A 244,997-nucleotide genomic window follows, 5' to 3' on the forward strand; every position below is an offset into this window, starting at 1 on the left:
ATCATATTTCTTTTTTGTGCTGTTCCTGGTGTTTGAACTCAGGGCCTGGGTACTCACTGTCCCTGAGCTTTTTTTGACCAAGGTTAGTCTTGTACCATTTGTGCTACAGCTCCATTTCTGGCTTTTTTGTGGTTAATTAAAGATCAGATACTGAAAGGGTTTCCTGCATGGGTTGGCATTAAACTACAATCATCAGATTTCAGCCTCCTGAGTAGCTAGGATTATAGATGCTTCCCTCCTTCAGCCTCCTGAGTTCTGGGATCACCACCATACTACTATACCTAATCATCACCATCACACACACCACACACATTTCTCTTTTTTCTTTATTTTTCTTTTCTTTTATTTGTTTTTGTGAGTGCCAGTACGAGGGCTTGAACTCAGGGTCTCCAGCTCTTGCTCAGCCTCTTTGATCATGGCTGGTTTTCTGTCACTTCAGCCACACCTCCAGTGCAACATTTTTACTGGTTAACTGAGTTTCACAAACTTTTCTGCTTCAAACCAATCAGCCTCCTAAGTAGCTAGGATTATCATGAGCCACAGGCACCAGGCTATTTATCTATCTTTATTTATTTATTTTCTGGGATTTAAACTCAGGGCTATGAGTTTGTGCCATTTGATCCAGGCCTGTAAGCCTGGTTTTTGATTGGTTATTTATTTATTTATTTATTTTTGGAGATGGAGTCTCAGGACTTTTCTTCCCAGGACTGGCTTTGTACAACTAGTCTCTATAGCTCAGCTTTCAAAGTATCTAGGATTGCAGACATGAGTCAGGTCAAAATCTGCTTAGTGAATGTTTTCAGGATTGTCATGATTTATGCTTTTTACATCCTGAAGTTGAACTTGACCTGCCTTTGGATTTCACTTCATCGGGGGGGAGTAGAGGGGGTCCGGTTGTGGGACCTGAGCTCTGGGCCTGGGCACTGTCCCTCAGCTCTTCAAATCAAGGCTAGCACTATACCACTTGAGCCACAACGCCACTTCTGGCTTTTTTCTTTTTGCTTATGTGGTGCTGAGGAATCGAACCTAGGGCGTCATGCATGCAAGGCAAGTGCTCTACCACTGAGCCACCTTCCCAGCCCCGCACTCTTATTTTTAACTCTTGCCTTTCCCATTGCATTACTCATTAAATGGTTCATTTTAAAGTGCTTTGCATGTGTCCAGTTAGTATATTAGTGTTCACAACCCCAAAGCATGTTGCATTGATAATTTGTTTTCTGAAAAAGTACTGAAAATTCTTACTTAAAATTCATTAGAAAGTCTCAACCTTTTTTTCCCAACAGTAGACAATATTATACTAAGCTTTAACTTTAGCTTTCAACATTGTCTCCCACTATAATAGTCTAAATTGATCATCACACACCAGAAATAAAAATATCAAATCCTACCCAATTCATAAATTTCACAATTTTTCTCTATCCTCACTCATTTCAATGAAACAGAAGATAGGCAGATTATGCATAATTTTTACTAAATATCCTTAAGATGAACTCATGTTTTATCTTTCATTCTATTCCAGTATATTCAGTTTGATTTATGTGTGTGTATATGTGTGTGTGAGAGAGAGCGAGAGAGAATGAGCGAGCGAGCAAGCGAGCAAGAGAGAGAAAGAAAGACAGAGAGAGAGAGAGAGAGAGAGAGAGAGAGAGCATGTGTGACCGGGCTTGAACTCAGGGCCTAAGTCTTGTCCCTGAGTTTCTTTTCTCAAGGCTAGTGTTCTAGCACTTGAGTCTTGTCTTCACTTCCAGTTTTTTGGTGATTAATTGGAGATTTGGTGGGATAGAGTCTCACCAACTTTCCTGCTTGGGCTGGTTTCATACCAGGACCCTCCTCAGATCTCAGTTTCCTGAGTAGCTAGGATTACAAACAAGAGTCACCAGTGCTTGGCTTCAATTTCATTTTTTTAAAATATAGAGAGCCCTAATTTAATTCCATAACCCACTAGTCGATTGTGGCCTGCATTTTGAAAAATATCTTCCCCAGGCTGGATTATATTTACAATATTAAATTCTTTCCTTTGTTAATGTTTAAATTCACTTATTTCTGTATATCCATATCCTCGTTTTTATTCCCATCTTTGTGCTCCCCGGTTTTCTCTGCTCCTTATAGAGTGGTCTTTATATTCCAGAGATATGCTGGGAATTCTGGGTATGTGTAATTTTGTAGATTATGACATGGTTTTCTTCTGCCTTCAAAGAAAAAAAAAGTCATTTTGATGAGGCAATAGCTTAGTGTTCTTTGATTTCTTCTTCAGTCTTCCTCTTATACCACATTCTAGGGACAAGTTTCACCATCATTCTTTTTTTTTTTTTTTTTTGGTCAGTCGTAGGGCTTGAATTCTGGGCTTGGGCGCTGTCCCTGTGCTCTTCAGCTCAAGGTGAGCGCTCTACCGCTTGAGCCACAGCACCACTTCTGGTGTTCTAGTGGTTTATTAGAGATAAGAGTCTCACGGACTTTCCTGATCTGGCTGGCTTTGAACCACAATCCTCATATCTCAGCCTCCTGAGTAGCTAGGATTACAGGCGTGAGCCACGGGCACCCGGCTTCACCATCATTCTTATCTTTAGATTGTAACTTTGAATCTCTAAAAGTTCCTTTTCCATTTGTAACTCATAAAAATCTTGACTTTTTAAAACACTTAACCATGTGAAAAAGAGGTATAGTTGGAATGGTGGACAGCACAGTTTTGGATATTCTGCCCAAATTCGATGGCATTATTCAACAGCCATTGTGTTATGGTTCCTGTGGGCCAGTATGGTTCCTTTGGGTAAGAGACTGATGGAGCAGGAAGATGAATCATTGGAGTTTCTTGTCAGTCCCATGTCTGACCCTGGATGCTGTGCTTGGAAGGATCTATTATCTGGAGTGCTTTAATGGGCTTTTCAAATGGCCGTTGGTCCTGTAACAGGTTAATGACTGGGCTCTGCTTTTTTTTTTAATTTAACAAAATATTGATTGAGCCTTTAGCTTATGTGATACACACAGTTAAGCACTGAAGAAAAAATGATAGGAGAGCTATAGTTTTCCTTCCTTCCTTCCTTTCTTATTATTTTTTTTCCTTTTTGTGCCCATCTTGACAATTGAACTCAGGGCCTGGGTACGTGCTTGAACATTTTTGCTCAAGGCTATGGCTCTAACACTTTGAACCACAGCACGACTTTCAGCTGTTTTTGGTAGTTTAGTGGAGATAAAAGTCTCACAGACTGTCTTGCCCAGGTTGGCTTTGAACTGCAATTCTCAGAACTCAACCTCCTGCATAGGTAGGATTACAGGCGTGAGCCACCAGTGCCTGGCTCAGTCAAATCTTTCTAATCTGTGCTCTCAGTCTTTTCATTTCTCTTGAACTGTTTTGTGGCATTTTTGGCTTTGTTCTGAATTTTTTGTTGTTTTAATAAGTTTTTTATTATAAAAATACTGTACAGAGGGGTTACAGTTACATGAGCAAGGTAATGAGTACATTTCCTATCAAGCATTGTTACCTCCTCCTGTTCTGAATTTGTCTATGCAAATGCCTTGAAATTTGGGTTTCTGCTTTGATATTCCCTTTCTCCTCCTCTTGCTTCCTTTTTTTTTGTCAGTCATGGGGCTTGAACTCAGGGCCTGGGCACTGTCCCTGAGGTGTTGTGCTCTAACCTAGAGTGCTACTACTTTGAGCCATAGTGCCATTTGTGTTTTTCTGGTGGTTAATTGGAGATAAGAGTGTCAGGCTTTTTGGCCTGGGATGACTTTGAACTGTGATCCTCAGATCTCAGCCTCCTGAGTAGCTAGGATTACAGACGTGAGCTTATTCTTCTTACTTGTTTAGCCATCTCTGTTCAGACATTTTTGTTGTTGCTTTTCTTGAGCATCACCATTCACTTGGGGAGCTTTGCTTGATGAGTTACATATCTCTTTGTCCTCTTTTTCCTCTTGGGGATGGTGGTCCTACCTCACACACAATTGTACAACTAGTATAGTGCTTGCAACATGGTAGTGCTATATACAAGATGCTACCTTTCGTTTCCATTAAGAACTCATGGGAAATTAATAATAAAGTCAATACTTCTGAAACAGCACAAAAGTATTCATAAGAAAGTGTGTACATAAGGTGCTTTAGGAATAGAGATAGCAATTAACCTGGTCTGGCATTTGGAAGAGTTTCCTGTGGAATAGCATCTCACCTTAGGTGTTTAGCGAGGAAGGATTACAGAGCTACTAGGGGGAATTTTAAATTGAAGAAGAGAGAGACCAAAACATATTCCAGACTATGAGACCATTTTTCATTTGGAGGAGTGGGGAAAAAATTGTGGATTTCCTAATCTATAATTAATAATTTATGAAAAAAATACAAAATCATCCAGATGGTAGAGATTCAGAAGACTGATTATATATACTATGAATTAGCAGTTGTCTAAGGGAAGGTTGGTATGAGATATGGTTTGAAAAAGGAATGGTTTGAAAAAGATCCAGAAACTTTACTGTAATAGAAATGACTAGCCTGACACTGATGGCTCATGCCTGTAATCCTAGCTACTCAGAGGCTGAGATCTCATGATTGGTTTGAAGCCAGCCTAGGCAGGAAAGTCCATGAGACTCTTATCTCCAGTTAACCACCAGAAAACTGGAAGTGGTACTGTAACTCAAAGTGGTAGAACACTAATCTTGAGTAAAAAGAGCCTAACGACAGGGCCCATGCCCTGAGTTCAAATCCTACGACTGACGGGGGGGGGGGGGGGGGGGGAGCTGAATCTTGAATAGTAGTAAGTAGGATTTCCATAGGTGGAGTAGAGAAGCAAAAGGAATTCCAGGAATTTCCCTTACAAGGCCTCAGAGGTATGACAGAAATGGGGAATGGGCACCAGTGGCTCCTACCTGTAGTCTAGCTACTCAGGAAGCTAAGATCTGAGGATCATGGTTCAAAGCCATCCTGGGCAGGAAAATGTGAGACTCTTATCTTCAATTGAGCACACACAAAAAGCCAAAAGTGGAGCTGTGGCCCAAATGGTAGAGCACTAGCCTTGAACCAAGCTCAGAAACACCCCCCAGGACACATACACACACATACACTCGCACACGCATGCACACAACCTACACACACAAAGCAAGTAAACAAGCAGAGCAAATAGTTTTATATAGCTTTGATATGTGGTAGAAGATGAACACAGAGAAGTTGGAAGATGCTGAATTTTAAAGCACCGAAATGCTCTACTAGTGAGATTATACTGAAGGCAAAATGGAGCTATTGGATTTGCAAAGGCAAATTTGCTTCTCTAAACGCATTGATAAATTGTCTTCCATAATCATGACTTTGTTATTCACTTGGAAAGTGGTTAATGTGGTCGTATTCTGTCCAGAATCTTCAGTGGTATTGGTGCCTCTGACATAGAGATGCCCTCTTGCCCTCATACCCTCTAACAGATTTTAGTACTTACTGATTGCATGATTAGATCTAGATAGTCATGGAATACTGTTACTTTTCAATGTCACCCTTTTGCTTTGTTGATGGACCCACATAGGAAGTTCCCAGTACTGAGTTTACTCAAGATAAAAGGGAAAATCTTACGGTTGTAGACTAAATAACATATTAATTTTGTACCTTGCCCTGCATGACTTTGGGACATCATAATTTCTCTGAAATTCAGTTTATTCAGTAATAATGCTCACCGCGTAAAATTGTTGTAGGGAGTCAGGCACCGCTGGCTCATATCTGTAATCCTAGCTACTTAGGAGGCTGATGTCTGAGGATCACATTTTGAAGCCAGCCCAGGCAGGAAAATCTGTGAGACTCATCTCCAATTAAGCACCAAAACAAGTTGGAAACGGAGCTGTGGCTCAAGTACTAGAACTCTAGCCTTGAGCAAAAACTCTGGGATGGTGCCCAGGCCCTGAGTTCAAGTCCCTGGACTTGCACGCACACACACACACACACACACACACACACACACACACACACACACACACACACACATTAGAGGAAATGTTCATCAAGTATCAAAACCACAGCAGCTGTTCAGTAATAGTAACTTGTACAGATTTTGCCAGGGCCCTGCCCCATCCCTCAGCACTCACTGTTCCCACACACCCAACTCCTCTCACTGAAGCACCTGTGACTCTGCCTAAGGGCCTAAACCCAGCCATTGGGGGGGGGGGCAGGCTGGAAATGCAAAGAAGGTAATGGCGTAGGAGCAGTTCTTTCAACCAATGATAAATAGGTACTTCATCCTCTCAGTGACACAAGCCTGAGGCTCATTCCACACATTTTTCTCACAGGGCCCCAGTACATTATGACTCAGTCCTCTGTGGTGGCCCTCTCATTAAAGCATCCCACACAGGTTTGTTGCCTTTCCCATCCTCATTCCCCAACTCCCCTACTAGTGATCACTTCCTAGACTCCTTGTACTCAACCTTTTTGTGTAACAGTCTGCTTGGCAGGAACTAATCTGAAAGCAGTAGCAATCACTCCTTCCCGCAGTAGATATTCTGTGTAGATGATGTATCAGCACTGTTATCACTGCTCCCTGCTCCTAGAATTTCTGGATTCTTCCATTTGAATTAGATTATTAAAAAAAAATTAGGACTAGGAATGTGGCTTAGTAGTAGAGCGCTTGCCTAGCATGCATGAAGTCCTGGGTTCAGTACCTCAGTACCACATAAACAGAAAAGGCCAGAAATGGCACTGTGGCACAAGTGGTAGAGTGCTAGCCTTGAGCAAAAGGAGCTCAGGAACAGGGCCCAGGCCCTGAGTTCAAACCCCAGGACTGGAAAAAAAAAATGGAGTTGGGCACTGGTGTCTCATATCTGGAATTCTAGCTACTTAGAAGCTGAGATCTGAGGATTGAGTTCAAAGCAAGCTTAGGCAGACAAATCCAGAGAGACTCTTACCTTCAATTAGCCAGAAACATGCAGGAACTGGACGAGTTGCTAAAGTGGTAGAGTGCTATCCCTGCACAAAAAAGCTAAGGGAGAGCTAGAGGTCTTGAGTTCAGGCCCTAGTTCTGGCACGCACACACACACACACATACACACACACACACACACACACAAAATTCTCTCCCATGATCTTACTATTTTTGTTTCCTCCTACTTCTTTTTTTTGGGGGGGGGGGTCCAGTCGTGGGGCCTGAACTCTGGGCCTGGGCACTGTCCCTCAGCTCTTCAGCTCTACCACTTGAGCCACAGCACCACTCCAGCTTTTTTCTTTTTGCTTATGTGGTGCTGAGGAATCGAACCCCGGGCCTCAGGCATGCAAGGCAAGCGCTCTACCACTGAGCCATCTTCCCAGCCCCCCTCCTACTTCTTTCTAATCTTTATGACTATCTAATCTCAGTATAACCATAAGTAAAATCAGGATTTTCATGATTCATTTTTCCATCCAGCTCCTTACTATATTCACTATATATTCCCTAGTCCTTAAAATTACCATATTAGGGCTGGGCATCATGGAGTATATCTGTAATCATATCACTTGAGAGGCTCAGGCAGTGGGATACAGAGCAAGATCATGTTTCAAACCCAGACATACATGTACACATATATGCATATGCAATCCAATGGCTGCACTATTACTTCTATTAGAAAGCACTATAATGATTAATTTTATTTGTCAATTTGATGAAGCCACAGGATGCCCAGATATATGGCTATGCATCATTCTTAGTGTTCCTGAATAAGATTAACAGTAGAATGAGGATATCAGAATTGTCCTCTCTAATGTAGATAGGTGCCATTCAATCCACTGAAGACCTAAATAAAAGAAAAAGGGTGATGGTGCCCCGAATAAGATAGAATTCCTCTGCCTGTACTTCCTTCAAATAGGTAAACTGGCTTTTTGCTGCCCTCAGGCTGGAACTGACATATCAGTCCTGGGTTTTGAGTTGTAGGCTTTCAGGCTCCAACTGCACCGTCAGCTCTCCTGGGGCTCAGCTTACTCATCACTCTGCAGATCTTGGGCTGGCCAACCTCTATAACCACATAAGCTTATTCCCTTTAATAAATCTCTTCATTCGTACATGTACACACATACATTCTGTTTCTCGGGACAACTTTAACTGATATAGATATATAGGTTGTCTAGGATTGTGGATAAATATTTTTCCTTCCTTCCTTCCTTCCTTCCTTCCTTCCTTCCTTCCTTCCTTCCTTTCTTCCTTCCTTCCTTCCTCTCTCTCTCTCTTTCTTTCTTTTGTTCTTTCTTTCATTTGTGCGTTCTATCTTTTGTTGGTCATGGGGCTTGAACTCAGGACCTGTCTCTGAGCTCTTTTGCTCAAGGCTATTTGTCTACCATTTTGAGCCACAGTGCCACTTCAGGTTTTCTGGCAGTTAATTAGAGATAAAAATCTCATGGACTTTCCTACTTGGGCTGGATTCAAACCTTGATCCTTGGATCTCAGCCTTCTGAGTAGCTAAGATTAAAGGCATGAGCCACTGGTGCCTGGCTTCTTATTTAATTTTATTATTCAATTTATATTTATATATAGTTATATAATTTATATTTATTATCTAGTTTATATTTAATTATATAATTTAATTATTTTATTATACAATTTTTATTAAATGAGCAATAGTGGGATATTATACAGATTACAGATATTTTCCTCCCTCTGCAATGATAACTACAGTTAGTACTCTCTTGTTCATCCTTCAAGAGGCAGATCAGACCTACCTACATGCCACATGCATATTATCACACTAACCAAGATGTCCAGTATTCTATCATTTAGTGACATATCTTCACATGTATCACTTTTTTTGTCAGTCATGGAGCTTGAACCCAGGTCCTGGATGCTGTCCTTGAGCTCTTTTGCTTAAGGCTAGTGCTCTACCTCTTTGAGCCACAGCATCACTTCTGGTTTTCTGGAGGTTAACTGGGGATAAGAGTTTCACAGGGCTAGGAATGTGGCTTAGTGGTAGAGTGCTTGTCTAGCATGCATGAAACCCTGGGCTAGATTCCTCAGTACCACATAAACACAAAAGGCTGGAAGTAGCACTGTGGCTCAAGTGGTAGAGTGCTAGTCTTTGATCCAAAAAGCTCAGAGACAGTGCCCAGGCTCTGAGTTCAAGCTCCAGGATTGGCACAATAAATAAATGACAAAAGAATAGTCTTAGGGCTAGGAATGAGGCTCAGTGGTAGAGTGCCTGCCTAGCATGTATGAGGCCCCCAGGTTCAATTGTTCAGTACCACATAAACAGAAAAAGCCAGAAGTAGCACTATGGCTCAAGTGGTAGAGTGCTAGTCTTGAGCAAAAAGAAGCTCAGGGACAGTGCCCAGGCCCTGAGTTTAAGCCCAAGACCGGCTAAAAATAAAATGGTCTTAGTTTTCTTAATCTGAAAAGATCATTCTTCCATTTTTTTTTTTTTTTTTTTGGTCGTCTGGCTTGAACTCTGGGCTTGGGCACTGTCCCTCTGCTCTTCAGCTCAAGGCGAGCACTCTACCGCTTGAGCCATACTACCACTTCCGGTTTTCTAGTGTTTTTTTGCAGATAAGAGTATCAGGGACTTTCCTGCTCAGGCTGGCTTTGATCTCAGCCTCCTGAGTAGCTAGGATTACAGGTGTGAGCCACCAGCGCCCGGCCATTCTTCCACTTTTATTATTGAAAGATCATTGTGCTGGATATAAAATCCTGGGTTGACTTCCTCTCTCCTCTAGCATTTAACAAATGTCCTTTAACTGTCTCCATAAGTTTCTTATAAAAGTTAGTCACTCACATGTTCTGAGTGCTTCAGATTTTCCCTGTAAGCAGTATTTTTATGATTTTCTTTTTGTAATATTTTTGGCAGTTTGATGTTTCTAGGCGTACTTTTTTTCATTTTGATAATTATTATTTTGTATGATCAGATGTACAAAGCATGCACCTTTGGTTCCTCTCTTAAGGCTAGCCTCCTTTGCTCTTGCTGTGTGTGAATTTCTAGTGTCTTCTATAATTTACCATGTTCCCATGTATATTAGATCTAGCTTCTGCATATCTAGGCATACATTTTCTTTGTTACTCTGCTTAGATTTCACTGACATTCTTTAACTTTATGTTTTTGACTAAACACAGATGTTCTTCTACCTATGTTGGAATTACATTCTGATAAATCTGTTGTAAATTGAGAATAGTGTAAGTTGAAAGTGAATTTAATGCACCAAATATACCTGACATGAGAATTTAACACCAGCCATGGAGTATTAGTTGTTTACCTGTGTGATTGCCTGAGTAATTGCTGCCAAATCATCTCAGGAGGGTGAGAGAGTATCATACAGCATGTTACTAATCCAGGAAAAGAACCAAAACTTGAAATTCAAAGTATGTCTTCTCAAACAAAGGTATATGGATTTCATAACATCATAAAAATTTTTAAATGTAAGTCAGTGGGCAGGAGCGAAAGGGGTAACTGGGGTAGAGTGAAGGAAGGGGTGATAATGTTCAAAAAGAATTGTCCTCATATCTAACTTATGAAGTGGTAACCCCTCTGAACAACACCTTAATAATAACAATAAAATTATATTAAAAATTGTAAGTCAGACCATTGTAAATTGGAGACCTCCTGTACAGAAACTTTTTGGGGTTTGTCTTAGTCCCTTTATCTTAGTCTCTCTCTTGATAACATATATGTCTAATTTTTTTTTTTTTTTTGTCTGTTGTGGGGCCTGAACTCTGGGCCTGGGCACTGTCCCTCAGCTCTTCAGCTGAAGGTGAGCACTCTACCACTTGAGCCACAGTGCCACTTCCAGCTTTTTCTGCTTATGTGGTGCTGAGGAATCAAACCCAAGGCCTCGTGCATGCAAGGCAAGCATTCTACCACTGAGCCACCTTCCCAGCCCATCTAATTTTTTATATTTTTCCTCATGTTCTTGGAGCTCTGTTCCTGTTTTCAGTATTTTTTCCCTTTATTACTTAGACTAGATACTTTTCAAACATTCTAGGTTGTTTCTCTGTCATCTAGACGCTGCAATTAAGTCTGTACAATGAAGTTGTATATTTCTTTCATTTCTAGTATTGTGTTTCAGCTCAAGAACTTCTATTTGGTTCCATTTTGTAGTTTCTTTATGTCTCCTAAGATGCCCTTCTTTTCCTTTTCATTTTTCTTTTCTTTTCTTTTTTGGTCGGTCATGGTGCCTGAACTCTGGGCCTGGGTGCTGTCCCTCAGCTCTTCAGCTCAAGGCTAGTGCTCTACCACTTGAACCACAGTGCCACTTCCAGCTTTTTTATTTTTATTTTTTGCTTATGTGGGGCTGAGGAATCGAACTCAGGGCCTCAGGCATGCAAGGCAAGCGCTCTACCACTGAGCCACCTTCCCAGCCCCAGGATGCCCTTTTCATTCATCATAAACATACTTTCCTTTTCCTCTTTGAGAATGAGTGTAGATGTTTCTACCTCTTACTCAGCTAATTTCAAATTTTGAGTCTATTCTCTGTTAGTTTCTATTGATTTTCTCTTATCTTGAATATGGGTCACATTTTCATGAATGTTCAGACTGTATCAGACCTTATAAATGCTATGTTGTAGAGATTATGTATTTTATTACATTCTCTAAAGAATGAGTTATTTTACTCAGACAATTAAGTTGATTGGACTTGGACTATAATCTCTGTCTCTTTGATAACGGCTCAGTGATCAGTCCTTTCTCTTTCTTTCTTTCTTTCTTTCCTTCCTTCCTTCCTTCCTTTCATTGTTTGTCAGTTATGGGGCCTGAACTCAGGGCCTGGGCACTGTCTCTGAGCTCTTTTGCTCAAGGCTAGTGCTCTACCACTTTAAGCCACAAATCCACTTCTGGTTTTCTGGTGGTTAGTTGGAGATAAGAGTCTCACAGACTTTCCTGCCTGGGCTGGCTTTGAATTGTGATCCTTAGAGCTCAGCCTCCTGAGTAGCTGAGATTATAGGCATGAGCCACTGGCTCCTGGATGACCAATTTTTTTATTGATAGCTGAAATCAGTCTCATACTTGTGTGGTTCAGAGATCAACTAGACTTTTAGACACAATTTATACATAGAAATTTTGGGCCCTCCCTGTAATATCTCTCCTTTCTAAGAGGGCTTCTTGCTTGAAAATAGAACTGTAGTTTAAGTGGTAGAACATTATCATGGGGCAAAAATTAAAAGGATAATGCCTAGGCCCTGAATTCAAGCCCTAATACCAGCACACACACAAAAATGAAAAAACAAAAAAACACCAGAACTACTCCTGCTTTCCATTCTTGAAGTCACTTAGACGGTTTACCCAGATACTTTAGACAAGAAACTACATTCAAGGAAAAGCATAGCTTTTAACTGCTGCATCATTTTATTTATTTATCTATCTGTATCTGGCTAGATATCTACGTTTTGTAGTTTGAGGGATTGAACCAAAGACCTTGAGCAAGCTGAAGAAGTAGCCCCTTCCATTTGAGCCATGCCCCCAGCTCTGCCATATCATTATCATTTGATTATGAAATTTTATTTTCCTTTTGCTGGACATTGATTTGTATCCATTTGCCACACAAATAATGTTGTAAAAAATATATTGTTGTATTTGACCACCTTTCTCATTGTAGTCATACATCACTTATTGATGGAGATATAGTCTGAGACCTGTGGTGTTAGGTGATATTGACATTATGCGAACCTCATCCAGTAGACTTATGCAAAGTGAGATGGTTATAACATCACAAGGCTGACTCATCTTAGGGGGACCACTATCCATACATAGCCCATTGTTGGCTGCACCTGACTGTATTTCTAGTGGAAAGATTCTTAACAGTGATTCTCTTTTTTTTTTGGTTGGTCATGGGGCTTGAACTCTAGGTTTGGGTGCTATCTCTCAGCTCTTCAGCTCAAGGCGAGTGCTCAACTGCTTACCACAGCACCACTTCCTGTTTTCTAGTGGTTTATTGGAGATAGTCTCACGGACTTTCCTTGCCTGGGCTGGATTTGAATCGTGATCCTCAGCTCTCACCCTCCTGAGTAGCTAGGATTACAGGTGTGAGCCACCGTCGCCCAGCTCTTAACAGTGATTCTTAAAAGTGAGTTCAGACAAAAATCGTTCTTGGTAAGTGCTACATTGCCAAATTGCTTGACTAAAAGGCTGTACCAATTTATTACTTCTCCATTGTAATCTTTGGATTCCTATTAACTCCTTCACTGGGATCTCCAAAATGATCATTTGAAGGCAATAACGTGAAAACTTATACAGAATAAGACAGAGTGGAGAATGCTTATATATAAATTTCTTTGAAAAACATAAGTTGGATGTGAAAGATGATTTAATATTTTATTAAGAATCTAAAAATTGATGTCTTAACATTTATAGAAAGCAAACTGCAAGTGTCTGCTATGAAATCCTTATAAGTAATATTTAGAGTTCCAGGTAAATGCAAATCTGAATGGCAAGTGGGAAAAATAAGAATAGGAATAGCCAAGATTTCTGCCAATTCACTTCTGGAGGGAGGGGTGAGGGCAGGAAAGAAACAAAAATGACAAAACAAGATAAAGGTAGAAAATGATACAAGGGCAGTAGGAAGTGGTTAAGAGACCAATTGAAGGGGAGAGTCATATTTGGGCATAGATAAAAATATCTTCTTGCCGGGCACCGGTGGCACCCACCTGTAATCCTAGCTATTCAGGAAGCTGAGATCTGAGGATCACGGTTCAAAGCCAGCCCAGGCAGGAAAGTCTGTGAGACTCATCTCCAGTAAACCACCAGAAAACCTGAAGTGGCAGTGTGGCTCAAGTGGTAGAGTGCTCAGCTTGAGCTGAAGACCTGAGGGACAGCGCCCAGGCCCAGAGTTCAAGCCCCATGATGGACAACAAAATAAATAAATAAAATCTTATCAAAAGATAGTGGAGCTAGCCACAGGTGACCCTTCAAGACTAAAAATCATCCTGTCAATGTTCCTTGGTGCTTACACCTACAATACTAAAACCAGGTTTTTAGAGCCCATGTCCAAAGTCCAAGAGTACCAAGTTAGACCCAGACACTTGTCCCCAAATGCCAAATAAAGATACCTGGTGGAGGATAGAGAAAGGAAATGGATCACATGGTAGCCATGCAAAGATGGCGCTTCAGTACATTTAGCTCAATCTTTAGTCCTTGGAGGACTTTCCCATTGGAAGGGGAGCGGGAACAGGTTATCTGGTGGGCAGTGCCCTGATTTTTTGGGTGTTTCTTTTAAGATGGTAAGAAGAAGGCATTGCCTATTCTAGGGGCAGTTTGCCTTCAAGATCAGATATTTATCTGTAAATCTTCTGTCTTGGAACTCAAGATGAGCATAAAGTCGACTGCAAACAGAATAGCTCAGATCAAAGGTTACAGATACAAAGTTAGGGAACTTTTAGGTAATTCACAGGGCTCAGCAAAGCATCTTTTAGGTTGCTTCCTTTTTTGGGGGTGGGGGTGGGGGGTCCGGTCGTGAGGCCTGAACTCTGGGCCTGGGCACTGTCCCTCAGCTCTTCAGCTCAAGGCTAGCGCTCTACCACTTGAGCCACAGTGCCACTTCCAGCTTTTTTTTTCTTTTTGCTTATGTAGTGCTGGGGAATCGAACCCAGCGCCTCATGCATGCAAGGCAAGCACTCTACCACTGAGCTACTTTCCCAGCCCCTTAGGTTGCTTCTTAACAATACCAGCTACTTGAGAGGCAAAAATCTGGGGAATCATGGTTAGAGGCCAGTCTGGGAGGTGGGGGAAGCTCATCTCAACAAATAAGCCAGGTGTAGGGGCCTGAACCTGTGCTTCTAAGGGAAACACTTAAGTAGGATTGAGGTCTGAGGTGGACTCCAGGCAAAAAGTATGAAACCTCCTTGAAAAAATAAAGCAACAAAAAAGGCTGGGGAGTGAGGTTCAAGTGGTAGAGAACCTGCTTACCCAACACAAGGCTCTAGTTCAAATCCCTGTACTGAAAAGAAAATGTGACTAATATGAAGAGAAAATACGGAAAAGTAAGCTTGCAAAGGTATTCAGTGTTCAGCATATCCTCAGGGTGAGCTTTGGGTGGCCACTGGGGGCTACTCTTTCAGCCTCTTCAAGCCTGGTTGGAAGGCTAGGCCAAGCTCTTCATGGAGTGGTTCAAGAGGTTGTGAGTTTCTGAAGAGGCTAAGCTTCCCAGTTCCAGCCATTCTGAGGCTGGCTCTGTTCTTCAATATATCCTTACAGTCCCTACTTTTTCAACAACCCTCCGGCTCCCACAGAAAGTGAGTGTGTTCAAATCTGCTAAGATGTAAGAAGTCACTGCGCACACGCACACACACACTCACACACACGTTTACTTTTTGTCATCATCAGTGTGCAAATGCAAAAGGTGTGACAGGATGGGTGAAGGATGGACTTTGATTTATGGTGGGAAATTAAAGAAATTCTGCCACTGTAAGAACGGATGGAAATTATTGAAATGTGAAGAGGAGAGCTGGGAATGGGGCTTAGCGGTAGAGTGCTTGCCTAGCATGCATTAACCCTGGGTTCAATTTCTCAGTACCACATGAACAGAAAAAGTTAGAAGTGGCACTGTGGCTCAAGTGGTAGAGTGCTAGTCTTGAGCAAAAGAAGCTCAGGGACAGAGTCCAGGCTCTGAGTTTAAACCCCGGGACTAACAACAAAGACAAAAAAAACCCACTACCTAAAATTATATTTCAAGGTTTCTTCATCTTTTGATTGTTTGAAGTTTCTCACTGGCCTTTCCTTCATGAATGATTAACTTTAATATCTCTCAGCTTCCCTGCTTCTCCCTCATTTCTCCACTTTATAGGAAATACCTCTCCCGCCTGAGGCCCCCCCCCCCACCCCCTTACACCTTGTAATTTCCTACTTCTGCAAGGACTCTTTTTGGTTGCTGGAGTCCTAGACACCCCACATGCCCTCATGCTAGGGGTTTATCATGACATTGAAACTGGAGTTTTTAGACCCCACGCCCCACAGTCCAGGAGTTGCAAGTTAGGTCTGGCCATTAGCAAAGACACATATGCAAAGACACATGGTAAGTGATAGAGAAAGGACATTTATTACATGGCAGCCATTGGGAGACAGCATTTCGGTACATGTGTTTCCAGAGGTACTGACACTGGCTTCAGTTTAAATAGGGAGAATTGGGGCAGGAGGTGAGAAAGGTCTGCAGAGTTTTAATTCTGCTTTAGCAGTCACAGGTCACAGGTGTGTAACTTGGTTGACCATTAGCTCAGTCTTTGTTCTTGGAGGAGTTTCGGAGAAGTTATTACTTTACTACTGAAACAGAACAGGAACAGGGTGGTCTCCTGAATTTTTGGCTGTTTGCTTTAAGATAAGAAAGAAGACACTGACTGTTTGAGGAGCAGTTTGTCTTCCATACAAGATGGTTATCAGTAAATCTGGTCTTTCTTGGAGCCCATGGTTGATTGCTACCTGCTCAGACTAGAGCGTTCTGTGATGAACGCTCATAGTTTCATAGTGCCCTGCTCAACCTTTCTGAGTTACTCTGAGAATCTTCTGCAATGTTCTGGAGGGAGAGGGCTCATCTTTACTTGCTTGGCCTATTGGGGGCTGTTATTATTTATCATGGTACTGTGGCTTGAACTCAGGGCCTTACACTCTTACTTGCTTTTATGCTTATTTAGCACTCTACCACTTGAGATATGCCTTCATTTCAGCTTTTTGCTGGCTAGTTGGAGATAAGAGTTTAGTGATTTGTCTGCCAGAGCCAACTTTGAAACTTGATCCTCAGATCTCAGCCTCATACTCTACCTAGCATTATAGGCATGAGTCATCAGTACCCAACAATTTTGTTCTTTTTAAAACAGCAACAATCTAGTGGGAGAACAAGGGAGGGGGTAACAATGCTCAAGAAGAAATGTACTTATTGTCTTACACATGTAACTGTAACCCCTCTGTACAGCATCTTTACAATAAATTAAATTTTAAAAAAGTAGAAAAAAATAAAGGTAATTTTGCCTCTTCAACAACAACAACAAAAAAGCAACAACCACCAAAAAAATACCTGTAACTGTGGTTTATACATTATTTTAAAATACAGTATAAGGATGTTTTGGCATACATTAGTCATATGTTATTTTAAATAACCTATTTGAATAATCACAAACTTTTCACAAAGACAGTTCTAGTTTTGTTGTGGTACTTATTTGGCTGTTTATTTTGATAATAATATCTAGTCAAATCAGCTGCTTCTGAGACTACTTCTGGCATACTTGCTAAAAATGTGTTTCATATAAAGGGAAGTAGTTTTTAGAAACTATTATCCAAGAGGGTGTGTATTCACTTAGGGTAAAATTGTTTTAAAAATTACAGATACAAGGAAAAACTAAAACAACCTATAAGAGATATCTAGTATATAAACATAAATAACTCTTAATAAAAGTAGAACTTAGTTTATATATATTTAGTACTATGAATTGAGAAAAGAAAAGTCTCATAAACCAAAACTTAGATAGTACTATGAATTGAGAAAAGAAAAATCTCATAAACCAAAACTTAGATAGGGTATTGATCTTAAAATAAATCTCTTGAGCTGCGGTATGGCTCAAGTGATGGTGTTTGCTTGGCAAGTACGAGGCCCTAAGCTCAGCCTCCAGAACTCTCCTGAGGACTGGTCAGGTGAATGCAGTAAGTTTTCCAACCACCCCTTGTCTTCCTACTCTTAGAAACTGTGAGAACTGGGGCTGGGAAGGTGGCTCAGTGGTAGAGTGCTTGCTTTGCATGCATGAGGCCCTGGGTTCGATTCCTCAGCACCACGTAAGCAGAAAAAGCTAGAAGTGACACTATGGCTTCAGTGGTGGAGTGCTAGCCTTGAGCTGAAGAGCCGAGGGACAGCACCCAGGCCCAGAGTTCAAACCCCACAACTGACAAAAAAAAAAAAAGAAAAGGAAAGAAATTATAAGTACTGAGATTGTTTCTCTGAATGGCTTTGAACAAAAAAGGTTCCATTATTTCTGTTGTATCTTATGCTAGGCAATGTTTTTCCCTTTGCTTTTGTGCTGGTATTGTGACTTAAACTCAGTGCCTCACATTCTCATTTGGCTTGTTTGCTCACTTGTAGTGCTTGAGCCACCCCTTCAGCTTGGCTTTTGGCTGGCTAATTAGAGATGGACCTGAGGACTTTCCTCCCCAAGCTGGCTTCAAACTGGATCCTCCAGATCTGAGCCTCCTGAGCCTAACTTGCATTACAAGTGAGATTTTTCACAGGTGCTTAGACAGATCATTCTTTCTTGTGTCTTCTATACCAACACTTCCAGAAAAGGTTAGACTTCCAGTAAGGTTAGAGTTCTAGAAATATTGCTTGCTTTAACTGTAAAGTTATGTGGTACATCCAACTCATTTTTCTCCTCTTCCTCCCCCTTCTCCTCCTCTCCCCCCTCCTCTTCCTGCTATACGGGGAATGAACACAGAGCCTTATGCATGCTAGGCAAGATCTAGCACCTAGTGACACTTCCAGGCCCAGTCCAACTTTTTATTTGGGCAAAAAGACTATTAACACTAATTCTCTCTCTCTCTCTCTCTCTCTCTCTCAGTTTACACAGTGCTGAGGAATCGAACCCAAGGCTTCATGCATGCTAGGCAAGCCCTCTACCACAGCGCCACATTCCCAGCCCAAACACTAGTTTTGAGACACTGAGATAATAGGTCAACTTATTCCTTTGACATTACTCCCTTTCTCCATTCTGCCTTTGGTTTTTGTGGTGTATACTGGGGGGAATGAGTTTTTTAAAAAATATGATGCACAATTATCTAGCAAGCATCACCAAGCACCTTCTTTTTATTTTTATTTATTTATTTAATTGTGAAAATACCATACAGAGGGGTTACAATTACATGGGCAAGGTAGTGAGTAAAGTTTCCTCTTCCATCCCTTCCTATCCCCGCCCCCCCCCCCCCCCCAGTGCCAAAGTTCTAAACCAAGCACCTTCTTTGTGGCTAGTACAAATGTTTCAGAAGTGTCTAAGTGTCCACTGCAGAGGTCCTGAACAAACCTGAAATCATGACCACTCACATCTCTACAAATCACCGCATGTTTTGCCTAGCTCAAATTCTTATCCTTTCCAGGTCTCACGATCACATTTTGCTCCAGATCTGATTCCCAAATAGTCTCATCTCGCTTTGTGAGGGCCAGCTCTCAATCAGAACCATGTGCACAACTGGGTGCAGATGGCTCACACCTGTAACCCTAGCGAATCAGAAGGCTGAAGTCTGAAGATTGTGGTTTGAAGTCAGCCTGTGCAGGAAAGCCCATGAGATTCTTATCTCCAATTAAATGTGGAGGTTGTAGCTCTAGTGGTAGAGCACCAGCCTTGAGCAAAAATCTCAAGGACAGTGTCCAGGCCCAGAGTGCAAGCCCCAGCCTTGGGTGTGCACACGCACAGACACGCACACACGTTTACTTCTGGGCGTCATCAGTTTACATATGTAAAAGGTATAATGGGATGGGTGTTGGACTCTAATTTTTAGTGGGAAATTAAAGAAATACTGCCACTGTAAGAACTGGCTGATGGGTATTGGTGAAAGGTGAAGAGTAGGGGCTGGGAATGTGGCTTCGTGGTAGAGTGCTTGCCTAGCATGATGAAGCCCTGGGTTCAACTCCTCAGTACCACTTAAACAAAAAAAGCCAGAAGTGGCACTGTGGCTCAAGTGATAAGAGTACTAGCCTTGAGTAAAAGAAACTCAGGGACAGTACCCAGGCCCTGAGTTCAAGCCCCAGAACTAGCAAGAAAAGAAAAAAAAGAAAGGTGAAGAGGGGACTGTTCTATGTAGCTCTGCAAAAAACAGCAGCAGCAGCTAGACATAGTAGTGTCCAATTTGTTTGTTTGTTTAATTCCAGTTATTTAGGAGGTGGAAGCAGAAGAACTGAGTTGAAGGCCAGTCAATTATAAACTGAAGGGCTGAGGCCATAGCTCAAGTTGTGGGGAGCTTTGCCTCGCATGTGCCAGGCCCCGGGTTCAATCTTCAGTACCATACAGAAACAGTATTCATTCTACTTTATGGCCTGAGTCTAGATGATGCGTCCACAAAATAAGTTGATACACTTGAGTATTTTGAAGATGTCTCTTAGCTCCAAATGGTTGTGACTCTGTAATTAGGGGGGAAACTGATTTTAGCTTACTTCAACCTTTTTTTTATTGTTTTGTCCTTTGTGGGGCTTTAACTCAGGCCTTCAACACTGTCCCTGAGCTCTTTTGCTCAAGGCTAGCTCTCTACCACTTTGTTTTTTTGTTGTTTTTTTTTTAAATTTTTTTTATCACTTTGGGTCACAGCACCACGTTCAGTTTTTGAGTAGTTAACTAGAGATAAGAGTCTCACAGGGACTTTTCTGCCAGAGCTGGCTTTGAACCGTGATCCTCAGATCTCAGCCTCCTGAGTAGCAAGGATTACAGGCGTGAGCCACTGATGCCCAGCTCATAATGTATATTTTAAACACATATATACCTATATGTATTGGCCTAGCAATCTCAGTACTAAGAATTTACCCTGAAGACAAGCCTCCAACAATATAAAACAAGCAAGACATACATACAAAGTTGTCCAGAACATCATTATTTATAAAATTACATTTTATACCATTACATTGTCATGCCAACATACCTGGCTTGTGAGTACCATAAAGTTGCTTTTTTGTTTGGTTTGTGTGTGAGTGTATATGCATGTTCATGTGTGAATATGCCAGTCTTGGGGCTTGAACTCAGGTCCTGGGTGCTGTCCCTGAGCTTTTTTTGCTCAAGGCTAGCACTCTACCACTTGATCTTTGCTCTACACCTGGCTATTTGGTGGTTAATTGGAGGTAAGAGTCTTTCCATCCCAGGCTCACTTCTAATTGTGATCCTCAGATCTCAGTCACCTGAGTAGCTAGGATTACAAGGTGTGAGCCACCCGTGCCTGACTCTTCTGTGATTTTTTTAAAAAAAATATTTTAAGTAATTGCACAAAGGAGTTTCCATTCTTGTTTGATTTTTTTTGACACATAGTCTTGCTGTCTCTTGATATTTTTTTTGTCTTAGCCACCTACAAAGCTAGGAATCAACTAAACGTCACCATGCCTGGCTGCAGTTTTTAAAAAAGAAAAGACAATGAACCTATAATAAAATGACTTTCAGAAACTACTGTTAAGTGAAGAAAAGTATGAAAGTGTATCTATAGTACTATATGCTATTTTTAAAGAGAAATAAGTAAATATGCATGTATATATTTATTTGTGCAAAAAAGAAACAAAGGAAAGATAATCCAGGTTAATAAGATTGGTTACGTTCAGGGATTTGGTGGAAATGGGCAGAATAGAAAAATGAGAAGAGGATGGAGTTTTGACTATATTTGCAACCACATTAATATTTTAGCAACAATAAAAAGAAAAATCAACAAAAATGGGAGAAACTAAAGTGGAAAGTATGAATAAATCAACCACACTTAAATAAGGTAATCAACACTGTAGTAGATAATAGAACTCAAGTACTGGGGTTCATAAGCAGTACTCTACCATTTGAGCCATGGCTCCAACCTGACTTTTTTTAAGTGGAGATGCGATTCTGCAGGGTTTTTTGTTTTTGTTTTTGACTGGGCTGGTCTCAAACCTAAATCTTCCAGGGCTCAGTGTACTGAGAGTCAGTGAGTACAGATATGATCCACCAGTGCCTGATTCAACCGCTTGAGCCAAATCTCCACTCTAGTTTTTTTGATCATTAATTGGAGGAGATAAGAGACTCAGCCTGCACAGGCTGGCTTCGAACAGTGATCCTCAGATTTCCACCTCCTGAGTAGCTATAATTACAGGCATGAGGTGTCTGGCTGGTTCAACTTTTAAACAGAGTAGATTCTTAGGCTAACGACAAGGAGCTCTCATCAACAAATATTAGCTAACAGAAGGCTAGACAATAAACTTTTTCAAAGAAGTTGAGTAATTCTGGATATTCTAACATTAAGCACATAACTATATCGCTGATAATGGGAGGCAAGTTTCTTACAAATATAAAAAGTAGGAATGTGGGAATGAATCACATAATATTTTATTGACCTCAGAAGTATTACTGAGAACTTGTGATTTTTAGTATAGCACTAAATAAATAGATGGGCATAGATGGACGTGTATTTTTACATGTATCATCTATTTCCTAGCTCCCCCAAATAAGAGGGATTAAAACCAATGATATTCTAATAGCAGTGACCACACCTAGCCTGAGGATCTTGTTTTCTGCATACTCTTCTCTGCTAAAAAAAGTATTAGGACTTCTTGGTTAAGTGGTTGGTGATAGGATTGAGATGGAAAAAGCATTACTGGGAATAACATGTTAAGCTTACTTGCGTCAGTTTGAAGAGGATTTTACTGCCCAAATCTAGGGCAAATTAAGCATCTGAATATTTAAGAATAGTAAACATTTACAGCACTTAGAATAAAATAAGAATACATTAATCTACATTGTTATAATGAATGGTGAAGTTTTTCCTTAATAGTGGAAAGCCAATTAATAAATATAAAAGGAATAACAAAATTAGTGTTCCTACTCATTATTATAACCATGATTAATCCAGGCATGAATCCACAATATATATTAAACTTGGTGTTTAAAATTTTTAAGGAGTAACATGGTTTCTAAGTCTCCCCAAAAGATACTTTATAAAATTGTGATAGATACAACACCTTAACCAAGTGCACAAAGCTACTGTTACCAATATGAACAAATCAATATCAGTACCTCCTGACACAAAATTACAGGAGCGCAGTGCTACCTTTGTGTGTTGCTGTAGAGAACTCTATAACCTAAACTTAATTGTGAGGTTTGTCAGACAAGCCCACATCATGGAGCACTCTACAAAGCAAATACCTGCATCCAGCAAGATGTTAACATCCAGAAAACCAAAAAAGCATTGTGCAACTGTGCCAACTAAAGGAGAATAAAGAAACAAACAAATGCAAAAATTACTTGGAAATTTCTTTTTTTTTTTTTTTTTTGGGTCCGGTTGTAGAGCCTGAAGTCTGGGCCTGGGCGCTGTCCCTCAGCTCTTTAGTTCAAGGCTAGCGCTCTACCACTTGAGCCACAGCGCCACTTCCGGCTTTTTTCTTTTTGCTTATGTGGTGCTGAGGAATCGAACCCAGGGCTTCATGCATGCAAGGCAAGTGCTCTACCACTGAGCCACCTTCCCAGCCCTACTTGGAAATTTCTATAGATATAATAAACATTATTGGCACATTGGAAAGACCTGAATGCAGCTTGCTGATTATCTTGTTCATGCTTAATTCATTCACTATACTAGAGCTATGTATTTCTAAAAGATCCTTCTTTAGTAGCTATAAATGGAAAAAAATATATGCATAAGGAAGTATCCTATTTGTGGTTTATTCTCAAATGTCTGAAAAATAAAGAATAAAACAAACATAAAACATGGACATTTGAGGAATGCGAGTAAACAATATTAAAACTTACTCATAGGTCTGACATATATGTGTATACATATTATATACATAAAATATATTATATATGTACATATTCTATACAGGTACACAGACATGTGTAAATACACATATATAAACATCTATAATGTTTTATAAAATAGGAAATTGTTGATTCAGAAGTTCCAGTGGTGTGTTTAGAGAATCTATATTTTTAAGTTCTGTTAATGGTTATGATGCATAATAGAGCTTAAAAATCATCCTGTCTCATAGTGTGGATTTTGCTACTGAAGAGGAAAAAATATAAACACATACCTAACAATTAAAAGACCAAAAAAGGCCAGATAAAACAAATATCATGTGCTCCCTCCATCCTCTATTCCTTTTTCTCTGTTCCTAGAGGTAATAAGATAAAAAAAACCCTGATTTTGCTGTTCCAATGTATACTGTATATCTTCTATATCATACATACCATAGTAATAGAAGAAGGAGCAGTATCTATGGGCATAGATGCAAGAATGTGGACAGATAGGTTAGAATGTTCTTTTGGTTGCTTCTATTTTCTGTGAAAGAAAAAACAAGGGTACCAGGGAAGACCTAGGGCAGAAGAACAATTGGAGGTGTAAAAGAGATAAGACATTATAGTCACCTAAAAGCATGCTGCAGTACTCAAAGCCTGTCTCTTCAGTTCTACTTGATATTGACAAATTACTCTTCAGAGTAACTGTACCTGTATATATTCTTGTAAGCAGTTGATGCCCCAATCAATACCTGGTATTCATCAATACCTGGTATCATTTCAAAGGAATTGTTAGTTTGGTAGTTTTAATTTTTTGATTATTAAAGAGTGAATTTATTTGTAATTTAGTCCATATAATTTTAATTTAGTTAATATAATTCTATATATTCTATTCACACCTTTTGCTCATTTTTTCAAATGCCTTTTTCTGGTTGATATAATTTCTCTTGATGCAATTTGGATAATATGTCGGTGTTTACATTAAGACTGTACAAATATTTTCACTGTTGAGTCTATGAACATTGCTCCTTTCTTGTAAGATCATGTGTTTCTCCTAGTTAATGATTTCCTTGTTTTTCCAAATGCTCCGTGTTTGCTATCCTCTCAGAAGTTAATATCCACTCATTTAAAAAAGTTTCTGTTCTTTTTTCTTTCTCATTCCTGTGTTTGGGGGGGGGGGGGGTTGTCCCAGAAGTGTCTACTCCAAACCACCTATCCTCTTGTTCTATTCTGCCTTGGTTGCTTTCTGAATGGCCGAATTTCTAGCCTCTGGATTTTCCTTGCCTACCATCCTGAATAGGATTTCCTGTTTTCCAAATCACTTGTCTTCTTCCATGGTATGGTTGATATTTATCTTTCAGTCGTTTTCTCCAAATGGGAGTATACTTGAATCCTTGCATGATTTTTAATTGATCTCACTAGGTTTAGAATTCTAGATTGAAAATAATTTCTAGCTTTAAAGAATCTGCTTGGTTGCCTTCTAGTTCATCTTTTAGAAAAATTCAATTGCTACTCCTTTTTCCAAACTCTTTGCATATAACCTGCCAGCACCCCTACCCATGCTTTTATAATTTGAGCTGGAGGTTTCACAGCAATGGATTATTTGTCATTCACTATGCTTGACCTTCTGTAAACCACTCTGGAGATTCTGGGAAAACACACACACACACACACACACATACACACACACACACATTCATACACATTTAGTGGTCCTGGGATTTGAACTCAGGGTCTTGTGCTTGCTAGGTAAGTGTTCTATCACCTAAACCATGCCCATAGCCTGATCCTGTAAAATTTTTTATTTTGCATTATCTCTCAGTTCATTATTTCTAAGTGCTACTTCTAAATATATACTTGGATTTGGCTTCAGGTGAAGAGCAGGTTCATTTTTATGCCTTTGTGCCTTTAACATGCTATCCTTCCTAGGATGTATTTCCTCTTTCATGCCTTCTCCTATCCTAGTGAATCCCTACTCACTCTTCAAAACCCATTTCACCACCATGCTTGGCTTCTTATCATGGGGGGCGGGCAGGGGCGTCTTGCTAATTTTGTGTCTGGGCTGTGTTAGTTATGATTCTTCCATTCTCTGCTTCCTGAATAGCTGGGACTGCAGGTGTGAGCCACTGTGTCCAGCTAAGAAATCTCTTTTATGTCACTATGCCCACAGTCTACCATGGCAGTTATAATGTCACTCCATAAAAGTTTGCTTCCTCCACTTACCAGAAGCTCAGGATGTTTATTCACTCTGTACTTACTGTGTGACATCATATAATACCCTAAGTAGATGAATGAATTCAACATGAAAAAAAGATTGTGCAAAATAGATACTCTCATCTGAGGTTTCAGATGGGCATTCTTTATTCAACAAATACTACCTGAGCCTTTATTATGGACCAGGTTCACAAAGACCGAAGGAGAGGAGCTGGGAATGTGGCTTAGTGGTAGAGTGTTGCCTAGCATGCATGAAGCCCTGGGTTTGTTTCCTCAGTACTACATAAACAAAAAAAGCCAGAAGTAGTGCTGTGGTAGAGTGCTAGCTCTGAGCAAAAGAAGCTCAGGGACAGTGTCCAGGCCCTGTGGTCAAGCCCCAAGACTGGCAAAAAAAGAAAAAAAAAGACCAAAGGAGATTCAAAGAGGAAAGAGATTTCTTTCGAAACTCTCTATGTAATGGAGGTTGTCATATAATTTGTAGACAAATGATATACAATTCACATTCCATAGTTCAGTAGTATAACACCTGTCTGAGATTGAGCCCCAGAATCACTAAAGAATCAAAGAATAAACAAACAAAAAATGTGCTCCTGAGATTTTTAGCACATTCACAGTGTCATTCAACTATTACTACTTTATAAAGAACATTTGCTATCTGTATGAAGTTCTGTACATATACTAGTCCCAAGCAGGGCAGAGGGAATCTCTCCCAGGGAAGAAACACATTCCAGGGAAAAGAGCCGAGTTCCGTGATGGCCCAGCATCTGGAAATTATGAAAAGTGAAGGGTTTTGGTGGTGGCTCATCTCTAAAATCCTAGCTGTTCAGGAGGCTAAGATTTGAGGATTGTGATTCAAAGCCACCTTAGACAGGAAAGTCCTGTTAACCACCAGAAAGTTGGAAGCAGAGTTGTGGCTCAAGTGGCAGAATGCCATCCTGGAGCAAAAAAGCTCAAGGTCACTGTCCAGGCCCTGAATTTAAGCCCCAGGACTGGCACAAAAAAAGATGTAGGGATAGTGGAGGTGTTGAAATCATCACCTCAAAATTACTTCACTGCTGTTTTTGCCCCCACCTTCCAGTAAACAGGCTTTTTTATTTTCTTATCCAACTGCTCAGGTTATGTAGAAACACTGTCTGTATTGACACCCATCAAGTTCAGCAAGAATCATTTCTTGAAGATTTTGTAGATCCCAGAAGTTAAGGCCACTATAGCAACACCATTAAGGTACTCTGACAATGAACAGACATACTTCGGTTATGAAAAGCCAAGATGAAGATTTAATAAATTCATGGACTCTCAAAATAAAATACTTTATTTTTAAAGTTTATTTTATTCTAAGGGTGATGCCAGACAGGTTAAACAGTTACATAAGTAAGGTAATAAGATACATTTCTTGTTACCCCCTCCCTTGTTATCTTCTATTTTCCCTCCCCCAAGTTTTAAAGTTCAAAGATGAAAGATTTTCTAGGTGAATTTTCTGCTCATGAAGAAGTTCTGCTTTCTTGGACTTCAGTTTTCCAGCTTATAGATACTTCAGAAATCTGGTCCCACCTACCTTATCAACATGCGGTTCTGTACCTTTGAAACTTTTCAAAAGACATGCTTTAAAAATTATTATTTTACATATTACTACTAGAACGTCGACCACATCTCTAGCTTTAAATATTCAAAACTATTGGCTCCATTAGGTTTCAACTGAATCCAGATCATTGAAGAATTCTAAATGGGAGAGCTGAGGTGGGCAAACTTCAGACAAAGAAGGTAGAAAGCACGTTTTGTCAGGCACAAGCAATGGCAAACCTTTGGTTTCCTGATTTTTCACTTTGGGTCTGTCCATGCTGTCTTCCCTAAGTAAAGAACTGTATCTTAGGGTGTAATTCTGAACCTTAAGAGGAAGAACTGGGGGGTTCTGCAAATCAGAGGTTTGGAGAAATTGTTCACCCACGCTCAACATTCAACCTTCACTTCTGCATCAACACTTACAAAATGTCAGATCAGAAAGCACCGAGTACTTTTTCCAGAAGAAAAAGTTTGAAAACAACTTTCTTAACAGAGAAAGAAAACTCTTCCAGAAGTCACTTCTGCTAAGAATACTTAAACTCATGTTTAAAAACTAACGGTCTTATAATAGGATCAAGTTAATTGTAATGTCTGAAAATATTATACAACGTAAGTCTCACTGGCTTTCAGACATGAATGAGACCACCTATCTCTGTCACTCTCGTTTCTCTTTTATAATATGTAGCTTTTACTGTAAATAAGGAAGCAAACCTGCCTATTTACATCCTATCACATAACGAGACCATACTGAATTGGGGGGGGGGGGGACATGTGTGCAAATAACCAGAAGACGGTCGGCTCCTATTATGCTGTGGCATATACACACGAGTGGCTTCATTTGTGATTTTTTTCCCTCCACATTTTAGTAAGGGAACATCCATAACTAGTTGATCTAGTACTTTTGGGAACGGCGGCAAAGTTCATTTCCAACCCCAGGCGCAGAAAAATCTAATTCATTTTCCGGAGAGAAGGAAGTATGAGAACGTTTCTGACAAAAGCCAGAATCAAAATAACTGCCAATGTCTAGATGAAAATGGACTCGTGATTCCCCCCCCCCCCCCCACACACACACTAATTTTTTAAGCCTCAAAAAAAGTATTTTAAAACTCCTAGGTAAGTTTCTGGGGCAAAGAACGAAACAGTCCTTCAGTGTGGGTCCCATAGCGCTTCAACTGTGTTTCATGCAGCCCTCCCAAGAACTCCCCAAGGGTGGGTTACTAGCTCTCCTCTTTAGAGATGAAACAGGCTGGTGGATGCTGGAACGTCTCAGGCTATGCCGCAGGAGCAGAGGAAGCGGTCTGAATCCCGGGGAGACAGGCTACCCACTTGAAGGACAATCAACAGGCAGCATTTGAAAAAGATACACACACACACACACACACACACATCTATCTATCTATCTATCTATCTATCTATCTATCTATCTATCTATCTATCTATCTATCTATCTATCTATCTATCTATAATGCAACAAGCTACATTCAATCTGCCTCGGGAACAGGAAAACTACACGACTTCATAACTCAGCCAGTTCCCCCGAACTCACTCCATTCCAGAAACCAGGTCCCATCGCCGCCTCTTCCCCTCCACTCCGCCCCCTTCAGTGTATTTAAAGCCCTCAGCTGTGCGGAGCTGGGGAGGATGAACTCCTTTACCTCTAGATCCTGCCATTTTCCTCTTTCCGTAGTCTTTTAGTGTCTGGCTGCGACAATGACTCTAACCACCAGGCTTCCCTCCCCAGACCTTGCAGTCCGGGGTGTCCAGTGTCTGTCCAGTCTGGCGTAACAGATTCCTCTCCCGGCCGAGGGGCTTGGACGGCTCTCAGTGCAACCACGCTGCCCCTTCCGTCGGTCACGCCGTTTCCTCCGCCGGGAAGGGCTCCTTTCCTCTCCCGGCCCTCTCAAGGCTCAACGAACTCCTACACAGCCCGTATACGCCCTCGCTTCCCGCACCCGCGCCACCCTACCCTGCCCCTGGCCCTGGGAATGAACCTGGTGGCCGAGCCTGGTAGCGCGCACCCGTTCCCCGGGCCGCCGACCCGCCCGCTCCGCACCCGCGGTCACCTGGCTGGGCGGGGGGAAGGGAGTGCGCCCGGGAAGCCTCCACACTCCCCAGAATGGAGCAGCCGCCCACTTCAGCACGGGGTCCCGAGCGCGCGGGGTCCTGGCGGAGAAGAGCGTGACTTCTCCGGCCTTCTCCGCTTCCACTTACGGGGCGGGAAACTGAGGCCCGGGGTCAAGAGCAACTCCCCCCCGGGATGCGGGGGGAGGGGGTGCGGGGAAGGGCTGTCCCCGAAGGACTCGCGTGGTTCTGAGTGTCCAATTCTGGTTCCGTCCTTTGACCACGCGCCGCCGTCCGCGCTCGGGGAGGAGCCGCGCGGGGAGCGGGTCTCGGGACGAGCGCACCGCCCGGGCACGCGCAGGGAGCGAGTCTCCGCCAACTCGCCTCCAAAGTTGTCTCCCAGCCTGCCCCCGCCGCTCACCTCCCCAACACACCTTCCCGCGGGCGCGGGCCGCGCGCACCACATCCGGTCCACCTGGCGCACACCCCTCTCCACGCCCGCTCGCGGCCCCTCTCCCTCCCACGCCGCCCGCGCCTCGCCGCGGCCCCGCACCCTCTCGCGCGCGCTCCCACCCGCGTTCCGCCGCTCGCCCGGCCTCACCGCCGCGCCCGCTGTGGGGTTACGGGGCCCCGAGCCCTAACCCAGGGCCGAGACCCGCTTCCGCCCGCCGAGTGCGGGGCCGGAGCCCGGGTAGGCGCGCCGCGCGTCCGGAGCGCCCGGGGGGCGCGGGGCGGGGAGGGGGCGCTCGCTCACTCTCGGCGGCGCACACGCCCGTACAAACTCTCAACAGACAAACGCGGGGTGCGCGGCCGCCGCCCGCCGCTGCTCCTCCTCCCGCCACCGCCTGGAGAGGGAGAAAGAGAGGGAGGCAGAGAGAGCGCTTTGTCCGCGCGCCGCCGCCGCCGCCCGGCCCGGGACTCTGCCCCGAGGAGGCAGCCGCGCCGAGTCCCCGCCTCCGCCTCTGCCCCCGGGCGGGCCGGGCCGGCCGCGGTGGGGGGAGCCAGGCTGAGGGTGAGGGTGGGGGTGGGTGGCGGGCGGGCGGAGGGCGGGGAGGGGGGGCGGAGGAGGAGGAGGAGAGACGAGGGCCGCGGAGGAGGCGAGGAGCGCCGGGTACCGGGCCGGGGGAGCCGCGGGCTCTCGGGGAAGAGACCGATGATGAACAAGCTTTACATCGGGAACCTGAGCCCCGCCGTCACCGCTGACGACCTCCGGCAGCTCTTCGGGGACAGGAAGCTGCCCCTGGCGGGACAGGTCCTGCTCAAGTCTGGCTACGCCTTCGTGGACTACCCCGACCAGAACTGGGCCATCCGCGCCATCGAGACCCTCTCGGGTGAGTGCTCAGCGCTGCCCCTTCCCCCCTGCTCCGTCCCGTTCCAGCCGGGACGGAGCCCGCACGGAGGGCCGAGCCCTGCGGGCGGCGCCCGGCGGGGGCTCCCGTGCCCGCACGCTCACTTCCACGCACCGGCTCAACTCTCGTCTCCAGCCCGCTCCCGGGACGGCCCGCTCCCCTCCCCCCGCAGCCCGGGGCTCACCCCTCGCCCTCCGGGCCGCACCTCTGGGGCACCTCCCGGGTCCCTCCGGGGGGTCCCCGGGGCTCGCTTGCTCTTTGGGCGCACCCATAGGGCCCCGTACGGCTCTTCAGAGGCCCCCACCCCCACCCTTGTACCGTCCGGTGCCCCCCCACCCCAGGTTCACTGACCTTCCCGTCACCCCCTTTGCAAGAGACCCCCCTCCCCAAATCCGGCATCTCCTCCTTCCCTGGCCGGACTTTCCTTCTTCCCATGCCGCGTGCCCAGAACCTCCCTGAGCCGCACTCCGGTTTCGAGCCCCCTCCTCACCTGTCTTCCCCCCCCCACTTTCGTCACCCCTCGGTTTCACCTGGATGGACCCCTCGAAGTCTCGGGGCTCCCCCCGACCCAGCCCCGCACGCCCGCACATCTCCCTCGCTCCTCTCCCGAAGCTCAGTCCCCTCGCTGGTCTCGCAAGCGCTCCTATTTTTCCCTGAATTTTTTGTCCGATTTTATTGAGAGGAACTCGGGGCTGGGGGCTTTCCGCCGCCCGTCCCCCTGCCTCCCGCTCGGCCAGAAGCACCTTTTTACGAGGTGCCCTGTCTCAACTCGGTGGGGGCCCGGGCTGAGAACCGGGAAAGAGGAGACCGGGGGGCCCGCGAGCGCGCCGGAGCCCAGACGGGAGTCGGAGAGCGACACACACTTACACACACACACACACACACTCGCGCGCGCGCGCTCTCCCCAGCCCTCCCTCCCGCACACGCTGCGCGCGGAGCCGCGCTCGGACCCGGGCCCCGGCCCCCCGGGCCCCGCGGCCCCGCTCCGCCAGAGCCCCTTCCCCAAGAGCGCGTGGGGTGGGGGCGGGGCGGCGGCCAGGCCAAGGTGACACCCAGAAGCGGGCCGGGCCGGGGCTGGTCGCTGCTGCACACCCAGGGGGGGCTTCAGTGCGTCTGTTCGGGGCCACCGGGAAGGTGGGTGGTGGGGGGGTCGCACGTGGTGGAGCCTTTGCGGTCCCGGGTTTTCGGAATGGAGAGGTGGGGGCCGGCTCGGGAACGGGGCCGCGCCAGCCTTGCAGCTTGAGTTTCAAATGAGCTCATCCTTTCAAATTGGCGCCGCTCTTTATTAAATTTGTTTTTCCGGTAATGCCACCCACAGCTCTACCTGGGGTCGGAGCCGACCTCGCACCCTTCCTTTCGGGGCCCGAGAGCCGAGAAGCCCACCTTGAATTACTCTGGGTACTAAGTTCGCTGGGCTGGCGCGGGGTGGGAGACCCCTGGAGGGCGCCCGAAGGCGGTGCCCAAACTTAAGAGTTGTGTGTCTGCCCTTCCTAGACCCCCGCGCGTTTGGTCTCGGGAAGGTTCTGAGTGCTTTAAATTTCTGTTTTTAAAGGTAAAGTGGAATTGCATGGGAAAATCATGGAAGTTGATTACTCAGTCTCTAAAAAGCTAAGGTAAATATATTTTGTTTAGATTTTTTTTTTTTTTTTTGCTGTTGGGATTACGTGTAAGTAAAAAAAAAAAAAAAAAAAATACAAAACCACCCAGCTTTTAAAAACATGCCCTTAGTTTTGAAAAGGATTTTCGTGGAGATACATAGCATAGAAAGTTACATTGATTTACTTTTTTTTTTTTTTTACTTTCATTATATAAGGTGCTTTCTGTGCTTGGAAAATATCTGGTATCTAATGGGGGGGAGAGGGTCGGGTGGATAACTGGGTTCAGTTCTCTGGGACCAGTTAACTTGTTTATTAGAAGTTGCCTCCCCCCCACCCCCTCTGCTTCCCACTCCCATCACTACCCCAGCACAATGGCAACAAATGCTTGTCAAGACTTCCTGTGAGATGTTAAGTGTAAATATTTACTGTGTCAGCTGAATTGCTTAACCAAACTTCGCGATTAATTTTTTTTTGATATTTTAATGTGGAATGATAAAATCAATTAAGGGCTCCATATATTTCTGAGGCATTCTTAAATCGTTTTTGTGGATGAACAATCACTGAGACAAACAGAATTGTTTCTGAGCAGTTTGTTATTGTTGTTGCTTTTAAGAAAACCTTGGTGGCACAATAGGCAACAAGGGGAGATCTATAGCCAAATTTAAGTGTACTAGCTTAATGAGGGAGTAACAAGTTTTGTGGGGATGGGATTTCTCCACAGTGATTTGCTAACATTGAGAGTTATCTAAGGAAAGAGGGAGGTCGAGCATCTTTGTTTAAAGTTTAATGTGGACTTTAAATTTGGGCCCTTTATTACTCATTCTGAACTTTTTCTTCCTTGTGTCCCAGCTTAGTTTATGTCTCATTCACATACATTTCTTCATTATTACTCATTAAACAGCTGATGGTGAGGAGCCAAAATGAAGTTACTACCTTGATGGTCTATGGGTAGCCACTTCCTTGGTTTTTCAGGATTGAATATATTTTAAAACAAGGTACTTTTGATAAATGCTGGGATGTGTTGGGGAGACTTAAAAAAAAAAGTTCCACATTTCTACATACATCTTAAATAACAACATCTTTTGTTTGTAAATGAGTCTGTGCCCTATCAGAAAATTAGTATCTCTTATTTGAAAAAAAAAGATGGGAGTTAGGATTTGCAGTTTCCTGTGTCCCATGAAGCTAGTTCTTCCTTATGTTGTAAAAGATACAATATGTAACTAACTGGGTTTTAGTAAGTATTCCAAATTTTTTTATTTTCCTTTATTAGTTTTCAAAAAGTGTCCTAAATTTGTATGCTTTCCTAGTATTATTTCTTACTTGAGAAGTCCAAGTGGCAGTTTTTTGCTACACTGAATACTTATTTAAGGTTAAGTTACTTATCCCACAGTATGTGAAAGTTTGATGAACATATTGAATAATGTTTGAAAGAACTATCCCATGTATTTAGTGCATTGTATTTCTAAATCAACTTCTATTGACTTTCTAGCTGTTGTGAATTCTTCGATGGTTACAATTAGTAAAAATCACTAGACTTTTAACTTTGGATAGTTTATATCCCATTATTTTATGATGCATTGTACATTATTTTCAACATAAGTGAAAAACTAGTTTAAAGTCATTAACCTCAACTAGAACTCAGCAAACACTATTTTTTTTAGCTTTTTTTTTTTTTTTTTTTCAAAATGCAGACATTAATTGTTGTCTGGCATGTCAATGAAAGAATTTTGTTCTGCTCATATGGGTTCAGAATTAGAGTCATGTCCCAAGTTCTTAGTATAGATTAAAGAAAGAACGATCTAGGACTTACCCAGTGCTCTTAGCACATGATTTCTTTGAACATGTTGGTGATATGAAATACCCAGGAAGCAGCTGAAAATGCACTGTGTATGATTCACTGCATTTGAAGATGGCTAACATACCAAGTGTATGCATAAGCTGCTACTGTATGGGGGTTGCGTCATTTCTGATTGGATGGTTTTAATCTTTTTTTCCTTTATTAGTTTGAAATGCAGAAGTTTGCTAGTTGTACTGCGGGCTAGGGGAGAGGTAGCTATGAGTGATTTGTGAACTGGTTCAGATTCCTGGGATGAGGCTGAAGTACTAGGCTGGTGGCTTTCAAAAACCAGGCCACTGTGACACTTCAAGCCAAAGCTTTTATATATATTTTATTGTTCTCTTGGTGCATTTCTATGCAAATTAACAAGTTATAAGTAAATTTGTAAGCATTAAGTCAGTTCTATATGTGGTTTTTGTGTTAGTTGAAGTGCAAATGCGAAGAACACAATTCATCCTTATTGCCTGCTTACTTAAAAATGATTCAACAATTGAGTGCTAATTTTCTTAATATTATACTTGTTTCTTTGATTTTTCAAGAAACAGCATTAATACCTCAAATAGAATTTTAAAGCCAATGATAGTTTGAAGGGAGGTAGTTTTAATCTTAATTTATGAAATTATTGGCATACTATTTGTTTACCAATAGGGTCTTTTGTTACATATAATTTCTTATTTCCCAGCAGATAGACAAGCTACCACTGTTTTCTCAGTTACTCAGAAAATTCTTTTTACCACATGTACTTCATTCTTAAATGCAAATCATTGTAATGTAAACCATGCACAAAGCATCAATTTCTCTTTCTAAATTGTATTCAGTCTACTGAATAAAAATCTTTGTTTTTTCCCCTTTATTTATATATCTTGGTAATACAGATGGACCAAAGATTTATTAATAAAAGAACAATTTGATAACTTTAAAAATACTGATAAAAGTTGTCACAGCTTCCTTGATAGAAATTCATTTTGTGTGTTGAAGTTTAAAAAGCCATGTATACACACATATACATGTGCACACACATATTGCATCAGTTGTTTTTGAACTAAGACATGCCAACTTGAATGTGCTTTTGAAAGTAAAGTTGAGTGATTCTGTGAAAAACAAAACTTTGAAAAATGCAATTTCTGCCCACTTGTAGGAAGTAACTAAGCAATGTAGGGTATGTTTCCATGGTGTGAATACTAGGAGATAGTGTATGGAAAAGCTATGAATTTGTCTTTCATGAGTTAAAAATCAGTAATTGTGCTGTCTCTAATGCAAATGAATTTCATCTCCTATAGGAATGTTAAAGAAAACAGTATCTCAATTGTATTTTGCTTGTATGTACTACATTGTGTATAGATGAATTAAATACCAAAAAGAAAAAAGAAAAAAAAAACCCACCCAACCTCAAGCCCTCCCTACAACAAAGGCTTTTGCTGAATCAAGTTTTAATGTTTTAGAAACAGAAAAGACTTTATTATGTTAAAGTCATATGGTAGTCTCCTATCTCAAGAATTTGTTGAAATAAGACTTAATTCCTAGATTTAATTTTATAGCTGTAATGAGTGAATATAATATATATTAGTATAGTACATTTATTAAAGAGGAAATATAAATACTCATCATTAAGGTTACTTTTTATTTTGCTTTAAGGTTGAATGTTTTCTATTTTTAAAAAGGTTAATTTTTCATATTCTAGAGAGTACACACTTTTGTCACTTCTAAGTATTAAGTATTACGATTAAATGGAAAAGAAAAAGAAAAAAAACTTGGTAGTTTAGGTAATGATGAAGGTTTAAAATTCTAGCTTTGTTTTCAAAAGACTAATCACTTTTAGCCTTGTTTAGTTAAACATTAAAAAGTAATAAGATCTACAGATCAAAATAGATGTTATTTGCTTGATTTTTCAGTTCACCTAATGGATATCAATTTTAAATTGTAAATGGACAATTTAAGGAGGGATATAATTGCCAAGCACCTAAATTTCAATTCTAGAAGATAGTTCTTGATATATAGTATATTTCCTAAATTGTACTTTTCAACAATAATCATAATTGATAATTATCTTTCCTTGTGGTTATAGTTAATATGACCAGTAAGAGATGGTCTAAGAGTTTTATGTTAAAGCAACATTAGCTTTTAATAGATGAGGCAAGATCAGTAATATTTAAAATAAGCCTTTCATACATAATATTCTAAAGTACAATGCTGTATATTTTAAGAAATACTTTTAACTTAAATTTTTTTAAGTGAGATTAGAAGATTGAGAGCTAATGACATGTCAGAATTTGCATTTTAGCATTACTTTGCATAAACAAGTTTGTGTTTAGTGAGTTAGGGAATAATATTGGTATTTAATTGGGCATAAAAAAGGATGGTAACCTGGACACATTTATTGAAAGTTACAAGATCTGTGAAATACACATTTCTCTAAGAATTATTTATACATTTTTGACACTTTTAAACTTTTAAAATATTTGCTGTCTGCCGTTGAATCACTCTTGCAAATTTGGTAATGAAACCCTGAAAAGTAGATGAGCAATTTGTCAGAGTTGTTAGGGGATATTATTGAGCTAAGTGTGTCATCTCTGATTCAGTGGGGAGTGTACAAGCATGTATTTTGTGAGGGACAGTAGTTCAGACAGATAGTACCAAGAGAGAACAGAAGGAGATCTTTAATTGAGCAACAGTTTCTCTGAATTTCAGTCCAGACCAGGGTAATGAAAACTGCTAGGCAATTGAAGCATTGAAGCCTGCAAAGGAATTAGATGTCATGGTATTTTCCCAGAGTGATGCCCTTTTTTTTTTTTTTTTTTTTGTCAGTCGTAGGGCTTGAACTCTGGGCTTGGGCGCTGTCCCTGCGCTCTTCAGCTCAAGGCGAGCGCTCTACCGCTTGAGCCACAGTACTACTTCTGGTTTTCTAGTGGTTTATTGGAGATAAGAGTCTCATGGACTTTCCTGCCTTGGCTGGCTTTGAACCGTGATCCTCAGGTCTCAGCCTCCTGAGTAGCTAGGATTACAGGCGTGAGCCACCAGCGCCTGGCTGAGTGATGCTCTTGTAGATTGTTGATCTTATTATGAAAGTTAAAGCATGGGCATATGTAGTGTTTTTGTTTTTGCTTATTTGTTTTGCTGTACATGGCATTGCAAGAACTATCCAATGTAAAATCTATTTTCTTTCCTAATTACCTTGGTATTCTTTCCCAAGAGTGATTTTGTGAAAGATTTAGGATCTCCTCCCCTCCCCTCCCCTCCCTTCCCCTCCCCTCCCCTCCTCTCTCCTCCCCTCCCCTCTTTTCTCTCTCCTCTTGTCTTCTCTTTGCTTCTTTTTTTCTTTTTCAACAAGGTCTTTCTCTGTTGCCCAGGCTGTCCTCAAACTCTTTATTCTTCTGCCTTAGCTTCTCACTCACCATGCACATTTTACAAACCATTTTTTAAAATTTTCTGAAATTTTAGTTTTATGCATTTTTATTTAGAAATGATATACTTTGAAAGTCAGTTATTTTGTATAACACAAATACTCTGACTCAATCTTATTAGAAGCAACATAGCTTTGATATTTATTTGGAAGCTATTAAAAAGTTGTATTATAAATTTCAAAAAATACATTTAAAGTTATGTTTAAACAATATAGAAATACCTCTAGTGTTTTTTTCTTTTTCTTTTTGATGTTAGAGACTAGTAGGCTTGGCTAAAAAGAACTTATTATTATTTTTGTGTGTATGCTGGTCCCTGTGATCTTTTGTGCTTAAAGGTAGTGCTCTACTAGTTGAAACACAGGTCTTCTTCTGGCTTTTTTGGTGGTGAGTTGGAGATGAAAGTCTCATAGACTTTCCTGCTTGGGCTTGCTTTGAACTGTGATCCTTCCATCTCCTCCTCCTAAATAGTTAGGATTACAGGCATGTGCTTAGCACATGTAAATTACTGTCTAAAACTTTTAGTCAGAAGCGTATCTCAAAAGCTATGTCTAAATTCTCTATTTGAGAGATGGGAGGTTATGTTTAACATGCCCAAATAATTGATTAGTCAAGTTTTATCCTTTCTACATTCAACCTCCAGTTCAAATTAGTTTGAGGACTCATTCATAATAATGCCACTAAACAAAATAAGTAAACAAGTACTTATAAATGAGAGATAAGATTTTGCTCCCATTTATTACCATTAAAACATTTAAAATCTTACTTTATAACTTGACTTGATGCTTACAAGCTTATAATTTTCATTTGGTGGCATGGACTGTATGGGTTCTATTTTGGGCAGCAAAATTGCAGAGTGCTCACAGCATTATTTTTAAGGTTTTACTTTTCCTGTTTTGATTATAGATTTTAGTCTGGTCTCACCATAAAATAGTGAAGAGAAATTATTTTCTTTTTCATAAAATTTTACATTCTATCGCTTTGGGTGCAAGGAAGGAAGGGCAGTATATTGTAACTGTCTGTTTTTGGTTCAGAGTTTTTGTTGTTGTTTTTTTTTGTCGGTTGTGGGGCTTGAACTCTGGGCCTGGGCGCTGTCCCTCAGCTCTTCAGCTCAAGGATAGTACTCTACCAGTTGAGCTACAACTCCACTTCCAGTTTTCTGGTGGTTTATTGGAGATAAGAGTCTCATGGACTTTCCTGCCCAGGCTGGCTTTGAGCTGTGATTCTCAGATCTCAGCCTCCTGAGTAGCTAGGATTACAGATGTGAGCCACCTGTGCCTGGCCTTGGTTCAGAGTTTGATAGCATATTCAGACTGAATAAGTAGACCAGTGAAAATGGACACGTTTGCATTAATGGGAGGTGATCAAGTCCAAAAGCTACTGAATAATAGGTTTGCCTTCTTTTTCTCTAGTTTTTTTCTTTTCTCCCCCCCCCCTTCCTTTCCCCCCAACCCCCCTCACTATCTTTCTTTTTTTTAATCTCAGGTTTTGTTTCTTAGCCCAGGCTGGTCTCACACTTGTGACTATCCTCTTGCCTCAGCCTCCTGAGTGCTGGGATTGCAGATACACAACACCAGTCCTGGCTAAGCATGCATTCTTGAGATCTATTTTGTTTATTTCTAGGTTTTCTAATTATTTCTCTCTTCATTTCTTAAAATGTGAACACGTAATTAATTTTTACAATCTATTAAAGTAGGTTTTAAATCAACCCAATAAATAAAAATTAAGCGTTGAGATACATATTTTAGATAGTCTATAGTCACGTGTATCATAATGTTGCAACTAGTTATCAGAAAAGAAATTATATGGATCTGTTGTAATTTAGAATGTTATATGCAGTTTTTATTGTTGTCCATGTAAATTTTATGTCCTAAAGCATGAATTTACCTTGAGGGAAGCTTAAGTTTTAAAAATGATTTTGTTTTATATGTTCAAAAAGGCTGTTTTGTGATTCCATGTGTTATTATGTAAACAATACTAGCAGTATTGTAGAAAAATGTATTTTTATGTTCCTGTGTCTTATAATCATCCTAGTAAGGCTCTTCCAGTTGCTTCCATGTATTATTTATTTCAAACAATAATTTTGTAGAAAAGTTAGGAAAATTGGTATTATTGTTTTCTCATATGAGGAAATTTAGCTTGAGAGCAATTGAGAGCAGTTTGCCTAATGCAAGTTAAAATCATAGAGCTAGAACCTAGGTCTTCTAGATAAGAGCTCTACTGTTCAGCTATACCTCAAGCCCAGAGCCCAGGTCTTCTGATTGTCACTCCACTGTACTTCACTTACATTTAATTTTTTTATTTTATTTTATTATTTTTTATTATTGTGATAATACCATACAGAGGGTTACAATTACATGGACAAGATAGTGAGTTCATTTCTTATCAAGCATTGTTGCCTCCTCCTTTTTTTTCCCCACTTAATTTTTTAATTAAAAAAAAATCCACTAAATGGGCTGTAAGCCTTGAATGTTGGTCAAGAGTGACGGACTGGCTGGAGGATTAGCTCAAGTGGTAAAGAATTATTTAGGTGGCTGGGAAGGTGGCTCAGTGGTAGAGCGCTTGCCTTGCATGCCTGAGGCCCTGGGTTCGATTCCTCAGCACCACATAAGCAAAAAGAAAAAAGCCGGAAGTGGCGCTGTGGCTCAAGTGGTAGAGTGCTAGCCTTGAGCTGAAGAGCTGAGGGACAGCGCCCAGGCCCAGAGTTCAGGCCCCATGACCGGACCCAAAAAAAAAAAAAAAAAAGAATTATTTAGAAAGAACAAGGCCCTGAGTTCAAACCCCAGTATGGAAAAAAGCAAAACAAAACAACAACAAAAAAAGAGTGATGGAATATGTGAAATGGGCTTTTTTTTTTTTTTTTTTGTCGGTCATGGGGCTTGCACTCTGGGCCTGGGCGCTGTCCCTCAACTCTTCAGCTCAAAGCTAGCACCACTTGAGCCACAATGCCACTTCGGGCTTTTTTCTGCTTATGTGGTGCTGAGGAATCAAACCCAGGGCCTCATGCATGCCAGGCAAGCACTCTACCACTGAGCCAACTTTCCAGCCCTGAAATGGGTTTCTAAATGGACTTTTTGCAATAATCTTATTCTTAACTCACTGTGAATGATCTCTGTTTTGTTTTATGTAAGTATATATTAAAAACAAAAACAGCATTACTCTCTGCTGTCTTCATGCTTACCATAAACAGAAGTGGGGACTATAACCAAGGAAGTATTTTTTTGTCTTCTTCACACTGCTTTTTTCCCTCCAATGATTGTATTCTTTGTGCTACGAAAGAGCATTGCTAGGACTAGCATTTCTCTCAACACCTGAGACAGAGTAGGCATAGCCCTGGTCAAGACTGTGAGCCATGTGGTGAATGATAAACCAGCTGGAGGCTGCCTTACCTCTCTGCTCTCAGCCCACTACAATGAGGTCAGCTCTGTGATTGGGTTTAATTGTTTCCTTGGAAGGAGCTGCCTGGTCTTTCCCCAGTTCTGCCTCAGAGGTTGCATCTCTGCTTTATTTCTCTGCTTCATTTTCTGTAGAGAATAACATCTTTTCCCTCTGCTGTGGAGATGGTATGAAGATAAGGGAGAGAACCACAGACCTAAGGGTTCTTCACTTGTGATAGAAGCAGTCAATAACATATACTAAATCACTAGCCATGTGCATTTGAAGTACCTATCATTGCCACCTAATTTATCCTCCTTTTCCTTTGATTTTGGTGGGCTATCATGTGGATGGTGGTGAGAAGGCAGGAGGGATTACCAAGAAAAAAAGGTTATTTCTAACTCCTACTATATCTCTTTGAGTTAGTTCAGTCCAGAGTGGGTATGACTTTTTTTTTTTCCCATGAAATTCTGACTCAGAATATGGAGAAGAGGAAGAATGAAACTAAATACTTAGTGAGTAGTTGCTATGTGCTAGGTACTGGACTAGGCCTTTAATTTCATTCGCCCAACAGCCTGGAGAGATCTTTATTTTTAATTCCTTTTGCAGATAGAGCTGTAAAGCTTGAAACTCCAAAACAACTCTTCCTTCCATTGGACCAAAACTAAGCTGTGATGACATTATCTTTATTGTCTATCTACTTTGAATCCAGTAACAGCACCTTAGCAGTAAAGTAGAAAATTGTGATAGTTTGTACCTAGATTGTAGAGAAATTTTGTGTTTTACTTCTAACTCAGAATAACAGAAAATTCCTATGAATACAGTAGGATATGTTGAGAAAGATGAGGAAGTGGAATTCAGATAGTGTCCTTTCAATGTAATTGAAAATAATTGTAATGCTGATCGTAATTTGAAGGAACTCTTTTAAGCAGTTCTGTAATAGAGTTATTTGTAATTATATAAAAGGAAAATGGTGTTTAAAAATGATAGTGGTTAAAAGGACAAAAAGGATCCACATGTCTAACATGAGAGGAAGGTCTGTATTTCATACCTTTAATGCAAAAAAATCTTTTTTTTTTTAATTCTGAAAAACACCTAAGGCTTTTTTTGGTTAGCACCTGCAATGTTACACAAAGTTTGCTATGCTTCCCGTTTTTTCCCCCCCTCTTCTTCTTTAAATGTCAGTAATTTGGAGAGGAAATTAAAGTTTATAAACCAGATCATCTTAAACATTAGAAAAAATTAAACCTTACAAATGAAGCACAGGATTATTTTTTTAAGCACAACACTTGAAGCATCTTTGCATTCATCACTTTTTTTTTTTTGTAACAAGGGACTTTATTTACCAATGAAATGAGATATATACGAAGAGGTAGTGCTTGAGCAGAATATAATATGAAATTTATTGTGAGGTTAAAAATGACTTCTCAGTTGATGACTTAATAGAGATTTAAATCCCAGAAGGTACATTTTTGAATAGTCTGTCTTGTGTTTATACTTTTTCTTTGAAAAATGAAGTAAAAACGCTGAGTGTTGGTTCTGTGGGCAGAACCTGTTGGTTTACAAAGTAGAGGATATTTTGAAAAGAACTCTTTTGTCTAATATAAAGACTTAAACTTTATCTTTCTGATTTTAACACTGCATAATTTGGAAAAATGAATGCCTTGCTTCATCTTCTATGCACATATTTTGTAGTAAAGTGTGTTGTGTTTCTTTGAAAGTCAGATGTAGAGGTGATGAAAGAAGATTTATACAGAAAAAGTACAGTTTACCCTCTTCAATTAGTAAGAAAGCAAGGAGGAAAGGAGAGAGGAGGATGTCAGGGAGATGGGAGCCGCCACGGAGGCATCAGAGACTTCATCTCTGAAGCCTTGGGTGCAGCTCACGGGGTTCTTTGTACTTCCAGAGCACGTGGAAAGGACTGGTCTTCACTGATAGGCTGGGGAAGACTGAAAGTCTGACTCAGGACCCCAGCAACTTGTTCTGTCCTTTGTCATTTAAAAATTATGGTCTGCCCCACAAAAGGTTTTACCTCCCACCATCCCCCAAGACTGTGAACTGGCTACTTCTTCCCTGTGTACTTCATTGAGATGCTGGGAAAGTTGGAGTGTTTAACCTTGCCTGTAGGCCTGACTTCAGCCCTGGTGCCCCCTTGTTAGCTGAGGTCTGGGGCAGCCCAGGAGGCGTGTGTGTGCTTGCTCAGTGTGTTGGAATGTATGGGTTGTGTGGCACACGCTTCCTTGGAATGCATAGCAGACACAGGAGCTTCAGTGGGTGTGGGGTCACACATTATAGACCTTTGTGAGTAGTTGAAAAATTTGGGAAGAAATTTCCACTGGTGTTGAAAGTTTAGGTTATTCTTTTTCTCCAAAGTGCAGTTGTATTTTCCTTTGTTAAAAAAAAACACACACACATCTTAAAACAAAACAAAACATTGAGAGATAGAAAACAATTCTGTGGATGTGTAAGTCATCTGACCTCTCTCCTGGATCCAGCTGGCCTCTTTTCTCTTCTAACTGATAGCGATGTCTGAAAGTCAGGGACACTGAGTTTGTAAACTAAGCCTTTTAAAGCTCCCTGTATTGTGCCACTACCAAAGATGATGAAATCATCTTTAGAAACCAATTTTTAAGCTCAGATATTTCAAAATATAGGGTTTATTCTCCCTTTTAAGGAATGAAGAACCAGCATACTACTTGCTTAATATTTTTAAAAGTTAACTGTTATTCTTACATTTTTTGCATATTTAGTTTGTTGTTTCTTTTCTTTTTGGTACCAGCACTGGAACTTGAGAACTCAAGCCCTCGGTGTTGTCCCTTAGCTTTTATGCTCAAGATTAGTGCTCTCCCACTTGACCCAGAGCTCCACTTTGGGCTTTTTGGTGGTTAACTGAAAATAAAAAGATAAAAAGCACTTTCCTGCTGAGGCTGGCTTTGAACCTTTATCCTCAGATCTCAGCCTCCTGAGCATATAAGATTACAAGTGTGAGTGAGCTACTGGTGCCTGACTGATTTTTTTGTTTCAATTTTTTAATGTGTCTATTTCAATAATGACTTCACAGTAATAATTTAGATACTAAAATTGATATGTGAGTTAGGAGCTGGTGGTTCTTGCCTATAATCTAAGCTACTCAGGAGATTTAGATCTGAGGATTGCAATTTCAAGCCAGCTCAGGCAGGAAAATCTGTGAGACTCTGACATCCAATTACCACTTAAAAAAAAAAAAAAAAGCTGGAAGTTGAGTTGTGGCTCAAGTGGTAGAGTGCTATCCTGGAGCACAGAGGCATAGCGGGGTTAGAAGCGTGGCTCAATTGGTAGGGTACTAGCCAAGGAGGGAAAGAGCCAGTGTTGGAATTCGAGTCCAGGTCTCTGAACTAAAAAAAGAAGAAGAAAAGAAGAAGAAATTATGAGGACAGCTCCTAAACCTGTTCGAGTTCCAGGACTAGTACAGAAAAAAGATTGATTTGTGGCTTTAGTATACATGTTAATGATGGTGATCAAGGTGTAAATACCTTAAAATTTTCTAGGCCTAGTCCATCACTGGTGGCTCACTCCTGTAATCTTAGCTACTCAGGTGGCTGAGATCTGGGGTTCATGGTTGGAAGCCAGCCCTGTAGAAAGGTCCTTGAGACTCTTATCTCCAATGACCCAAAAAACCTAGAAGTGGTGCTGTGGCTCAAAGTGGTAGAACACTAGCTTTGAATGAAAAAGCTCAGGGGACAGTGCTCAGGCCCTGAGTGCAAGCCCCACAACCTTAAAAAAAAAAAAATCTAAGCCAAAGTTACAACTTTTTTTTTTTCCCCATGGCTTGCTTTTAAAACAACATCGCCTTCTGAAGAGATGCTGAATAATGGGAAGGAGTGGCTGATGTGCTGGGGAATCTTGCTCTTTCACACCCACCGTAGAACTTGAAAACAGCTGCATTCACTGCTGGTTTATATATTGGAGTTCAGTTTAGAACTTGGTTTAGAAAAGTATGCTACTTTAAAAAAAAGTTTGTGAATGTCTGTCCTACACTGTGATTCTGGGTGAGTTCATTCCTTGATTAGGCCCTGCAATAATAGATCTGTGCTTCCCTCTTGAGACAAGTGTAGCCCTGCTTCTGTTACTTTTGCATCTACTTCCTGTGCAGTGGCCTATCATCTGTAACTTTCACTTTAGAAACAAATGAACATAGAACCCAGTGACATAGAGCTGGCTCACTAATGTAAGGGACAAATTTCTGTTTTAGGAGATCCATGCTGGTTAGCCTTCCTATCTTGTAGGCCTTTTTAAGAAGAGCAGCCCTCTTTTATATCTTATAACTCCTGGGGGATTAGGATGATCTTTAAAACATTTTAAACTGGTTAGATTTAATAATATCCATGCTAGGCACCAGTGACTATAATTCTAGCTACTTAGGAGGCTGAGATCCCAAGTATCACTGTTCAAAGCCAGTATGGGCAGGAAAGCCCAAGAGACTTAAAGTAATAATATTTTTTTTTTCTTTTTTCTTATCTGGTCATGGGACCTGAACTCTGGGCCTGGGCACTGTCCCTCAGCTCTTCAGCTCAAGGCTAGCGCTCTACCACTTGAGCCACAGCGCCACTTCCGGTTTTTTTCTTTTTGCTTATGTGGTGCTGAGGAATTGAACCCAGGGCCTCATGCATGCAAGGCAAGCACTCTACCACTGAGCCACCTTCCCAGCCCCTAAAGTAATAATATTACTATCATGCCAGGTGCTGGTGGCTCATACTTGTACCCTAGTTACTCAACAGGCTGACATCTGAGGATAGTTGTTTGAAGCCAGTGTGGGCAGGAAAGTCCAAGAGACTCGTCTCCAATAAACTACTCAGAAAAAGACAGAAGTGGAGCTGTGGCTTAAGTGGTAGAGTAGTAGCCTTGAGCACAAAGAGAGGCTCAGGGACAGCACTAGGCCCTGAATTCTAGCTACCGGACAGAAAAAAAAAAGGTATATATTACTATCATCCAGATTCCTTACCTAATGGCCAAGAACTTTTGGGGAGCCCCAAAAGACCTTGAAATTTGGCTTCTGAGTCCATGGGCGATGCTCAGCTGTGGAGTGAGCCTACCAGAGCTCTGCTTCCACCTTTCTCACAGACTAAGATCAATGACTTCTAATCACTCACACAACTTTTGCAGCAAGGTGGTTTAAAGGATCACAGCATTGTCTGCATGGGCCAGTGCATGTGGGTGAAATGAAGACATGATGGCTAGAAGGTTTCTGGGAAGTCCATGGGAGGCATCTGCTACTCAGCATAGCCAACTACTACCCATAGAGAATGTAGGATCAATGTTCCCAAATCTAATTTTTCAAGAGAAACCAGAAGTTAGAGCTTTTATGTTAGATCTCCAAACTTTCAAATGGTATCAACATCTTAGGAATTTTTTAGCCACTGTGAGGATCCAAAGAGACAAACCTAAGAGTAATAAAGTCTGACCTCAGGGGTTGTCAGTTCACATTCTCTGCCACATAAAATCTGTATTAGCTACAAAATGATGGAGACACTGCCCACTGTTAAAGACACTGTTTTTAACATCTCTCACGTGTACATTTGTGAGTGAGGCAGGGAAAAGTCTCAATAAACTGGATGAACTCATACATCTCTTGTCTACTGATGATAGTTGTTTGGAAGATCAAAATAAAATTAGATCTTCATTGAACCAACTATCTTCCATCTAGAATTGTAGAATTATAAAGTACCCTACATTTTTATCTTTTTTATTTTTTGTACCAGTACTGGCAAATTGGAACTCTGGGCCAGGGTGCCTCATTTTTTTTTTCCCGTCAAGAACTGTACCTTTTTTTTTTTTTTTTTGCCAGTTCTGAGGCTTGACTCAGGGCCTGGACACTGTCCCTGAGCTTCTTTTGCTCAAGGCTAGCACTCTACCACTTGAGCCTCAGTGCCACTTCTGGCTTTTTCTATGTAGGTGGTGCTGAGGAATTAAACCCAGGGCTTCATGCATGCGAGGCAAGCGCTCTACCACTAAGCCACATTCCCAGTCCAAGAGCCATACTTCTGGCATTTTGGTAGTTAATTGGAGATGAGAGTCTCATGGACTCTTCTGTTCAGGCTTGCTTTAAACAATGATCTTCATATCTCAGCCTCTTGAATAGCTAGGATTACAGGCAATACTCCTAGCTGGATTACCAATGCCTAGCTACATTATTACCTTTATGTAATGATTTTAACCACCTTTGTGTGTGTGTATGTGTATGTGTATGTGTATGTGCATGTGTATGTGCATGTGTATGTTCATGTGTATGTGTATGTGTATGTGTATGTGCTGGTACTGGGGCTTGAACTTAAGGCCTGTGCTTTTGCCTGTTCTTTCCCCCTCTCCTTGTTCAAGGCTGGTGCTCTGCCACTTGAACCACATCTCCAGTTCTGGCCTATTGCTGATTAATTGGAGATGAGCGTCTTGGGAATTTGTCTGCCCTGGCTTACAAATCCTCAGATATCAGCCTCCTGAGTAGCTAGGATTATAAGCATGAGTCACTGGTGCCCAGCTCTAACATCCTTTTGTAAATACAGACAGCACATATACTCAATGTATGACAGTCTTCTGTTTATGTATATAGTATTTCATAATACAGGTTTATGAGAACAATTTTTTTAAATAATTGGAGGAACATATTTCCAATTTAATCTAAATTGTTCCCCTTCTAATTAACACCAAACCAAGTATAGAGAATGTTTTAAGCCATTTCCTAAGAAAGTATGATTCTCATATGTCTGGCAAACACGTTTTAAAAGAAGAACTTGAGTTATTCTGAAAATGTCTAGTATAGGGTAAATGGTTTTAAAAGCAGAAGGTACCAGTAGGAAAATTCATTGGTGAAAAATGATGCTTTGAAAAATATTTGAAAAATGTTTTGGTTACTGTTGCACTTTCTTGCTTCTAAGTAGAGGACACTGGAGGCCATATGGATTCTACTTTTCCAGTAAATACTCATTAAAGCCAAGTTAAAGAAAATTGCCAGTTGCCTAAGGAAGGGGGGTGGAGGGACTAGTGGCAGTAACTCACGCCTGTAATCCTAGCTACTTAGGAGTCTGAAATCTGAGGATCTTCATTCAAAGCCAGCCAGGGCAGGAAAGTCTGTGACTCTCTTATCTCTAATTAACTACCAAAAAGCTAGAAGTGGAGCTGTAACTCAAATGGTAGAGCACTAGCCTTGAGCAGTAAAGCCAGGAGCAGAGCCCAGGTCCTGAGTTGAAGCCCCAGATCTAGCACAAAACAAACCAACCAACCCTAAATTAAAGATGGCTCTACAGTTAAAAATTACATTTAAAATGTATCTTTTTGTGTGTGTGTGTGTGTTAATGCATAACAAAATACCTTATTGATAGTCACTTCATAATGGTAAGACAAAGTCTTGGAGAACTTAAGTTAGTGAAACACCCATGGGAAGTGATAGATGGTAGTGTGGAAGACTGGAAGTTTGGCCTTGTTTGTGATAGGTTCAAAGGATACCACAAAAATTATCTCCATTTTTTTTTTTTTTTTTGGCTTGTCTTTTGAACTTTAAAAACTTGAAGTTCCTTGAGAGCTGGGTTTTCTTTTTTATTTCCATAGCTACTTTTTCAGTACCCTGAAAGAGGTGTTCATTAAAGAATTTCTGAAGCCATCATAACTTATCATTTTAATTTACCTATTTTTCTTCCCTTCTTGGACTTTTCTTTCTTCTTTCTTTTCAAACTTTAAGGAGAAAAATAGCAGCTGAAAGATTTTGTTCTTTTTTGGGGGGGAGGGTCTGGTTGTGGGGTCTGAACTCTGGGCCTGAGCACTGTCCCTCAGCTCTTTAGCACAAGGCTAGCTAGCGCTCTACCACTTGAGCCACAGCGCCACTTCCGGCTTTTTTCTTTTCTTTCTTTTTTTTTTATTGTAAAGATACTATACAGAGGGTTACAGTTACATGAGTGAGGTAATGAATACACTCGGCTTTTTTCTTTTTGCTTATGTGGTGCTGAGGAATCGGACCCAGGGCCTCAGGCATGTAAGGCAAGCGCTCTACCACTGAGCCAACTTCCCAGCCCAAGATTTTGTTCTTTTATGAATAGTTTTTCCTAATTTTTGACTGGATCTTTGGCCTGTGGAATAAAATCTCTATGGGCATTTTAAGTATGAAGTCTATTTAAACCTTAAGATGGGCTGAAGAGTCATGGGATAGAGCTACAAAATAAGCCTTGGAAAGCAGAGGATTCGATTTGGTAGAAACAGAATAGGTCTTTAAAATCAGCCTAAAGTGCCCGATGCCGGTGGCTCGTGCTCATAATCCTAGCTACTCAGGAGGCTGAGATCCGAGAACTGTGATGCAGGAAAGTCCATGAGAATGTTATCTCCAATTATCCACCAAAATTCAGAAGTGTAGCTATGGCTCAAGTGGTAGAGCACTGGCCTTGAGCAAAAAAGCTCAGGTACAGCACCCAAGTCCTGAGGTTAAGCCTGGCATCAAAAAAGAAAAAAAAATTTAGTCTACAAAATAAATCAGTGATACGTTAATTCTTAGATTCTTAGATTTACAAAATTCTATATGATTATTACATAAGGATTTTAATTGTACTAAAATCTGGGAATTATAGAAGGAAAACCTATTTGAAGATCGTACATTCATAATAGAGTGAGTGGATACAAGAGTCAAGGTATGAATGAATGTATGGATTGAATATACCTTATCTGAAATGTTTTTTACAATTTTGGCATGTTGTTGCCTATACACAGTGAGGTATCTTGGGATTAGGACCCAAAATGGAACACAGAATTCCTTTAGGTGTCATATACATAACCAGAAGGAAGTTTTATACAATATTTTCATTAATCTCATACATGAAATAAAGTTTCATGGTGTAAAAATTTCTACTTGTGGTTTCATGTTGCTGCTCAAAATTTCTTATCTTCAAACGTCCATGTTTGAATTAGGGATGCTAAGTATGATGTTGTCAAGTGACCTGTGTTGTGTTCTGTTGTATACAGACTAACCCATTAGTTAGTGATTCAAAACAACAGGCATTTATTAAATCACAGTGTCTGAGAGTCAAATATGGTATCAGTTTAGCTAGGTGTTTCAGGACATCATAGTCAATTGTGGCCGGAAGATCCCTCTCTAGGCTCATTCCTGTTGTTGAGGTAGGCCTAAGCTCCTTACAATGTAAGCTTCTCAGGTATGCTCACAGCATGATATCATGCTTTCCCCAAAGTGAGACATCCAGGAAAGCAAGAGAGAATACCACATTGCCTCTTATGACTCAGTCACTGGGTTACATGTCTTCAGTTTGTTAGACATGAAACAGTCTTCTCTTTGGGAAGGATTAGTTGAGAAGACCATTCTTGGGGGAACTATATCAGTGTTTCAGCCAATCAGAAGTCAACAAATAAAGAGATACTTAAAGTAATAGTATTCATAATGTTGTCTAGAGCCAGAATTCCATATGAAACAACTATAATATCTACAGATTATTGTATTCTTTTATAACTCTTACTGAGTTTTCACAATGTCTGTAAGCAAGGAAGGTTTTCCTACTTTTATAAACTAGAAAATCAAGAGTACCTGAGAAAGGGATACATGGTTACTTTCTGTTCTCAGCCTTTTGCTTTTTTCTTTCTATTCTTCCTCTGGTAGAATGATTTCAGTTATTTCACCTTTTATAAAAACACAGTTTAAAAAACAACACAGTTTCATTATTTCTCTGCTGACTTTTAAGTGCCTAACTGAAAGTTTTCAAACACTACTTTTTCAGTATCAATAAAGATGCTTGTCACTCTTCTGCCAGTAGCAAGAATCCTTCTTGCTATTTTTGTAACTGGGTGAGGTCTGATTTCTCCAGAATTATGCCATACTGTGGTTAGCCATGGTCTACATGAGGAAAATATATTTACTCCTCTTTAAAATCATTGGTTTTCTAAGAAATATGCCATTTAGTATCCCAAATATGAGTAAGTCTTTCTCCAGCAGAATGTAGTGGTCACTTTGATGTCAGACAGTACTAGTTCTCTCCTCTACTAAAACCCCAAAGCATCAGGCTCTTAGATCTTTGGCACTTACCTTTTTAAAAACTACATTAGGAAAACAGCACAAACATTTCTAGTGGTACTTGAACTTCATAAGAGATTTAATAGTGTTTCTTATTGTATTTCATGTCAAGCAAATCCATACTGATGGAATAATCTGTTCTGTGTGAGTTTTTTTTTCAAATTCATGCAAACCTTTCAACTTTATCTGTAAGCATGTCCTATTACTTGATGTATGTCAAATATAGTATCTTTTTTTTTTTTTTTTTTTTGGTCTGGTCGTGGGGCCTGAACTCTGGGCCTGAGCACTGTCCCTCAGCTCTTCAGCTCAAGGCTAGCGCTCTACCACTTGAGCCACAGCGCCACTTCCGGCTTTTTTCTTTTTGCTTATGTGGTGCTGAGGAATTGAACCCAGGGCCTCATGCATGCAAGGCAAGCACTCTACCACTGAGCCACCTTCTCAGTCCCAAATATAGTAGCTTAATAGTCTTTTTTTTTTTTTTGGTTGGTCGTGGGGCTTGAACTCTGGGCCTAGGTGCTGTCTAGCTCAAGGTGAGCGCTTTACCACTTGAGCTATAGCGCCAGTTCCGGTTTTTGAGTGGTTTATTGGAGATAAGAATCTCACAGAAAAAAAAAAAAAAGAGTCTCACAGACTTTCCTGCCCAGGCTGGCTTTGAACCATGATCCTCAGATCTCAGCTTCCAGAGTAGCAAGTATTACAGTTGGGAGCCACCAGCGCCTGGCTTAGTATCTTAATAGTCTTTTTATGTTATGTCATTTTTTGGTTTTATTTTCTTGCGAGAGGATCTCACTGTTTACCCTAAGCTGGTTTTGAACTCACAGTCTTCTGACCTCCTCCTCCTCCCATGTGTGGATAATAGTGATGTTTTAAAATTTTCATTGAAATTCAGTGCCTGATTTATTTGCATTATGCATATTCCCATAGCTCTTTTAACCTTTTTTTTTTTTCTTAAGATCTAGATAACATGAATTATGTGAAGTGGAAAATTATTTTAGTTGTTTCTTTTTGAACATGTAGAGATGGAGGCTTGGAGAATGTTAGACTCTCTTTGGGTTGTCTCTGCTCTTTAGGAAGGAGAGATGACTTTTTTATTGCTTAAAAAAAAAGTTGAGGGGCTGGGAAGGTGGCTCAGTGGTAGAGTGCTTGTCTTGCATGTATGAGGCCCTGGGTTCAATTCCTCATCACCATATATGTCGAAAAAGCCGAAAGTGGCGCTGTGGCTCAAGTGGTAGAGGGCTAGCCTTGAGCTGAAGAGCTGAGGGACAGCACCCAGGCCCAGAGTTTAGGCCCCACGACCAAAAAATAAATAAAAATAAAAAAAATCAAGACACAGGTAATCCTCGATATTTGGGATTCTGAGACTGGGAGGGTCACATTTTGAGCCAAGTAGGCATACCTGTGAGACACTCTTTCCTGCAGTGACTATGTGCAGTTATGGAGGGCTGAGATCAGGATTGTAGTTCCAGGCCATCCTAGGCAGAGAAGTCCACTGAGACTCCATCTCAGTTGAAGAATCTGGGCATGGTGCTCACATCTAACATTTCAGCTACAATGGGAAGCCTAAGATAGATGGATCACTGCTCAAGGGAACACTCAGGAAGATAGTAGACCTTATTACAAAAGTAACCAGTGCAACTGGGCACTGGTGGCTCATGGCTATAATCCTAGCTACTCCAGGGACTGAGATCTGAGGATCGCGATTCAAAGTTTTCTGTCCAGTTGATATATCCTGGTTAACTAGAGTACATTCTGAATAATCCCTCTCTTACTCTTTTTGTATGATTTGTCTTCCTCATCCTTATAGTTTTAAATCTTGATGCATCTTTTTTTAAAATTTGAATTTTGTGTTCAAGGCTAGCACTCTACTACTTGAGCCGCAGCTCTACATCTGGCTTTTTCTGGTGGTTAATTGGACTTTCCTGCCTGGACTGGCTTTGAACTGCAATCCTTAGATTTCTGCCTCCTAAGTAGTTAGGATTACACGTTTGAGCCACTGGTACCTGAAAATTCAATTATATTTTAATACTTTTTTTCTTAAGTTGAGAAAGGCTTCTCAAGTTCCAAGCAGAGATACTGACTTTATGATTTACTTCAGATTTTTATAATCTTCCCCAGCTAAGAGGTTAAGGGAGAATCAGGAGCAAGGGAATTCAGTGAGCTCCAAGAACCAAATGTAACATATGCCTCTATACCCTTTTAAAATTATTTTTGTTTTTTAATATTTTGACTGCTTGTAGATATGCACCCCCAAAATTGCTCTGCCCTCCCTCTCTCCATCCCTCCCTCCCTTCCTTCCACCCTTTCTTTCTTCCCTCTCTCCCTTCCTTCCTCTCTCCCTTCTTCCTCCCCTCTCTCCTCCCCTCCCTTCCATCCCCTCCTTTCCCTTCTATCTCTCCCTTCCTCTCCTTCCCATTTCTTTCCCCCTCCCCTCTCCTCCCCTCCCCTCCCCTCCCCTCCCCTCCCCTCCCCCCCTCCCCTCTCCTCTCCTCCCCTCCCCTCCCATCTCCTCTCCTCCCCTCCCCTCCCCTCCCCTCTCCTCTCCTCCCCTCCCCTCCCCTCCCCTCCTCCCCTCTGCTCCCCTCTCCTCCCCTCCCAACTTTTCTTCTTGGTATAATCCCAGCCTAGGAGAAAGGGAGCTGAGGAAGTCAGACCTATCTGGGGGGTTGAGCCATTTTCTAAATACCTGGTCAAGTTTCAGATAGTCTCAGTTTTTCTTCCTTGAGATACTCCTGTTTATTTATTTTTCAAATCAAGAAAAACAGCATTTTGGGTAGAAGAGAACATTTCTTACTTGGTAGCTAGCCAGACCCTGTTTCCCAGGCTTCCTGACAGGGCAGGAAAACCCCATAACGGGTTTTCCACAGAGCTCTTATGGGTGTCAGACTCCTGAATGTCCTTAGGTGTTTGGAAAGGCTGTCATGCTCTATGTTGCCTAGACTTTCAGAAATGCTTCTGAGCTAGTGCAACTGATGTTTGCGATTGAGACATTGACAGTGTGTGCCCAAGATCCCAGGAGCCACACAAAGCAGAGTGCAAATGATCAGGCATGCTTCAGCATTGACTGCGTAGAGCCCGACTGCTGAGAACACAAGCAGTATTAATTTCTCAGAGATTGATGGTGGTGGGTGTTTCATTCTTGATGTGAGGTTATAATGAGAGTTAAATACACTGAGGCTTTTTTTTGTTTGGAATTAGTTGTTGTAAGAGGAAGAGCAGATCCTAATTACTGTGATGTTTGGGTACATTTAAAAGTTTCATGTGAGCCGGGTGCTGGTGGCTCACACCTGTAATCCTAGCTGAGGGACCAGTAGCTAAGCCCACAGTTCAAGCCTCATGACAAAAAAAAAGTTTCAGGTGGCAGCCTAGTATTGTTGGCTTCCTTCTGTAACTAGCTACTCAGGAAGCTGAGACTTGAGGATCTTAGTTTGAAGCCATCATGGGCAGGAAAGTTGGTAAGACTTCAGGCAAAAAGCATGAAGTAGAGCTTGGTGCAAGTGGTAGACAGCTAGCCTTGAGAGAAAAAGCTGTAAGGGTCAGCTACCAGGCTCTTGAGTTCAGGCCTTAGTACTGGCACATGCATGCAAATGTTTTTATATTGCTTTCAATTCAGTATTGTAACCTGAGGAAATTGACAAAATTTTGCAAAAATGTCCTGCCAGGTCTCAATGAATAGAGAAAATGATCTATATTCCTCATGTAAGTTGTATATGAATACCTCTGAATTGTGTTTAAATAGCTTGTTCTATGGAGTAGCATAAACTTCTCTCCTTGTACTGATTTCTTCAGTGAGTAAACACCTCTCCCTTCCGTTTAAAGACAAGGTGGACTACATTCCAGTTCTGTCTTATTACAAGTAAACTTAACATTTACCATTCAGTGAATTACAATATTGATTCATTTTAGGTTTTTGTTAATATATGGAAACTGTTCTATTATAGGAAAAGTTAGGATGACACTGTGTGTATACAACTTTTTGTGTATGTGTGTATATATGTATATGTGTAGATATATATGTTATCCATGCATATAGTACTGGTTTGAACCCAGGACCTTGTGCTTGCTATGTAGGCACTCTACCACTTGGGCTATGTACTGGTCTTTTTTTGTGCTTTACTTTTTAGTTAAGAGTCTTGTAGTTTTGCCCAGGGCTGGCCTCAGGCTTTAGTTCTTCTACTTATTTCTCTCCTGTAGCTGGTATTACATATGTGAAGGAACACACTAAAATTGTTAGTTGAGGGGTTCTCCCTAACTTTTTGCTTAGGATGGTTACAAACTGTAAATCTTCCTGATTTCTACCTCAAAAGTAGCTGGAATTACAGGCATGAGAATAGTATTTTCACATTTTAGAAAGTGGCTAAAAATTCAAAAGAAAGAGTTCAATTTAAATCATGTCAATGCATTATGATTGAATTGACAGAAAATGAGAACAACTTTGATCCCAATATTCACAGTTAAGTAAAGTGAAATACATTGCTATTTTTCTTTTTTTTTTTTTTCTTTTTCTTTTTTGAGTACATTTACTTGGGAAGTATTCACAAAGAAGAATGTAATAGCCAGTGGTACTTTAATTTCAAATTTGGGGTTATTTAACATGTGATTCTATACTTGCTTTCCCCTCCCTTTCCTCCCCCCCACCGATTGTGGGGCTTGAACTCTGGGCTTGGGTGCCATCCCTCAGCTTGTAAGCTCCAGGCTAGTACTCTGCCACTTGAGCCACAATACCACTTCCGGTTTCCTGACCAGACTGCTTTGAACGGTGATCCTCAGATCTCAGCCTCCTGAGTAGCTAGGATTATAGGCGTAAGCCACTGGCGCTGGCTTTTTTCCCCAGTTGTGAGGCTTGAACTAAGGGCCTGGGCACTCTCCCTGAGATTCTTTGTGCTCAAGACTAGTGCTTTACTACTTGAGGCACAGTGCTACTTCAGTGTTTGAGTGGTTAATTGGAGAGACCAGTCTTATGGGGACTTTTCTGCCCAGGCTGGCTTTGAACCATGATCCTCAGATCTCAGCCTTCTGAGTAGCTAGGATTACAGGCGTGAACCACTAGCACTTGGCTCTATACTTGTATCTTTTTTTTTTTTTTTGGTCTGTTGTGGGGCTTTAACTGGAGGCTTAGGCACTTACTGTTTCTGAGCTCTTCAGCTCAAGGCTAGCGCTCTACCACTTGAGCCATAGTGCCATTTCTGGTTTTCTGGTGTTTAATTGGAGATAAGGGTAGTTAGGAGTAGCTAGGATTACAGGTGTGAGCTCCCGGTGCCTAGCTTATACTTGCGTCTTAAAGGTACAATTTAAGTTCCTTTTAGTTGTAAAAGAAGCATTGTTGATAACATCTGAGATTGAGTCTGGCCAACTTCATTTGTGAGAAATAGATCCAGGGAGGCAGTGCTCAGAGTAAGGTGCAGAGGCCAGCTCTCTGTCTCTGCATTGACGAATGAGCTACACTCTGAAAGTCTCCTGGTAGGTACTGTTTCCAGGTACACACACACACACACACACACACACACACACACGCGCACGCACGCACGCACGCACGCACGCACACGCGCAGTCATAGAAAATATGCTGCTTCTTATTCTTGCCATCCCAACACCAGCTTAATAATATATTACCATTCTGGTTAGTCAAAAGCACTTCTTAAATGACTGGGGTGTGTTAAGGCTGTAATGGAGTTGTTTCTTAGATCTGTATGCACCCGTGGAACACATAACTTTTCACATTTACTCCCAAGTATTCAGCAAGTACCCCCAAATGAGAAGCACTGGATTGTTAGGAGAAAAAAAAGTACAAAAGTAGGGGCTGGGAAGGTGGCTCAGTGGTAGAGTGCTTGCCTTGCATGCATGAGGCCCTGGGTTCGATTCCTCAGCACCACATAAGTAGAAAAAAAAAGCCAGAAGTGGCGCTGTGGCTCAAGTGGTAGATCGCTATCCTTTAGCTGAAGAGCTGAGGGACAGCGCCCAGGCCCAGAGTTCAGGCCCCACGACTGACCCCCCCCCCCAAAAAAAAAAAATTACAAAGGTAGATAAACTACAGAGGCTGTTTTAAGCCTAGAAGTCAAATTAGCTAGTAGTTCCTGATCACCTCTATTATGTCTGGGGACAAGATCCAGAAATGCACCAATGGGACAGCTGGTAAGTGGCATTTGTTTTGTAAAATGTTTGGGGACAGTGGAAAACTGGCACCTGGGTGTAGACCCCTTGAAAACACTCAGCTAAAATTCCTTGTCCTCTGTAGAGACTTTGCCAGAGCCTTCTGAACTGCTCCTGTTCCAGATCTGCGTTTACCTCTTTGGTCACCACCTTACTGGACAGCAATCTTTGGTGACAGCAATCTTTTGTCTGAGAGTCTGTGTATTCTTCCAGGAAGCAAAGAATGATTTACTCACTATGATGTGTGCTCAACTAATGCCTGCACAGGGGAGGTGTTTACTCTAAGGGGTTGAACTGAATTGTACATGCTTTATTCTGTTTTAACTTGTGTAACTAAAAGCAACTATTGTAACTAAAAGTAAACTAAGTTAACTATTTCTTTCCCCTCCTCTTGTCCTGGGGCTTGAAGTCAGGGCCTGGACACATCTCCCTGAGCTATTTTGCTCAAGGCTAGCATTCTACTAGTTGAGTCATAGCTCCACTTCCAGCTTTTTGGTGGTTAAGTGGAAATAAGAGTCTCATGGACTTTCTTGCCTGGGCTAGCTTCAAACTGTGATCTTTAGACCTCAGCCTCCAGAGTAGCTAGGATTACAGATGTGAGCCATCAGTGCCCTGCTAAGTTAACTGTTTTAATTGATGGTTAAACAGAAAATTATTTTCTTTGTCTTATACTACTGAAAACCTTTCTGAAATCTTATTAGTCTTTTGCAAGAAATGAACTAGTTTTAAAAAAATTAATTTAGAACTGGGCACTAGTGGCTCATGCCTTTAATTCTAGCTCTTCAGAAGGCTGAAATCTGAGTAACATAGTTCAAAGCTGTCCTGGGTAGGGAAATCCTTGAGACTTATCTCCAGTTAACCAGCAAAAGCTGGAAGTGGAGGTATGGCTCAAGTGGTAGAACACCACCCTTGAGCCAGAAAGCCAAGTGAGAGTATAAAGCCCTGAGTTCAAGCTCCAGTATCAGGATAATAAGGAAATAGATAGGCAAAGAAATTAGAATAACCATTGTATGTTTTTCAGCTGGGGAAAGTATAGAGCAGAGGTTGTCCATATGGCCCTTGGACCAGCAGCATGCACATTACATGATCCTACTCCACATCAACTGAATCAGAAATGAATAGATATGATCAGTAGTCTTTGTTTTAGCTAGGTAGGTAGGTGAACCTGAGGCACCTTCAGGCTTGGGGGTCATTGGAGAGCCACAGGGAGAATGTTCTTAACTCTGGAATCAGATCATCAATACTTGGGGAGCTCATAAAAACATACACTACCACCGCGCACGCCGGTGGCTCATGCCTATAATCCTAGCTGCTCAGGAGGCTGAGGTCGGAGGATCATGGTTTTAAAGCCAGCCTGGGCAGGAAAGTCCGTGAGACTCTTATCTCCAATAAACCGCTCAGAAAACTGGAAGTGGCACAGTGGCTCATGTGGTAGAGCACTTACTTTGAGCTGAAGAGCTGAGGGCCAGTGCCTAGCCCCAGAGTTCAAGCCCCACTGCCAACAAAACAAAACAAAACAAAAACATACACACCAGGGTCTGCCTCCAGAAAGTCTGAATCTATTGATTTGGAGTAGGTTCTTCCATTACACTTTTTTTTTTTTTGGTTGGTTGTGGGACCTGAACTTGGCCTGGGTACTGCCCCTCAGCTCTTCTTCAGCTCAAGGCTAGCACTCTACCACTTGAGCCACAGTTCCACTTCCGGCTTTTTCTGCTTATATGGTGCAGAGGAATCGAACCCAGGGCCTCATGCATACAAGGCAAGCGCTCTACTACTAAGGCACCATAGCACTTTTTTGATGATAGTAGGACTTGAACCAGGGCCTTGTACTTGATAAGCATAAACCCTACCACTTGAGCCATACCTCCAGCCCAAGCATAGCTGTTTATAAGGGCTCCCATTTGATATTGAGAACCACTTATGTAAGGGAAAAACAGAACTGTGGAATATACCACACGTTATCCTTTTTCCTCTTAAAAAATAAAGAAAAACTTAGTTATAATTTGGCTTAATATTGAACAGGCAGCCCCTGTTTTCCTTGTATTGCATTGCATTAGTAACAAAAACAGTAACAAAAAATACTCCCCCCCCCCCCCATAGAAACAAGTGTTTTAAAGACAGAGGTATTTTCTTACAGGAACAATATCATATTTGGGTGTTAACTTCCTGATCAAGGCCTTGGCATCAAATAAATCATAGATGGGACCAATAACATGTTATAAAATCAACAATAAAATAATTATAAATCTCCATGGTCATTTAAAAGAATAAAGTTGTGCTCCAAGTCCAATAAACTCTGTGTGAGTGTATTATATACCCTAGATTATCCCCAGAGGTCTCAGAGTCAAGGAAAAAGGCATGTGGTCCTAGGAACACAGTTTCTCAAAATTAGTGTGTAATAAATATTCATTATACAATGTACTTTGAGAATTTGGACAGGAACAATTAGGAGAGCCTAAGTTTCTCAGAATGTCTGAGGAAGTCTGGCTGTCATCATTCTCAGTATACTTTCAGAGAATAAGCCTGGAAGTAGAACCCAGTGTCTCCCTGTCATTACTGGAGTTAGGGAAAAGGAGAGTATTTCTATTTTGCAAGCAGTTTAAATGAAGGTATAGATCTTGATTTCTCCTCCTGGCCTTGGTTCCTATAGCGTTCTGCCTGTGTCCATGGATTAAAGGCCAGATTTGAAAGCCCCCCCCCCCCATTCGTTAAGTTGTTAGATGGCTTTTTAAGAGAGGACCCTTACATGCTCTTCTAGGGTGGCCAAGTTGGCACCAGCTTGTGAGTACGGGCAAATGGTGTGGCAAAAGAGCACTGGACTTGGGCCAGAAGAACTGGTCCAATCTGGCTGTGTGCCTTACAGCTCGTGTGGTCCTGGAGAGGACGCTTCTCTGAGTTCCTGCCTTCTTTCTAGAAGTGTGGGCATGAACATTCCTCTGTCAGGGGCTATAGAGACTGGGGAGGTTGCTGTCACCATACCCAGACTAGGAAGCTTTTGGTGAAATTACATTTAAGTAGTTGAACTATTGGTTGGTGAGACTAACACAAGGAATTCTATCTGCCTTTCTTGCTCTTGAGGTAGAAAGCAGATACCTAAGCAAAAGGACTTCCAAAGTAGCTGGGAAAAACAAGGTAGGTGGGGAGTGTGTTTGCTCCTCAGCAAATCCTTTCTGGGAAGAGAGTAATGTCACTGCTCTGGGTGTTAGAAAAGGATGCAGCAGTGGTGCTCACTAAACACTAGGTGGAAAATGAACTATACAGGGGCTGGGAAGGTGGCTCAGTGGTAGAGTGCTTGCCTTGCATGCATGAGGCCCTGGGTTCGATTCCCCAGCACCACATAAGCAAAAAGAAAAAAAGCCGGAAGTGGTGCTGTGGCTCAAGTGGTAGAGTACTAGCCTTGAGCTGAAGAGCTGAGGGACAGCGCCCAGGCCCAGAGTTCAGGCCCCACGACCGGACCCCCCCCCAAAAAAAAAAAAAAAGAAAATGAACTATACAATTTGTGGGTGGAGGTGGGAGGGAGAAGCTGGGAGAGAGCAAGGGACATTGTCCAAAAAAAAATGTGCTCATTATCTGATTTATGTAACTGTAACCCCTCTGTACATCACCTTCATAATAACAATAAAAATTAAATTGGGAAAAGAGAAAGGTCTAGTGGATGATGTTTAGAGTGTGCTCTTACTGTCCTACCTGGAACCCAATCTGCATTTTAATCCAGAATTCATTGTCAGGAATGCTAATAACAATGCTATGTTGCTCAGTAACCAAGTATTGTTTGGACCAAACCATTTTAGCAAACTTTACTTGGCTGGTATACCTTGTTGGTGCTGAGCTTGGTATGCATTAGTAGTTTTATACCAATTGCTACAAAGTAACCACAAATTTATTGTGACTCAGATGAAGCTGTGGCTCAGATTATGCAGGTATTGTACTCTAGAAATTCTAAAGGCAATTATCAAATAAATGTACTGCTTATAAAGGGTAGTTTTCTAGCTCTGGAGTTCTTATTGTTTCTGGAATTCTTGTTTAAAGAATGCATGAAGTTCTTTAGTATGTTGGGTAATTCAAACAGGATTGAAGGAAAAGGGGAAGTAATAGAAGAACACAGTAGCCCTCAAAATAAGTTTTTTTTTTGTTTTTAAATAGAAATCAGAGAACCTAATGAACCATAGACTTTGTGCTGCATCTCCTGCCTATGGAAATTCACAGGTCAAAAAGCAAGTCTGCTTTATATTGGACATTAATACAAATTCATACAAATTCTTTTTTTTTTTTTCCGGTCGTGGGGCTTGAACTTAGGGCCTGAGCATCAGTTCAAGGCTAGTGCTCTACCACTTTTAGCCACAGGCTACTTCTGGTTTTCTGGTGGTTAATTGGAGATAAGAGTCTCATGGTTTTCCTGCCAGGGCTGGCTTTGAACTGCTATCTCAGATCTCAGACCTCGGAGTAGCTAGGATTACAGGCATGAGCCACTGGTGCCCACCTTACAAATTCTTTTTTTTTTTTTTTTAAATTCTTATTATAAAAGTGATATACAGAGCAATTACAGTTACATAAATCAGGTAAAGGGTACATTTCTTTTTAGACAATGTCATCCCTTTCTTTACTCTCTACAAGTTTTTCTCTCCTGTCTCCACCCACAAGTTGTATAGTTAATTTACAATGTAATGTCTAGTGAATTACACTGTGGCATTTGTTCACCCTTTGTCCCTCCATTTCTGTGCCCCTCCCCCCATACCCTTGCAAGGATACATAAAGGAACAAACAAGACAAAAAGAAAAGAAAAAACAGCAACAAAGAACAAAACCTCTTTTTCCATTTCCTGGAGTTCATTTTGAAAAACATTATTTTATATGATGAGATGCACATAGACATTGCAATCTTGTGTTCCTCTCCTAAGAGTGTCGCCCTATGGTCTCTATGTGTGTGAATGCCGAGAGTCCAGTATAATTTACTGTGTCGCAGTGTAATACAAATTCTTCCTCCTATCATTGTTACACTTTTCCCTCTACATCATACTAAACTTCTAAAAGATTCTCAGTTTGTTGTGTTGAAGAAAAGTTCAATTCAAGAATGAAAAAAAAAACAAACCTAGGAGCTTTCATTTTCCTAAGGAGTCCATTAACCATTTAGTCTTCTTCGTCTCTTTTGGGAGCTATTTCAAAATAGCACTGACACATTATATGATCCAATAATTCTACTCCTGAATAGATAACTAAAAGAATTGAAAGCAAGAACTGGAACACACACACACACACACACACACACACACACACATGTATGTACATCCATGTTTATAGCCTAATTCTTTGCATTAGCTAAAAAGTAGAAGGAATCTCAAATCTCATCAACATATGAGTGGATAAACAAAATTGGTGTTTTACATACAGTGGGATATTCAGCTTTAATATGGAAGGGAATTTAGACACAGGTAAAGCTATAGCATGCATGAATAGACCTCAAAGACATTATGCTGAGTAAAAGAAGCCTTATCAAAGGAGGACAAGTATTGTGTGATTCCAGTTTTACTAAGTACCAAGAATAGTCAAACACATAGAGACATGAAATGAAATGGGGGTTTCCCAGGGCTCCTGGAGGGGAGGATAGGGAAAGCATTTCAGGGAACAAAGTTGCTATTTGGACAAATGAAAACGATGATTCCACAGAAATGTGAATATATTTAATGCTATTGAGCTGCTTACCTAAAAAGTGTCAAAAATTGTAGATTTTATGTTCTAATGCAATTAAAAAAGAGATGAGCTCTAAATAAAACCAAACTTTGAAAATCTTTAAAAAACAAAAACAACCAAAAAAGCATTGATAGGAAGGAGACTTGGGCTGTTCACGGATACCTGAATGAGATGGTAAAGCCTGGTAGAAGGAATGATAGCTCTAGCCTTTTCTGATTCTGAGTCTGTCACTAACCAGTTTCATGATATATCCATATGGCCATTAGTCTTTCTTCAGTGAAGTACATTCCTGCCTGCTTTAAATTCTGTCTGTCCATGACAAATTCTTAGATAGATAGATAAATAAATAAATAAATAACCTGTTTAGGAACTATGTGAGTGCAAAGAGTAAGGCATATCTGATATGAGGGTAGCCCAGGTCTCTAGAAGCTGGTCTCTCTGTGATATTTGTGAAAACAGTAATCTACCAGGCACAGATAGCTCATGCCTTTAATCCTAGCTACTCAGCAGGTTGAGATCTGAGGAATTGAGGTTCAAAGCCATCCTGAGCAGGAAAGGCTGTGAAATTCTTATCTTCAGCTAACCAGTAAAAAGCCAGAAATGGAGCTGTGGCACAGATGGTTCAGTGCTATAACCTTGAGCAAAAAAGCTCTGGGACAAAACCAGGCCCTGAGTTCAAGCTTCAGGACTAGCACAAAAAAAGAAAAAAAGAAAATACAGTAAGCTTCTTGGATCTGCCCAAAGATCAGACTACATAGAGCTGTCAAATTCCAGAACTCCAGTGCCTGCTTGGACACTAGGCCCAGAGACAGAGTTGTTTCTCTCAGAGATTTTTACTGAGCAATTGTAGTATGAGAAGGAAATCAGTTTATCACTTCTTCAAGGATGGGGTCCGTACCCGTAATCCCTTGTTCTTAGTTTCAGTAACCCATGGAAATAAGTCTCCTTTGCCTGGTCTAATGTGTCAGTTATATAAAAGTTGTTTCCTGGGGCTGGGAAGGTGGCTCAGTGGTAGAGTGCTTGCCTTGCATGCATGAGGCTCTGGGTTCGATTCCTCAGCACCACATAATCAGAAAGAGCCAGAAGTGGCTCTGTGGCGCAAGTGGTAGAGTGCCAGCCTTGATCTGGGACAGTGCCCAGGCCCAGAGTTCAGGCCCTATGACTGACAAAAACAAAACAAAACCCTAAAAGTTGTTTCCTTTTTGTTTTGGACTGTAGAATTTGGATGAGCCTTATCCTATAAAACTTGGATTTCACTAGATTGATGGGCAATAGAACATTGCCTTTTTTTTTTTTTTTTTGGTCAGATGTGGGGCTTGATCTCAGAACCTGGGCACTGCCCCTGAGCTTTTGTTTTTTTTTATATTTTGCCTCATGCATGCTAGACAAGCGCTCTTACCACTAAGCCACATTCCCTGCTCCAAGGAATGTTGCCTTTTTGAAGCATATGCAGACTGATTGACAGGCTGGAGCTTACCTTGAACACTCACTGAGTGCTATGTGTATTCAGCATGTGCATGTGTTGGCTGAGAGGGGATATTTTTCATGCCAGATATGAAAAATAAAGGCCATTTACTGGGCCAGTTACTTTATGTGGATTATTGCTTATCTCTTAACAGCTCTGCAGTGGGAGTCCTAATTCCTCAGAACACAGACTAAAGTTCAGACAGATTTCCAGTCTTCAAGGCCACCATCAAGAAAGAAAAAAAACCTTAGATGTGAATTCAATCTGATGGCAAAGCCTGCATTGTTATACCATACTTCTAAATTTAGGAGGCACAGAATTATGCAGTTGGATAATTTAGAATAGCAAGTTTATCTTCAGTTCAAGAAAGCTGCAGTAAAAATCAGGAGGTCCTATTTGTAATTTTTCCCTTGTAATGCTGAGATCTGAATAATTCTGCAACTGTCGAGCAGTGTTTGAGATCACTGTGACTAAAGTGTTGAACAGCTTCTCTGTGCTTCTGTGTTCAGGGACAGTAAGATAACCTAGCTGAGATAGAGGAAGAGGAGCTGTGGCTACCTACATAGGAGAGGGTCTCACATGGGGGACATTACGGTGGAATTGAATGCTACTAGATTTGTAGGTCTTTTTATGGCGTTTTCTAGGAATGATGATGGGGTACGACTAGATACTCTTCTCATTTTGTTCACACTTGTGCATTTCTAAGTGACAGTGGCTCATAATCTGTTTTTTTTTTTTTTGGTGTTGTTGTTTTTATTTTGGTGTCGGTATTGGAGCTTGAACTCGATGGCTGGACACTGTTACTTGGCGTTTTTGCTCAGGGCTGGCTCTCTATCACTTGAGCCACAACTTCACTTCTGGCTTTTTTGTTGGTTAGCTGGAGATAAGAGTCTCAGGACTTTCCTGTTGGGGCTAGTTTTGAACTGCAGTCCTCAGATCTCAGCCTCTTCAATAGCTAGGATTACAGGTATAAACTATCCAGCTCTTCATTTGTTTTTTTGACCTCTACTCCAAGACAGGTCTTGGATTTTATGTTTTTTTTTTCTATTCTATTCAGTTATTCTGTAAAGAAGCAAAAAATGCTACTTGAAGTTACTAATTGAGGGTATGTCTTCTTTAATAAGATGATTGAATTTTTATTGTAGAAAGAGCCCTAGAAATTCACTATGCTTGATGAATGTATAGTGAATGATATTCTTAAGAACAAGACAAACAAGAAAGGGTTAGGATATCTGTTAGGTAAAGCCCAGCATTGGATGGCTAACCTGCCTTAGAATTAATAAAATATATCAAGGCAAGGGATCTTGTTCAGTGGCAAAAGACTTGTCCAAAAATAAGTGAGGCCTTGAGTTGTATCCTTAGCACTGCAAAATAAAAAGAATACACATGGTTAGCCTGAAGGAAGATCTCCACTTTTGCCCTATGGGACATTGTGCTTGTTTTGATCTTGTTATCGTTGTGTGTGTGTGTGTGTGTGTGTGTCTGTGCGTGCGTGTGTGTGCACGTGCGCGTGCAAGCGAGCGCGTGGAGAGAGGTGGGTAAAAATACATACAATCTATCCATATTAAATATACAGATCAGAAATTTTAAATGTTTTGGAACCAATGTCCAGAAGTTTTTCATTTGAACAGAACATGTTGGGGGACTGGCACCAGTAGGTGGGAGGAGGCAGTGGTCATTGAGGTTCAACTAGTGTGAAGATGATTGAAGTGTACTGTATATGCTTGTATGAAAATGTAACAGTGAAACCTGCGCAAACTGTTTTAATAAGTAGAAGGGGTTGCAAGGGACAGAGATGAAAGGGTGAATTTGGTTGGTGTCCATTATATAGAAATAACACTGAGACCTTTAAAAATACTTTAAAAATAAATAAGATAGGGGAGGTAGCCCAGTGGTAGACTGTTGTCCTATCCTAGATGAAGGTTTAGGTTCGATCTCCAATAATTCAAGAAAAAAAGGGCAAAAATAGAATTTCCATGTGATCTAAAAATCCCGCTTCTGAAATATAAAAAATAGCCGTTTATGTTTAAAATTTCTTGTGATGAGGTCTGCGCAGAAGAAAGGAGTGGAGGTAGGGAACATGCAGGGGACGCAGGGACATGATGACATGGCCAGGGCCACAGCTTCGGTCATGGGGGACAGGGATGAAAAGGAAAGACCAGGGCTGGAGCTGGGGTGGAAGAGGGAAGGGGGGAGACACTGGCTGCATCCCCCACCTCCAGGAAGCACCTCTAGTCCCTGGTTTCTCTCTTTTAAAATTTTTTTTAAATTATTATTTTTAAGTAGTTGTACAAAGAAGTTCCCATTCTACAAAACAGTATATGAATACGAGGTGTCTGACAACATTGTCACCCATCCCTTCTCTCACTTCCTGGTTTTACCTTGGTCCCCTCAGATTCCATCTCCTGCCGTGGCCTTAGTGGCTCCTTTTGCTCCGCTTGATTTGTTTCCCCTGATGGACTCTGACATAGAAAGATGTTTAGGGCCTAACTTCAACAACCCTACCTTAGTGAAAGTGCAATTTTTGCCTGGCCTGCTTCTGCTCATTCTCAGACTTTCCTTTATTGCTCTCAGGGACAGAACCTTTTGATTTCCCTCCTCCTTCACATCCCTCCCCTGGGGGGGGGGGGGGACAACAAAAAGTAAGTACCAACTCCCCAGGGAGGGGCAGCAGAGGGAAAAGGCTAAAGGGAGGAGAGCAAGGAGTGTGAGGGAAAAAGGCTCACAGATTCCTGGGAGGAAAGGGCAGAGGGTTGCCGAGAAGAGAAGGTAAGGGTAGTGGCTATTCCTGTTCTCTGCTACACCTAAGCACTGTCCTTGGGACTTCAACAAAACCAGGGGGACAGGTGTGTGTAGGGTCAGGAGAGCAGAGTTTTTTTTGGCGGGGGGGGGGGGGGGGGGGGGCGGAGGAGTCTGGTCGTGGGGCCTGAACTCTGGGCCTGGGTGCTGTCCCTCAGCTCTTCAGCTCAAGGCTAGCGCTCTACCACTTGAGCCACAGCACCACTTCCAGCTTTTTTCTTATGTGGTGCTGAGGAATCAAACACTTGAGCCACAGCACCACTTCCAGCTTTTTTCTTATGTAGTGCTGAGGAATCGAACCCAGGGCCTCAGGCATGCAAGGCAAGCGCTCTACCACTGAGCCAACTTCCCAGCCCCAGGAGAGCAGAGCTTTGAAGAGCTATTTGTCTACCATGTTTGCAGAAACATTATTCACAGGAGCTAAGACATAGGAACAATCCAAATGTTCTTACATACAGTGAATGAACAAAAATGTGGTGGTTTTGCTAGGCACCTGTGGCTCACACCTGTAATCCTAACTACTCTGGAGGCTGAGATCTGAGGATCGTGGTTTGAAGCAAGCCCATGCAGAAAAGTCTGTGAGACACTCTTTTTTTTGGTCATGGGGCCTGAACTCTGGGTCTGGGTACTGTCCCTGTTCTCTTCAGCTCAAGGCTAGCCCTCTACCACTTGAGCTATAACGCCACTTCTGGCTTTTTCTGCTTATGTGATGCTGAAGAATCGAACCCAGGGCCTCATGCATGCAAGGCAAGCACTCTACCACTGAGCCACCTTCCTAGCCTGTGAGACTCTTATCTCCAATAAACTACATAGAAAAAGCCGGAAGCGACATTGTGGCTCAATTGGTAGAGCATTAGCCTTGAGCACAAAGAGGCTCAGGAACAGCGCCTAGGCCCTGAGTTCAAGCCCTAGGTCTGACAGAAAAAATGTAATTGTTACATACAATGGAATATTATTGAGTCTTAAAAAGGAAAGGAATTTTGACAAGTGCTCCAATATATGTTCTTAAGGATATCAATATAAATTAAATAAGCTAGTCAGAGAAAGACAAACATATAGTATGTGTTCACTTAGAGGAGATCCTAGGGTAGTTAAATTCATAGAAACAATATACAATGATGGTTACCAGGATTGAGAAAAAGGGAAAAGAAGGAGCTTTTTAGGAGACAGGGTCTCAGACTTACCTATTAGAGTCTCAGATTTATCTATCTGTTCTTTTTGTGTGGGCCCTCCTCCTCACTAATTTTTTGCTAAGGCTTATGTGGGCATATGATATATATGGGCGCTGTCCCTGTGCTTTTGTGCTCAAGGCTAGTGTTCTAATACTCCCAGCTTTTTTGGTGCTTACTTAGAGAGAAGTCTCATGGACTTTTCCTGCCTGAGCTGGCTTCAAACTGTGAGCCACTGGCATCTAGCAAGAGTTTTTTTTTTTTTTTTAATTGTGAAAATACCATACAGAGGGGTTACAATTACATGGGCAAGGTAATGAGTACCTTTCTTATCAAGCATTGTTGCCTCATCCTTTGTTTTCCCTTCCCATCCCTTCCCATCTCCCCCACCCCCACCAAAGTTGTAAAGTTCTTTTTTGACATAACATCTTGTACATCTCATTGTTGCAATGGGTCCACCTTCCTCTCCACAAATTATACCAACATCAAATACAGTAAAAACGGGTTATATCATGGGGGAGGGACCTACAAAGCAACAAAGAAATATTTTATAAATACATTAGAAACAATAGCAAGAGTGGCGCTGTAGCTCAAGTGGTAGAGCGCTCGCCTTGAGCTGAAGAGCTGAGGGATAGCGCCCAGGCCCAGAGTTCAAGCCCCACGACCGACAAAAAAAAAAAAGAGAAACAATAGCAAGAAAGAAAAAACATTTGAGTCCTTATCTTGGGGTTCATTTCGCCTAACATCAACTTATCTGACTGTTTCTGCTTGTCTCAGACATATACTAGTTATTGCAAATAAGGGAAACCATTTTTATGCTTAATTTCCCCCCTCTTCGGTGGGGACCAAATGCTAGGTAACTGCTTTACCACTGAGTCATACCTACCACCCTTGTATCACTGATTATATCCTTGATAACATCCATGCTAAAAATGATAAATTTTATAATGGTTTTTTGTTTGTTTTTAAACTTGAGTCATTGAGGAGAAAGGCAAAACTTAATTTCAAAATTAGACTTTTATTTTGTATAGCTACTATGTTTAGAGGGGGGTTATAACTTGATGGTATCTGAGTCTATTAAACAAGTGACCTGGCTTTTTGTAACAAGAATTTCTATAAGTTGATGAGTAATTTGTTTGTGATCACACACTGAAGCAGATGGAAGTAATATCTGTAGAGTAAAATGGAATTCAATATATGAAATGCATCTGGATTTGATGAGGCTCTGAAATGAAGATATAGTCCCTCCTGTCTTAAAATTCTCAAAGGGACCTATATCATGTTCAGTAATATTATACCTCCCATTTTTCCTTCATATTTTTTCCAATCCCAGATGAGTTTTATTCCTTTTTCTTTCTTCCATTTCTGATAGAGCTAAGCTCTCAAAAGAGAAGAGGAATTAGGAATGTAGAGTATGTCCCTGGAGCCATAGCACATCTCCTTTACAATGTACCTTTTTGTAGACATGAAATTATGGGAATAAAAAAGTCATATGAGGGCTGGGAAGGTGGCTCAGTGGTAGAGTGCTTGCCTTGCATGCATCAGGCCCTGGGTTTGATTCCTCAGCACCACATAAGCAGAAAAAGCTGGAAGTGGTGGTAAAGTGCTAGCTTTGAGCTGAAGAAGAGTTGAGGGACAGTGCCTAGGCCCAGAGTTCAAGCCCCACAACCCCCTCCCCACAAAAAAGTCAGATGATACCATAAGCTTTTAATGGGAGTTAGGATACTTAAGTACATTTGTGTTATTTTAATTTTTTTGTTTCATGGTCTGTTCTTTTTTCCTCTATTTTCATAGCTCTATGCTACTACACCTTCCTAAAACATTCTCATACATGTAAACAAACTATATCCACCATATTCATCTTCTTTCCCCCTTCTGTTGCCCTCCCCTTCCTAATGGTACACACCATCCTTGATAGAGCTTGTCCCACTTTCCTGATTTTCACTTTTCCTTTTTTTTTTCTTTGTGTGTGTTAATTGCACAAAGAGACTCCATGGGATGCTTCAGATATCAGGTGTGCATATGCTAAATCTTGCTCAGAGCAACCATCTAGAAGAAAAAATTACAGTAACTTGAGGGTGTGTGTGTGTGTGTGTGTGTGGTATTAGGAAGAAAAAATTATAGAAACTTGAGGGTGTGTGTGTGTGTGTGTGTGTGTGTGTGTGTGTGTGTGTGTGTGTGTGTGTTGGTATCAGGTATTGGGGCTTGAACTTAGAGCCGGGGAGCTGTCCTTTAGCTTTTTTGCTTAAAGCTAGTGCTTTACTTCTTGAGCCAGAAATCCACTTATGCCTTTTTGGTAGTTAATTGGAGATAAAAGTCTCATGGACTTTCCCTGCCTTGAAAACACAATCCACAGTCCTCAAATCTCTCCTGATTAGTTAGCATCAGGCATGAGCCACTGGTGCCTGGCCTGAGATATTTTTAGAAGGTAACCCTTTTCAAGTATTCTGTATACTTCAAGTATACTTAATTATTAATTTTCGGGTTTTCTACTAAGGCAAACTGGTTTCTTGTGGTTGGTAACATTTTTTATTCAAAACAGGCAGTGTGTAATGGATTTAGCATGAATAACTTTCATCCAGTTTCATAGAGAAGAAAAAAATGTTAAGAAGAAAAGAGATGAAAATAATATAAAATCTGCAAGGTAAATTGAGATTGGATGGTCGCTGAGGTTGGAACTAAGATTTTTTTCCCCATTCTTTTTGTGATGCAGAGCTTTTCCTCATTGATCATTAGAATTTATGGGCTTGTTGATATAATATTCTTATAGCTCCCTCAAAGTTTTTTGTTACATACAACCTGAAGTCAGCCTGTTTTTGAGAGTTGTTGCTCTATAAAACGTGAAGTGCTAAAAGTGACTATATTTAGGGATTTGGGGAGCTCACTTCTGCTTACAAACAAAAGCGATTAACCAATGCATGATTCAGACCTGCCTGTTTAAGGGATTTGGGCACACCTGGTAGCAAAGCGGTTTAACCTAGTTTTTCAGATGAAAACTAGAGAGGAGGAAGGGCCAAGAACCAGCCAGGGTGAGCGGGGAGCTGCTTACCTTTGGCCTACTTTCTCAGGCATGACGCACTTTATCCTTCCAGGTCAAGCAGCCTTCTCAGCCCATGCATTAAGACTCCTGGTTGAGGGTTACAGGAACTCCCCACTCCTTTTTCTTAACCTAGCCGCAGCTGGAATGAAATAGGCTTCAGGCATATTCAGAAACCAGAACTTGACACCTTGACACACAGCTATGCTTGGCTCCCTCCTTTTTGGCCTTCCTACACTTTTTGTCTATGTTAGTGCTGGTGTGTGAGTGTGTGTGTGTGTGTGTGTGTGTGTGTGTATGTGTGTATAATTTTTTTCCCCCTTACTGAAGGTGGGTTTCCAGTAAGTAGAAGGGGATTTGATTATGGTCAGTGTTAATCTATAGAGAAAATTGATTCTTTTCTCCAGATTAAGTTTGAAAAAAAAAATACAGGGAAGAATTTTGATTGGTCCAGTCTGGGCTATAGACAGACAGCTTGTGGCACCTATCTGGGAAGGAATTGTTAAAAGCAGGTAAATACAGTATTGTTTTCTTTTTTCTTTCTTTTTTTTTTTTTTAAGCTTCATATGAGATCTGTTTCAGACAGCTAGTTAGGATTCTTCCCCTAATTCACTGAAAACCTTTTAGCCTTTTGTTGTTTTTGTCCATTTTTTGGTCTAGAGGTAATTAGTAGTATTTTATGCTGTGTTTCTACAGGAACACAGACTAGCACCCTATGTTGTAGGGTGTTCTTAAGAATTAAGTGGATGCTATTTGGGGACCAAGCCTCTAACCAAGAATTCTCCTCTGTGAAGGTCCTACCCTTCCATCTTATGTTCCATACATTATGGTCACTGCATGATACAATGTTGTTAGTCATGCAGCTATTTTCAGACAAGATCATGGTAGTTGTGCCCATTAATTTACCTTATGAATTCTTGGTAATGGAATAAAATTACTAGGAATAACCACTTTTTTGATTACTACCTTGTAAGTGCCATGGTGTAGGGAAACACCTTTTCAAGGCTTTCCAAAATTAACGGGTGTTACTGTAACTTTCAATATAAATAAGCTTCCTAAACACAGTGCGTTGGAGAAAGTGACCATCAAAAGGCTAATTCCAAGCAGAGATGGTCAGAAAAACTTACCTCAGAACCTTCTGTAGCAAACATGTGGTACGTCAGGCCTGGATGTTATTGCAATACAGAAGAAAGGGCAGGAATCACTAAGTCTGATGCTGGGGGATCCTAAGCAGGTCTGAAAGTACCTGCACCCTGTTGGTTTCTCATTCAAGGCAGGGGTAGAGAGGGGTGGTAATTGTCTGCAGTATTAAATAGTTCCTGCCATATTAGTCCCTGCTATATAGAGGGTGTTTGCACCAGTAGTCTCCACAGGGCTTCTGTTGCCAAAAGAAGGAAGAAACCTGGAGCCCATGGCTCACGCCTATAATCCTAGCTACTCAGGAATCTGAGATCTGAGATCGAGGTTCAAAGCCAGCCCGAGCAGGAAAGTCAATGAGACTCTTATCTCCAATAAACCATTCACCAAACCGAAGTGGTGCTGTGGCTCAAGTAGTAGAGCTCTCGCCTTGAGCTTAAGAACTCAGGGACAGCACCCAGGCCCAGAGTTCAAGCCCCATGACCAACCAAAAAAAAAAGGAAGAACTTGTCTTCCTCTACTGAGTCGGGGTTTAAATTTAGCAGGATCTCAGAGGGAGAGTTTAATGTTTTAATGGGTTATGGCAAATATATCTTCCATTTCAAACAAACTAATCTTGATTCATATTTTCTAACAATATATACATTTTGTCCAATTCTTAAAAAAAAAAGAAGCAAATTCATTTCTTAATCATACTATGAATTCCCAGGACCTGATCCTACAAACATCCTTATCTAAAAAGCCTTGGTTAGAGCTCTTCACAGAACCTTTAATGCTTCAGACCCCCTGAGCTCATTTTTCATATTTCTCAAAAGCAAGCAAGTACACACACACACACACACACACACACACACACACACACACACACACACACACACACACACACGTTATGATGCCACTTTTTGGAACAATGTGAAAACAATTCTTAGAAAGTTGTAAAATGTTTGAAGTTTTTTCCAGTGATAAAGTTTTGCTATAAGCCTTGGTAGTTGTAGTTTTGTCCTAAATCTTGAACTTAGACTGAGCTTTTTGCTCAAGGCTAATGCTTGAGCCACAAACAAATCCACTTCTCACTTTTTTTGGTGGTTAATTGAAGATAAGTGTCTTACAGACTTTTCTGTCTGAGCTGCCTTTCAATGTTGATCTCAGATCTCAGCCTCCTGAGTAGCTATGAGCCACCAGCACATGCTGTGAACACAATTGTTTATTTTGAGATATTAGGAGCCCAGACCAGGGCCTGTGCATGCTAAGCAAGCACACTACCATTGAGCCACATTCCTAGCCTTGGAAGATGTTTTTCAAATTATGCACAATATACCTAGTGTCAATTGAATGCATGCATTGAAGAAAATCACAAGAAAATATAATTGTAGAGATTCACCCTAGGATACCTAATTTCCAAATACTTCTAATTGCCAGACTTTCTATCTATCTCTAGCCGTATCCTGGTAGAGTTTTTCTCTATGTGAATATTTTGGGAATAGAACTATATAAAAATTCTATAAAAAATATATATATATCCCAAATACTATATCCCCAAACAATGCATAATCTGTTTTCCTTTCAATTAGTAAAGCAAATAGATAAGACACTGTAACTCTTCTTTTACCTCCCCGCCCCCATTCTTCATCCTGGTTCCCTTTATCCCTTCCCAAGTATAACCACCATTCCTTTTGGCATTTTTTTCTTTCTTCATACATGAATCTGAGAACCTACAGAGAATACATAATGAAACATTTGTGGTTTTTTTTTCTTTTGTTTTAAATAAAACTTGTCAAGTTAAAAGGAATGTTGTCGTGCTAAGAGGAACATTCTTCAACTTGCTTTTTTCACCTTACAGCGCTCTCAGAAGTTCCCATGATCCAGCTCATTCATCTAAACCTCTGTTAACCACTCTGCACTAATTTGTATCTCCCTGTCCTATTAGTGGGCAGTTAGGTTATTTTCAGTTCCAAACAGTATTGTAATAAACATCCCTGCAATATTCTATTTAAGCATACATGAATATTTGTTTAGGGAAGATATTGATAAGACAGATTACTAGGTTATAAATTACACTGGTTAACTGAAGATCACTCTGGGAAGTAAAAAGGACACTGTCACACTTGAGTTTCTTTCTGGGCAACATATAATTATAAGAAGCTTTGCAGAAGAGACTAAGACAGAAGACAGACAATAGGAGTACTCTGGAGTAGACCTGAGATATTTTGCATTTCTAGCAAGCTCCTAGGTGATGTAGCTGCTGCTGATCGGGGACCACACTTTGAGTAAAGGAATCTAGAAGACAGCTCTTGATCCATCTTGCTTTTGGATTTTGCTTGGAAGGTACAGTGTTTACAGGCACATGTGAACATGCATTAACTCATGGGCGTGAGCACGTTTTCTTAGGAGCCGTATTTTTCCAGAAGCATTTGAACTAGCTCCAGAATTCTTGGCCTTTAAAGTTAGATGCTGGAAGCATGTATAGCAAACCATTGATGGTTTTTGAAAGTGGGTTATGATCCATGATGTCAACTTTTGTGTAGAGCATTTTGTGACAATGCTCATGGTACATATGTGAAAATAAAACAAAGTTAGAGTTGTTCCTAAATATTTTCAGTGTGGTATATGCTGCTGTGTTTTTCCTAGATTTCTTCTAGTAGATGATTTGAAAGTGTTTTTAAAATTATTGTTATTGCTGTTGCTGTTGTCATTATTTTGGCCATAACAAGGGCCTCGTACTTGCCAGTCAGGCACTCTGCCACTTGAACTACGCTCCTAGCCTTTTGCTTTCATTATTTTTTAAATAGGGCCTCGCATTTCCACTAGGCTAGACTTGACCATGGTCTGCCTATTTGCATTTCCTGAGTAGCTAGGATGACAGGTGTGTAACCTCCACGCCCAGCTTTTTGTTAGTTGATATCTCTTAACTTTTTGCTCCCACTGGCCTTACATCATAATTTTCTGTATTTTAGACTTCTGAGTAGTTAGGATTATATAGCTATGAGCCACTGCACCCAGGTGAAAATGTTTTATTTTAATTAGTATATTTTGACTCATATGAATTTTCACTTTAACATTGCCACAAAATACTTCTAGAAGTTAAAATAATAACTGCAAGAAGTCTGTCATCTTAGCTACTCAAGGGGCTCAGATCTGAGGATTACCATCAAAGCCTGCCCAGGCAGGAAAATCCCTGAGACTCTTCTCTCCAGTTGACCACTAAAAAGACAAGTCGTAGAGTGCTAACTTTGAGCAGAAAGCTCAGGGACAGCAGGCTCTGGCTTTAAGCTCCAGACATTCCCCCTCCCAAACCAAACAAAAAACAAAAACCCTGCAAGAAAAGAGCTTTGTTGCATGCCTGTATACCTTAGTAGCTTCAGTGAAATCACCTCAGCTTTTCCCATTCAAGAGAGGATTCCATGAAGTATTACATGCACCATACCCACAACATGATGATGTGTTAACCCAGAGCCCTTTGGAGAATCTCCTGGGCCAGGGTGATTGATTGGTGATTACCTGGAACATTCTTGAGTAGGATTTTGAGGTCATTAGTAGAGAGTTGCCAATGTCTGTCAATATGTGCTAGATTGTGGAATTACAGCATGAGAAATCTATTGGTTAACATGAGTTCAGTGTAAGCAGTTATGTTCTAGTTAAGCAAACAAGACTCAAAGAGTTTTACATGATCTGCTATACAGTCTGTGATTAGTAGAAGAGCTAGTACTAGAACCTGATTCTTTGCCTAGTTCCTCCTCTACTCTACCCTGATGGTAATCTTAACTAGCTTGACTACATGTTGAAGCAGCTTGGGAGAGGGAAGGGAGTTACTTACCTTTTACCTTGATGATCTTGGGAAAATCAGTTAACTTTGAGGAAGAGAGTAAATGACTAGCTTTCTTTTCACTTGATCACTAGTAAGCCAAAAGCCAAACTTGAATTTTTACTGTAGCAACTCTGTAGTCTTGCTTGACCTTCATAATTATATTTGAACTCTCTCTTCCCCCACTTGGCTTCTTTATTGCTTTCTGCATCTTCATTCCATATATTCTTAGTCTGATTTATTCATTTCACTTTTAATATTACTGCTGTATGGTGTGTCTTTACCATAAGCTGTCTTAAATATTTGTGGAACAGATGGTATATAAATAAAGAATATCTGAGTGTTTGAGAAAGTTGTTGACAAAACTGATGAGGATGAAAATAGTGTCATAGTTTTGAGAACTGCTGATGGTTATAGCGTCTGCTTTTTTCCCTCTCTGGCCTTGTTCTTTCCCTGACCTATCCATTCTGCTCACCTCCCGCACCCCAGCTCTTCCTGTTGCTTGAGCCAAGCCCACTCAGGATTCACAATGCAGATCCACGTTTCCTACTTCAGCTTCCTTGGAATGTCCCAAAGCTGCTACAGTTCATGTTGGAAGCTAAGCATTCTGTGCTTTCATAGATCCTCTCTTTCTTGATCTCAGTTGTATCATAATCAGCCTCATTTCTCCAATCACTAGCCTGGTACTCATTTTTCTGTTTTCTAATCCTTCACATTTAACCAACAACTAAGGCTTACCACCTTAAATTGTAAACTTTTATTTTTAGTCTATTTGTTATCTCCTTTCTGAAAGGAGTTTATTACATGGTAAGCTCTATTTAGTCTCCTTTCCTCTTAAAAATTTTAATCCCAGACGATTCTTTTCCCTAAAGTTGCTGGTCCCTATTTATCTTTAAGCTAAAGTTCAAATGACCTAGACTTTTTTATTTGATGCCGGTCGTGGGGCTTGAACTTAGGGCCTCCCTGAGCTACTTTGCTCAAGACTAGTATTCCAGCTACTTGAGCCACAGCTCCACTTTTGACTTTTTGCTGGTTAATTGGAAATACGAGTCTCATAGTCTCACTTTCTTGCCCAGGGTGGTGTTGAATCTAAAACCTCAGATCTTAGCCTCCTGAGTAGCTAGGATTCCAAGTATGAGTCCAGCAGCTTAGACCTTTTATACATTTGCTTTGCTGAATAAGCTTATTGATCTTTATGTTTTGACATTCCCAGCCTTGTCCAGAATGAGTTTCCTTCTCCTCTTCCTTTGGCATGCTCTAGTCTGCCTTTTAAGAGTGGGTCATTCTCTTTGCTTGGATCTCTCCAGGCTTCTTTTTTTTTTTTTTTTTTAATTTTATTTTATTTTATTTGAGAACATACTGTACAGAGGGGTTACAATTACATGGGCAGGATAATGCATACATTTCTTACCAAGCATTGCAGCCTCCTCCTTTGTTTACCCTTCACCTCCCTTCCCAGCCTCCCCCCTTCCCCCACCCAATCATACCCACCCCCCCCCCCCCCCCGACATTGTAAAGCTGGTTCTCCAGGCTTCTTACTTATGAAAATTCTCTGTCTCTGCTAGAGCTCTTACCACTCTATAATACACAATTTGAGACAGCCTCCCTGGATTGGATATTGTTTGGAGGGTTCTGAATACATTCTAAATATGTATTTCTGGTGATTACCTCCATCTGAGACATAATGTGTTCAATAAAATGTTTATTGACATTATGTTCAATATATATATATATATATATATATATATATATATATATATATATATGTGAAAATGGAACCGTGTAACTTGAGGGTATGTATGAGATTGGGAAGGATGGGATAGAAAGATGGAAGGGATCACATTAAGATGAACTGTAGTTATAACTCTTTTTGTACAACTACTTAAAGATAGTAAAAATATTTCAATAAATGTTTTCTGAATAGAGGTGTTACACTATATAGCAATTATATGGGTAGCTATTACACAACCACTTATTGAGCTCTTATTACTGTCCCAAATACATGTTTATTTCCTAAAACTTCTGTATATTTCTTCCAAGTCACCGTTGTTATCCTTATTGTACAAATGAAAAAAACTGAGGCATAGAACTGCAGTAACCTGCCAGATTTTACCCAGACAGAAGTGGTAGAGATAAGATTTGAACCCAGATTCCCCTTAAGTACCACACACACTACTTCTGGGAATTATTTGTCTTTGGGCTTGGCCCAGTTGTTGAAGTTGTTTTCACTTTCTTAGTTGTAGTCCTACAACAGTGGAGGAAAACAAGGAGACATTTAAATTTAGTGAATGGTATCCAAATCATGCAAACTTGTGTTTGCGTGCCTCTGCCTGGACCTCCTCACACTCCTCCTCTCCATGGACTGGAACAAAGATGATGTCACAATTCTTGTCCTTCAAGGAGGCACACACGCGGAGATTCTCCAGAATTTGTTGAGTGCTGTGCTGAGGAAAGATGGAAAGCCCTCACTCCAGCAAATCAAAAGAGATTTGCTTCTCTCCTTAAGCAGCAATATCAGGACTTCCTGGAAGGAAGGGGTAGAAGTGAGAAGAATTCTCCATGAATGGAGCTTGGGAGAGTATTTGCTTTTGTCAGATCAGTGGCCTGAGTTTGCTCCACGTTAAAAGTATGGTACAAGGGCTTTTAGGGTACTTGTGGTTGCAGTACTTAGCCTGAAAGACTTGACCTGAATGAATGGTCACAATATGGGCGAAAACCAGTAAGCATTCAGTCAAGCTCAAGATATTACATTGAGTAGTTTCAACAAGGGGAAAACTTGGCATGAGAAGATGAGACAAAGAAGCTGTAAAAAACTGTAAGAATAGGCCAGTTGTTCTTGTACCATTTGTGGAAATATGTCCTTTTATAAATAAGTCTATCCTTGGAATTTAAATTTTCATAAAGCCTGTTTATTTGTGTTTTTTATTTTGAAATGAATGATATATGAACATGAACAATGAATTGTCAAGTACATGTCTTTGGGCAAATTCTCTAGTTCTAAAGATATACTTCTCTGTAGGTCTCCATTTGAATACATAATATGGATTTGAACTGTGTATAGGTATAACAGTTATTTAGCCTTGTAAGTTACTTAGAGGACTTTTGCCAAAAGCTCAGTAACACCAGCATTACAATTATTATAATATTGCTGTTGGTGTTACAGTTATTCCTCCTTAACAGAGAAAGATAAATGATCTGTTTTTTTTCTGATGAACACACAGAGCAATTAAAAGTGATTTAGTTATAAGAGCTAAGTCAGTGTCCAGGAATTTTAAAGATGTGGCCTAATGGTTTGCAGTGTGTGCACTCCCGGTCCTTAGTGAAAGGATTGAGAGGTATGATGTTGGTGATGTTTGGCCTCCAGGATAGGAACAAATGCTTTGTGATGCATGGGAACCTGATTGGTGTTCAGCACTTCCTTAGTCTCCTGGGCATCAATTATCTTGGAATGAGCTATTGAGACAGGAATGAAATCTTCTACCCATTAGTAGGTGGCACAGCCTGAGATTTTATCGAGAAATATATGGAAGGGGAGAAAAGGGAGATATAAGGATTATCCCATTAAAGAGATAGGAATGCAATACACTGAGTACAAGAAATATAGTAGTCAAGCACTCTCATATGAAGAAAAGGACAGGAAGAGAATTGGACTTAGAAGGAGGAGGAAGATAGTTGGAAACAATGACTTTGAAAATCTTTCAGAAGCAATGTGGACAGATAATAAAGACCAAATTGCAGGACTAAACTTTCTTTCTTCAGTAAATGGGAAGTATACACTGAATAAAACTTGGCATGGAAAATACTGTTAAGAAAGGCTAGTATTTGTTATTCAGTAAACATTTTTGAGCATCAGTGATGGGCAGGCATTATTTTATAAACACTTAGATTATCACACGTGAACAAAACAGACAAAAAATTTCTTCCCAGCCGGTGCCTATGGCTCATGCCTGTAATCCTAGTTACTCAGGAGGCTGAGATCTGAGGATCACAGTTCAAAGCCAGCTTGGGCAGGAAAGTCCATGGAACTCTTATCTCCAATAAACCACTCAGAAAACTGGAAGTGGCATTGTGGCTCAAGTGGTAGAGTGCTTGCCTTGAGCTGAAGAGCCGAGGGACAGCGCCCAGGCCCAGAGTTCAAGCCCCATGACTAACCCCCCCCCCCCCCCTCAAAAAATTATTCTCCCTTGTAGAGCCAACATTTTCATGGAAAAGCAAAAGACAAACATTAAAACAGTATTTAGAGGCTTTTGGTAATGAATACTAGAAACTTAAGGAAAAGGAATTCTTTTTTTATTTTTTTTGGGGGGGGGGGTCCGGTCGTGGGGCCTGACCTCTGGGCCTGGGCGCTGTCCCTCGGCTCTTCAGCTCAAGGCTAGCGCTCTACCACTTGAGCTACAGCGCCACTTCCGGGTTTTTTCTTTTTGCTTATGTGGTGCTGAGGAATCGAACCCAGGGCCTCAGGCATACAAGGCAAGCTCTCTACCACTGAGCCAACTTTCCAGCTCAGGAAAAAGAATTCTTGTGACACAGTTCAGTGGCTGTGTTGGGAATACCTCCCAGAGATGGTTGCAGGAACAGTTTGGTATATAAGCAGGCCTCCTAGAACCCAGCCCTGGTGATGATGAGTCAGTGTGAGCTGTAGAATCTCAAAATCGTGTCTGTTACAGAACTTACACCTTTCCAGTTCTACTTTTTTTCCTTATGAAGAAGAGTTTTTCTTTGTAAGTAAGCTCTTCAGATTTGAGGGTGGTACATCTCAAAATATCACAGTACCAACTAGACACTGTTGGGTCACACCTATAATCAGACTGAAGTCTGAGGATCGATGTTTGAAGCCAGCCCTGGCAGACAAATCTGAGCGACTCTTATCTACAATTAACCAGCAAAAAGGTGGAACTAGATGTATGGCTCAAGTGGTAGAGTGCCAGTTGTGAGAGAAAAGCCATGTAAGAGGTAAGGCCTTGAGTTTAAGCCCTAGTACTAGCACACTTATGAAAACTCACACACACAAATAAATGCTATGCTGACATAACACATTACTGTTCCTTATACCAGCATGATGGGGTTGTGAGCTCTGGTTTTTGCCTTTCCTTCACATTCTATTTTCTCTGAGAGAAGTAGAACTCCCTGTTGCTTCCTTGGGTTGGTTGTTTCTGCTTGACCAATCTGATTCTTTACTCTGGTAGAACAAGGGTAGAGGTTTCATGTTCTGATGTGAATTTCATACCCATCAAAACTTCCCTTCTTATGAGACATGTATTATTGTCCAGAGGAATCTAAAATGAAGACTGTCGGATATCATACCTTGGATCTCACACATGTGTGGAGTTCAGGGACTGAACTTTATTCATTTTTATTCTTTTTTAGGTGGTACTAGGGTTGGAACTTAGGCCTTTGTACTTATCAGAGAGGTGCTATGCTTCTAGCCCTTTGTTGTACTACCTGTTAATACTAACATTAATGAACATTATTTAGCTAATATTAATTCATATTTTGTATTAGTTTTTTTTTTTTGAGGGGGGATTAGAATCGTACATTTATGCCCCGGCCAGCCTAGACAGTGACCCTTCCTGTTTATGCTAAAAAATTAGCTGGGATGACAGGTGCATGCCACCATATGAGTTTTTATTATTTGAGGTGAGGTCTCATTAACTTTGGGCTGTCCTTAACCTTTGAGCCTCCTAACCACTGCCTTCTGCATATCTAGAATTACAAGTGTGAACCACTGTGCTTAGTTACAGGGGCTGAAGAATGTGGTGTCTCCAGCAAAGTTGTTGGAGATAAATATCAGGAGATAGCTCATTTAGTCATAATTTGTGGTTAATACCAAGTAAGTATGACAGAGACACATGTTGTTGGTTCACATGAATTTTGTGACCAAAAAGAAATAGTTTCTTATCCTCTTTTTTTTTTTTTGGGGGGGGGGTCGATTGTGGGGCTTGAACTCTGGGCCTGGGTGCTGTCCCTCAGCTCTTCAGCTCAGGGTGACCACTTGAACCACAGCGCCACTTCTGGTTTTCTGGTGGTTTATTGGAGATAAGAGTCTCATGGATTTTCCTGCCCGGGCTGGCTTTAAACCACAATCCTCAGATCTCAGACTCCTGAGTAGTTTAGATATAGTAGTAGGTGTGAGCCACTGGTGCCTGGATCTTACCAAAGGTTTTTGTTGTTGTTGTTTGCTGGTCCTGGGGCTTGAACACAGGGCCTGGACATTGTCCCTGAGCCTCTTTGAGCTCACAGCTGGGGCTCTACCACTTGAACTTCAACGCCACTTCCGAATTTCTTTCCTTTTAACAACTCAGTTTGTCTATAAAATTATAGAGATCAAATGAAGGAGTGGCCTTCAAACTGAATACTTTTATTTGGTCATTTGACATTAGCCATTGAAGAACTACAGAGTCTTAGAAATCCTTGCTACCTCCTCCTTTATGTGGATTGTCTTTTTTTTTTTTTTTGCCAGTCCTGGGACTGAACTCAAGGTGTGGGCACTACCCCTGAACTTCTTTTGCTCAATGCTAGCACTCTACCACTTCAGCCCCACAGAACCACTTTTAGCTTTTTCTGTGTATGTGGTACTGAGGAATCAAACCCAGGGCTTCATGCATGCTAGGCAAGCACTCTACCAATAAGCCACATTTCTCCGCCCTGGATTGGATTCAGTCTTTTAAAGTTGTGTAATGATCTGCCAAGAGCCTCATTGTAAAAGTGTTGATACTATGTCACTAGAGGGCGTGGCTGCTTTAGTCACATGATGGAAACCTACAAATGGCAGAATTGAAGCTTCCTGAAATCCTCCAGACTGCTGTTTATTCTTATATCTTTATATGTGTTAAATATATAGATCTCTCTAAAATTTAATTTAAATGCATACATTTGAGTGATATTAGGTGACATTTTACAATACTTTATTTAGAAAAGGTTTAACAATAGTTATGTTCATTTACTATACCAAGTTAATTTGAATCCTGGATTAAAAGCTCCGGTCTCTCATCACTCTTCAGATTGAGTAGCATCCAACACCTCTCAACTCTGTCTTTATGTCACTCAGGTGTCTTCTCACTGCTTCCTTAGGAGATGCTTAATTAACAGTAAAAATACTTTGGGGAAAGTTTTCAATTCCTCCCCTTCCCTCCTTTCTCTCCCTTCTCTCCCTTCCCTCCCTTCCCTTCTTGCGCTCTCTCTCTCTCTCTCTCTCTCTCTCTCTCTCTCTCTCTCTCTCTCTCTCTCTTTCTCCCCCCTCCCTCCCTTCCTCCTCCTCCTCCTGCACATGAATACTGGGGCTTGAACTCATAGCTTCAAGTTCTTGCTTAGCTTTTCCTTTCTTTTTTTTTTTTTTTGGGGGGGGGGTGTCCAGTTGTGGGGCTTGAACTCTAGGCCTGGGCGCTGTCCCTCAGCTCTTCAGCTCAAGGCTAGCACTCTACCACTTGAGCCACAGCGCCACTTCTGGCTTTTTTTTTTCTGCTTATGTGGTGCTGAGGAATCGAACCCAGGGCCTCAGGTATGCCAGGCAAGCGCTCTACCACTGAGCCACCTTCCAGCCCTTGCTTAGCTTTTTCTACTCAAGGCTGGTGCTGTAACACTTGAGCTACAACTCCAGTTCTGGCTTTTGGTTCATTAATTGGAGATTAGAGCCTCACAGACTTTCTGCCTGGGTTGGCTTTGAACTGCTGTCCTCAGCCTCTGGAGTAGCCAAGATTATAGGTATGAGCTTCCGGATTAGAGCCCTTTTTTTGAGAGTGACATCTGATCATAGCTGATGGAAATGGGATTGTATTTTTGAAAATAGTGGTGATAGAAGGTGAAGAGTGTTCCCATTTTTAGGAAATTCTCTAGTATGATAAGGATTTCTCTGAACTTAAATTTGTCTTGGCCTTTGATCTCAGTTGTGGGAACAGATGGCATAGTAGAAAGATTATTCAGAAAAGAATATGTGGAAGTATGTAGAAGTTCTGTGGATAGATCACAGAACTGTTAGGAAAGTTGAAGAAACAGACCCCAGGTTGAATTTCTAGGAACTCTACAGAACTAGTATGCCAGAGCTGCTGCTACCTCTGTCACCATCTAGAAGCTTCCGCCAGAATTGCCTCTGCCAAGATAGGAAACCACTGAGTCCACAATCGTGTGTCTACCCTACAGGAAATAGGGCTGGGAGTTTGTTTTCAGTCCTATTTTAGGAAGGATGAATTTTACACTATGGTGAACTATCAAATAAGGAGAGATTGTTTAAAAGACTTTGGGCAGCCACAGTTGGCAGATGTCCAAGAAGAAAGAGTTTTGTAATGTGAACGCTTCGGGATGTAGGTCAGAAAACTGGGATACAGCTCTAGCCTTGCCACTCAGCAGCAACATGACCTTGGGTCAATCCATTTTCAAGTTTCTGTGTTCTCTTCTCTAAAGACAATACAATGAATAATAATGTGGACCTAATTTCCTTTTAATAGGTGTGAATGCCAGGTGTCACTGGCTCAATTCTGTCTACTGTAATTCTGTCTACTCAGGAGGCTAAGATCTGCAGATTGTGGTTCAAAGCTTGGTGAGGCAGAGAAGTCCATGAGACTCCTGTGTCCAGTTAACTACCAAAAAGCCAGATGTGGAGCAGTGGCTTAAGTCTTTGAGTGCTAACGTTGAGCAACAATGCTAATGGACAGTGCCCAGGCCCTGACTTCAAGCTTGAGTGCTGTTCTCTTTCTCTCCCTCTCTCTCTCTCTCTCTCTCTCTCTTTTTCTTTCTCTCTCTCTCTCTCTCCTTCTTCCCCCCACCTGTCTGTCTGTCTCTGTCTCTCTCTCTGTCTCTCTCTCTGTCTCTCTGTCTCTCTCTCACATACACACATACACACACACACACACACACCTAATAGGTGTGAATATACCTAGAAAACTATGAAGTATAGAATGAAGTAAACAAAATATATTTTCACACCCTAGGTTTGTCTCTGGACTAGAGGTTGGCAAACTTCCTATAAATAGCCTGTTTAATAAATAATTTGGCTTTGTAGACCATCCAGTCTCTTTCCTACCAATTCACTCTACGAAAAGTAGCCATAGACAGTGTTAAAAAAGCAAGTGGAGCTGTGTTCCAATACAACTTTATGGACACTAAAATTGAATTTCATAAAACATTTCTCATCATGGCATATTATTATTTTTATCTCTTCAGCCATTTAAAAAATATATTCTTGGCGTTTGTACTGTAAAAAACAAGACAGATGGCTGACTGAATTTGGCAAATCAGCCAAATATGGTCAGTTTGCTGACCATATTTTATCCTGTTAGAATATTTTAAACCATAAGGGCCAGATGTGTTTTATACCTGTACTATCAGCACTTGGGAAGCTGAGGCAGGAAAATCACAAATTCGCTGCCTTCTTAGACTATATCATAAAATCCTGCTTCAAAGCTCTGATGTAGTGGTGGGCTTCTGAGTTTTGTCTTAATGTAGTACAAAATAAATGTGAAGCTCTGATAATATCGTTTAAATAGGGTGTGTGTATCCCTGCCTGCCTGCCTGCCTGCCTGCCTTCCTTCCTTCCTTCCTTCCTTCCTTCCTTCCTTCCTTCCTTCTTTCCTTCCTTCCTTCCTTCCTTCCTTCCTTCCTTCCTTCCTTCCTTCCTTCCTTCCTTCCTTCCTTCCTTCCTTCCTTCCCTCCCTCTCTCTCTCCCTCTCTTTCTCCCTCCCTCACTCCTTTTCCTTCCCTTCTTTCTTCTTTCCCTTCCCTCCCTCCTTTCTTCTCTCTCCCTCCCTTTCTTCCTCTCTCCCTCTTTCCTTCTCCCTCTCTCCCACTCTCCTTTCCTTTCCCTCCCTTTCTCTGTCCCTCCCTCTCTTCTTCTTTCCTTCTTTTCCCTCCCTCTTCCTTCTTTCTCTCCTCCCTTCTTTCTTCCCTTCCTCCCTTTCTTCCTTTCTCCCTCCCTCTTTTAGCAGATACTGAGGCTTGATCTCAGTGCCTCACATTCTCCCTTAGCTTCTTTACTCAAGGCTGAGGCTCTACCAGTTGAGTCGCATCTCAGTTCCAGCTTTTTGCTGGTTAATTGGAGATAGGGATCTCTCATATTTGTCTGCCCTAGATGGTTTCAAACTTTGATTGTCAGATCTCAGCCTCATGAGTTCGATGATAACAGAGATGAGCCACTAGTATGCTGAGCTTCCTGAATGTATGATCCTTGCTGCTATTTGGATTGCACTTGATTACTGTAGCATTCTCTTTGATAGTAGAATTAAATTAGTGATCACTTGTGGCAACATATGCTCCATGAAGATGAAAGCATTCAGTGAAGGATGATCTTGCTATCTAGCCATTTGCTTCTTACAATTTCTGTGTTTCTTGCCAACATTCTTGCCCTTGGTTTGAGGACATATGTAAGGCAATCATGTTTCTTTTACAAGAAAGCTAAAGTCTTGTTACCACTTTCATAGCCAGACCTACAGCTTTTGTTCCTCATACCCACTGAATTCTCTCCTTTATAACATTCTGTATTTAGGTTTAGGAACAATCCCTCCCCCCCCCCCAAAAAAAACCAACCAAACAAAAAAAAAAACCTTGATGCCACTGTAATCTTATCAGCCCTAGTAGAAAACCAGAACCAGAGTGTCTTGTCCTCAGTCCTATAGAATTACCTCCAGCCAACAAATGCCTAAAACCATGAAAGTGTGAGATATAAAAGTGCTGGTGGCTCACCCCTATAATCCTAGTTACTCAGGAGGCTGAGATGTGAGGATTATTGTTCAAAGCCAGCCTGGGCAGGAAAAGTCTGTGAGACTCTTATCTCCAATTAACAAGCAGAAAAACAGAAGTGGTGCTGTGGCTCAAGAAGTAGAGTGATTGCCTTGAGCTGAAGAGCTCCAGGGACAGTGCGTAGGCCCAAAGTTCAAGCACCATGACCGACAAAAATAAATAAAAGCAGAGCTAGAAGCGTGTGCTGTGGCTGGGCTCTGGTGGCTCATGCTTGTAATCTGGCTACTCAGGAGGCTGAAATCTGAGGATCAATGTTCAAAGCCAGCCCAGGCAGGAAAGCCCGTGAGACTCTTCTCTGCAATTAAACACCAGAAAACCAGAAGTGGTGTTGTGACTCAAGTGTTAGAGCATTGACCTTGAGCTGAAAAGCTGAGGGACGGCACCCAGGTCCAGGGTTCAAGCCCCACTGCAGAAAAAAAAAAAAAGGGTGTGGTATGAAGCTGTGCAGTGGAGTGCTTCTGAGGAGGCTCGGGTTGAACTTCTCAGTCTTCTAGCGTCCATCCATCCCATCCTTATTGATTGACTGATTGATGGCAGTTACTGAGGTTGGAACTCAGGTCCTTGTACTTCCTACGTGGGCACTCTTACCACTAAGCTCTGACTTGTGCTCCTTAGTTGTGGGATAGGTTCTTACTTCTTGTCTGGGTGCATATATGTAATCCGTCTGTGTTAGCGTTTCCAGTGGCTAGGATAACAGGCAATCATCACTGTATCCAGCTCTTTATTCAGAAGGTGCCTCCCCCCTTTTTGTAATGGTATAATAATTTTACTTAAGCTACTTCTATCCATATTAGAATTTTTTCAGTGACTTGATAGAGGTTTTGTGGACTTTCTTTCTGCCTTGGCTGGTCTTGAACCATGAACCCAACAACTTTACCCTAACCAAGTAAGTAGGATTACAGGTGTGAGCCACTGATACCCAGCTTCCTTCCTTTAAGCTATGTCTTTCTCAGTTTGTCTCTTTGCCTTCAGCGTGCTGACAGAGTGTAGAGTATGATGTGGTGACTTTGGCTTGTAGCATTAATAGAAAGCAGAGAGGTGGGTGGCGCTGAAAGGGGGCCAGTGTGGAAACTCAGGGAGTGGAGGTGGTGTGTTTTTACCTGTCTAGGTGTACCTGCCACTTACTGAAAAGGTAAGGCTGGACCCATCTTTAGAGGACAGTGCTTCTCATTAGTTATTCCAACATTTACATGAGCTTTGCTTTTTTTAGCTGGGGTTTACTGATACATTTTGCTTTGTATGTATCCCTTTTATTTGGACTTTACTAGGTAAAGCTGAATGGGAGGGAGGAAGAGGAAACTGTATAGAGCAGAAAGTTAAGACAGACAGTGCTTTGGCAGCTTTGGGACAGAAAAATAAAACTTTAAACTTGTTTTCTATTTTGAGGCCATCACAAGATGTTTTGTGCTTACATTCATTCCTCAGTCATAAACGGGTGGGAAGAGCTGGGAGTTGAAAATATTAATTTGGAATTGAGTTAAAATTAGCAAAGGAAAGAAGGGGACGAAATAACGCATTAGACTCAAGCCTTTTTGGAAGCAAAATAGTAAACACCTCGTAAGCGTGGAAGAGACATGCAAATGTCCTCCCAGTTTTTGGCCTCTGCTCTTTGACAGAGGCCCTTTGTCTCAAGAGTAGGGGGCAAGGCTGTTAGAACTTGGCAAAATGAGCCCGTTAGTGGGTTGTGACACAGGTCAAGCTCTTCTTGAGGCTGTGATCTGAGTCAACACGGCTTGTGACTAAGAGGCAGGAGCTGTCATACTATGAGCTGTTTTATTGTGACATAATTATCACATACAAAAGATGTGCAGTCATTGCCTATTTTTAGGAGTCTCCCTCCTGGGAATCATGGTGAGGATGGTCTCCAAGAAAACTCTGGTCCTATGAAACAAACTCAAGTCCCAAGATAGGATCCCTTGCTTGACAACCTGTTGCTGCCTGATAGGACATTTACCCTACCTCCTCCCTCAAAGTCTCCCCTGCTGAAGTGTAGGCACATTTCCCCCTGTCAGCCCTGTGTTTCCTCCCCAGGTTCCACTGTCCCGCAGGGCTTATTTGTGGATCTGCATGAAGTAGTTATCATCTCTTGTGATTTGTACAGGTGAAGACATTACATCACAGAAGAAGCTGTGACTGTGTTTGTAGCAGCTTCACCTGGTCACTTCCATTCCCAGAAAGTCTTAGGTTGTCCCTGAGACATCTTGTAACCCAGCCTTCCTGATGATATCACATTGCTGTTCAAAAGCCTTCTAGAACCTTGTATATGCAGAAATGACTAAAATGAAAGCTGCCAAAATATTAACAATGGTTTTTTTTTGTTTTGTTTTGTTTTTCTTTGCGAGAGATAACCTACTTTAAGGGTTTTTTTTTTTCCAATTATACAATGAATATAGTATACTATTTTAAAGACAAGTGGGGTTTTTTTTTTTGTTTTGTTTTGTTTTTTGGTTGGTCCCGGGGCTTGAACTCTGGGCTTGGGTGCTGTCCCTCTACTGCTTGAGCCACAGCACCACTTCCAGTTTTCTAGTGGTTTATTGGAGATAAGAGTCTCACGGACATTCCTGCCTGGGCTGGCTTTGAACTGTGATCCTCAGATCTGAGTAGCTAGGATCCTCAGCCTCCTGAGTAGCTAGGATTACAGGTGTGAGCCACTGGCACCAGGCTAGAAAAGTGTTATTTTTTATAAGAACAAAAAGTACCACTTAGAAACTTTCAGTGACTCTCAATGGTTCATGATTTGTCTTCTTACTGTGGGTTTTCAGTTTTCTTTTTGTGTTTTTTTTTTGTTGTTGTTGTTGTTGGTCATGGGGCTTGAACTCTGGGCCTGGGTGCTGTCCCTCAGCTCTTCAGCTCATGGCTAGCACTCTACCACCTGAGCCACAGCGCCACTTCCAGTTTTCTGATTGGTTTATTGGAGATAAGAGTCTCTGGGCTGAGTTTGAATCATGATCCTCAGAACTGAGCCTCCTGAGTAGCTAGGATTACAGGCGTGAGCCACTGGCACCTGGCCTCAGTCTGGTTTTAGAGTAGTGAGATGTCATCTCCCTATGCTGACAAAGCTGGTCTGGATCCCCAACTTTTTTCTGAAGGTTCCGCTATGAGAGTGATTTTTTGTCTTTGCATCCTCCACAGGCTTTGGGAATAGTGAAGTCCCATAATACCTATTCAGAAGACTGTTAATCAAAGGAGGAAAGACAAACCTGTACACACAGCATAGCAGTGAACGTAGATAAGATCACATTGTGAATGTGATGCTGAATATCTCTGTAAACACTGAGTCGCTGTAGAAATACAAAAGCTTTAATACTAGAAGTATGTCTGAACTGGTTAAAGGACTAGAGACCTCCCAGGGAAGGGAATTTTGGTATATTACATGCAGGAGGCTCAACCTTGAAGAAAGAAAAGCTCATTTTTTGTGTGTGTGCTGGTACTTGGGTTTGAACTCAGGGCCTCATGTTCTTGTTCGGCTTTTTTGCTCAAGGCTGATACTCAACCATTTGAGGGACATGTCCAGTTGCAGCTGAAAGACTGGAAGGAGACAGCTATGACTAGATGCAAGAGTCAGAAGTATCTGTGTATGACCATTGATTTTCAACTCTAGCTCATGTTTGAGTCACTGGAATTTTTTATGTGATTATTAAGTATTTGTACCAAGAAGCTACAATTCCATAAATCAGGTCATGAGGTTATAAGTAGGCTTCCTGGTCAGTGCTACCCCTTCCTTCATTCTTCCCCATTTCCCCTCTCCTGCCCCTACTCTCAAGTTACACTGGGGAGTTTTTTAAGAATATGAGTGCCTGGTCTCAGTCTCAGAAAAGTTGAATTAGAATCTATGACATGTATTTAACTTTTTTTTGAAAATCACTATCCAGAGTTGGGAGCTTGTGACTCATGCTTGTAATCTTAGCTACTCAGGATCCTGAAATTTGAGGATCATGGTTTGAAGCCAGCCCAGGCAGGAAAATCTGTGAGACTCTTATTTCCAATTAACAATCAAAAAGCTCAGGGATAGTGCCAGGCCCTGAGTTCAAGCCCCAGGGCTGGTAGGTATGCACGTGCATACACATGCATGCACACACACACACACACACGCACACACACTTTCTCTCTTTCACACACACACTCCCCACCCATGGTTGAAGCTGTAGTTCAGGTACAGCATTTGAGAGTTCTATCTTCAAGGTCCTAAATTCAAGCTCTAACCCTGAAAAAAAAAATAATCCATATTGTTCTAACGTGCACAAGTAGGAAAAACACACAATAAAAGGCAGATAAAGCATTTTAGCAGTGACAAGTGAATAGCTGAAAACCCAGCTCTTGAGAGGCTGAGGAAGGAGGGTTATAAAATCATGGCTAGCCTGGCCTACGTAGTGAGACCTTATCTCAGACAAATGGACAAGTAAAGAATAAACCCCTCTGCAATCTTCAGTAGGAGTTCTAGAACCAGACTTTTGGGAATATCAGCCTACCATCCATCACATGCAAGAAAGAAAACCATCATATCCAAATGAGAAGGATTCTCTAGGCATCAAGACCACAATAAGACAGTACCACAATATCTAGGGAGAAATGTTATGTAGCCAAATCTTAGGTAGTTACAAAAGCAATATTTGAGTAAAGACACAGTGATACTTGAAATAGGCCAGGCACACACCTTAATGCTCTGTATAACATAGTTGGAGAATCCAGGGTGGGAGGTTTTAGTATAGGTGAGAACACCTTTTGGAGATGGTTCTCTTGTGTATATTTACATTACATACTTAGGATGAATCTGTTAGCTATTATTAAGAAAATGGCCTTTATGTATCTTACACTGCTCACACTTTCCCCCCATCTCAAAGCCTGCTTTCTCCTAGAGTAGTAGTGGACACAGAAAACAGCTAGTATAAGGTATGCTGTCATGCTCACTACTTTTTTTTTTTTTGTATTTTTGCTTGTCTTGGGGCTTGAACTCAGGGCCTGGGTCTTGTCCCTGGGCTTTTAAAGGCTAGAGCTTGCTAAAGGCTAAAGCTTTACCATTTGAACCATGGCTCCATTTCTGGCTTTTTCTGAGTAGCTTATTTGAGATAAAAGTCTTCCCTGGCTGACTTCAAACTGCAATCCTCAGATCTCAGCCTCCAGAGTAGCTAGGATTACAGGCGTGAATCACTAGTGTGCAGCTATATTATAGCATAACCAGTTTTGTTTCACACAAGCTTTTCTTGTACCTCAGAGTAAAGCTTCCACTGAGGTTGATCACTTGGAAAAGATAGGTCCTTGTCTCTTTGTAGCTGTCAGGTAGCCATGTCTTCTACAATGACGTTTCTCATTTGTGCCTCCTGGGTTTAATGCAGGAAATGTTACTTTGCTGTTGAGCTTTGCTTTTCGGAAACACACTTGCATGTTGTCATACAGTAGTGCTTAAATCCAAACTAAAATGTTTTGCTGCAATGGAAAAGATTTCAATGAATGTTTAGGATTGGAACATATAAACAAAACTTAGATCCAGAATAGTTGATTGATCATCACATTCCCTGCTGCAGGAAGAGTTTTGTGAAGGGAGGAAGGAATGTTCTCTGCCTGTGGGGCCCTTCCTTGGGAAAGACTGGATTGTCATGTTATTTGTTACAGGATATTTTCGTTTGGCAAGAGCAAAGCAACCAATACCATCAGTAGCCAGCACTGAGACTGGAAGTGAATATTTCACACTTCTAGCAGCAAACTTGTAGTTTTTGTTCTCTGCAGTTGTCACATACACCCTCAATGTAGCAATATTGTTATTGTTAGCCTCTGATCTCAGGAAAATAGCTGCTATGTCTCTTTTCTTCTTCTTTCTCTGTATTTCCTTTTAGCCGTGTTAGGTTTAGTTCTCTAACCCATAAATCACTCTTTGCAGATCTTGCTCTACTCATACATTTCTATTTTTGTGGGTTTGGAAGTAAATTTCACGCATTGTTCCTTTAGTCACCTTTTATGTATTTCTTCTGCTTCTTCATCCTTTAGTGGAGCCCTAGAAGCAGACTTGTTGGGACTACCACCTATCAACATACATACAATCATACCTAATGGGAGAGATTTTTCTAGGATTTATGACATGGGTAGCATAGTATCAGACTATCTGGAAAGAAATGTGCAGTTAAATCTTAAGCAGTTCCAAAAGCAGTGTTTGAAAAGTGTAAAAATAGTAGAAGTAAGCAAAGCATATTAGTATATGCCGATAATGCCAGTACTTGGGAGGCAGGAGGAGGATGAATTCTAGGTCAGCATAGGCGATGTAATGAGACCCTGTCTTAATACAAAAACAACCAACTGGGCTGGGAAGGTGGCTCAGTGGTAGAGCGCTTGCCTTGCATGCATGAGGCCCTGGGTTTGATTCCTCAGCACCATATAAGCAGAAAAAAAAATCAGAAGTGGTGCTGTGGCTCAAGTGGTAGAGTGCTAGCCTTGAGCTAAAGAGCTGAGGGACAGCGCCCAGGCCCAGACTTCAGGCCCCACGACCGGACACCCCCCCCCCAAAAAAAAAAAACAAAAAACAAGCAACCAAACAAACAAACAAGAAACCCTTGTAATATAATCAATATGTGATCTAACAAAAGGCATATTAAGGTAGAAGTGAAGAAAGGGGTGGAAGTTTGGTTGGAAACATGTATCTGATACTGGGATATACTATAATAAGAATTTAGTGGCTAAACTCTGGGCTTTATAATAGCTAAAATAAAATAAAGTGGTTGCTACTCAGCTCCCACATTAGAATAAAGCAGGGACTGTCTGCTGGAGAATATTGTTCTGTGAGTGCCTGTCAGATAATGTTAAATTCGTCCCTTAGTGGGGAAGGAGCAGATCTCTAAACAGGTTGTACTTGTGTAAGAGGAAAGATGAATAAAAATGGCTAGTTAAGGCAAAATCCATAGACTCAGAAAACTACCTAGTAGCTGGCAGGGGGTAAGGTAGATGAATTTATCATGTGCAAGCTTTACCTAAATAAAGCTGTTACTTAATTTTTTAAAAGAATATAAGAAGATGAGTACCTTGAAATAGTTGGGGAAATTTGAGGCATATTTGCTGATATAAAGACATTGCTTTTCTTTGTTAATGCATGATAGTGCTACTGTAGTTACCTAAAAAAAATCCTTATCTTTTATTTATGCAGATTGATGTATTTATAAGTTAAAGATTACACTATCTGGGTTTAGCTTTTACATTAATCTTATGGGTTAGGGGAGATGAAACAAAATTACCTGTTAAAGCTGGAGTAGTTCTCTCTCTCTCCACTTCTGTATAAGTTCCAAGATTGTTATGACAAATGTTATGACAGTTTTTGCCATTATCTGCTTGCTCACTGCAAAAAATAAAAGTCTAGCAACACAGACATTATCTTTGCTCATGAGGAATTACACTATTCACAGCACGTGTCTCATTTGCTGATTTATGAGTGACTTTTGAGAGCTTGGAAGCCTGGGTGCTGGCCCTAAGTCACATGTGTAAGCAAGCATGAAATTCTAGTAAGGTCATCTGTGGCTTTTTCAGCTCTCCCCATGTGGCTCAGATACTGCCACCTTTGGGTTACAGGAGGAGAACTTTCCACTCTTAGGAATGGTAGAGGACAAAACAGCCCTTCCCTCACCCCCCCCCCCCCTCGTATATCAACTTTATTCTCAGAGCAACCTGTGTGAGTTAACAAACCCTCCCATTGCCAACTGTTGTGGGAGTCATATTCCTTCTTACATGTACCAAAATCTTATATCAGCATTGAGTTCTGGGTTGCAAAAGAGGATTTTCTATTTGCACCTGTCTATAAGTCTTTGTTACAAATTAAACAAAGACACACACACAAATGTTTCAGCTCTTCATCTCTTAAAGTGCCCCTCCCCACACACTTGAGAGTAGATATATATAGATTTTAAGCATAATGGTAAAGAATGGCATTTATTCTTGACTTCCTTTACTAACTTGAAAGCCACTCATATATCGAATGCAGCACAGATCCCTGAGTGTGTGGAGGAGCCAGGACCAAAATCAGTGTGGTACATGTTTGATTAAGAGTTGTTTGATTAAGAGTAGATGCCAGCTTTTTTCTGGTTGTTTTTAGGGGAGATTGAAATAGTTGCCCTATATCCTTCTCTGATTCTGACTGGAATGGTTATTCATAGTAATATTTATTACATTGATATCCTAGGTATTGCATTACATTCAGTATACAGGTTAGTTGTAACCAGAGGTGACTCTTCTATTCAGCAAATATTTGTGTGCCTCTCATATACCAGGTAGGTCCTCTCACAGTAACCTACAAGACACTGACTTCTTATACTAGTTTTGGGTTCCTAGTTCTAAAGAATCAACACCAGTTCTAGGAATGGTAGTGGCTGCTAGGAGTTGACAGACTATTCATCTTAAAGTACAACAGGTAAAAAAATACTTTAAATGTGGTTAAATGCCATTCCCTTGAACTATATCCCCCAAAACATTTGAATTGTTGAAAATACCAAATGTTCCAGACAAGAGGATTGGACACACCTATTGTATTTAATGAATGTTTCCAGATAATGTTGCTTTTGATGTCAATGAAAGATCTAGGTTTCCACATTACTTGGACTTTAATGGATTCCTGAAGTTGCAAGGCTTCATGATAAGATGGCTTTTATATATTTATCTTTTTTTTTTCTTCCACTGAGTCAAAGTCTCTTTTGAAATTGTCTTGTTGGCTATAAAGCAAATACCACCACTGCCCTGTGAATCTTACCCTTCAGCCATAGCAACAGCTTACCACTTCCTGAACATCTGCTCTATGCCAAGCACTTTATTTACATTCATTATCTCACTTAATCCTCAGAGCAAATCCCATGAGGCAGGTGGCCCTGTCCTTGTTTTACAGAGGAGAAAACCAAAGTTGAGTGTCTTTCCAATTTGGACATCAAACCCAGGTTTTCTTAATTCCAAAGCCCACTCATGCTTTTCTTGTGTGTGTTGCCTCTTTTGAGCGTTTGGTAAATAGCTGAATTGATGCTTAATTTGGATGCTTGAGAGATCTTTTGCATGCTAAGTTTATATGAGATGAAAAGGTTATGAATATATAGAGAATATTGAAGCATTAATTGAATGGAATCTTCATCAAACGTCTGTTGTGTTGCCATAAAAAGGAAGACACCTCCCCGCACATTGCCTCCTATTCTGATCAGGGTTTCATAAACATTCTCAGTGCCTAAGGCAAAACTGTTCACAATCTCTGTGGGAAAGACAATGACTGTTCCTGGTCAGGTGGCCAGTGAGCCTGATTGATTTTAGAACATACTGTTACTAACAGCTAGTCTCTTCAGGTGGGAGCCAAATATGTAAATAGCTGTGGTCACAGGCTGGTGGGGGTAGATGTGTGGACATAAAATAGATCTTTAATAACCAACCAAAACTCAATCAGCAAACATTTACTAAGCATTTGCTATGTGCCTGATACCATGCTAGTAATTGAAAAAAAAAGTTTGTGATACAGCAGCTCCTCACAGATTTATATTATATTTAATTGAGGTAAGTAAGACTCAGACAGCTGGCACCAGTGGCTCATATCTGTAATCCTAGCTAGTTAGGAGGCTGAGTTTTATGGATCTCCATTTGAAGCCAGCTTGGATAAACAAATCTTAGAGATACTTCAGTTAATCAGCAAAAGCTGGAAAGTAGAGGTTGCTTGTGATGTGGTAAAGTGCCAGTCTTGAGCAAAAGAGCAAAAGCAAGCGGCTCTGAGTTCAAGCTCCAGTACAGGCACAAAGAAAACAAAGACTTATAGAGAGAGAAGAATGTAAAAACAGGAGCTTTGTCTGTATTTTTGTTTTGTTCTCCCAATCACCTTATTTTGGTAACTAGCTTATTGCCAAGGAACTCAAAAATAGTTTTTGAATGGGTAAAAGAACAGAGACAAGAATGTAATAGATTTTCTGATAGCACTACAAGGGGAGTAGGATTTGAACCGGTTTATTTGAGTAAGTAGAATTCAATGCAGGGAAAACATCAAAAGTAGTCTGTGTAGTTGTGCAAACCTCTGTGCTTGGGAGGCTGAGGAATAGGGATAATGAATTTTCTGTCAGCCTCAGCTAGACAGCAAGACTGTGTCTTGGGAAGAAAAAAAAATAGTCTAGAAACACAGGTGTGTATAATGTGTCATGCGAGGCAGTTGGTTTTGCGAGGCTAGAGATAGGACTGTAACAATGGAGGATTTTGAGTGCTGGACAAGACATTCAGATTCTATGCTGTATTTGTCTGAGTTTCTGATTAGCTGAGAGATATTAAGCAGGTGGTGCTGGATGGAATGAACTAACTGAGCTGGAAGGCCAGATAGGAAGCTATGGATATGATGAAGGTAAGAAGGTCTGAAATAATAATATTGAGTGAGGAAGCTCAAAGAAAGAGGCAGGCTGATGTGAAAAGAAGAAACAAAACTTGATTGAGAATTGGTGGCTCATGTCTGTAACTCTAGCTACTCAGGAGGCTGAAATTTGAGGATCTGATTCAAAGCCAGCATGGGCAGAAAAGTCTTTGAGAATCCATCTCTTTATTTATTTATTTTTTTTTTTTGGGTCCAGTCGTGGGGCCTGAACTCTGGGCCTGGGCACTGTCCCTCAGCTCTTCAGCTCAAGGCTAGCGCTCTACCACTTGAGCCACAACACTGCTTCTAGTTTTTGGTGTTTAATTGGAGATGAGTCTCATGGACTTTCCTGTCTGGGCTGGCTTTTTTTGTTTTTTGTTTTTTTTTGGTTTGTAGGGCCTGAACTCCCCAATAATATGTATATCTCTCTTTCCTAGTAATGCTGACTATCCTAACATGAGAAGGTAAATACAGGTTTAGATAGGAAAAGCAGGAGCTGAGCGCTGGTGGTTCATACTTGTCTGTAATCCTAAAGTCCATGAGATTCTTATCTCCAATTAACCACCAGAAAACCAGAAGTGGAAATGTGGCTTAAAGTGATAGAGCACTACCTTTTGGGCAAACAAGCTCAGGAACAGTGCCCAGGCCCTGAGTTCAAGCCTCATGGCCTACCTAAAATGGAGGGAGAGAGGAAGAGAGGGAGAAAGGGAGAGCGAGGGGGAGGGAGAGGGAGAGAGAGGGAGGGGAGAATCAGGGACAAAGTTGAAGAGGCTGGGTGGTATGCCACAGGCAGGCACCTGGCCATATTCAGGAATTATATCAGTCACGCTTAGTACCAGGGAAAGCTGGACATATTGGAGTTCATGGCCTTTGTGAATGCCTGGTGTTGGGAAGGTAATTTCTCTATTCATAGTTGCCAGTTCTATGAGAACCCTTGGAAAGGCACAGTGTAAACAGAAAGAGTTGTACTTTATCTCACACAAGGCCTTTGATTCTTTAGTAATATTCACTAATAAAATGAACAGTGTAGCACTTAGGTTTGTTTCCTCTATGCTCTCAGATCCCTGAGTTGTCCCTGTAGTGAACTAGAAATTAGAACAATGTAGGTTTAGAGGTATGTGTAGATAGTGTCTGCCTAGCAAGCATGAAACCCTGAATTCAGTTGTCAGTACCAGACACAAAACAGTGTTAAATAGTTGTGTCTTAATTCTCATTTTACTTATTTGAAAGAAAAGTTTTAAACTATGGCTTAGCTTCTGGCCTTGAGGGATGTATGTATGTTCTGATTTTATTCAATTTCACTGACAACATTGGAAAGTGGGACAGATGCTTTATTTTCATTGGAGTACAAAAGGAAAGGGTTTTATAGACTACTACTAGCAGAAGATGAATGGAGGTGCTATTTTATTTTATTTTTTGCCTGGGGCTTGAACTCAGGGCCTAGGCATGCCTGTGCCTCTCCTTGCCCAAGGCTAGCATTCTACCACTTGAGTCACAGCACCACTTCTGGCTTTTTCTGTTTATGTGGTACTGAGGAATGCTTCATGCATGTTAGGCAAGCACTCCACCACTAAGCCACATTCCCAGCCCATGCTTTTTAATTAACATATTTTTGGGGGAGTTGGTTTGTTAGTCTACAAGTTAATTCAGTCATCATTTCTTTAGCTTTATCATCCAACATTTATGTCCTGGTGTATGCTTAGTGATGGAGGCCAACAGTTGCAAATATACATCTTCATTCTGTTGGGTCTTGAAAATATAAAACATGTGAGAGAGGAAAGACTCCGAGGGGCTAAGTAATTTTTGCCCAACTATGACATCACACCCTTTTAGCCATTAAATTAGTGTGTTTTCAAAAACCATTTAAAGATTTGTGCAGTATATTAAGTGAAAAGGATTGCGGGAAATAATAGCACAATTCTATATTTGTAAAAGTGCACTTTGCCTATAATAACATTAATCAGATTATTACTAATAGTTCTCTTTGGGTGATTCTATCTTTAGTTATCTTAATTTGTGTGCATGCATGTGTGTATGTATGTGTATGTGCATGTATGCGTGTGTGCATGCGCTTGCACATGCTGGTACTGAAGCTTAAACTCAGGGCCTACGTGTTGTACTGTCCCTTAGCTTTTTCACTCAAGGCTAGCCCTCTACCATTTGTGCCACAGCTCTACTTCCTGCTTTTTGCTGGTTTAATGACATAAGTATCTTACAGACTTTCCTGCCCAGGTTGACCCCAAACCTTGATCTTGAGAGCTCAGCCTCCTGAGTAGGTAGGATTATAGATATGAACTACTCCTGTCTTAATCTCAATTTCTTTCTTTTCTTTTCTTTTTTGTTGGTCATGGGCCTGAACTCTGGGCCTGGGTGCTGTCCCTTAGCTCTTCAGCTCAAGGCTAGCACTCTACCACTTGAGCCACAGTGCCACTTCTGGTTTTTTCTGTTTATGTGGTGCTGAGGAATCGAACCCAGGGCCTCATGCATGCAAGGCAAGCACTCTACCACTGAGCCACCTTCCTAACCCTTAATCTTAATTTCTTTATGCATCAGTTTTGTAATAATTTTGTGGAAGTGAAACAAGTTTTTCAAAAGGAGAGAATGTACACTGACATATAAATTTCAAAGGGAATACTTATGTATAGGTAATGCCTATCTTTGGTTGTCTGGGTGAATGAATGATGGTCAGACCTTCTCCATATTTGCTTTTTTTAGGAATCATGATAGAAAAATTGGGGATCACAGGGGGTGTTAGGTGAAAATGCACCAGGTGGAAGGGGTGTGACATTTGAGGGCGTTTGTATTGGAGCCTAAAATCAGGAATAGCAAGAGAACTAGGAAATCCAAGAGGACTATGAATGATATTTTCTCAGGAGAATACTATTTTATCTTGAAATCTTGTTGGAAATTCAGAGCAGCTGGAAATTTTGTGGAAATGGATGTCCTGGATTACAAGTGACCTGGGTAGAGAAATATAGAAATCTTCAGCAAAAATAACTAGTATATGTCTGAGTCAAGCAGAAACGGTCAGATAAGTTGATGTTAGGGGAATGAACCCCAAGATAAGTATTCAAATTTTTTTTGTTTTTGTTTTTTCCTTTCATGCAATTGTTTCTAACATATTTATAAGATGATCTCTTTGTTGCTTTGTATGTCCCTCCCCCATGGTATAACCCATGCTTTCACTGTATTTGATGTTGGTATAATTTGTGGAGGGGAAGGGAAAAAACAAATCATTTAACTAGGGATACAGGTGGACCCATTGCAACAATGAGATGTACAAGTCGTTATGTTGAAAAACGAACTTTACAACTTTGGTGGGGGGTAGGGGGAAGATGGGAAGGGATGGGAAGGGGAAACAAAGAGGAGGCAACAATGCTTGATAAGAAATGTACTCATGGGGCTGGGAAGGTGGCTCAGTGGTAGAGTGCTTGCCTTGCATGCCTGAGACCCTGGGTTCGATTCCTCAGCACTACATAAGCAAAAAGAAAAAAGCTGGAAGTGGCGCTGTGGCTCAAGTGGTAGAGTGCTAGCCTTGAGCTGAAGAGCTGAGGGACAGCGCCCAGGCCCAGAGTTCAGGCCCCACGACCGGACCCCTCCCCCCCCCCCCAAAAAAAAAGAAATGTACTCATTATCTTGCCCACGTAATTTTAACTCCTCTGTTTGGTATTCTCACAATTAAAAAAAAAAAAAGAAATCTTCAGCAAAGACCAGGCATGACAGTGTTGGTAGTTTGGGGTTTTCTATGAATTAGTTTTTGGGCTAAAGCTAAAGATGTATTATTTCACTGAATGCTGTCATAGGTACACTATGAGCTGTAAAGTTTTAAGTATTGTTATGCTTGTTTTACAAGAAGCTGTAGCTCAAGAGACTGCCCAAGAGTTTAACAGCTTAGTAAATGAAACAGCCAGGATTTGAACCCCAGGTACATCTCTAGAACTCATGTGTAGCTCAGGGTGATAGAATAAATATGTTACCAGGTGAGATAGGTTTGGGATTAAGGGAATTTCCTTTGCTTTGGAAATTTTCAAATGCCCCAGAGGATTATCTAACAAGATCAACAAGGTATTATCCAGCATTAAGGGCAAAGTATGGGCATTCATTGAAGAATTTCACTATGCAGCTTTCCATTGTTGTTAACAGAATATTTTCCACAAAGAGTAAGCTTCCTCTTACCTTTATACATGCCTTGCAGTAGGAAAGCCAGGAGTTATCCTCAAAGTATGGCCACCTTACCACCAACTGGAATTAAATTCTTGGGTTTCATCCAGAGACTAGAACTGGGGAGAAGGGATCCTGCAGAGTGTGTGTGTATTAACAAGTCTTTGAGGGAATTCTGGTACATGCTAGAATTTGAGATAACTGAGCCAGGAGCTCTTACCTTTGAAGAGTTTCTAGTCACATATTAAATCAGTAAGGGGGATAAATGCCGAGAAGCTATTGTGTTGTGGGTGTACTTTTAATTTTTGTTGGATATGTGTGCTTGCCTGATTTATCACAGGAACAGGCTCTTTTCTCTCTGAACAGGCTAATTTATGTTCTTGGCTTGATGTCAGGGACCTTTTGAACACACTGTAACTTTGTTAAATTGTAATAGTGCCTTTCTTTGCCTTTTAATGAGAGACTGTATCTTGGCTAATTCTAAATCCAATTGTAGATTTGATTTTACTTTTCATACTGGGTAGGAAAACAACTTGAGTTTTTTTTTTTTTTTTCAAAATTACCCAGAGGAGAAAGTGGTGTTCATAAATAATAAGCATGTATTAGTGCCACTGCACCTGGGAGAAAGTATCTGGGGAGTTACTATAGAGATTTGATAATGGATTGCTACAGTGCAAGAACTCCAGGGCAATATCTATTCAGAGGGCAATTAGCCCTTTCGTTAATTGTTTACACCTCTTCTAATGATGCTAATTGCTTGTTTCAACCATAGACTACAGAATTCATTATCATTATTAGTGTCTAATCAGTAATTGATTATGCATTTTAATTTCTCTAATGGGTTGAATCCCAACTTCACAATGATTTTCCCTTCCTGACATTTGTTTTTAAGGCCAACGACTCATAAACTAAAGAGGTAATTATCCTTTTATAGCACAGCCTTGGCATATAAATGTTTAGGTTAAATTATTGTTCTCAATAAACTCAATACCTGGAAAATGGAAAAGTTCTTAGATTACTATGCTTATCTACAGATTATTTCAATAGCTAGTCAGAGGACCACGTGAAAATTCTGATGTTATCAGTGACTGGAGTTCTTTGTGTTAAGAACCTGGGGAATGGGTTTCCCAAAAATGACCACAGTGAGGGCTGCACGGGGCAGGGGAAGTGGCAGTGGAATAGTCTCAATCTAGAGTCAAGTACTTTAATCTCTAATAGTGTTACATAACATTCATTGCCAGATCTACTGGTCTAGAGTTTGTTGGTTATCAATTTTTAGAAATAAACAAATTCTATAACACAAAGGTTTTTATATAAGCACTTACTGGGTGGAAAGGGAATTGGTATTTGAAAGATTTAATTTCTCACTATAGTAAGGGCAGAAGGCTTTGTGGTGTATTTTCCTAGGTGCCACTTGCTACTACTGGTGTTAGACTCAGTGATTCTTGTTTACTGATACACTGAGCTCAGGCATTGATACCTCATATTATACTAAGAGTGTATCCTTTATACCAATAGTAATTTCTTCCTCTGCATTTTTGTCCCTTGATGCTGAGGGCAGTATGACTAGAGGATTCCTTTAAAAAAAAAAAAGATTGGCATGTAGTGGTGGTGGTACAGGCCAGGAGGCATGGCTCAAATAGTAGGATGCCTGCCTAGTAAATGCTATTCTTTGCGTCCAAACACCAGTACCACAAAAAGAAAGAATGAGAAAGAGAAACAAAGTCAAAAGAAAAGAGAACACTTCTGTGTATGCTGGTATTGGGGCTTGAATTCAAGGCCAGGGCACTCTCCCTTACCTTGTGTCACTCAAGGCTGGCATTCTACCACTTAATCCCTGCCTTTCACTTCTTACCTTTTTTTTTTGGCAGGCGGGGCAGGGGTGGGGGTTGTGGGGGTGGCGGGGGTTGGGAGGTGGTTGGGAGGTGGTGGTTTTTCACAGGTCTTGGGGCTTGAACTCTGGGCCTGGGTGCTGTTCCTGAGCTTTTGTGCTCAAGGCTAATAATGTTCTACATTGGAGCCACAACTCTACTTTCAGCTTTTGGTGGTTTGAAGATTCTCAGCGACTTTCCTACCAATGCTAGCTTTGAACTGTGACCTTCAGATCTCAGCCTCCTGAATAGCTAAGATTACAAAGGTGAACCACCAGCACCCAGCCAGCTCAGGCTGGTTTCAAACTAAGATTCTCAGATCTCAACCTCCTGAGTAGCTAGGATTTTAGGCCTCATGTACCAGCACTTGGTGGTGGTGGTGGTGGTAGGGAGAACTTTTTATTACATTTTGGACATTCCCAATCTATGGAAGAAATCTAGCTAGCTACTGTGCATACACACACATACATACACACACATACATACACACACATTAAACCTCTAATGACCATCTATAATCCTCAATGACCAAATCTTCAAGTCCACGGTTGGTGACAGTATTCTATAAAGTTAGGAAGAAATGAGGAATCTGAAAGTTATCAGTTTTTGCACTTTTTACATATATAACTTCTTTAAAATCTGAATTTCTTTTTTCTTTCTTTTCGGCAGTACTGGGGATTGAACTCAGTGCCTCACGCTTGTTTAACAGGTACTCTGTTACTTGATCCTCACCCTAAGCACTAAAATTTAAATTTCCTAAGGCAATAAGAGTACTTGTTTAAAAAATCAAGTTAGAAACTAAAAGTAATTAATTTTAAAAGAATGAAGCTCTTAGAAAGTCAAAACGTAATTCCATTGCCAATTGTTTGGATAATTGTCTTCGGCTTGTAGTGATGTGGAAGGTGTTTTGATTTTGACTTTTTTTAGGTCTCTGATTTAGTTTTCTGTTTTGCATGGTTTTTGCTTTTATTGGTTGATTGACTGATCGATGATTGATTGTTTTTGCTTTTGTCACACTTTGAGGTGGCAAAAATGAAAAAAAAAGTGCTCATGTTCATTGCATGGTTATAGCTGGATACCTAGATTTTTTTATAGGCCTGAGTTTCTAACTTAAAGCAACAGGAAATCCTTTTTTGATCCTGGTTCCAAACATAGAATATTTTTTCTTCTGCTGTGGAGTTCAATTAATGTCTATAGAAAGACCTAGCTCACAAATCTTATCAATTAAACAAAAGTTTAAATAACAGTTATAGTTCCCTTGCTCGCATAATGCTTCCTGTTACCTTCATCCCCATTTCTAGTCTACCTCCACATATAATCTGCCTTGTGAGGGCTCACAAAAATCAAGGTAGGTCTTACAAGTTTGTGAGAGAGAGCTAGCTTTATTTTGTTGTTGTTTTAATTTAACTTTTTTGCTTTTTTGAGGCAGGGTCTTACCATGTAGCCCAAGCTGGCCTCAAACTCACAATCCTTTGGGATTACAGATATGTGCTACCACACCCACCTAGTAGACAGCTGGATTTTTTTTTTTAATCCAGAAGGAAGAGACATTCAGTTTGAACTCTAGTGTCCAAGTGCTTAGAAAGGCTATTCCTGAATTGCGGTTTCTCTGGTTTGTCTCCCAGTGTTGCTGAGGAAAATAATAATCAAGTGGCTCAACCTCTGTCTTTACTCAGAGGACATGTTTTACTCAAGCCGGGTGAGTGGCCCTGCCATCAGAGCATCTGCCATTAAAAACGCAGATGTTCGGACTCAGCTGGTTTCATATCCACAGCTGCTGGGAGTGGTCAGGTGGCCCATCAATTGTAGCAGCACTGGAAGATGGCTTCCCTACCCACTGAGGATATCCCCAACTAAAATGTGTCAAGCCTTGTAGACTATATTTTAAGTTGTATGAATAATGGCTTTATTGTTTCAGAACTAAGGATTAGCTTAGAATTGAATTTTCATGTGTGTGGTGGGGGCAGGTTCTGATTAAATGATAGTTAAACACTTCCATGTTTTCCAGTAGGTTGTGTAATCACCACCTTGGGAGTCCTTTATATAATAGGGTAGATTCTCTTCAGTCTGGAATGGTCCAGTTGTGGTTCTACCTGAGGGAAAGTTGTCTTCCCAAACCTTGCTTCTGTTAGCAAGCAACACTTTAAAACTGAACATGGCTTTGCTTAAAAGAAAGCTTTCAGACCACCCACCAAAAGTTTGGACTTTGTATTTTTCCTCTGTGTACAGCCTCCTACCAGTCAAGATTTTTATTTCTGTGTAGCAGTATCTACAGTATTAAATGTGATATTTCAACCTGTTGGGAAGAGCTAGATTGTGGACTGTGACCAGAACTGTTTATTTGGCCAGCTACCCCAGCCTCTGGTTTTGTGGCCAGTTTTTTTTGTGTGTGTGAACATCCCCTCTTTGCCTTCCTGCTCCAGTGAACGGAAGTGGGAGTTGTGAGGGCGGAATGGGGAGAGGACGATCAGAAGATGGTTGGACTCATTTCTGAGTCATCCCAGGCATTCCTAAATTCTCTTGCTTCCATCTTGGCTAGGCAGTGTTTCCCACTGGATGGTCAGACCAACTTTCCCAGCCATCTCTGGGGGTGGAAAGAAAACCACACCTTGCTGTTTCAACCAGTTAACAGGCAGTTCTTTTCAGTAAATATTTATAGAACTTCCCTCCTAACCTCAAACCCTGTAACCTTGTACCTCTAAAAAATGTATTCTCTTTCCCTGGGTCTGGCAGTACATCTCATGAGGAACTGATGATGCCTTCATCTGTAGGGCAAGTCCTGATCTTAACTCTATAAACTTGGTGCACTGTCTCTTTTCAGGATAACAGGAGTTTGTGGTGGGTTGTCTTTTACTATTTTCCTTATTAATTTGTCAAGTTTAATCCTTGTGGTAAGAGTAGGTTCAAAGCATTGTATGGAGATGCCCAAACCTCAGACTCTGTGCCATGGCTTCCCCAGCTGCTGAGTATAGGGCAGGGTCTTGAACCTCTACAGGCTATTACCTTTTCCATGAAACAGAAAGAAAGGCACTCTGGTCGTTTTGGAAGTGAATTAGAGATAACCTAAATATTCCCACAAAAGAAACAACATTGAATTCGATGAAAACAAAGAAAGGAAAAGAAGTTGTTAATAGTAGTTTCCTCTGATGGGGTCATAGGAAATTTTAACTTTCCTACAATGGACATTCATTAACTTTCCTTCTTTTTCTTTTTCCTTTTCTTTGCAGACTAGATTATACACAAAACTTCATGAAACACATACATACATAGTTTTTTGTTTTTGTTTGACGCTGGGTGCTCTGCCACTGGCTTGAGCCACAGCTGCACTTCCAGAGTTTTGGTAGTTAATTGAAGATAAGAGTCTCATGAACTTTCCTGCCTGGGCTGCCTTTGAACCATGATCCTCAGCCTTGCAAGTAGCTAAGATCTCCAAGAACCATTGGTACCCAGTCATAAACATAGTTTAACAAATAAGTATAAAGTTAATACCCATGTATACACTACTGAGATTGAGAACATTAAAAGTAACATTACTTTTTAATCATTGGAATACTAACAGCAAAAACTATATTTAAAAGTATTTTTCCTTAATCTGTCAAATTATTATGGCAGGATGTGAAAGTACTCATGCTCTTTAAACCTTAAAACATCTATCAAATGTTAGAAGTTGTATCTTGCCTTTGAAGTGCCAAAATGACAGGTGCACATAAACAGTAAGTCATTGCCAAAGCTCAGGCTGCTGCTTGCGTCCTACAGAGCTTTGCACTGAAAAAATGTATCAACCATATCACAGGGTCTGTCTGCACATTTGCCCTTTACAGGCAACCCCTCTAGGTATAGTTTTAGACACTTGAAACCTGTTGGACTAACTTGATGTTTAAAGATTATTGATATATATTGTAAAAACAATTTTTTTCCTTCTACTATCTGTCTGTTCACTTACCATACTATGCTTTTTTATTTGCTATTTAATGGCATCCTAAATGAAGAAAAATGTATTTATTACTATTTTTACTTTTCACCTTTATATATAATACAATGCAGCTTAAAATGCAAATACAAAGGTATTTAGCATGCGTACAGAGTCAACAGAATCATACAGTTCACATTTTGAAAATCATGTTGTTCTTACCAAAACAGCAGATATTCTGCATCATGCTGACTCAGTTGTGTTGACTGTATCTCTAAATATGTGCACATTTTCCCAACACTGTTCATTTTCAGCTTACCAGGGAGCAAGGACTATTGCAAAATGGACTGGGGGTTTTCCCTCTTTTCCTTCTCACCTTCATCATACCTCACCATTTTTCAGTGGAAGGGAGTGGCTAATGTGAGGCGGTAACATGAGTAAGGAAGGATAGTGTAGAGTTTTGTGGTTGCTCACATGTTTTGGGGCACTCCTGCCTCTTGCTATGTTCAAACAAGTTCTAGTTCCAGAGGAAAGCATGGCTTCTTGGTACTGCACTTCTACTTAATCAGAGACATCACATGCTTACCTTAAACTTGCCCTGCATCTTGCTGAATGAATCCTGCAGTTATGTAGCACCACTGGGGCCCGATGTAAAACAGTACCAAGGAATGGCAACATGGTAGTGCACCTACATATGTTCCCTTGCTCCATTGGACTTAGCTACATACAAATTCGAAGAGAAATTAGTAAATTCCTATTTGGTGACAACAGTACATTAAAACCAAGTGTGTGGTTCTTTGAGTGCAGGGTCCTGTGTGCCTATGTAGATCACACACCATAATACTCATTACTACCTCCTGTTGCTGTCTCCCTTTCTACACTTCTGTTCTGGTTATGAGTTCTCCTTATCTGTTATCCCATGGGGTCCAGGGTTCTTCTGTGTTCATGGTGAATTCCTGTTTGGTTTTATTTTGACAATGACAAATAGCAGTTAATTCATGGATAAGGTATGGCTCCACGGTTGATAACCAGTTTATTCTTTCATCAAATGTCCCATGAATCCTGAAAAGGTAAGAAACAAAGGTGAATCTGAAAAGTCAGGCTCAAGATTTAAGGAAGTTTAAGAATATCAAAATTTATAACCAGTAACTTGAAGATTATACTTCTGCTAGCCTCAAGATGGTCTCTATATGGTACTGCCAACAGTACCATATAGTTGGTAAGATGCCTGCAAAACTTGCTGAGCTTATCTTCAAGAGAAGTTTGTATCCTTCTGAGATACTTTGCACTATGCTTTGGATAGGAGCAGTTCCTCAAGGAGAAAAAAGCCAGACATTTGCAAGGAATTTTGACAGTCTTTTAAGTGAGTGTAGACTTAAGAGTGTAACTCTCTGTGGTGCTGTGTAATCAGTTACTCAGGAGGTGGCAATTGGGAGGATTAAAGTTCTACACGAACACAATAAAAAAAAAAATGAGCAAGCCAGGAGCCATGGGGATCACAGTTTAAAGTCAGTCTGCATAGCAGGAAAGTCTGTGAAACTTCCAATTGACCACTAAAAAGGCTGGAAGTAGAGCCGTGGCTCAAATGGTAGAGCACTAGGCTTGAGCATAAAAGTTCAGGGACTGTGCTCAGGCCCTGAGTTTGAGCCTCAGGATCAAAACACACACACACACACACACACACACACACACACACACACACACACACACACACACACACACACACACACACACACACACACACACGTTAGCAAGACCCCTATCTCAGCCAGTGGCTCACTATTGCTTTGTGCCTGTTATCCTCACTGGACAGGAAGCATAAAATAGGATTGTAGACTGTGCTCAGGCCCTGAGTTTGAGCCTCAGGATCAAAACACACACACACACACACACACACACACACACACACACACACACACACACACAGAGTTTGAGCCTCAGGATCAAAACACACACACACACACACACACACACACAGATTAGCAAGACCCCTATCTCAGCCAGTGGCTCACTATTGTTTTGTGCCTGTTATCCTCACTGGACAGGAAACATAAAATAGGATTGTAGTCCAGGCTAGCCATGGATAGAGATCCAAGACCTTGTCCCCAAATAACTAAAGCAAAAAGGGCTTGGAGTCTGGCTGCCTAGCTAGCACTAGGTCCTGAGTTCAACACGCATTACTATCACCAAAAACAACAACAATGAAAGTGGAGCTGTGACTCAGTGGTAGAGTGCTAACCTTGAGAAAAAGAAGCTTAAGGAAGTGCCCAGCCCCTGAGTTCAAGTCCCAGGACTAGCACACACACACAAAGACACACACAGCATGAGTCCCATTGAGTAGACCCAGATTTACATCTCTGCTGTAACCCTTATCAGGTGTATAACTTCAGGCAAGTCACCAGTAAATACGTAGGGACACTGGTAATAAGCTCAAATGATTATGCTTGATAATATACAGAAAATGGGTCAGTTTGATGCTTGACAGAAAAGGGGTTCACCAGTTTTAACTATTACCATTATTAGCTTACATCTATCATCCTAGCTACTCATGAGGATGACACCTGGGGGATTGAGCATCATAGCCATAATGGACAGAAAAGTTTGTGAGAGTCTTTCTCTTTAACCAACAAGAAAAGCTGGACTGGAGGCATGGCTAAAGTGGTAGAGTGCTGGCAGTGAGCAAACAAACTTAAGCTAGTACAAGGCCCTGAGTTTAAGCCCCAATACTGTTTCAAAAAATTATTTAAGTTGGAAGATGAGTAAATCTGTCTACAGATAGAAATTAAATCCACAGGAGAAAATATTCTGAGTTGATAGTGTTCGAGTGTTGTAAACCATATGTCACTCCTTTCAGGGTCTTTAGCCCCGCACTGCTTAGTACATAATAATTGCTGTCAATTACATGATAGATACATGTTATATTATACTTCACTTGGTAAGACATGTATCTTGCTAAGTTTGCCAAGGAATTTTTCAAGCTGGTCAAAATTGTGCTTTGTGTTTTTAGGATCCCTTTGCTTTTGACAATTGAAAAGGAAAAAAGGGGCAAGAAAACAGTCAAAATCTGGAATACCTTATCTTTAATAAATAGGAAGATGTACAACCATTTTCTCCCAGTGTCCTGGGCACATTGACAGATGGTGTTGGAGCCTCAACTGGGCTGTGGGCTGCACCTTTCCTTCAGTTGCTGCCTGAGCTCCCGTGCCACAGCCTTCCCTCAGAGTTCTGTGACCAGAGCTCCTCCCATCCTGCGAATAGTGTCAGCACTAAGCTCTCCTGGCCAGGAAGCTGCATTGGGGCAGGTGGTGATTCTGTGGAGCCAGGAGAAAGACATATTCCATTAGCTTCAAAGGAAGATCTATTTGCCGTTCAGTTCTTGTGTGTGAGACAACTGGACACAGTTTGAAGGATTTCAGTTTAAAAGAAACAGAATTAACAAGCAATTGGAAAGGCATCTTTTCATAACATATTAAAAAAAGACAAGAGACCTTTGTATATGTGATTTTCTGCAAATTGGCTTAAATGCTCCATAATTTAAACACCTGAAGATTAGTGACCTGGGAGGTAGTTGGGCTCAAGAATTCTGGGATAGGAAGTGGTGTTGTGGCTCTAGTGGTAGAGAACTAGCCTTGAGCTGAAGAGCTGAGGGACAGTGCCCAGGCCCAGAGTTCAGGCCCCAGGACTGACCAAAACAACAACAACAACAACAACAAAAACAAAACAACAAGAATTCTGGGATAGCAAGGCACCCGTGGCTCACGCTTGTAATCCTAGCTACTCAGGAGGCTGAGATCTGAGGATCGCAGTTCAAAGTCGGCCAAGGCAAGAAAGGCCGTGAGACTCTTATCTCCAATTAACCAACAGAAAATCGGAAGTGGCGCTGTGGCTCAAGTGGTAGAGGGCTAGCCTTGAGCTGAAGAGCTCAGGGATAGGGTCCAGGCCCAGAGTTCAAGCTCCATGACCAAAAAAAAAAAAAAAAAAGAATTCTGGGATAGGCTCAAGGATTTTAACCTGGGAGGTTGTAATTGCTTTTTTAAAAAGGTCTACTAAAATATTACAAACAGTATGTTCTTCAGAACTCTGTTAAATCCCAGACACAGGTATTTCTTGTTTGTTTGTTGTTTTTTTTTTTTTGGTCCGGTCGTGGGGCCTGAACTCTGGGCCTGGGCGCTGTCCCTCAGCTCTTCAGCTCAAGGCTAGTAGTTCTCTACCACTTGAGCCACAGCGCCACTTCTAGCTTTTTTCTTTTTGCGTATGTGGTGCTGAGGAATCGAACCCAGGGCCTCAGGTATGCAAGGCAAGCACTCTACCAGTGAGCCACCTTCCCAGCCCACAGACACAGGTATTTCTATATATCACCAATAATATGTAAAAAGCCTTGAAAAGGATAATTTTTAGGGATTTTTTATTATTTGAAAATCATCTGATGCCACTGATACATCCTAATTCTATTTATTTTCTTGCCATTTTTGGAATAAATAATATATTTATAGCTATCAGAAAGAATTCAGTTCATTTCACACACATTCCCACCTCACCTGAAGAGGTATAGCGTGACACCAGTCGTTTCCTATTCATTTCTATGGAAAAACTTCAGTGAAGGAAGCTGAAGTGATCTTATATACTTTGTTGAGAGGAGCAAGAATGTTTGCAGATTGCTTTTGTTTTGTGTGTATGTAGACAGAAATGCAACTGCAAATGTTACGGAGATGCTGAGAGTAAAACTGTGCATGAGGTTCATTTATAGCCTTGAATGACTACAACTTTAGATTGTCTACACCTTTAGATTGTCCTAAAACATGTTCTGGGAGAGGATGGCACTGGCTTCAAGGACTGGCTTTCTCTACCCGGATCAATCGCATTCATCCTCCCTTCTCTAGTTAAGACCTGCTCATCCTTCATTCCTCCAGATTCCATCTCCTTGAAGCTGCTTCTTCCTCTCTTGAGTTGCTTTTGCACTCTGCTCGTATTTCCCCTGGAAAGAGGGATGCCAACAAAACGGTATTAGTATTTTGTCTCTGGAACTGGATCATAAAGTCGAGGACTATTTTATCTTTGTTATCTAGCCCCCTGCTTTATGATTAGAAAATAATAAGCACCAGGTTAATATCTTTTGGAAGACAAAAGATCCTGTGGAATACATTCACCACCAAAATAGGTACCGAGTGGGAAGCGCAATCTGCGTAGTTTGTGGATATTTTGTATTGGTAGAAATAAATTTATTTTGGATTTTCCTAGTGCTTTTATTTATAATTTTGCAAAGCAATCAGATAGAGGAACAAGATAATACCAATGTTGGCATCAGTGGGGGTAAGGAAAACTCCAAACATTGGTGATAAGGGTATAAATTTGCATCTGAAATTTGATGCCTAGACATGGGCACACTCTTCAGTCTTCTGGTTCTTAGATTTTGTTCCAGAGAGATAACAAACTGGGCACTGGTAGCTACGACTGTAATCCTCGCTACTCAGGAGGCTGAGATCTGAGGATTCTGGTTTGAAGCCAGCCCAGGCAGATAAATTAGAAGAGTCTAACCTCCACTTACTGAGTAGAATGCCTGAAGCAACTCAAGTGGTACAGCTCCAGATATAGGCAAAATGAGACAATCAATAATGTAAAGCACTGAGTTGAAGCTCCAGTTCTGGCACACAAAGCAATCACCTCTAGCGGGGCACTGGTGGCTCATGCCTATAATCTTAGCTACTCAGGAGGCTGAGATCCAAGGCTTCCATTTCAAAGCCAGCCAGGGCAGGAAAGTCAGTGACTCTTACCTCCAGTAAGCTACTAAAAAAAACAAAAACAAAACAATAAAACAAAAAACCAACCCACAAGTGGCACTGTGGGTGAAGTGGTAGAGTGCTAGCCTTGAGCACAGAGAGGCTCAGGGACAGAGTGCAGGCCCTGAGTTTAATCCCCAGGACTGGGCTAAATAAATAAATAAAATCACCTTATTGTTTTGGCATAAAGCATGATCTAAGGGACATTAGCAGCAGCAACCTTCATCTGTTACATGATCCATACTAGCTAGTGGGATAGAAACGATAACTTCTTGAGATCCTCATTTCATGTTCTTGCACATTATTTGATGCCATTAACAAATCTGATGTCTCCAAACTGTATTTTGTGTGAATCTAGTTGATTGATTGATTTTCAGTTCAGGCCTGGAGTCCTGTCCCCGAGCTCTTTTGCTCAAAGTTAGCACTCTACCTCTTGAGCCACAGCTCCACTTCCAGTTTTTTGAGTGGTTAATTGGAGATAAGAGTCTCGCTCTGACTTTTCTGCCCAGGCTGGCTTTGAACTGCATTCCTCAGAGCTCAGCCTCCTGCGTAGCTAGGATTATAGGTGTGGTTGATGTAGTTTTTAGGAGTTGAAAAGAAAGTTACCTCACTCATGTGCATTCCCATCTTACCTGCTTGACTCCGACTTTCAAAGCCCATTGCCTTGTCCATAGTAGAGATTCTGTAAATACATTTAGTGAATGGATAAATGAACAAATCTTTGAAATAGAAACAAAAAGCACTGTATATATACAATAGCATAGCCATTACATCCATCGTCACTACCAGATGGCATTTTTATTACTCAACATGCTTATTTCCAATCTTTTTATTTTAATTATATAAATGACATATACATAGTACTCTGTTATCTACAAAGTGATTTGGTATTTTGTTCTCATTTGATCAGATCAGAAGTACGACTTCCATTTTTATAGCAGGGATCGCTGAGGCTTTTGGAGCAGATCTAGGATATAAGCCATCTCTGACTCCTGGTCTCATTTCTTTTCACTATAGGAGTCTTTGGAGAACTGTTAGGAAACAGGACTACCTAGAGTGTTTATTAAGTGTATCAGTTCTAGAAAAGATGTTGACAGATTGGAAGGAATCAAAAGAGGAGCCAGCCCTGCTGGAAGGAAGGACATAGGAGCGATGAAAGGAGCTAAATATGTATAGCTTGGCCAAGGCTGATGAAAGGGGATATGATAACAGCCTCTAAGAATGCACAGGATGTAAACATCATGGAAAGAGAAAATGTATTTGGGACTGATCAAAGCAGCATATAAAAAGAATTAAACATTAATACTGTACATCAAAAAAGAGAGCTATTTTTATGCCAAGACTTGCAAATTGGGTCCCAAGAGAACTATTAAAAGCCCTATATAGGAGACATTTAGAACTAAGCTACCCTGCCTAGGTTGGAAAGGGTTTTTCTAGTTCTAATTTTGAAGGCTGAGATCATGCTCCTTCTTAGTGTGGATTTGCCAACCCAGTTCTGATGGCACAGTTTTACATATCAGGGTCAAAAGGAGGAGTCTTGTTACAATCTTGTGGAAGCCAAACTAACTCAGGCATTTCCCCAACATCATGCAGTCTGATGTTGCAGAGCCTGACCGTGAAACCTAAACTGAAACTAGGCATTTAGCTGCGAACTCTGCCATCAGATTTCTCCTTGCAGGGTGCCCCCTACTGGGGTCTCAAGTTGTGAGCAAGATGCAGTGTGAACTGTATTGATGGGGAAGCTTGGGGAACTGTGAGGCCAGGTCCAGTGCCATCTTAAACTCAGAAGTACTAGTGCCCAAGTCCTGAGGGAGAGAGAGGGAAGAAGTTTTAAATGGACTTACTGAACTAGCCCAGCATTGTCCAGAGCTGAGCTGTGTATGCACAGGATGTGTAATACGTTTCTGTTTTTGCCCTATGTTTTGTTTTGTTTTGTTTTTCTTTTTAATCAGCACCATTTCTGCCTCTCTTTAGTCACTCATTCAAAAAAGTTCACGAGCCCTGCCCTCTGGCCAAGTTGGAGTCCCTGTTGATGGGGTGTGAATTAAGGCCGTGGTGTAGTAATAGAGAAGGAGAAGTGGATTTTAAGAGAGATGTAGGAGCTATGGAGGTGAGCTTGGGAGGATGCCATTTAAGAAAGGTGACTAGAACATACCTTCAGGTTTCCAGGCAGGGAGCTGGCTCCTCTGCTGTATAACACACCCCTCAGCCTGAGTCAGTCAGCTCTTCTCGCCTGACATCAAACTGACCATAGATAGGACAGGGTCATAAAACTGAAGATGGAACCATACTTCTTAATGATTTATATGTATGGTCTAAACCTTTTAAAATAATTACAATTCATTATGTACATAAAAAGACATTTTAATGCATTTTAAAGTTTACATAAAATGCACATTTGACATAAAGGACAATGTGTGTGTGTGTGTGTGTGTGTGTTAGAGAGAGAGAGAGAGAGAGAGAGAAAGAGAGAGAGAGAATGAGAATATGTACTAGGGCTTAAACTCAGGGCCTGAGTACTATCCAGTACTCAGTACTAAGTACTGGTGTTTCACCACTTGAGCCACTGCTCACTTTAGGCCTTTTGGTTGTTAATTGAAGGTTAGAGTCTCATGGTCTTTCTTTCTGAGGCTGGCTTTGAACTTCAGTCCTCAGATCTCCACCTCCTGAGTAGCTAGGATTACAGGTGTGAGCCACTAGGGTGTGGCCATGTGTTTCCTATAGTAATCAGTAACATGAGTAACAACCCTTTTAGAGTAATGACTGCCTTATATAGTTAGTGTTCACTATGTGCTTTTTCGTCTGGTAACAGTCCTGTCCCAGTGAGTCCCTGTCATACTTTGAGATATAGACAGCCATATTGCTCCTCTGTGACAGAAAGAGATGAACACACACTAGACCTGAGTAATTGGCCAAGATCACAGGGCAAGTGGTAAAACCTGGACCTGAATTCAGCAAATCCTTTACTATTATGTTCTGTTCTTATGCACAGGTGAAACTCTTAAACTTAGGTTTTAGCCTGAACTTACAGTTAACTTTCCTGGTATAAGTAACAATCTTGTTCTTGTACATGTTATTATGGGCACCTTAGAATATTGTAGGCAAGAGTCATCACACTTCTCACTTTATTGGAAACATATAAAAATAATTGCCAGGTGTTATCACACACTTTAAAAGACAAAAACCACTTTAGCATTGCAAAAGCAAGCAATCTGATCTGATTGTACGATTCTTTACTCAAAAACTCTAGTTTTTGAGTCTTTGAGTACCAGTGGTTCATGCCTGAAATCCTAGCTACTCAGAAAGCTGAGATTTGAGGATCATAGTTCAAAGCCAGCCTGGACAGGAAAGTCCATGAGACTCTTATCTCCAATAAACCACCAGAAAGCCGGAAGTGGTGCTGTGCTCAAGTAGTAGAGCTCTAACCTTGACCTGAAGAGCGCAGCGACAGTGCCCAAGCCCAGAGTTCAAGCCCCACAACTGACCAAAAAAAAAAAAATTGGTGGATAGTAGTGTGCGGCATGAGAGTGGTATAGATGTTGATAATGTACTGATAGGGAGATAAAGGAAATAAGGAAAATGTTTATAGAATTTGGGGCTCAGAAAATATGCTTGAGTTTGGGCTTTAGTATTATGATGCTTTTGACCTTGGCAAATGGGTTCTATATTTTCTTCATTCAAATGGAGTTGAAACTTTTGGCCCCACCTAGCCTCACAAATAACTTATTAAAATTAAAGGAGCTAGAGATTGTGGGGAAGTGATTTAACTTGCTTCACTGCACAGGTGCAGGTTACTGTCACAATTATGGATGGAGTGGCGCAACCGTGGGCTGGAAGAGAGCTGTCCCAGCAGAGGACACTTGGAGGAACTTGAGGATTTCCCTTGACTATTTGTAAGGATATGTGTGCCCTCTTGTGGTGAAGTAAGGGGATTAAGGGAGTTTTTGAAAAATACCTGTTATTGTCACCAGAAATTTGTTCCCATTACTTGTAAACAAATTTGCAAATTATAATATATGTAAATTATTTAGTTTTACACCTTTTTTCATTTTCCTCCATTTTGTGTATTCATAGAAAGCTTTTTATTTTCCTAGATTACTAGATTTATTTGATATGTGTGTGTTTTTGCATTGACTTCATTTATTTTGCTCTGTTTTAACCGATGATTTAATACACAGAGAGCTTTCTTTCCTTCCTTCCTTCCTTCCTTCCTTCCTTCCTTCCTTCCTTCCTTCCTTCCTTCCTTCCTTCCTTCCTTCCTTCCTTCCTTCCTTCCTTCCTTCCTTCTTTCTTTTCTTTTTCTTTTTCTTTTTCTTTTTTTTTTGTCAGTGGAACTCTGGGCTTGGGCTCTGTCCCTGCTCTCTTTGGCTCAAGGCAAGCTCTCCACCGCTTGACCCACAGCACCACTTTCGGTTTTTTAGTGGTTTATTGGAGATAAGAGACTCCCAGACTTTCCTCCCGGGCTGGCTTTGAACCATGATCCTCAGATTTCAGCCTTCTGAGTAGCTAGGATTACAGTTGTGAGCTACCGGCTCCCGGCTACAGAGAGCTTTCTTTGTCTGCCTATGTTTTGAATTTTATCAGAGCCAAAACAAACCCCTAAAGCCCTTCAAACCTGTATCTCCCAACGAGTGGTAGAGGCTCACATAGTAAATGATGTCCAGTAGATATTGACAATCTTCTAGCCACTCCTTAGTGTCTTTGACTTTGGGTCTCTTTTCCTGAAACATACAGGAATGAGCCGAAGACAATAAGGTTTCTCAGTCACTTACCACTTTCTGCTTCAACTTTAGCAAAATAAGAAGATGAGCATAGGTGATTTTTCCATATGGATAAGGAAATATAAAGGTCACATTCTTTGGCAGACTCAGAGAAGGTTCCAGAGTGTCTTTTGTTTGTTTTTGTTGGTCATGGGGCTTGAACTCAGGGCCTGGGTGCTGTCCCTGAGCTCTTTTGCTAAAGGCTGGCACTCTACAACTTTAAGCCACAGTGCCACTTTGTTTTTGAGTGGACTTTCGTGCCCTGTCTGGCTTCAAACCACAGTCCTCAGATCTCAGCTTCCTGAGTAGGTAGGATTGCAGGCGTGAGCCACCCGCGCCCGGCACCAGTGTGTCTTATGCCTACCAGTTTCATCATAGGCTCTTCAGGTTCCTCAATGAATGTTGAGAGAGCAACAGAGACAGTTGTGGTGTAAGGGAATAGAAGAGACAGGATGAGAAACGTAATAGGAGGACATTGTGGGAGAGAGAGAGAGAGAGAGAGAGAATCAGCATCCTAAAAAGAAGTGTTTCTCATGACACATTGCATTACCTGTGATGATCTCACAGAGATCATTGACTCAACATCCTTTATTTTCACGCATCCCTTTCATTAAATTAGGGAAGAAAATATTTCTTCCTCCAGGAGTTATAAAGTCCCTGGTGCAGCAAGTTACAGTAACGATTTCATAATTGGATTTATATACTTTTTGTTTTATTAAAATAATTTTCAGGGCTGGGATGTACCTTAGTGGCAAAGCACTTGCCTAGTAAGTGCAACATCCTGGGTTTGATACTCAGTACCAAAAAAAAGAAAAGAAAAGAAAATTTTTTTTCAAACCTTGCTGCTTTAAAGTATTTCTGGTTGGTGTGGGTGTCAGCTTTACAGTATCAAGATCAATATCAATCTAACAAGACTTAATAGTCAAAATGCCAATTGAATAATATACTGAGAGAGACTAAAATTCCTACTGTGGTTCTCTTAGCTGGTCAACTTAGTCTTCTTCTGAAGAAGCCAAATTTCTATTGGAAAATAGTTCAGGGCATGTTAAGGAGTTAATTGGTTTCATTAACTGAGCACATCTTTTCTGCATTTCATTCTGTGCCAAGTATTGAGCAAAGTACTAGCATTAAGACAGAATTATAGCTGGGCAATAGTAGTACACTGGCCTATAATCCCAGGTACTTCAGAAGGGGAGGTTGAGGGGACCATGGATCATAGTCAGCCTGAACAAAAGTTGCAAGACACTGTCTCAATCAATAGCTTAGTGTGGTGGTGCATACCTGACACCCCAGCCATACAGGAAGCGTAACTGTGATCCCAGCTATATCAGGATTGTGGTTCCAGGTCAGCCTGAGCATAAATGCAGGAGACTATGGCTGAGGGAGCATGGCTGAAGTAGCAGAGCACCTGCTCAGCAAATGTAAGGCTTTGAATTCAAACCCGAGTACAAGAGAGGGGGGAGCAGGAAGGGAGAGATTTTTCTACTTTTCAAGAGTTATGTAAACCATTAGTAGTAGACTAGTAGAACCAGGTGCTTAGTGCTACAGAAAATGGATAAACAGTACTGGCAGGGAGGAGAATGGTATAACTTATAGGAGAGTAGACTGACGTGGACAAGAGAGAGAAAACAGTGAGTGCTAGTGGGAGCTGTCAGGATATGATGTGAGATGACCTTTTTTTTTTTTTGGTCAGTCGTGGGGCCTGAACTCTGGGTCTGGGCACTGTCCCTCAGCTCTTCAGCTCAAGGCTAGCACTCTACCACTTGAGCCACAGCACCACTTCCAGCCTTTTCTGTTTACGTGGTGCTGAGGAATCGAACCCAGGGCCTCATGCATGCAAGGCAAGCACTCTACCACTGAGCCACCTTCCCAGCCCAATGAGATGACTTTTAATGATTACCGTTCTTAAGCCAAAAAGACTGACAAGAAATTGGTTCGTGAAATGCACCCATTGAGAAGACTAGAAAATTTGTGGTGACCAGGCATGGCAGCCCCCTGACCAAATAAGTCCTCTAGGTGTGTAGCCTGTTGTGTTTATGTATTCTTCTAGATTCTGTGGTATGCAGCTGCGAATTTCAAACATCTGGTCTATGAATGTTGAGGACTCCAAAAAGCAAGTGTGTGTGTGTGTGTGTGTGTGTGTGTGTGTGTGTGTGTGTGTGTATGTGTGTGTGTGTGTTCATGCGTGTGTGTGAGTGAGTGTGTGTGTGTGTGTGTATGTGTGTGTGTATGTATGTGTGTGTGTTCGTGCGTGCGTGTGTGTGTGAGTGAGTGTGTGTGTGTGTGTGTGTGTGTGTATGTGTATGTAGGATAGTACTGATGTTTGAACTGAGCAAGTGCTCTACCATTTCTATACCTCTAGTCCTTTCTTTGTATTTCATTTTGGGGCAGGGTCTTGCTAACTTTGCCAAGTCCGGTTGTAGGTGGTACTGTAGGCATTTGCCTCTATGCCTTACGTAGTAGTTTGCTAAAGATTAGCTACCATTTAGTATCTGGAACCATGAGTAACTTTCATATACTTTTTTTTTTTTTTTGCTAGTTCCAGGGCTTGAACTCAGGGCTTGGGTGCTGTCCCTGGAGCTTTTATGCACAAGGCTAGTGCTCTGCCACTTGAGTTACAGCTCCACTTCCAGCTTTTTGGTGGCTAATTGGAGATAAGAGTCTCATGGACTTTCCACTGGGGCTGGCTTTGAATTGCAACCCTCAGATCTCAGGTTTCTTGAGTAGTTAGGATTACTGGCACTTGGGTTTAATATACTTTTACATCAAAGTCTTTTACTAAAGCAGAATTTTGTAACATTATACTTGAGTCATTTGGAAAACATTGGCTCACTGTGTTATTTTATTCAGATCATCCAAATGTTGACACGCTGATTGTCTCAGACACACACATTGCTGTCATGACTAGTTTCACCCCAAAAGTCCAAATTTGAGGAAATTACAAGCTAATGTGAAATTTTTAAATTTTGTTTGAGAGGGTCAGATTTCATCATTGGAAACAAACAGTGGAGCTTGTTTTCCTTGAAGTAACAGGCTCACTTCATTCATTTTCAAGAAAATACCTGTCACATACCCAATTCTGAATCAGCATAGCTGTCAGTCTTAGTAATGATTTCCCTGAAGAAAATAGCTATTTCAGCTCACAGTTCCATCAACCACTTATCTTTCCTTGAAACATGGTAACTTCAGCAGATAGCAGACATGTTTTATGCATACTTTCTCCATTTTTTTTTTACCCTGTGTTTAAAAAAATCTGGATTCCAGGGCAAAGATACCTCCAACTCAAGTTTCAGCAGACAGTTTTAAGAGAAAGTGGCCATTTCTCCCTTTAGCAAGAGTACACCACAGGAGAATGTAAGGCCCCATGGTTCAGTGCCATGCCTCGCACCGTAACTGTAGTTTCACCCTCCATGTCTTTTGCATCATCTGTGCAAATAGCATAACAGTGGAAAGGTGCTTAACATCTTAGCTATAACTAAAACTGTTGTTTTACCTTTGAGGACCCCTCAGGGTCTTCATATCCTGTTTTGAGAATGGCATGTGTCAGTAGCTAAGAGAGTGAATGAGTAGACAGTGAGTATGAGCCTAGCTTCTGCCACCTACTGGCTGTGAGAAATAGGTTACTGAACCTCTCAGTGACTGTTTCCCCTCTGTAAAATGAGTATAATAACAGTTCTTGCTTCAATAAATTACTTCAATCTACCCAGCAGTTAACTCATAAATGAGTATTTGTGGGATTCAATAGCTATTAATTGCATGAGTAGCTGACAGATTGGCTGGAGAAATGCCCACAGATCTACTTGTCCTGAAGTTGTCTCCTGTCTTCTAGATGTCTGAGACATCTGCCATTGTAATTATTCCTTTGTTACCCTTATAGTGGTAAAGTGGGAAATAACAGTTTAATGGGGGTTAATCTTTTGCTACCTATGTCGTGGCAAGAAATAGCGTGGAGTAATGAGGGTTCCCTGGTCATCTGGCATATAGGTGAGAGGGCTGAGTGAAGTTTCCTGGGGATAAAAGGGGAGGCAGTAGTCTTGCTCTCATTCACCCAGGTTTCTCTGACTACTGCTTTGTTGTGTATGAGCTGCGCCCATGATTCTGGCATAAGTAATGGGGGTGCCCCCCCCAAATCTCCAGTCCTAGGGGCAGTCTCCTCTGGGGTACTACAACAATATCATTAGTTCAGACTTTTCCTGATGTTGAATTTTTGACTATTAAGAGGTAGGCAGTGCCTACCTATGACAGGGCTCTGGAGTCAGGCCTGTCACAATCACAGCATTTACCCTTTCTAAGCACCTGTTTAGGTTTCTGTAAAATAGGAATGCTAATATTTTATGAGGGGTTTGTAAGTATTAAACAAAATGGCATACCTCAGGCACCCAATAAATGCCTCTTGTCTTCTTTGTGATAGCTTTATTTATTTTAAACTCCATCTCTTAATTTATAACAAGACTCTACCTCCTATTCAAACAGTATCATCATTGCTTTTATTAAGAAGTTTTTAAGTGTTTAGGGGGAAAAAAGTAACTAACCTGTAATCTCTATAGTCATTGACAGTGGCTCCCATTTGTAACCCTAGCTTCTCAGGAAGCTAAGATCTGAGGATCAAGGTTCAAAACCAGCTAGGCAGACAAATCTAAGAGATCCTGATCTCTGCTTAACCAGTAGCACACCAGAAGTAGAGATGTGGCTACAGTGGGAGAGCTCTAGCCTTGAATTAAAAACTCTCTTAAGAGAGAGTGTCCTGGACCTTAGTTCAAGACTCAGTCCCAGCACAGAAACACCAAACAATAAAAGATGTATCCTCTCCTTTCACAGTGTTTGGGAACCCCTGAGGGACAGGCTCTGATCTGCCCTACTGCCCTTTTTGTTCACAAGCTCTGCCTGTGAGTAATCCAATTAGTGTTCTGTCTTTGGAGCAGAGTCCCAGTGCAACCCAGCCATTTCATGCCGTGTCTGCCCAGTGAAAGCAGGAGGGAACCAAGCTCCAAGCCACTGCTGGCACACAGCCAAGCCTCTACCCCAGCCCCAGTGCCTGCACTCTCCTGGCTGACACTCTTGCCCCAGGGTTCCATCTACCTTGCAGTTTAATAAACAAATCCTCATTGTTCCTGGAATTTCTTTTTATTATTCCTATAATCCAGGTGGCTACACCTTTTTTTTTCTTTTTTCATATTCCTCTCGAGTTTCAGAGATCCTTATGATCTTTAAGGAATCTGTATTCACAGCCTCCCTAGAAACAAGCTTCTGTATGTTAGAGATCAAAGTGCTTCCTACTGACACAGAAGGAATCCTGCCAATTGGACTTCCCTGTATGACATGCAGGTCTTGTTCTAATCTTGCTTTGGCCTTTGACTTGCTGTGTGGCCTTTGTTTCCTCTTTCAGCGATAATATCTACCTCCCATGAATGTTGTTGAGTTCCACAAATGCGTAGAGTTGCTCCTCTTAAAGGCTGAAAGACAGGAATCAGATCTGCTGCAGTACTGGAGAACTCCAAGCACTTTATTGGAACCTGATCTGCACTTTTATCTTTGTGAGATAGATAAGTGGCTGAAGTTCATACACCTGCTTTATACCTTTAGAAACATGCCTGTCACCACCTCATTTGAACAGTTCCTGCTCACTTTACCTTTGCAGATGCACAGGAAACTTCCTGAACGGAGACTGAGGAACAGTCCAAGGTACTAAGCAGGCTTTATGACAAGTCATGAATTCAGTTTGTGTGTCTTATTTTCTTCTGTGGTCAGGGGCAGACCAGGCCTCCTCTAATTCTGGCTCTCTTTCCTGACTGGTAGAGTCCTATCTCTTGTGTCAGTCATTTGTCTCCTTGACAAATGCCTTGTCTGGCATTTGGCACTAATAATGGTATCACACCCTTCCAAAAGTTGGCTGCGACATTGTACTCCTAGAATTCTGCCTCAGCCTCTTCGACTAGCCTCTCTCTTTCAGTTTTCCCTAAATAAAGCCATTTGTGAATCTGAGACCTTTTCTCAGCACAGTCTTATCTTTTTTCAAAGTGACAGCCCAAACCAGTGTTTCTAACTTCTTTTTGGACACTTCTTAGATTGTCTGGACTTGGTGCACATTTACCATATATAGAATGAAATTTACTTTCTCTCCTCTATCCCCACTATCCACTAGGGAAAAAAAATGATTCTCCTGCTGGATGAAACTAATTTTGTCAGAGGTTTTGCCATTAGTTCAGACCTTGGAGTCATTTGAATGTTTCTTTTCCTCAACCTCCACATCCAGTCTGTGCCCTGTAATCCGATACTACACCCCCATCCACTGGACCCCTGCCCCCACTGGAGTCCAAACATTCACTGTCTGCAATTCATGAGACCATTGGTCTTCTGTGAGTCTGCCTGTGTCTAGTCTCAGGTCACCCCACTTGGACTGGCCTTTTGGAATCCTTTGTTTTGTTTTCTCTTCACTCCCAAACCGTCTCAGGGCCTTTGTTACCTTTGTGTAAATGATCTGTTACAACATCATAGCAAGCCCAGGCTAAGTGGCATAAAATGGACCCCACAGAGTCTTAGATTCTGTGGGTCAGGAATTGGGAAAGGGCATAGTGGGATGGTTTGTCTCTGCTCTGTGATATCTTAGGCCTTGGCTGGGAAGATAGAAAGGCCACAGTGATTCAGCAGCTACAGGCTCGCTCACTCACAGGTTTGGCAATTGGCTGCTGTCAGCTAGAACCTTCTCAGCTATTGGCTAGGACCACTGCCTCTCCCTATAGTTCCTTTTTCTTCCTCCCTGCATGGTGGGTGGGGTCGGAGAGCAAGCATTCCTAAGAGAAGCTATGGTTTAGCTTTAGAAGTTAGAGGCCACTTTCCCTATGGTCACACACCTGACTGGATTTCAGGAGAGTGACCATAGAACATCATCTCTCAATGGGAAAAATGTCAGAGTCACACCAATGAGAAGAGCTATGGATGTAATTTTGATGCAGTCATCTAAGGGAAACCCAGCCCATTCTGAAATTCAGACTCTCCTAGGTCATCCTGTGGCTTCCTGTGAAACATGACTCAGCTTACCTTTTAGATGGAACACTTTAATACCTACCCTTCACAGAGAACACTACTTGTGTGGTCTTTGAACCAAGTACCCATTATAAGAACCTGAAATACATTCTTGTCCCATCTAATAATTCTGAGACAGTGAAGTTAAAGCAACTCTGCCAAAGGTCACTCAAACAGCTGGGTGGGCTTCAAACTTGGACCTTTGACTCTAGCCTCAATCTCCACGCTGTGTTGTGTCTACCTCTATCAGGGCTACAGAGGGAAGGGCTGATAACCATTATCCCTTCATTTCGTTCAGACTCTCACTTCTCACCTGTCTACTTGCAGTCCTGAGGACTCACAACTCAAGGGAAACACTCCTGCTGGCTGATAGCATGAGCCAGTTTAGTTACCTGGCCCCAGAGGGTAAGAAGTCACAGGATGACCTCAGAGACTATCTCTGTGTCTGCCTCTGTGTCAAACCTCAGCTGACTGACTGCTTTTGTTCCTGAGCTCTCTGGAAGACTCTCTTTCTCTTTCGGTTCTTTCCTGATCTGTGTCTTGGTGCTTCACTTAGGACTCCTTAGCTCTGGCATGCGCTTGCTCTCATCCCCTGCTTATCAGAGCCCCACGTTGCAATGCAGTGATTTAGCTAGTTGTGGTTTGGTTTTTCACTGGTGTAGGCTCTTCCGGCTTCCCTAAGTTTGCCCATACTAAACCAGCATAGCCCTCCTGGGGTTACCTCCTAATCTTACTTGTCCGGTTGCTTTTGCAAGCAGAATATTATTTGTTTGCCCCTACTTATTGGTTGTTTGATCAGTCTGTCAGTCGGTTGGTTGGTTTGGGAGTGCCAGGGTTAAACCTTGGACCTTATGCATGTCAGGTAAGCAGTCCATCATGGAGCTACATGTTTCCCTTATATCCCCTTTTCTACCTGGATAATGTCCATTCTTTCTTTTAAGATTTAGGTCAGAGCTGGGCATGGTTGCTCTCACCTGTAATCCCAGCTATTCAGGTGGCTGAGATCAGTTCAGTGCTAGTTCAGGGAAAAAAGAAAAAGTTTGCAAAACTCCATCTTAATCAATCAGGTCATCCCAATTACTCAGGAAGTATCAATAAGAGAAATGTGGTGCAGGCCAGTCCAGGCAAAAAGCAAGACCCTACTTAAAAGCAAAAGAGTACTGGAGGTATAGCTCAACTGGTAGAATGCCTGCCAAACATGTGTAAGATCCCAAGTTCAAACCCTCAGCACCCTCGTCCATCCCTCCCCCCCCTCCAAAAGATACAGGTCTGATTCCCACTCAGATCCCTGAAGACTGTTTTCTAGTTCAAGGAACCCTCAGAGAAGAAGCTGCATGCCTGCTTAGAGCTGAATGTCAGCCTCTGAGAGGCTGACACGCAGCCTGGAACATAATACCCAAGTGTCAGGAGTTTCCCTGGGCTGATTGCACCAATAGAGACATTGGGGTACGAAGAAGCTTTCAAGATCTTGAGACTAACAGATATGGCTTCTTACCCTAAACACTGTTATTATGTGTCTTTGGGAAATCACTCCTCTGGATGCCATGTCCTTACATATGAAATGAAGGTTTCCTGAGAGCCTTCCCAGCCCTAATACACCATGAAAATGACTTTTCTGATAAGCTTTTTGACTGCAGGCTGCCATGAAACCAAGTGGTGAATTCCAAGTGTTAAAAATATCCAGTGTCATCATTTCCAAGGAATAGAAACTTAGTTGTTTTGGTAAGTTTGGTTATGCCCCTGGTGTAGCTGACTATATTTGATGGAATCATAAACATGTCTGCAGTTCACAGATGTTTTCCACATAAACCCAAGTGGATCCTGATTAACAAGACTTAACAGTTTTCATTAGATTTTATTCTTTGGTCTCTAGCCAGTAAGAACCATTTCAACAGTTTTCAACTCTTGGTCAGCAAAGGCAGGACAAAAATGACATAGCCCTTTGAAGATGAAACAAAATAATGTTTTATGGTTGACAGTTTTACCTTTGTTAGTATCAAGTCTGATCTTGGAAACACCTTATTGTAGGAGATTAAAATGACTCAGTTATAGCTATGTAATTATGCAAAACTATTTATTTGCATATGGACATGTGTACATTTCTGTGTATATACATATAATGCATACATATTATATATATATTAATAGTTACATAGCATGAGGCCAGAATTCTCCACCTACCAACCCTCTTGTGAAGAGACCATTCCTACTGCTTTCCAATGTGAGCACAGATTCTGTGAAACCACCACTAGATTGGTCCTGCCCCGCCCTGCCCCACCCCTTTGCTGGTACTAGGGCTTTAACTTGGTCTCATGCTCTTGCTTGTTCTTTTTGCTCAAAGTTGGCACTTTACCACTTGAGTCATAACTCCATGTCTGGCTTTTTGCTGTTTAATTGGAATAAAAGTCTTATAAACCTTTCTGCCTTGACTGGCTTTGACTCATAATTCTCAGAGCTTAGCCTCCTGATTACCTAGGATTACAGATGTGAGCCACCAGCACCCATCTTGGTTTTTCCTAGTTCAATTAGGTTTGGATCTTATAGGTCTTTTGATTTACCTTTTCTGTCTCCAACCTCCCATCATAGAGCTTATTTCCAAGACAATTGTACTTCCTTCAGAAAGCACAGAATGACATAAAATTCCATATCTTAGCTATGGTAAATAATGCTGCAATAAACATAGTTGTGCTGGTAGCTTTAGTGTGGTCTTGTTTGTGAACATTTGGGTAAATGCCCAAAAGCGGGATTGCTGGGTCATGGGGAGCTCTATGTGGAGTCTTTTGAGGAACCTCCATACTACTTTCCAAAGTGGTTGAACAAGTTTACACTCCCACCAACAATGCAGTAGGGTTCCCTTCTGTCCACATCCCCTCCAGCATCTGTTGTTATTAGAGTTCTTGCTTTTGCCATTCTAACTGGGGTGAGGTGGTATCTTAATGTTGTTTTAATTTGCATTTCTTTTATGGCTAGGGAGGTTGAGCATTTCTTCATGTGTCTATTGGCCATCCTTCTTTCCTCTTCAGAGAAGTTTCTCTTTAAATCTTTAGCCCACTTATTTATTGGGCAGTTGTTTCTTTGAGGATTTGTTGTTGGAGGATTTAAATTTTTGAGTTCCAGGTATATTTTAGATATGAGACACTTGTCCATTGTATGGCTAATGAAGATCTTCTCCCAGTCTGTGGGCTTTCTATTGATCTTGCTAGCTTTGTCCTTTACCATGCAGAAGCTCTGCAATTTCATGCAATCCCATTTGTCCAACCTTTCTTTGGAATTCTATGCCTCCATCAGAAAGAATGTCATTGCCCCATTTGTTAGGAAATGGAAAGACTTGGAAAAAATTATATTAAGTGAAGCCAGGCCCAAATAAACATAGGTCCCATGGTTTCCCTTATTTGCAATAACTAATGTATGTCTGAGACAGGCAGAAAAGGTCAGATAAGTTGATGTAGGTGAAATGAAACTCAAGATAATGTTTTTTCTTTCTTGCAATTGTTTCTAACATATTTATAAGATGATTTCTTTGTTGCTTTGTATGTCCATCCCCCACGGTATAACCCCTGCTTTCATTGAATTTGATGTTGGTATAATTTGTGGAGGGGAAGGGAAAAAACAAATCATTTAAATAGGGGTACAGGTGGACCCATTGCAACAATGAGATGTACAAGTCGTTATGTCGAAAAAATGAACTTTACAACTTTGGCTGGGAGTGGGGGGTGGGAGGAGGTGGGAGATGGGAAGGGATGTGAAGGGGAAACAAAGGAGGAGGCAACAATGCTTGATAAGAAATGTACTCATATTATTTACCATAGCTAAGATACGGAACCAACCCAGATGCCCCTCAGTAGATGAATGGATCAAGAAAATGTGGTATATATACACAATGGAATTTTATGCCTCCATCAGAAAGAATGACATTGCTCCATTTGTTAGAAAATGGAAAGACTTGGAAAAAATTATATTAAGTGTAGTAAGCCAGGCCCAAAGAAACATAGGTCCCATGGTTTTCCTTATTTGCAATAACTAATATGTGTCTGAGTCAAGCAGAAAAGGTCAGATAAGTTGATGTTCAGGAAATGAACCCTAAGATATGTATTCAAATGTTTTTTTTCTTTCATTCGATTGTTTCTAACACATTTATAAGATTATTTCTTTGTTGCTTTGTATGTCCCTCCCCCATGGTATAACCCCTGCTTTCACTGTATTTAATGTTGGTATAATTTGTGGAGGGGAAGGGAAAAAGCAAATCATTTAAATAGGGATACAGGTGGAACCATTGCAACAATGAGCTGTACAAGTCGTTATGTCGAAAATGAACTTTACAACTTTGGTAGAGGGGGTGGAGGAGTGGGGGGGGATGGGAAGGGATGGGAAGGGGAAACAAAGGAGGAAGCTACAATGCTTGATAAAAATGTACTCATTATCTTGCCCATGTAATTGTAACCCCTCTGTACGGTATTTTCACAATTAAAAAAATGACATAAAATTGAAAACTTAAATCTATCACTGTTGCTTCTCTTAGGTTCATTTCACAATTCACGGGGAGAAGAAAGAAGCAATGCTGTGTTAAGAAATGCTTCAGTTTTCATTGTAGTCTCCTCCTTATTTTTGAAAATAATTTAGGAAGTTGAGTTGCTCTCCTATCTTGCTCCTATGGCATGTATTGACAGTGATTTCTTCCTCTTTATTTTTTAATTTATTTTTTGTGCTGGGATTTGAACTCTGAACCAGGGCACTGTTCTGTCATCTTTTTTATTTTGCCCAAGGCTGGTGCTCTACCATTTCAATCACAGCTCCACTTCTGGCATTTTGCTCATTAATTGGAGATAAGAATCTCATGGACTTTTCTGCCTGAGTTGGCTTTGAACCGAGGGCCTCAGATTTTACCTAGTATTTATTATATGTGTGAGCCACCAATGCCCAGTGATTTCCTTTTCCTGTACTTCAGGTTTTTTTGTTTTTTTTTCTCATGCCTCAAGCTTGCTAGGCAAGTGCTCTACCACTGAGACACATATTTCCTAGTCTTTCTATCTACAAAATACGTTGTTGTTGTTTTTTTTTTTTGACTAGATTTTTTTTTTTATTATGAAAATACCATAGAGAGGGGTTACAATTACATGGGCAAGATAATGAGTACATTTCTTATCAAGCATTGTTGCCTCCTCCTTTGTTTACCCTTCCCATCCCTTCCCATCTCCTACCCTGCCCCACCCCTGTACTTCAGTTTTACTCCTTGCAAAATGGGAATAAACAAGCACTTACCTCTTGGACATCGGTGAGCCTGTCATAGAAGCCAGCTCTTGGGGGGAGGGGGGAGGCTGGGAAGGGAGGTGAAGGGTAAACAAAGGAGGAGGCTGCAATGCTTGGTAAGAAATGTACGCATTATCCTGCCCATGTAACTAACTCCTCTGTACAGTATGTTCACAAAATTAAATTAAATTAAAAAAAAAAAAAAAGAAGCCAGCTCTTGTTGAGTGAATATTGATAAGTAGAAGGCATATCTTCTACCTGATGAAAAATGTCTCACACACAGGAGCAAAGCTTTCTGACTTGCAAAGAGAGCCTTCTTTGTCATCAGGGAGAGCTAAGAGAAAGACTGACATGGGAGCCAGGAATGTTGGTCCCAGGGACAGAGGAAGTCACTAGGTGGGAGTTTTTGACTTCTCAGATGGAGATGATAGATAGCATACAATTAGTCTAGAGGAATGCAAAGTGAAAATAGGTGGTTTTTATTTTCTCTAAACTTTCCTTTTATTTATTTTTATTGTAAAGATGATATACAGAGGGACATGACAGTTACATAAGTCAGGTAATGAATACATTTCTTCTTGAATAGTGCCACCTCTTCCTTAGTTTCTTTTTCCCAGTTTTTTCCCTCCTGACCCCCCTCTTCCTCACAGGTCGTATAATTCATTTTCAACATCATGTCTAGTGTGTACCACTGTTGGATTTGTTCACCTTTTGTCCTACCATTTCTGTGTTCCCCTTTATCCTCCTCCAAACAGATAAACTTACATATAAGACAAAAGGTACAGAAATAAAAAACAGTGACAAAGGAGAAAAACAAAACAAAACACCAGAAAGCAAAATAACAAAAAACCTCATTTCTGTTTCATGGAGTTCATTTTGATAAACATTCTATATGGTCATATGCACAAAGCTATTGAACCTTTGTGATCCTCTACTAAGAATATCCTCCTTTGGTCTTACTGTGTGAATGATTAGAGTCCTGTTTAGTTTATCGTGTCCAAGTATAACTTTTTTGTCTTTTACCACCCATTGTGTTTACTTGTAGATTTTTGTAGCACATTCTAATTACTACAAATAAGGGAGACCATACAACCTATGTTTCTTTGGGTCTGGCTTACTTTGCTTAAGCAATATGGAGGCTCCTCAAAAGACTAAACATAATAGAGCTTCCCTGTGACCCAGCAATTCCACTCGTGAGCATTTATCCAGTAGACTACAAACAAGGCCATACTAAAGCTACCAGCACAACCATGTTCATTACAGCATTGTTTATCATAACCAAAATGGAATCAACTCAGATGCCCCTCAGTGGATGAATGGATCAAGAAATTGTGGTATATATTCTATGCTTCTATCAGAAAGAAGGATATTGCACCACTTGTAAGGAAACAGAAAGACTTGGAAAACAGGTTTTATTTTTTACTTACTTATTTATTTATTTATTTATTTTTTTGGTTGTTCGTGGGTCTTGAACTCTGGGCTTGTGCCTGCACTCTTCAGATCAAGGCGAGTGCTCTACTACTTGAGCCACAGCGCCACTTTCGGTTTTCGAGTGGCTTATTGGAGATAAGAGTCTCATGGACTTTCCTGCCTGGGCTGGCTTTGAACCATGATCCTCAGATTTCAGCCTCCTGAGTAGTTAGGATTACAGGCATGAGCCACTGGCACCTGGCTTATTTTATTTTTAATGTATTTGCCAGTCCTGGGACTTGAACTCAGGGCCTAGGCACTGTCCCTGAGCTTCCTTTGCTCAAAGCTGGCACTCAAGCCACAGTATCACTTCCAGCTGAGGAGTTAAACCCAGGGCTTTATGCATGCTAGGCAAACACTCTACCACTAAGTTACATTCTCAGCCCCAGAAAATAAGTCTTAGAAAAAGCATTAAGCTGAACCCTGTTGGCTTACACACACCTGCAATCTGAGATCTGAGGGTCATGGTTCAAAGCTAGTCATGGCAAGAAAGTCTACGAGATTCTTATCTCTCCGAATTAACTACCAAGAAGCCAGAAGTGGAGCTGTGGTTCAACTGGTAGAGTACTAACCTTGTGCAGAAAAGCTCAGAGACAGTGACTAGGCTGAGTTCAAGCCCCAGGACCAATACACACATACATATACATGCAAAGAATTTCCAGTGAAATTTGAAATTCATTTGCTTAGAGAGCATATTAAATTTTTTGGGGGAGGGTCCGGTTGTGGGGCCTGAACTCTGAGCCTAGGCACTGTCCCTCAGCTCTTCAGCTCAAGGCTAGCACTCTACCACTTGAGCCACAACACCACTTCCGGCTTTTTTCTTTTTCTTTTTGCTTATGTGGTGCTGAAGAATCGAACCCAGGGCCTCAGGCATGCAAGGCAAGTGCTCTACCACTGAGCCACCTTCCCAGCCCCGCATATTAAAATTTTTAACCAATTAATAAACTAATAAAAGAAAAATCCACTTGGAAGAAGGAAGTAGGAACCTCACCTTTTACATACGGGATAACTAATTTATATAGTAATTTTTTATTTCAAATGTGATGTTTGGGGCTTCTTAGAGGTACACACACCCTTCTAAGCATCCCAGGGGTCCATCCTTTCTCAATTTTGATGAGTCTGCCATTGAAGTACATTTGCCAGGCTACATCAACCACAATGTGGCTTGACTGTTCAAGAACTGTTTTATCAGTATACTGTGATTCCCTCTTTGGTTTGAGACCCTGTTTTTGCTTATGCAACGTATAATGATCTAGCCTTGCTGTGGAGCCAAAGTTGAGCAGTGCAGCAACACAAGAGCTCAGTTCCTAATGAAGTTATTCTGAGGTCCCAAACTGAGGTTCATTGGAAGCTGTTGAAAGTCAGCTGGGAGGAGGACCATGGTTAAGCAGCATGGCTTTCTAGTGACCTGTCTCTCAAACGCAGTGACCTACTGCTATGAGCCACATACTCAATTTCCTGTGGAGGGCTGGAAGAAGCTTTCCCCCATGGCTCACTAGAGCTAGTTGAGTGCATCTCTTCCGGCTTCCCTTTTGTTATATTACATTATCAGTTATAAATAGGCTATAGTTAGCTGGGCGCTGGTGGCTCAGGCCTGTAATCCTAGCTACTCAGGAGGCTAGATCTGAGGATCACAATTCAAAGCCAGCCTGGGCATGAAAGTCTGTGAGACTCTTTTCTCCAATAAACCACCAGAAAACTGGAAGTGGCACTGTGGCTCAAGTGGCTCTCACCTTGAGCTGAAGAGCTGAGGGACAGTGCTCAGGCCCAGAGTTCAAGCCCTATGACCAACCAAAATAAAACCAAACAAACACAAAGCAACAAAAAATAAATAGGCTGTAGTGAGACTACCTGTATTCATTTCTTGTCCTCAAATTCTCAAACCTGAAAAGTGGAAAATTGTTAACACCTACCTGCTTCATGCAGCAAGTGAGAGATAGGTTGCAACTCTCGTCTGGACCAGCCCAGTGCCAGTGTGAGCGCTCTTTCAAGCATTAGTGCTGATATACATAAAGCATTTATTACCTCGTCTGTTCTGAGCATGGATGCTCATTTGTATGTTATCGTTGTCCTTGGAACCCTTGAAAGTCTCTTACCATTCTTTTTTTTTTGGGGGGTCCAGTCGTGGGGCCTGAACTCTGGGCCTGGGCGCTGTCCCTCAGATCTTCAGCTCAAGGCTAGCGCTCTACCACTTGAGCCACAGCGCCACTTCTGGCTTTTTTTTTTTCTTTTTGCTTATGTGGTGTTGAGAAATCGAACCCAGGGCCTCAGGCATGAAAGGCAAGCGCTCTACCACTGAGCCACCTTCCCAGCCCCATCTCTTACCATTCTTACAGTAGTACATGTGACATGTCTGTAATCAATCTGGCTGCATTGGAGCTAAAGGAACATGGGCAAGTTACTTAAAATCTCTTCTGATCCTCTTAACTGCGATGAGGATTAAATGAGATGATGTGTGCAGAAATGCCTTGTAAGGGCCAACTCCTCCATTACCATCTTATTGATATTTTAGCCCTCCAGGGATGGATTTCCTCTTAGAGTTCCACAGCCTTCAAGAGCTTGTAGAAAACCTGGTTAGACATGGACATCAGGCCTTTTACATCCCAATGACCTGATTTACAATGGTGGATTGAGTTAAGAGGCATAGTGACATGAGTTAATAATGCAGCATTGCTGCTATCTGAAATTTAGATGTTGACTACCTAAAGTATAGATATTGAGATAAACAGAGACTGGCTTGGCAGCAGAGAAGCAAACAGAGGGTTACAGCTGGATGTGATAAATGTTCCAAAGAAGGCACCAGCTGAGAGAGGATCCTGCCAGGGTTACAGCTGGATGTGATAAACGTTCCAAAGAAGGCACCAGCTGAGAGCGGATCCTGCCAGGATGTGCTTCTTCCTCTCAGTCCTCACTTAAAGGGAAATTGTAGTTGTGGTGGTACCTAGCACGACCTGGAAGTGAAGAGTATGCCCACATTCCATTCTGACAACGAGCCGACACAGATGGGGCTGGCTTCCCCTGAGCAACACGAAGGCCACAAGTGAATGCCATCTTCCTAACCAGGCCATGGAGCTCAAGACAGCTGGGGGTGGGATCTTTCCCGTGCTGCTGCTTCTCTACCAGCCCTTGAAAGAAAGTCAGAGTCACATCCCTTGTGGCATGAGTGTGGTGACCAGCCCAGCAATTCTGCCTTCCAAGAATGGCTGGAGAATAAGGCAGTCCATTCCCCAGAGGATGGCTGTCCACTGTTAGCAGTCTAAGATCCATGGGGGGATACCCCTCTTCCTATTTCTTACCTTCTCTTTGTAGCAGTTTTACTACCAAAATGAGAGGTCAGTCAGATTTGGAAAGAATCTTACCTAACTGCCCGTCGTCTTGTCTCACTGCTTTGTGTCTGAGATATTACTTAGAGCCAGCATCTAACACCTAGTCAGCGGAGGAGGTGGGATTTAAACTCTCTACTCTCCACTTGTCTGTTGTACTGAGGCAATAGTAATCTTTGGTAATAAAGAAACATGTTATCAGATATGGGGAGAATTACTGAGTTTATATTTGCTATTTTTTTCATTATAGTCTTTTGCTTTATTTACGGACTTTAGTATAAAGTAAAATGTTTGCATTTCTACAAGAATCGATTTGGCAACTACTGTTTAAAAATCAAACAGTCTCATACATACCCTTTACAAGTATCCATGGCTGGAAATTGTGCATTTTTCATTTTACAGCAAGAAATAAAGTACTCTCATTAATAATCAGAATAATCAAAGTGCAAGTAGATGAAAGAAAGACAATAATAGCACTTCTTAACTTCCGAAATTGCCTGGAAACTCTTTAGCTTGACTCCATAGTGACTATATAATATATAACATTAGTAGTTTTTCTTTCTTGTTCAATGATGTGTCCAGCCTGATAGTTACGTGATTACTTAATTAGGGCTTCTCAGATGAAGTTCATTCACATTTCCTAGGAAAACTAGCAAATGCTATCATGGATGTATCAGGACTAAAGCAGGGAATGAGAGGGGGCAAGGTGGGAAGGTATATCATGCTTCTGTTGAATAGCACTAATGCACACATTTATAAGGGTACATTACCGTTTGTATTTTCTCATACTTGTATGGGTTTGATAAAAGGCAAATAAGAGTGCAGGAGCTCATGATAGTACCAGGAGACCTAACCTTGTGAAGACCCAGGAGAGGGACTTCCTTATCCTCAATCATCGGCTAAGTCCCCGGGAAAGAAAAGGAAAGTACCCGGGCTGTATCCAGGGAAGGTAAAAGATGTCGGAAAAGAAATTAGAAGCAGTGGTAACAAGAGCCTCCTGCTACGACCAGTAGGTTGTTCACTACTGTCATATTCAGGTGTGCAGGTTCCTGTTGTTGGGTCCTGCGAGAGAGCCTGCCAGCTGATGGTACTAGCTTGAGAGGAGGTGCTGAAAACTCAAGAACCAAATGAAACAGATGACTGTCTTTGCAAGACAAGGAACATAGAAAAGGGTGTGAATTGGCAGCTGGCAGGAATCCTGTGTTTAAGTACCAGAAATGTTAACTCTGGCGTGAACATTCATTCATGCATCAGATTTACTAGAGAACTGTAATCAGAGATCGGAATCGGATGTGAATAGTTCAGGAAGGGTACTGCCTAGGAGCCTTGAGGTTCTCTTAGCACCACTGGAAAAATGTACTTGTGCAAAAGTCAAATTTCCCCAAAAAGTGGTCATAAATCAAATGTGTACGTTGGAAGTTATCTCCCAGTAATTTCCCTCAGTTTAGAATTCATTTTTTAAAGAATCTTAAAATATATCCTCAATAATATGGTATGTCCTTTCTTAAAATAAGACTGTTTTACTCTGTATTTGCGTGGTAAATTTGTTTTAAAATGGTTGATTTAAAAGGTAGATTTCTTTGTATTCACACCTCGAAACTTTTGCTCTAAGAGCTAATAATTTTATCAACACCTAATGGGTTGATTTTGTTGTTGTTGCTACAGTGCAATACCCAGGACAGCTAGCTTTATATGAGCTAAGGGTTCACTTAGCTCAAAGTTTGGAGTTTCATGGGCATGGCCTATACATTAATTTACTTTTTGGTGAGAACACTATTACATCACAGGAAGAGCAGTAGAGAGAGAGAGAGAGAGAGCACGTGCACAAGCAAGCAAGGAATTTCATGAGAATACCCAAGGATGCAGCCAGAAATAGCCTCATGTCCCGAATGACCTAAGGGCCTTCTAGTAAGCCTGGAAGACTGCCCAAGGCTCCACCACTTCCCAACAGCACTTTCAACATCACAATGGACTCACCCAAGCTAGAAGCTTTCTGAGGTGCCAAGAATATTCATTTGTTTGTTTTCTCTGCTTTCTGTGAAACACTCTTGCCTTCAATGAGGTCTCACTATGTATCCTCAGCTGGTCTCACATGTGCTTTGTGGACCAAAACTGGTCTCAAACTTGGTGATCTTTCTACCTCATCTTCTAAGTTCTGGAATGACAGGTAGGCACCACCACACCTGTCCACATTTAATTGTTTAATGCGAGAAGTTATTTTTTTCTGCTCCCTTCACCTTTTGATAAATAACTTTGTGGCATTAAAAAAAAATCCTTGCCCTTCTCTGTATGGAGTAAGTAAGCAGAAATCACTGTGGATTTTTGTTTGTTTTCTCCAGAGCAATCCTTCGTGTAGTAAAGGAAAGTCAAGCAGTTAAGTGCCAAAGGGCAGACCCTGAGTGTGGAGGAAAGCTTTCTGAACACAGTATAGGGAGCTGCTGTTCTACAGAGTCCTACTTGGCATTAACTCCCCATTGTGTTAGCAGCAGTGACTATCATATTGTAGAGTCTACAGGCTACCACATTATAAAGATATTTACTGCTCAGATATAGGTGTTTAGCTGGGCACCAGTGGCTCACACCTGTGATCCTAGCTACTCAGGAGGCTGAGATCTGAGAATTGTGGTTTGATGCCAGTCCAGGCAGGAAAGTCTGTGAGACTCTTACCTCTACAAAAAGAGCCAGAAGTGGAACTGTGGCTCAAGTGGTAGAGTACTGGCCTTGAGCACAAAAGCTCAGGGACAGTACCCAGGCCCCTGAGTTCAAGCCTCAAGACTAGAAAAGAGAAAAAGAAACAGGTCCTGTTTTACGACATTTGGCTTATTTCTGGTATCCCTTCCCCAAAATAAAAATTCCAAAAATAAGGCTGGAAAGGTGGCTCAGTGGTAGAGTGCTTGCCTTGCATGCATGAGGCCCTGGGTTCGATTCCTCGGCACCACATAAGCAGAAAAAGCCGGAAGTGGTGCTATGGCTCAAGTGGTAGAGTGCTAGCCTTGAGCTGAAGAGCTGAGGTACAGTGCCCAGGCCCAGAGTTCAGGCCCCACAACTGATTCCCCTCACCCCCCCCCAAAAAAAAATCCAAACGTAGGAAATAGGAAAAGGTAGAGCTATGGATCAAGCAAAATAGTGTAAAATACGTTCTACGGTTTTAGTAAAATTAAGTAGGAAGTTCTAATGACTGCTGAGGTCAATGTACCTCTCTTTTATACCATAGAATGTAGGCTACTGGTATGCAGCTTTGATTTGTTCAGTATTACATCTCAGTACCTAAAACAAATCCCTGGCTTGCAATAGATGCTTAGTGAATATTTATTAAATGAATCTAGAAAAGCTTATAGTTTAATCTTACAAGTCATCTTATTCTCCAAAATCAGTTAAAACATCAGTCAGCCTCTAGTCAAAGCATTTGGTATGGGTGGTTTGATTGTTTGAGCTGCTGGCCCGGAGGAGTGATGGGAATACTGTTTGATTTACCTGGTGAGAAGAAGCTCCTTTGTGAGGAAGGAGCATAGATGATTTGGCTAATCGGTGCCTGCTTTTCCTTGCGGCCTTGGCATTTGGGGATTTATTAGGGATGAATTTAGCCTCCCTTAGTCATCATGATGACTATAATGAAAAGGATCCATCTGGTGGGAAAGATCATAAAAGATCTGGTGGGAATAGTTCCTACTTTTCAAAAGTTAAATTGGTGTTGGCTTATCACTCAAAAACTAGAATGAAGGAAATCGGTTTGTTTGAAGGCCAGTCAGCATCTTCAATAAGCACATGTTCTTAGAGTTAGAAATCAGAGGGTGATACAGAATAGGCCAGGTAAAAAAAGAGGTAGCTGTCTATAGCAGATGCTCCTGCAGATGGTTGATGGCTAAGCACTGCTGTGTTACTGGTCCTGCTGGGGCTGAAGATGAAGAAAAAGGAAAAAGACACAGGTGGGGGTGGAGAGACAGGTCTGAGTATGGCTTGGAGAACTGAAGAGTGCTTTGAACACCAGTTGGCACAATGCTGAAAGGAGGGTATTGCACTGGCTATTTTTGACAAAGCATCTCACGTTTTTCTATACCTGTGTCAGCCTAAGCTGAAATCCTTGTGCTATCACTTGATGATAGTCAAGTGTCACTGCACCCCACCATTATGCTTCCCTCATGTTTGGGATATCAAACATGTATCACAGATCCCACACATGAAGAGATGGATTCCCCTAAACCTTATGCTCAAACAACAACAACAAAACAACATAAACCCTTGAACCCATGGTATCTCAGTCTCTGCCACTCAAGTAGTTAGGTACCTTGGCTAATCTTGAGATAATGAATTGAGAATCATAAATATAATTTGGTTTTGTTAACCAGGAGCTTGTTCACAGCAAAAATAAAAACATTAAAATTCTTTCATTTATTAAGTCTGCTTAGACCTTGAAAAGTAGAAGCAGGCATGCAGAGTTTTGGCTCACAAAGGCACAGCCTTAGTCTCAAAAATCTCACTTTCCTAGATGCAATGTGTCATGTATATTCAGCTGTACAAGGACTTCTGAGGGATTTGTATAGCTGTCTAGGATTCCACCCTTCCCTGTGACAATAGTCCTATTCCGGGAGAGCTCCCAAATTTGGTCTTGTCCCATAAGGCTTGACATTATCCAGTTGGGGCAGTGGAACAAATCCATGAATAGATGATTTCTTATATCCTTTCCCCCATGACGTTTGCCAGGTACCCCTTCTTGGAGGAGATATTTATGGTCAGAGTCTCCAGTGAGGTTGATACTGAGTGGAAAAATGAACATCCTTTCCTAAAATCCATTTCCTAGGATTTATCTATGGGGGCACATCTTCAAAACTCACTGAAATGAAATACATACTTGAAAGGTAAACTTTTGTTGGTGAATTAGAAAATCCAGACAGATATTTTAAGACCAAAGATTTAAATATATAAACTGTAAGTCAGAAATATCACTCCTTAGCTTTGGGACTCAGATAGGGGACTTCTTAAATTGCTTGGTTTATTTACCTGAAAAATATGGTTAATCAACCTATTTCATAAGGGAGTGATCAGGCCTAAATGAGATCCATATCCATATAAAAAATCCTAGTGATGGCTTAGGGACTTTCCTGTTTAAAACACTGAAGATCTGGGTATTGGTGGTTCATGCCTGTAATCCTGTACTCTAAAGGCTGAGACCTGAGGACTGACACTTGAAGCTAGCCCAGGCAGAAAAGTTCATGAGACTCATTATCACCAACTAATCAGCAAATTCTGGAAGTGGAGGTATGGCTCAAGTGGTAAAGCACCAGCCTTGAATGTAAATGGCTAAGGAACAGCACCCAGGCCCTGAGTTCAAGTCCCAGTACCAATACAAAACAAAAATCTATGAAGAATATTTTGAATCTATCTTGAAACTTCATTAAACTTCATCCAAAATATAAACTTATGGGAATGGGAAGAGGCAGCATTCAGCAAAGTCCATAGAAATGTTCTGGTGAAATTAGAGGCAAAACTGTGTTTTTTCATATTATCAAAAAAAAAAATAGTTGAGAAGCAAAGATAGTGGATAGGAGAGATTTTAAGTAGGGAATTGTACACAAACTTTCATAAAAGTGTCAAAATTTTCTTGTGCCAGGATTTTCTGACAATTTTCCTGAAGAGGTCTTTGACAAAAGAACAATATTTGCTGGGAAGGTGGCTCAGTGGTAGAGCGCTTGTCTTGCATGCCTGAGGCCCTGGGTTCGATTCCTCAGCACCACATAAGCAAAAAGAAAAAAAAAAGCCAGAAGTGGCGCTGTGTCTCAAGTGGTAGAGCACTAGCCTTGAGCTGAAGAGCTGAGAGACAGCGCCCAGGCCCAGAGTTCAGGCCCCACAATGGGACCCCCCCCCAAAAAAACCAATATTTATTTCTCCTTGAATAATGATTTATTTAGATTTTTAGTCTTTCAGTTCAAATAGTTGTGTTGCTTATCGTTATTCTAATAGTAGGGGCCCTTAGCTAGGTGCTAGTGGCTCATGCCTGTAATCCTAGCTCTCAAGAGGTTGAGATCTGAGGATTGTGGTTCAGAGCCAGCCTAACAAGAAAATTCCACGAGACTCTAATCACCAATTAATCCTCTTTCCCCCCACCTTTTTTTTTTTTTTTTGCCAGTCCTGGGTCTTGAACTCTAAGGGCCTGGGGGACTGTCCCTGAGCTTCTTTTGCTCAAGACTAGCACTCTACCACTTGAGCTACAGCACCACTAACACCCTTATCTGTTTATGTTGTCCTGAGGAATGGAATCCAGGGCTTCATGCATGCTAGGCAAGCACTCTACCACTAAGCCACATTTCCAGCCTGAAAAATAGCCTTAATACACTTTCTCCAAAAGATTTGTAGAATCTAGTTTGGGAATAAAGTAAGTACCTTAGTTGTCATTGAATGCAAATTGTACCTATTGTTCTTTAAACCAATAGAGGAATTCCTTTGCAGTATTGCCCAGGATTAAGCATCCAGCCTATCTTCTCACTTCTGATTGTCTAATCATCTTATTGACTTTACTCCTTTTCCTTTCTACTTCTTTCAACAGCAGTTAGGAATCTCTGAGGTTCCCTTCAAAAGGAAAACTGAAATTGTGTTACTCCTCCAAGAGTTAGGGTATTTTTATGAGCCAGTGGGCCCTTTGAGAGGGAAGGAGGAGATGAATGAATTACGAGGTCTTAGACTATTGCTTATTTTTTAATTCGAGATTTGTGTTTCCCCATCCCCAATGCATAGGTTGAAATCCTAATCCCCAAAGTGATGATCGATAAGAGGTAGGGCCTTTCTGTGTCTTGCTCTCCCTCACCCTCTTGCCCTCCACTATGGGATGATGCTCACTAGATGCTGCCACCTTCAGAACTCTAAGAAACAAATGTTGATTATTTATAAGCCACTCAGTTTACAGTGTTCGGTTATATCAGTACAAGTCCACTAAGGCATTTATTCACTCCTAGCTGTTCCCTTTGAATAGTAATCCTGACCCTGAACACTCAGAAGCATGAATTGTGAGGACTGCTTGGAGCTGTGGGTGTTTTGTAAGCATGAGTTAGAAAACAAAGGAAGCTACTAAATTCATTACTGTAATTCCCCTTTACCGGGGTCACTGTGATGTCTGACTTGTTTTATGTTTTGGTTCATAATACAGTTCCCAGTGTGTGAGCCTGTGTGTGATAGAGGGAGAGGGAGGAGGACTTCAATAGGTAGGTCGAGAATTGGACTTGGCTACCACCTGGGATTTATTTTCTTCCCCTTAGTAGCCCCAGGTCATAGTTGAATTCAGCACAAAATGTCCAGAACTTTCAAAGGGGAACTTTCAAACTAATAGGGATTGGGAAACATAAAATACCTCAACCATTCTGAACGTGAGGGGTATGGTAAAATCTGACTATTGAACTTGAAGGGAGTGAGGCTGGGAGCTCTTGTGGTTTCAGCTCTTGGAGTCAGTATTCCTACAGACAACACACTTTTCTGAGACACAGTAGTTTCCCTCCAAGATGAAGACCCTGTGTCACCTAATAAAGCTCAGAGTTTCTATGGGGGAAAAAATGGAAGTAGTTGGATCTAATCTCTCATTAAACCCCAAAGGACTTTCTCATAGAACCCTTCTGCCTCGGTTTCCCTTCTTGCCCACCATTTCCCTTGAAATGCTTAGATCTTTAGCCATTCTCATTTTCAAATGGAACCTAGGATCCTTATTAGCTGAGTTTCTACAATTCCTTTTAACTTGTTTTCTATGCATGCTCTTCCTGTTATTGTCAAGACTTAGGTTAAGGTTCTCAAGGCAGCAGATCAAACCTGTGCTTAATTAACCTTATGCCTGAAAACCAAGGTATTAATATTCTCACATGCAAGGGGATGTTTTGCTTTAAGAAAAAATAATGCAGTTTAAGTTTTTCATTTTCACAAAGATTGATCAAATTGGTAAATACGATTGTGTTTCCTCAGCTGGTTGCCCAGTTACTTTAGCAACAAATTCTATGATAACCAAAGTTTCTGTAGGCCCTTGAAATTAGTAATTATAGATATCATATTTCTCTCAGATTCACTCAGAACCTTTCTATTACATCTGAGCATCTACAGTGCAAATACAATAGCACTCACAGAGAGTAACTTGAAGCATTTGTATATGGAAAGGCCTTGAAAACTTGCAAGCTAATTACTGGCAGTCTAGAGGCCGGGCTTCTTGCCCTGTCCCACCTCATTTCAATATGAGAGCAGAAATTCTCTGAGTCTCATATAAACAAGGAAAATGCCAGAATATTTGTTCTGTTAAAGAGCATCTTTTGGCCAGGTGTCCATGGTTCATGCCTAACCACTCAGGAGGCCCAAATAGAAAAGACTATAGCAGCTTATCTCCAAAATAACCAATAAAAAACTAGGCTGAAGGTATGGTTCAAGTGATAGAGCACCAGCCTATCAAGCAAGCTGAGCAAGTACAAGGCCCTGAATTCAAATCACAATACTGGCAAAAAATGGTGTAGAATAGCTCACCCTTACCTAATTTTAGATGTTGATCTTTCAGTTAGAATGAGAGAAAAAAAAAATCCGAGCTATGCTCCTGTTGCCCTCTCTAAATGCCTAAGGTGTCTTGTCCTCTTTTTCCAGGATTTAGCATGTTCTTAAAAGATAAACATTTCTTTATTTTTATTTTTCAATCTAATTTGAATGCTTACATAAAATAGAAACAATGGAAATTACTCAGAGGCATTGGCCCAACAGTATGTGATAATGAGTACCTTTGAATGAAAATGTCCATACATAGGGAATGGTGAAATGGATACCAGGACAGTCATTGACACAAAATAGGAGTAAGTTCTCTGCCTACCCAGAGAAAGAGCTCCAGAACATTCCCACTCCAGAGGAAAATTAAAATGCAGAGATTGTGGAGAATATGCAAATGTTTCTATAGAGTATCTCTTTTTTGCGAGGGTAGGCGTGGTGTTAGGGTTTGAACTCAGGACCTTGTGCTTGCTCAGCTGGTGCTCTACCACTTGAGCCACCACTTCAGCCCTATAAATATTACTGTAGGAAACATTTTCATGAAGAAAACTGAAGTGTACACAAAAATAAAAAGGTTATTGTTGGTGTGTGTGTGTGTGAGAGAGAGGGAGATTTTCATGATCTTTGGAATGTGTTATAATTTTTTAACCTAATTTCATTAAAGCTAATGATAAGTGTTACTTGGCTTATGTTTGAACCTAGGTACCCTTTGGGCTATATGATAATTTAAATTCTAACCATTTTGGTCAGAAATCGAAAAGAAATCTGTATTTAATTATTGTTTCTTTAGCTTGTTAGAACTTCTTGAAATTTTTCCTCCAAGTAATTGAAAATCTTAGAACACAATGCTTGTGATCCATTGTAGGTAGTCTTCTGTAGGTGCCTGGAGAAAGCACAGTAAGAAAATGCACTCAGTTATGGTCTTTAGCCTATTTGGTTGAAGTTGGTGTCCTGCGTTAAGTGTTACTGATGGTGGTTTTGTTTTTACAGGAGCAGGAAAATTCAGATTCGAAACATCCCTCCTCACCTGCAGTGGGAGGTAAGCCCATGTCACTTTCTAAGAGATTTCCAAGACATTTTCTTCCTGTTCAGTTCACCTTCCTGGGTAGGAATTAGAGGCTTCTCAAAGCCTGGGCCACACCTACCCTCAGTGCATATATATATATATATATATATATATATATATATATATATATATATATGTCATGAGTTTGGGGCCTTATTTGTTCTTTCCATTGTACTGAATGTACTTAGATCTCTTCTAATCTGCTTTCTTAAATACCAGGCCACCAAGCACCAACAAACAAGTTGGGAAGCAAAATTTGTACCTGGTTGGTGGCTTTTATCACATGATTTGGCAAGAGATTTTATCTTTTCCAATTCTGATGGGGGATGGGGGATGGGAGACCAACAGCATAGAAAGTTCTTTGTTAGTCTGAGCAGGTTTATATGTTTTGATTTAGTTGCTATGACAGTTAAGATATATTTTCAGAGCTCTAAAACATCTTCTAAGATCACTATCTTAATGTAAAATAAGATAGACTGTGGGGAGAGGCCTTATTGCTTATTTAAGAACAGATTGCCCCATGTTTTATTCCCCAACTCAGAGGAAATCAAAATAGCCTTAAAGGAAACAAAATGTTTTATCTAATGTTTTCATTACTTTAAAAAAGAAACTTTTTTTTTTAATCATGGAAAGTTTCAAACATACCCATACCACTACTTTGTGAAACAAGCAGATCCCTGGAGGAAAGTTGAAGGAAGAACTGTTAAATCTCCCAAGGAGAAGTGAGCCTTGTACTCCATGGTGCTTTTCAAGAGTAGTTCCAACCATCACCATGAATGTGAATGTTCCCAGTTCCCAGTTCCAGTTCTGTGCTCTCACCTTAGTGAGTAGATTACTTAGGAGCCAATGAACAATGTCCTTGCACGTTCATGTTTATTCAGTTCTGTTGTCAGTGAAAACTTGAAATATCAATGATTAAATTGGCTGACCTTGTTTTACTTTATTTGCTGGAGGGAAATCACTGTGTCATTTTTTTGTGAGTATGATCTGTTCTTCCCTTCTGACACTGAAGCTTTCTTTAACAGGTATTGGATGGACTGTTGGCCCAGTATGGGACAGTGGAGAATGTGGAACAAGGTAATAAATGAGATCATCCTTAGTTTTAGAGGAATGTTACCTGTTATTTCTTATGGGCTAGGGTCCGCTCCAGGCAAAATAGTAAATTCATGTTCTTTTCTATGTGCTTCATGAGGAGGAGATCTCTCTCTCCCTCTCTTTCTCCCTCTCCCTCCCCCCTCATCCTCCTCTTCTCCCCTCTCTCCCTTCCCCTTCTCTTCTCTCCCCCTCTCCCCCTATCTCTTTCTTCCTCTCTCCCTCTTCCCCCTTTCCCTCTCCCTCATTACACACACACACACACACACACACACACACACACACACACACACACACGGAAAGAGAGAGAGAGATCTGTATACATCTGTATAGTTTGTCAAGGAATGTCATTTTCAGGTCATTTTTCTTACACTTTGCAATGTGCTGAAGCGTTGGGAAACTGTATGAGAAAGCTAGATTTCTAGTGTGTTTACCGATGAGTAGGACTCTTACGCTAAGACTCTCTTATAGTACTTTTGGAAATGCAGACCCTTAAATTTTTTTTTCTTTTGTGCTGGTCCTGGGGCTTAAACTCAAGTCCTAGGAGTTGTCCCTGAGCTTTTATGTGCAAGACTAGTGCTCTGCCACTTAAGCAACAGCTCTAGATAGGATTACAGGTGTGAGCCACTGGTGGAAAAGAGCTTAGGAATCAAACACTCCAAATGATTTTTGTGTGCTCTCAGGTTTGAGAAGTACCAGCATAGAAATAGTGCTATACATGCACAGAAAGCACTGTATTTCTTCCTGTTGTCCTATTTATTCCTCTAAAACACGGAGTACTATGATTTTTAGCAGGATGGAAAAATATGCCTAATGCTGATAGCTTGTATAGCTCCTTAAGAATCACAGAAAAACTGATCCCAAGATCTTGATATTAAAGACAATGTGATCAAGATTATTGTTGCCTTGACCTAAAAAAATCAAAGTGCAAATTCAGTCACTTGTTGTTGGCCCTTGGAAAAGTTATTCAACCTCACTGATGTAGTTTCCACATGTGCAAAATGGGGAGGATTATTTTTGCCCTTCTCTATCACTAAATAGTTGTGATACCTAAAGAGAACATGAGTAAGATATTTTAGATAGTAGAGTCTCACATAATCTTAGGGATTTTAAAGGTTCTCTTAGGAAAATTCATATGCAGTGTGTTTTATTTACCAGTATAATTAATACATTTTTTTTCTTTGTGCCAGAACTGGGGCTTGAACTCAGGGCTTCAAGCTCTCAGTCTTATCATTTAAGCCATGCCTGAACTTCCAACTCTTTTTTTGCTGGCAATATGGAGATTAAAGTCTCCTGGATTTGTTTGCTCCGGCTTGTTTGGATCCTTGATTGTCAGATCTCACTCAGCTTTCTAGTAGCTAGGATTATAGGTATGAACTACTTGCACCTGGCTATATAATAGTTTAAAAATAGTAATTATTCGGATGTTCTCTACTCCATGAACATTAAAATTATTATTATTTAGTTGCATGTTCTTGATTGCTCCTGGCCAAAGGAAAAAGAGGAAAGAGTTCAGAATGAAGATATAATTTACAAGGATTCAATCTATTAGTTCTTCTTTTCCTCAGCATGGAAAAGACACTATGATAATTGACCGTAGTAGACAAGGTGGCCTTCTAAACATGAGCCTATAAAAATTACTAATTTATGCCTTAACACTAGCTACTTAGAGACTGAGATCTGAGGATTGCAATTCGAAACCAGCCTAGTTAGGAAAGTCTGTGAGACTCTTACCTCCAATTAACCAGCAAAATGCAGGAAGTATAGGTGTGAGTCACTGTTATACATATTCATTAACTTACTTTTCAACTGACATTTCAAAATGCACATACTTAAGATAAAAATTATAGTTCACAGATGATATTAATATGGCTGCACAGATACAGAGAAAAAAGAAAAAGCTGTGGGTCAAGTATTAGAGCACTAGCTTTTTTTTTTTTTTTTGGTCTGGTCATGGGGCTTGAACTCTGGGCCTGGGCGCTGTCCCTCAGCTCTTTAGCTCAAGGCTAGTGCTCTACCACTTGAGCCACAGCACCACTTCCGGCTTTTTTCTTTTTTCTTATATGGTGCTGAGGAATCGTACCCAGGGCCTCAGGCATGCAAGGCAAGCGCTCTACCACTGAGCCACCTTCCCAGCCCCTAGACCACTAGCTTTGAGCAAGAAAAAGCTTAGGACAGTGCCCACTCCCTGAGATCAAGCTCCAGGACTGGCACCAAAAAAAGTTACTAGTTGAGCCCAGCATGGTGGTACATTCCTTTAATCTCAATAAATCAAGTGGTTCAGGCAAGCCGGGCACTGGTGACTCCTGCCTATAATCCTAGCTACTCAAGAGACTGAGATCTGAGGATCATGGTTTAAAGCCAGACCAGGCAGGAAAGGCAATGAGACTCTTAATCTGCAATAACTACCAGAAAACTAGAAGCAGTGATGTAGCTCAAAGTGGTAGAGTGCTAGTCTTGAGCAAAAGAGCTCGGGGACAGCGCCCAAGTTCAAGCTCCATGACTGACCAAAGAACAAACAAAAGAGTTTAAGGCAGGAGAATCACAAGTTCCAGGCTAGCTTGGGCTGTGTAGTATCTCCAACACCCCCCCCCCCAAATTACCTAGCTAAAAACATGTTACATATTTAGCACAGTACACTACACAAGGAAGACATATCCCAGATCCCAGTTCATAGCTCCTTGGTTCCCTGGGCCCTGGAAATTGCCTAATTAGTTTCTAGCGGCGTCACAGTTGTGAGGATAGAACTGTTGGACTATTTTGTTCTTTCTTTTTTTATTATTTTATTTTCTTTTATTTTTTTGTCAGTCATGGGATATGAACTCTGGGCCTGGGCGCTGTCCCTCAGCTCTTCAGTTCAAGGCTAGCACTCTCCATTTGAGCCACAGCACTACTTCCTGCTTTTTCTGCTTATGTGGTGCTGAGGAATTGAACCCAAGGCCTCATGCATACAAGTCAAGCACTCTACCACTGAGTCACATTCCCAGCTCTTACTTTGTTCTTTCATGAGTGATTCCTGATCATGCAGAATATTTTTCGACAGTGGTAGAAATACCATAGTTTTCATGTCCATTGAAATAAATTATGTGAATAAAGCTCAACTCATTCCTGAATCAAAACACTGCCTCATTTCCTGGAGATAAACATCACCGAAGAATAGGAAATATGACTATAAAGTGAGACCAAACCTTGAGAATCTGGGAGTTGTGGAAGATAACTTTATTCAGGAGGCTCAAGCACAGCCCTTCCTGGGAGCCAGAATCTGTAGCCTAGGGGCATCAAAAACAAAGGCTCTGCAATGTTCTGTGTGTCTTCACACGCAGAACACGGATTATTATGGGATAGACTTCCCCTGTTTTGGCCTGTGAGAGTGTCTGTGGATTAGAGAGCAGTGTGAAAGTTCCCTGGCAGTGGTTGGGGCTGGGCTGAGCATGGATAACATGGTAGCTTTTAGAGGCAGCTCCCGTCCCCTCTAAGGCAGATGCCATTTTGCAATTATTAGACAAATAGTATTTTTATCCCAAAACTTTTATTGTTTTGGTTGTCCCAAACCTGTTTGAGGTTTAAGACTTACAAAAATGATAACTAGTTTACCCAGGTGCCAATGGTTCTCATACCTGTAATCCTAGCTACTAGGGAGGCTGAGATCTGAGGCTTGCACTCCAAAGCCACCCCAAGCAGGAAAGTCCGTGAGACTCCTGTGCTCATTTGAGCTGAAGAACTCAGGGACAGTGCCCAGGCCCAGAGTTCAAGCCCTGTGACCAGCCAAAAAAAAAAAAAAAAAGCTCAAGGACAAAGCCTAGGACTGTCCTTCACCCCTCACCAAAAAAACAAGAAAAGTTTAAATTTCAGTTTTGAATTATGTGGAAGGTAGAGGCAATGGAATCCCTGAAGCTCAGGCATAGATAGAAGTTAAGAACCATTAGATTATTATTAAGGCTTTATTGCTATCTTGAAATGTAGCTTTCTTATGATTTTCTTAAATTATACTTAATAAATCTCTCAACAGTTTTGAAAAGAGAATTTGATCTAGTGCTTTCTCTTAGGGAAAAAATGATACTTTTAAAAGTTATATTTCCTGGTTTGAAAAGAAATAAATATTAATCTGGCTTTTTGAATTTACTTGAAATATCTGACTGTGAAAGAAATAGCAAGCAATTATCAACCAGGATAATCCAGCTCAAAAGAGTGATTCCTTATTGGCCAATCCTAGAGTCCGTGTGTTCTTTCATTTAGCCAAGTAATTGGAATTGTTAATTTTTATTGTTACAGTTACTAGATTTAGTTCATCCAGTCCATAAGGGAAAAAAATAGTTATATGCCTTTCCAACTTTGTCAAGGAATGTAACATTAAACTCTTTGTAAAAAGATGGACTCATTTCAAGAGAGAGCAATGTGGTGACTCTAGTTAATAGCAATATATCTACACTTGAAAATTGCTCAAAGTAATCTTTCAGTGTTCTTTTATAGACACACACTAAAAAGTAGTATGTGAGAAAATGCATATATATGCAAAATAACTTGAAGTAGCCATTCTGCAATGTGTATAATACCAAAACAAGTCATATTTATGTGCCATAAGTATATGCAATTTTTACTTGTCAGTCAAATTCTAATAACATTATATGTGTATATATACACAGTTGCTTTAAATGTAAATCATAACAATTAAAATTTATACTTATTAGAAGCCGAGTAAATTGAACCAAACTTTTATATAAGGCAGCAATTTGAAAATATACATTTAAAAACATCATGTTCTTTTTCCCAATTTTTGTCTTATATGATTTTATTTTTTTTTAATTTTTTATTGTAAAAATACTGTACAGAGGGGTTACAATTACATGGGCAAGACAATGAGTACATTTCTTAGCAAGCATTGTAGCCTCCTCCTTTGTTTCCCCTTCCCATCCCTTCCCATTGTCTCATATGATTTTAAACTATAAAAGTAATTCTACTGGGTGCCCATGGCTCATACCTAGCTACTCAGAAGGCTGAGATCTGAGGATCTTGGTTTGAAGCCAGTCCCAGCAGGAAAGTCTGTGAGACTCTTAGCTCCAATTAACCACCAGAAAACCAGAAATGACACTGTGAGTCCAAGTGGTAGAGTGCTAGCCTTGAGCAAAAAAGCTCAGGGCAGTGCCCAGGCCTTGAGTTCAAAACTCATGACAGAGGAGCACAAAATCAAATGTTTTTTGCAACAAAGATGATTTATAGCCACACTATTTAGTAGAATAGCAAATATTAGGAATAATACATTTGCTAGCTGCATAACAATTAGGTATTTTGCTCACTACAAATTTATGTAGACATTAAAATGAAAAATATAAAGAAAATGTGCATATACTTATGCTCATGTGAAATGTTTGTGAAAATACAGCTTTATAGTATATACAGTTGACTTGCAAATTACTATTAATAGAAGTGCAAAACAACTACAGAATTAGGGCAGTGTGATTTTTTTAGTGTGTTTTTCTCTTAAGGTTGCTATGTCTACCTAGAAACAGAGAAGATAGTTGTTTTTAAATGATAATGTCGTTTAAAAAATATTTTATTATCTTCAAGTAGTTATACAAAGGAGTTTCCATTCAACAAAGCAGTTTATAAATGCAGTGCATTTTGATCAATGTCACGCCTTTTAACGCTCTCACCCACCTCTCCTAACCTTATCCCTTCCCTCACTTTTCTAAATTTTTTAGGATACATATTGAATTTGTTTTGCCATTTTAACAAAGAGTTTATGTATATAATGCATCTTAATCTGTCATCCTTTCAACATTTTTACTTCCCTTTGACTTGCCCCTTCCCTTATTTTTCTTAATTTTGTATATACAATGAATTATTGACCATCCTTCCCCCTTTTGTTCTTCTACCCCTCTTTCTTAGCCCTTCCCCCTTGTAAGTACCCATTTTCTGGTACTTATTTTGTTGGGTTTTGCCTTAGTCTTCCTAAAAAATTATACTATTTGGGATTTCCAAAGAGTCTATTATACTTCAGTTTATTTACTTGTATCCACTAGCATACCATTCAGCATGTTTACTTATAGATTTATAGGCACATTTTAGCTACTACAAATGAAGGAAACCCTGCAGCCTGTTTCTAGTCTTTCCATTTCCTTATGAACGGTACAATATGATTTCTTCTGATGGATGAGTAGAGTCCCATTGTACATATGCCACATACACCATGGGTATATGAGGTCACAATGGGTCTGTGAGGTCACAGTGTGACATACATCATAACTGTCATGAGGTCATAATGGGTGGTGTCACATTGGCAATGTGAGGTTATAATCACTACGAGACCACAATGGATCAGTGATGTCACAGTGGGGGTCAGTAATATCTGAATGGCAATGAGACTTCACAATAGTCATAAAAATCCCAGTGAGAATAAATGTCACAATGGGTCTGCCTCAATAGGGATAGGAAGGAGCAGTGGTCATGAGGTCACAATGAGAGACTAGTGACATCACAATGGCAGTATGAGGGAGCAATGCTCACAATGTATATATGAGGTCACAATGGGTCTGTGATATCACAATGCCAATGTAAAGTCACACTCATGAGATCACACCATGTCTGTGATGTCACAATGCAATGAGAGTGCACGATGGTCATGATGTCACAATAGCAGTATGAGGTCACATTTGGTCTGTCACCATGGCAATGTAAGATCTCAGCGTTCATCAGGTCACAATGGGAATGTGAGGTCACAATGCCTATTCGGTGTCACAATGGTGATGTGAGAGCACAGTGAGTCAGTGATGTCACCTTGGGTCTGTGAATGAACAGTGGTGGAGGTCACAGTAGATGGCACACTGGAGATACGGCGATACCAGAGCTCTTGTCTGCTCACTCAGATGCAAAGCTCTAATCTGGAAATCCAGCTGGAGAGTGGACAACCGGGAAAGGCAAGCATTCAGAGCCTAGCACCAATCAAGAAACACCAAAACTTGTGTCTCAGAAAGAAGAGAAAAATGACAGAACGATAATGTAGTTTTTGCTTCTCCCCTAGTCAATACAGACACAGAAACTGCAGTCGTCAATGTCACCTATGCAACACGAGAAGAAGCAAAAATGTAAGTGGTTTGTGTTTGTTTCCTTGTGAATTTATTTTGATTTGTTTTTAGATTCCGTTGAATCCTGCATTTGTAAACCTTTTTGAAAAGACTATTAGTGATCCATGCCAACTTTGACATAGCCAAAGAGCACTATTGCATCTGAGCTGGCGTATCTCCAGGTATTCCTGCCACCTTTGACACATCAATGATGCTCCAAGGCATTCATACTAGTCGGTTTGGTGGTCATACAGAGCCACCGTCTTAAATAGTGCTGAGCTGTAACATCAAAAGAAGGCAAGAAGAGCCATGGGATACCATGGCCAAGAATAGAAGACAGTAGCTCTGAAACACTGTGTCTCCTAGATCCTCCTAAACCCCTTTTACCTTGACCTTCCTCAGCCTTCTTCTGTCCATCCTCACTGAATGGGTTCTGAAACAATAATTCTTCCCCCATGCAATATTAAAATGAATGTCCACCTCAATGACAACAGTAGGCAGAATTGTCTGGGAGCTGCACTGGTTTGTTTTCTTTATTCCTCCCTCTTCCCCTCCTCCCTCTTCCCAATCTGCATTCATTGTGTTAATCTTCAGTGATGGTTTTAACTTCAGCAATGGTTAATTTTGAGTATTGTGGTTCTTGGGGAGTATTGGAGATTGAATTCAGGATCTTACTGAATTCAAGGCCTTGCTCTTGCTAGTTAGGCATTCTCCACTTGAGCCATACCTCCAGTCCCATTTTGCCTTCAGTATTTTCTAGGTAGGGTCTTATTTCCCAGACTAGCCTGGGCTTTACTTCTCCTACTTGTGCTTCCCTGTGGCAATATGGGGGTCACAGTTGGTCTGTGATGTCACTGTGGCAATGTGAGGTCTCAGTGTTCATGAAATCACAATGGGAATGTGAGGTCACAGTGAATGTTTGATGTCACAATGGCGGTGTGAGATCACAGTGAATCAGTGATGGAATTCACAGTGGTGATGAGATCACTGTGAATGGCACTGTGTCACTGGGGATGACAGTTGTGTGCCCAGCCATTGTTCTCCATGTAGCTAGGGATGACAGGTATGTAACACCACAGGCCCAGCCATTGATCAAGATGGAGTCTTTTGTGAACTTCTATAGTTGGATGCCCTTGAACAGGGATTCTAGTTTTAAGAAGGTTAATTTTTCATTGAAAAAGATAAATGTATTAAGCTTTGCATATGCAAGTAAGCAGAAGATATACCCCTAACTTAACATTCCAGTCCTTGTCCAGCCACCACTTTAGGTGGACATCTGTACATGGTACCCTGTCGCCTTTCTTCAGTTCAAAAGGTACTGCCTCGTAATAAATGCATCAGCCTTGAACAGTGCAGTAGTGGGTTGGTGCCTATCCTTTATCATATTACATTAATAGCTATTTTTAAATAACATGACTAAGCCAGGTGCTGGTGGCTTATGCATGTAATCCCTACCTAGTTGGGGGACTGAGATAGGGAAGATCTTGGTTCCAGGCCAGGTCAAACATAAAAATTCATGAGACTCCATCTCAGTAGAAGAAACAATATAATGGCTCATACTTGTCATCCCAGCTACAATAGGAGTCTAAATAGGAGAGTTGAGGTCCTGGCTACCTTGTGGAAAAAGTGAGACCCTGTCTCCAAAAAAAATAAAGACAGTGCAAAAATAGGGGGTTTGGCTAGAAGCATGGCTCAGTGATAAAATACTACCCTAGCAAATATGAGGCTCTAAGTTCAAAACCAATACCACCAAAAATGTGATTTTAAGATTAAAGGACCTAAATGACTCTTAATTTCCTATGGGATAGTAAGTATTGAAGCCTTTCCAGACGGACACTCAGCAGTAATTAAGAGTAACGGGGACACCAGTAGCTCACACAAGTAATCTTAGCTACTCAGGAGGCTAAGATGTGAGGATGAAGGTTCCAAGCCAGCCCGGGTGGGAAAGTTTATGAAATTCTTTTGTTTAATTAACCAGCAAAAACCAGAAGTGGCTCAAGTGGTAGACACTTACATACCTGGAACAAGAAAAGCTTAGGGATAGTTGCCCAGACCTTGAGTTCAATCCCAGGATAGGTACCAAAAAAAAAAAAAGGTAATGTTAGAGGAGGGAAGGCACAGAAAATGTAATAAAGGTGAGTGGCATTGATATAAATATGTATGGAGATATAACAATATATAATTAATATAATTAATTATAAGTTATATGACTAATGAAAGAGTAGTGTTAGAGTGCTGGGAGTGAGGCTCAGTGTTAAAGTGCTTGACTATCATGTGGCAGGTACTGGGTTTGATTCCTAGCACTGCAAAAAACAACAACAAAAGTTATACTCTGACTCGATAATCTTCTAGGAATATGTCCTATATGCAAAGCTGTAGTTGCAAAGCTACTCATAGTAACACTGTAAAAGATATTCACCAGGCATCAGTGGCTTATGCCTATAATCCTAACTGCCCAGGAGGCTGAGATCTGAGGGATCTCAGTTCAAAGCTATCATAATCAGAAAAGTCAGTGAGACTGTTTACTCCAGTTAACTACCAAAAGCCAGAAATGAAGCTGTGGCTCAAGTGATAGAATGCTAATCTTGAACGAAAATGCTAATGGAATGTGCCTAAGCCCTGAGTTCAAGCCCCAATACCTGAACCAAAAAACCAAAACCAAACAACAACCCCCCCCCCCACAAAACTGTAAAAGATTAGATATAATCTAGGCATCTTAACAGTAGAGCATGGCCTAAAAAAAAAAAACTGTAGTAACTGTAGAATTTTAAATAACCACTTAAAATTATTCCAAAAAGTATTTAATGGCATGAAAGATGTTTAGAATATTAACTTTTTATTAGTATATCTTAATTGCAAAGTGGGTATTAACTGACTTTTAAAGGTTCAAAAATAGTATACAGTAGTCAGTTTTTTAAATAAATAATATATGTAAGCAAGGGAGGAAATAGATTATGATTTTCCTGATTTACATTTATATAGTTCTGAATTTTCTCAGACATTTAAGTATTTTATGTTAGCATTTAAAATAATCATAGATTGTATGTTAGTGATTAAGAAGATGAATTGTAATTTGGGGTTTGGTGAGGGACATACAGGCTTGGGTAGTGAAGAAGAAACAAGAATGAAAATTGTATATCAAGTGTGAGGCTTAGACAGTATGATTACTTGTTTGTTAACCACAAGCTCTGAGTGAGCAGAGATGTTGTTTGTCTTGCGCATCTCTGTATCCTCAGTGCCTGGCACCAGCACCCACACAGGCGCCTGGCAAACAAAAGCTAATGGATCTTTCTTGAGTTTCCTCTCTGACAAAGCTTCTTCAACCCTCCTGCATTTCAGAGCCATCGAGAAGCTAAGTGGGCATCAGTTTGAGAACTATTCCTTCAAGATTTCCTACATCCCGGATGAAGAGGTGAGCTCCCCTTCGCCCCCTCAGCGAGCCCAGCGTGGGGACCACTCTTCCCGGGAGCAAGGCCACGCCCCTGGGGGCTCTTCTCAGGCCAGACAGATTGATTTCCCGCTGCGGATCCTGGTCCCCACCCAGTTTGTTGGTGCCATCATCGGAAAGGAGGGCTTGACCATAAAGAACATCACTAAGCAGACCCAGTCCCGGTATGTGCCTCCGGGGTTTCCTTTGCTTCCTCTTGAGGGGTCCCCTGAGTCCTGGGGCTTCAGCCACCCTCAGAACACTATTGCTTACATCAGCAGTGGGGGGTGCTGTGCTCTTTGAGAGAGGGCTTCTCTCAACAGGACTACTAACAGACTAACATCAAAATGGGGACTGTAATGAACTTTTATGCTAATCACCTAACATGGCTTCCTGGAAGGCTAAAGGTCTATAAAGAAAGCGCTGATAGCTGGGCACTGGTGGCTCACACCTGTAATCCCAGCTACTCAGGAGGCTGAGCTCTGAGGATCATGATTCAAAGTCAGCTTGGGCATGAAAGACCATGTGATTCTTATCTCCAGTTAACTACTACAAAGCTAGAAATGGAGGTGTGGCTCAAAGTGATAGAGCCTTGAGCTCAAAAGCTCGAGGAATGTCTAAGCCTTGAGCTCAAGCTCCAGGACTGGCACTAAAAAATAAATAAAGTAAATAAATAAAGCACTGATGACCTCTTAGCCAAGGATTGTCCCGTAAGCTAATACTGTGAATTCAACTAGTACTAACACAGCTGAGGTATGGGGCTCTGTGGGATGCTGGAACTTGTTCATCTCAGCTCTTAACTTCCTGCCCTGAGTCAGAACCCTAAAGGTAGCCATTCTTGTGACCACCAAGGGAGCCTCACATAGAAGTAGTGAGTCACTGCAGGAGCAAGCCAGCAACAAAGTACACTGGCCCTGTGTCTGGCTTTCTTGTTTGAGGATATTGAACTGGTGGTAGTAGTCAGTGGATAAAATGACTTGTGGAGTTGAGTTTTATATTAAGACCACACAGCACAAAATGTAATGAAGAAAATATGAGGATTAAAAATAATTACTCATGTTTGAGTTCACTTAATTGATATACAATTGTGAGGTGATTTTTTTTTTTGATGGCCTGGGGCTTAAATTTAAGGCTTAGGTGTTGTTTCTGAGCTTTTGGTTTTTTTTTTTTTTCCTTTTTGGTCAAGGCTAACACTCTTAACACTTGAGCCACACCTCAACTTCTGGCTTTTGGCTAATTGGTTGGAGATAAGGGTCTCACAGACTTTCCTGCTCAGGCTGGCTTTGAAACAAGGTTTTCAAAACTTAAGTCTCCTGAGTAGCTAGGATTAAAGGTATGAGCCACCATTGCCTGGCAAGACATTTTTTTAAGCAAGCATCAATTGCTTGCTTAAAAAAAAAAAAAAAGATTACTATTTTGTTTGTGTGAGAATTACAACTATTAGGCAAGATTAAATGAAATCATTGAAAGGTGCTGGTGATTTGCACATGTAACCCTAGCTACTAAGAAGGCTGAGATTTTAGGATTGAGGTTTAAATTTGGGGTCAGAAGGTCTGTGAGACCCTTATCTCCAATTAACCAGCAAAAGCCAGAAGTGGAGGTGTATGGTTCAAGTGGTAGAGCAAAAAGCTAGGTGAGAACATGAGACTCTGAATTCAAGCCCCAGGACTGGCACGTGTGCACACACGTGCACACCCACACCTACACCCCCAGTGAAATCATTAATATAAAAGCACTTAAATTGCAACGCACAGATTATTGGCAAACATTAGTTATTTACATATGATAATATATTTGATTGAGGCCACTGAATGAATCCCTGTAATCTGAAAGATAAAATGCCATTTTCTTCAAAGTGACTGAGTTACCTTCCCCCCAGTATAGATCCTCACATGGATAAGCTCAGAATACAGACCTTCAGGAGGGAAATGTTGGAATACTGTAGTTATTGCCCGATGTTACTTTCATTTTAAAAGCTCTTTTTCCCCCTACCAAGTTTGTTGCACTGTGAAAGTGATTTTTTAAGAATGTATATCTCTTTTTATTTCCAAAATGGTTTAAGCTAGCTTGCAAAGTGGAACAAGGTTAAATTGAAGTGCAAATAGCTCAAAGACTCGGCTCTGGGGTCTGATAGCCGAAGTAAAAAGGGATGCAATCAATTATGTGATTTTTGAAATTTCACAAAAACAAGTAGGGCGACAACTACCCGAAAAAAGTCTGGGAAAGTCATCAAGCTTTTGAGCCATTAGTTTTACGAGCTTAGAGGAAGGCAGGCTGCCAATAGAAAGGAAACCAAAAGCTTAGAGAGGCGGTGGGAGAGCATGCCTCTGTTTTCTATCCGCACTCAAATACATAAAGCATACTTGAATTTGGTATTTGGATTTGGATTAACATACAGCTTTGTAAAGCTGCAGTCAGTTGAAAGAGTGGCAGTATGCCGGCATTCTCACTTGACTCTTCACTTCTACAGTCATTTAGAAGACTATACAAATAGGTCATTTACCAAACTAGCTTCATCACCAAGCTGGTGTGGTGCCTTTGTCCCACAGCACTCTTGTAAGAATAGTCCCCTTCTAACTGGAGCTGCAGAAGATTAAGGTCTGACACAAAACCCCTGCACTGCTTGCCTCCTTCTTGGAGAATGGCATTGGTTGCAGATGGGCTAATAATTCTTTCTGGTCTGTCTGGGTCCTTGCTGTCCTTTGGCTGTTTTCTTGGGTATTATCCCAGATAATATTGTACTTACAGCTTCTGATTGTTTTCCTACAGGGTTGACATCCATAGAAAGGAGAACTCAGGGGCTGCCGAGAAGCCTGTCACCATTCATGCCACGCCAGAGGGGACGTCTGAAGCATGCCGCATGATTCTTGAAATCATGCAGAAAGAAGCTGATGAGACCAAACTGTAAGTCTGTGTGATAGTCCTCTTTGCACTCAAGTGAGTAAAAGCAAGAAATATGTTATCTACCAGTGTTACCTACCCTTAGTCCTAGCCACTCTGGAGGCTGAGAGCTGAGGATCATGTTGCCTAAGCAAGAAAGGTCATGGGACTCTTTTCTCTAGTTAATCACTAAAAAGCCAGAAGTGGAAGCTGTGGCTGAAGCGGAAGAGTGCCATCCTTGAGTGATAAAGCACCCAAGGTCTTAATTCAAGTTCGAAGACCCGTGAACCTCTCCCTCTCCCCCCAAAAGTTACTAGGCACATGTTGCTATCAAGTACTTTAAGCAGGAATAGAACAGTAAGGAACTGAATGTTCTATCTTCACAAATTCAAATTTCGTTGCACAGCATAGGTGTAGAATATACATGGTTGCTGAGTGCTAGTGGCTCATTCCTGTAATGCTAGCTACTCAGGAGACTGAGATCTGAAAATCATGGTTCAAAGCCAGTCCAGGCAGGGATTTCCATGAGACTCTTATCTCCAATTAACCACCAAAAATTTTTTTTAAAAAAGAAAAAGCTGAAAGTGGAACTGTGGCTCAAGTGGTAGAGTGATAGCCTGTATAGCTCAGGGACAGTGCCCAAGTCCTGAGTTCAAGCCCTAGTACTGGCACACACACACACACACACACACACACACACAAACAAAAAACAGCAACAAAAAAGAAAGTACATTATCACCAAAGTCTTCTTTTATTGCTCAGGAATTTTTTTTCACCATGCTTCTAGACTATATGCATTCTTAAATTAGGGTTACATTTTCTTAAATAAGGGATAGCATTACTCTTTACTTTTTTTTTCTTTTATCTTGCCCCTCCATTTCTTTCATGGAGTAGTTCTCTTAGGGTACCATGATGTAGTAAGCATTGTATCAGTTTGTATGGCAAATATAAGATCTTGCTAAACAATTTGGTTTTGTATTATAATGAATGAATAGAATAGATGACATTATATTTTAAAAGACTGTCAGATTGACAAAAATCTGTTTGTGGACTGTGGTGGTAGTTTCTGAATTGAATATTAAATTAATTTGGCAAATAATGTGACTTATGACTATTCTAAAACCAAGATGAAAGTCATTTGTGAGAGAAACTTTGCAAATATATACTTAGATTACATGAAGAAGTCCTTTTCTTTCATTTATCAATTTGCTGTTCCTGGAATAGTAAAGAAGGGCTTAACCCTTCTTTCATCTAAATTATTGAGAATTTTATAAATAATACCCTTCTCCTTCCTTTGACTGAGATGCAGCAGTTTAGAAAAGTATAGTCAAATAGACTGATCTGTAAATTGAGTTTTAAGTTTTAAGCTTTTATGTAGAGCCAAGCTGGAGTTTGAATACCTTTGATCTTTCTTTCTTTCTTTTCTTTCTTTTTGTTTTTTGTTTGCCTTTATTGGGGTGTGAACTTCATTAGCTTTTTACTTAAGACAGGTGCTTTACCACTTCAGCCACACCTTCATTTCTGCCTATTTTGCTGGTTAATTGGAGACAAGAGTCTTGAATTTTTCTGCCCAGGCTGAATTTGAACCACAATCTTAGTTCTCAGCTATTCAAATATCTAGGATTACAGGCATAAGCCACTGGCATCTAGCTCACCTTTGCAATGAAGTTTTCTGAGTACCTGCACTGTGCTACACATGGTGATGATTGTTTTTTTGTTCTGTTTTTTTTTGGGGGGGAGGTCCGGTCATGGGGCCTGAACTCTGGGCCTGGGCGCTGTCCCTCAGCTCTTCAGCTCAAGGCTAGCGCTCTACCACTTGAGCCACAGCACCACTTCCGGCTTTTTTCTTTTTGCTTATGTGGTGCTGAGGAATCGAACCCAGGGCCTCAGGCATGCAAGGCAAGCGCTCTACCACTGAGCCACCTTCCCAGCCCCGATTGTTGAAGCTACCATCATGAGTAAAATATAGTCCTTGCTTTGATAGAGTGTACAGTCCAGTGGGAGAGACACTCACTAAAGAAATAATTACACCAGTAAGTAATTAAGTGCAGCTGTGAGAAATGCTACAGTGGAAAAATGCAGTGTCTTATGACTACATGTCATGTGAGGCCCTAATCAAGGTTTTATGGGACAGGAAGGGACATGAGGGTCTTAGGGAAAATGTTACTATGTAGGTGACAGAGCTTTGATGGGGGTGAGTAGAGGGAAAAAGATGCAGGAGAACCAGGATCCTAACCCTTACTGTTATTCACTTCCAAAGTATTTGTTGAGCACCTTACTGTGTGCCAGCCTGTACTTTGCATGCCAGGAACTGAGCAGTGAACAAATTGAACAAAACAGTCTGCCCTCTAAAGTTACATTCTGGTGGAGCTTTTTTTTTTTTTTTACAAAGCATAATTTTCCAAGCTTTTTCTGTAGTAATGCATCTGTCTAGCAATTTGGTCTCAAGTAATAGGAAACATAAGTGGCCTAAAGAGTAAGAAATAATAATTACGGCTCATAACAGGAAGCCCTAAGTTAGAATAACTTTAAGGCCCTTTGAATCATGGATTCAAAGTACTGTGAGGACATTTTTCTGATTTTCTTTTTCTTGTGATGGCTTCTGTCCTCTTGGTGATGATATATTATTGGATTTCAGGTATTCTATTTCCATAGAAAAATATTCTAAGCTTGAAGGAGGGCATGACTACCTGTTAAAAAAAATGTTTTTAAGGATTTTCTAAAACACATGTGACATAAATTTTACCATGTTAACCTTTTTTTTAAAAAAAAAAAAGTGTTTTGGCATACTGGGGTTTGAACTCAGAGCCTCTCACTTTCTAGACAGGCTATCACTTGAACCACGACACTAGCCCCTTTTTGTTTTGGTTATTTTCAGATAGGGACTCCTATTAGGCCTGGCTATCCTGGACTGTGATCCTCATGTTTATTTATTCAAGTGGCTTTAGCATTGCCACATTCAGCCATTGGTTGAGATAATGCCTTGTGATTTTTTTTCCTTTTCTTTTCTTTCCTCTTTTTTTTTTTTTTTTGAGGGGGGGGGGGGAGGGAGAACATTGATCTTGGAGCTTGAACTCAGGTGCTTTCCTTGAGCTTCTTTTGCTCAAGACTAACACTCTACCACTTGAGCCACAGCTCCACTTGCATCTATTTGGTAGTTTATTGGAGATAAGAGTCTCATGGACCTTCCTGCCTGGGTTGGCTTCAAACTCTGATACTCAGATCTCAGCTTCCTGAGTAGCTGGGATTATAAGTGTGAACACCAGCACTCAGCACTTGTGAATTTTTTGGTGGAGAGGTTCCTGAACTGGCCTTAAACTATGAAACCCTAATCTTTCTCCCTCTTAAGTAGCTAGAATTACAGGTTTAAGCCATTATACCTGGCTCCATCTTAATCATTTTTAAGTATACAATTAAATTGTGGTAAATGTATTCATTTACATTGTTATGAAATCAGTATCCAGAACTTTCTTATCTTGCAGATCTGAAATTCTGTAACCATGAAGTAGCTCTCTGTTTCTAACCTCCCTTACCCCTGGTGAACCCCACCACTATACTTTGTATTCTTACAAGTTTGATTACTTTGGGTACTTCATGGAATCACACAGTATTTGTCTTCTTGTGATGGACTTATTTTACTAAGCGTCAAGTTCTTCCATGTTGTAGCATGAAACAAGACTTCCTTTCCTTTAAGTCTAATAGTATTTTATTGTGTTGTATGCCACATCTGTTTATTCATGAGGGGAATTTTGTATTTTGTATTTCTCCATCTCACTACTAGTGAAGATTGTTGCTGTGACTGAGTTTGCAAATAATTTCATTTCCCATTCTTTTAGATGTATGCCCAGAGTAGGATTGCTGAATCATATGGTGGTTCTGTGTTTAATTCCTATCTCACTGGCCAGATCTGCCTCAGGGACCCACTGCTAACCAGTTACTGCAAGGAAGTTGAATCATGTTGGTTTAACTTACTTATGTTCATCAGAATTCATGAGCTGGAATTGGTAAGGGACCTGCTTCACTTAAAGTCCATGACCACTTAGTATATAAACCACCACCACAACAACAAAAGCAGAGTAAGCTAGGTGCCTCATGACTCATGCCTGTAATATCCTCGCTACTTAGGAAGGTGAAATCTAAAGGAACTCAATTCAAGGCTAGACTGGGCAGAAAAGTCCAGGATATTCTATCTCTAGATAACTATCAAAACCAGACTAGAAAAATGGCTAAATGGTAGCGTGCCAGCTGAACAAACAAGCTGAGCTAAACGTGAGGCCCTGGGTTCAAATATTCGTACCAACAAAAAAATAAAAGAAAAAGCATGCTATATCTTAAGTATTAAGTTACTGTTTGTCTCTTTTAGAGCGGAAGAGATTCCTTTGAAAATCTTGGCCCATAATGGCTTGGTTGGAAGACTGATTGGCAAAGAAGGCAGAAATTTGAAGAAAATTGAACATGAGACAGGGACCAAGATAACCATCTCATCGTAAGTCACCTATTAACGTTAGTTAATGTGTCTCTTAATCAACATTTGAGCACTTCTGCATCCTAAACTTATTCAGCTGCATTTATTCATTGTACCATGATGCACCTCTCTCCATTATAATCAAAAACAAAGGCTAGGGATGTGGCTCAGTAGTAAGAGTGGTTGTCTATCTTGAACAAGGCCCTAGGTTTTATCATAGTACTACAAAACAAGAAAACACCCATACCCCTCCTAAAAGAATCACCCTCCCAAAAGCCTGCTTACCCAGATTGGCCAATCAGCCAAATATGGACTGATAGAAGTTACTAGTAAGGTTTCAGATAAAATAGTAGAGATTCTGTACCAAAGTATTTTGCAAGAGAGTCCAGTCTTCTGTATCTCTACCAAGATTTGTTTGTGTAATTTCATTTTTTTTCTGTGATGAAAGGAAATTTCTCTCTTTATTTTCCATCTGCTAGTTTGCAGGATTTGAGTATCTACAACCCTGAAAGAACCATCACTGTGAAAGGCACAGTTGAAGCCTGTGCAAATGCTGAAATGGAGATAATGAAAAAGCTGCGTGAGGCCTTTGAAAACGATATGCTAGCCGTCAACGTAAGTGCCTCAGGCCTCCTCCTTTACTGGTTTACCCATGCATGGGTTTGCAGAGAGGACACAGCTTCTAAGAATAATTGCATTCAGCTAAGGAACTACCTTAGAATGCAGTTTTTCTCACCTTCTTGGGGAAAGGCATTAAAACAACTAGTAGATCATGATAAACCTCAAACTAGACACAACAATGTGAAGCCATTATGATCACATTTTTAAATGAAAAAATACTTATACAATATTTATTAAATTAAAAAATGAGAATATATGGGACTACAGTTACAGTTATGTAAAATAATGAAACAGAGAGGAAGGCTATAGATAACTGAAAATGTTAGGAAAGTGGAGTTTTTCCTACTTTCTACACTTTCTGTGATATTGTCTTATTACTCTTTAAATTTTTTTTAAAAATATGCTTTAAAATTAGCCAGGTACAGTGACTCACGGCTACAATTCCAGTTACTTGAGAGCTTGAGATTGAAAAGATCATAATCTGAGGCTAACCTGGACAACCAGTAGTTGGATAGGGTGATTCAAACGTATCATCTCAGTTTCACAGGAATCATAAATAGGAAGATTGAAGTCCAAGCCAGCACAGGCATAACCTGGCAAGACCCTGTCCCAAAAAGCTTTGCACATGACTCAAGTGGTAGACCACCTGCCTAGCAGAAACAAGACTTTTCTGAGTTCAAACTCTAATACCAACACACACACACACAGACACACACACACACACAGACACACACACACACACACACAGAGGATCTGGGCTGGGTGTGTGGCTCATTGGAATTTATATTTAAGTATATGAAGCCCTGGGTTTAGTTCCCAGTCTCCAACACCAAAATGAGTAAAATAAAATTAGCAGGGCACAGTGGTATGTATCTGTAATCCCAACTGCTTTGAAAAGCTGAGGCTGAAGATGTCTTGAGCCCCAAATCTTAAAACCAGCCTTAAACCAGATCCAGAGGTGAGAGAAAGAAGCCTGGGGTGTATGAGGAGCAGGATGGAGTAGGGTGGGAAAGAGAGCCTAGCAAGAGACAAGCTGGAGAGGCAGCCTGAGTTGGTCCTACCGGGGGACCTTGTTGACTACGGTAACAAAATAGACACTCCTAAAGGTGGCACATAGCTTTGAAGGAATACCATGGCCAGACTGAGGTTTGGCCTCCCCAGAGTACAGGAGGAAGAGGCCACATGCTAGAATGGAGTTGATTGGAAGACAGCTGGGCCTGTCCGGTTTCCTCCTCTCATCCTTTTTTCTCCATTTCTCTTCCCAACAGCAAACCAGTCTGATTCCAGGGTTGAACCTTAGTGCACTTGGCATCTTTTCAACAGGACTGTCAGTGTTGCCTCCACCAGCCGGGCCCCGTGGAGTCCCCCCTACTGGCCCCTATCACCCGTTTGCTGTAAGTAGTTCAGCACAGAGCAGGTCGCTCCTGCTCTGGGCACCTCCTGGTGAAGCATTGCTGCATTTGTGTTGAGTCAGGTCTAACAGCTGCCTCTGGAGGCTTCTCTCATGAGTGAAGATGGTGTGAATCTCTTAGAACTTTTTTGAGGCTGACAAATTGATATTAAATCACCATCAATATATTCGTAAACATAGTATGTCATAGCTATGAAAGAAAAATCATCTAGAAAACATTAGCTAGAAGCCTATTTTATTGTTAAGGAAAAAGGTGTTTCTTTGCTCAACTACCATTGATGAGTGTTAGTCATTTATTACAGTCTTGAACTACCTGAATGGCTCTTGAAAATACATACATATATACACACATTTCCAACCTACGTCTACAACTCAATTGAATTATATTTTATTAGTCAGCAGCTTTTTAAATGAAAACATGGGGCTGGGAAGGTGACTCAGTGGTAGAGTGCTTGCCTTGCATGCCTGAGGCCCTGGGTTCAATTCCTCAGCACCACATAAACAGAAAAAGCCGGAACTGGCGCTGTGGCTCAAGTAATAGAGCGCTCGCCTTGAGCTGAAGAGCTTAGGGACAGCGCCTAGGCCCAGAGTTCAGGTCCACGACCGGCAAAAAAAATAAAAATTAAAAAAATAAAAAAATAAAAATTAAATGAAAACATGCAGTTTTTCTAAGCAGCACTGTTATTTAGTGGTTATCAATAAATATGTATTGTCTGAATTACACTTGTGTGGCTTCCACTTGTTCTTATTTACAAGCATTATTCAAGATATTAGTAATATTAGTAAGTTGAGGCTGAGAATACTTGACAGCTCTCTTATTCCTAATATTACTAATATTGTTTGTTTGTTTATTTATTTATTGTCAGTTGTGGGGCTTGAACTCTGGGCCTGGCGCTGTCCCTCAGCTCTTCAGCTCAAGGCTAGTGCTCTACCACTTGAGCCACAGCGCCACTTCAGTTTTCTGGTGGTTAATCAGAGATAAGACTCTCACGGCCATTCCTGCCCGGGCTGGCTTTGAACCACGATCCTCAGATCTCAGCCTCCTGAGTAGCTAGGATTACAGCTGTGAGCCACCAGCATCCAGCAATATTGTTTATTTTTAAAGCAAGTTTCCTTTCCCCCAGTATTGGCATTATGGAAATGGAAACATGACCTCAGCCCCTGCTTCCTGCTAAGAGTTGGTTTCTGGTGTTGGCATTCTGGTGTTGATATAAGTTCTTAGTTGGCTGTGTGGCTTTTCTGTAGGCAGGTGGGATCGACCATTGTGCTGCACTACTGGCAGAACACAGACATAGTGGCACCTGCATTCTCAGTCGCATACACATAAGCTTTCTGCAAGCAGGCCTGTTCATAGATAGTTCTTCTGAGGCATTTCTGTATCACTCCATACTGATTCTAGTTGAATCCATTTTCCCTTAAACCAACGGATGGAATCCAACACCATGCCTTGTGTGGCGGAGAGCACTGAAGGTGTGGTGGGTGTGTCTGTGGTAGGAGGAGCTTGTGGTAGTTGGAGCTTTGTGGTGGGAGTTAGGACAGTCATATGGCTGTTCCAGGGAGTAAGACTCCTATGAGAGGTACACATCTCTGCACTCCTTTTGTAATGCTTGGTCCAATTAAAAGGCATCAAGGAATAGCTCCTTCCTTGTAAACCAGGCCCTACAAAAGGTGGCTACAAAAACCAAGCTATCAGCTGGGCAAGGCTGTAATCTTATCATGAGACTGAGATCTCAGGACCAGGATTTGAAGCCAGTAGGGACAAGAAAGTCTATGAGATTCCTACCTCCCATTAATCACCAAAAAGCTAGAAGTGGAGCTATGGCTCAAGTGGTAGAGCACTAGCCTTGAGAAAAAAAGCTCAGAGACAGCACCCAGGCCCTGAATTCAAGTCCCAGGACTGGCACCCCTTCCCTCCCCCGAAAAAAGGAGCCAGGCCATCATGCAGACTAAGTCATCTAAGTGGGGAAAAGGCATAATAAATAAACCACTAGGGCCTGGGGGAGTGTAGCTCAGTGGCTCTGGAATTCAATCCCCAGCACTGTAAACATTTAATTAAAAACTGAAATAGGTGTCAGCATAGTTTGAGGACCATTTATTTTTGTAAATAAAGTTTTATTGAAACAGAAAAATGATTTTTAGAGAAATTTACATAATGTCTACTACTGCTTTTCAATTAAATGACAAAGCTGAGGAGATGCAACAGAGACCCATGTGAGCATCAAAGCCTAAATATTATTTGCTTCTACACAGAAAATATTTGCTGAACTCTACATTAAAACAAGATTGATTTTAATATGATAGCAGGGTGGTTTCTAAACTTGAAAATAGTTTTGCTAGTTATTCCTTTACATCTGAGATTTTTTTTTGGTGGGGGAGGAAGTAGGTCAGTCCTGGGGCTTGAACTACTTGAATTACTGGTGTTCTACTACTTGAGCTATAGTACCACTTCCGGTTTTCTGGTGCTTATTTGAATATGAGTCTCACAGACTTTTACTGCCTGGGTTGGCTTTGAGCTGTGATCCTCAGATCTCAGTCTCCTGAGTAGTTAGGATTACAAGCCTGAGCCACTGGCACCTGGCTTACATCTGAGATTTTAAGTAATATAGTAGTTAACTATTTTAATCAAATAGTAAGTTCCTTTCTTAGGGTTGGAGGCATAATTCAGTTGATAAGAGTACTAGTTAATTAGGAAAAGTGGCAGTCTCAGAACTAAAAAAAAAAAAAAAAAATCAGTTTCTGTTCTTAAGTTTTAAATTGATAAACAGTTAGGCTTAGTGGTGCATGCCTGTAGTCCCAGCTACTAAGGAAGCTGAGGTGGATAATTTATTGAGCCTACAAATTCAAGACCAGCTTAGGCAAGACTCTATAATAAAAAAGAAAAAAGGCCGAGCACCAATGGTTCACACCTGTAATCCTAGCTACTCAGGAGGCTGAGATGTGAGGATCACAGTTCAAAGCCAGCCCAGGCAAGGAAAGTCCGTGAGACTCTTATCTCCAGTAAGCCACTAGAAAACTGGAAGTGGCGCAGTGGCTCAAGCGGTAGAGCGCTAGCCTTGAGCTGAAGAGCTGAGGGATAGCATCCAGGCCTAGAGTTCAAGCCCCACGACCGACCAAAAGAAAAAAGGATTTTCTTTTTTTTAACTAACAAAGGATCTTAGGTCAGTAAATCAAGATTAGTCTATTGAGAAGCAGATAGCTTAGGTCCATGCAGACTGCCTGTGTGTGCATTTCTGCATTTCACTTGCTGTTTTTAACCCTGGGCAAGTGAATTTTAATTCCTTTGCGTCTCATTATCAAAGAAAAAGGAAAATAACCTACATCATAGAGTCATTGTAAAATTGATTAAATGAAGTCTTCATGTAGTGACTTTATTTTTTACTTTTCTTAACATATTAAGGCTGTTACCACTTGTGATGTAAATATTTTCTACCAGGTTGTTGTTGCTCTTCGATTTACTTACAATATTTCGTGATGTATTTGTGTATGTGAACGAGTAAACTAGTCTATGCAAGGTAAAGTGTAAAACTTCCCTTCAGTTTTTCTTACCCAAATCTCACCCAACCCCCACACCTTGGAAGTAATAGCATTGCATGCATTTACCATAAGTTTTCTAACCAATATACCATCTTAAGGCATTAGGGTTGATTTCAGGCTTTCCCTATTATCCAAGTGAGTATCCTTACACATAAGTCCAGGATTATATGTGAAAGTAAAGTCTCTTCCAACCAGAATTACAGCAGTGAAGTATTTATGCATTTTAAATATTCACAGATTTTCTTAGCACAATCATGTAGTTAAATCAGTGGTGTTTTCTTATGGACTTCTGGTCATGCTAGAGAGAAAACTTCCTCCCATCCAAGACTATAAAAATATTCCATTCTAGTTTTTGGTTATTTGTTTTGGGAAAGTTGTTTATCTGTTATCCATAGGGAATTTATATAGGCTTCCACTTTCAGGTGGTGATCTAACCTTTTTTTCTTTTTTTTTCAAACGAATACTTAGTATTGTTCAAATCGTTTATTGAGTAATCGACCGTTCAGCATTTGTCTTGAAATGCCAACTTGGTCATGGGCTAAATTTCTCCTAAGTCGTATTTTTGGACTCTGTCCCATACCATTCAGCCTTTTGTCCACACAGCAGTTACCACAGCTCTGCATCATCATGGACAGTTTCTAGCAGCAAGCTTGCCTTTTCCTCAAAGAATGAATTAGAAAGATGTCCAAATTTTGCTATGTTTGAGAAAAGGGAAAAGATACATAGAAATTAGCTATTCTTGGAAGAGTTGATCAATTCCATTAATAAGCATCTGAAACTAGTACCATGTGTTTAGAGAAAATATCTTTGTAACGTTTTAAGTTTCTTATAAGTTTTTGATTGGGTTTTGTTGATTTTGTATTTTCCTATTAAAAAAAAAAAACATTTGTAGTAGTAGAGTGTTTACCTAGTATTTGTGTGGCTCTGAGTTCAATCCCTAGCACCAGAGGAGAAAAATTTTCATCTCTTTCCATATATAATATATATATATTGCAAATATGTATATCTACACATACACATATAGATAGCACGTGCACATATATGTATGTACATGCATAAAGTTAAACAAAACAGACTATCTTTTAAATCTTCACTTTTTAATTCCTAAGATAGATGTATTTTCTCTTTTTTTCCTTAAGATTTATGAAGGACTTTTCTGTTTTGTTTTTTAATTTTGAAGGAGTTCCCGGTTTCCTTGTTATCTTGGTTTCTGTATTCTTTGGGAGCTGTTCTTTCCTGAATTAACTAACTGGGAGCGTTAGCCTGCTGTTCTCAGCCTTGCTCCTCTTTTTTTTTTTTAAGTCAAATTTTGTCTTATGTTTATTCTCTCATATCTTCCTACCAACAATATTTTATTAAATATATTTTTATTGGGCTGGGAAGGTGGCTCAGTGGTAGAGCGCTTGCCTTGAGCTGAAGAGCTGAGGGACAGCACCCAGGCCCAGAGTTCAGGCCCCACGACCAGACCTAAAAATATATATATATATATATTTTATTGTAAAGATACTGTACAAAAGGGTGACAGTTACATGGGTAAGGTAATGAGTACATTTCCTATCAAGCACTATTACCCCTCCTTAGTTTTTCCCCTACCATCCCTTCCCTCCCCACCTCCCTAACTCCTCCCTCCCCCCTCACCAAAGTTGTAAAGTTCATTTTCAACGTAGTGTCTTGCACATCTCATTGTTACAATGGGTCAACCTATATCCTTATTTCAGTATTTTGTTATTTCCCTTCCCTCCCCAAATTAGAAAAATGTATATACAAGATTCTTTACACATATGTCTAAGGAACCAGCTGTTCATATATATAAATAGAATCAACAGGAAGCATAATCATTTACTCCTTAGAGAAGCTTTTCTTATAACACATTCCCTAAACTCCTGAACCAGGAGTGTCAGGTGTGTTCAGTGTTGGGTATGATACTTAAGATCTTGGGCCATGGAGTCAGACACAGAGATCTGTGTTCCAGTCTTGCATCTCTAGCGTGCAAACTTCCCAGTTTTAGCTGCCGGCAGCTCCTGAGTGTCCAGAGTGAAATACAGCGGTGGCTCAGCCACTGTGCCGTCGCTCTGCTGCAGTCGCTCTGGCAGGCCGGCAGAGAGCAGCGCACCTTCTGGATTCTGGAAAGCTGTGTCCTCACGCCAGTCCTGCTCATCAAGTCCTCTCCTTCGCTAGTCCCATATCCCTGGTTCCCTGTGGGGAGCAGCCCCCATCATTGTAGTCTGTGGGGAGCAAAGCTATTTCAGTATCTGGAATGATTCATCTGCCTGGCCCCAGCCTCCTGCGCTGCTTTAGACTCTCACCTACCTGCCAGTGTCCCACACAGTTTGCCCCCTGAAGGTCTCCCAGGAGAACAGGCCCAGCTGCTGTAACTGTTGACTTTTTACTTGGTGTTCGTTCCTCCACCCACTCCCCAGCAGTCCAGTACGGACAAAAGGCTGGCCCCAGAGGCCCTCAGCCTGGGAACTGAAAATGAACCCCTGGATGGTGCCAGCACCTCCCACTGCCTCTTAAGTCAGAAGGGCATGCCTGGCTTGGCACCCGCACCAGCACCCCACCTTTCCCACCCTGCTGTCAGAAGCGCTTCTCACACTCTCAAAAGCAAAGTCCCTTCTCTGTCATACAATACACAGGGTGACAGAATCCCACTGCCACAGGGAGGTGTAGGGTTCCGTGGCGATGCCCCGGAGCTTGGGACTTTGGATGAGATGTCAGATGATGCAGCCTGCTCTCCTCGAGTCCCTGATGGGTTACTTTTTCTGATCTTAAGAAAGCATATCTTGAAATGCCAGTTTTCATTTGAGGAGAGATAGGAAAGAGAAAGTAGGCTCTGATAAGACATTGTAAATAATTGCTCATTTACAGTCAGAATGCAGCCCATACCAAGACTGATGATGGTCTCTCATTCCTGTGGCATCTGTGAATACCATAGGACACCTTTTGAGAACATTTATTATACTAAGACCAGACCAGGCCCAGGTGCACGCCCCCTGCCCCTCCCCCCAGCCTGATGGCCTCTATGTGTCTGTGCTTTCCTGGCCTCCTCTCTGATTTTCCAATAGGCTGTGGACCTCTGGGACTCCTCAGTGTGTGCGCAGCCCAGGGCCTTGCATGCTCAAGAGCTGTCCCCCACCACTCCAGTCAGAGCCCTACCCTGCCACTCAGCTCCTCAGCTGTCTGTTTGTACTCTATCCCCTTCATTCTCAGTCACAGAGTAAGACTTTGTGTGTGTGTGCCGGTACTGGGGCTTAAACTTAGGGCTTAGGACCTCACACTCTCACTTAGCTTTTTCTTTCAAGGTTGGTGCTTTACCACGTGAGCTTCAGCTCCACTCTCAGCTTTTCACTGATTAATTGCAGATAAGAATCCCCTGGACTTTCCTGCCCAGGCTGGCTTTGAACTATGATTCTTAGATCTTGCTCTCCTGAGTAGTTAGGATTAAGGGGTGAGCCGCCAGCACCCAGCTGGTTATCTTTTACATCTACCTTCCCAGTAGAACATAACCCCCTGGTGGCAGTGACCTTTCCTATCTTCCCAACTGTGTCTCCAACTACTCAAACAGTGCCTGTCAAATGATTGGTGCTCAGATAACTTTGTGAATGAATGCAGAGTTGAATGAACCTTCACAATATAGAAAGTCATGATATTATTTCAATCCATTTATGGATGAGACTCAGACAGGTTTAATAAATCATCCCAACTTCTAGAGCTAATGATTCAGGCTCAGACTTCTGGCTCCAAAAACTTGTCTATACAAAGACCTTATGACAGTCTGTGTCTGTGATTGATGAATAAAATGGAATTTGCCCTTCTTACCCCTTTTAAAGTATCATTAGCATTTATTAACTGTACAGCAATTTCTGAACTTGAATCATATTTATCCCCCTACATTACTCCTTACAGTCGATTTTTTAAAAATCTCTCCTGACCCAGGTGGTAGGTCTAAATTTGTTAGTGTCTATGTTAGGAGAACTGAAACCCAGAATGGAGCCGTGCTGGGACTTGTCTCCTCTTGGCTTCACATGAGCTAGAGGATGAAAGGGCAGATCATACTTAAAATAATAATTTCTGCTGATAGAAGAAGGGATGGCACTCAGGTAAAAGAAGGACAAAAATGCCTATTCTGCTGTTCTTTGAGCAGAAAAGCTGCAGGAATTCTCCCTCTTCCCTGCTTAGTCTAGGACAGATAAGCACGTGCACAGGAAAGAGTCTGAGCCAATGCACGTCCTGAAAAGTCTTCAAGATAGAGACAGGAGAGGGAAGGGGTGACATTGTCCAAAAAGAACTGTACGCTTTACCTGACTTCCATAACTGTAAACCCTCTGTGCACCATCTTTAAAATAATGATTTAAAAAAAAAAAGAGGTAGAAGGTTGTCTTCAACTACTTCCCTTCAAAACTTAAAGATGCCGTAAGACCACTGGTCTTGTAGCACCCTCTTGTGGGCATGAGGTGTCACCACATGCTCCAAATTAAAGCACAGGCCAGGCTGGTACCTAGCAAGCACCCAGGCATCAGCCTCTTACGGTGCTCACAGCTGTGCTCCTGAGCTCAAAAAGAAGAACGTTTTGGGCTGGGAAGTATGGCTCAGTGGTAGAGCGCTTGCCTTGCATGCATGAGGCCCTGGGTTCGATTCCTCAGCACCACATAAGAAAAAAGAAAAAAGCCGGAAGTGGCGCTGTGGTTCAAGTGGTAGAGCGCTAGCCTTGAGCTGAAGAGCTGAGGGACAGCGGCCAGGCCCAGAGTTCAGGCCCCACAACTGGACCAAAAAAAAAAAAAAGAAGAACGTTTTGTCCCTAAGGAGTTTTAAGGGGGAATTGTCATTTAGAATTGAGTCTAGCTTGTGATTGAGGCGACAAGCATTTTATCATGAGATCCGTTCAGAAGTTTTCAGATTAAACCCAGGTCCCTTAACACCAAGTTCCATCCATGTATGACACTGTTGGAACTGTCTTCCTGAGGCCTGTCGTACAGGGTGGATGTGCCATGATATCCGGAGCTAAGGACCTTCTTTCTTTTTTTTTTTTGGGTCCGGTCATGGGGCCTGAACTTTGGGCCTGGGCGCTGTCCCTCAGCTCTTCAGCTCAAGGCTAGCACTCTACCACTTGAGCCACAGCGCCACCTCCGGCTTTTTTCTTTTTGCTTATGTGTTGCTGAGGAATTGAACCCAGGGCCTCAGGCATGCAAGGCAAGCGCTGTACCACTGAGCCACCTTCCCAGCCCCAGGACCTTCTTTCTTGACCTTAAGACATAGTTGACTTTTCTGGCTCTGGTCAAGGTCCTGCCTATCACAAAATACAAAATCTTAACTACTGTGTGCAAATGATCAGATACAATGGGTTTTTTTGAGGGTCCGGTGGTGGGGACTGACCTCTGGGCCTGGGCACTGTCCCTCAGCTCTTCAGCTCAAGGCTAGCGCTCTACCACTTGAGCCACAGCGCCACTTCTGGCTTTTTTCTTATGTGGTGCTGAGGAATCGAACCCAGGGCCTCGAGCATGCAAGGCAAGTGCTCTACCACTGAGCCACTTTCCCAGCCCCACAATGGTTTTTTCTTAGAAATAAATGACAAGAAATAGAAATGAGGGTTTTTGGTTATTTCGGGTTTTTTTTTTCTCTTTAGTCACTGTTTATTTTAAATTTCTGTACCTTTTGTATGTAAGATTATCTGTCTGGGAGAGAGTAAGGGGGAACGCAGAAATGGTGGGACAAAGGGTGAACAAATGCAGCAGTGATACTCACTAGACACTATGTTGAAAATTAACTATTTGGGCACTTGCCTTGCATGCATGAGGCCCTGGGTTCGATTCCTCAGCACCACATAAGCAAAAAAAAAAAAAAAAGAAAATTAACTATTCAACTTGTGTGGGGGGTGTCAGGAGGGAAAAACTGGAAGGAAAGGAAAGAGGTGGCACTGTTCAAAAAGAAATATACTCAATAACTGACTTATGTAGCTGTAACCCCCTGTACATTACCTTTACAATAACAATTTAAAAAATCTTAGCTACTTAGAGGAGGCTTAAGATGATTGGGTTAGTGGTTTACCCCCTCCCCATTCCCCCACCTCCCTTCCCCCCCCCCCCCCCCGCAAAAAAAAAAAGCACGAGGCTCCTTTTCCATGAAGAGTTGGATGGAGTGGTTTGGGACTGCGTCCAGTCAGGAAGCAAGACCCTATCTCAAAAACAAGCAAAACTCATGGTTGGAGGCATGGCTTGGTAGTAAGAGTTACTGCTTAGCAAGTTGGAACCCCTGAGTTCAGAATCCCAGTGTCTCACACACACAGAGACTGTATAAAACCAAGCATATGCATACTATTCTGCAGGACTATTACAAGCCTTTAAGCAGTTCCTAGGCAGAAATTACCTATCATAGTAATTGGTACATGGTAGTATTTAATTTAAAAGCAGCTACTTTTTAATTTTCCTATAACTCTACTTTTTTTCTGTTCATATCTGGCCTTCCTTTCCCCATGTTTACATATATTTATTGATCCATCTTTTTATTTTTTTTCTCAATCTCTCTAATTTCCCCATTCTCAATCTCTCCGTTCCTTCTGCAAATTTCTGCTGCACCTGACTGCCTGCCTTTCCAGGAGCACATTTGCTTGTTCCGAATAGCTCTTGGATATTGTCCTAGTACTGTTCTTGCAGTTGGTGACTAGAGCTCCCCAGAAAACAGAAGCCAGTAACCCTGTCTCTACCCAAAGGCAGGTTAGGCAGTGTGTTTGGGAATGGGCGTGAGCGAGTGGCAACTTCTGTGCAAACTAGGGAGCCAGAAGCAAGGTTAAGTTTAGAAGGCCGCCGTCATGAATGTTGAGTGGAGTGATGGGGGGAGGGGGGAGGACACAGCAGAGATTAGAGGCACAAAGGGACAGATATAGGTATGGAGGAATCTGGTTCCCTCCCCCTCCCCCCCCCCCCCCCCCCCCAGGGACATCCACTCACTGAATGATGGCTCTCTTCCTGCTGTAGACGCACTCCGGCTACTTCTCCAGCCTGTACCCTCATCACCAGTTCAGCCCATTCCCGCATCATCACTCTGTAAGTGTCGGCTACCACTCCTCCTCCTGCTCCTGGCCTGACTCCCATCAGTCCCTCTGGACTGGCCGATGCCAGTTGGCAGTTTGAAAACTACCTGCTGTGTGTCTAGGCCATGCAGTGGTGACGCATCTCTGGCCAGAGGCTCGATGTTCTGCAGCTTCCTCTCTACTGCCAGTGTTCCACATGGCCCCGGCTGCCAGACCAGCATAGACTAGTTAGAATCACGTGCTGGTGGCCCACACCTAGCTATCCAGGAAACTGAGATCTGAGGATCGGGGTTCAAAGCCAGCCTGGGCATCTCCAACTAACCAGCAAAATGCTAGACTTGAGGTATGGCTCAAGTAGTAGAGCACTAGCCATGAACAACAACAACAACAACAACAAAAAGCAAGTGAGAGCCCAAAGCCAGGAGTTCAAACCCCAATACTGGAGGCTGGTGGGGGTGGGGAGAGGTTAATTAGGAGGCATTGCTACTCAACTGTTTCTGGTGATACTCAATTGAAGTCTAGCAAATGATGTCACATTGTTCTCATAGACGATGAGGAAAAAAACCTTCCGCAGTCTTGCCCAGGAGCCCTCACAGGGTTTGCCCGTGAGGTGGTTTGCCTGTCTCCTTGGGTAACTACCATGGAACCTGCAAAAGGCAGGTTCTGTTGCCTTGTAGAAACACTGACCCTGGCTTCACAGGGGGGCTGAGCAGCCTTCTGTTCCGTCCCGCAGAAATGCCGCAGGCCCCAGCTTCAGGCCAATGTGTTTAGTCACTGTGTTGATTTCTGAAGTGAAGACAGGAGAAATCTTTATCAGATCCATGTATTTGGGGAAATCTTAGACCAACAGCTGTTTGTGGTCAGCACTGAGGTGCTCAGGAAGAGTTTGCCCGTGGCGGTCCTGTAGTCCTGTCTAGATTCTACTTTATCCCATACTTTATCTGCTTCACACCCACAGAGCTTTGGGCCACAGAAGAATCTCATGCTCCATTTTGGCCAATTCCGTGGGTGGGAGGGGGCTTCCGCCTTGAGGTTCCCGGCAGTGCTAGGTAGCTGTTGAGGACTGCAGTGGCGTATGGATGGAATGACACCTTCTATCTTGTCTCGTCCTTCCAGTATCCAGAACAGGAGGTCGTGAACCTCTTTATCCCAACCCAGGCTGTGGGGGCCATCATTGGGAAGAAAGGGGCACACATCAAACAGTTGGCTCGCTTCGCTGGTGCCTCCATCAAGGTAAGGCTGTTCCTCTCAGCCCTTCATGTCCTCCCTCCTCCTGCCCGTCCAGGACAGCTCCCACACTGTCTGCACACAGAATCTCACGGGTCACTTGCAACATTTGTTTCTAAGACTTCATGCCCAGCTGCTCTCATTTTTCCACTCATTTTTCTGTTCAACTAACCACAGAATTAGAAAGCAAAAAAAAAAAAAAGTACCAGAACATCCTGTCCCTCTTTGAATTCACCTTTATTCTCTCTTTTCAAGAAGATACAGCAAGCTATAGGTGCCTTTGGCTGATAACCTGTTCATCCTGGCTCCTCAAGAGGCTGACATAGGCAGGATTGTGCTTTGAGGCCAGTCCAGGCAAAGAAATCTGTGAGACTCAATCTCACCTAATAAAACACTGGGCACAGTGGCACATGCTTGTTATACTAGCTATGTAGGAAGCTAAAATAGTGGGATTGTGGCTCATAAACACAAGACCCTGTGTGAAAAATAACTAAAGCGAAACACTTGCCTAGCAAAACAGAGCCCTGGGTTCAAACCCCAGTACCACCGAGAAGAGGAAGAAGAGAAAAAAAATTGGGTTTCCCACTTTGATATTTCCATTAGTGCCTATTCTTTTTTTTAAAACTTTGAGTCAGATGCTGGCAACTCACACCTGAATTCCTAGCTACTTAGGAGGCTGAGACTGCAGATTGCCATTTGAAACCAGCTCTTATCTCCAGCTAACCAGCAAAAAGCCAGAGGTGGGTGTAGATAGCTCAAGTAATAGAGCGTCAGCCTTAAGCAAAACTAAAAGACAACACCCAGGCACTGAATTCAAGTGCCACTAATTTTTGTTAAATAAACTTTTAAACTGTGAGAAAATAACTTGAAAAATTCTGTAGGACAGTGATAAAATCATAATTGATAGCCAAGCTGATGACAGGTTGGGAGCAAACAGAGAGGCTCAGGCCACTAATGTGTGGTGGTGGCCGCCAAGCCTGCCTTCCCAGATGGTCCGAGGAGCTGATAGGGAAGCATTATTCATCTGTCTTCCGCCCAGCCCAGCTATATCAGCGCTGACTCACAGGCAGAATGCTGCACACATCCCAAGCCTCGTGAAACACTCGCAGAAACACAGTTTCCATTACTACAGAAAATAATTCCCTACCCTGAGACAACCCGGAATTCCAAGCGAGAAGTCCCATGACTTGGAGAGAAAGAATGCTTACACATTCTCCCCAAGAATAGCCACAATTTCTCCCACAGCAAGTATGCTGGAGCAAAACAAAACAAAAAAACAACTATTTTGAGTAGTACAGAAGGATTACAGTGAGACTGTGGGGAAAAAAAAAAATCCTTCCAAATCCTCTCTTTTTTGAGGCTTCATTTATGGCATCTGCAGGTAGAAGCCAGGCCCAGGCTGGATGCCAGTCCTCAGGTGTGTGAGGCCATGATGGTGTGTATGAGGGCCACCGTGCCCAGTGGCTTCTGCTGGTTAGACTCCTGCCTGGGTGCTCCTGCCCCCTGGGCAGGATGAAGAAGATCATTTTCCATGTTCAGTGCTGTGATATGAAATATTTGCCTCTAGAGCAAGATGTCTCTAGAGCCCTGCCAGGGCTCACTTACACTATACCTTGGGTATGAGTAGCAGCGGGCTGCCCATCATCTCCTTTCCTATGGAGCTTATAGGTTCTGAGTGCCTCACAAAATGTAATCAACATCCACTTCTGAATCCTCAGCCCCTGCTTTCCTGTGCGCTCGGCAGTCACCTCGTCTCCCAGAGTCCCATTTATTTTGAGTATAGAAAGGGCCTTTATTTGTGCCCCTGCCGGGACAAAATGCCCTTCCAGAAAGCAGGTGGACAGCACAGCTCGCAGCGAATGCTGGGCAGTAGAGCCATCAGGAGTTGGGATGAGAATTGGGGTAAAGCAGCTCTGAGTCACCACGAGTGACCACAAAACAGATGGATCATCACAAATCTGAACCTGCCTCCAGCCTTCCTCGGTTGGGCGGCGATAGGAAACCGTTTTTACCATGACCCAGTCTCTTTGAGATAAGGACCAGGTTGAATGGCAGCTGCAGATCTTGATGTATTGGAGCAATTCCCACCTTCAGTCTCAGGCCTGGCCTACATGCTCTGACTCTCAGCCTCCATCTAGTGAATGCAGAGGCCACAGCGAAGAACTGGCTGCCCATCGCTCTCAGGAAGCTCTGTGGTCAGTCACTTGGGCCTCACGTTCATCTTCATGTCACAGTCACCAAGGCCAAGTTTGGGGGAAGAGGTCCCTTCTTCCAGAGCAGCAAAAGGGTCAAGACAAGAGCAAGGCAGTAGCCCTGGATTTGAGACCCCAGGGCTGGCTAAGAGCATGCAGAGAGAAACAGTGACATGTGTGGAGGCAGAGCTGAGCAGAGGCTGAGCCTCTGGCTCAGAGACTACCCAATGCAGAAAGCAGCACAGGTGGTAAATGTCATTCCCTTCCAGGAAAGCTCTTTCCCGAGTCTCCGCTATCAGACATGTGACCCATAACTGACGGTTTCCTCCTTGGTACTTATTCTCAGAAAGCTTAGAATGCAGTCTGTTCGCCAAGGCAGGTGTCTGAAGCCTGCGAGGCTTCATGTCCTCCTTGCTTATCTTGTGCATAGCCCTCTCTGACTTGTACATTCCTCGAGCTTAGCATACTTTTAAATCATTGTAAGTTTAATTTTCCTATGGTTTGCTGATTGAGTTTTGTGTTTCGTCTTGTTTTGCTTTTGAGATAGGGTCTTGCTATGTTGCAGAACGGACCTTCGACTCCTGGGCTTGGATGATCTTACCTGGACCTTCTGAGTAGCTGGGACTTTAGGTGCCCACTTAATTTTGTATTTTTTAAGCTACTTGATAGGATTTTTTGGTGGTTGTTGTTTTGGAATAAGGCAAGATATGCAGAAACAAATAGGTAATGAGGATCAGGATCTCCAACAAAAAATTCTTGCTGGTTCCATGTCTATGATAGAGAAGAACTCAGGATGAGGGGAAGTGAGGGGTCAGCAGGGGCTCGGAGCTTGCCAGCCGCATCCTCCAGCTTTCACAGCGGGGAGGTTGGCCCAGCCAGAACTGGAACCAAGATGTCCTCCTCCTCCTCCTTTGCCCAGAGGCCCTGATGAGCCTAGAACACTTGCTCTGACTCAGTGGCACTCAGAGATGACTGCCTTCTGAGCTGAGAATTAGAACCAGACTGGGCCTTCCTGAAGAGAGAGTGACTTCCTGAGACCCAGAGTGGAGATGGCACGTTGTCAGAACAAGCCCCAGGTGCACATGCAGAACCCTGTAATCTCCACAATGCCAGCGTGCAGCCACCGCTTCGGCAGGCAGCAGGGGCTGAGCATCGGCCTTTTCTTCTTCCCTGTGAACTGCAGATTGCCCCAGCAGAAGGCCCAGATGCCAGCGAAAGGATGGTCATCATCACCGGACCACCTGAAGCCCAGTTCAAGGTCAGTGCCAAGGGCCTCGTCAGGCATGCAAGCTCCGGACTCCAGCAGCCATCTCCCAGGTGTTGAGGTTCTTCTGTGGAGGCCCACCCTCCATTTTCCTTCCTGTGCTGCTCTTCCATCTCAGCCCATTGCATCCCCTGCTTTCCCCATTGTTCCCTCTGTGAATAGCACGCTTGCTTTTCTCTCCGTGGGAAGGTACGCCTCCTCCCTGTGTCCGTCTGGGTGTCAGCTCTTCCAGCGCATCCCTTATCCCTCAGACAGGAGGATGTCTGTCTCAGATTTGTGTGGTCATTACCACCCCAAGCTATGGGTACTAACGGGATGAGGGGGGAAAGTGCAGTAGCCTACAAAGTTTTCGGTGAAGTGCTTTTTATTTTTCCTCCTCTAGGAAAATGACAACTTGATGGGCTGGGAAGGTGGCTCAGTGGTAGAGCACTTTCATGCCTGAGGCCCTGGGTTCGATTCCTCAGCACCACATAAGCAAAAAGAAAAAGGCCGGAAGTGGCGCTGTGGCTCAAGTGGTAGAGGGCTAGCCTTGAGCTGAAGAGCTGAGGGACAGCGCTCAGGCCCAGAGTTCAGGCCCCACGACTGGACCCCCCAAAAAAAAATGACAACTTGAGTTTTTGTTTTTTTTTTTAAATATATTTTTTATTGTAAAGATACTGTACGAAGGGGTTACAATTTACATGAGCAAGGTACAATTTGAGCTTTTTAAAAGTTGGAGTCATGTATTTATAAAAGTACAATTCCACTTTTTAAGAAATATTTTAACAAATTTATTGTTACTATAAGGTGATGTACAGAGGGGTGACAATTACGTAAGTCAGGAAAAGAGAACATTTCTTTTTGAACAGTGTCATCCCTTCCTTCAGAGTAAAAGTGCTATTATTAACCATTAAAAATACTTAAAGTTTAACCAGGAGGATACAAATAACACATTTGGAATCATCAAAAACAACAACCCTTCAGCTAGAGAATGGAAACACAGGCCAGGCGCCAGTGGCTCACACCTGTGATCCTAGCTACTCAGGAGGCTGAGATCTGAGGATCACGGTTCAAAGCCAGCCAGGGCAGGAAACTCCGTGAGACTCTTCAATAAACCACTAGAAAACTGGAAGTGGTACTGTGGCTCAAGCAGTCGAGTGCTAGCCTTGAGCTGAAGAGCTGAGGGACAGCGCCCAAGCCCCATGGCCGACAAAAAAAAAAAAAGAATGGAAACACAAAATGTATATCCACACAAAGGACTATTGCTCAGCCATAAAAAGGGAAGAAATACTGACGCATGCTATACCTGGGGTAACACTGCCAAGTGAGAGAAGGCAGACACAAAGGCCATGTAGAATATGGCTCCACTTACATGACAGACACAGAGGAGGTAGGTCAATAGAGACGGGTCAGTGGTAAAGTAGGGACTGCCAGAGAGCAGCGGTACGAAAGAGTCAGATCTAACTGCTGGATATGGTTTCTTTTGGAGGAATGGGATGGAAATGTTCCAAGTCCATAGTGGTTGGTGGTCCCACAACTGACCATTCAAATATACTTTGAAATGGTGAATTCGGTTAGCATTTATAAGGCCTTAGATTGGATCCCCAACACACACACACACACACACCCCACACACACAACCCAACAAGCTCATATTCACATTCATTGAATCCTGCCGCTAACCCCACACCCCAATCCTTTAACAACCAAAGGACTAGCAGGAGGGAATGAAAAATTCCTGAACAAATTCAGTTGACCAAACATTTCCAGGGATGCGGAAGTAAGATGGAGTCTAGACCCTGGCCAGTACCCCCACTGGGACACAGCACACTCCGTGCACAGGTTGTAGGGTCACATGATTTGATGTGGCGGGCACAGCACCCCCTGGGTCTGGCCTGGGATGGGAGATGTGGTGTCTCCAGGCGGGCTGCTTCCTTCTGCCGCACTCAGCACCAAGTACAATCTGCAGCTGTCTTGGTCCATAGTCTCATTTTGTTATTAGGCCCAGGGAAGGATCTTTGGGAAACTGAAAGAAGAAAACTTCTTTAACCCCAAAGAAGAGGTGAAGCTGGAAGCCCATATCCGAGTGCCGTCATCTACAGCTGGCCGGGTGATTGGCAAAGGTGGCAAAACCGTAAGTTGGCTCGGGACTCCCTTCACTGCCTGGCTGATGCCTTGCCTGAGTTCTGAAGTTCCTGCTGCTCTTTCTCTCTCAGCATAAGCGCAGAGCCTGCGGCGCCCAGCCTGGCCTGGCATCTGAGTCCCCTGAGGCAAGATCTCAAACATAGAAAGGAAATTAGCACCTTCTAGAACGGAAGGCACCGTTCCACGGTGCCAAGCCCAGCACCCAAAATCACCAGGTTCCTGTGCACCACCCATCCCGACTTAACTTCCCAAAGACAGGCCGTCACAGGCCCCTGTATCCCACTCAGAGCATCTGCCGGCCACTCAGCAAGCTCCGTGTCTCTGGAGCCCACGCTGAGAATGCGGGGCTCTACTTTGCTCAGACGCCTCCCGCACTCCCCACTCACGCCCCTTCCTTCAGATCCCATTTTCTCGTTCTGTCCCTAAGCCTGGCCATGTGCTGTAGGGAAGCTAGCTCAGCAATAGGGTGGATGAGAAGGGATTTTAAAAATTTTAATTGTTATTATAAAGGTGATGTACAGAGAGGTTACAGTTGGGAATTTTTGTTGTTGTTGTTGTCGGTCATGGGGTTTCAACTCTGGGCCTGGGCACTGTCCCTCAGCTCTCCAGCTCAAGGCTAGTGCTCTACCACTTGAGCCACAGCATCACTTCCAGTTTTCTGAGTGGTTTACTGGAGATAAGAGTCTCACAGCCTTTCCTGCCTGGCCTGGCTTTGAACTGAGATCCTCAGATCTCAGCCTCCTGAGTACGAGGATTACAGGTGTGAGCCATCAGCGCCCGGCTGGCATTTTTTTTTTTTTAAATTTACGTTTTCAATGTGAATGTGGCAATAACACAGTGTAATTTGAACATTGCTAGTGCTGGGTGTGTAAATCAGTAGTAGAGCATGTACTTAGCATTATGAGGACCCAGATTCAATCTTGAACCATCCAAGAGGGAAAAAAAGAAGTACCGGAGCATTTGCTTTGGAGCCTGTAGGAAGGAGCCTGTAGCAAGAGCTCTGTAGCATGAGCTGGTGAGGAGCTGACCCCGAGGCACTCCCAGTAGAGCCTGGTGTACTCGGCAGAGTGTGTGTGTGCGTGGGGGGAGAGCAACTCAATGAGTCATGTTTAATGCAGGTAAATATAATGGCTTGGAATATAGAGTGTTCCCTCTCCTGGATCCAGGAAGGCAGCCCACATCCCAGGCATACACTGAGTGCTCAGCAGAACTAGAATGCAGGAGGTGGAAGAAAGCAAACAGTCCAGCAGCGAGGATGCTTCTGGGCCTTACTTGTCCTATTTGGTTATTTTAGAACTCGTCACTGAATCCTCTGCCTCCCCACATAATTGTCATCTGTCCCCTGAACCTGTTTGCAGTGCCAGCCAGCGTCTGCCAGGAGTCAGAGCAGAGGGCAAGGGGTCAGAAAGCTTAGCAGAAGGCAGGGCGTGGATTCCCACAGTGGAGATGAGGCTTTCCCATGCTTCCCAGAGAGGGCATTGTGGATATCTGTGGAGGGGAAGGAGAGCAACCCAGCGCCAGGAGCAGCCTAAGTTAAGAGCTAGCAGCAGGAGTGAGAAAATGAGTTTACTTTGGTGAGTCAGCAAGAGGTGGCCATGGTTCAGTGTCGGCAAGCAGAGAGCTCGTCCAGGAGTGCCCTCTTTTTTGTGTATTGGGGGGCAGGGATTGAATTCAGGGCCTCCTGCTCTCACTCAGCCTTGTCACTCCTGTGGATGTCTTTTCCCCGGCTGGCTTCCAACCACAGTCCTTAGAGCTGAGCCTCCAGAATAGCTAGGATTGCAGGCGTGAGCCTCCGTCACTGAGCTGAACAGCCTTCTTACTTGGAGTTTTGGGTGGCTGGGTGGTGGAGTGACTCGTGTTCAGAGCTGTGCAGATGAAGTGTCAGGATTGGAGCCCCCGACAGAAAAGCCATGTCCTGGGGTCAGGGCCAGCCTCCGAGGGTGTAGGGGGCAAACCCCACTTGTGTCATGGGGCTGGGGCTGGGAGGCCTGCATGAAGGAAAGGAGAGGTACCCCCAGCCTCCTGGCTGCTCCTGCCCCCTCCCTCCGGAGTCCACTGTGGGCAGTGGTTGGGAAGGGGACCACCAGGTCCACACTGTGTCCCTTCACAGGTGAATGAACTGCAGAACTTAACCAGCGCTGAGGTCATCGTGCCTCGTGACCAGACGCCAGATGAGAATGAGGAAGTGGTCGTCAGGATTATTGGACATTTCTTTGCTAGCCAGGTACAGTGCTTGAGGAGGCCCCGGCTCCTGCCAGTCCCTTTCCCATTCTCCGCTTATTCCCAGTTCTCTGCTAAGTGGTCATCAGGCAGCCACATCCCCACACACGGAGGACGGCCTCCCTGCTGCTCCCCACTCTTCATTTTCCCCCCAGGCATGTTAGCAGAGCCCACAGAGGGCATAAGCTGTTGAGGCAAGACCCCCCTGAAATGGGCCAGGGCACCTCTCAGCCTCCCTGCCCAGGCCCAGCCACAGCCACAGTCCAGACAAGCCTGCATGCCAGTGGCACAAAACGACCAGGGCTCCTCCACAGTTGCTTCTCTTCAGCCCCACAGGTAGAGTTTGGCCCAGTTCTCACAGGTGCTTCTGCTGATCAGGTTTTGGGAGACAGTAGTCCCAGTCCTAAGCTATAGACAGGCAGGCTAGGATCAGCTGGCTTTCCCAGCTGCCCTCCCACCCCCCCAACACAGTGTCCTTTGAGATCCCACTTGCGCTTCCCGCAGTCAGAGCCCCTGGCCACAACCATCAGGGACCTCAGCGTAGAGAACAAACTGCCAGGCCAGGGTCCCCGAAGCAGTGGCCGGGTAGGTGAGGGTCAGCTGATCCAGATTGTATCCAGGCTGGGTTTCTCATTCCTTCCCTCTCCCACTGCCTGTCCCTCCACACTCATAATTCTTCCCAACTGTCTAGAAAGGTGTGTGCAGTGGGACCAGGCCATCTGACCTCCCCAGGGCCCCCAGTCGCTGTGCTGGAAGCTGCTGAGCCCCCGTCCCTTTACCCTGCGCCCAACTCCCTCGATTGGGGGGTAGGGGGAGAGAGTCAGAGTCACTGTTACTGTTACTTACTGCCAGGTAGAAGAGGTCCTGCAGTACCCATGCCCGGGCCCACAGCCTCTCCACCTCCTTCCTGTTCTCAGAACTGCCTTGCTTCCCATCCCCTTTCTCCCTTTTCTCCCTTGCTGCAGACTGCACAGCGCAAGATCAGGGAAATCGTACAACAAGTGAAGCAGCAGGAGCAGAAATACCCTCAGGGAGTGGCCTCCCAGCGCAGCAAGTGAGGCTCCCCAGGCACCAGCAAACAACGGATGAATGTAGCCCTCCCAACACCCGACACACAGACCAAACACAGCCAGCAATCGGGAGCAAACCAAAGACCATCCTGAGCAATGAGAAGTCTGCCAAGGCAGCCCCAGCCCACCCGGCCCTGGGAGCCCCGGGGGCTGAGGAGGGCGGGGGAGGGGGGCGAGGCCGAGTTCCCCAGCACCACCAGCCAGGCCCACCTCCTCCCCGGGCTTCCCAGCCCCCACCACCATCCACTCAGATCTCTTCCCTAACTCCCACGACGCTATCCCTTCCAGTTGAACTAATATAGGTGAACATGTTCAAAGCAAAGCAAAATTCCTACCCTTTTCTTGGTTGTGGAAAATCAGCTCTGTACATGTGTGTACATATTAGAAGGGGAGAGGGGTTAAGACATGTGGCCTGTGGGGTTCACAGGGTGCCTGCAGCATTAATATATTTTAGAAATAATATATCAGATAACTAACTCCCATTCTTACTCGATGATTAATTTTGTGTTTCTTTTGGAAAAGAAAGGCTGTTGTAGACTTGGAAGAATCAAGTCTTTCTTTGGGAGGTCTAATGGTGTAGGAAGGAGCTTCGAGGCCACCCACACAAAATTCACCCAGAGGGAAATCTTGTCGAAGGACACTCGAGGGCAGTTCGGGATCACCTGTGTCTGTCAACAGAAGGGATACCGTCTCTGGAAGCGGGGACCTGCCCCCTCTCCAGCCCTGTCCAGCTCACCCCCATTTCTCTTTGCTTCACAGGTTTTAAACTGGTTTTTTGCATACTGCTATATAATTCTGTCTCTCTCTGTTTATCTCCTTCCCTCCCGCTCTCCTGCCCCTTTCCCACCCCCATTCTTTTGAACCCCCTCCTCCCTCCCTCTCAGTTCCCTGTATCTACGCACCCCCCTCCCTCCCCAGGCAAAGCAGTGCTCTGAGCATCACATCACACAAAAGGAACAAACGTGCAACACACAAACCAGCCTCATCTTACACTTGGTTACTCAAAAGAACAAGAGTCAATGGTACTTGTCCTAGCATTTTGGAAGAGGAAAACAGGAACCCACCAAACCAACCAGCCAACCAAACAAAAATTCCATAAAGAATGTATTTTTGTCTTTTTTACATTTTGGTATATAAGCCATTAATGTTCAAGAGAAATGATTATTTAGGGGGGGAAAAAAAGAGGAAGAAAATTGCAATGTACACAAGGTTGTTGGCCCAGGGCGTTAAAATTTACAGATTTTTTTAACGAGAAAAACACACAAAAAAAAGCTACCTCAGGTGTTTGTTTACCTCAGCACCTTGCTCTTGTGTTTCCCTTAGAGATTTTGTAAAACTGATAGTTGGAGCATTTTTTTATTTTTTTAATAAAAATGAGTTGGAAAAAAAAATCAACTGCCAGCCTAGAGAAGGCGACAGTCCAAGTGTGCAACAACTGTTCTGATTGTCTTCCGCTAGCCAAGAACCTATATGGCCTTCTTTTGGACAAACCTTGAAAATGTTTATTTTTTAAAAAATGTCAAAAACAGAGAGAGAAAATATTGGAGACATCCTGAGTTTTAAAATAGGGTATGCGCCATTAGGGCTTTTTGCGCTAAAGGATGAACATGTACTGGTTTATGTGAACAAGCCATTATTATACCACCAGACTGCAATGCCAGTTTCCTCTACTGCAAACAGTGTTCTGTGACAAAAAGAAAAAAAAAAGGAAAAAAAGAAAAAAAAAACAAAAAACAAATATATCCAGCTAACAAGATCCTGGCGTGTGTGTTAGTGTCTTCTTTCCTCCCTCCCCCAGAGTGTCTGTTCTGTCTAATCTGAAGGACTTGGGGACAGAACAGTCCACAGTCCAGGGAAGCCACTGAGGAGGCAGCCTCTGCCCATGAACCTCTTCAGGAGAAGCTGAACTATGTCTGTGGAACTCTGGTGTAGCCCCTGCCAGCAGCATCTGCTTCATCTGCAAGCTGGTTGGAAACAAGATTCTCAGGCCCACCTCCTCCAGACACAACTGTGGAGTGGGGGCGAGGCCCTGTGCCAGGGACTCCTGCACACACAGCTAGAGGGGCGTGTCAGCTGTGCTTCACCTTAGTCAGGGAGTTATTTTTATGTGGGGCAGGGGAGGACAATGTGGTCTGCAGTACCTCACCCCTCATGGGAAGCTTTGTCTTAGGTGTTCAGGATCAGCTTGGATGGTAAACAGGTGTACGTGCACCCGGCATGGTACCAGTGCACTGTGAGAAGGTGAATGGTGGTTTTGTTATTTATAACCTTAGCTCCTAGACCTGTGGGTCATCCAGAAGAGGCTACTGAAAAAGTCCGTGTATTCTTGGGAAGCTATAGTTGGGTGCGGTGGTGTGTGCTATAGTACCAGTTTCATAGGCTGAAGTGGATCACTAGAGCCCCGGAGTTGGAAGGCAGCCTGAGCAGCACAGCTTTGACTGTGAGATGGTCAGGTTAGGGTTTTGGGGAGACTCCACAGTGTAGTAGATGGTGAGCTGATGGGATTCTTTCCATATCACAGTGTTCCTCACTGACATCTTGCCCCCCCTCTCCTGATTTTCTCATTTCTAATCTCAGTGATGCAGATTTTGCTTTCAGTTTCTTAGTGTGTGGATGCCCGGCTGTTCTCTACTGCTACATGGTGGCATTTTGAGTTTGGACAGGGCCACGTGCCCCTTCATGTGGTCATTAAAACAAATCCTGTACCTATGTGTCATCTCCTCTCTCCCCCACTTTAGGACTGGAGATTAGTGCCCTCTCAGAGGTAAAAACAAACCATGGTTGCCAGCCACAGGTTACTGAAAGCTGTTCATTCCCTGGCTGAGAGGTCTATGGCAAATGGACAGAGGAAAAACAGCCTGTCTTTAAAGGCAAACCAGCAGGCTTGCTTGTGGCTCTCAGGGGGACATGGGAGGGGAAAAGTGATAATGGACCTGCCCTTCAGACAACCCATGGAGGGGAATTTCAAATTTAGCCCCAAAGTGCCCGTTTTCAAAGTACTTGCCAAGGACATGCAAAAGGGCAGGAGGCACCAAGACAATGAAAGAGAAGCAAGACCAGCTGGTCTTGTCTGTTGGCAAGTTTTTCAAAGATCCCAAATGCTGGATTATTCAGCTCTGTGCTGGGCATCACCGGCAGAGGCCACCTTCACACCCATCCCATCTCACCTCCCCATGCATTGATGGTACCCATTGAGAATGTGTCCCATAGTTTAATGGTCTCATACCTCACTAGACTTGGCAGTTAGGCCCAAACATCTCTCTTGCCCTGCCACTGTTTACCCCAATTCTGCCCCATGCAATTCTTATCAACAAGTGGCCATTGAGTTTGGAGAGGACTGAGTTGCAGGTCGGACGAGGACCCCAGCACAGAGGGAAAACAATACCACAAAGAAAGGAACTGATAAAGAGGGGCCAAAGTGCCAGAGGCTCACACCCTGTAATCCTAGCCGTTCAGAAGGCTGAGTCCTGGAGGATCACAGTTCTGCTACCTGGGATAAAGTGTCTGCAAGACTCCATCTCCAATTAACCAGCAAGATGCTGGACTGGAGGCATGGTCAAGTGGTAGAGCACCAGCCATGAGCAAGACTTGAGGTTCAGTTCAAGGCCTGGTACCAAGAGCACGTGGACGTGCACACCTATGCACTGGCATGCGTGCGCACACACACACACACAAGCTGAATATGGTGGTACATGTCTAATTCTAGCATCCTGGAGGATGAATTAAGGGAATGGCAAGCTTGAGACCTGGGCTACATAGTGATCTGGAGACCACCTTGGGGCCTTGTTTCAAAAGGAAAAAAAAAATGTAATGACCCATAATCTGCTTTAGTAAGTGGTCTTAAATCTTTTTGTACTATTATAAAGGTGATATGCATAGGGGCTACAGTTACGTAAGTCAGCTAAAGAGTAGTTATTTTTGGACAATGAGCAAGTAGTCTTAAAAATTGTGTGTGTGCGTGCATGTGGGTATGGGGCTTAAATTCAGGACCTGGTCACTGTCACTTAGCTTTTTCCTCACAGCTGAAGCTCTACAACTTAATCTACAGCTCCACTTCTGCTTTTATGCTGGTTAATTGGAAATAATAATCTCATGGACTTTACTGCCATGCTTCTTCACTGCAAATTTTCTCAGGGGCATGAACCATTAAGAAAAAAAAAATCACTGGTTCTACCTAATATTGCTGACGACACAATAGCTATTATTTCCTTTATCTCCTGACAGCTACTTCAGCTGGTACTGGTTTAAACTCAGGGGCTCATGCTCATTCTACTTGTTTTCTCTCAGCTGGTGCTCTACTAGTCGAGCCATAAGTCCAGTTTGGCTTTATGATATTAATTGGAGATGAGAGTCTTGCTTTTCTGCCGAGGCTGGATTTGAATGTTGATCCTCTGGATCACAGCCTCCTGGGTAGTTAGGATTACAAGTGTGAGCCACCAGCATCCAGCTACTTGACCACTTTTCTCATAGGCAGTTTGAATATAAAAGTTGTTCTGTCAACACATCTTTGCACTCAGAGGGACATGTCAGTGTCTAGAGAAACCATTGTCTGTAGCATGTCACCTTCAAATAAGGAATTCAGTTAAAAGAGTGGCACTCCAGCTCAACATGACCCACTCATCAAGCTTATTAAGAGCTCTCCTGAAGAGTACATGTGAAGAGTTCAGTCATTTCTAAGAAGTTTCTCGGGCTGGAGCATGACACACAAACCCACAGTACTGTCAAAAAAAGTTCCTCAAATACATTCACTCTAGCATCACTTGGGCAGAATCCAAGCTGCCATCCAAATAGTCCTTACCCAACCTAGACCAAATTAACTTCAGCGGGGTCTTAAATCCTCAGGTAAAATACTTCGAAGCTTGGAGAACCAGGATTTAGTTTAGTGTAGCCCAGTCGACCTCTGGCTTTTTCTGGCTGTTCTAGTTGTCCAAACCCAGAGCTCACTAGTCCAGTCTAGAAGGCCCACGAAAAGGATCAAAGATGCAGGAGTGGGCTCCAACCTTGGCACAACCAGCTCTTCCCTAAGGCATCGCCGCATGGTCTCTGGTCTGGCCACCAGGAGGCAGAGCAGCTTCACACCATGTGTCAAGACCCTAGCAAGTGTCAGAGAAAATAGCTCAACCAGGCTACCTCTGCAATCAGCAGCCAGGAATTGGAGGTGGCAGGAGTGGAGATTTGAACCCACACATGTGCAGTTTTTCCAATTTACCCTGTGCTTTTATGTGCAGAACAAGTTCAGATGGTTGAAGCAGAAGAATGAGAATCATGTCAGCATTTAGGTTCTGCCAGACAACCTTTTATTACATCAGAAAAGCAACACTAGGCACTAGATCTTGCAAAATATGTTTTCTGACCAACTCTAAACTTTCTGAAAATAAAAATGTATAACCACATTTGTAAGGATTTTAATGAACAAAAAAAGTTAAATACAAACTCTTATATGCAAAATAGAATTTTGTATAACTGGCAACCTCAGAGCCAAGTTCTAAGTCTCCTTCAGATTGTGGTGGGGGTGGAGTGACAGGATGGTAATGAGTACAAAACTTAATTTCAGCTTAATATATATTAAAACAAAAACTCTGAGGAAACATAGCTTTACATTGAATAGCAACTTTTGAAATAAACAGCTCAGGAGAGCTCTTGCAATTCTGAGGTTTCTATTCAACCAGACTTGGGACAAAAATGAAGATTTGGGGCTACAGTTACTTTGAATCCAGTTTCAACAGTGAGCCAGGTCAGCTGAGTTCCAGGAAGGAAATCTTCTTTTAAATGATGGTGACACTCCTGAAGGTGCATGTGCGGACAGCCAGCGTTCCTGGGCCATGTTTCCATGACAATGTGCCAACGCCATAGTATCTGGCTTCCTCAAAAGGCGACCAGACCCTGCACACAGTATTCGCATTTCTTCTGGCATTTTCAAGCCTCAAAAAAAAAAAAAAAAAAGAAAGAAAAAAAAAAAAGGACCCCTAACTTCAAGTTGGCAGTAACTACTCCAGCGTTAAAGAAGTTAATAAAACTTCCTTCCTCCTCCTGCTGACATCCCTTTCGATCTTCAGCAAGGAGTGGCAGTTTGATTAACACTTCTTTCAGAAATAAATAGTTCAAACGAGTTAACTGTAAAAGAACAATGGCAAATGGCCACTGCTCTATGTTTGCAAATGAATGAGAAAAAGAATATAACTGAAAAACACACAGGAAAAAACAATTCATAGAATAAGTCTTGCTTTTCCCACATTCATAGGGAAATAACTCTTTAAAACAAACAAATAAAAAATGTCAATTAGGTTTGTTCTTGTGTGGGTTGAGCAGTCCACAGCTCTGAGCAGGCGCAGCCTTGCAGAGAGGGTTGCAAGCAGCTCCTCTACCCTGTCGGGACTCGGGGCGAGGGCCTTCATGCACTTTTGACAGCTCAGTACCTGTGCGAACAGAAATGAGGTGGGACTTTTTAACCCACGATGCATGAGGTATATGGAAATGTCCATGGAAGAACCACCAGCAGCAAGAGGACCAGGCAGGGCACTGTCACAGCAACTGCTGATGGAGGATCTCCCACACCATCTTCTTCCGGAAGAGAGGCATCTGGTGCTGTAAGAATCCCCAACAACATAATATTACACACTGATGTGCATATTGCCACAATCCTGAGGTAAATAAAGTAGGATGCCAATGTCCTGTATGTCGGCATTGGCATTTTCATACTGTGGTATGAAACAAGGCATGGGGGTTTTTGTGTGCTGTCTGTGTTTGAGATAGGGTCTCACTATGTAGCTCAGCCTAGCTTGGAACTATGTAGCCTAGGCTGGCCTCAAACTTTCTTTTTTTTTTTTGGTCGGTCAGGGGGGCTGAACTCTGGGTCTGGGTGCTGTCCCTCAGCTCTTCAGCTCAAGGCTAGCGCTCTACCACTTGAGCCACAGCGCCACTTCTGGCTTTTTTCTTTTTGCTTATGTGGTGCTGAGGAATTGAACTCAGGGCCTCATGCATGCAAAGCAAGCATTCTACCACTGAGCCAACTTCCCAGCCCTGGCCTCAAACTTTCAATCCTGTCTGCCTCCTGACTGCTAGGATTGTAGATGCTACTACACACAACTTAATGTATACAATTACATTTTACAGACCATAAGCATTTTACATGTTAAAAACCAAAGCAAGATTCAAATTATACAATATAATACAATTTGACAGTAAAAATATGTACCCCAAATTTGACAGTAAAAATATGTACCCCAAATGGAAATGTCCAAGTTATGCCTAATGGGTAATTTTACTACTTACATGTACTTTCAAAACATTTATTTTTTTTGTCATGAGGCTTGAACTCTGGGCCTGGGACTGTCCCTGAGCTCCTCAGCTCAAGGCCAGCGCTCTACCACAGCCCACTTCCAGTTTTCTGGTGGTTAATCAGAGATAAGAGTCTCATGGCCATTCCTGCCCTGGCTGGCTTTGAACCTCAATGAGATCTCAGCCTCCTGAGTAGCGAGGATTATGGGTGTGAGCCACAAGCACCCGGCTTCAAAACATTTTTAAAAATGTGTGTGTGGGGGGGGAGGGGTAAGGAAAGAGACCTTTAGTAGTTAGGGGTATGGTTCAACAGAAGGAAAAAGATACTTCTCTAGGGGCTGGGAAGGTGGCTCAATGGCAGAGCGCTTGCCTTGCATGCATGAGGCCCTGGGTTCTATTCCTCAGTACCACATGAGCAAAAAAGGCCAGAAGTGGTGCTGTGGCTCAAGTGGTAGAGCACTAACCTTGAGCTGAAGAGCTGAGGGTCAGTGCCCAGGCCCAGAGTTCAGGCCCCACAACCAACAATAAATAAATAAAGTACTTCTCTTTCAATCCCAAACACTGCAAAAAAAACCCCAAAAACTTCTCTCCCTGAAATCTCATAAGGACCAGACAATTATCTATTCTTTGCTATTTATACTTAGCATCATCAAATAATATGATATTAAGCAAGTGACTGGCACATGCCTATAATCAACTAGTATACTCAGGAGGCAGAAGTAGGAGGATCATAAGTTTGAGGAAAAAGTACAACAGGAAGCTGTCTCAAAAGAAAAAGTCCAGTCCGGTGGCTCACACCTGTAGTCCTAGCTATTCTGAAGGCTGAGATCTGAGGACTGAGGTTCAAAGCCAGCACAGGCAGGAAAGTTCATGAGACTCTTATCTCCAATTAACCACAGAAAATAGGAAGTGACACTGTGGCTCAAAGTGGTAGAGCGCTCGCCTTGAGCTGAAGAGCTCAGGGACAGTGCCCAGGCCCAGAGTTCAAGCCCTACAACTGACAAAAAAATAAAAATACAAACAAAAATGCTGAAGGCATAGCTCAAGTGTTAGAGTGATAGCCTACCATACAAGAAACCCTGGTTCAACTGCCAGAAATGCTAAAAAAGATTAAGATGTTGTACTCAATATATTATTGCTTTTACTGATAATCACTGCAGTAAAACACCAACAGTAAAACACAAGATAACATCCAACTACCTGCAACTCAACTGTTACCTCCACCTATGATTTTTTTTGAGGAAATCCAAAGTTCACACCCTAAGATATCAATGATGAATCATAAACAGCTTGATATACTACTAGTGAGTTTCTAGCAGGTATGTGAGGCAAAAAAAAGTCATGATTTAAATAGTTCAAAACATCTATTAAAACTGTACATTTATTTATTTTTTGGTTGGTTGTGGGGCCTGAACTCTGGGCCTGGGCGCTGTCCCTAAGCTCCTTAGCTCAAGGCTTACATTCTACCACTTGAACAAGAGCACCATTTCCGGTTTTTTTCTGCTTATGTGGTGCTAAGGAATCGAACCCAGGGCCTCATGCATGTAAGGCAAGCACTCTACCACTGAGCCACCTTCCCGGCCCAAAAAACTGTACATTTCTTCTAATTAAAATGAGATTAACTAGTTAAATGTTTTATTTTTATTAGAATTATATGACTTTAACATAGACCCTAATTACTTCATGTTCCTCCAAAGCATGAAATGGAGTTTTCAGTTTTAATACTCAATAAATTCAGTACATCTCTACCAAACTGAAGTCTGATAATAAGGGGGAAAAAAATTTGGTGCCAGTTCTAGGGCTTAAGATCAGGGCCAGGGCACTGTCTCTAAGCATTTTTGATCAAAGCTAGTGCTCTACCACTTGGGCCACAGTGCCACTTCCAGCTTTTGGGGAATTAATTGGAGATACATCTCCTGGACTTTCCTGCACAAGCTAATGTTGAACCATGATTCTGTGAGAGCCACCAGTGCCTGGCAATGAGAAAAAATTTTAGTAAGAGTTAATCTACAGCTACAAACAGACATTCTCAAGAGTTTCTAACATTCTTGAGTTTCCACCCAAATGTAGAGCCATGGAGAACCCAAACACTAAGCAGAACAAAGAGGAAAAGGATTCATGGTCCCATATCAAACCTGTGGCTTCCGCCCTTCTTTACAAAGCCTGCTTTGTCCTTGCTGTTACATATCTCTTTTTAATAATAACAGTAATACACAGAAATAACAGTAATACGCAGAACACTGCAATTCATAGACAAGCAAATTATCCCACCAATCACCAAGGATAGATGCCCTGACCAGCCCTAATTCTGACAAGAGCAGGGTAATGCCTGAGATTCATAGCAATCACACTGTAGTGGAGCAAGTACTTAACTGAGAACCAGTGCCAGGCACTGACAAAATGTTTCACAAGGAGGATGCTTCACTTACCTGCGTAAATGTGATAGGCTTGTCCCTAGAAATATAATCTGCATATTTACAAGTAAACATTCCACAATCACTCCCATTCAATTGTTGAGGAATCTCCTAAAATTATAAAACCAAAAGGAAGAAAGGGAAAGAATGTCACTTAATACAAATTTCTTAGACGTTCCTAAGTATCACTGTAGTAAAACAGTGTGATAAAGGTATATGCTAAATCTGTTACTACATATATACACACAATTTCATCCATGTAACGTAAAAAAAACAATGTCGGGGCTGGGAAGGTGGCTCAGTGGTAGAGCGCTTGCCTTGCATGCATGAGGCCCTGGGTTCGATTCCTCAGCACCACATAAGCAAAAAGAAAAAAAGCCAGAAGTGGCGCTGTGGCTCAAGTGGTAGAGTGCTAGCCTTGAGCTGAAGAGCTGAGGGATAGCGCCCAGGCCTAGAGTTCAGGCCACACGACCGGACCCCCCCCCCCACCCCGCAAAAACAAAAAAAAACAATGTCATGGAATATGTGACTATGTAGAAAATATTTTATAAAAGATAAGAGCAAGTAGAAGTTCTATCTCTTAAGGAAAATAAACCAAGGGTTGGGGATTCAGCTGACAGGTAACAAGCATACATGAGTTCCTAGAGCTGAAAAGAAAAACAGGACAAGAAACTCAACTGGAAGGTATATTTCCAAAAATGGGAATGCTAGTCCAAATTATTTCAGAAGCAGTAGTCAACTGTAAAAAGGGTTAAGTGTGGTTGGGAATGTGGCTTAGTGATAGAGTGCTTGCCTAGCATGCATGAAGCCCTAGGTTTGATTCCTTAGTACCACATAAACAGAAGAAGCCAGTAGTGGCTGGTGGCTCAAGTAGTAGAATGCTAGCCTTGAGCAAAAGAAGCTCAGGGACAGTGACCAGGCCCTAAGTTCAAGCCCCAAAACTGGCAGAAAAAAAAAGTGGGGGGTTGTTAAGTGTAGGTGAATCTGATATGCTTAAAATACAACTAACCATCCTACTTCAATATACAATGACTAACTTCCAGCCAGATGGACTGCTTGAAACCCCTGTTGTTTTGAGCAGCACAGAGAAAGGCCTCTGACAGGCTTTAAGCAACAAGGACACTGGCTTGATGCTCAGTTCTGTCCCTGAGGCAGAAACAGAACTTGAAGCAAAGCAGCTGGAAGAGCAAGGTAAGTGAAAGGTAGTTCCATACCTACATAGACCCCTAGGCATGGACTGTCTCATATCAGAAAGTTCTTTACAAACCTGAGCTGCCAGTCATAAGAAGTACCAGACAGTAAGAGCCCACCACTGAACAACATACTTGACAATAACTCCATTGTCATTCACAAAAATACAGTTCAAAGGCTAGGTTTTTAGCACAGGAGGTAGAACACTCGTTTAGTAAATGTAAGACTCAAAACCTTAGAACCACAAATAAATAAATATAAGAAATGCAGTTGATTGTTGGAAGAAAAGATGGAAGTGGCACACTATTCACAATGTGCTACATTTCCTATACTTTTCTCCCAAAGCTAGTACTCTTGAGTAGACAGAACCACAAAATCTAATGTAGAAAGAACGTTTTATTACACTTCCCATACCAGAACCCAGTATTTATCCTCTTAGACTCCACTTCTATTTGTCCTTTCCTCAAGAAATTTCAAGATCTCACTTTTAAATTGTTTAATTTGAAAATGAAAATGTTCTTAGATGAAGATAGTTAAGCTTTTATATTCAGGTTAAGGCTAAAACTGAATTCATGTTACTTGAAGGGATGCCATTAGGACTCAAAGATGGTGATATTTGCAAACTCTGAGTTGAGATTTCAATCTAGTGAGAGACAAAGTACATTTAAAATCAGCATGCTTGAGTGTTGATTCATAACATGGGACCCCACAACCTAACAAACCACCAGAAAAATTTTGGGCAAAAATTTTAAACTTTTTTAACATTAACCAGGAAAAAGATAGCTGACTTAGAATTACTGTTCTGTTTTTCACGTCTATGGAAGATATGCTATAGATATGTAGGAATTCAGCTTGACATGATCACAACCATCTTGAGTGATAACCATCATAATTTCTTCTGAATTTTTCTCCCACAGTTTTCCAGCACACCTATAAATAGCTGAAAACACTGGAGTGGTATGTAGAGCTTCACAGCTCTGTTAGAGCATTAAGTACAAGGAATGTGCCTGAAGTCTTTGATATTAGCTCCAGATAATTCTGGATTTGAGTTAGCCATTTGTGTCCTAATCCCTTTGTAAGTTCTTCTTTTCACCCAAACCATGGAGTTCCAAGGGTCTTTTTGCCACCTAGGACAATGCTTCTGTCAGTAAGACACCAATAAATTGCACTCTGTACAGTCTGGATTGCTTGTACATATATTTGTGTGTGCGCGCGCACGCGCAAGTGCATGCACTTGCATGTATGCCAGTACTAGGACTTGAACTTAGGGCCTTGTGCTCTCACTTAAGCTTTTTCACTCCAGGCTGGCCCTCTACCACTTGGGCCATACCTCCTGTATGTCTTTCTTTAGTCTCATAGCACTGTTGGGCTATGAGACAAGCTGGTGACTGCATTTTCCTGGTTAATATTTATATGTGAAACAAAAAGAAAAAAAAAAAGAAGCAACTATTTTGGTTAAATTAATGACTAAAATTTCAGAAGTAACACTTAAGTAACATCTTAAGGGCTGGGAAGGTGGCTCAGTGGTAGAGCGCTTGCCTTGCATGCCTGAGGCCCTGGGTTCAATTCCTCAGCACCACATAAGAAAAAAGAAAAAAGCCAGAAGTGGCGCTATGGCTCAAGTGGTAGAGCGCTAGCCTTGAGCTGAAGAGCTGAGGGACAGTGCCCAGGCCTAGAGTTCAGGCCCCATGACAGGACCAAAAAAAAAAAAAAGTAACATCTTAAGTAACATTTAAGATCCATACTTTAGGATTAAGGTTTTAGTTCAGAGGTACATTGTTGTTTAACACAAATGAGGCCCTAAGGTCAATTCTCAGTAACAGCAATAACAAAAAACAAATGATGTACTTTAGGAGAGAATGGGAATGATTGAAGTAAAGGAAAGAAGAAAAAATAGTATGAATAATATGGTACTTTCCAGTAAATGTAACAAAGTCAGTCAAATAGAGATTAATGATCATCACTTACATGTGACTTCACGCTGTAGTGGGTCCACTCTAAAAGATTTAGATCAACATTTCTTTTGGTCTTACTTTCATCCTGTAGATACTGACTAAAGAAAACAAAACAAAAAGAATGTATCACCAAACCCCAGCAGAGAGACCATTATTACAAAAGACTCTGTGCTGTTTCACAAATATACCATTTTTAAACCCATGCTCATTCCACTCTTCAAAATTGTGACTGCTAGGGGCTGGGAAGGTGGCTCAGTAGTAGAGCACTTGCCCTGCATGCATGAGGCCCTGGGTTCGATTCCTCAGCACCACATAAGCAAAAAGAAAAAAGCCAGGAGTGGTGCTGTGGCTCAAGTGGTAGAGCACTAGCCTTGAGCTGAAGAGCTGAGGAACAGCGCCCAGGCCCAGAGTTCAGGCCTCACAACCCGACCCCCCCCCCCCCAAAAAAAATATCTTATTCAGCAAACCAGATATCTTAGTTCTTACCCTTCTTTGCATATAAAATAAGGCTGCATTGGAATACAAAAAGTACTATTAATGGGAGCAATAATGTCACCAAAGGGATAAAAACTGGCCCCTAAAAGGTAAAAACGTCTGCTGGGCCCTGATGGTTCATGCCCAGTATCCTAGCTACGTAGGAAGCCAAGATCTGAGCTAAGATCAGAGGATTGCAGAAAGTCGTTAAGACTCTTATCTTCAATTAACCACCGAAAAGCCAGAAGTAGAGTTGTGGCACAAGTGGCGGAGTGCAGCAGTTTTGTAATAAACTTCTTCTCCTGCCTGAATACCATGTGTTGCTCTCTTCATCAGCTACCTAATGAAACCTAGCTATAATATACCTTACGTAGGGTTCCATGACTTGGATGGCAGGAATGGCACAGTTCCTTCCACTTTTTTCCATGTCTGACCATCCCCTTTTCCACAAACTGAACTGCTGTGAGATGCCACGCAAGACTTTTCACCAATACCATTGCTGGCCTTCACATCCATGTCCGCACCACTTATCTACTCTGGTGAGTGAAACTACTCTCTACAAGTTCTCTGTTGCTCAGTCTCTCTCCAAATGTGGTGCCACGCCAGAGGGCTCCCATGGCCTTTAGTTGAAAGGCCAGGTCACCTCCAGAGCTGAGGACACTTGGTTTGGGGGCCTTGGCCATTCTCTCTAAATGGCTCTGCCATTTCTGCCTGGTCAACTCTCCTTCACTCACCAGACTGACTCTCCCCCCACTACTTTTAATGGTGTGCTATGAAACCCCTCTGAAATGCCTCCTAAGCTCCCTGGAAAGCCAGAGCACCCATTTTTTTTATGTCATTCTCAGATGTAGACAGTTTTTGCCATTGCAATGGTAAATGGTCAGAAGTCTGTTTACTTTCAGGCTCTCTTTGCTCTCGCTCTCTCTCTCTCTCTCTCTCTCCCTCTCTCTCTCTCTGCCAATCATGTCCAACTTTCCCTCTCTCTTCCTTTCTCTCTCTCTGTCTTTTCTCCAACCTTTTGGCTTGTACCCTGAAGAGTGCAATGCAGGCTGGGTCCTGGGGCCCCCTCTAGGTTCTCTCTCAAAGGCTAGCCACTCTAGGTTTGAAAGTTTTCAGTTTCCATATGTTGAAGTTTTCTTTGCCTGACCTCTGTCTCACTAAGCCCTTCACCTCTGTCTCCCAATCATCTCCTCTAGAAAGGTAACTTTGTCTTATAGTTCAATCTCTCTCTCTCTTTTTCCTTGAGAGCCCCCACACTCTTAAGAGGGTACCTTTCCTTTCTGCTTCTTTGTCTGCTTGTTTGCTAATTCAATAAAGCTCCACCAAGTTTTCTTACTATCATGACTTGTGCAGAAATTTGCACCATGAGTTCACCATCTTGGCCACATGGTGGGTTAAGGGTTTGGCTATCTGACCTTCCCCTTCCTCCAAGCTTACTATTCCTCCACCCACTTATTCTACTGTGCCTTGCTAACAAGTTGCTGCCTCTTTTCACAGGCCCTGGAAATGAGGCCCAACCATAAAGACATCTTTGTAAGCAAAGATGTCTAAACATATTGTCAAAATTCTTGGGTTCTGAGTTTTGACTTTTTTGTTTGGTGTTGCCTATTCTAGCACTGACCATGTGGTTCTCAACTATTGGGCAAAATAATGCCATCCTACTGCTGGAATTCCAAGAGTCTATAGCCGTTATTCATTTTTATACACTGTAAAACTCAATGTGCACACTGTGTGTGTATGTCTGTGTCTGTATACACTTGTTATCTAGCATTGTAATCAAGTTATGTGGCTTAAATGGTCTGAGATTCCTGAAGTAGTTCAGTTTGGATTTGTAGTTCAGCGCCAGCCAGTCTACATGTAGTCCAGATCCAGTCCATCTCTTCCAACCTGGAAGATAATCTCACTCCAGCCAAGACCATCCTGACTACCTCCACCATGGTAAAAGTAGATTAGACTCCTGCTTGACTCTATCACATGCGGCTGATTCCTGGTAAAAGACTGCTTTGGATTTGCAAAACCCAAGACTCTTGTGTGACATTCTTTCTGTAATATTAGATTTATAAATCTTACCAAGCCTGACCTGGAAAAGGCTGGCTATGTTGTTATGATAGTGAAACAGGTGGAGGCCAGGAGAGCCTGTTGTGAACTTTGGTTAACTTAGGCATAATTAGGGTCACCAGAAATCAATACTATATCTGTGCTAAAACTCTTATCACATCTAACAAGTTTTGTCATTGAAGAATATTTGTTAGTCAATTCTTGATAAGGAGCAGGTAAGCTCTACTTATTTCTATTTGATCTCCTTGTTGCTTTAATTGGAAATAATAAAGGGATTTTGTGGCAAAGATTGCAGTTCAAAGCCAGCCCAGGCAGTAAAATCCGAGACTCCATCTCTCAACTAACCAGCAAAGAGCCAGGCTGGAAGCATGGCTCAAGAGACTCTTATCTCTAATTAACCAGCCAAACACTGGAAGTAGTTCTGTGACTCAGAGTGGTAGAGTGCTAGCCTCGAGCAGAAGTGCTCAGAAACAGTGCCCAGGCCTTGAGTTCAAAGCCCATGATGCCAACTAGGACAAGCTATACCAGCAACAAGCACCTATAGACCCCTGGGACTCAGCCAATCCAAGGAACAAGGGACCATAGAGAAGAGTAAGAGGAGATGATGTCGTATCAGCCACTTTGTGCCTGCCCTTTCAAAATTAACCAGAGCCAAAAGGTCAATAAAGTAAGAAGCCTACCCATCTAATGTCCATACCTGTCTACCTTCCAACAGGACAGGAATTTACATTCTTGCCTTTGTTAACTGATACATAGTCACCAGATATAAGAAGTAGCTAGGGACATTTCTACCAACTTCAGGACAGCCTGGAATGCAGGAGATAAGAACTAGCCATTCTAGCCAAGTCATTCTATCTTTAATTTTCTGCCCTGAACCCTTCCTTCCTCTTGCTGTTTGTGTGCTCTCTAGTATTTTTTTTTTTTTTTTGCCCAGCCCCTCCCTGCCTCATGAGACTTCTTTCAGACTTCATTCAAGGACTACCACCAAGGGATAACTGCTGCCTTCTCCCAGAGGGGACCACATCTCCGCCTTTTACCCCTAATGTCAACACCTCTTGCCAGCAGGAAGCAGCCAGAGAGAATCTGTGCCTTTTTTCATAATTACCAAAAGGCTGGAAGGTAAGGTCTGCCTAGGGCCAGGCAGAGCCTGTGCAGACACCTCTCCACCTCTCAGCTGTTTCTGCCCAGTAACTGTGTTACTTAGGTAACTGGCATACCAGAAAGCAGTCACCTCCCCCTCCTGCTAGGTCTCATCATGGGCTACCCCTGGTCACACCTCCAATTGGACCAGGCCCTAAGTTCACATCTTTCCCCCACCTGGTCTCACATCTTTCCCCAACCTGGCCACACCTCTTCCCCTCCCTGGCCTTCCCCTCCCCGGCCTAGATAAGTCCTGGCCTGGGGTGGGTCTCCCCCTTTCAGGTATGCCTCTCTACCATGCACAGTGGAGGCAGCAGTTCAGTAAATAAACATCTTTTCCTGCCTGAATACCACGTGGTAATCTCTTTATCAGCTACCTAAATGAAATCTACCTATATAGTATACCTTACACCTATCTCAACCTCTTCCCTAAACTTACTTTCTTGTGCCAGTATTAGGACTTATAGGGCCTCACACAGTCACTTGGCTTTTTCACTCAAGGCTGGTAGCCACACCTCTGTTTCTGGCTTCCTACTGTTAACTGGAAGTAAGAATCCCTTGTATTTATCTTCTTTGGCTGGCTTTGAATCATGATCCTCAGACCTCAGCTTCCTGAGTAGTCCTGAGTAGCTAGGATTACAGGCATGAGCCACTAGGACCAGCTTATACTTTCTAGTTAAGGTAAACAACCATAACTATAGAAGATCTTCTAAAGTGCTGGAGATGTAGTTTAGTACAAGAGCAGCTACCTTGCATGTTTGATCCTGAGTTCGATCTCCAGCACAAGAAAAATAAAGGATATTATACACCAAAATAACATTGGGAAAAAAGAGAAATGAGCTACTATTAATGACTTTTTAAATAAGATTAATTTAGAAGGAATGACATTGTCCAAAAAGAAATGTAGTCTTTACCTAACTTACATAACTGTAACCCCCTCTGTACATCACCTATTTAATAATTTAAAAAAAATAAGTTGACTGTGATGATGGTAACAAAATAAATACGCTAAAAGCCATTGATTTGTAAGAAAAAAAAAAAGATTCACTTAGTAGTATTTTCATCCTTACAAAAATTAAAGGCAGGACTGGGAAGGTGGCTCAGTGGTAGAGTGCTTGCTTGCAGGCATGAGGCCTTGGGTTCCTCAGCACCACATAAGCAGAAAAAGCTAGAAGTGGCACTGTGGCTCAAGTGGTAGAGAGATAGCCTTGAGCTGAAGAGCTGAGGGATAATGCCCAGGCCCAGAGTTCAGGCCGCACGACCAGCAAAAAAATATATAAATAAATAAATAAAGGCAGGGGTTGAAGATTTAGCTCAGTGGAAGAGCACTTGGCCTGGCAAGTGCAAGACCCTGAATTCAGTCCTCAGCTCTGGAAAAAAAAAAAAAAAATTAAAAGCAAAAGCCTATGTTTACTTCCAGTAAATACTTAAGAGGTTTACAGGGAAATTATCTTGCCAAGGTGCCCATTTACTATGAAATTCACATAACCAAATTATACAGTTAAGAATACTGCTAAGAAATGGCTATGCTTTACAAGCAGGTTTTTGTAATTACCACAGAAGTTCCTTCTTCTATGTGATTTTAGTTTCTGTAGTTTTAGGAATAAACAATTCCAAAGATCTTCTGTGTGTATATTACTATCAAGGCTTGAATTCAGGGCCTTGTGCTTTCATGCAGCTTTCTTGCTCAGATGGCAAACTTGGCAAACTTGAGCCACATCTCCAGTCATTGAGGACTGAACTACTGAGGAGTGAACTGCTATGTAGGTTCTCTACTACTTGAACTACAACTGAGTCCATTGGATATTTTTTGGCAGTGCTGGGATCTAAAATCAGGGTCTCATGCACACACACAATGACGTTTTATTCAGCCGTACAGAAAAACAAAATTATATCACCCACAGAAAAAAGAATTATAGGAGATCATTATGTTAGGTAAGATAAGATAGACTCGGAAAGAATTATCCCATGTTTCCTCTTATATATGGAATCTATGTTGAAAAAAAAGATCTGAAAGTAGAGAGAGGACTATCTGGCAGAAGGAAGGGGAACAGCAGGAGAGCCAAAAAGGAATCAGAGGAAGTAATGGGGAGGGTAGAATATTTTTAAAGTTTATCGTGTGTGTGTGTGTGTGTGTGTGTGTGTGTGTGTGTGTGTGTGTGTGTGTGTGTGTGTGTGTGTGTGTGTGTGTGTGTGTGTGTGTGTGTGTGTGTGTGTGTATGAAAATATCATAATGAAACTCACTTTAGACAGTTAATATTTCTAATAATTTTTAAATAATAAAAAGTATACACCTAAAGTCAAAATCATATATCCAGCTGGTCACTGGTGGCTCATGCCTATAATCCTACCTACTCAGGAGGCCAAGATCTGAAGATCATGGCAGTTTGAAGCCAGCCCAGGCAATAAAGTCCTGTGTGACTCTATCTCCACCTATCCACTCAAAAACAAGACATGGAGCTGTGGCTCAAAGTGGTAGAGCATGAGTCTTGAGCAAAAGAGCTCAGGAGCAGTGCAAAATCCATGACTGAAGAAAAAGAAAATTATATAACCAAAATCGCACATTTAATTAGATTTTAAAAAATTAAAATGATTAAACAAGCGAAAACAAAACAACAACAAAAACCAAAAGCCAATCACCATCCAGAGCTCTCTAGGATTAAACAGAAGGGTGATTATCTAACAAAGGTATAATAATAAAACACAGTGAAGTTTTGCAGCCTGTACTTACAGGAGAATTTCACAGATCTTGCTGCCCTTTTGTCCCATAGAATCCAGATACTTAAGACACTTTTTTCTTAGGTCCACCACCTATAATGGGAAAATGCAACATACAGAAACATTATTTTGGGGGCAGTTTTTGAAACAAGGTCTTATTTCATAACTCAAGCTGGCCTCAAATTCACAGCCCTCCTCCTCAGCCTGCCCAAGTTTTGGGATTACAAATGGGTACCACGATGTCTACCCAGTAACATCTTAAACATTAGCCAAGATAAATATTTCATTTTCAAAACAAAGAGGCATCTGTTTAAAAATTCATAAGTCAACATGAATGGATTTAGACATGATTTTTAGCAAGTTATAAAACAGCACAGAAAATATCAGTTTAATATTATATATTGCTTAAATTCTAAGATAAAGGCCTGGAAACATTTTCACCAAAACCTTAGTCATCCTTTCAATGTGATGAGTTTATTTTCCTTTCCTTCACCTTTCTATAATAAGCCTGTACCATCTTATAAACAAAACTAACTGAATAAACTCTGGTGTCGAAAATGAAAACTCTCCCAGTATAGAAACCATGTCTTCCAGCTTTCTATATTGTGTAACTCAGGACCTGAGGAGGGAGTCTGCTCAGGATGTCTTTCATATACACTGCTGGCCTTCCATTAGACATTTAAGACAATTGTCTGGGCTTGGGACTGTAGCTCAGTGAAACAGTGATTGTTTAGTATATTTGAGGTCCTAAGATCAACCCTAAGAAAAGGAAGGAAGGAGAGATGAGAGGGGAGGGGAGGATAGTCTGTATTTACTAATGAACCCTCTCAACTCACCACCAGGCTCCAATGTACCTTCCGATGAATAGGCACCAGAATAAGTTCTTGTTCAAAGAGATTTACCCCTTTGGTCCATCTTTTCACTGCTTGGTAACCCCCAGACTTTAATTTAGGATAGAAGAAAGTACTGAATGCATGAAGTGCTGGATAGCCTTGCTTTTTATTTCTTTCCACTAGAAGATTCATGTAAAAATTAATGACCTGTAAAACACCAAGAGAGTAAAAGTTGGAACCTGACAAGTGTATTATCAAAATTAAATTTATATTTGAATTAGTATGAATTAGAAAATGAGATGCTTAGGAAAAGGATAGTACTAAAAGCAGATATAAGGAATGTCTATGCAAGAATACCAAAAAAATTAACTGAGCAAAATGGCAGAAATCGAAAGGAATAAAGGGCTGAAGATTTAGCTCAGTGGTGGTAGAGCAATAGCCTAGTGCAAGACCTTAAGCTCAGTGCCTAGCATCACAAACTCCTCCTTCCACACCAAAAAAGGAAAAAAGAAATGTGATTGTGCTTTTGAAGAATAAGAGGAACATTTGTAAGGGCCACAGAGTTTGTGCAATAATAAAAGGGTGCATATAACTATAGGACATGAGAAATATGTAAAAAGAAATAGCTACAGAAACTGTCCCTTAATTTAAACGTATTACATAGGAGATATGCCAAAATAGTTATAGCATCTTTTGAATAATTTACGTTTCCCATATTTCCCAAATTTTCTATGAAACAAAATAGTTGGGTTTTTTTTTGGTTGGTCATTGAGCTTGAACTCTGGGCTTGGGAGCTATCCCTCTGCTCTTCAGCTCAAGGCGAGTGCTCTATTACTTGAGCCACAGCATTATTTCCAGTTTTCAAGTGGTTTATTGGAGATAATAGTCACACAGACTTTCCTGCCCGGGTTGGCTCTGAACCGTGATCTCAGCCCACAATGGCTTGGGTTCAACCCCTAAAACTGGGGTGATGGGAAGGCAAAATAAAAAATTAAAACTAAAACTTGCTTTACCATCCTTTGGGTCAAAATTGCTTTGGTTATACATAGTAAATAGTTAAATGTAATGATAATCAAAGGAGAAATAAAAGACAACTTACCTCATCATTGAGCCAGTGATAGTTCTTTAAGGTTTGGATATCTCCCCGAGTAATTCTCAATTTGAAAGCACTACTTAGGATCTCATCCTGTGGGCCATGGCCTAGGGCATTATTGATTTCCTTTTCCATGTCCTGAATTAGAAAGTACAGAGGCTGCTACTTCAACTCAGAACTATTACCAAATATTGAATGTTTAAGACTAAAAAGAACAAACAAGTACAAAAAAAAAAAAACCAGGCATTGATAGCTCACGCCTCTAATCCTACTCAGAAGGCTGATACTCAGAAGGCTGAGGATACTGGTTCAAAAGTAGACAAATCAGACAGTATCTTATCTCCAATTAACCAGCAAACACACACACATACACACACACACACACACACACACACACAAACACAAACACAAAAAAAAAAAACAGAAGTGAGGCCCATGGGGCTGGGAAGGTGGCTCAGTGGTAGAGCGCTTGCCTTGCATGCCTGAGGCCCTGGGTTCGATTCCTCAGCACCACATAAGCAAAAAGAAAAAAGCCGAAAGTGACGCTATGGCTCAAGTGGTAGAGCGCTAGCCTTGAGCTGAAGAGCTGAGGGACAGCGCCCAGGCCCAGAGTTCAAGCCCCACGAGCGGACCCAAAAAAAAAAAAAAAAAAAAGAAGAAGAAGTGAGGCCCTGAGTTCAAGCCCCTGTACTGGCACCAAAAAAGAAGAAGGAGGAAGAAGGAAGAAGGAAGAAGAAGGAAGAAGGAAGAAGGAAGAAGAAGAAGAAGAAAGAAAGAGAAGCCGGGTGCCAGTGGCTCATGCCTGTAATCCTAGCTATTCAGGAGGCTGAGGTCTGAGGATCGAGGTTCAAAGCCAGCCTGGGCAGGAAAGTCTGTGAGACTCTTATCTCCAATAAAAACCACTAGAAAACCAGAAGTGGTACTGTGGCTCAAGCAGTAGAGCACACGCCTTGAGCTGAAGAGCACAGGGATCGCACCCAAGCCCAGAGTTCAAGCCCCACAACTGACCAAAACAAAGAAAAAGAAAAGTTTTTCATACCAGCAACACCTGAGAAAAACATACTAAGACTTACTAAAAAAGAGGATAAAATATTCAAATTTACAACTACAGAGGAGTCTTACTAGTAATGATCTCCTTATATGGCTTCATTATTCTAAAGAACTCTACAGACAAATGTATACAAATGTATAGTTTAAGTACAAATCTGAACCTGTAAACTTCAACCAAAATTTATTTCATTCAATTATTTTTACTACTTTTTTTACTTGTATTTAATTTTGTTATTTATGGTTCTTTCTCAATTCCATGCCAAATATACTAAAACTACTCAAGACATTTACATTAATTAGAATCAACATTACCAAAAAAAACAATAGAGGAGGGCCCAATATGCAGGATCACCTACATAGGATTTTGGGGGGGTTTTTTTGGTTTTTTTTTTTTTGGGGGGGGGTCCGGTCGTGGGGCCTGAACTCTGGGCCTGGGCGCTGTCCCTCAGCTCTTCAGCTCAAGGCTAGCGCTCTACCACTTGAGCCACAGCGTCACTTCCGGCTTTTTCTGTTTTTGCTTATGTGGTGCTGAACCCAGGGCCTTGAGCATGCAAGGCAAGCACTCTACTACTGAGCCACCTTCCCAGTCCCTACATAGGATTTTTAAGGTCAAGTGCCAGTGTCTCAGATACATAATCCTATCTACTTTTGGAGACTGAGATTGGGAGGAGGATTGTGGTTTGAGGACAGGCTGGGCAGACATGTTCCAGAGACCCCTTCTCAAAACAAAACAAGCACTGTACTAATAACCTGATTTCTGGAATGAAAATCACTTTGTGTAACAGAAAGGAAGGAAGGAAGGAAGGAAGGAAGAGAGGGAGGGAGGGAGGGCAGCCAGCCAGGCACTGGTTGATGGCTCATATCTATAATCATAGCTACTCAGGAGGCTAAGTTCTGAAGACTGCAGTTTGAAGCTAGCCTAGGCAGGCAAGTCTGTCAGACTCTTACTTCCAATTAGCCACCTGAAAAACTGGAAGCTGAGCTGTGGTTCAATGTGATATGCTCTATGTCTGTGTGCTAGAGTAGCCTTCAGTAAAAAAAAAAACTCAGGGACAGGCCCAGGTCCTGACTTCAAGCCTCATGACCAACCAAAAAAATAAATAAATAAATAAATCATGGAATGATCTGGTCAGCACCAATGATCCTAGCTACACAGAAGTGAGTAGGAAGCCCTGAGTTCAAACCTAAGAACGAGCAAAACCAACACAATTAAAATACAACAACAATGCACTCATTCTTAATGCCCTACAATACAACTTAACACATTTGCAGGGTAGAAACACAGTCATTGTGATCAATGTAGTTGATGTGAGCAGACCTGGGGCCTCATTTTTTTTTATTCAAAACAAAACAAAGCAAAACATGCATTCAAGTTCAGAGTAACAGAAATCACTTTAATTCTGATCAATACAAGAAACACTACCTCAGTAAGTTCAAGGAGATCATCTGTTCTTCTGTCCTTCTCTTTGCCTGAGAAATTCTTTTCTTTTGCCTCAACTACTGACATTTTCCTCCTGAGTAATCCATTGCTTCCACTCCCCAGGCGGAGTCGGGCTGACACTTCTTCTGATAGATCAGGTTCCAGCTGATGTCCTCTTTTCTGATTAAAAAAGGTTCTATATTCTACTGACATGCTTGATCTTACACATATACCACATATTACAAATGAAACATAAAACAGTGCTATTCTCTTAAAAGATAAAAGAATTAGTGAATCCCCTAAAACAGGTTTAGCACATCTGCCTGTTCTGCAAAGGAAAACGAAGAGTTAAGTAAGACTCATCAGACACATTAAACAGCAAGGAAGTCTTTTCAGTTTCTTTTTTTTTTTTGGGGGGGGGGGGAGGTCTGGTTATGGGGCCTAAACTCTGGGCCTGGGCGCTGTCCCTCAGCTCTTCAGCTCAAGGTTAGTGCTCTAACACTTGAGCCACAGCGCCACTTCCAGCTTTTTTCTTTTTCTTTTTGCTTATGTGGTACTGAGAATCGAACCCAGGGCCTCATGCATGCAAGGCAAGAGCTCTACCACTGAGCTACCTTCCCAGCCCCATGTCCCTCAGCATTTCAGCTCAAGGCTAGCACTCTACAACTTGAGCCACAGCACCACTTCCAGCTCTTTTTTTTTCTGCTTATGTGGTGCTGAGGAATCAAACCCAGGGCCTCACTGAGCCACCTTCTCAGCCCACAATTTCTATCCCAATTAAAAATAAAGTGTCTAAAAGAGACTTTGGAATTATTTTTTAAAAAGCAAAAAACATGACCTACAATTCCATTATGGACAATAAATTACAGCTCTCTTCCTTACACAAAGTTTTTTAATATTTGCAGTGCTGGGAATGGAACCCAGGGCCTCTTCAAATGCTAGGCAAGGACTCTACCAATGAGTTATACCCACAGCCCTCTATTTCATCTTTTTTGTAGTATATTGCTGAGCACTTGGGTCCTATGCCTATAGTCATAGCTACTCAGGAGCTGAGCTATCAGGATTGAAGTTCAAAGGGCAGCCCAGACAGAAAAGTCTGTGAAACTCTTATCTCTAACTAACCAACAAAATGTCAGATAGAAGTGTTTCACTTCAAGTATGGTAGAGCACTAGCCAGGTGTGAAAAAGTTGGTAGCACAAGGCTATGAGTTCAAGCCTTAGTACCGGTATGCGCACACACACTCACAAGCACACACAGATATAAAGTAGTATTATAGAAAAATGTATTAAATAGAAAAGTTAATTGCCAACTGGCCACTAATTTACTCATGCATATATATGAACATCCATAGAAACTCAAGGATTACTGGCTGGGAATATAGCTCAGTGATAGATTATTTACTTAGCATGTATAAGGCCCTACGTTTGATATTCAGAACCTTAAGATTTTTTTTAAATTATTTTTATTTTTTATTTTATTTTTTTGGGTCGGCCGTGAGGCTTGAACTCTGGGCCTGGGCGCTGTCCCTCAGCTCTTCAGCTCAAGGTGAGCGCTCTACCACTTGAGCTACAGCGCCACTTCCAGTTTTCTGGTGGTTTATTGGAGATAGGAGTCTCATGGTTTCTCCTGCCCAGGCTGGCTTTGAACCACGATCCTCAGATCTCAGCCTCCTGAGTAGCTAGGATTACAGGCGTGAGCCACCAGCGCCTGGCCTTGAGATTTTTTTTTTTTTTGTCGGTCGTGGGGCTTGAACTCTGGGCCTGAGCGCTGTCCCTCAGCTCTTCAGCTCAAGGCAAGCGCTCTACCACTTGAGCTACAGCGCCACTTCCGGTTTTCTGGTGGTTTATTGGAGATAGGAGTCTCACGGTCTCTCCTGCCCGGGCTGGCTTTGAACCGCGATCCTCAGATCTCAGCCTCCTGAGTAGCTAGGATTGCAGGCGTGAGCCACCAGTGCCCAGCGAGATTTTTTTTTTTTTAATAATTAGGAAATTTATTTAGAAACATAGCTTTGGACTAGAACCACACTGGCTAGTACTCTTTATTCTCACTGTCAGGTGTGTCCCCTTCCCTCAGCTCAGCATTTCTTAAGACTTAAGAAACACCCTTGTACTAGGAATGAGGCTTAGTGGTAGAGTGCTTGTCTAGCATGCATGAAGCCCTGGGTTCAATTCTTCAGTACCACATAAACAGAAAAGGCCAAAAGTGGTGCTGTGGTTCAAGTGGTAGAGTGCTAGCCTTGAGCAAAAAAAAAATTCAGGGATAGTGCCCAGGCCCTGAGTTCGAACCCCAGGACTAGCCAAAAAAAGAAAGAAAAAGGAACAGCCCTACTGACTTCTCTCAGGCTCAGCTCCTTTCTCTTTAATGTTCCCTTTCTCTCTTACTCATATTTGCAACCCAGGCCTGGGATGAGTTCCAGTTAAGTCTCAACTACATAGTGAGACTCTGTTTCAACTCTACCCCATAATCCCCCATAAAAATTCTCCAAAAGAAGCCATGCAACAGATAAACAGTATGTAGTCAGACCAGTTTCTCTTATAATGAGAAGTGACTAGTACAGAGATAAAAATCCAACAACTCCAACTCATGATGGTACACATCTGTAATCCCAGGTGCTGGAGGACTGTGATCTGAGGCTAGCCTAAGCTAAGTATTCGTGAGATCCCCACCTCAATCAATAAAAATCTGAGTGCAGCAGTGCATGCTTGTCATCCCAGCTATGTGGGGAAATGTAAACAGGAAGATGATGAACACTAAGCAAAAGCTCATTAGAAAAACAGCAAAAAGGCTGGGAAAGTAGCTCAGTGGTAGAATGCTTGCCTTGCATGCATGAGGCCCTGGGTTCGATTCCTCAGCACCACATAAGCAGAAAAAGCTGGAAGTGGCTCTGTGGCTCAAGTGGTAGAGTGTTAGCCTTGAGCTGAAGAGCTGAGGGACAGCGCCCAGGCCTAGAGTTCAGGCCCCACGACTGACAAAAGAAAAAGGAAAAGAAAGAGAAAAAAGAAGAACAGCAAAAGCAAAAAGGCTAGAGGCATCGGTCAAAAGCTAGAGTCCTTGCCTAGCTGCAGCTCAAAAGAAAAATTTACAGATCCTCCAAGTTTGTCCTTTTTTCAAAGAAAATAACAGAACTATAAATCAAAGCACTATATATATTCTTTTTTATTTATTCCATGGGCATCAAAATATAAACACAGTGAAAAAAACATATAAAATTTACTTAGGATTTCTACTTACATTGTCAATTTCAGGTCTTATTATAGCTATCTTTTCAATGTCAGGAATTTTCCCCTTTGAACATCTGAGGAAAAAAAATTAAGAGAATACAGACCTCTACTAATTGTACGCTGGTACTCTTAAACTAGTTTTAGAAATCTTTCTGAAAAAGTCCAGAGGAGAAGCTTCAGGCTTTGCAGGCTTTGTAGCCTTGTTACATCTTCTCTACTACTTAGTTTCAGAAAGCAGCCATAGCTGCATTTAAATGAATAAGTGGGACCAAGATCTGATAAAACTTTATGAAAACAAGGCAAATGATCCAGATTTGGCCCCTGGGCTACCACAGTTGACCATCCCTCCTAAGGCAAGGTCAACTACCTATTAGTCAATCAATGTGTCACCCACCCACACTACTTCCTAAGCCCTGATGTCCTACAGGTAAGGAACATCCTCCCAAGAGAGAGTAAGGTACCAGATTTAGGAACTACTTAGGTATCGTATATGCTAGTGGACTAGCAGAGCTGAAGAGTTCACAATTCCTCAGACACAGTTATTCATGAATATCAATTGGAAAGTTTAGTAAATGAAAACATAAAATAAAATAAACCATGTACCTCTTTTCACTTTTCACTGGACAGAAAGGTCCCCTGGTTTCAACAATTCTATCTGTGATGATCACAAAGAAAAGATTTTTATTAATTAATTTTTAAGTCAGAAGATCAACTCACAAAGTATCAGGACATTCATTTATAGTGAAATGCTAAAGTGAATCCATAGACACTAGCCTCCATACAAACTAACCTAAAAAAATACAGTACAGTCTTTGTTTCTTAAATATATCTTTTAGCATAAATTGATATCTGCTCATTTGATATTATCAATGGACAATTCATGGAGATACATAAGGAAGTTAACATGAGTAATGTTAAGAAAATTAATTTTAGACTTACAAAATAATTCTACTACTTAGGAGCCTAGGAATAATGATACATTTTATGAACCTACTTTATTTTGAAGCTTTTTTATGTAATTCCTGAGGCTTGGTATACCATCTTTCACTTGAATGTCAATTTTCTTTTATGTTAATTTACTTTATTATTATTATAAGGATGATGTAAAGAGGGATTACAATTACATGTCAGATAATAAGTGCATTTCCTTTCGTACAGTGTTTCCTGTTCCCTTACTCTCAATTTTTCAATTCCATAGATACATTCTAACATGTTCTGAGATAAATATATTAAGATACAGCTAAGCCAAGCACCAGTGACTCACTCCTGTAGTTCTAGCTACTCAGAAGGTTAAGATCTAAGGATCTCAGTTCAAAGCGAGCCCAGACAGTAAAGTCCACGAGATTCTTATCTCCAATTAACCACCAAAAGTTTGAAGTGGAGCAGAGAACCAATCTTGAGTGAAAAAACTAAGGAACAGTGGCTAGGCCCTAAGTTCAAACTCCAGTACTGGCACAAATCAAAGAAAAAAAAGAAACTCACACTGTTTTGGAACGAACTGAGTTGTTCTGACACCATGATTCTGCTCTTCCACCCAGCCTTTGGTCTTTAATGTTTCCATCTGACTTCTTTGAGAACTTAGGAACATAAAAAAAGTGAGAAAGATCAGTTTACAAAAGCAAAGTGCCCAGTCAAAATGGAGAGAGTATTAACATTCTAACTCACTACAGTAAAAGACCCTATGGGGGAGGGAAAAAAAATTTTTAACCAGCTAAAATTCCCAAACAATTTGTTCTTTCTGAACTATTAAGTTAGTTAGTCTTGTAACTCTACAGGCTCGGGCTAGGAATGTGGCTTAGAGTGCTTGCCTAGCATGCATGAAGCAAGCCCTGGGTTCGATTCCTCAGTACCACTTAAACAGAAAAAGCCAAAAGTAGCACTGTGGCTCAAGTGGTAGAGCCTAGTCTTGAGCAAAAGAAGCTTGGGGACCATTCCCTGATTTCAAGCCCCAGGACTAGCGTCAAAAAAAAAAAAAAAATCACAAGTTCTCTGTATTTGTACAAGATTTACTAGAATTATAAAGTGAACCTGAATCTTGAATTCACACATTCTTGTCCCCTTTTCACAAGCAAATATAAAGCTAGACACCACCTCCTTTTGCTGTTCTCATTACTTACTCAAATTATCAGAATACTTAATTAACAAGGAATCTCACAAGGAAAATTGTTAGGAGTTGAGTGACTTTAATCTTGTCTCTAATGTAGAAGCTACTGGTAAAATGCAAGCCCTCAGAAGCCTCAGTAACTACTGTGTGTGATGGAATAAGAGTGGAGATCGGGCAGAAAGAAAGAAAAAAGAAGTATAGAGAAACTTTGAAAAAGAAAAAGGAAAAATGGGGGTGGAGGACAGATGGACAGGAGATAAGAGGCAGAAAGAGAGATTGTGGAAAATGAGTGTATTGGGAGATTGGAAAATCTCTCTGTCCCCTTAAAGCCCTTTTAACCAATGATATAATTTTTTAGATCAGAATTTAAAATATGAGTTCACTTGTGCCTTGTGTTAAGCATGATGATACACACTAGTAATCTCAGTACTTGGTCCTGGCTGAGGCAGGAGAATTGAGCTCACCTGGACTAAGGATTCTAAAGTTAACAGAAAACTATTCTATAAATATATTGTTCTACAGCGTCCATTACTAGCCATAATGTTCAAGCAAATTACAGGACTACTTCTCTTAATGTTGTTTTTGTTTTTAACAAGTCCTTTTGGCTAATCCCTCTACAAAAACAAAGAAAAAGATAACAAACAAAACATGTATCTAATCTGCTCACCTGTAATGATACGAAGTTACAGGAGGGACTGAACTCCCATGGCTACTTTCTTTAATTCGCTCTAATAACTTTTGGTATTTCTCTCTTTCTTCTTTTTGAACACCCTGCATAAAAGAAAGTGGGTTAGATAAGAACTAGCATTTTAGACTTAGAAATAAGTCATCAGAGACTAGCAAATCAAATGTAGTCCCACAGATGTGTTTTACTTGCCAGCATAAATTTTTTTAGATTTATTTCACTTAACTACCAACTTTATACTAAAAAGAAAAATTCTAAAATCTGGTCTCTTGAAAAACCAGACCAACAATCTAGAACTATGCAGGTCTCTCTGCTTTAGACGAGCCATGCTCTCCATCCCACCTCACTTACTTATGTTACCTGCTAGATCTTAATGATATCTATATTCTTAACACAATTAGATTAACAAAAAACTAGGTTAGCCACACTGAAATAAGGCATATAATATATAATATTGCAATATATAATAATAATCTACTTGATAATTGGAATTTACAGCCTCCAAAACAGAACTGCTCTCTCCAAAATCTTAATGGCTTTCTAGGACATCCAATATATTGCTTTTTTTTCAGACTTTATGTTATGTGATCTCCCTTCACCATCTCACCTAGCTGACCTTGCCTTCCTGGACAATAAACTCTTCTGATTCTTCTTTCTTCTTAGTCTCCATTGAAGATTATTCCTTCTTGTTCCTGCCATAATGCTGATGGTTTTGCCTATCTCTTTTCCTATGCTATATTCTTTCTCTCAATAATCTCATCAGCTCCCTTGATTTAAATAACCTTATGGAGAAAAATTCAAAAAAATTCAAAAGCATGTCTCTAACTCTGCCTTCTTCTCAAAACTCCCATCACTCCCATCATATCCAAGAGTCTACAGTAGAAGTCTTCTTGCATGTTTCACAGGCACTTTAAACAATGTCCAAAAATGAAGTCATCATCTTCCCCCTAAACACATAGGGTATCTTGGTCAGTGACACATACTTAACTAAGACCAAAATCTGGAATTCAGGCTTTCCCCTGTATATCACACTTAATCGATAAAAAACATCCCTAATAAGATTACATACCAGTATTTCTAAAATGTATTCTTTGTGTAATACTCATACACATTTGCTCAGTCCTATCGGTGTAATTTCTCACCTAAGAGATTGAAGCCTATTTAAAATCCCTGTCATGGATTGTGGTCCATTCCTCTCTGCCAGTTTGTCAAACTACAATTATTTACGTAAAATCTCCTATAAGGTAGAGACCACTGTTCCTTTAAACTGGAGTTACTGTCAACTAGGCCAGTATTTGGGATTCAAATGAATGTTTCCTTTATGAACTAAGTAAGTGGCTCAGAAAACCATCCAGCACTGAAACAGCTAATAGTCTTGGGTAATGCCAGATGCAAAAATAATCTTCAATTTCCCCGGAACAAGTAAAGATTCTCTCTCTACACTAAGAGCTCTGAAAGGGGAAAGAAAAGCAGAGAGGCACACCATTTACCTCATTCACTCAGTGACAGTTACTATAGTTTATAAAAGAAACAAGGCAGGGTTTCAATGGTTCAAGGGTCCAATGGTTCATGCCTGTAACCCTAGCTACTCAGGAGGCTGAGATCTGATGATCACAGTTCAAAGCCAGCCAAAGCAGAAAAGTCCATGAGACCCTTAACTCCAATTAATCACCAAAAAGCTGATAGTGGAACTGTGGCTCAAGCAATAGAGCACTGGCACTGGGCAGTGTCTAAGACCTAATTTCAAAAAAAGAATCAGATAAATTAGAGTAATTCAGGTACCCAAGAAGAATCTCTAATCTTATCTCTTCCTAATAGGATTCCTTTTCCCTTTACAGTGAAAATAACTATATCTGAGAACTAATAATTTCTGAATATGCACAGTTGACAGTGGTTACTTCCTATGAGTCAAACTGGGTGGTAGAGCCTACATATGGAAAGACACTGGGAAACTGAGTCACCGTGTTCCCTTTTGTTACCTTGTGATTCTTTTTTTAACCAGAGCACACAAATTTATTACACTTAAAAAAAAAAAAAAGAAATCAGGCTAAAAGGGCTTACCTCCTCTACAGTACAATGGGGACGCCTCAGACCCTTGCCACACTCTTCAGAAATCTCTGTTATACCCTGTTCTTGAGGTTTCCACGTTAAGCAACTCTCTGAATTGCCTCTGCTATGGCGACGGCCAATTGGTCTTCTATTATAGCCTTCTGATTTCAAAGTAAAACTGAGAGACACATACATACACATACAAAAAAATAAAAGAAAGAAAAGATATGTATCATCAAACTGTTTGAGGTGCTAAGAGTTAAGCTCCTAGAAACAAGCACACTGTGATTAAGCTGTCTTACCTTAACTTTGCTAGGTATTAGACAGAGGCCTCTGAAATGTCAGACCCATCTGTACCAAATGGGACATGCCAGTATTCCACTATAGAATGCCAGTGTCCAATCACTAGAGCTGCCACATGAAACGCTCTCCCTCAGGTCTAGATTTCCTGCTGCACTTCTTAACCCTACCCCTGTACTGTACCATTCTTTAAGTCACTGGGCACCACCAGAATTACTATTTGCTTAATGTCTATATCAGGCACTAAACTTTATATTTTGTAAAAACAAACATTACATCTTTCCACCACTATATCCTAATATAAGACATAAACAATAAGCACTCAGTAAACATCTGGATAATGAAGCAAGAATCAATCTCAATATAAAGGAGAGGAAGGTATCGATAAATGACAAACACTTGCTTAGTGTCCACTAGACACTAGGTTCAGTCCTCAGCATTGCTAAATAAGAAAGGAAAGAGAAGAGGAAAAGAAAAAAGAAAAAATGAGTGCTAAAGAAACTACCCATGGAGCCTTAATCCTACTTCATCCAAGTCACTGTTGCTGGTGAAAAAAACATGTCTTTCCTGCCATAACCAATAATGCAACAAACTGATACCATGTGATGCTCTGAAAAGGATGCAATACCACTTCAGTATCTCTACAAAAATATTATGCAATCTGAAGCAACCCATCTGTAAATTATCACACAAAATTTAAAATATTAATGCCAATAAAAACAAAGAAAGCCTAAAGACTAAAGTGCAACAATAAGATATATAAAATAAATGAAGTTTGAAATCCTTAAGTGGATCCTGATGCTAGAGGAGAAGAAAAGATAAATTTAAAGACATAAAACTTATACTATGTCAATGTTAAATCAGTATGCTCATTCTTTTTTTTTTTTTTGCAGGTCCTAAGGCTTAAACTCAGGGCCTGTGCTCTGTCCCTTAGCCTCTCTGTGCTCAAGGCTAGCACTCTACCGCTTAACCCACAGCGCTGCTATGGCTTTTTCTGAGTGGTTTATGGGAGATAAACCTTCCTGCTCAGGCTGGCTTTGAACCACATCCTCAGATCTGTCTCTTGAGTAGCTAGGATTGCAGGCGTGAGCCACCAGTGTCCAGCTAATACTCTCATTCTTAAGAAATAAATAAGCTGTCCATATGTGATGGTGTATGCCTCCAAGGCCTGCACTGCGGAGGAGAGGAGGATCTGGTCTTTGAAGTTACCTGGGCTAGACCCTGTCTAAAAGGGAAATAAGAAAGAAAAGGAGAAGGGGAAAGGAAGAAAAGGGGAAATTACCCAAATTGACCCAAAATTAAAGTAGAAAACTTCAAAACTTACTCTTCACTCACTAATCAATAAGTAGACCAAAAAATCAGTATAAAACATTATCAGCTGTCGCTGACATTTATAGAACCTTAATAATAGTATACTCTTTTCGAGTACACACTGAACATCAAAATAACTTGTACTACAAACCAAGTAACAAAGATTCAAGTACATGAAGACTCAGGCTGATACGGAAGCGCCACTCATGCGCATGTCAGCGGCTGCGCTGTCCCAGACGGATCCCGTGCCCCAACCGGCTCTGAGCGCGAGCAGCGCCCCTGGTGGCCCGTCTGGTCCAGGGGCCCGCGCTAGGCACTTGTGGGAAGCCGGCGCTACATAGCCGTACCGGTACTGGTACCGTTGCGCTCACCATTCCTGGAGTATCGCCAAGCCCGGGCGATCTTTCTGCGCTTCCTGTTTTACATTTGCAAATAATACTAGGTCTGGACAAATCGCAAACAATTTCTTAGAAGAAACAATTATCACCTCAATAGTAATAGGATAGTCATCCCACCATCATATCAAGCCTTTCTACAAACTGACTTGATAGTCTCATAAAAATCTATGTTGAATCTAAGAAACCTATAAAAGATTGGGAACTAACAGAGGTAAGGAAATGGACCCCTGAGGTAACAACATCCACTTTATACACAAAGGGAATAGGTGGGATTGTATAACCGTGCTGATTATCGGGCCCCACTGGTTATTACAGGATCACAACCCCAAAAACTATTTTGCAGCTTGTAGGAATTCAGTAGCTTGACTTAACATGGAATCTGTCGCTTACAAATGGGCCTGGAAATGTAACCTCTAACATCAGGTCAAGCTGCTGACTCTTTTCTTGCCTTTGGATTATAAAAATTACCATGAAATCATGAATTGGCAAGCCGAGAGGCATCAGTTGTCAAAAATGTGATGTATTTTTTAAATTTTATAACTTTTATACAGTTTTATGCAGTAAAAACCAAAGAAAACTTTTTAAATTATAAAAATATGAACAGTATTACAATTTTGTAACATTTTGGCACATCTAGTCATTAAAAGATGCTCTGGCAATTAAGGTATATAAAAGTGCCAGTGCTGGTGACTCATGCCTGTAATCCCAGGTACTAGCTGGAGCAGGAAAGTCCTTGAGATTCATATTTCCAATTAAGCACACACACACACACACACACACACACACACACACACACACACACACACACACACACACACACACACACACACACACACACACACACACACACACACACACACACACACACACACACACACACACACACACACACACGGCGAAAGCGGAGCTATGGCTACAGTGGTAAGAGTAGTAGCTTTGCGCAAAAAAGCTCAATGACAGCACCCAGGCCCTGAGCTCAAGCCCCCAGGACTGGCACAACAATTTTTTAAGTAAAAAAATATATAAAAGGGAAAACTATATAATAAGAAGGAAAGCAAGTCAAGACTTTTATTAAATAAAAAAGGATAATGTTTCTGTAAATAATGTAACCACTATTTCATAAATGTTTATATTTTTGTATGCTAAGAAAAAACCATCATATCTTAAAAAAAAAAAAAAAACAGTTGAGGAGCTGGAGCTGGGAAGGTGGCTCAGTGGTAGAGTGCTTTGCCTTGCATGCATGAGGCCCTGGATTCGATTCCTCAGCACCATATAAGCTGCAAGTGGCGCTGTGGCTCAAGTGGTAGAGTATTAGACTTGAGCTGAAGAGCTGAGGGACAGCACTCAGGCCTAGAGTTCAGGCTCCACGACCGACAAAAAAAACAAAACAAAACAAAAACAGTTGAAATCATACAAAGTATATTCACTAATCATAAAATAATTAAACTGTTGGACTATCTCAAATGTTTGAACTTAAACAACATACCTAGCCTTCTGCTAAATGACAGGTCAAAGAACAACTAAAAATAGAAATTAGAAAATATTTTTTTCTTTTTTTTTTTTTCCCCAGTGCTGGGTCTTGAACTCAGAGCCTGGGCACTTTCCCTGAGCTTCTTTTGTTAAAGGTTAGCACTCTACCACTTGAGCCACAGCACCACTTCTGGTTTTTTCTATTTATGTGATCCTGAGAAATTGAACCCAGGGCTTCACGCATGCTAGGAAGTACTCTACTGCTAAACCACATTCCCAGCCAAGAAATATTTCAAACTAAAGGAAAACAAACGTTCAAAATTTAAGGATTTAGCTAAAATTATTTATAGGAAAACTGACAGCATTAACTGTTTAAAGAATTAAGTTTACACTTAAAATCATAGCAACTCAGGAGGCTGAGATGTAAGGATCTGGGTTCAAAGCCAATGCAGGAAAGAAAGTCCAATTAATTGCCAAAAAGAAAAAAACAAAGTAGAGCTGTGGCTTAAATGATAGAGACTAGCCTGGAGCAAAAAAGCTCAGGGACAGCTGCTGAGGCCTGAGTTCAAACACTAGGACAGGCACAGAAAAAAAAAAAAAAGAAATTCACTTCTAGGTATCTCTCCAGAATAGCATATTTTTTTATAAGCATCAAAATCAAGGAATTTTAAGAAGAACATGTAGTACTTGAATTTCCCCAAAGCTTTAAAAAAAAAAAACCTTCAGGTGTTCTAAAATCTAATATCTTATTTTATATTTTGTTTTTACTATATTTGGTCTCCTTTAGTATGATTTTTTTTTTAAGGTCCTGGGGCTTAAACTCTGATCAGAGTGCTGTCCTGAGCTTTTGTGTTCAAGGCTAGCATGCTACTTTAGCCATAGCTCCACTTCTCACTTTTTTTGTGGTTAATTGGAGATAAAAATCTCAGACAGGACTTTGCTGCCCTGGCTGGCTTTAAATCACAACTCTCATATCTCAGCTGACAATTCTTTATCTTTGAAGAGTACAGACTTTTTGTAGAATGGACCTAACCAACCAATTTTCTTATAGATTTTCATTTTTGTAGGAATACCAAATAAATGATGATTTCATTCTCAGGGCAGTATCTCTCGAAGACCATGATATCAATTCATCTCACTGCTAGCTTTTTTTTTTTTTGGTTCTGGTCCTAGGGCTTGAACTCAGGGTCTGAGAAAGAACGATCCTTGAGCCTTTGTGCTCAAGGCTAGTGTTCTACCACTAAAGCATAGTTCTACTGCTGCTAGCTTTTTTTTGGTGGTTAACTGGAAACAAAAATCTCACAGAAGCCGGGCGCTGGTGGCTCACGTCTGTAATCCTAGCTACTCAGAAGGCTGAGATCTGAGGATGGCGGTTCAAAGCCAGCCCGGGCAGGAGAGACTTTGAGACTCCTATCTCCAATAAACCACCAAAAAACCGGAAGTGGCGCTGTAACTCAAGTGGTAGAGTGCTCGCCTTGAGCTGAAGAGCTGAGGGACAGCACCCAGGCCCAGAGTTCAAGCCCCACGACCGACAAAAAAAAAATTCTCACAGACTTTCCTGTCCAAGTTAAATTTCCATCTGTGTCAGGTTAGCATTTCACCAGTTTTTGAGCCCTTTTACTTTCTGACACAGATATTCCCATCTCACTTTGTATTTCCCCTTCTAACTTTACAACTAGTCACTCATCTCATTATCAAATATAAGTAGGAAGCCAATGATTGTCAGGTATTTGAACCAAAAGTCTTGAAAGGTAAGACCAAAATAAACCAAGGGAGTGCTACAGTTAGGAGGAGAACTCAAAGAAAACAGATAGTACCAGTCAAGAAATTTTAAAATGACAAGAGTAGAAAAAGCCACAATTCTGGGGGAAATTTTTTTTTTAATGATAAACAGCTTTTTTTCTTTTTTTTTTTTGTCAGTCAGAGGGCCTGAACTCTCGGTCTGGGCGCTGTCCCTCAGCTCTGCAGCTCAAGGCTTGCACCCTACCACTTGAGCCAGAGTACCACTTCCGGCTTTTTCTGCTTATGTGGTGCTGAGGAATCAAACAAACCCAGGGCCTCACACATGTGAGGCAAGCACTCTACCACTGAGCCAACTTCCTAGCCCCATGATAAGTAGTTTTTAAGAAAAGACATTGTATTCTTATAATAAGAACAAGGTACTGGAGAAAGAAAAACAATAGGGAGAGAGGAAAGACTAATCTTATAATTTAAAAACTGCCAGAATAAAAAAAAAGATATTACAGACCAGGCATAGTGGTGCATACCTATAATCTTAGCTCTTAGGATGCTTAGTGAGGAAAAGAACTGCAAGAAACAGCCTGAACTACATAGTGAGTTACAGCCCAATATGGGTTATATAGCAAGTTCCAGTCCAAATCTTAGCGACATAGAGATATGTTAAAAAAATAAAATAAATAAGGAAGGAGGGGGGGGGGGAGAAAGAAGAGGAAGAGGAGGAAGAAAAGAAGAGGAAGGGGAGGAAGGAAGGAAGGAAGGTTTAAAAGTTCTCAAAATCACATGATGAACAGAGAATATTGGAAAACTAACTAACAAAAAAACCTCAGTTCAAGTCTCTATCCAGCATGTTATTCAGCAAGTTATTAACCTCCTCAGGGTACTTAATAGTATTGTGTAACAGAACAAAAATGAGAATGCCTAAAAGAGTGAGGGCCTAGTAAATGCTAAGTTTACATCCATGGAAAGGCAGAATCTAATACTTACCCAAAGGAAGGCAGGACTCTACGTGGCTGATCTCGGGTAACTGTCACTCTGATCTTTGGATAGTCACTTATTCCATTAGGAGATTTATTACCTATTTTAAGAATGTATTTGTAATTGTAAAAAAAAAAAGCCATGAGAACTGCATTAGGATAGAAAATTTATTAGCAGTTTATACAAATTCTATTAATAGTAAGGAACTCAGCATGTTATAAAAAAGTTAACTGAAAGTAAAAAGAAGGGCTGGGGGTGTAGCTCATTGGTAGGAACTAAACACTTAAAAGAAGTACAATTTTTTTACTCCAAGGTCTTTGGAACAGAGATTCACAGGACAAGACACAAGGCATGTGTCTCTTCTTTGTCTTTGCCACCAGAGGCATTTCTTTGGTCACTTCTTTGGTTTCTTCCACTTTTGACTTCTGAATCACAACTTCTCTCTTTAACTTCCACTGTTTCCTCTCAAACTTTCAAGACTACTCGAATGGCAAACATTACAAACATTTTTCAGAACTCTGGCTTCTTCCCATTTTCCCCATCATACCATTTGCATATACAATAATTAGAATTCCTTCTCAAGGCCTAATGATGATACAGAAATCCCTAATCTATAAGCTGTAAGAAATGCCAACAAAAGTTGTCCATCAAGTAATGATGAAGTCTTCAGGGGCAAGAATATAATTTTATATTATTTTCCTGATAACTTAGACAGTGCCTGGTATTCAATAAATACTCAGGACTTTTTTTTAATGAATGCAACTTGATCTAAGTCACATTACAACATTGGTGAAAAAATAGAAAACACAGAAGTAAGACAATAAGGAAAGTTACAAATTGAGCATCCCTTATCAGAAAATCTCTGTGCTCAGGCTTAAAAAATTTCTACCCTCAGATTTCAAATTTTATCAGAAATGTAAATATACCAAACCTAAAAACTCCCAAACCTGAAGTACTTCTGGTCCCAACCATTTCGCATAAAGATACTTACTCAGCCTGTATTTGCTTTTTAGAATGGTAGAAAGAATATGCCTTTATTCTCATCCCAATCCAAATTGGTGTTTTTCTTTCATAGTCTCAAAACTTAGGGAAAAATGGGCAGAAGGAAGTACAGGGAAGCAAAAAATACTTTTGACCACCTCACCCAGTTTCAGCATGTTGTTCCGGGATCCAGAACCTGTCAGTTCACAAGATGAAGAGTTCGAAAATACCTTAAAATCAAACAGAATCACCTGTGTAGCATCTAAAATTCTTCAATTGGCTAAAGAAACTAATTTAAAAGATCACTCCATTGGTGACTATATCCCTAATCAGCTCATTGAAATGGTATCATTTCAGATAAAACATTTGTCAGAATTCATAAAGATATAAAAAATGAGATAATTCCAGCTTCTTTACACATACTTAATTAAATAAAAACAGAAGCAACAATATTCTTTATAAATGTTTTTTAAATGTTTAGATGTTGAATTTCCTTTTATAAAACACAACTAAAAAAAAAAAAGACATGAAAAAGACATAAAAAAGAAGTCAATCTATATATGTTAACTTCCAAAAAGTGAGTATTAAGAATATTTCTAAAATTAACTCTAATGATTTAGTACAAAAATCAGCAATTCTAGAGACTAGAAGTATATCTGAGACATAGAACTCATGCTTAGCATGCTCAAGGCCCTAGGTTTAATGCCCAGCAAAACAACAAAAATGAAATCAATATTCCCAATTGTTCCCCATTCACTACTGACCTCTCCTGAAGGGGCCACATTTCGTGTTCCATTACAAGCAGAAGTCACCATGGGCTTTGTGGTCAGCTGGAATGGGAATCCAAATAAACTGGCAGCATTGTAGAGACTGTTTTTCACTTGGTGAATAAAGCAATCTAAAAAGTGTCAACAAACTATAAACATCAAATAATAAACTTCCAGCAAAAAGTTAGGTTATATCTTAGGAAGAAGCACTCTGAATTTTTATTAAAGTCCTATTTTTAAGCACTGAAATAAAAAAGGCAGTTATAAAAATATTTTTTCTGGGCTGGGAATGTGGCTTAGTGGTAGAGTGCTTGCCTAGAATATATGAAACCCTGGGTTTGCTAGCCTTGAGCAAAATAAGCTCAGGAACAGTGCCCAGGCCCTGAGTCCAAGCCCTAGGACTGGCCAAAAGAAAACAGAGTAAGTGTATTATCATTTTTGTTTTTCTTTAAAAATGAATGATACAAAACTCACAACCAATTAACAATGAACTATCCTAGTAGTAGCTTTTAAGCAACAAGCTCTCCAAAATATATAGTGAATTTTTATAAGAGATACAGGCAAAATTAAACAAGGAAAAAGTATCATTAGGGTTGGCTGAATCCTATAGGATACATTGCTATCTTCTCACTGGTTTATCCTTCCATCCCAGGAGGGTAACATAACATTTGCTCTCAACAACTGCTTACTAAGCTCTGTTATATTGGCTAAGTGAAAGATACATATACTGCTCTTAAGCACCTACGAAGAATCAAGACTATCCCTCTACAGGTTAACGTCCAATGAGCTCAGACTCATCTCATCCTGCCATTAAAAACAAAGACTATAAAATAAGAGTAAATAAAGAATAGATTTTAGTGCTTCCCCACTTCCTCCTTTTATGAAACTACCTCTTTCTTACTTCCTCTGAGCTGTCCACAATTTCCTTTCTACGTTCTAATTAGAGAAATTACAAAGTACTAGTTTTTAAAAGATTGAAATGATGGCTTCAAGCAGTAAGAACTCCAGAATATATAAAATAAATGCTTTTCAGAAAAATAGGGAAATAACTTTGGAAGAAGAAAGTAACTTGGAGAATAAATGAATAGAAGAAAAACCTGGGGGATGAAATGATGTATTGTCCAGATAAACAAAATCCAAGTTGAAGTAATTTGCTACACCGTAATCAAAGTACCAGAGTTTACAGGGCATAATGATGTCTGAAATCCCAGTACTTAGGAGGCTGACACTTAAGAGCTGGCAGGGAGGGTAGCAAGTTGGAAGCCAGCCTGAGTTACATAGAGAAATACTGTCTCAAAGAGAAAAAAAGGGGGAAAAAAACTACCAAATTTGCTCTTCATTTTGGAAACCAGAAAGAATTCCAAATTATTCTTATAGTAATGTTATAGTTATCATATATTCTGCTGGGACTTCTAAGTGAGGGAAAAAGAGCATTAGGGATTGTTGCATAACCCACAGATGGTCGTTCAGACCCTACAGAACAAAGAGGTACTCTTGATAATTAATAAAACTAGCCACTAAAAAGCATTATAAACTGAGTGCCAGTGGCTCATGCTACTCAGGAGCCAAAGATCCAGGAGATGGAGGCTGGTGTCCAGCCTGAGCAGAAAAGTTCATTAAATTCTGTCTCCAAAATAACTGGCAAAAAAAACAGGGCTGGAGGTGTGTCCCAAGTTAGTAAGTACAGTGAGTAAGCAAGCTCAAGTGACAGACCCTGAGTTCAAACCCCAGAACTGGCAAATTTTTTTAAGTATTATTTTTTATTGTCAAAAACCAAGTATGTCCTGAAATTATATCAGAGTATCTTACTGATTGTTTGTGCTTGTGTGTGCGTACATCTCATATAGGGTCTTGCTATGTAATTCAGGCTGGCCTCAAACTTGAAATCCTTTTGCCTCAGTCTTAGGAGTGCTAGTACTACAGGCACGCACATCAGACCCACCTTATTGTTTTTATAAAAGGAATGAAAGCAAAAGTACCTTATTTTCCTGAGACAATACTAAGCTAATCATGAATGGACAATCTAAGGTCTTCTTTATTTTCTTTCACATGACTTTTTTAAAAACTTAATAAATGAAATTTCAGAACCGTAAATTTTTATTTATTTTGTTGGTTATGGGGCTTGAACTCAGGGGCTAGGTGCTATCCCTGAACTCTTTTGCTCAAGGCTAATACTCTGTCATTTTGAGCCAGAGAGATGCTTCCAGTTTTTGAGTAGTTAATTGGAGATAAGAGTCTCAAGGGGACTTTTCTGCCCAGGTTGGCTTTGAACCATGATCCTCAGCAATCAACCTCCAGAGTAGCTAGGATAACAGGCATAAGCCACAATCACCCAGAAATTTTATTTATTTTTTGTCAGTCATGGGGCTTGAACTCTGGGCCTCGGTGCTGTCCCTGAGCTCTGTGGCTCAAGGCTAGTGTTCTACCCCTTGAGCCACAGCACCACTTCTGGTTTTCTAGTGGTTTATTGGAGATAAGAATCTCATGGACTTTACTGCCCAGGCTGGCTTTGAACTGTGATCCTGAGATCTCGGCCTCCTGAGTGGATTACAGGATTACTGACACCCGGCTATTTTTTTTTTAATAAAATACCTGAGGCCTGGAAATGTGACTTAATGGTAGAGTGCTTGCCTAACATGCATGAAGTCCTGGGTTTGATTCCTCAGCACCACATAAACAGAAAAGGCCAGAAGTGGAACTGTAACTCAAGTGGTAGAGTGCTAGCCTTGAGCCAAAGCTCAGGGACAATGCCTGGCCCTAAGTTCAAGCCCCAGGACTGGCAAAAATAAATAAATTAAACAAAATATCTGAGATGCTACAAAACACAAAACAATTACTTTAGCAAAAGTTACTAAGCTGGCAGCCAAATGTAGTTAAGTAGGAATTTTCTTTAAATTAATTAAAATAAAAAATTCAGTTCCTTAAGTAAAACTGTGCTTGCCAGCCAACATTGTAGTAAGTTCTAGTGGTCAGAATTAATAAACTTTTACAAATATTGTCTCTCCTACCTATTACTTTCTCCTTGGCTCAGATTCCTCTCTTTAGTTTGCCATTCAGAAAAATCATAGTATTGTTATGGATTATGATTTTTATAAACATTTATGGAAATAAAGGAGTGGATGATCTTTGACACAGAAAGACATAAAAGAGATAATTACCATAAATAATCATTTCAAGAACCTTCTATAATGATCAAATTTTTAAAACTTTATCCAAGTAAAAGCCAATATTTATCATTAAAAGTGACTAAGGTGGCTCAGTGGTAAAGCGCTTGCCTTGCATGCCTGAGGCCCTGGGTTCAATTCCTCAGCACCACATCAGCAAAAAGAAAAACGGTGGAAGTGGTGCTGTGGCTCAAGTGGTAGAGCGCTAGCCTTGAGCTGAAGAGCTGAGGGACAGCGCCCAGGCCCAGAGTTCAGGCCCCACGATCAGACGCCCCCCCCCCCAAAAAATAATAAAAAAATAAAAGTGACTTATTTTTTAGCTTAAATAAATCCATTTAAAAGACCATTTTAACTTAAAACTGTAATAAAAAGCCAACATACTTTGCTTTATAAAGAAATGAAAATGTTAAACCAGGCATATGCCCATAATTCCAGTTACTCAGAAGGTAGTGCTAGAGGACCAATTCAAGGTCAGCCCAGGAAAAAATTGATAAAATCCTATCTCAAAACACAAAAGAGCCAGGGGCTTAGTTTGAATGCCACAGCTCTTCTCTAGCATAAGGGAGATCCTGGGGTCAATCCCCAATACTGCAAAAAGAATGGGAATGCACATGTGCACAGGAGCGCACGCACACACACATACACACACACAAAATAAAACCAATACTAAGTTCTGGCTGGACTCGCTTCAAAAATGAGAACTCAGCATGTACCTGGCAAGTATTAAAGATATAACTAGCACTAAATCAAGGTTTTACTCAATCAAAAAAATACAGCTTCCTTAGTATATAATCATAATTTAAATATAACATGTTGTGAATGTGTGTTTTCTAAAATCATTTCCTAAATTTGTATGGGAAATACTGTGATGATGAATATTGTATAAATTCCTGTTACTTAGAATGTATAATTTGACCTGCCTTCATTCAATTTTTTCCCTGAACTCTTATTATTTTCTGAATTTACAACTTGTTCATATTGTTCCTTCTGCCTAGAACGCTTTCCCTTTCTATCAATCTCTTGATATCCTATCCATCCTTCAAGATCCATCTCAGATATTAAGTCCTTCATCAAACATTTACTGAGACTCTCAAGCAGCTGGAAATTGAACAGGATTCTGTTACTGCTTCCTTATTTCATCATGTCCTCACTGACATCAGATTGCTTACATACTTATATATAACTCCTGCCATATAACCGCGCAAACAAGACCCTTAGAAATAATGACCCCATTTTTCTCATTTTTTTATTTCCTGTAGAATATATTGCCATACATCAAAACATGTTGGACAAAGTACTCAGTGGATTTAAGTGAATATCAACATAGGCCCATAACCAACAATCACATCTCAAAGAGATCAAAATGCAGTCACTATTGAAAAAGATGAGGGGCTGGGAATGTGGCTTAATGGTAGAGTGCTTGCCTAGCAATGCATGAAGGCCTAGGTTCGATTCCTCAGTACCACACACACAGAAATAACTGGAAGTGGCCCTGTGGCTCAAGTGGGTAACTAGCCTTGAGCAAAAGAAGCTCAGGGCCCTGAATTCAAGCACCAGGAATGGCAAAAAAAAAAAAAGATGAATATATTACTCTATTGTGGTTTTTCCCTTTAGTTTGGCTTCACTGTCCTTCTAAGCCATACATATATGGAAGTAAAAGGTTTGTTACAACTAATTAGATTGGTTCATTAAGCAAGCTAAACTTGAATACTCAGTTTGAACTGGTTTTTGCAATGTTTCCACTTCAAAAATAAAAAGCATCTAAGCCTGATGCTGGTAGCTCACACCTGTAATCCTAATTTCTCAGGAGGCTGAGGTCTGAGAATTGCTGTTTAAAACTAGCCTGGGGGCTGGGGAGGTGGCTCAGTGGTAGAGCACTTGCCTTGCATGCATGAGGCCCTGGGTTCCATTCCTCAGTACCACATAAGCAAAAAGAAAAAAAAGCAGGAAGTGGTAAGGGGCTCGAGTGGTAGAGCACTAGCCTTGAGCTGAAGAGCTGAGGGACAGCGCCCAGGCCCAGAGTTCAGGCCCCATGACTGGACCCAAAATAAATAAATAAATAAAACCAGCCTGGGCAGGAAAAGTCCAAGAGACTTTTTTTTTTCCCAATTAACCAACAAAAAGCCAAAAGTGGAGCTATGCCTAGCCTTATGCAAAAATGCTCAAAGACAGCCCTTAGGCCTTGACAAGTGGCAGAAACAGTGAAAAATAAATCGATAGTTTAGATAGATAGATATTCTTTTTCTATGGAAAGGGCTTAGATCGCGCGCGCGTGCGTGCGTGCGTGCGTGCATGTGTTTCTCAGTTGTAGGGCCTGAACTCTGGGCCTGGGCCCTGTCCCTCAGCTCTTCAGCTCAAGGCTAACACTCTACCACTCGAGCCACAGTGCCACTTCTGGCTTTTTCTGCTAATGTGGTGCTGTGGAGCCGAACCCAGGGCTTCATGCACGCAAGGCAAGGACTCTACCACTGAGCCACCTTCCCAGCCCCAGGACTTAGATCTTAAATGCATACAATACATATATCTATTTATCTGGGAAGATACAAGTCCCTGGTAAAATAGGTACTTCTGGAAAAGACAACAGTGAAGGAAAGAAATTTAGTTTTCATTGCATGCACTTTTTTTAACCTTCTCAATTTTTTTCCACACATATTTTCCCTATTAAACAACTAATTTTTAAAATTTAGTACCTAAGTTGGATGCTGGTATAATCCTAGCTACTCAATTTATAAAATTTAGTGCTTAAACTCTAATCCTAGCAACTCAAGAGGCTGATATCTAAAGTTCAAAGCTAGCCCAGACAGGCAAATCCAAGACACTTTCATCTCCAATGCACTAACAAAAAGCTGGAAGCAGAGGTGTAGTTCAAGTGGTAGAGTACCAGGCTTGAATGAAAATGACAAGAGGAGCGCACAAAGCTCTGAGTTCAAGTCCTAGTAGTGGCAAAAATAAAATAAAACGAAGTTTAGTACCTAGTCTTGGTCGTTTAGCTGGTATTTCATCAGCGTCCACTGGAGAAAACAGAGTGCTGAAAAGAGAGGAAAAAAGGTACATTTATTTCTATAAATAAATTTGCTAGTCAACACTGAGGTATGGTTTACGTGTAGAGCATGTGCTTAGCATGTAAAGGACCCTGGACAAACAAAACTCAAACTGTTAGTCAAACAATACCTTCTTCCATTAACTTTGTCATAAAATGAGATCCAACCAATGTTGTCAATGTTTTCTATAGTAAGACATTTCACATTTGAGAATTTAACATTATAGTTTCAACTATTTGAGAGAGATCCAAACTTCCTTACCACATAATAAGCTATAATCTGGTAAATTTCAAAGAACAAATAATTTGTTTTTGAAAGAATGACCTCAAAAGAAAGTCTTTTTTTTTTTTTTTGGCTTGTCCTGAGGCTTGAACTCAGGGCCTGGGCACTGTCCCTGAACCGTTGTGTTCAAGGCTAGCGCTCTACCACGAGCCCTTGCTCTAAGCAGAAAGTGGTGCTGTGGCTCAAAAGTGGTAGAGCTCTAAGTAGTTTATTGGAGATAAGAGTCTCACAGACTTTTCTGGCCAAGCTGGCTTCAAACCATGATCCTCAGATCTCAGCCTCCAGTGTAGCTAGGATTACAGGCGTGAGCTACCAGCACCTGGCAAGAAAGTCATTTTTTACTTCAGTTGACAATAAAAGCAGATAAAAGGATGTTATATAACTGCTTTTTTTCTCCCAATACAGGGATAGAAACCAGGGCTTGTGTGCTTGGCCAACACTCTACCACTAAGCCATACCTCTAGCAGGAGCTGGTGGTTCATGCCTGTAATCATAGCTACTCAGGAGGTTGAGATCTGAGGATTGAGGATCCAAGCCAGCAAGCGCAGATAAATCTGGGAGATTCTTATCTCTAATTAACCAGCAAAAAGCTAGAAATAGAGGTGTGGTTCAAGTGATACAACATCAACCTTAATCAGAAAAAGGTAAAGCACAAGGCTGTGTGAATTCAAGCCCCAGTACTGGCAAAGTTATTTTAGATAATGGATGAGTATCAATACCTAACCTGTAGTAAAGAATAGGGATTTATTTCCAAATTATAGCTTCCCAGACTAGCAAGAAACTTACATTTTAAAGAAAAGAACAAAGCCTAGTACAGTGGCTTAAGCCTGTAATCGCTGCATTCAAGAAACAGGCAGGAGGAGTTCAAGGCCAGAGTAGTCTATACAAGAAACCCTGACTCAAAGAGAGGTGGGGGCAGGTTAGGTCAAGAGGAGGGAGAGAAAATGAATGAGAGAAAAAAGAATGGATACCTTTGAGAGAATTAGCACCACAATTCAATAAATATGTAACAAATGTTTATCATGTGCCTGATGGGGTACAAACTCCTCGGGGTAGAATAAACAAATATTACTCTTACATACATTAAGCATTAGTTTAGGCACTTAATGACATGTCTCAAATGATCAACTCTACATAAAGGTAGAAACTATGAGTTTCAGAAAAGCATACTACAATTTAGACACCTAATTTCATATTTACATTCTTAGACTCATGTATTAATCATTTCGTTCTCTCAAGCTTCCCCAATCTTTAACGGTCACCTTTCATCTTGAGACTTAATAAGAAAGAGGGAAAGAATGACAGCCCTAATGGCCTATTATCCCAGCACTGGGAAGCTGATGCTGGAGGATCTGAAATTCCAGGCCAGCCTGGGCTATACAACTGGTTCAAGTCCAACCTGCTCTATATATGGAGATATTGTCTCAGAAACAAAAACATGGGAGAAGGAAAAGTGACAGAGGAGATAACATTGATTGAAATACATTGTCAACCTGTGTCAAAATGTAACAATGAAATTCCCCTATGTATAACTAATGTAAACTAAATCGAAAAATGCTAAATTAATTAAAAAAAAAAAAAAAAACGAGGCTGGGGGGTGTGGTTCCATGATAGAGTGCTAGTTCACAAAGGCCCTGGTTCCAACCTCAGCACCACAAAAGGAAAAAAACAGCAGCAACAACAAAACAGTTCACTGTCCATTGTATAGATGTGTATGTTTTATTTTCTAGATTAATAGGTGAGATAAACGAAGGGGTAGATGCTAAGTAACAATTTGTAGTTTCTCGAAAATTGTAACGCCGTTTTAATGTATGTACTACTGATCCTTCAAAGGGAGCACAGTATCTTCTAAGTCTAAGGCACAGAACAACTCTCCCTCCCCGAGCTGGCCCCAAGCTCACACGGTGGGACAGCTGTTTTAAAACGAGACAGCTGCTGTTTCTTGGCGCTAGGAGAACAGTACTTGCAGTCAAAAAATGACTTTGGGCGAACTACCAACCTCGTCCCTCCGAACTGCAGGTTTACACACAGTCCGCAGATGATGCTTAGAAAGCGTGTTCTGCACACACTAAATCACAACCGAGCCAACTTCCTCGCATTTTCCGATTTTGGTCCTGACACCGATAAAAAAAAAAAAAAAAAAAAAAAAACGCGACACACCGACCTCGTCTGTTGTCAGCGACCAGTCCGGACTTTGAACAAGCACATTAAGGGTGCTGCCATCACCGGCTACTCCCGAAGACGACGCCGCGCGCAGCGGCGGGAGCGACGACGTCACCGGGGCGCCCGCGACCCGCGGGCTCCCGGGCCTCCACCCCGGAGGCGCGCTCCCGCCCGCCGGGCCCGCGGGGCCGGACCCACGCTCCGCGGGCGGGGCCCGGAGCCCGCAGCGAGGGAGGGGCGCCGCCAGGCCCGCGCCAGCCCCCGCCCGCCTCGCCCGCCTCACCTGTGCGAGCGCCGCCTCTTGAGGAGCGCCCGAGCTCGGGGCACCGACCGGTCGCAGAAACGGAAAATGGTGCCGAGAATCCTAACCAGCCATCTGTACATACCAGGCCCGAGCAGCAGCGGCGGCCGACACACCCCGAGACGCAAACCCCAGAGCTGTCGCCGCCGCTGCCGCCTTCGCCGCTACGGCCACCACCACCACCAAGCCTCAGTCGCTGGCTGGTGACGCGACCCGAGGGCCCTTACATTCAACGTCCCCTCAACTACGGTAGGAGGCCCCCGCCCGCCACCACTTCCAACGTCACCTCCTCCCACCCCGCCGGAAGGCTTCGCTCCCCACCCGCGCGTGCGCACTCTGGTACCTCCCTCAGCACGTGAGCCCAGGGAGAACGCCTACCCGACGATCCTCAGCCAATCGCTGGTGAGACTAGGAGGTCTGTGGGCGGGGCTTTCTCTTCGGTCCAGCCAATCCTGGTTCGGCCAGAGGGACAAGGCCCACGGTTCGTGTGTGCGGTTGTTGGGGGTCTGTAGGAAGAGGTTTTTTTTCTATCCGGAGCGCTGTTGGTGCTGAATGCTTGCGATAAAGATAGATCTTGTTTATTAACAAATATGTGTGGGTTTAAGCGCCCTTTATTTTGCATATGCCTTTCATATTTTGTCTTTTCACCCAGTCTCCCAGCAACCTAATGCCGTAGGAAATCTTATGACCGTCAAGGAAATAGGGTGCAGAGCAATTAAAACTTGCCTAAGATTACAAAGTCAGGTACCCCACGGTTGGAATTTGAACCTAGGTCTGAGTACCAGTACCAGTCCCACGCCCTGGAGGTCAGTCTGCGTGGAAGGGTAAGTATATAGATAATTATATGTTAGAATACTACATCATGGGCTGCTGGGTTAAAGGAGTGTGCAAAGTGCAGTGGAGCTAAAGAGGAAAACGAGAGGGCGCAGCAGAAAAAGGACCGAGTTCCTAAGGAAGGTTTCGTAGAAACCAGGCTAAGGGCTAAGGATGTGATTCATGTAATAGATTCTGAGTTCAAATCCAAGTACCATCAGGAAAAGAGGGGGCAAAAAAAGAAAAGAGAAAGAATGAGAAGCCACCTGTAGCCTTCTAGTACATTTAATCTCTGATGGTCTGGCCGATGAGAATGCTAAGCAAAAGTCCTCTCTCTCTCTCTTTTTTATTGTGCCAGTCCTGGGGCTTGAACTCAGGGCCTGGGTGCTGTCCCTGACCTTTTGTGCTCAAGGCTAGAAATCTAGCACTTGAGCCACAACTCTACTTCCAGTTGTTTTTTTTTGTTTTTGTTTTTTAGGTTTTTGGTGGTTATTTGGAGGTAAGAATCTCTTAGGCTTTCCTGCCCAGGCTGACTTTGAACTGATCCTCAGATCTCAGCCTCCTGAATAACTAGGATTATAGGTGCTGGGCTTAAGCAAGTGTTCTTTGTCCCTGAGCTATGCCCTCAACCTCCCAATCTTTTCTTCTCATGAAATGATCTTTCTTAAGCAGAAGAGTGGATAACAAACTTTAAAGGTCTATTCACATCTTCTTAAAGTTTACCTTCTGCGTGTAAATTTGTTTTATCAAAGGGTAAGCCCTTAGAATTAATCCTGCCAGCAGTTTCTCAAAAGAACCATCTGGAAATATACCACAGAATACACCTTGAGAGAAGAGAGGCATAACACTTGGAATAACAAGAGTTACAAAGCTGAGAAGACTTAAAAGTAGTGACAGATATAATATACCCAGAACCTCTTGCCCATAGTCCCCTTCAAAGGACTCCCCTCCCCAATAAAGTCAGATGGGTCCTTTCTTCTCAACAACTTAGACAAGTTTCCAACAAAGTGGAAGTTGCCCTTATCTCTACCTCTATCCCCTTTCAGGCTAGTCTTCCAGAACACTGAAGAGCCAGGACCTTGAAGAAGAAAACAAATTGGTATTATTATGGAGAACAGCTTACTTGGGCCTGAGCCTTCAACTCCACTAAGAGTTGGTCTTTGAAGTAGCCAAACCAAGAAGCTCACCAAAAATTGGAGTCAGATTCTTCCAATTTTCATTCAAACAAATCAGAAGACTGTTTTTGAACAGCAACTTATTTTAGGGTCCGGTCATCAAGGTTTAAGATACATCAGAGATAAATCTCACAGCACTCTAGTACAACATCACAGCACAAACCATACTGAAACATTGATTATTCGCTGTACAAAGTTTCAAGACTTTGGGATTACACACAGTTAGTGTGTGTAAGGTCTACACAGGGACACCTCCTTACCTCTAGGCTAAGTTTCTGCCCAGTATCTGTTACCTAGGTAACTGGCAGACCTGGAAGCAGTCACCTTCCCCTCCTGCTAGGTCACATCCTGGGCCACCTCTGGTCACATGCCTCCCCTCTGACCTTAAGAGGGTCCCAGACTCTGAGGTCACATCCAGATCCATTGTGGCCACACCTTTCCCCCACCTGGCCACACCTCTTCCTGTCCCTGGCCTAGATAAGTCCTGGCCCAGGGGTGGGTCACCCCTTCATTTTTCCACCATGCCCAGCCGGGCAGCAGTTCAGTAAATAAACTTCTTTTCCTGTCTGAATAGCGCGTGGTGGTATTCTCTTCATTGGCTACCTCATGAAACCTACCTATTTAATATACCTTCACACACTTGGATCCAAATCCCATGGTCTCATTAGCAAATAACACACAAATGAAGTATGGGAACCCTCATCCTGACACCTTTACACACTGCCCTCCATGTCTTTTCTTTAGAGGGGAGATAGGGTTGAGTAGGGTTAGGCTGGTCAGGCTATCCTTGAAGGGGACAATCTCTGGGAGCTTGTTTGTGAAAGCTTTTGCTTTTCTACCAGTGTCTCACTGGTATGACCAGGTTGTAGGCAGAATGGAGAAGCCTCCATGTTCCTCTTACTCCTTATGGCCTTTGGATTCTCCCATGGCCCACCAGCCAGGAATTCCCCGGTGCAGGAATGACTGTGGCAGAGAATAATCCCATTCTTTGGGCAATTGGCTTTAGCTCTCTGGACTGAATGGCAAACAAACCAAATCTAAGTACACTGAGGGTACTAAAGACATGGAGGGCATGGGGCTGGGAAGGTGGCTCGGTGATAGAGCACTTGCCTTGCATGCCTGAGGCCCTGGGTTCGATTCCTCAGCACCACATAAGCAAAAAGAAAAAAAGCCGGAAGTGGCGCTGTGGCTCAAGTGGTAGAGCGCTAGCCTTGAGCTGAAGAGCTGAGGGACAGCGCCCAGGCCCAGAGTTCAGGCCCCACGACTGGACCCCCCAAAAAAAGACCTCCCACTCCAGTCTATTCTTTAGATTTGCAAAATTTTCCCTTTTGAAGCATTCATCTCTAGACCCTTAAGAGATTATAGCTACCAGCCAGGTGTTGGTAGCTCATGCTACTCAGGAGGCTAAGATCTGAGGATTACGGTTCAAAGCCAGCCTGGGAAGGAAAGTCCGTGAGACTTATCTCGAATAAACCACCAGAAAACCAGAAGTGACACTGTGGCTAAAGTGGTAGAGTGCTCGCCTTGAGCTGAAGAGCTGAGGAACAGTGCCTAGGCCCAAAGTTCAAGCCCCACGATTGGAAAAAAAAAAAAAAAGGGATTATAGATACCCTCGGATGAGGTTTAGTTGGTTTGAGCTTAATGTTCCTAAAATCCAATGTCATGGACTACCCTGAAAATTAATGAACTAACTCTCTACTATTTGAATAAAATATGCCCCCTTAATTCTATGACTTTGATCTTATTCAATCTAATTACAACCTTGGCCTCACAGAGTGAGCTGAGGGCCTCATACTGCCTTCACTCAAGACCTGTATTTTAACACTTAAGCTACACCTCTACTCCCAGCTTTTTTGCTGGGTAATTGGAGATGCTGGATTCCAAGATCCTCAAATCTCAGCCTTTTGACTGTTAGGATCCATCATGACCATCCCAGGGGACCACGTGGAGGCAGCCAGGCACAGGAGAAAGATTATTATAAGGTTTGTTAGAGGGCCATATCTCCCCCAGGGAGAGGGAGCATGTGGCATCTGCCCCTATCCAGGTGAGTAGCTCTGGGCTAGTGGCCTGCACAGGTAGGTCTGGGTCAGAGAGAGGGAGTGGCCTGCTATTTGGTGGGAACTCTAGGGTAGGGAGGAGCTCAGGTTTGGGTGGAGCCGAGGACTGGAAGTGGGGATAAAGACTTAGTAGCTAAGATTACAAGTGTGAGCCATAGGTGCCAGCCAACTTGCCTTCTGAGGGGAGAGAAATGTAGCTCAATGACCACGGTGTTCAACCCAAAGTAAGTGCACTCCTTTTTATCTTAGATTTCCCACAAAACTTTAGTATATTGACTGCAAATGGCTTAGGCTGAATCTTGTGGAGATATAACACCAGACTCTAAAGCCCTGCTTCCTGGTCTATAAAACGAAGTTAATGAAATTGGTTTCTCGGATATGTTGGCTGATCTAATATAGTTAGTGCAGGTGAAGACATGGGCTAGGTCCAGGTACATGTTCATCTTTCTTTTCCTTCTCTCCCTTCTCATATCGAATAAGTAAGTAACTCCGCTGTTTGATATCTTACATTTTCCACAGATCTGCTCCTTCCTGTCATTTAGGGCCCATCATTTGTCACACCACTAGGAGCCATCTCCTTTATACTCTTTCCTTCTTTCTACACTGTTTTTGGTAAGCTCTCTTTCTTTGCTTCTTATTTGTCTTTGGTTGTTGTAAAGGAAAGGTAAAATTATAATGTCATTCCTATTTATGTTTTGTTTTGTTGGTAGCTGGGAGGCTTGTGGCAGAGAAGGACTTGGTGGGCAGAACAGGATGAGCAGAGGGAGGTAGAGGAGGACTTGAGTTTAGGGGACCTCAGACTCCTCACTTTTGTTGGAGAGCTGTTTAAGTGAGTGAGAATATTTAAACTGATGGTTCTGAACTCAGGCTAACGAAGGCCAGCCATTATCTAAAGGCTAGGGAGGCCGATTTCAATAGATAAACAAGTCAATTGTTTTTGGCTGTACATCAGTCAGCCCACGGGTCTTACGGTTAGACAGCAGGCAAACCATTGGGGTGTCTCTGCGAACAATTTAAAGCCCATTTTGGAAAATTTGGCAGGACTATGGGGCCTCAGTTCACTGCTTGTAGGCGTCCCTAAAGCTTTGGGAAGGTGAACAGATCCCAATAATTAGGAGAGGGCGTCCCCAAAGTCCTAATTAAAGGATGTCAGAGGATCAAGCAAGGGTAAAAACTCCTGGAGTCCCTGGGGACCCCGCAGACAGGAAGGGAGGGAGGGCAGGTTCGTGTCGGGCATCTCCACTACGAACTGGGGTTGGTTACCTTGTCCTGAGGGCTTTAGGACATTGGGTGGAGGAGTTGGTTAAATGGCGAAGAGCCTCCTGCCTGGAGATTGTCTCGGGACCTGGTGAGGGAGAGAGAATAGGGGGAGAAGAAGGCCTTTTCTGGGTTTACGCAGGGGGCCAGTAATACCTCAAGCTACAAGGGGTGGCGGTTCACCGCATACACCGCTCATGGAGGCCAAGGCCATGGGGTCTTTCAGGTGGCTCTTTAGCCCCAAGTAAGCTCCAAGGGCTCTGCGCTCCCAATGATGAAAGGCCTTGCAAAGAGAAGGTAAAAGGCTCCATGAGAGGCCGCCAGGAGATGGCAGATGGACCCAGTTACTCCGGGCGCTTTTCCCCTTCTGAGTCTTTCGGCACCACATGTTGGGAAAATGGAGAACGGAAAAGGAATAGGCCGGATTTGAGCCTCAATAGGCAAGGACTGTTGAGTGAAGAACAGGGAGGAGCACAGACCTTCCACGGGTTCGGAGGTCGTACAAAGAGACTGGATTTGGGGGTGAGAATAAAAAATGGGCTGTGGTCTCCTTGGGATCAAGGGCGATGTCCTTGGCCAGGCCTCCAGTGGAATGCTGGGTGTGGGGGCTATTGTCTCCTAGGGGCCAAGGTTGGAATAACCTACTTGTGGACAAGCACTTGAGCACACACCTGGTGCTTTGCTTGACCCTGGGGAAGAAGGTGGGACTCAATCCTTCATCTTTTATCTTTAGATACATAAAAAGATTGGGCCTGGATAGGAGAGGAAGATCCTTCACTCTGTCCTCATACAACTTTTCAGGGTGGGAAAAAAAAAACCTACTAGAGCCTCATGTTTATTCCTGGTACATCATTAATATCATTAAAACAATGCATTATGGAAATGGGCCCATTTGGTTGAAAATACATGACCATAATCTGACACTCAAAACTGCCCATCAAGAAGGGCTTCTCTTCTGGGAGGGACCCTTGAACCCTCTCTTAAACCCAAAACAACCATAAATTGTTCTAGAACACATTCCTTGGGACCTTGGAGCAATCTTTTGTAGGCCTACTTGCATGCTCCTTAGTTTCAGTAAACATACTTTGTCCTTACTACTGGTGTTTTGTTGTTTTTTTTTTGTCGGTTGTGGGGCCTGAACTTTGGACCTGGGTGCTGTCCCTCAGCTCTTCAGCTCAAGGTTAGCCCTCTACCACTTGAGCCACAGTGCCACTTCCGGCTTTTTCCGCTTATGTGGTGCTGAAGAATTGAACCCAGGGCCTCATGCATGCAAGGCAAGCACTCTACCACTGAGCCACCTTCCCAGCCCTACTGGTGTGTTTTGTTCAATTCTTTTTTTTTAATACCTTTTAAATTTTATTTTTAATATTTTTATTGAGTAATTGTTTTCTTAAATTTTTATTGTTATTATAAAGGTAGTGTACAGAGGCTGGCTGGGAATGTGGTTTAGTGGTAGAGTGCTTGCCTAGCATGCATGAAGCCCTGGGTTTGATTCCTCAGCACCACATAAACAGAAAAAGCTGGAAGTGGCACTGTGGCTCAAGTGGTAGAGTGCTAACCTTGAGCAAAAGAAGTTCAGGAACAATGCCCAGGCCCTAAGTTCAAACCTCAGTACTGGCAAAAAAAAAAAAAAAAGGTGATTTACAGAGGAGTTACAGTTACATAAGTCGGGTAAAGAGTACGTTTCTTGGGGGCTGGGAAGGTGGCTCAGTGGTAGAGCGCTTGCCTTGCATGCATGAGGCCCTGGGTTCGATTCCTCAGCACCACATAAGCAAAAAGAAAAAAGCTGGGAGTGGCGCTGTGACTCAAGTGGTAGAGCGCTAGCCTTGAGCTGAAGAGCTGAGGGACAGCGCCCAGGCCCAGAGTTCAGGCCCCATGACCGGACCCAAAAAAAAAAAAAAGAGTACGTGTCTTTTTGCATAATGTCACCCTTTCCCTCACTCTCTTAGATACCTTTTTTTGGGGGGGGAGGAGGGTCCAGGGCTTGAACTCTGGGCTTGGGCGCTGTCCCTCAGCTCTTCAGCTCAAGGCTAGCGCTCTACCACTTGAGCCACAGCGCCACTTCTGGCTTTTTTCTTTTTGCTTATGTGGTGCTGAGGAATGGAACCCAGGGCCTCATGCATGCAAGGCAAGCGCTCTACTACTGAGCCACCTTCCCAGCAAAAAACTTTTATTTTTATTATCGTCAAGTAGTTGTACAACAAATTGATGCATGAATACAGTGTCTCTTGATTGACGTCACTCTTTCATCATTCATCTTCTTCCCTTCCAACCCAATCCCCTCCCCTCAATTTTCTTAATTTCATAGGATATGCATTGAATAGTATGACTGCATTTCCCCTTCCTCTCTTCATTTGTCTATCTCCTTCCTCTAGACTCCTCCCCCAATACCTTTTAAGTACCTGTTTGCTGGTGCTTGTTTTGTTGGCTTTCTAAGGAATTACACCATTTGAATTCTCCCCTGCAAAACTGTACCTCAACTGATACATTTGTGTGCACTTGCATACAACCCTGTATGCATTTAATTGTACATTTACAAATTAGTTCTAACTTCCAAATCTGAGAGAAAACATGTATCTTTTGTCTCTCTAGGCCTGACTTATTTTACTTAACTCAACATCCATTTCTTTGCAAATGACGTAGCATTCTTTTTTATTTGGAACATCAGGAACACTATCAAATTAAAACTACCACCCAATAATACTATAAAGATCATTATCATCATTACTGTAACTGTCTCCTTAAAATAAGGAATGGTGTCCTACTTTTCCTTATTTATTTATTTTAAAGGCGTAGGATAGGAGTCAAGAAATGTACATAAAGGAAAGAATGAAGAAGTGAAACAATCCAGGTGTGGTGGTGTATGCCTGTAATCCCACCTACACAGAAGGCTAAAGTAGGAGGATCAAATATTCAAAGCCATCCTGTGCACCTTAACAAAACTCTGTCAGAAAAATAAAAAAAATGAAAGGTTTAGGAATATAGCTCAATAGTAGAGAGATTGTCTAACATGCATGAATAAAAGAAACGGAGGTAGAGAATGGGATGGTCTCAGGGAAAGTTTACCCTAATTCTCTTGTAGGATATAAATTGAGGAAACAGACTTGTTCTAAAGTTGGACTCCAGGGACAAAGGTATTTAGTGAGTGAGCTACTAGCACAAAGCCTACGGACCAGAATGGGTGGGGCCAGAGGTCACCTTCCTGGTTGTAAAAACCACACCGTCATAAAACCATCTCTTCTCAGCTCCTTTTTATTGCCACACCTGGCTTTTTATGTCCACTCATTTAGAAGCTTTTTGTTGTTGTTGTTGTTGGTCATGGGGCTTGATCTCTGGACTTGGGCACTGTCCCTGTGCTCTTCAACTCAAGGAAAGCACTCTACCACTTGAGCCACAGCGCCACTTCCGGTTTTCTGGTGGACTATTGGAAATGTGTCTCACGGACTTTCATGCCCGGGCTGGATTTGAACTGGGATCCTCAGATCTCAGCCTCCTGAGTAGCTAGGATTACAGGCGTGAGCCACCAGCACCCGGCTTCATTTAGAAGCTTTTCTACCCACTTTCTACTCTGCTCTCTGTGACCGGTGATTTCTAGGTTAAAAAAAAAAAAAAAGGCATTAAAACAACAACAACAAAAACAGGGAGTGGGAGCCAGAACATAAATGAGGGAAATTGTGACATTCTTGAACTATGTTCATTTATCAAGGGCATAGGATTGTGGTAATCTTGAAGCAGATAAACGATTTCCTCAGAATATGTTTAAGAAAGGTTCTTTCAAGTGATTATGAGTTGACCTCTTTTGGGGGGGGGGAGGGTTTAAACATCTTTTATTTTGAAATAATTATTGGGTCACAGAAGTTGCAAAAATAGTACAAGGAGTGTCCCTTAACTTAGCTTCCCCAAATTTTAACGTCTTGCATAACGGGTAGTATACTTTCTTTTTGTTGTTGTTGTTGTTGGTTATGGGGCTTGAACTCTGGGCTCCGTCCCTCAGCTCTTCAGCTCAAGGTTAACATTCTACCATTTGAGCCACAGCACCACTTCTGGTTTTCTGGTGGTTTATTAGAGATAAGAGTTTCATGGGCTTTCCTGTCTAGCCTGGCTTTGAACTGTGATCCTCAGATCTTAGCCTCCTAAGTAGCTAGGATTACAGGTATGAACCACTGGTGCCTGACTTGGTAGTGTACTTCCAAAATAAAAAGAATTTAACATTAGTAAAACCCAAAGACATCGTTTGGATTTTATTAGCATAACATGCTTACATGTATGTATATTATGCATATGTGTGTGTGCATAGTTTATGTAATCTTACTGCTTGTGTAGATATTTACAGCTACCACCACAATTAAGGTACAGAACTCTTCCATTACTAAAGAATCACTTGTGAGGTTATGAACGCAACTCAAAGGTGGAGCCCTTACCTTATATACATAAGGCCACTGATTAGATTTACAACAACAACAACAGCAATAATAACAATAGCACCAACACACACAGGTACACACAACTTTAAGATTCCTTGTATTAAACTTTTTTTAAACAATTGCTTCTTTCTTTATTTATTTATTTAGAGCCTGTCCTGGGGTTTGAACTCAGCTTCTTCTTAGCTTTTTTGCTTTGGTTAGCTGTTCCATTTAAACCACAGTTCCACTTCTGGTTTTTGGTTGTTAATTGGAGATAAGAGTCTCATAGACGTTTCCTCCCTGGGTTTTGAACCCTGATCCTCAGATCTCAGCCTCCTGAGTAGCTAGTTATAGGCATGAGCCACTGACACCTAGCTCTTTGTGTTAATCCTTTACAGTCATATCCATTCTTCAAGACTAAATGCTATTCCCAGTAATGGAAACGAGAAGAGAAAGGCTCTGTCCCTAATTCTGATGCGGTTGTGCCCATCAGAAGAAGAAAAAAGCACACAGCAAGGTGGTCAGTGTAACATGTATGCACTGACCATTAATTGTAGCATGAAGAGAATTCCAAACAGGAATGAGTCTTATTCGTGTGTATGTGTGTGTGTGTGTGTGTGTGTGTGTGTGTGTGTGTGTGTGCGCGCGCGCGCGCGCGCGCGCCAGTACTGGGGCTTGAACTCAGGCCTGGGCACTTTCTCTTAGCTTTTCTGCTTAAGACTGGTACTCTACCACTTGAACCACAGTTTCACTGCTGGCTTTTTGATAATTAATCCTCCCAGGGCTAGTTTCAAACCAAGATCCTCAGATTTCAGCCTTCTCAGTAGCTAGAATTATAGGCACGAGCCATTGACATCTGACTTTGATTCTTATTCTTATTCCTGGTTGTTTCCCTGCTACCTCTCCCCCACCACCAAAAACCTGTTCATTGTTCTGTCTAGATAAACACTTGGCATGGTAGTTAAAACTGA

The 244,997-nt window shown here is 41.7% G+C and overlaps 2 protein-coding genes and 1 non-coding gene across 5 annotated transcripts; 1 reads left to right on the top strand and 2 right to left on the bottom strand.

Moving 5' to 3' along the window:
* The first annotated feature begins 30,215 nt into the window (after nucleotides 1-30,215).
* On the top strand, nucleotides 30,216-187,469 carry Igf2bp2 (insulin like growth factor 2 mRNA binding protein 2). Its single transcript, XM_042670010.1, has 17 exons — nucleotides 30,216-30,469; nucleotides 32,040-32,100; nucleotides 144,054-144,102; nucleotides 145,155-145,206; nucleotides 152,240-152,303; nucleotides 155,622-155,894; nucleotides 158,479-158,613; nucleotides 162,953-163,075; nucleotides 163,534-163,669; nucleotides 164,944-165,069; nucleotides 175,592-175,660; nucleotides 176,764-176,880; nucleotides 180,250-180,324; nucleotides 182,312-182,443; nucleotides 184,565-184,678; nucleotides 185,640-185,728; nucleotides 186,629-187,469. The coding sequence occupies exons 1-17, from the start codon at nucleotides 30,292-30,294 to the stop codon at nucleotides 186,777-186,779; spliced, it is 1,944 nt and encodes a 647-aa protein (XP_042525944.1). The 5' UTR covers nucleotides 30,216-30,291; the 3' UTR covers nucleotides 186,780-187,469.
* Nucleotides 94,388-94,516, bottom strand: LOC122099992. The gene has a single exon (XR_006146063.1). It is a non-coding gene; the product is annotated as a small nucleolar RNA SNORA40 (small nucleolar RNA).
* Nucleotides 187,470-191,022: 3,553 nt separating the features above from the next.
* Nucleotides 191,023-234,608, bottom strand: Senp2 (SUMO specific peptidase 2). 3 transcript variants are annotated; one of them, XM_042668522.1, is made up of 17 exons: nucleotides 234,304-234,608; nucleotides 231,507-231,562; nucleotides 225,368-225,501; nucleotides 224,767-224,833; nucleotides 223,632-223,722; nucleotides 217,441-217,606; nucleotides 215,362-215,465; nucleotides 214,073-214,167; nucleotides 213,194-213,245; nucleotides 212,601-212,664; nucleotides 209,372-209,548; nucleotides 206,905-207,036; nucleotides 205,809-206,012; nucleotides 204,986-205,065; nucleotides 198,596-198,680; nucleotides 195,452-195,547; nucleotides 191,023-192,329 (listed from the first exon to the last, which is right to left on the bottom strand). In XM_042668522.1, exons 1-17 carry the CDS (start codon nucleotides 234,402-234,404, stop codon nucleotides 192,267-192,269), a joined length of 1,767 nt encoding a protein of 588 aa, XP_042524456.1. In that variant the 5' UTR covers nucleotides 234,405-234,608; the 3' UTR covers nucleotides 191,023-192,266. The 3 variants fall into 3 exon arrangements, with proteins under 3 accessions (XP_042524456.1, XP_042524458.1, XP_042524457.1); XM_042668524.1 differs by lacking the exon at nucleotides 231,507-231,562 and having other exon boundaries at nucleotides 234,304-234,531; XM_042668523.1 differs by lacking the exons at nucleotides 231,507-231,562; nucleotides 234,304-234,608 and having other exon boundaries at nucleotides 224,767-224,799; nucleotides 225,368-225,454.
* Nucleotides 234,609-244,997: the final 10,389 nt, after the last annotated feature.

This window comes from Dipodomys spectabilis, unplaced genomic scaffold (genome assembly GCF_019054845.1).
Source record: "Dipodomys spectabilis isolate Male_0828 unplaced genomic scaffold, ASM1905484v1 ptg000017l, whole genome shotgun sequence".
In the NCBI taxonomy this organism is placed as follows: domain Eukaryota; kingdom Metazoa; phylum Chordata; class Mammalia; order Rodentia; family Heteromyidae; genus Dipodomys; species Dipodomys spectabilis.

Bases quoted from the DNA above. Each gene is read 5' to 3' on its own strand.
- Igf2bp2 (XM_042670010.1), top strand. From the start codon at position 30,292: ATGATGAACAAGCTTTACATCGGGAACCTGAGCCCCGCCGTCACCGCT. The intron at 30,470-32,039 runs GTGAGTGCTCAG...CTGTTTTTAAAG, and splicing joins CGCCATCGAGACCCTCTCGG to GTAAAGTGGAATTGCATGGG. The intron at 180,325-182,311 runs GTCAGTGCCAAG...TTTTGTTATTAG, and splicing joins CACCTGAAGCCCAGTTCAAG to GCCCAGGGAAGGATCTTTGG.
- Senp2 (XM_042668522.1), bottom strand. From the start codon at position 234,404: ATGTACAGATGGCTGGTTAGGATTCTCGGCACCATTTTCCGTTTCTGC. The intron at 213,246-214,072 runs GTGAGTTTCTTT...TGATCATCACAG, and splicing joins TCAGTTCGTTCCAAAACAGT to ATAGAATTGTTGAAACCAGG. The intron at 205,066-205,808 runs GTGAGTTGAGAG...TTCCCATTATAG, and splicing joins AGGTACATTGGAGCCTGGTG to GTGGTGGACCTAAGAAAAAA.